Source organism: Pseudopodoces humilis, chromosome 13 (genome assembly GCF_049639895.1).
Source record: "Pseudopodoces humilis isolate 2021_Gansu_Grassland_sample_001 chromosome 13, ASM4963989v1, whole genome shotgun sequence".
NCBI classification, from domain to species: Eukaryota; Metazoa; Chordata; class Aves; order Passeriformes; family Paridae; genus Pseudopodoces; species Pseudopodoces humilis.
In genome coordinates, this window is record NC_142212.1 from 5,899,918 (window position 1) to 6,181,294 (window position 281,377).

At 43.0% G+C, this 281,377-nt stretch overlaps 14 protein-coding genes, 1 long non-coding RNA gene and 4 other non-coding genes across 37 annotated transcripts; 7 read left to right on the forward strand and 12 right to left on the reverse strand.

The window, feature by feature from the left end:
* Positions 1 to 1,851: 1,851 nt before the first annotated feature.
* MUSTN1 (musculoskeletal, embryonic nuclear protein 1) lies at positions 1,852 to 5,437 on the forward strand. The gene is made up of 3 exons (XM_014251721.2): positions 1,852 to 1,987; positions 4,754 to 4,874; positions 5,095 to 5,437. Exons 1-3 carry the CDS (start codon positions 1,979 to 1,981, stop codon positions 5,199 to 5,201), a joined length of 237 nt encoding a protein of 78 aa, XP_014107196.1. The 5' UTR covers positions 1,852 to 1,978; the 3' UTR covers positions 5,202 to 5,437.
* A 2,789-nt stretch (positions 5,438 to 8,226) lies between these two features.
* Positions 8,227 to 25,558, forward strand: LOC102111202 (inter-alpha-trypsin inhibitor heavy chain 4). The gene is made up of 22 exons (XM_014251616.2): positions 8,227 to 8,340; positions 10,302 to 10,462; positions 10,874 to 10,978; positions 11,865 to 12,027; positions 12,115 to 12,225; positions 12,310 to 12,438; positions 13,331 to 13,447; positions 14,026 to 14,194; positions 15,186 to 15,302; positions 16,760 to 16,941; positions 17,350 to 17,532; positions 18,073 to 18,212; positions 18,836 to 18,984; positions 19,453 to 19,485; positions 20,096 to 20,128; positions 20,565 to 20,618; positions 20,942 to 20,980; positions 21,453 to 21,566; positions 22,202 to 22,376; positions 23,731 to 23,885; positions 24,633 to 24,735; positions 25,221 to 25,558. The coding sequence occupies exons 1-22, from the start codon at positions 8,266 to 8,268 to the stop codon at positions 25,294 to 25,296; spliced, it is 2,583 nt and encodes an 860-aa protein (XP_014107091.2). The 5' UTR covers positions 8,227 to 8,265; the 3' UTR covers positions 25,297 to 25,558.
* On the reverse strand, positions 18,991 to 23,724 carry LOC148183208 (uncharacterized). Its single transcript, XR_015773705.1, has 3 exons — positions 23,155 to 23,724; positions 22,459 to 22,584; positions 18,991 to 19,527 (listed from the first exon to the last, which is right to left on the reverse strand). It is a non-coding gene; the product is annotated as an uncharacterized LOC148183208 (long non-coding RNA).
* A 3,245-nt stretch (positions 25,559 to 28,803) lies between the features above and the next one.
* Positions 28,804 to 48,920, reverse strand: LOC102111023 (inter-alpha-trypsin inhibitor heavy chain H3). The gene is given in 20 exon segments (XM_088061957.1): positions 28,804 to 29,248; positions 29,348 to 29,459; positions 29,938 to 30,110; positions 31,190 to 31,394; positions 31,967 to 32,103; positions 32,226 to 32,240; positions 35,947 to 36,144; positions 36,533 to 36,672; positions 36,978 to 37,163; positions 38,138 to 38,319; positions 38,563 to 38,688; positions 39,008 to 39,176; positions 39,933 to 40,049; positions 40,468 to 40,593; positions 41,059 to 41,169; positions 41,868 to 42,030; positions 42,456 to 42,560; positions 43,560 to 43,726; positions 44,865 to 44,888; positions 48,802 to 48,920. Coding segments are annotated over 20 exon segments (2,676 nt in total). The 5' UTR covers positions 48,892 to 48,920; the 3' UTR covers positions 28,804 to 29,118.
* A 1,095-nt stretch (positions 48,921 to 50,015) lies between these two features.
* NEK4 (NIMA related kinase 4) lies at positions 50,016 to 63,525 on the forward strand. 2 transcript variants are annotated; one of them, XM_014251733.2, is made up of 16 exons: positions 50,016 to 50,181; positions 52,597 to 52,863; positions 53,860 to 54,057; positions 54,909 to 55,016; positions 55,699 to 55,853; positions 56,466 to 56,607; positions 57,454 to 57,879; positions 58,287 to 58,340; positions 58,563 to 58,703; positions 59,527 to 59,652; positions 59,996 to 60,059; positions 60,460 to 60,566; positions 60,678 to 60,766; positions 61,381 to 61,586; positions 61,717 to 61,850; positions 62,537 to 63,525. In XM_014251733.2, exons 1-16 carry the CDS (start codon positions 50,089 to 50,091, stop codon positions 62,627 to 62,629), a joined length of 2,403 nt encoding a protein of 800 aa, XP_014107208.2. In that variant the 5' UTR covers positions 50,016 to 50,088; the 3' UTR covers positions 62,630 to 63,525. The 2 variants fall into 2 exon arrangements, with proteins under 2 accessions (XP_014107208.2, XP_087917859.1); XM_088061733.1 differs by lacking the exon at positions 50,016 to 50,181 and adding an exon at positions 50,582 to 50,693.
* Positions 63,526 to 64,081: 556 nt separating this feature from the next.
* SPCS1 (signal peptidase complex subunit 1) lies at positions 64,082 to 66,922 on the reverse strand. The gene is made up of 4 exons (XM_088061734.1): positions 66,660 to 66,922; positions 65,594 to 65,653; positions 65,189 to 65,275; positions 64,082 to 64,268 (listed from the first exon to the last, which is right to left on the reverse strand). The coding sequence occupies exons 1-4, from the start codon at positions 66,693 to 66,695 to the stop codon at positions 64,146 to 64,148; spliced, it is 306 nt and encodes a 101-aa protein (XP_087917860.1). The 5' UTR covers positions 66,696 to 66,922; the 3' UTR covers positions 64,082 to 64,145.
* On the forward strand, positions 66,916 to 73,826 carry GLT8D1 (glycosyltransferase 8 domain containing 1). Its single transcript, XM_005522167.3, has 10 exons — positions 66,916 to 67,037; positions 68,814 to 68,869; positions 68,959 to 69,057; positions 69,439 to 69,655; positions 70,298 to 70,415; positions 70,897 to 70,981; positions 71,196 to 71,308; positions 71,823 to 71,989; positions 72,116 to 72,228; positions 72,863 to 73,826. The coding sequence occupies exons 2-10, from the start codon at positions 68,854 to 68,856 to the stop codon at positions 73,051 to 73,053; spliced, it is 1,119 nt and encodes a 372-aa protein (XP_005522224.1). The 5' UTR covers positions 66,916 to 67,037; positions 68,814 to 68,853; the 3' UTR covers positions 73,054 to 73,826.
* Positions 73,827 to 75,279: 1,453 nt separating this feature from the next.
* GNL3 (G protein nucleolar 3) lies at positions 75,280 to 82,291 on the reverse strand. The gene is made up of 15 exons (XM_014251652.2): positions 82,233 to 82,291; positions 81,941 to 81,999; positions 81,695 to 81,832; positions 80,993 to 81,106; positions 80,753 to 80,836; positions 80,377 to 80,512; positions 79,821 to 79,924; positions 79,424 to 79,559; positions 78,874 to 78,961; positions 78,330 to 78,513; positions 77,576 to 77,718; positions 76,713 to 76,849; positions 75,996 to 76,210; positions 75,719 to 75,800; positions 75,280 to 75,629 (listed from the first exon to the last, which is right to left on the reverse strand). The coding sequence occupies exons 1-15, from the start codon at positions 82,243 to 82,245 to the stop codon at positions 75,541 to 75,543; spliced, it is 1,722 nt and encodes a 573-aa protein (XP_014107127.1). The 5' UTR covers positions 82,246 to 82,291; the 3' UTR covers positions 75,280 to 75,540.
* On the reverse strand, positions 77,994 to 78,067 carry LOC148183209 (small nucleolar RNA SNORD19). Its single transcript, XR_015773739.1, has one exon. It is a non-coding gene; the product is annotated as a small nucleolar RNA SNORD19 (small nucleolar RNA).
* On the reverse strand, positions 78,580 to 78,655 carry LOC148183210 (small nucleolar RNA SNORD69). Its single transcript, XR_015773735.1, has one exon. It is a non-coding gene; the product is annotated as a small nucleolar RNA SNORD69 (small nucleolar RNA).
* On the reverse strand, positions 79,049 to 79,122 carry LOC148183211 (small nucleolar RNA SNORD19). Its single transcript, XR_015773738.1, has one exon. It is a non-coding gene; the product is annotated as a small nucleolar RNA SNORD19 (small nucleolar RNA).
* On the reverse strand, positions 80,249 to 80,321 carry LOC148183212 (small nucleolar RNA SNORD19). Its single transcript, XR_015773737.1, has one exon. It is a non-coding gene; the product is annotated as a small nucleolar RNA SNORD19 (small nucleolar RNA).
* A 79-nt stretch (positions 82,292 to 82,370) lies between the features above and the next one.
* Positions 82,371 to 138,888, forward strand: PBRM1 (polybromo 1). Of its 17 annotated transcripts, XR_015773704.1 has the most exons (33): positions 82,371 to 82,490; positions 84,855 to 84,986; positions 86,003 to 86,158; positions 86,903 to 87,000; positions 87,573 to 87,720; positions 89,977 to 90,117; positions 90,716 to 90,832; positions 91,305 to 91,373; positions 92,143 to 92,241; positions 92,660 to 92,745; positions 95,267 to 95,365; positions 96,909 to 97,000; positions 100,348 to 100,564; positions 106,083 to 106,224; positions 106,693 to 106,790; positions 109,443 to 109,719; positions 110,532 to 110,637; positions 111,810 to 112,452; positions 113,329 to 113,540; positions 114,316 to 114,501; positions 115,334 to 115,491; positions 116,047 to 116,313; positions 117,680 to 117,825; positions 118,112 to 118,269; positions 118,928 to 119,111; positions 120,277 to 120,487; positions 122,899 to 123,100; positions 130,786 to 130,941; positions 133,237 to 133,307; positions 134,732 to 134,948; positions 135,245 to 136,244; positions 136,629 to 136,708; positions 137,551 to 138,887. XR_015773704.1 is itself a non-coding variant. In XM_088061955.1 (32 exons), the coding sequence occupies exons 2-32, from the start codon at positions 84,939 to 84,941 to the stop codon at positions 135,415 to 135,417; spliced, it is 5,127 nt and encodes a 1,708-aa protein (XP_087918081.1). In that variant the 5' UTR covers positions 82,371 to 82,490; positions 84,855 to 84,938; the 3' UTR covers positions 135,418 to 138,888. The 17 variants fall into 17 exon arrangements, 14 of the variants coding, with proteins under 14 accessions (XP_087918081.1, XP_087918074.1, XP_014107122.1 ...); XR_015773703.1 differs by having other exon boundaries at positions 135,245 to 136,708; positions 137,551 to 138,888; XR_015773702.1 differs by having other exon boundaries at positions 136,629 to 138,887.
* Positions 138,889 to 141,952: 3,064 nt separating this feature from the next.
* On the reverse strand, positions 141,953 to 143,896 carry UQCC5 (ubiquinol-cytochrome c reductase complex assembly factor 5). Its single transcript, XM_005522165.3, has 3 exons — positions 143,821 to 143,896; positions 143,419 to 143,595; positions 141,953 to 142,295 (listed from the first exon to the last, which is right to left on the reverse strand). Exons 2-3 carry the CDS (start codon positions 143,567 to 143,569, stop codon positions 142,228 to 142,230), a joined length of 219 nt encoding a protein of 72 aa, XP_005522222.1. The 5' UTR covers positions 143,570 to 143,595; positions 143,821 to 143,896; the 3' UTR covers positions 141,953 to 142,227.
* Positions 143,897 to 144,026: 130 nt separating this feature from the next.
* NT5DC2 (5'-nucleotidase domain containing 2) lies at positions 144,027 to 169,752 on the forward strand. Its single transcript, XM_005522164.2, has 14 exons — positions 144,027 to 144,353; positions 151,306 to 151,490; positions 152,199 to 152,273; positions 154,081 to 154,136; positions 155,822 to 155,915; positions 159,480 to 159,608; positions 162,657 to 162,717; positions 162,953 to 163,055; positions 163,537 to 163,638; positions 164,861 to 164,942; positions 168,015 to 168,101; positions 168,532 to 168,672; positions 168,896 to 168,960; positions 169,387 to 169,752. The coding sequence occupies exons 1-14, from the start codon at positions 144,110 to 144,112 to the stop codon at positions 169,646 to 169,648; spliced, it is 1,686 nt and encodes a 561-aa protein (XP_005522221.2). The 5' UTR covers positions 144,027 to 144,109; the 3' UTR covers positions 169,649 to 169,752.
* Positions 169,753 to 171,905: 2,153 nt separating this feature from the next.
* Positions 171,906 to 224,632, reverse strand: STAB1 (stabilin 1). 2 transcript variants are annotated; one of them, XM_088061900.1, is made up of 70 exons: positions 224,580 to 224,632; positions 223,385 to 223,520; positions 217,796 to 217,932; positions 216,238 to 216,353; positions 215,064 to 215,149; positions 213,960 to 214,029; positions 213,081 to 213,176; positions 212,535 to 212,651; positions 211,594 to 211,790; positions 211,264 to 211,397; positions 209,471 to 209,598; positions 209,162 to 209,253; positions 208,095 to 208,217; positions 206,537 to 206,683; positions 205,894 to 205,956; positions 205,141 to 205,254; positions 204,693 to 204,746; positions 203,813 to 203,893; positions 203,367 to 203,525; positions 202,436 to 202,498; positions 201,017 to 201,118; positions 200,001 to 200,087; positions 199,557 to 199,668; positions 198,868 to 199,051; positions 198,581 to 198,674; positions 197,533 to 197,691; positions 196,586 to 196,681; positions 196,122 to 196,217; positions 195,471 to 195,518; positions 194,510 to 194,640; positions 194,021 to 194,132; positions 193,716 to 193,793; positions 193,240 to 193,341; positions 192,660 to 192,767; positions 192,038 to 192,169; positions 191,714 to 191,842; positions 190,943 to 190,999; positions 190,079 to 190,174; positions 188,788 to 188,983; positions 188,246 to 188,341; positions 187,223 to 187,268; positions 186,541 to 186,620; positions 185,538 to 185,663; positions 184,985 to 185,058; positions 184,559 to 184,633; positions 183,868 to 183,987; positions 182,846 to 182,893; positions 182,648 to 182,731; positions 181,889 to 182,035; positions 181,599 to 181,736; positions 180,919 to 180,978; positions 180,642 to 180,818; positions 180,046 to 180,132; positions 179,423 to 179,569; positions 179,187 to 179,252; positions 178,446 to 178,671; positions 177,659 to 177,808; positions 176,996 to 177,100; positions 176,445 to 176,552; positions 176,090 to 176,283; positions 175,323 to 175,467; positions 174,768 to 174,901; positions 174,287 to 174,452; positions 173,958 to 174,064; positions 173,630 to 173,749; positions 173,094 to 173,246; positions 172,854 to 172,973; positions 172,536 to 172,676; positions 172,157 to 172,318; positions 171,906 to 172,085 (listed from the first exon to the last, which is right to left on the reverse strand). In XM_088061900.1, the coding sequence occupies exons 2-70, from the start codon at positions 223,463 to 223,465 to the stop codon at positions 172,035 to 172,037; spliced, it is 7,830 nt and encodes a 2,609-aa protein (XP_087918026.1). In that variant the 5' UTR covers positions 223,466 to 223,520; positions 224,580 to 224,632; the 3' UTR covers positions 171,906 to 172,034. The 2 variants fall into 2 exon arrangements, with proteins under 2 accessions (XP_087918026.1, XP_087918025.1); XM_088061899.1 differs by lacking the exon at positions 224,580 to 224,632 and having other exon boundaries at positions 223,385 to 223,699.
* A 6,997-nt stretch (positions 224,633 to 231,629) lies between these two features.
* Positions 231,630 to 260,853, reverse strand: NISCH (nischarin). Its single transcript, XM_005522163.3, has 21 exons — positions 260,711 to 260,853; positions 255,173 to 255,256; positions 254,257 to 254,439; positions 250,937 to 250,985; positions 249,160 to 249,323; positions 247,704 to 247,799; positions 246,069 to 246,164; positions 245,605 to 245,763; positions 244,299 to 244,367; positions 243,710 to 243,895; positions 243,379 to 243,507; positions 242,823 to 242,936; positions 241,898 to 242,006; positions 239,197 to 239,318; positions 238,295 to 238,350; positions 236,493 to 237,809; positions 235,914 to 236,088; positions 234,576 to 234,729; positions 234,022 to 234,150; positions 233,499 to 233,660; positions 231,630 to 233,024 (listed from the first exon to the last, which is right to left on the reverse strand). Exons 1-21 carry the CDS (start codon positions 260,795 to 260,797, stop codon positions 232,396 to 232,398), a joined length of 4,269 nt encoding a protein of 1,422 aa, XP_005522220.3. The 5' UTR covers positions 260,798 to 260,853; the 3' UTR covers positions 231,630 to 232,395.
* Positions 260,854 to 265,360: 4,507 nt separating this feature from the next.
* On the forward strand, positions 265,361 to 271,748 carry TNNC1 (troponin C1, slow skeletal and cardiac type). Its single transcript, XM_005522162.3, has 6 exons — positions 265,361 to 265,497; positions 268,942 to 268,972; positions 269,284 to 269,430; positions 270,602 to 270,716; positions 270,824 to 270,960; positions 271,572 to 271,748. The coding sequence occupies exons 1-6, from the start codon at positions 265,474 to 265,476 to the stop codon at positions 271,601 to 271,603; spliced, it is 486 nt and encodes a 161-aa protein (XP_005522219.1). The 5' UTR covers positions 265,361 to 265,473; the 3' UTR covers positions 271,604 to 271,748.
* A 5,660-nt stretch (positions 271,749 to 277,408) lies between these two features.
* On the reverse strand, positions 277,409 to 280,311 carry RPL29 (ribosomal protein L29). Its single transcript, XM_005522161.3, has 4 exons — positions 280,142 to 280,311; positions 279,808 to 279,852; positions 278,540 to 278,604; positions 277,409 to 277,628 (listed from the first exon to the last, which is right to left on the reverse strand). Exons 2-4 carry the CDS (start codon positions 279,842 to 279,844, stop codon positions 277,491 to 277,493), a joined length of 240 nt encoding a protein of 79 aa, XP_005522218.1. The 5' UTR covers positions 279,845 to 279,852; positions 280,142 to 280,311; the 3' UTR covers positions 277,409 to 277,490.
* Positions 280,312 to 281,377: the final 1,066 nt, after the last annotated feature.

Consider the following 281,377-nt stretch of genomic DNA (forward strand, 5'->3'; position numbering starts at 1 on the left):
AGGTGAACAGGATTTCTACTCTAAAATATAAGTAACTGTAGATTTTGGCTGGGTTCCTTTTGAGGAAAAATAGCCCATAATCTGTGCAAGGAAATGATTATGCCCTGCCCCTTGTTGAGTGCTGGTTTAGGAAATGTAATTGAAGAGAACAGAATTCTCCAGGCTTTGGGGGTGTTCTAGAACCTCAGGATGTGCTGCCTGCCTCTCTAAGTACTTCACCTGCCCCAAATGGCAAGCAACATTAGAGTGGTTTGATTTTGTTTGTGTAAATTAAATTGCTATGAAAGCAGAAGTCTGTTGCTTTTGAGTGAGGAATATGTAGTACAAATTAACTGAAGCAATTTTGAAAGCTGAAGGGAAAGTGATAGTTCAGTGTCTTGAATTATAAATATTTGCTTTAAACATGCAGAATGTTATTTTCCTGTCAGATAGAATAGTGATGCTTGTGGGACTGTAGAGAAACATCTTAGAGAACTGTTACTTTGTACAGTAGAAAAAAAATGACTTTTTTTTCTGAAGTCAATGTTCTTCTGTTTTGTTGGCCTACTAAGGGCACTGCTGCTCTGCAGAAATGCTTCCTCTGGTTACTAAGACTTGGGTTTAAAATAGAAAATCAACCTAAGGAATAGCTAAGGACGTAACATCCAAACTGCTTCTTAGCCTACAAATAATTGCCCCAATAAAGGAGAGGATCTCAGGCCTGGAAAGAGTTCAGCTTAAAGGCAGTTTGGGCACTGGGAGGCCTGGAGAGTAGTTCACAGCCAACAGATCCCATAGCCCTGCTCATAGAGCACTGGAGCTGTGGTTTGATGTCATGTTTTCATAGTGAAAAACAAATCTTTTGTGACCTCTTGTGCTTCTCTGTACCCTAAAAGCACTGACAGAGTCTGAGGGTCTGAGGCCAGGGCAGATTTCTACCCTTAAAACTGTTGATCTCTCCAGTGGAAGGTGTTTGGAGGTCTGCCATGCCTGCCCTTCTCACATTAACCCACCTGGCTGGAGCCTTGATTCTTTGTAGGTGTTGAGTGCAGTTGCAGAAGCTGATTTTTTTTTTTATTTCTTTATTTTTTTTCCATGATGTAAGGATTTAATGTAAAAAAACAAAAGGGAAACAATCTTTCACTCAAACCTCTCCCAGTAATGAAAAATAGAATTTATGCTTAGAGGTGGCAGGGCTTTACTTAAAAAAATTGTTTAGAGAACAAATTTTAAAAGTTCTGGGAAAGGTTTTACTGCTGCCAGCAAGTGCGGTGGGAAGCATTGTGTTTATCCATACCTGAGTAAGCTGTTCCTGTACAGATGTGGGTGAAATGGTTAAATTTGCTAATAGTGCTGGAAAGTAGAAAGTGATTTTACTCTCCCAATTGTGTAACAGCTGGCACCGGAGCATGATCAGTGATAGAGCTGTAAGGGTAAAACCATACCCTACTTCATTAACTCTCCAAAAGACACAAAATACTCTTCTGTTAAAGATCCCTGTGCAAAAGTGATTCAGGGCACAGTTACGCTTTGGACATTAGATTTATATCATCTTTAGAGAACACATATTTTGTTATGCTGGGAAAGCGATGCCCACTCTTGTTTTTTTGACCCTCCCTTCCTCCCCCAAGAGGGTTCAATTTTGTGCCCATAACAACGTTTTGCCTTTTAAAGCTATAAATAGAGCCCCAGCGGACTCCCCGGGAAGCGCTGTTGTAGGGACCAGGCTTCCCCTCTGCCGCAGCTGCCTGCCCCCGTCAGCCCAGCCCGGTGAATGCTGCACGGCCGAGTCATCGCCAGGAATAAACCTCCGACAACAACAGCCTCCCTCGACCTGAATCATCCCGCGCTGCTTTGGGAACATGACCCAGCCCGTGACTTCACTCGGATGCTCTATATAAGTCCAGGAAAACAACAGACGCTCGCAGAGCTCGCGGGCTGGATTTAATCAAAGTCGGGAACGACCTGAGAGGGATTTCAGCGAGGGAGCACCGCAGTTATGTCACAGGTACGGGGACATCTGTGCGCTGCCTGCCCTCGGAGCAGCGCCTGGAAAACCTGGTACTGGTTTGGATGCTTCGCTTGGAAAAGCTTGTTAGCGAGATCCTCTCGTTATCTACTGAATTCAGCTCTTCTGCTCTGTGACTCGTGTGATTAAAGTATTTTAGAGAGTACATTCTTAGGATGGTTATTTGTTGAAGAAGGAAAGCAGCTGCTCTCTACATGGTTAATTAATTTCACTTTTCAATATTTTGGTTTACCTTAAATATTTTTATTTGCATAGAAAGGGAAAAAATCCTTTCCCCTGCTCTGCTTTGGGATGTTTCACAGAAAGAGGAATCTCTACCTTTCCAACACACACTCTCAGATGGGGATTCTGAAATTCTGTTTTGAAAAGAGGTGGCTGGGATGAAATGTCACTATGTAGAGCTTAGTGTATTAACATGCAGGAGAAAAGAGTGTGACTGAAAATTAACTGTTAGGATAAGATATTTGAGACTGAAATTTTGTATAATATATTTTATATTACTTTTATATTCATGTTGTAACTAATGGTTTGTCTTTAATGTATTCCCCAATAATCAGTGTTTCAAAGTGCTCTTGAAATGAGCTCAGAAGTGGTGAGGTTTCAAGTAAATGTTACATTTGCAACACAAGCTGCATGTGCCTGGCGGAGAGCTCTCCTCAGCAAGGCAGTTTTACAGGATTGGTGGGTGGAGAGTAGGAGCACAGAGAGAGTAGGACGGCACAGTTCTTCAGCCACAGAGAGTAACTCAGTTCAGTTGATTGTCTTTACTCCAGAGAAAATGGGACTTAAAACCCAGTCGTATGTCCTGTAAAGTAGCACTTTCTGACTTGTGACAGGAGGAGATAAAGCACAGGCTGCACGCCTGTGACAGCTAGGAACAGCTCCTGGCAAACCCTGCTCACAAATTCTGGCAGCAATTAGCTGTGGTGGGGCTGTGACAGCAGCAGGTGCTGGCCAAAGCTCACCGTAACCTCTCTGTGCACCAGCTTTGCTCTTCAGCTGGAACCAGCTAATCCACAGCAACTGTCCTGCTGGAAAACCCTCTGCAATCAAAGCTTGAGATGATTTATTTTAAAATAACTGGGTGAAATTCAAGATCTCTGCTCAGCCTGGCTCTATCTTTGTGCATCTCAAGTGCCACCTTTCTTCACTCAGTCCCCAAGAATTCCCTTGTCCCAGTGGGAAGAAGCCTCACAGTTACTGTCTGTTGCCAATAATGGATGAAGGACCTTTGCAGATTTCACATTTCTCTTAATAAAGCAAGGGCTTTGTCCCTTCCTGGGTTGGTTGCCTGTGGACAGTGCCATGGGCATGAGGGACTGTTTCCATCACATGCCAGTTGTCATTACAGAAGGACAGGTGACTCCCTGGCTGTGAGGACATTTGGTTCACCAGCTGAACAACCATGTGCAAGCTGTTGTGAATTTCAAAGGGTTTGCTGCCACCCTTTCTCCTTGTTTGCTCTGGCTACTCATGAGTGTTTTCCCTGGAGATCTCGTAAATGTTTTGTTTCCCACAACATGTAGAAGTGAGATTGACAGTGAGCTATTCTGAGCATTCCCAGGAATTTGCAGCAGGCAGAAAACATGCTGAAGGCTCCAGTGGAGCCAGCCCACCATCCAAGAGCCAGCCATGCATGCGCTGTCTCTGCAAGCTCCCTGGGACTCACTGCTCCAGCCATTTGTAGGCCTTGAGGGATTTGTTTTCCTCCACAACTCTTTTTAGCCTCACAGGCAGTGCCTGGAAGTGCCTGAGTGGGCTCCACCGCTGCCAGAACCCAAATATCAGAAGCCCTGTGTATGTAGCAATCGTCAGAGAAGTTTCTTGTTGATCTTTCGGTATGTAAATCTATTAGAGCTGGATTGTGGGTGTCTTCTGTTCCTCTTAATCATATCCCTGTGCCCCTGAATCTTGCCATGAGGGTTGCCTGGTGGGACATTGATAATCTGTCCATGAAATAATAAACTGACAGGGGAATGCTTCTGGTGTTGGCTGCTGCAGAGTGAGATTGTGTCTGACTGTGGAGTGCTAATTTAAGGACAGGGATAGGCTCATATGAAGCAATGTTATCCCTACTTCCTTGTAGTGGGATAAACTGTAAACAGGTTAGTGCTTGGCTGTTGTAGTGCACCACCTGATGATGCATCTGTTTCTGTATTAGGTTTCCTTCTCCTTCTTTGGATTCCAAGTCCAGTGTTTCAGATGTGTTCAGTAGAGAGCCCCGTTGAGTGCTCAAATGCTTTTGTTCCTTAAATTTAAGATTATTAACTGGGTCAAGTGTATATTCCAGTTTAAGGCAAGTCCAGATTTGGAATCTCTCTGACCAGTCTCCCAAAGAAGTAGTTAGTAGACTGAGGCACAAGCCCAATTTAATAATATAATGCTTTTTCCTTTCCAAATATTGGACAGGTTCTTGAATTACCAATGAGTACTTGCAGAATGAGCAGGCAGGGCCAGACAGAGAAAATCTAAGGTTTTTGTTTTGTTTTGTTTTTTAATTATGCAGTCCATTGCTCTTTCAAAGGCTCCAAATAAAAAGACAATTTCACAACAGTGAGAATGGTAGCAGATTTTGGGGCGGGCAGTGAAATTGTGATTATGGGAAGATCTAAAGTAGCTAAGTATGTAATCTCAGAACTGAAATAGGTGAAGTATTCTGTTAGCAACTCTGTATGTTGTAGCCTTTGGCAGCTTTGTTCCCTGTGTTTGGAACACAAAATACTGATATGTGGGTCTGTTTCTTAGCCAGCCCCTGTGAAAAAGAAGCGTCCTCCAGTGAAGGAAGAAGACCTCAAAGGAGCCAGAGGAAACCTTGCCAAAAACCAGGAAATTAAATCCAAAACCTACCAAGTGATGAGGCAGTGTGGTAAGCCTCCTTGATTGGAAGCAATTAAGCAGAGTAAAATATTGACTTAATTGCCCTTTTCAAGCGAAAGGGTCACCTCTGGAACAGCAGCTTGCTGTTCATCTGATGGACAAGTGAAGTATTTATCAAATGTGTATATGTGTATTTTAGCAGAAATCGTTTTAGTCCCTGGATTTGGGTGGTATTTCACTGATTGTCTCTCCTGGTTTTCTTTTCCAAGAACAAATGGGCTCTGCAGCACCTTCTGTATTCAGCCGGGCTCGGACAGGAGGTGAAACAGTCTTTGAGAAACCGAAGAATGAGCCAGCCAAGAGCGTCTTTGGCTGACAGTGGAGCTGGACATGTCTCACCCAAATGATTGTTGTAACATTTTTTAAAATTTCTGTTCCTTACACGAAAGTCACTGTAGACTCAAGTAGCTAATTTCCACTGTAAGTCCTTAAGCAAGGAATATACTCATGTCAAAGAGTAAAACTTTCATGTTCATTTTTATTACATGCTTTCTTTCTATGTATTGGACAATGTTTGCTATAATTGTTTAATAAAAAAGGTTGTTGGACTCAGCTTGGCATACTGTGGTGACTCATTTCAGTTTGGGTTTAGATTAATTCTGTGGGCACTTGGGCACTACAGGTGATGATTATGTCTATCAAATGCAAAGAAAAAACACCCTGATGACACAGTCTAAGTGTCAGTGCAATTTCATCACAACATGCCCTCACCAGGAGGAAGCTGAGGAGGAGCTGATCAAAGGGGCAGCACAGAAAGCTGGAGATTTCACCCAGATTTATGTTGCCTACAGTGGCACCTCAGCGAGGGCCCTCAGGGTGGCGGCATGGCACAGGGTGGTGGCTTCTCCCCTCACAGTTCCCCCTCACGGCTCTCCCCTCACGGCTTCCTCCTCACGGTTTTCCCTCACCGTTTCTCCCTCATGGCTCCCCCTTTCACACTTCCCCCTTCACAGTTCCTCCTCACATCTCTCCCCTCACACCCTTCAGGGCAGCAATGCCATGTTTTCCTTCACGCAGCTCAGTTGCGAGGGCAGAGGCCCGGCTCTCAGGGTGCCCCAGCACCGAGGGAGGGATTTCAGCTCGTACCCCAATGTTTTTTTCCTCCTGTCCCACTGGATCGAGTGAGAAGTGAGGTGCCAGACACAGTTGCCATGTCCTGCCTTACCACGGAGATGAGAACCCAGCGAGTGTCTCTGTACAACACCGGCACACTCTGAGAGGGAGTTGGTTTTTTTCAGTGCTGTTTACTTCTTGATTTGCCGCATTAAACATCAAACCTGTTTTCTCCCAAACCCCAGAATGTTTCCCCTCAGCTGGATATTTGTGCTGAAACACAGAGGAACCTCTGTGGGCACTTGTCATGCTTCCCACATACTCTGAGTTTCTGCAGCACATCTGGGGATGGTAAGGCAGATGCCACCTTTGTTAAAGAAATTACATTTATTTTACACAGGCTAGACCTGATTAAGAGGTAAAAGTGATGCCAAATTTCTCTGTGCACCATGAAATATATCATATTTGGCTTTTGTGTCCCAAACACTTGACAGATAAGATGTGACAATGCCCATAACAGATCCCAGAGAGGCTGTGGAGAGGACCTCACATATGGCAGCAGCAAATCCTTTGTCTTTTAGGGGAAAGCCTCCTTAAAAATACTGCTGGTGCGTTGCCTTGCCCTGTTTCTTTCACTTTAAAAAATTATTATTTGCCCAGACCCCACCTCCTCACTTCAGTGGGCTCAATTTCTCCATGGAGCACAGGCTGAGCTTTTTCCCAAGAGAGATCCTTCCAGAGCATGAAAAAAATCATGGTGGAAAAAATTCCTGCCCTGATATTGTTGGAGCTGCCTTTGCATTAGGTTTAACAAACCCTCCTTAATTAACCTGTGTTGAGAAGTTGGAAAGAGGTTGTTTGATAGGTGTAGAAATGGTCATGAGGGACAAGTGGGGCAAAAACTTGTTGTCGCTTTCTTTATTGTGGTAAAAGTGTCTGATGTGCAGGTTTGCAGGCAGGGTACCACGACAGGGGGATTCTGTATTTCAGACCCTGCTTTGGATACGTTGGTACTGATTTAATAAAGCACAGAAACCTTTGTGTCCCACATAGATTCTACAGGGAAGCCAAGTAAGGTATCTACCAGTAATGTGGGATTTGGCGAACAGCTCTATTTCCAGGATGCTGTCAAGCTCAATTACTTGTGCTGCTTCCAAGTGTGACAATAAAGACTGGGCATTTTTTTTGGTCTTCCTGTCTTTTAATGTGGACCTCATCTAAAAAATGTGAGGGGCAGAGCTGACACTGCAGCCTAAATCTGTGCAGCAAAAGCAGCTCTTTAACATCCACATGATTTTACACATGGACATTAGAAAACTCATGACAGATCCACTTAATTAAAGCTTTGGCTCTTGCAGCTCTTAGGCTACTAAGTGTCTAATCCTGTGTATTTTAAGGGATTAAAGCATTACACGAGTTGTACAAGTTCATCAAATGTATAACAGTTTAATTTTTTGTATTTAAAATATATATATTTACATGTCCTTCTAGAAAGAATATGGTATTTGCAAGTAGTATAAACAATCTGCCTGAGAGGAATAAAGTTTATTTTTTAAAGGAGTTACTCAAAGCACAAGCCTTGTAAGACCAGGCTGTGCTTAGCACATTCTTTGTAGTGAACTTGTAGATGTCTGGTAAGTAATAAATTATTGAGCTCTGCTTTAGTGTCTGCTTGCAACTCCGAGGCCACTAGAAGCTTGCTCTCCACATGGACACTTTGTAAAACAGGCATGAAGAGAACACAGATGCTTGTATTTCCACAGGATCTTTGTGTTAATTTATGGCAATGAATGGCATTACCTACCAAGGATCATGGCCTGTTGGGCAGGGAGGCACAAAGGTTGAGAAAGCCATCAGCTGTAATATGTCACGTGAATGTTGCCTGTCCTGGCAACCTTCAAATCTCTGAAGGGCTTGTGATAATGTTAAGGATGTGCCCTTTCAAATTATTACTGTGGAATATGGTAGAGATTCTTGCAGTTTGTTGCACAGACCAGGTCATCTGCCTGAGACATTTCACGTGACACAGTGAAATCTAATTCTTAAAAAATATAGAGAGATTTCTTTAAATTATGTTTTATGAAAAAATATTAATTTCTTAAAAATTATTTTAAAAAAATTTTCAAATGTATTAAAATTCTAATGTTTAAGAGCAAAGATCTGTTGGAAAAATAAGCATTAAGTGAGTCCAAGTTTTCCCTATGTTTAATGGGTAAATATTAAATTGCTGTGTCTCTTCAAAGTCTACATGATATCCCCAAGTACAAGTTACTCATTAACTGATTAAGATAAATAGAGATTTCATTTGAAAATTTATTTTTTCCAAAATGGAGCAGAGAACATTGCTTGAATTGATGGTCTTTTCCTCACTCATAGTGTTATCAGAAACCATTGATCAGAAGGTATTTGCTCTATTTTTATTATCAATATCTCATTTGCTCATTTGTTGATGTGGTGGTATCGTGGTAACTGGCCAGGTAGTGCAGGTAACCACCTCCCAGGGAGACTTGGGTGGATTGTGTTGAGATTGTAGAGCTTTGGGTCCTTTTACAGTCTTTTTGGTTGTTTGTTTGGGCTGTTATAGTACAACTGTAGCAGGAGGCACTTGCAGATGTGCTTGATCATGCTCTTCCTTTGGGATGTAAGATACCAAATTTGAGAGATTAGCAGCTCTGCTTTGGCCACCAGATGAGGTTTGGATCTTGACACAGGATCAAGCAAGCACTATACAGTGCCAGGAGGTTTCTGATGAGTGTTAAACAATAAATAGGGAATGGAAAAGAGGGAAGTAGAAAGTTATTTTCACTGTGTGGAGGAGCAAACTCTGTTTTGTACCATCACAGTGATGACAAGTGGCATTGTAAAAACATTAATATTAGAGAGGAAGAGGAAGCTTTAAGTCAGAAGGTTTCTCTGTCCATGTGCCTATTCAGAAAAGTGTGAAATGGAACTAAAATGTGGATGGTTGTTGCAGGGCAGGGCCAGGCCTTGTGGCTGCTGCAGGGGCAGCTGGGAGCTCTGCAGGAAACCATGGATGGGGTGTATGGGCCCTCAGTGCCTTTGCTGTTGGGTACATGCCTGGGGCTGGTCCTCTGCTTCTTTCACCAGGGGCACAGCAAAGCTCCTCTTCATGCCCACTGAGCCCTGGTTTGTGCTGGCCACAGCCTGAAAAGCTGCCAGGGCTGGGCTAGTGCAGGGGATGTAGGTCCTCCTTCCTGCAGCACCCGTGGGCACGTGGCAGAGGAGTAGGTTCTGCTCTGGGTAAATTTTGTGCAGGACAAGCTCCTCCTGTGTTGGAAGGATCCTCAGTGGGCAGCAATGGCCACCACGTGCCTACACTGCCCCAGTGAGCCACAGTTTGGGGCTTGGTGTTCCTTATGGCAAAACCTCACCCTGAATGTGCCATGGGCAGGTTTGAGTATGGCAGGGCATAAGTTTTGAACTTCAGCCAGCATCCTAACTGAGAAGAGGCCACTGGATGGTATTAATTGGAGATTAATTATCAAACCGACTAAAGATCAATTAGCCATTTAAAAGACTTGGTGGCTGGAAAAGTAAAAATAGAAGTGCAATAATATGCTGTGATGCTGAGCTTTTTTATCATCTGTTGTACTGTTGTGAGGCTGGTGATGCCCAGATCAGCCTTTTTTAGTGCCTCTGCTGAAACGTGGGTTTACCTTTAGAGAGACTTCCCAAATGCAAAAGGAGGTGTCCATGTAGGCACCTGCTCCAGGCAGTTCTCAGTCCAGTCACCCTCTGGGATGTTCCAGGAAACTCCAGAATGGTGCTTTCCTCCTTTGGGCATCAGGGGTCCTGGAAGAACCAGACCAGAAGAAACATGAGCGCTCAAAGGGCATCTCTGCTTGTGCAACCTGTGAGGGGTTGGGAGGCCCAGATGAGGTTTCAAGCCTGCTAAACATCCTGTGGGACACCAGGTACCAAGTTGGAAAACAGTCAGCAAAGTCAACAGCTGGGAGAGCAAATAAACAGTGTGCAAAAACAGGGGCCTTCCCTGGGTCAGGCTTAAAGAGGCCTCTGAACTTCCTGAGGAAAATCTTGGGCAATGCACTGAGGTATTGCAGCAGCAGCTTCCCTGTACCCCGAGGAGAGAAAAAGGTCCAACAGAAGCTTCTGTGGAACAGCAGAATGCAGCTGTAGCTGCAGGTTTTGCATGGGACAGTGGCTGTGGCTGCAGAGAAGGGAATAAGCAGACTGCTCCAGAGCAATCCCCTCCCCAGTTACAGCCAGGCTTTTTAACAGTTCATTCCTTCATCAAACTTTTCCAATAGCATCATCCAGGTAAAGGAAGGCTTGGGAGCAAAACCTGGGTGTTTCTGTCTCAGTCTGTTTATTATTTTTCCAGCCTGCTATTGAAATATACAGCCTCCATGTGGACTGCAAGGTCACATCACGATTTGCTCACACTGTCATCACCAGCAAAATTGTCAACCGAGCCAATGAGTCCCAGGAGGCCACCTTTGAAGTGGAGTTACCTAAGACAGCTTTCATCACCAACTTCTCCATGTAGGACCAGTCCTTACCTGCCTGTCAAGGAGACAGATCTGGGGGGGTCCATCTTTCTGCTCAGGAACTGCTGGGCAATGAACACAAAGAGGGTCCTCTGCAAAAATGCTCTGTGGGGCTAAGTAGTAGGCAGCCAAATAGAAAAGAGGTGCCCAGGGCCAGGCTGCCTGCTGCACAGGGTGGGTGACAGACATGCTCAGTGGTGTTTCTCCTACTCCAGCCTCCTCAAGACTCTACAAGGAGAAGGGTTGTGTTGTGATGATGGCTCCTGGCATCCTCCTGGGTGGGGAGGGATTTGGGAGGAAACAGCGTCTCTTGCTCATGCCCAGAGAGCCACAAAAATCTTCTGGTGATTTCCTTTCCCCAGTGCATTCCTTCTAATATTAATTAATTTCTATGGAAACCAAACAGATCCATCGATGGTGAAGTGTACCCAGGAATAATAAAGGAGAAAGCTGCTGCTCAGAATGAGTATGACACGGCAGTCTCGCAAGGACAGAGTGCTGGCCTTGTCAAGTATGTTGCTATTCTGAGTAAGGCTGCCCCAACACCCCTTCTCAGCTTCCTGTTTGGCTGGAGGCAAATTAAACCCTGGAGACAGACACATCTCAGTGGGGAAAAATGTGAAAATCAGTCTTGGGTCCTTGGTGGGAGGGACAGTGTGTCTTTGTAAATTTATATATATATGTAAATTTTTTTTTACATATATATAAATTCACATATATATGATTTATAGGTGGTCATGCAATGGGCTCTACTAGGAAGCATCCCTGTTTAGAGCAGTGCCTTGAGACTTGCTGTCACAGAATCACTGAATCACGGATCACAGAATGTTCTTGAAAGGATTCTACAAGGACCAAGTCCAACTCTTAAGTGAATGGTCCATAGTGGGACTGAACCAACAACCACCGTGTTGCTAGCACCATGCTCAGACCAATTGAGCTAATCTCAGGATAAAGGGTCCTTAAAGGTCATCTAGTTTCAAGCCCCTGCCATGGGCAGGGACACCTTTCAGGTTGCTCAGATCTCCATCCAGCCTGGCTCCCCAGGCTGGGATGATGCTCAGTGCTGAGTCTCAAGCACAGAGGACCATGGCACTTGAACAGATGTCACAGTTTCAGGGTGTGTTTAATCTGTGCTTCACAGGTATTCAGTCTGAGGCATGCAGGGGTTTCTGCACCATTTCTCAGCTTGCACCCATGACACATTAATGTAGTATATGTGGTGTACATAATAGCTCCTGCAGTATAAAAATCCTTTCCATGATGAACAATATTTACTGCTGCTCTTTTTTTTTTATCCCATGTGGCCCTTTGTCCTTTAATTTGCACACTTCACAAACTCTTGGCCACCACAAGGAAACCTTCCCTGCAGAAGATAAATCCCTGCTCTTCCCTCCCAGAATTACAGACAGAAAGCTGGAGAAGTTCCATGTGTCTGTCAACATCGCGGCCACCAGCAAAGTCACCTTTGAGCTGACCTATGAGGAGCTACTAAAGCGGCAGCTGGGGAAGTACGAGCTGCTCATCAAGGTCCAGCCCAAGCAGCTCGTTAAGCACTTCCAGGTGAGCCGGGTAGGGAGCAGTGCCCTGGGATTTGGCACAGCCATGATCCCTCCGAGAAGCTGATGCTGATTTCTTCTCCACTGCCAGATCGACGTGCACATCTTTGAGCCCCAGGGCATTCACTTCTTGGAGACAGACAGCACATTCATGACAAACGAATTAACTGAGGCACTCACCACAGTGCAGAACGAAACCAAGGTAAAGCAACAGCTGCCAGAGGTTACTGCCAGCGGCAACTCTAAGTTATATCGCTTTATATATTTCCTTCTGATTACTTTGCAGGCTCGTGTTTCATTTAAGCCAACTCTAGATCAACAGAAGAAAAATCCTGAACTTGGCGAAACGCTCCTCAATGGTGATTTTGTTGTGCGCTATGATGTTAAGAGAGAAGCCACTGCAGGTGATATACAGGTAAAAAAAAATAAAAATGGAAATGCTTTCAGATCACTGATAAGTCCAAATGTGAAGTGCAATCAGCAAAACAGCAACATTTGCTTTGAAACACCAAGAATGACAGGAAAAGCTCTTTCCATTAATCCAGGGTCAGCCAGAACTGAGGGTGATATTTGGTAAATCCCCAGAGACACCAGGTATATTGCAAAACCAGATCACTCAGGAAAAAGATCAATCTCTCAAATTTTATTCAAATACCAAATCTGTATTGTTATTTCATAGATGTCTCTTTACACTCTTTTTTTATTATTATTTCGGCTCCTCTAAAGTGTATTTGTGGCTTCCTGCCAATGAAGTTTAGAGGAATGTGATTTGTATAACTTAAAATTTTGCTTGGTCTGTTTTTGTCTTTTGTGATAACAGAGGCATAACTAAATACAACAGGAACTTTACAAATGTTTATGAAGCAATGCATATTCTAGGGAACAAAACAGGGTATTTTCCAGATGATTTCACTAATGAAATACACATGTATACTTGTATAAGCTGTTTTATATACAGTTTACATATAAAAGGTGGCAGCCACAGTCATTCAGCAGAGATGTGCTCTGGTAATGATAGAGGTAATGTAATACACAATGATAATATGGACGTATCATACATATGGCACTGAGGTGTCTAATATATATGTATGTATGCATGCTGCTCTCAGGTAATTTTCTCTCTACAGTCTTGCTTCCAGCTAGGAAATGCATTTTACTTTCTTTAATTTAAGTTCTTTGGTTTGGGCTTATCGAGAAGAGCAGAATGCTGAACATACCCCCTACTTCTTGCTATGCCAGAATGTTAAGATTTATTCTTTATTTCTTTAGATGTACTTTTATAGGTGATTTCACATTCTGTATTTCAGATTGTCAATGGGTATTTTGTCCATTACTTTGCACCCCAAGAAATGCCAGTGTTTCCCAAAAATGTCATCTTTGTAATAGACCGAAGTGGCTCCATGACAGGCAGAAAAATCGAACAGGTAACTTCCCTCAGAGCATGACCTCTGTTAGCAGCAGTCACACACCCAGCCTTCTGAGGAAGCAACTGGGAATTTCTCATTGGAAACACACACACTGGTTTTGTACACAGCAAAACATTCAGACTTTGGGAAATGCTTGAAAATACATATGCACAGATTGAAGTTATTAAAGAGTAACACTGGTCTGACCCAGTTATTTTTATGAGTACTAAACATTGGGGCAGAAAGTGCTTTCTGTATCTTTGCAGAACTTTGTGTGTTTTATATTTTTCTTTAATGAAGCTTTGAGAGTTAATTTTTCTGCTGTCTGTTTTATATTTATTGATGACTGTGTATGCAGCTCTGCTTGAGAGCAGACAAGCTCTCTACAGCCCTCATCGATTGTATTTTGTGTCTGTAAGTTAAGTGAATTGACTATTTCTGATGGTCTCAACCTAAAACATACCTCTAGGTTTTAACAAAGGCATAGGGCTGCATCTGGAACAGAGCTATAGAGAAACCCCTTATTACACTGCAATTTCAATCCCAGTTCAGGCAAAGTGGAAATCATCAAAATTATTGTTTTCTCCTTGGAACAGACAAGGGATGCCCTACTGAAGATTTTGCAGGACCTCCGCCCAGAAGATCATTTCAGCTTTATCACCTTCAACAACAAAGTGGTGGAGTGGAAGAGCTCTTTGCTGCCAGCCACTGAGGAGAATGTGGCCAGTGCTGCAGCATTGGTGCAAACTCTCACTGCCAGGGGAGGTACACGTGCTTGTAGCCACAAATATGCACCCGCTGGAACGAATTGCTTAGAAAATAATTATTTTTATTACTGATATAGTGCCCCAGAGCTACCACCAGCTCTTTTGTAAGCTACTACTTGCTTACAAAGCAAGTCAGTTTTTAATACTTGTAAGTGTTGCGTGGGAAAGAAAGCCTGTGAGTAGACACACTGGTGACTACATTGTGAGATAAGTATCTATATAAGAAATGCTTACAGCACATCTATGAAACATAGAAGCCACAAAGTCTTGTTTCCAATTTTTATCATAGAGAGAATTGGAAGAGTCCTTAATAGCAAATTTTTTTCTACAGAAAAATAACAATTTACTCAACATTTGACAGCAATTTGCTGATTTTTTTTCTTTTTATATCAAGTGTTCCCTTATTAAAAAAACCAAGCAGCCACATCCAAAGTTATACTCGCTTGTAAGCCATGCCACAGAAATAAAACAGGCAAAACAGACATGTGGCATTTCAGTTGCTGCATCAGTCAGTGTGCTTGGTGTTATTATTTAGTTTTAAGCACATTTCAAGGGCTCTGTCCCCCTTTAATGTTACACTGTCAGTATTAACACAAGTTTCCTTACCCCAGGCACTAACACCAATAAAACCACTCATGCTCAGCTCTTTTCTCTGACTTCTTATATAAGGCAGGGAAACTTTTCTTAAATATAGGTTAACAGATGACAGTGTGTTTACTTAAGCACTTTTTAATGGCTCTAGACATGTTTGTATTTCCCATGACATATGTGTGGAAAATGGTCCCAAAGGACTACTCTGGCACTGCCATTGCAATATAACACCCGGTAATTAAGTCCAGTAGGATAAGTCCCTAAATCCTCCTCTCTCAGAAGGATTACTTCCTGCAGAAAACTTCCTACAGAAGTCTGTAGGGCCTCTGCAGATGGAGGGCAGCAATCTCTGCAGGTGATTCTCCTGTTTGGGTGAGCAATGCCTGCTCTCATTGCAGGCACAGACATCAATGGTGCTCTGCTGACCGCCGTGGGCATGCTGGAGCAAGCCGAGGGGCTGCCAGAGCGCAGCGTCTCCATGATTATTTTGCTGACAGATGGCCAGCCCACTTCTGGTGAGTGAATGCTATGCTCAGTCCTCCCTCCCCTGGGGTTTTTTTATCTTTCACACTTGCATCCCAATATTGATAGACCTAGCCTGTGTTTTAGAGGAGCTTTGGAATATGCAGGCTGAGCTACTGCTGGATCTGGAGAGGGGGATTATGAGAGTGCTCTGCTGAGGGCTGTAGGGAGTGATGGCAGAGCCTGCTTACCTGTGACTGCACATCCTTTAGCTGGGAATTGTTTTGCTGCATACCATTGCCTTCCCAGTTTATAAACTCAAGAGAATTGGAGATACTCCAGGCATAGCTGAAACAGAAAAGCAAAACACCTAGAGACAAAACATGAACATTTTGCAGATACTGTGTTCAGTCCTATTTGAGAGAGATTGCTTGTGCTTTTTCACCCTCTGTGCCTCAAACTTGAGATATTTTCAAGGTGCTTCTTGTACTGTATTCTTTGCCATGTCTTAATTAGTGATCAGCTGTGACAGCACAAACCAAAGAGCTGAGATTGAAATATCAGGTGAAATAAGCAACAACTCCCAGTGCAATGGCACAAACTCCCTTGTCTTGAACAGGGGTTTGTCTTAGTTTTGCGTGGCACCAGCATCACCTGTAAGCCCTTAGTAAGATCAGTCTGCCTTTTAGATTGTGTGTGCCATTCTGCTTTGGGGTTTGTTGATTTTGTTTGGGTTTTTAATAAAATTCAGCTCACAATGCTGCCTCCCCAGCACAGCCAGAGTGAGTCTCCAGTGCTCCCCACATCCAGCAGCTAGAAATCAGTCCAGGGTGGAGTGTCAGGCATTATTGCATACACCGCCTTCCTTAGCAAAGCAGCTCAAAGGGATAAATCTGAGCTGCTCCCATGATATTGCTACAGGCAGTGACAGTTTCTGCCTGGAAATGCTGATGGGGAAGCTGTCCATACATGGCCATCAGCAGCTCTTCAAATGGGGTAAGAGGATGGTGTGAAAATCTTTTCCCTCTGTCACACAAAGGAGCTGAGAGAGAAGCACGGTTGAGTTCATTGGCAGTTTGTTGGAATTGCACCATTAACCAATCCATTCTTCTCTGAATTGACACACATAATTTTTATAGATGGTACTTGTATTTTGAATGCTTGATGAAGTGTGTCCATCACTGGTGTTGTTAATTTGTCGTGTGTGTCCCTTCTGTACTAAAATCCTCCTCTGGCCCTGTAATCCTATAAGATATTTTGCACATAGCCATGACAACATCAGTAGAACCCGGTAAAGGTCATTAAGGGGGAGAATCATGTTCTGGCACTTCATATGCAGAGTTGTGCTTTCATTTCCAATTCAATTACCAGCATTCTATCCCCTGTCTGTTTAGTATTTTAATCTGAATTATTTTTAAAAATTTCAGGCAGAATTCTCCACTAACCTGCTGCAGTCTTTTTGCACTTGAAAAGACACAAACCCACAATGGTGTTTCTGTTTCACTTACAGGTGAGAGAAATGTGGAAGCAATTCAAGAAAACGTTCAGAAAGCAATCAATGGGAAATATGCTCTTTTCTGCCTTGGCTTCGGGTTTGATGTCAGTTATAAATTCCTGGAGAAAATGGCCCTGAGCAATGGAGGAATAGCACGGCGTATTTATGAAAATGCTGATGCAGCCCTGCAGCTCCAGGTCAGGAGTAAGGAATGTGCCAGGAAAAGCATCTATCACCTCCAGTTTATGTCTAGTCCTAGTAGCAAAATCACAGATTTGCTGAGAAGAAATGCTGGGGTTGAGTTTACCCGTTACTTTAGAGGAGGAAGGAAGGCAATGTGGTCTGTACCCTCCTTTATATAGCTACCTTTGTATCCATGACACAAAGTCCTCAAATCAGCCACATTCAGACAAACCGGGAAACTCACACACTCCTGTACTGTAAAAACAAAAATTGTCCAGGGGAAGTGGACAGTTTCTGAGTTTGCAGTAGTCTTACACTACTAAAGAAAAAGCTTTTTAAGGAGGCATTAGGCATTCAACATACTGCTTTGCACAATTTTGCTGTCATTTGTGTCTGTTCTCTGTCTCACTGTTTTTCCTTAGGGCTTTTATCAAGAAGTGGCTACCCCAATATTAATGCAAATTGAAATGCAGTATCCAGAAAATTCCATTGAAGGATTAACCAAGAACAATTTCAAGCTGTTTTTTGAAGGATCTGAAATTATAGTGTCTGGAAAAATTAGTGATGAGCTGGATCTTTTGCCAGTGGAAATTAAAGCTCAGTCAGTAAGTGCTTAGTCTACTAATTGTGAAAAACATCTCTCCCTTCTGTCTTTTGTGGCTTCAAGAAGTGTTTTGTGTGTATGTTCTTACATTTGGGCATTCAGGTCTTTTCCCATTGTTTGAACTCTCAGATAATTTGCTAGAATTACCCTCTCTTGAATTTGCTACAAAAGAAAAACCTTGAAGAATATCCACAAATAAGCAAACAGCAATTTTAATTCAATTTTGTTGATTCTTTAACAAAATCCAGATATTTTGGCCTTTCAAGCACTTTTAGGTTTCTATTGTTACAATGAAGCAGGAAATCTCAATTATTTATCTCAAAAATGTTTAAATAGAATTTAATTTCTCATCATTGTTTCAAGCCCAGAAATACCTATCTAAAATGCATGCTTTTTAAATACTTTGGAGTTGCATTTTCCAATGGGAAAGAACAAAATTGAAGGACAGCTGGTACTGAAAGATACTATTTTAAGTCTAATAATGTGACTATAAATGAAGTCTGGAGCTGTTCTTTTGATGGTCAGTTTTCTCCCACTTCAGCACACGAGTAATTTGACTCTTACAGAAGAAGCAAATGTCAAAGAGAAGGAGCAAGTATTCCAAAATCAAAAATACATCTTTGGGAATTTCATAGAGAGGCTGTGGGCTTACTTGAACATTCAGCAGCTTCTGGAAAAAGCGTAAGTGATTTTAATGCTTCACATAGCAAACTTCTAACTTTTCAAAACACAAATTCCTTATTCACAAATAATGTGATTATAAAATACAAAGAAACTGAAATATTTCTCCAGACAGTATCAAAAACATAGGATACTGGGAGAATACTACATTACTGTATGTTGAACATAAGGTGCCTCTCAGTTTCTGGTAGCACTACAATATTTAATTTCATATATATATATTAACACATAATGTAACACATAATTCTTCATGAAATTACTATGGAATAGATTTCAATTGTATGGATTGTGTTGGGCTGTTCTTGCACACCCAGAAATATTGCCTGTGGATAAGGGAATGGCAATAACCAGGGAATAGAACAATATGGATGTCCATAAGATACTTCATAGATCATGTATCTATTACTTTTATGTACTTAAACCATACATAGGCTCCAGTGTTGCAAAGATTTAAGCATTTCCATAATTTCAGGCACATGAACAGCTGAATTATCCCCATAAGACTACTGACCCTTCAGAGATAATAAATATTTGTGAAGACACAGCTAATATGTAAAGAAATCTGAAGATAATTTGTTTATAGTCTCTAAATATTTTTGCTTCACCATTAACACAGACTTTAGTATTTCAGCCCAAGAAGAGGACCAGAAGGCCCTGGAGGCCCAAGCCTTGGATCTGTCCCTGCAGTACAGCTTTGTCACACCCCTCACTTCCATGGTGGTCACCAAACCCCAGCAGCAGGAGGAGCTGGCAAACAAACCCACCGAGGCTGGTAAAAACAGCCCCCCTGAAACACTCTGCTCTTCTTGATTCATTGTTGTTGACTTCCACCATTTGATAGTGATATAAGGAGGCAAATCAGAGACAGGAGTTCAGGGATTGGCTTTCTTTCAAAATAAAACATGCAGGATTTTTTTGAAAGGTGATGAAACAGGCACTACAATTGAAATGGAAAATAGTTTGTTTAAATATTAACTAAAGGTAGTCAAATAGCTGTTACTATTACATTCCTGACAATGCAAAAGGGTTCCACACTTTTCTCTGTAGCATTTAAGTGGACAAATGAATGCAGGGAGGAAAGCATGGCCTCAGTCAGAGTTTTGCAAGTGCTCTATATACCCTTCCTTTAACACAAAAAAACTCATCACCTGAAGCCCTTGTCCCAGTTTGCTGGTTCACATGGGTAAAGGAATTCAGTGTTGACTGAATGACACTCATCTATCTCTCTTCCTCTTGACAGATAATGAGAAGCCCAGCAGTCTTCCAGCAGGAGGTAAATGTTTTCTTCTCTTCCTGTAGCATATTTTCAGAGTCTCTAATAAAAAAAAACAACAAAAAACAACCAAAACAAACAAAAAGAGTTCATGATGGGTTGTTCTGTAGAGGGACATATCTGAGATTTGAAAAAATGTGTAAAAAATTGTAAGCAATGCCTGCCACAGTCTGTGCAGGTTTTGGGTAGATAACAGGGTCAAAGGGAGAAAATCTTCCATTCAGAACATCTCAAAGGTCAAAATTATCTATGCTCTTGAGAAAAAGTAGTTCTTCAAGTCAGTGGTGTTAATGATGCTTTCTGCTTCTCCCTACCACTTGTGAAGCATGTTTCAAAAGATTCCGCTTAAGAATGCATTCAGAGGATGATTCAGGTAATTTTTTTCCTCTCTGGAAACTGCATTCATTTGTATAATAAATTTATAGGTGAAGAACCTTGGTTTCGCTCTAGTTCTTTCACAGAAATGTATTGAGGGAATCACAGTGCTGCCCTGTCTTTGGAGGTTGCTTCTTTCAAAGTGGTGCTGAGGAGTTCCACAGCAGAACCACTCCTGCTAAGGTATGTGATGTAATCATGAGTAAAACACAGATACTCTCTTTTCTTTCTCTAGGTACTCATAGACTGATGAGTGGGTTACGTGGTGGTAAGTACTCTTCTTCTGTTTCCCTTCAGAATAATTCTGTGAAGTTCATTTCATATGTAAGGTCATATCAACCTTATTCTAGTAAATGCATTTGGATTGGAGATGCCCACTTGATATGCATTTTAGTTTTTATTATATGTATTTAAGTTCACAGATATTTTATAATGAACTATAAACTTTTGAAAACAATCTTGGCCTCTTTTCAGAAATAAAAAAATATTATACATCCTGAAAATAAATGTGAAAGGTCTGGAAAAATATATATTAGTAAGCTGAAAGAAATTAGTGTAAAAACAAAATAATTCACCAGTCTTGAGGTATCCAGAAAATTCAGTAGGCAACAAGCAGGACAGATTTCCTGTTTCAAAGGGTGGGGAGGGAGGTACAAGGTATAAACCTAAAGCAATAAAACATTGGGAAAACCCTTTTCTTTCAGGTCGAAGGCACTCTGAGCTCCAAACTGGCAGCAACAGGAAGATGTTTTCAACAGGTAACTGCTCACAGTGGGGTCAGAGGAGCTGGCCTGGGTGTGCTGCATTCAACACTGCCCAGTGACCCTTGAAAATGCAGTTTTAAACCCTCCCACAACTCCAGCTGAGCATAGGCCCGTGGCACGGTCCATCCTGAAAGAAATAGGCACTGGATGGTGTGCTTTTTCCCCCATTGGGAGATCTTGCCTTAGGCAAAGCTCTCCATAGTAGTCAGTGAAGAGCTCTGCTAAAAAGGCTTCTGTCCAGCATTTGTCCTGGTTCAACAGCTGACTTAGAGAAAAATGTTTCATTAAACTCTGCTTACTAATTTTAACTATTTCAGTTTCCAGATTCAGAGAAGCTGTAATAGCACAACCTATTGGTAAGTGACACACATCCTAGTTCCATTTCAATTAATAATGTAACTGTAACATACACTTCTTCATGCAACAATGCTTTTTCTGACTGCATCAACTCTGACTTTTTTTTTACTTCTTCTTGCAAACTTTGGCTAGTTCTTTCCATTTAAGTAGAAGATATCCCTGTGTTCCATGAGAAGACCTCTCTGGCTCAAGGATATAAGAAATGCAGTACAACAGATTTTCAGTCTAAGCCTTTTTAAGGGCTCATTGTCCTTAGTAAACTCTATATTTAAAATCTGTTGGTTTCATTCATATCAAGGTACTGTGTCTGGTGTTCTTTTCAAGAGTTATTTCTTTGTTTTTAATCATTCTATCCTATAGAAGCTATAACTGCTGTTTCAGGTATAAATCTATAAATTATTTTTGCTGGGCCTATCCAGGGCACAGGCTAGATATTTTTTTGTTGCTGATATTTTTCTTCTGTCTTTTCAGCTAATGAATATCCACAACTCCTCTTACAATTACCAAGACAAAATGAAAGAATCTGCTTAAATATTGATAAAAGAGCACAAACCCCTGTCCACCTGCTGTCAGATCCAGAGCAAGGTGAGTGAGCCATGTTACCCCAATACCAAGATAAGGAGAATCACTGGTCTGTGAGTGCAGTTGGTGTTTTTGGGAATAACCCCTTCTCATGAAAAGCCATCTCACAGTTGCTGCCTTGCACTGACCAGAGAGGCTGTGGTAAATTCTGCCTTTCTGTTAGGCAATATTAATGGTGTAACAGCTGGGGGCACTTCTCACAGGTCTGTCTGAGGGTCACGTTCTCCTCCTGGTGTCACATCCTCCTCAGTACTTAGGGTTTTCTCCTACCTAGTCCTCGGGGCTTTGGAGGATGCAGAGACCTTTAACCTCATGGTCCCTCTGTGCCAACAGAAAGGTGTATGCTCTGGATGCACAGCAGATTTTCCATGGTCCTGTTCTTGAGGAGCCATGGCCTGGGCACCAGGCACCTGCTCTGATAATGGAACAGAGACACCTCTGTGCAGGAGGTGGAAGCATGGGGTTAAACAGGCTCCAGTGAACCTACCACAGTTTGGGGCATGTGGAGATGAAATCCAGAAATGCTTCACAAAAACAGATTTGAGACCCTGGAGTCATTTCAGTAACAAAACTGGAGCAGATTTTTTAAGATCACTTGTACCATAAGAGAAGAATCACTTGACAAATTTGTATTAAAGGACTCACTGTGACGGGGAAGCTTGGACATGGAATAAATCACTTTGTGCAGTTCGATATTAACTATGTGAATCCCCCCGTGCAAATCCATGTCTACACTCATGCGATCCTTGTAAGCTACAATAACAACAACAGTTGGCTGTCATGGGCAAAGTCAGCCTCCTCCACCATCCAGGGGTAAGAAACATCTCTCTGTCCTTTCCTAAACTTGAAAATATGTCAGATCTTTGTTCATTCAGGCCTCTACTTTCCCATTTACCTGAAGTAAGTGCTTCCAAATGTTCTCCTCCAGCAAGTATAACAGTGTGAGTAGCAGCAGGGTATCTTCAAAATCCCCCATTTCAAATTTGGAGAAGAAAATTAGTTTGATTTTAATTCTCCATGCCTGTGTAAAGAGAACCAGAGCAACTGCATCATCCGCCTGCTGTTCATGAATTTATGTTCCAAAGGAAAGGAGTCATGCAGAGCAGCCTGGTGCCACCAGCACCACTTTGTGCTCCTCCAGGGCAGAGCAAGCGCTGCCAAGTGATGGCTTTGACATTTACTGTCCCTTTTATACAGCACTTGGCTCCACACAGGCTGGGGTTTTCTTTCTCCTCAGTTTTAGTAATAACTCCCATCAGGGAAGCTGATATTTTTTATGGGCAGGCATAAAGAGTTGGAATAGCTGTCTGTAACTAAATGTCCACTGTAAGAGAAGGGATACTTTAAAAGCAGACTTTATTTGTTAGAGTAATTAGAGCAGGATCCTTCAGTACCATAAGGAAGAGCTGAGTGTAGCTGGCTCTCCCAGCCTTTTCATATTGCTGGAATAAGTCTCCACAAGAATCTCCTGCTGGCCTGGGGCAGACAGGACACACATCCCTGCTCCCCCACACACAGTTCTAGACAATAACAAGTCCTGCAACAACTGCTTTCAATTATTCTTGTAATCCAAACAGAGCCAAGAACTTACTGGATTTATGTCCCAGTATAATTTGGTAAGCAGAATGATCCTCCTGCTCCAATCCAGCACCCGAGACCTTGCATCAGCATTTTGGGGGGGGGCTTTGTTAATCCTGTCTGTAGGGAGCAAAATGACAGTGACATTTGTGTTCTGCGAGACCACCTGGGATCACAATAACATTAATGGGTCAGAAAAAAGGCAAGGTCTGAAAAAATTGTGAAATAGCCAAGAAAAAAATATTTGACTTGTTCATAAAAAAGATTGAATTATTTTATTAGTCTACCTTTTTTCTCATTAAAATGGTGATAATATTTTTTTCCTATCCAAGTATTTCTTGTCATTATGGATAATATGGTGTAGCATCAGCAAAAAATTGTTCCCTGGTATGTTGTGCAGCAGAGAGAGAAAAGATATTCAACTCAATATTTTCTAGCTTAAAAATAACTACAAACAGATCAGGAAAATGCAATTGCAAAGAGATAAAAGGCAAAAATGAAATTATTTTAATTAATTAATATCAGTTAGTTAAATACATATTCTTTCTTCACATTCTTCTCAGAAATAATTTCATAATTTACTTCCTAGGCTGAGAGTGTCAGTTGAAAAGGAAAGGAGCGTTACAGCATCACTGCCTGATACGGTCACAGTAAAAATTTCCTTGGTCAAGTTTCCAGATGATTTCCTTGGGCTTTATTTCTTGGACACTGAGCGTTTCTCGGACAAAGTCACTGGAGTTCTGGGTGTGTATCAGTATGGATGTGTGCAGCAAAGACTGCTCTTGTAAATGAGAGTGTTGTCAGTGGTTTGTTTCAGGGAGTTCCTGAGAAACTTTGCATTTAATTTATTCTTTGGACATTGAATATTTTCTGCCCAGCAATCCCAAAGAGTGGAGGTCTCACCCTGGAAACATAACACACATAACATGATGCTTTTCCACTCACCAGTGGCACAATCCTAAGTAGCCCATTATGGGTGTAGAAGATGTTAAAATAAGACAGAAATAATAGTTGAGCTTAGCCTCAACAATGCTGTGGAATGACATGATTGATGCAGAAAATTCATTTGATGTCAAGTAACAGACTATAAATAATGGGCATAAAATTGTAAACAATCATGGTTAGGAAATGAAAGCCAGCTGCTCCTGAATGTCTTGGCTCCAAAAATCCTGGTGGATTTTCAACCTAAGTTGTTTTGGAAACTCTGCAAATGGAGAGACTCCATATTCCAAAAACCACAAGGAAGAAAAAATTATGAAAAACCGTCAGAGAAAGCCTGAACCTACCTGTGGAGGGTGTTAGGGATAACAGGAGATCACAGATGAAACAGGAATTTTCTAAATTTACTTATGGAGCACCCAAACATGATCTTTGGTTTGTTTTCTGAGATGAAGAGCTGCTCTCCTGGTGTTACAGCTGCCTTTTGCCTTAAACAAACAGCAACACTCAGCTGGTTTGTATTTTTAAATAATTTCTGTGTCTGTTGCCTAGGTCAATTTTATTCAAAAGCACAACTGGAGAGTGACTCCAGCAAAGATCAGAGTGCTGTGGAAAGACTCCTGAGAGTGTCTGGATCTGAGCACAAAGTTTCCAGGTACCAGATATGGAGGGGGTGTGTGCTTTGGGATGTATTTTATCAACAAATACCAGAGATCGGAAGAAATGAAACTGATGGAGTGTTGTAAGAACATAGCTCTCTGGTGTAAATAACTTGCTTTTTAATTTTTTCCCCAACAGCCTGCATTTGTTTAAGTGATGCTATAGGGCTCAAGGCTCCTATTTCATCAGGGGGAAATAATTACACCCTGGGGGTACCGCTTGCATTGTTTTCCTGAACAGGGAGGGTGTTTCCTCAGTTGGATTTGCCAAGAGAAAAGTTTTCTATCCTTCAACTGCTTAGAGCACACATTTCTGATGGGGTAGAAATGCTGTGAGTCCTGTGTGCAGGTCCTGGGAGTGCTGAGGTGCATCTCTGCCCACGCAGGCCTCTGACCCTGGTGCCATCCGCACATCAGGGCAGTTCTGGCCCTGCCCTTTGATTATATTTCCACAATTTCTCTTGCTTTGGTTTCATTTCAGGTTGCACAAGAAAGATTACAGGCTCAAGTCAGACAGTGAACCTGTTTCCTGCTGGTCAATAGATCTAACTTCCTAGAACAAAAAAAATCTGTGGAGAAAATTATGCAAATGAAGCTCTTCCAAGTATTTTTGATACTTTCATCAAGAAAACCACACAGTTAAAGCCTTACTGCTGCTCTACTTGTGTCACAAATATTTTACCTTGAAATAATTATACTTTCAAGATATGATGGTGCTTGCTTGTTTGCTATTTGAAAATGGTTTCTAATCTGCAATGTGGTTTCGTTGCTGAAGATTTATGTGAATGAACTAAATAAAATTGACATTATCAACTCACAGTTTGATATAGACACATGGACTTAGGTAAATAATAAAGTAATAAAAATCAGTAATGGCATCATCCAAGCCAACAAATGTGTCATGCAAACAGTAATAGATTTCTAAAACTTTATCTTGTTATAGATGTCGGTGCTCTTGAACCACATGTTTTGTAAAAACACCATGAAGTTTGAGGCAGTATTAGTTTACCATTTACTCATTTTCTATTTTATTGCTATATCAGGGCTCTCTTGGAGGTTGTTCTGTCAGACCATTCAAAGCTCACGAAATCAGCAGTGAATGGGGCTGTGTGTGGGATGCAAACCCACACCAGCTGTGATCTGGTTCATTGTTACAAAAGTCTCTGGGGCTCCCTTTTGAAAACATCTGCAGAACAGCCATTGGCTGGTTGCAAAACACAGCATTTCAACCCCAAAAGTTAGCAGCTTTTTTTGGCACCATTTCATACATTTTGCAAACACTGTAAGATGTTTTACAAACAATGAACATCTCAAACACAACCTGCTGTGCACAGAGGTAACGCTGCAGAGCAAACACACACACCAAAGCCTCTGCCCATGAAATCCAAGCTGTGGTTTCTGTCTTCTACTTTTTGTAAGTTTTAATTCCAAAATGATTTTGTTTTAGAATTTCAGTTCCTTTGTATCTTTGAACCCATAAACATGCCAGCATTGTAGGCAGTTTAACAGAAGTTGCTTTCTATCCTGCCAATAATATATAACTGGAAAAACCTTTTTATTTTAAAGCAATGTACTAAAAGAGAAACAATTTCTTGCCAAAGTCAATAAGCTAAAACAAACTGTGTAATTAGAAGCCTGTTTTTTAAAAGAATTGTGCAAACATGATGCCAAGATATGTTTGTGTGAATTGCTTGTATTTCAAGGTGCTGATTTTGCCACACAAATTACATGATAAACAACATGGAATTTGGAAACTGGAAGCACCAGATTGCTCACTTCACTGCATCAAAAACAGGCTGCCCAATCTGATTGTTTCCATTATAGATGAATTTGGGATTTGAATCACAAGCTGTTGATCCAGGCTTATATCAGCAGACTTGCTGCAAATTAAATATTCCCTGTTTTCAGTTGTAGGGTGTCTGTGTGTCACCTCCTGCCCTGCTGCCAGCAGCAGGGATAGAATCAGCACTGATCAGGGAGCTGTGGCTCATGGCTGGGGCAGCTTTCCCTTGGGACCCTCTGCTTTAAGTGAGGCTCAAGCAGATGCAGCCCATGCTTGAGAGCTGCACTTAAACTGCAGTGCCTGAGCTTTCCCAGGCAGCTGCTGCCCTGATAATGCAGCTCCCCCTTGCTGCAATGAATTTATTAAGGTACAACAGAAACTCCTCACATTGTTCAAAGATTTTATCTGACTTTGAATAGATAAGCTGTGCTGACAGAGGTTTCTGTGCTTTCTGCAGCAGCCTGAAGTTACTGATGTGCCTGGCTGCTGCAGCTCCCAAATCCATGTAGTGCTGCTTCCCCTCTGCACATGTACTTTCCATTCTCTAAGTAGATGTCATTCCACTCTTCACTTGAATTGTGTCTTAATTTGTTATTTAGTCACTCTCCTCTTGTGCTTTCCAAGCCCCAAGTGAGTTCTGGTGGGTTTCTGATTTCCTGTGTTCACTTCCCCTGCTCAGAGGTTGAAGGCAGATACAGTAATGAATATTTGGCATTTTGTAATTTCTAATTCCAATACAAAATGGTGTCACTGTGTATGTAACAAATCCACACATCTCTCACAGGATATGCCCCCACATTTCTCTTTTAACCAGCAGTGTAGCCATCAGCAGGAGGAGGAAATGTTTATCTAACTGTGAGCATCTGTCTTCTGCTTCTCTCTGCTGTTACCTTTACCTACATTTGCTGTTACCTCCTGCCTTGCAGGAATCTCTTATTATTATACATTATTATTATAGTCTATATTCTATATTAATATATAATATTATAAGATATTACACATCATTATAGTATTACTATAGGAGTGCTTATTGAATAGGAGCCATGCAAAAGCAGACCAGAGCCCCTGAGAGCAACTTGTGGCTCCCAATTCAGTCACAGACAAGGCTCCTGACACCTCCAGAGATTTGTCTCATATCATAAATCAAACAGGAAAGTCCTGGCTGGCCCAGGATTGCCTTGTGCTCAAACTCTGCCAGCCAGGTAGGTCTGCTGTCACCTGCTCTGCTTTATTGTGTTAATGGAGCAAGTGAGAATGGGACCAGCCCCCACAGGCAGTGCCAAAGCTCCTGTCTCAGGATCCAAAATGGATCATTTCTTTATTTCATTCTATTCCATCTAATCCATTCTCTTACAATAAAAATTTAGAACCATGTAAACTTAAACTTACTAGTTTCAATGTTTTAGTTTTCTCCCACTCCTTCCTGTTGCTCTTCCTGTCTTCCTCTTTCACCATTTCTATCTGGATTTAGCAGGCAAAGATCTGCAGCCACTGTGACACCCTCTCCCCTCACCTATTTTTTTTTTTATTTTTCTGTTGCATTTTTGTTCACATCTACCATTGTTCTTTCAATTTAACCTACCACCTCTTCTATAATCTATTTCCCCCACTACACTCCTCTTTTCTCTGTGTTCTGCATTCTAGTTTTCCACACAATTACTTTCTTTGTCCTATTACTGTTGGGGAAATTTTCTGCTTTGCCATGTGAGACCACAACTGCATTTTTGTGGCTGATTTGATTAAAAGAAATTTAAGTAAATAAGAAACATGAAGGGGGAGAGAATGTGTTTTTGGTTGGTTGGTTTTTTTGCTTTAGAAGTAAGAGCTTGCAATTTCTTGCAGTAAAAAATGAATATACAAATAAATGGGCCACTTGCCCTGAATGTGTTCAAAAACCCTTTATGGGAACAGAAGGAAGGGTCTTCCTCTGTTCCTCTGAAAGATACTGTCCAAAAGAGCTATCATTACTCAAATGTGAGTGCTGCTTGCAACCCTGGTGTTCCACTAATTTATAAAGATTCAGACATTTTAAAGTTAGGTTCAAATTAAAATGCTAAAATACAGAAGTTCTGGATGCCAACAGTCACCTCCTGTGCTGGCAGCAGCTCTCAGCACTGATCAGTCAAGAGGTCAGGTGGTTCCAAGTACCATGGGATTATCCCAAAATCTGGGCTGGGCTGTCAGATGTCCTCTCGTGCTCAATTTCAAAATGCATCTGGCACCCCAGGCTTTGTGAAACTGGCATGAGAATATTGAGCTGTTGGAATAACAGAACCAGGCACTGAGTACTGATATTTTTATTTAATCACTCCTGACACTCAATTATTGATTAAAAGTTGGGTAGAGGATTTCTGTTATGTTTTACAAAGTAACATTTTAAGTCAGAATTTTAAACCTAATAAGGATACTTCAGAGGATGAAGGTCTTACGCTTCAGATTGGATCAAACACACAGTAAAACTCTCTGAGAATCCATTATACCTTATCCTTGCTGAACATGGTATGCTTATATGCTTTGGATAGTTCTTATGTATTGAAAATACTGTTGTTTCAGACAAATATTGTCTGCCTGTGCATTTGGAGGAAGTTGTAGTTGCTTAAAAGAGACTGGAAACAATATAATCTGTGTGAACACCATCTATCAGCCCAGCTCCATTGTCATGGACAAACCAGCAAGGAATATCAACCCCGTGTTTAGGATCTCTTCTGTAATCCTTCTGCCAGCCCCTGAAAGGGAAAACACAGCCATGGGAGTACTGAGGTAGGAACAGCACCTAGACAAGGAATCTTGCCTAAGTCTTCACTAAGGACTTCATTATTTTGTACCTTGTTACTGTCAGTTCATTGTTTTTAACAATCATTGTGGCATCTGGTTTCTTGGGATCAGACCCAGGATGAATTTCAAGTATGGTGAAGTCAATGGGCTGGAAAAACTGTCCTAAAAAGAGATGCCAAAACTACCATTTCAGACATTAAAACAGAAGCAAACCAAACAGAAATCCCAGAATTTCTACATTCCTGTACTGGTTTCCATGTCCCTTCAGGGTTTTGATTCGATAAATAAACACCGAGTTTCAGGTAAGGCTGAATATATGCCTGTGGTATTATTGGTATTATTTTCTGTTTATAATCCAGAATTGTATCCACATCATCTGGATGCAAGTTCCAGCTTCTGACCACACCAAACAATTACAGCTTTTTTCTAGATATCCTTCAAGATATCCTTATTTGGTGTGTTGTCTATTCTGTTGAATTTATTACACATTTTTCAAGTCTTCAGCCTTTTAAAAATCAAATAATCCATGTGTTGATCTCTGAAATTTCTGGGTGTGATTCTTCTCAGCACAATATTCTGTCTATAAATTATGTAGCCTCCTAAGGAAAGACCAGCAGAGAAACACTAAACAAAGTCATACCTAATAATCCATGGGTCTGTTCAGAAAGTTTATCACTTTTCAATGTGTACAGTCCCAGGAAATCTTGATGGAGAGGATGTTTCTTCCATACTTGGTGCAAAACAACAACAAATGAGGCACCACTGCCCATTGAGAGCATCAGATTTTTTTTTCTGTTAATTATCAAAGTTAAACTGAGGAAAAAAGAAAAACATGACTTAGAACATTGTGTTTACCAGAGTTAACAGCAACAGAAATAAATGTGAGAAGAAACAAAGGTAGCTTTATAAATTGCTCAGTATTTTTTAAGAGAGAGGGTTTGCTGCCTCGTTTGGCCCATAGAGTCTCTCTGTGTATTCACAGACAGTCACAGAATCATATTAAATGACACTGGAAAAGGCTACCTGGCCTTTAAACTTTTCAGTAAGATGTTTTTAGCAAAACCTGTCCTTTAACAGTGCAATTAATCACAGATATGTTGGTGATATGTAGATACAGCACCTCATGCTCAGTAATACAAATTCTATTGATAAAACCATCACTTCTTTGCCTGGATGCTACATGACACTTTTTCCTTCAGTTTTTCAGAGAAGTTAACTCCCAAACTGCCTATTTTCATGCCAGGATAGAGAAGGTTTGTTTCTGATTTGTCAGTGATATCATCCATGTATTTATCACAAAAAAATCCTGTGTACGAATCACAGTTTGCTCTTTCTGCTGCATTGCCAGGCCTTGAGAAGGCAGGAATTTTATTCTACACAGTGAAATGTAAAGGAGGAGGAAGAGAAAATATTGCCTCTTCCTTCTATAAACCATTACACAGGTATAAATGGTTCCATAATAGATCCCATGAGAAATCTACCTGCTGACAAGAAAAAATATACCAATTCTGTAACTGCCACAAGTTCAATTTTTAAAATGGAGATTTGTTTTTGGAACACTATTATACATTTGAAAGATTACACACTATGGCTGAAGTTATTAAGTATTTGCAAGACACAGCTACATAAAGCACAATACCAAATCTAGTTTTACCATAGTCATAGCAATAGAAAACCAGGGTAAAGTCTTCATTTACTTATTTAAAGCAGAGGAATTTGTGAATAATTCAGCAGTTACACAACAAAATAGAAAGCAGAATCCAGCCGGGCTTGAATCAATTGCTTTTGTAGATTCACACATACTTAGAAGTATATTATTGATCAACATGTGAAAAAATGTTTTAAGAGTAGAAAGTAATACAAGAGCCTGATACCCTTTCTGTAAGTCTTACCCTGCTTGTTGCAAAGTGACTGAGTCCAGCCAGGTGAAACTTGTTTTTTCATCACCATTTTGAATTGTGATTGTTGCAGGGGTTACTGTCAGCTTTACATCCAGGTGCTTATTTGCAATACCAAGTTTTCCAAAATACGAGTTTTGGATCTTTGCATCACTATTTGCTCTCTTATCACCAATAAGTTCTCCATTGACTGTGATGCCTAATACAGAAATGAAACAAGAATTGTTTTATAGACAGGACCTGATCAACTGATGTCAAGGAGTGCCTTGAAAATTTAACAACAACTTAAGAAATTAAATATGAGTTGAAAAATAGATCAGAATTACTTGTGTATGTTTGTACCAAAGCAAAATAAAGTTCTGGAGGTTGTTCTGTGACTTTCCACAAGGCCAACAATCATTTTGTTGAAAAAAGTTCCATTTTTTCCCAAAGCACAAGGAGTTTGTGATGGGTACAGAGTCTGAGTGACATCAGTCTCTCTTCATCAGATATTCCACAAACTGGCAACCTAAGGATTATTTTATTGCTTTTACTACAGCTCACTGAGACAAATTACTACTCTCAACCCTCCCTCACAGTGGTTTTTAAAGTAAGTTTAGAAGTTCATTTTGCTACAAGAAGTGAAAATAGTCATTGTAATGGTAGGCTGTCATAGCAGGACCTCCTGCTAACTTTGTTGGGAAAAAAAGCTTATGCATTATAAAGAGAGAAATAGCCTTTAAACACATTTTGTTAGAAGTATCCTGTATTAAAAAAAAGTTAAAAACTCACCTGTAACTGGGTCATTTATTAAATTTAAGATCATGCCAGGGTTTTCATTGATATTGAAACAAATGGCATCCTTTTTTTGTGGCACTGATATAATGAAGTGTGGATCTCCATCAACTGTAAAGGCAAATCACTGGTGTCTGTATAGTGATACACAGGGTCAAAGCTCCACATGAGCATTTAATATTGCTTAATATTTAAATTTAATAAATAAATATAAATTATTTAATAGAAAACAGGGAGTTAGCAACACAAAACCTACTGATGGGAAGGAGGACTTGGAGGAAGGAGAAAATGACCACATATAATTTCAATTACTTGATCTTTAGAAGACATTGAGAGATGTTTAAAAAGTAAATTAACATACTTGCCCCATAAAAATGAAAAAATTACTGCTTTTATGGAAGGGAATTGTTGAAAATATTCATAAGAATTGTGTCATTTAGCCTTAAATACCCTCTTCTGATGTGCTAGACAGACATTACTCCAACTACTCACCACTAGTATACCATGTGGGTCTTGATACATATGTGTGATATAGTGGTGAAGCTGCAGAAGGAAAGTAAGTTGTTAGAAAAATTCACACACCAAAATGAAAAATTGCATGGCCCATGTAAGATGTCAGGGAGTTAATATGCTAGGCAAATCAGTAACTGCATCCTAGTTTTTAAAGCATGCAATCTATGGAATGTCAGTTTGTGTGCTGCTTTTGAATCAAAAAATGCTTCAGGACAGAGACATATTTCACTTGTAGTCTAAATTGCTCTGAGGGTTTCCATATAGCCCAAGCAATCTATCTGTAGGACACAAATATTTCAGACTTGAGGATTAAGCTATCAGCAAGAAAATGCAACATCATCCATTGAAAACTTCTTTTTGACATTTGGGTTTTTTTGTTTATTGGGATTTTTTTTTACAGAATGAATCTAAGTCTTTTCAGTGAAGACTTGAAAACACTAGACAGAGACAGAGACTGGCAGCAATGTCCAGAGCAAAACCATAAATCTAACTTGCCCATTTTCAGGATTGCCCAGCCAGCAATTTGGTGGATCAGTTACTGTCTCTTGAATAAAAGAGATGTTTTTTCCACAAGTGACTGAACACGTTAATTTAGACAGAGATGCTGACATCACAGTCCCTTGCTTTATGTAATTCCAAAGGAAATGCAAATTGGAGTCCATCCTCCATTCTTGGGAAACAGCTTTCAGGAAAAAAAGTGGTGGTTTGATGAACAGGCACTTACTCCTTACAAACTATTTAGCTGAAACTTTGTCACCTTGTTTTCAACCTTTAAATGTGTTTTCAGCAGTGAGCAGAATTTGGTAGTATTTGTTAAAGTGCAGTTGTACTGCCAGAAAAGGCATCTCTGCCTCTGGTAATTTCAGTTGACACATCCTGCTCCATTCAGAAAAGTAAATTAAATTACTTACCCACCAAAGGACCTGTGAACATCCCTGCTGAATGAAATAAAATGTTATTTCAGAGGCTACAAAGAACAAAACCCGATCTCACCCACTTCATTCCTTCTGCCTTCCAAAATCAACTCAAGATTTTGTAATTATGTATAAATTTCCAAATATTACAAAGTAAAAATTTAGTCAAAACAGGTTATTTAACAGTGCTACAAAGCAACAGTCTTGAAAGGGCTGAAAGCATGTGCATGTGCTTTCCAGCATAAATACTACTTCTCCAAGAGCATGGGGTTTGCTCTCTCTGGGACGGGGACAACCTGCTGTTCCCTGATCCCTCTCTGCCACCTTGTTCTAAACCGTACTTCCAGGAAGGAAGAATTGCCCCCCTGTTTCCATCTTTTTCTGCTATTCTGCTCTTTTTACATTTGAAATTCTGTCAGGGTGTCTGAAGACAGGGCTCTGTGCTTTAGAATTGGCAGTCATGGCATGAATGAAGACATGAGTATGAGATTGCTACACAGAGGTACCTGGAAGTCCCCAGTGCCAGCCCTGGACAGCAGCTTACTTGTACTGGGCCTGAATTTTGGGGTGGTGGGATGCTGCAGTCATCAGAGAAAGGAACTGAACTGGAAGCACTCTTTACAAACCTACCCATCTGGAATGTTGTATATCTATTTATAACACAATCTTGATTAATTCCCCATGAACTTTATGAAAATATTGCATCCTAGATCAAATAAGCAATCTAGAAAATCCATCTCTATTAAAAAGATTAAGTAAATTTAATAAGAAATGTACATACCTTCAGCTGTTACCATGGGCAGGTAAGAAGTAAAAGGAAGAAAAAGAGAAATTTATAGTTTCAGTTATACAATTAAACAGGAAGGATTCTGACCCTAATAAAACATTGTAAAAAAATTAAAACTGTTTGAAAACTCAACCAGCTATCTTCAGTATTTTGTAATGTCATTTCTTCCCAGTGATACAACTCAGTATTTGTAGATTGAACAGAAATGTACTGAAAGTAAAAAGCTGTTATGTGGGGCAGCAGAACTGCAATTTAATATGTGTGTGACAAGAGTTCTATTTGGAATTGATTTATTGTTCTGCCATATCTATATTACAAAATGTTCTTTACTGGTTTTACTATTTTGTGGTTTTCCAGGCATTTAAATGATTCTATTAATACTGACTGGATGATTCAGTACATTGATTTGTGAATGGAGACTTCAGGGTGAGTAAAATTGTTTTCTTTTCTTATAGAGGGGCAGTGCTTTGAGTATTTTCTCCTATCACTGCTCTATACTATCTATATACAGAGAGGATTTCCTTGGAAAGAGATTCAGGAAAAAGCCTTTGTACTACAAACACCTGGAAAGGGAGAGAAAAAAACTGAAGATGACTGAGTGGATGCCACTTCCATCAGATGTTTGGGGTTTTCCATCTTATGGAGGCCAGCTGCAAACTTTAAACTCATTATGCTGTGTAGTGACTTGAATGTTCAATTAACCATGAAGCAGTTTTATGTCCGTATTCCATTACGAGAGCCATGAAAACTAATGCAAAAATTTGTCAGCAGAATGCCTGAAGAATTATTCAGAGTTGAAGGGCACTTAGCAATTCACTGGTTTCAGGACTTACTGCAGCTGAAAAAAAAACCTCACTAGTCTGCAGTATCTCTGTTATGCTCAAATGTCTGAAGTTCCTATGCCAAAATCAGGAGGCTGGAAAGTTTTCCATCTAGAAGGTAGCAGAGAGCTCTTACAGAGCCTCCAACTTTTAGGGGCTCTAACTCATCATAGCTGGGGAAAAAATGAAGGATGCTGGTAGAAGAGACTGGAAAGCCTCTGTCAGACCTGTGGGATGAGGGTGGCTCAAACAATACATGGAGATGAAGTTAGGATGGCTTGGGGGCACACTGAGCAGACAGCACTGCCCTGCTTGGCCAAAGAACAAAGAGGAACAGAATATTTGTTACACGAGGGTAAAATAGAGACGCTGAACTGTAGGGAAGAAGAATGTTTCACTGAGCAAGGACTTTATAATTAGCTAAAGTATCAGAGGAGTTGAAACAAACTGTGTGCTTTCAATATAATTGCTTCTCTTTCTGCAATATATATATATGACTATTGTGTTTTACATATGTAATCTCAATCTTTTTACAACCTGATACATCCTGCCTGAGGAAGAGCTCATGCAAATTTTCCCTTTTCATGTGGAAAGAGGTTACTACATCTATCCCTAGGCTGAAGTAAGTAGAAAAATAAAGGAGAAAGTGATGGTAAATCATCTGAATATAGCTAGACTATTAGATTAGAAATGTTTCTTGGTTTTCAGGGTCTTTTTCTGTAACAGTTTTTCTATTCAGTTTAAAATACATTTGTTTTAGATTTATAGGACTTTGCCCATATGATTTAGTAATGAAGGATGGTTTGATGGAAATGAGCTTTACAATGAGAAGTAATTTTGCATAAACCACACACATGCTAGGCTTGGAAAGTAGATTTTTCAGATACATATTTAAAACTGTGCCCACATGAAAGCCTTTCTTTAGGGGAACATCAAAGGAACTCTTGGCTTCTCAAATACAGTACAATTGTGAAGATGTCTATACCTTCAGTGGGTTTATCAGCAATCCCCTCTTCATTGTCATTTTCTTCTGGTTTTGTTACCACCATGGACGTCAGTGGTGTTACAAACTTGTACAGTAGTGAGAGAGCCAGGGCTTGAGCTGTAAGGTTTTCCTTTTCTTCTCCTGTAGCTGTAATGCTGAATACAGGAAGAGACTCCCAGCATCAGTGATGGCTGAATCACTCACCACACTTCAGATTAAATATTTTAAAGTAATTTCTCTGTAGGTAATTTATCAATAAGATATATCTGTTACAGTCTAAGAGTACTTCTGATTCTACTGTCTGTCCAAGAGAAAGGCAAAACTGTGCTTTATACTTGCAATAATATAAAATTGTTTCTTTTGCAACCTGAAACAGGAATACTGAGGCTAGGGAGAACAGGTTGATGGATTTCCCTCACTGATTTTTATGCTTTCCCACTGGCACCTCAGTGGGATGTGAATGTCAGCTTCACATCCTAGAAACTGCAAGAGTCAGCAGGTGTAAGGGGTTCAGAGCTAAGGTATTATTCCAGGTGTAATTACCGTTTTTCCAAGAGTTGTTCAATGGTAAGATAAGCCCAGAGCCTTTCAATGTACTCTCCAAATATGTATTGTTGTTCTTGGAAAGCCTGAGCTGTTTGCTCAGCACCTTGCTGTACAGTGTACGACAGGGCATCGTTAGCCTGTTGGAAGTAAGAATATTCTCTGTATCACAAATAGCCAGGGACTGACAGAACTTCCCAAAAATTAAGACCTTCACACCTGAAAATCTTATAAAATTGAAAATCAGTCTGGTTCTACACCAGAAAATTGCCAGTGTTGTATGAGGAATTTTGTCCCATTGTTTCTGGGAATTTTAGAGATGTACACTACAGAGCATTACCCAGTTTTCCACATTCACATGGCATTTTTGTTCATCACAATGGAGGTAAAAGAAGCATTCAGAGATTTTGTGTAGCTTACATAAGTCAAAGAAATCCATACTTACACCTTCGCCTTTTACGTCTACAGACAAATGGTTTTGGTTGCTGTCTACAAAGCGCCCAGCCACCACAATCTCAGACCCATCATAGAAATGCTTAAAGCTGTTAGTAGTTAGGTCTGAGATTTCATTTTCTGGGTAGTTTAACTCCACATCTATGAGCATGGGATTTGACACCTCATCATAAAACCCCTGTGGGATTGAAAAAAAAAGAAAACATTTAACTATCATTGTTTCTTTAATTCATGGGTAGACCTGTAACCATAAACATATTGCTACTTCAGCAATGAAAACTAAAAGTGTTTTTTATAAGAAATATTTAGATATTTAGTTACATCTCAGAGTGCAATGTCTAGAAATTTGCAAATAATGGAAATGAGAAAGGACATACAAACTCTTCAGTCTTGCTAAGAGAGAGGAAAAATATTTGAGAACAGCATGCTGTGGAAGATTAGTTCCATCAATATAAATCAAGAGGGACACCAAGCCTCCCATTATTTGATAATTTTCTACACCTCTTCTCTGCAGAGACTGACATGACAGCATAATCAAAGGGACTGGATATTTGATTTTAGCAGAGCTTGCAATGAAATCTAATATCTAATTCTTTGGTGAATTATTTGAATGGCTGCTATTAGAAAATGAGAAGTAAAAAAAGGCAACCCTGTACGGCCTGTACTAGTTTCCATGTCTTATACAACTCTAAAATGCCTCAGGAATGTGGTAAGATACACCTGCTTGCAGTAAGTTTCTAAAGAAAGAATATCTAGAGCTTTATGATCTGTTACCCTTCTTGTCCCTTGACATGACATTAACCACATGATCTGTGAGGTGCAGGAGACACGACTGCAGCGATTCCACCAGAGTGTCCTTCAGAACTGTGACTTGTGTCACCCTCTGCCAAGTCTTAAACTCCCTGCCATAGCCCACAGTATCGCCCTTTTACTGTCCCTGCACTTCCTGCTTATATAAGGGGAAAATTAAATGCAACTAAAGGTCCCTTTCAACTCAAACTATTCTATGATTTTAATACTCTGATCACAGCAGACTCTGGAGTATCTCAGTATCAGATTACACACTGGGATTTTGATTATTTGAAAATAATAATGTGAATCGTTATCTGACCTAAAGTATCTCTGATCTCATGCACGTGGTAATTACTGCACCTGAAGCTGCAAAGCTGCATCAGAGTCAGGATAAATCCGACGAGCCAATCCTTTATTCTCCAGTGCCATCCTCTCCAAGAAGCCATAGTCGACACCACTGCCAAAACCAAGATTGTATAAGGTGTATCTGCCATCAATGGCCTTCTTCACTGCTTTCTCAATCTCCTGAGTATTTGATATACCTGCATCAAATCAGGCAATGTTTGAGTTGTTTTCAAAATAGATAAAATGATCACAAAATCAAATGTGACTTGGCATGTTCAGATTTCTTAGGAGACATTACCAAAAGCTTGATTTAGTACTATGATGCTGGTATAGTAGCATTCAAATCATGAAAATATCCGAAAGTCAAAGATGAAGGCAAATTTTAACTAGCATTTTTTTTTAGCTAATGAACTCTATTATTCCACCCAACACAAACTCACCTACATTTGGTTTGCCATCTGTTAACATGATAATTATAGAAGCACTTCTCTTGGGCACAAGGTTTTCTTCATGAGCAGCATTCAGAATATCAATTCCTCTCATCAAACCACCATGTAAATTTGTCACTATGAGGTAGACATAGAAATTTGGGTTCAGCAAAGGCTGTCAAAATAAAGGTCCATTTTCCACCAGGGTCTGAAGAGATTTCATTACAGTAAGAAAATGAAAGATTTGGATTTACAAGCAGGGGAATGTCTAGATAGAAAAGTACCTGGACTTTGGAAACATAAAGAGAAATAGATGTCACGTTCTGAGTAAGACTGAACCTCAGGAGTGCCACATCAGCAGTCTGAAACCCCAACAAACAGTAGCATTGTGTTCACAGAATCAATCAATAAATTAACTTATACAATGACCTATTGGCAAGGCCAGTCAAGCACTTACAGCTGTCAGCAGAAATCTGCCGAACAAATTTCCTCGCTTCATCCAAGTTCTCAGGAGTGGCCTTGATTAATGTTTCTTTCCAGGTAGATATTTCACTGTCAAATAATACAAAATTGAAGAAGTCATCTTCTTTAATGTCATCCAGGATTTTTAGCAGTGCTTCTTTTGTCTATAAGACAAAGAGATTTAAATATATGATTCAACATTTGACAGAATACTTATAGGTGCTTACAGAATTTACATCAATAATCTCTCAGCATTGGGCTATTTTTCACTCCTATACAGTATATATTGAAAAATTCTGAGCTTGTTTTGTTCTTGCCAGTCCCTGTATCCATTTCAGAGTAACTCTAGAGACGTCAGCTGCAATAACATCTGGTAAATCTTTGTAGCTGAGATGAAAATCAGGCTTCTCGTCATGGCTGGTTGCTTACACTGAGATAAGCTGGCATGGCAAATGGGTAGCTACAGGTTAGTGGAGAAGCTCATAAACAAGCATGCCTGGATATTTTAATGCAGCACCAAAACCTGAAAATCTGAACATTAGCTCACTCATAAGTCTGAAAAGAGCTGCTGCTTCCTGATACAGAATGTACACAGAAAATGCACATAATCTGTATGCATGGCTTATTTTGGAACTGTCAAGTACATATGACAGCAGTCTCTGGAAATGTTGGTGTTTAGAGTTTTTAAGTAATGACATTTATAAGTAAATATAGGCTAAATGTATAGATTTTTATTCTACAGTAACTGCAAACTAGTACATCTGGCACTGGGCATTAGAGAGGTCACACCATCGAGCCACTTTGTACAGCTTGAGCAGCACATGTGCACTGTAAGGCATCATGTCCCTTCCAGCACCTCTCCCTCCCAGCACTTTGTTCCAGCTCTTTCACTGGAACTCTGTACTAATGTAATAACTCACTTGCTCCATTTCTCTTCCATGCATCGAGCCACTAGTATCCAATACAAAAATAATATTCTTGGACAACTTCGGAAGATTTGTTGGTGCAAAGAAGTGTACAAAGTAGCCATTGACAATCTGAAAAAGAAAGTGTTAAAAAAACCCACACCACCACCAAAAAGTTTGGTACATTATAAAGGTGAAACAAAAAGTTGATATTACTTTCATTTAATGTCTAGCCACTGAGTGGCCTAAAAAGGTTTAATGGTCCTGACCAGTCTCACCTCTGTCCATGGTCTGAAGTGTCATTTAAGTGCAAGACTGGGCCTTTAGTCCCTGCCTGAGCTACAGTGTCAGAACATCTGTCGCCAACTGTGTCACAGCTATACCTGTTCCTACCCATGGACTCCACTGTTTTGGATCCCACCCTGAAGATGACTCCTGCTCACAATCAGCTGCCTGTCCCTTAGGAAAGAGCTGGCCCTCACTGCTCCCTGACCTTTACTGTGCAAGTTAAACTGTTCAACAGTTCGGAATTTCAAGATGTTAGACTTACCTGCAAATTATCTGGAGTTGTTCTCTTCACATCATATCTTACAGTAAAATCCCCATCTAAGATAGACTGTGAGCAAGTTGCACAGGTTCGCTGCTGATCGAGGGTTGGCTTGAAAAAGACATGGCCCTGAAAAGAAAAGCCTTCCTTAGATCTGAACCTTAATAGCTGAAAATCTTCTACAGAACACATCTGCATTTTTTAAACCTAGTGTATTTATTTTCACAGACACAAGAATAACCAGTTTTATTTGGTTAGCTACAAGGTTGTTTGTATCCATATGTATTTAGAAATTTATTGGTGATAACTGACACATGAAGGCTGCTATCCAGGGCTTTCTCCATGTGCTTACTTTCCCATCTGCCTTGGGTCAGCTCTTCACTCTGAATGACACCTTTGATAAAGCTGTTGTGTGTTTTAGAAATTCTACCACCCCCGTACAAGGGAAAAGTACTTGTTAGTAATTCAGTTTTTCTGTAAGAGATAATCTTACTGGTACCCAGGTTTCCTCTTGCTGCCTTTGCTAGCACTGAAATTATTATTTCAGAATGATAACCATAATAAGTAAATAATGGAATGCAGTAATTGATGTACCTTTTTTCCTGAAAAAGTTTTTTTAATGGTATTTTGCAGCTCATTGGTGATGAATGTTCCTTCTGCTTCCAGCTCAGTGATACCCTGAGGCTCAAAGATATCTACTTCAATCTGAAATATTAATTGAAAAATTGTTGTCATTGATTCAACCGTGATATATCAACTCAGCCATTTACAGGAGGATAAGAAACTACAGATGTGAAAGAGGGATTTTCATAAAAATAAAGAAATTTACTTTTGCAATTCATAATGGCAGTTCAAATCTACTCTTGTGTGGACACATGTTCAGCCAAAGAGGCCTTTTCAAACACAGAAGTTAAAAACAGAGCCAGAAATAAGCAAACTTTAACAGAAATATGACTTGTTGGAAAGCTAGATAGTGGTGTCCTACCAAGGCAGATAGACACAAAGATCTGTAGTATTCCAGAATGTGACATATGCACCACTGTGATTTAAAGAGGGTGTTGCTTCATGGTGGTGTGAAAAAGCTGAAGTTTATGCTATAAAGGCATATAAAATTACTCCAAAGCTTTCTAATATCTTTTTCAGGTTTTCATTTCCAAAAGATTTCTTTTGTAATGCTCAGTAGACAAGCAAATTTGTAAGGTTTACAAGTAAAAGGCTGCATTAAAGCATGCTGGTGAGTGCTCCCCATGAGACTCTTGAGAAATGTTAACATGGCCTTTAGCTCACCTGTGAACCAATGGGAATGACCACAATACTCCACTTTCAACAGAATGTATAAAAAATATATAAATAATTCCATCATCTCTTAAGTTACAGTCAAGTTTGATCAGTTTGCCATTTACCTCAAAATCTTTGACAAGCTGCTTTGGTTTTACTTTGATGAACATTTCATATTTTCCAAACTTTCGCTTTAGCAGTTCCTCATATGTGAGTTCAAAAGTGACTTTACTGGCTGCTTTAATGTTGACTGAGACAGTGAATTTTTCTGTTTTTCTTCCTGAAGCTCTGTATTTAAGTGGGTAAGAAAAAGATCTTTATCCTCTTTAATAATATTTATTGTTGGTGGCATATGGTTTTCAAAAAGAAGTAAAACAAAAATGGGAATTTTTATCTATTGCTAAAAATCATCAATCAATTCTCAAGATTGTACTCAACCCATAGATTTTTTTCAAATTTTCCAGTGAAATTAATCCCAGGAATAGGTCACACAAAGCCAGTGAAAGTTGCAGGAATAGCCTGTCCATAGTTCTAGGCAGTGCCTGTGCAGTGAGAGGCTATATTTCCTTTTTACAATTTGTGCTACAATAACTGTAACTTAATGATTGTTCTTTGGTCCCTTAATGTCAGCAAAGTGCCAGAACACAGCATTTCCAATCTCTCAGTCTGCTGTGGAGTGATGGCGTGGAAGCCACACAAGACATGATCCTTACTTGACAAGGCCAGCAGTCTGTCCTCTTGAAACAGCCTTCTCATATTGCTTTTTTGCAGCTTCTTTTTCCTTTATAGTTCCAGGATAGGTGACACCATCAATTGTCCTGCAGATGAAAAAGTCCTAGTTCAGTTCAAGGTTACTACAGGAATTCTCCCTTTATTGATTTGTTTGCTAATAACCACTTTCAGAGACCTGCTATTGCCAAGATTTGAGCCCTTTTGCTGAAGCCAGCCACCGCAAAGAATTTAGCTGGAATGAAGAGCTTTGTGCTCAGGATCATAAAAGAATCTAAACCAATTTTTACTTTGAATTAGATGAAAACTGGGCCGCAGCAACACAACTTACACCTGCCATATTCCTACACTTGAGCAGCTTCACCACCTCATCCCATGGCAAACCAACTCTCTGGATGTGACTCACCTGTCCAGATGTCATCATCTACAGAGGACCATTTCATCCTTGAACTCCTTAGATAACTAAGCTGCCATTCTCATCACCTCATGCTATCACAGAAGTTCTAAAATGCATTAGGAGTGGTTGTGCCCTAAAGCTACTGCTCCTCTTCACTGGAGACAAAGCAGGCACAGTGTGATTAGTAGAGATGGATATGCTTAACTGAATCAAACCTCATCATGGTGGAGAACTGCATATGATTGCAACTAAAGTACAAATGTAAAGGAGTAATTCTACTCTCTGCCTTTCATTCAAATATGCTTTTTAAATGAAGAGATAAATTAAGCTATAATGCCATCAGGGAAATTAAGTAATGGAACTTTCCCGGTTTGATAATACCAAAGTAAGAGGTACTTCTGAAAAGGTGGATGAATCTGCAGGAAAGGTCCCACATTCCCTAAGGTTCCTTTCTATTCATGATGATGAAAAGAAATAATTGAAAACTAGTAATCTTTTCTACAGATGTACCAATGTTTGCCTTTCTCCACATATCTTGCATATTAAGTTAATAATACCATAAAATTATCCGGGAGGTATTTAGAAATCTATTCAAATGGCAAAGTAAAATTGAACATTTGGGTTCAGTTTCTCACAGTTGAATTAGCACAGATTTTTAGTCTTCTTTAACAATATTGTAAAGATTACACACATGCTGAAATTGGTAATGAAGGCTGTCTTAGGGAGTTCAACATCAAAGAAGACTTCTTTGGACACATTTCCACGATTGACAGCTTGACTGGTGATGACATTGTGTGCAAACCGGGAAGTTATTTTACTATCAATTTTCATGCTATAGATTTCCATCCCATCGACAACCTGTAGATTGAGAAATGAAAAAAAGATTAAAAGAGCATTAGCTGTTACATTCATGTGTGTGTTAATCAGTTATTATAATATTTTTAAAAAGAAACCACAGCAGGACATTGATCACTCCAAATTAAAAAGAAAGACCTAATATAAGAACTGGAGTACAGCTGTGTTTCCTTGGATATCTATTTCACTGACATGATGGTGCTATTCTGCAAGTTATAACTGTGGACTTTAAGAAAATACAACCACCACAGCAAAAATACTGCCATTATAAGAATAGTTTTTTTTCTCTACTGAGAGAGTGACTTTTTATGGTTATTCAAAGAGCACAACTGTTTACTGCTGCCTCATTGTGTTAGTGACTGTAGTTACTGGAGGAGTGGATGACTCCTAGAGCAGGGATGTAAGTAAACCTCTTGTTTAAAAATAGACTAAATGCCTCCAAATCCCATTTTTTATGTTAATCTCAGCTTCCTTCCAGCTGGAGCTCTGTCTTTTTTAAACAAGGAAATGGGCAAGGCAATACTTACCTTCATTGAATGCTAAGATATAAGGTTTCTGGGCACTAAGTAAAAGCATGGGTAACAACAGATGTTCCCATTAGGAACTCCACAACAAGGTCTGCTTCTTGCAGCAAAACCAGCACTGGGAAGAACCCTGGAGCTTTTATGGTGGGCCTGATCTCTGCTGATTGATTAAGAAGGTCCCCAAAGAATCAAAGCATTTAAGCATTTCTGAAGGGGAATCTAGTGGACAAGTGGAATCAGCCCCAGAGATGAGGTCTCCTGCCTTCCTTAGCAAGAACTGCAACATAAAAGTAAAAACAAAACCAACATAGAATGAAAATCCTTCAGAGATACAGAGGTGACTTCATAACAACTTAGGTATTTATTCAAATACAATGAGATTAAAAATAATTTGTTCTTTCTATTTCCTTGTCCAGGAGCTTCCATCAGAGCTTAGAAAGAAACTGTCTAGTTAGCCCTACTGCCTAAAACAAGGAGCTCTGGGTGTTTCCCTTGTCACACACTCAGAAATATCCATTTGCTCAGACTGGACTCACAGAAATATTTTGTGAACACAGTAAGAATATTCTTGTCACTATAGAATCTTGGTAGCCCAGACAAAACCAAGCCTTACTCACCAAGCCATTATCAGCATTTCGCTTCTGTAAAGAGAAAAAAAGGGGAAAAATCATGACTTAGGTAGGAAAGCTGCGTTTAGAAATAAATCTCTTAGCATCCGTGTAGTTGTCACGAATCAAAAGAAGTCCAGGAGAAGGAAGGCTTGATAAAGGTATTCACAAATAAACTGAAGTAAATTTAAGAGAAGAACAAGTAAGGGACGTGACACAGGTTGTAGTTTATTTTGCTTTTGGCATTCCCAGCTTTGGTGAATCTTTTGGTTTTTATTTTATATTAGTGGTCTTTAAATACTGTGGTTTTGAAAGGTAAGTTAAACTTCAGATGTTGCTCGCCTTATATTTTGCTCATGTGACACAAAAAGTGTCTTCTTCCAGCTGAAAATAAACACGGACCCTTGAAATATGAGGGAGAATGAGAGGAAAAGAGGCTCAAATGCTCAGTGCCAATTATAATTAAACGTCATTGAGACTGAAGGACATACTTAAATTTGCTTAATAGGTCTTCCTTGAGTATAGGTTTGCTGCATGGGGACCTCAAGTTAAACCAAAATATCTTTCCCTCATAGTGACATGTTTTTCTTGAGAATTTCTAGACCTGGGCCCTGCAATAGATATTTTCTTTTCAAACTTATTCTGTTTTGGAAGAAATAAAAGGATTGTATCAAAGCATAAAAACCCAGCTTGCACATTTATTTTCCTGTCACACAAATTCAAACTATCGTGCAGATGCACCCTTACATTTTTTTCAGACTCCTAAATTTTTCCCATTTCAGCTCACCAACCTCTCATCCTAAAATGATCAGATAGGAAGGTAATTCGGCAGGATTAGAGAGAAGAGGCTGTCACTACAAAAGGCCACGTGGAAGGGGGAAAAAATAAGCAGTTAAAATGTAGGGTTTTGTTTTTTCCCCTTATTTGCTCCCAGAGTAGGTGCAAATATCAAAAGCTGTACAACAGTACCCCGTACTCTGTTCTGAAAGAGAGGACAGACATTAAACAAACTTCCTGAGTGCTGTTAAAATAACAGCTTGTGTAACTCAATTCCCATCAGCTCAGCTGCAAACACCTTATCTTGTCTGGCTCCAAGAGCCTCGGGGGTCACATTTTGTGGAATCGTGTTTACCTGCTCTACCAAATGCAGGGGTAAGGACACAACAAATCAGATACACATCTCAAGTACACTTAAGGTTTTCTGTACCTCTCAAAGTTGGAAAATGAGACACAGAGGGTTATTTTTTATTTTGGGGTTCTTTTCAAGATGCTATATTAAATCTATGGTAATGAAAGGTTTGAGGGAGGAGGCTTCTCTCCTGCTGTAAGAATCTGGCAAAAAAGTCTGTGTGTATTTCCTTAGGTTCATCCTTCAAACTGTTACTGCCATCCAGATGATTTCTGTGTGTCCATCTCTCCTTTTCACAAGCATATATGGATTCCTTTAATGACTGTATAGGGTGTGCACCAACTCAAATCTGACCTTTCCAATATTGGAATTATCTTTTCTGTATCCATACTGTCATTACAGCTTGTCATTTTCCCTTACAAAACACAAACTGAGGTATGTATCCCTAGAAATGAAAAGATGGAACTCTAAAATGTCAGTTTGTTTGGCACAAACTTTTCCTTACAGTGGAACTACCAGGCTGTTTATACAAAATACAAAAAAACCCAAAATATAAAAATGTATATAGCTACAAATTCTGCAATTCTGACTACTGCTTCCAAATTGAAAGATACTGTACCTGCATTTTACAGAATTGCTGTTGTGCACACTCTTTATCAAAATTATGTCTTCAACAGTAGTTTTGTAGGAGTTCTGTTTTGATTCTGTAAATATTTTGAGGCTTATTCTGTAATTTCCATTGAAGCTACAGAAAAATCTTTACACTTTGCACTTGGGCTGATCTTCAATGGAGATAATCAATCCAGCTGGACATCACCCAGCCACCTGCTCTAGCTGACCTTCGTTTGCACAGGGGAGGGGATTACGTGACGCTAAGTCTGTGATTTTGTCCTGGGTTTATTAATTTTTAATGATTCACTTGGGTATAACTTGAGCCATCACTAACATCAAGGTCATTTTGAGCTATGTGGGCAAAAAAAGCAATAGTGTGCCAATCAGAATGCTTATGCAATTCTAGACTAAAAAGAGAATTAACATCCTCTATCCTGAGTAACTGTTACTTGATAAAATGTTTCTGTATTATTTTCACATATTTGCCAGGTGCCCCAGTTATTAGAATTTTATTATTTTTCAGTTGTGCAACAGCAACAAACTCTTGTTTAATACCATTTTGCTGTGGCAGCAGAAAAGAATAGAGGTGCAAAAAATCTATGGAAATTGGAGAGGAAAAGAGAAATTTGAACTCCCAGGAAAACAGAGAAGGAAAAGAGGACTCCATTACAGTACTTGCTGAAAGAAGCCCTGATTGTAGAACTGGGGAAACTAAACCACAACACTACTAAAAGACTCAGCAAAAACTGTACAGTTATCTGGAAGTGACCTCTGGGAATCCACAACACTGAATGAGGTATTTGTATATATCCCTAAATGCTACATAGGAAAACAAGGCATGAAAATTATCTCTGAATCTACAACACTGAAGATTTCACCACCCCAAGTGATGCTAATTGGGTGACATGGAGAAGAGGCCATAATGCAGCTCATAGGAACAAGGTGTGCCAGCACACACAGGGAATTCTGATGCAGATTTTTGTTCCACTTTCAGCAGAATTTGGTCTGCTATTTGTGTCTACCTGGCTGTGTCTCTAAAAGCAGCTTTGACAGCTTAAAGATCATCAGCCAGCCAGAACTGCAGCCACGCTTCAGCACTAGATACTGCTTGCTCAAAGGAGCCAAGACATGGATGGGCACAGAGACCTTCACCCTACCGAACAATCTCCTCCATTTCGATCAAATCACATTTAAATAAAGTACAGAACAAAACTGGGAGAATCAACTGACTTTTCCATAGTGCTCTGCATGTATGGATGGAGCATTGCATAGAGCTTTGGCAGTTTTCCATTTAGAAAGTCTTAAGCATTGCAAGACATACAGAGAATCACAGGCACTATGGTAATCAGGAGGAAAAATCTGCATTATATCTGGGCTACATGATGGTTAAATAATAAGAATCCCTGGCATTTCCAAATTACAGCATTAAATCTCATGTTGAGTTTTAAAAGTTAGATATGTTACTACCCTGATTTTCAAAGAAAAAGTCTTGGCAAAGATCATAACCTATTCAACAGTAATCAACCGTAAATTGCTTTGTCCTGTTCTACCCAGTAATTCAGAATGCTCCCTAAAGGGATTTTCCCTCTGGAACTTCTCGGAGTACATTGCCACTGAGAGAGAGGGAAATGACTTATGGTGGTGAGGAGTAGTGGCCAGGAACTTAAACAAAGAAAATTAGGCAAAATATCAGGCAGCACTGTCTTACTCAGAGATCCAGCCAAAACCTTTGAGAGATGTATCTCATGTTGTGCTAACATGCAAATCTTTTAAGAAAAATCCTACCATGTCATTTGCATAGTGGGCAGTTATCTTGATGTTGTCTTACATCTCTGTTTTCTACTTCTTAGAGCCATCTTTTCACTTGTATTCCTTAATAGGTGTCAAAGTCAGTTCCCTGGAAGCACCGATTGCTTTATACATTTAAATATTTTACTAAAACATGTCACCATTATGTAGTGATGACAGTGAAAACAGCAGAAAAGGATGTTTTAAAAAAAGAGAGAGAAAAGCTTCAGAGCTGACTGAAAACTGAGGCTGATTACAGATCAACCAGCCTGAGTTCCAGCTTTTATCCTGTGTCCAGGGGTACCAGAGAACACAGAGCTTCTGCTGCCAGCATTGTATGAGCTCTCTGATAAATGCTGATAAACTGCAAGAAAATAATCTGAGGAGTGGGAGCCCCACACATGGTTGATTACTTACCTTGATGTGTCTGACATGTGCTAGCAAAAAGTCCGAGGATGCAAAGGCGGGAATCAATACTAAAATACAAAGCAATAGATTGTTTTCCATTTTGGAAAAACAGTGAGGTTCCAATTGGAATGATACACATAATATCTAATGCTTTGTTTACCAAGTGTTAATAAATAACCCAATGACAGAAGTGGGATTAAGCATTAGGCATTTGGGAGAAATCAGATGCTGAATTTTAAATAGGTATAATCTACAGAATACTGTTAAAAAAAAAAAAACAAAACTGTTAAAGAATTTACAGAATATTTCAGAAACATCTCTTCTATGTAAGAGCTCCAAACATAAACTCACAGTCATTTCTGTACTGGCAACTGAGATTAATTTCCACCCCAGACCCACTTTTTTCCCAAATGAAAACTGTCATCTTTCTGATACTTCCTTAAAGGCTTTCCCTGGCTCAAATTTACTGCAGCTATAACAGAGCTTGCAGCCTGTGAAAGCCATTTAAGCTCCATTTCAAAAGTATCCCTGTAATTCTCCATATCACTCAGGTACCCGATTTAGGTATCGTTATTTGACATGTATCCTGTCCAGTCTGGAAACTTCTCATTACATGGGTTCCTATTTATCTTCATGTCTGAAACCAGGTCCGAGCTCCCAGGTCTTGCCTCTTGCATAGCCAGCGTGCACCCAGCCTGCAGGTGAAGGGCCATTTTCCTGTGTTTGTTACCTTGACAGTGTTAATTCTCTCTTAAACTTTTTAGCTGGCTCATTTCACCCGTTAATGAAAGACAGACTTCGAGGACTAGGAGTTACGTGCTCAGGGAAAACAAAACATTCTATTTTCTGGTTTTCCTGCAGTCAGTGTTATGAGCTGCTCAGCCACGGGAGAGCTCCGGGAGCTCCTTTTTACCCAGCCTGGAGATTTTTTTAACCAATTCTCTACCACATCCAAAGGGACGGGATGGTTCTGTGGAGCCGGAGCTCACGGCAGGCGTTGTGGCACAGCCGTGTCCCTGTGGCGGGCTCAGCACAGAGGTGTGGCGGAGCAGCCCGCCGGGGACACGCGGCACGCGGGGCGCTGAGGGGACAGCGCTGTCCCGGGGCCGCAGCGAGGGGCGGGCTCGCTCCCTCAGCCGCGCTGCCCGCTCTCAACATGGCCGCCGCGCCCGCTTCCAAAATGGCCGCGGCGGCGCCGCGCCCGCGCCGGGAAGCTGCGCGCCGGGCGCCCCATGGCCGCGGCCGCCCCGGGCATCTCTATGGCAGCGGGTGCTGCCCGGGCCCGGCGGTGGGAGGATGCCCCTAGCTGCCTACTGCTTCCTGCGGGCCGTGGGCAAGGGCAGCTACGGGGAGGTGAGCCTGGCGCGGCACCGCCAGGACCGAAAGCAGGTAGCGAGGGGCTGGGCCGCGGGGTTTGGGCACGGCGGCGGACGGGGCTCGGCGTGAGGGGAATGGCCGGGGCTGGGCTGTGGATGCTGCGGCGTCTGTACAGCTGTGATCCGTACCCAGCTGTGGCCCGTGACCACCCTGGCCACGACCAGGACATGGCATCGTGTGGGGGTGCAGGTGTGACTGCGGCCAGGTGTCAGGGTGGGGCTGTGACCGTCACCGTGTGTCCGGTGTGGCTGTGATCATCATTTGGTGTTGGCGTGTGGCTGCAGCCACTTGAGCTGATGTTTCCGTTCTCTTCCCTTGTCTATAAGAACTTGAGTTAAAGGTGTGGAGACGACTCTTCCCTTGAAGGTTTTGCTTGCATCAGAGTAGAAGCGCAAGTATTTTTGTTGGAAAACTGAAATAATCTGTCTAGTCTGGCCAAAGCAGAGGTGTTCGATAGGAAATGTGAGAAGGCAAAGAATGGGGATGGAGAACATCCAGAGAGCAGTGCCACAGGAACCTCCTGGGTGAGCCTGATGCCCGGGGTTTTACTGGAGGTGATGGGAGGTTTGTTCCCAGCAGGGATCAGAGGGTGTGTCCTTCTCGGATGAGGGCACTTTCCTGCTTGGAATCCCGAGGCAAATCCCTGTGACCCCTGGCTTGGGTAGCAGTGATGGCTGGACTTGTTCCCTCCAGGCCGTCACCACGGTGCACAGTCCAATGTCCTCAAAGAGTTGCTCACCTCATCCTAAAAGTAAACAGTACATTGAGGTCACTTTCACTCGGATACAGGTCCTTGGATTTCATTGTGGTGCTGTTGGTCAGTAGCACTGGCAAGAGCCTTGCTTCCTGTTTGTAGTTACTTTATAAATATTTGGTGTTGTTTACTGTGTTTTATCTTTTGCCAACTTTTACAAAGTTTCTTCTGTAGCACCATGATCAGGATTTTTTGTTGTGGCTTTGGCACAGTGCCACATGTTCTGCGAAAGAAATTCTGTCTTACTTAAGCATATTTGCTGTTAACTGATTGCTGGATTTTTGTGGAGAAGGTCAAGTAGCTTTAAGTGTTTAGAACAAAACAAAATGGAATTCATACACAATTTGGTATCAAATAAGGTGGAAGAGCATGGCAATAGACTTCAGTAGAGAATCTTGCCAGGAAAACATGCTCATTAAACTAAATATAATCAATGTCAGGTTTAAAGTAAGGCTAATACATGTATTTTTTGCATTTTGGTGTGCATTTTCTAAAACATGCTAATATAAGCTTAAATGATATCCATACCCAAAGATAGAGTTGTAGTTGAATTGTCACAAAGAACACAGTAGTAGCAGCATTTCTATTTTATTTTGAAATTAGGTGATGCTGTACACAATTAGCTTTGTGATATTCCTCCTGGAAGCTTTGCATCATCACAGGTTCTATCCAGCAGGCTTCTGAAACACAAAATCATGAGGTGCTGTAGATTTCCTGGGTAATTGGTTCCCTTGGTATATAGGGGCATCTTCTCAGCACTAATTAAATGTGCTGGGCTAATTAATAGGCACAGCCTGGAGAACAGACACTGAACCATCTCTGAGGATGCTAAAATTCAGCAAGTAAAAATATTTTAAAAGTTTTGATTTAAAACCTCTCCAATAAGAGCATGTTCAAACCATGTAACCATGACATGATTGTTCTGTGAAAAGCTGATGCCCTAAAGTGATGTCCTACAAAATTCTTATCAGGATAGGGCCAGAGTCAGACCTAAATATTGGTATTGTGGGTGATGAAAGTGTTCTATGGGTTTTATCGTCTCATCTTCAGCTTCAAGAATGTTTTTGCTGAATCCTGAAATTCCTTAGAATTACATTTTATGTAGTACATATTAAGGAAGTAGATAACAACTTTTGTATGTAGCTTTGAAAAAATCTTGATCCATCTTAATAAAGAATAAAAGAAATTTAGGAATGAGCATAAGACCTTTTGTCTCTTTCAGATGACTTTTATCTTCTGTTTGCATATGATTGCATTCTTTATATATATTAAAGTTTACTATTGATGTGGCATTTTTGAGAGTAACTGTGATGCACAAACAGGTACTTCAGGCTTAAGAGATGAGTGACAGACACATACTGAAAAATGTGTGGAGAGAAAGAGAGAAGAGAGAAAGAGAAATGTGAACACTAGTTAGAAGAAAGCAAAACACCACAAAATTCCTGAGCAGAGTTGTATTCAGGTGGATGAATGGAACACACCTTTTTTCACTTCTATGGTGTAAGGGTAGAAAAGAAGAAATTGTGCATAACTTTCAGCCAAACTGCAGCCTCCATAGAGAACAATGAATGGAGATTTCAAACACTGCATTTCCTTTAGATCTGGGGAATTCCCTAGGGCTTCTGCAGTGTTACTTTCATCTCTTACCGTGCACCTTGCCTTGTCTTTTACAGTATGTCATCAAAAAGTTAAACCTTAGAAGTGCTTCCAGCCGTGAGAGGAGAGCAGCAGAGCAAGAGGCACAGCTTCTGTCCCAGCTGAGACACCCCAACATTGTCACCTACAGAGAGTCCTGGCAGGGGGATGATGGCCACCTCTACATTGTGATGGGCTTCTGCGAGGGAGGAGACCTCTACCACAAACTCAAGGAGCAGAAGGGAAAACTCTTGCCTGAGAATCAGGTGGTGGAGTGGTTTGTCCAGATTGCCATGGCACTGCAGGTACAATGAAATGTAATTTTGTCATCTTCAGATATAATCTTAATTTGACTTTATAGGTATTTAAAAATTCCAGCTAAGCTGGAGCCTTTGGATTCCTGTTTGACTGGGTTAGCATCTAAATACGGTGGTTATTAGTATATTAAAAATGGATTATTGCAGTCAAATTAACTATTTTAAGTAAGAAATTGCTGACATACTTTATGTCCTCACCTCTGTAGCACAGTAGACAGTGGTTACCTTTGGGGCGTTTGCAACTATCATCTGAAATGCTTCTCTGTTTTGAAAGTTAACATTAAATTTACAAAATGCATTTTTTTGGGGGAAAAAAAAAGCATATTTCAGAAGCATTTTGTGTTCAGTCTTTTTATTGCTGTTTTTAATGGTAAATTTAGACTACTAATGCATTATTTCTATTGAGCCATATCGTACTCTTTTAAATTTGTAATTGGAGGTTATCAAACTTTAAAGGCAATTGTGACAGCAATAAAGACCAGATATAGATGTTAACATTAAAGAATAAGAAATTGGACAGAAAATTCTATCTAAAAGTTGGCTGTCACGGTCAAAAATACGCTAATTATGGGTACTGCCTGTTGTTTATTATGACTAATTTTCTTCCCTGTTTACACAAAGCTCACAATGTAATTTCCTCTGAAATTTTTTTGGACTAAGACTGTCAAGAAATGAAAGCAGCAGAAAGTGAGTTACAGTCTTTACATTTTGATTTCCTCTTTTCTGCTGATTTACAAGGGCCATGCTTTTGGCTAAATTTGGTTAAAGTAGTGCCAAGTTTTGGGCCCTTGCCTGTATCAGTCACTTTTAATGTTATTTCACCAATACTGCCTTAACAGGTCACTCCTGACCTTGAGAGTGATTTATGTTTCTTCCACTTCTGTGTTTTCTTTTTTTGACTTGTGTAATGCAATTTTACTTTTCAGTGTAAAAGAACCAATTAGGAGTTAATTAACCTTATTTATGTGGGTTTTTTTCCCCTAGTATTTACATGAAAGGCACATTCTACACAGAGATCTTAAAACTCAGAATATTTTCCTGACACGAACAAATATAATCAAAGTGGGAGACCTGGGAATAGCCAGAGTGTTGGAAAACCAATATGACATGGCCAACACACTCATAGGCACCCCATACTACATGAGCCCTGAACTCTTCTCTAACAAACCCTACAACTACAAGGTACAGTATGAAAATGTCATTTCTATTTTCTTAGGAAGATTATTTTATTTGTCTGAGATCATTACATTATCTGTGGTTTTGAGTTTCTTATTGCTTCCAAGTGCTTCTAATCTTCCCAAAGACCAAACAAAAATTAGGAGATTTGTAGGAATTTTTGTTTCTGGAACTGTGTTTGGGAATTCATAGCACATGCTAAATTATCACAGCCAAGGTGTTCAGCACGCTGCCTGTGCTTCTCACAGCTGGAGAGATGGAGAATGGGAACAGAAGTATCAGTCTGTGTTAGAGACATGCACTTTCTGAATTTATTATATGCCAGACAGGAAGTTTTACACTCAAAAGTTGTATTAGAAATAATGGCAGCATTAAAAAACAACCCAAAAAAAGGAGAAGGAAATTTTAATGAGAGGAATAAACAGTGTTATTGTGAATTTAAAATAGAACAAAGCAAATATGTTCAGCTCTTGCTGTAAACCACACACACCATAAATATGATTGTCTGTAATGAGCAAGAGCTGAGAGGGGAGCTTCTTCCAATGAAAAATCGAGATTTTTCATTTACAGTTAGGATGAATATTGTACTAAGAAAGGAAACAAGCAACTCTCCCCCCAAAGATAGCTAATTTCTACACTTCCTTTTGGGAAAATATGGGGATGTTTGTAAGAAAATAGTTCACTTGATCAAAATTAAAAATGGAAGAGTAAGACTGAAGCCAAAATTTGCAATGGAATTTGTCTTAATTAGCTTAGTGCCATTAAAGGCCTCTTTGAAAGCAGTTAACTAAGTCCAAAGCTAAAACTTGTGCAACCAATAAGAAGTTCTCAAACATTTTCTCTTCCCCTTTTTTCAGTCTGATGTTTGGGCCTTGGGCTGCTGCGTTTATGAGATGGCAACACTGAAACACGCCTTCAATGCCAAGGACATGAACTCCTTGGCTTACCGAATTATTGAAGGGAAGGTAAAAACTCCCGAGTTTTCTTATGTGTGCTTGGATTTTCTATCTAGAAATTGAGATTATCTTTTCTAATCAGAAATATTGCATGGAGTTAAAAATACTTGCATGTAATGTACACCGTCATATGTAAGACTGTTGTTTCATGGTGGTGGATTATGTGATATCAGACCAAGGGAGTTATTCCCTTGTAGATATGGCTAGAGTTTCTCATTATCTCATAATATAATGAATATACCGATTAATTTTCAAAGTCCTGAGATGACTTTCTTAATTTGCTTCTGGTTTTCATTATGATGGTGACTGGTTTTGCATAAACATTGCATAAATATTAAATTACTGTGTGATGCCATTTTCCTTTCATGGACAATTAGCTTATTTAAGTGTCTTCTTGCTTTGGCATATAATGAAGTTAATATGGATTTATTTTTTATAATTTTTTAAGCCTATTTACAGAACTTCTATTGTTCATATTAATAGTTAGGAGCAGTTCTTAGACACATAGTGGGAATTTCAGTATTTTGTTTATTATTAAGGGGTCAGGCAACTTTCAGCATTTGAATAATGAGTCTGTTTTTTATACATATTTTTTATGTAGCTGACCATAATGGTCACAAATAAACATTGTAGCAGTAGCCCCTGTTGATGAATTTATTAAATAATATCAGGCTTCCCTTTCCTTTCACAGCTGCCACCCATGCCAAAGGATTACAGCCCACAGCTGGTAGAAATAATACAAACTATGCTCAATAAAAAACCTGAGGAAAGACCTAGTGTGAAAAGCATCCTGCGACAGCCATATATTAAACAACAAATTTCTTTGTTTCTGGAAGCCACAAAGGCGTAAGACATTTTCATTTGAGGGATTCTCTGCAAAATATTCATGTGATAGTCATCTTTTTTTTTACAACTTTTCCTGGGTTTAGCAGCAGGATAAAGTAAATTTTGTTATGTGCAGCTACAAAGCATATGAACATGAGTTTCTTTGAATTCTTTGAAAAATATGAGGGAATTAGAATGGAAAATATTTTTTCTGCAAATTCAGGATAAAACTTTGTAGTGCTTAGAAATACAGAATTGGTAGAAAACACGCACCTTTCCATATGGTTCTTGAGGCCATTTATCATCTGCGAGTTGAAAAACCAAGTTCCTTTTGATATACACTGATAAAGTTATTTTTCTTTGTCAGGTTTAGTCAGTTATTTTACTGCTTCCAGATAGAATTGACCTTGGTGCTCTTCAGAACAAGTGTATATTGCTGGTAGAGTCTGAATTGTGTTTTTAAGCTTCTTTTCTAGAACTGAAAATGAAGGTATTGTGCATAACATCTGGTACTCTTCATATGAAAGCTCTTCAGTAGAGTGGGTTTTTTTTTTTTTAATTAGTATAATCTAAATAAATATTTTAAGACTTTGTTGATGGTGATTGAATGAGCAACTTCCATTTTCTTTACAGGAAAGCTGCTAGAAATCATAAGAAAACAGTGAATTCTAAGCCTAAAGACCCTTGTTCTGTTGTCTCAGCAAAGAATGAATCTCACAGCAGGAATGTTACACACCAAAACCACTCCTCTGAGCAAGCTAGAAAATACAAAGTTGTAAGATACTGGGATTTCTTACCTTCAAAAAAAAGCCAACAAAAACCCAAATCCCTCTTGCTTTTTCTAGATAAACATCTCAGTTTTATAAGTACCTTGAGCATGCCTGAGAATATTAGATCTGAATTCCAGCAATGTGTAATATTCATATTAGGGAAGGAATTATTTTTGGATTAGAGTGGAAGTAATTAAACAGCTGTGGATCAGGGAAGCTAATTGCAATATCTATAAGATGTTAAGTAAACAATACCTGGTTTTATGTGAGTTACTCTTGGAGTATTTGGGATTAAATATTTTTTCAAATATTTTATGATAAGTGGTAATATTTTTTTCCAATCAAAAGCATATATTTATAAACTAATTATAATCACAACCAAAATTTTTTATTGTTGAACTTTTTTCCAGTGGTTAGAACAAACCTTTTGTAATGGTTAATCTTGTATGTGTTTTTTGTTTTCTGTAATATGTCTGCTGTTCTGGGTTTGAGCTTTCAATGTTAAAATACTGAATATATGTGGTGGAGCACATCCTAAAAGCTCTTGGTGCTTGTTCCTCCCTTAGGGAAGAGCCAAGGGAGCACAACTTCTCTTTCATGGTCCTGGTGAAGAGTAGGTGTACTCCATGTGTATAAACCAATACCTGAAAGGGTTCATTTGCAAATCTGTGTTTCTTTAAAAATGTGGATTTTGACTTTTTTGAGGCTCCTAATCTGTTATTGATCATAATTTCCTTTCAGTTTATGTGCTCTGGTGTGTTCTTGATTTTCCTTAGGTGCTTAGAGAATTCTTTCATATGTGTGTAAAACCCAAAAGCTAATGACTTTTAATTTTTTTCTTTTAATCCTAGGATGAAGAAGATTGCGTCACCAAATGTAAAGCCACCAAATTTTGTCCCTCAGAGAAACCAGCTGTTGAGTTGGAAAGAAAACCAAGCAAAAATGATCTGACCAGCTTGGGAGATTCCATAGCTACCATCAGTGGAGTGAACATTGATGTCTCCATGTCAGAGAGGATGAAGTGTGGAAGGGAGAAGCGTGGCAGTGAGAGTATTCCAGAGAATAATAAAGCAAAGCATTTACATGTTCCAGGCCATTCTAAAGTAACATCTAATAACCCACCAATTAAGGAAGATGGACAACAGCAAAGAGCAAAACAGGCTTTTAAAGCTGCAAGTATTGGGTCTCAGCCATCTTCTGTTGATTCTGTAGAAGATGATGATGACACTTTGAAACTACTGCAGCCTGTATCAAAAGACCAAAAGCAAACTGAGCTGGTAATGCATTATTTATTTGGAATAGAGTTAACCATTGGCCAGCTTTTACAATTTACAGAGCTTCTGCACATGTTTTTCTGTCAAAGTAGGATGTTGCTGATGTGATTACTGAGATTCTTAAGTAGTTAGTTAGGAGCATTATGTTCAGATTTGCAAAGACAATATGGTTGAAGTAGTTTTGGGGTTGCATCTATCTAGATTGTTGGAATTCTGTTTTTACAGGGGAAAAAAATTGGTTTTCCAGCTGACAACAGAGAGGGTAAGAATAGTTTTGTAACTTTTGTTCTATGTTGTAAATAGGCCTGAATGATCTTGGTTTGGATTTGGGGACTAATGGTGGTGATTGTCCTCTCACTGCATTTTGGTCTACCATGAGATTTTTAATGAGAAATAATTATTTGTTGCAGAGCTTGGATTCTACTGAAAAGCTGCTAGCACCCTTTGTTCCTGCTGTAATTCAAGTAAGTGTCCTTCTTTGAAGGTTTAGTAGCTAAAGATGCTGATACAACAGATACTTTATCTCTCAAGTAAGAATTTATTGTGGTTGTACCTGTGCTATGTTAAGATGGTTGCAGTCCAAGTAGTAAAGCGGCCTGTTTTGGTTTTGGGTTTTTTTTAAGTGTTTTGTATAAATCTGGAAATTACAAGTCTGCATTTTTTTAAAAAATGCTTTTACTTATTAGGATGATGTCAGTCATGGAGCTTCAGGAGATGTTCAGGGAAAAATGACCTTCCACATACAGCCTCACAGCTCTGTCAATGAACCCTCTCTCTCACAGCAGCAGCAGCAGAAGAGAGAGCTTGCTGAAGGCTGCTCAGAGAAGGTGCAGATACTTGAAAAATACTTCTCCTCTTTCCTTTAAGACTCCTGTGTTTTTCCTCTTTAAACGTGGGACCTTTTTTCTAAAAAAGGGTGGGTGTTTTAATGCTGTTCTTGTTTCATGTGTGTCTGTATAACTTCAGTGGTAACAAATGCAGATCACTGAAGGTGACTGTCAGAAGCAGCCTGAGTAAATATTTGAAAATCCCAGTACCTCACAGGGATGAGGTGGGTGTACCAGATGGGCTGTGCCTTTACTGGGTTGCACTCTTTCCTAGGAAATTCCATTAGGACACTTGTTTGTGACTAGGAGTCAGTATCTTTGTGGAATAGGCTACTTGTGGTGGGTAGTGGTTTAGTGGTGCTTTAGAACAGATGAGTGATGGCTGCCCTGAGCTTCTGAGTACAAACTGTGGGAAGAAAATCTTGGCATGCACACAGGATAGAGCTCCTGTCAGTTCTTCCACACTGAGCAGGGAGGTTTCTTTGGGGAAAGGCACAAGGGTAGAGAAAGGGGTGACTGGTGACTGATCACCTGGTTTTCTTTTTGGGTTTTGCTATTTGGGGGTGGGGACAGTTGTTGCAAAGGCCTCGGCTGAAAAATAGTCTGGGAGGAGGGGGATAAGATGTCAGGATGGAAAGAAGGGAAATGGATGCAAGCAGAGATGTAGAGAGGGTAGGATCAAACTGGGAGATGTGAAGAGGTTACAATAGGATCAAAATCTCTGGCATGCAGCTGTACCATGCAAAAATGTCTTCTAGATTACAGAGTACTTAAACTTTTAATAATAAAAAAATAATAAATTATTGCCTACTTCTCTGTCAAGTTCAGAGCAGTTTCTCCTCGGCCTCTACCTGTTCCTTTTGATGTGACCGCAAAGACAGCCCAGGGGGGTGCAGAGCCCTCTGAGCCTGCAGATAGTGCCAAACCCAGCCAAGCAGCCATTCCAAAGGTTAGTGATGAAAACTGTGCCTGCTTGCTTTTGTCTCATTCCTTCTGAGCAGTTCTTTCCATGAGTGTGTGCACAGTGAGTAAAGAAATGTGTAGTAGCTTCCTGCCTCAGAGGAAGCCCTGCTCAGTGTGGGATGAGCCTTGCTGAGCCTTGGAGGCCAGAATCCCCTTTTCTAGAGTTCAGATTGGTCACATTTAAGACAGTTTTGTAATAAATAATTAAGCATTAAATAATAGCTCCCTCTCCCATATAAATTGAAAAGGATTTTTTGCTTAACAGGTGATTAGAAAACAAAAGCCATAATGGTGATTGCAAATTAATATCAAATTAACTTCCTTTGAAGGAGCGGCCCTTGTCAGCAAGAGAACGGAGGAGGCTGAAACAGTCTCGGGAGATGCTTCCCTCTGGTAATTTTTATGTTTACATGTTAACAGTTTGTGTGTAAGTAGGCTAATAACTTCTTAATGAAGAAATGACAACTACTTGCCTGTTCTTCACTGCCATCTTCAGAATGTTGCACTAAGGGGCTAGTTCTGTGTTAAATAAGAAGTTCTGTTAACATGTCAGTATTCTTCTGCTTTTTAGTAATGTTCAGTTGTGTTCTGTGTTGACAATTTATCTTTGCAATGTACATGAAATGTAGAATATTCACTTTCAGACAGAAGTTTCAGTGTTTTCTATTAGCAAAATACCTACCTCCCTGCCTGCCCTCTGCTAGGTGATAGATTTTTTTCTTGCGTGAGCATGGAACTAATTCAGAATACACACAGCTTAGTTGTAAATATTTTCAAAATGTCATCCTTCCAGTGGTTCCAGCGAGACAGGCATTAAATGGTGCAGTAGTTCAAGCGAAGTCACTTGTGGAAAATTGCGTTAAAGTTCCTCAGTCTTCATCAGATCCCAGTATTTCTCAGGTAAACCTTGTCAAAAGAATTGCTTCCATGTAGGAACAGTAATTTATGCCATTATATTGCTGAATAACTTTCAGCTATTAGAATATTTTTATTTATTCTCTCTTCCCGTAGAGAAAGAGAGAAGCCCATTGCCTGTCTGATGATGAGCTAAGCTCTTCCACAAGCTCTACAGACAAGTCTGATGGTGATTCCAAGGAGAAGTAAGGATTTTGTTTAATACTGTGCCAGACTGGACCTTGACTTGGAGTGTAAAAAAATGGCTTTCACACTTTATCTCTGCGTAGTGAGTGATTGAAGAAGTATGTGATGCATAAGAGGAAAACAGCCCCATTGAATTCTTGTCCCTCTGTAACTGTACACCTTCCATGCTGAACTTTCTGGGCCATGGGATTGTTTACTTTTGATTTTGTGAACTGTAGCTTCCCAGGAAACCAATCTTCCAGCACCAAAGGACATCTACTTTCAGGATGCATTAAAAGTACAAATTAAAAAGTGCCAATATGCTTCCTTTCCACTGTAAATGAGGCTGAATTTATCTCTGATTTCTGTCAGTGTAAGCAGCTTTCAAAAGATGCAATTTGTTGCATTACCAGTCAGCAGTAGCCAGTAGGATTGTGGAGTTTTGCAGTGACTGGGCTCTGAGCCTTTGTTAAATGAAATCGTGCTGATGTTGCTATTGATAAAACTATATCACAACAAAGACTATAACATGGAATACTTACTAGGGTCTCAATAAACTCATTGCAGGCCCTTGGAATGTAGAGTGGAAGTTGCGTTATGATGGTGACTGAATCATTTCTTCCTTCTCTCCCAGGAAAAGCAGTGTGAATGAAATGAATGACTTAGTGCAGCTGATGACATGGACACTGAAAATGGACTCCAAGGAGAACTCTGAGTGCTGTGTAACCTCAACCCCAGCCCCAGAGTTTAAACTTCATAGAAAATATCGAGACACTTTGATTTTGCATGGAAAATCACCTGATGAATCAGAGGAATTAAAAATGGAAGAGATTCCTTCAGGTCTGTTGCTCTGGGATTCTGTGGTAATACTTAAGAGTCATCCCATATTCTTTTTCAGAACATGAAAATTGTCTGTACTGAAAGTAATTACTACTGCACTGATTTTTTGATTGTATTTTATTTTTAATAGATATGTTATTGGTCCCTTACAAGATTAGGAGAATGGTTGAAATCCTGAGATCTGATGTGGTGCAAGGATTGGGAGTGAAACTTCTTGAGAAGGTGTACAGAATCATGGAAGAAGATGACGAAGCAAAAAGAGAGGTGAATGTCTTTTAAAATAGAATGGTTTAATTTCTTTATAAACCTAGATAAACGAGCAGGATCATTACCCTATTGTGATAGGGTAAACCTTGATTCCAGAAAGTCTTTATGTAGCCATGGGCAGGCAAGGACCTAATATTGCAATTTTTACTCTTGAGTTTGATTCTAGGTGTAGACTATGTTCAACTGCAACTTCTTCAGAAACCGTCAAAGATTTAGAATTGTACTATGGTCCCTGAGTTGGGGAAGGTGTGAGGGATGCAAATAATTTTACTCTGTGCTGTTTCTCCAGTAATAATTTATTTTCTCAAATTTTTGCCTTTAAATTACTTGCCTTATGCCCCTTATGTCCAAAATAAGAAATAATTTAACATCAATGCCTAATAAAGGTGAATGAGAAATACCTGCAGCTCCTTTTATTCAAAACTTGGTTACATTTACCCAGGCAGTATTTGTTTGTAACCTGTGATGATCTTGTATTTTAAATTTTTGGGTGGCATTTGAAAGTCTCATGCTTTTAGACAACAACCATGTTCATTTTTCTTCTCTCTCACCTACATTTCCAAGCTTCACATGCTTCTTTCAGCTGAGTGCTTTGGTATTTTTTTGTTAATATTTTGGTAGTTTCTGGTTTTTTTCAATGCCAGTAAATGTTGTGGGTTTTGTTCTGTGTGTGTTCTCAACAGCTGCAGTTGCGGGAGCACATGGGAGACAAGTACATAAGTTACAGTGCGAAGGCTCGGCACCTGAAATTCCTTGAAGAAAATGTGAAGCTCTGACCAGAATCTTTTTCTTGGAGAAAAGAACTGTTTTCTAGCTCCTTTGATAGACTGGATCAGATTACAAAGCACATTTATCCATTGATCTCCTTTGCTGGAATAAGGAGGTGAACTTGCAGAAAATGTTACAGTTTGTAGTAATATTTTTCATGTTAAAATGTGAACCAGGCTATCAGTTTCTCAGAAGAGAAGCTGTTTAGTTTTTAGTCCCTTAAAAAGTTGCTTTTCATAGATGCAAATAGGGCTGGATACCAAGTTTTGTATACTAAGGAGTGTCAAAAAAATTATGTTCTGGTTTGAATTTGTGATATCAAAAAAAGGTTTTTGGTGTGGGGTCTCATACTAAGTACAAAACAAAATCTTTGCCAAGGCTCTGATATGGTAAACTATAATCTATTACATCAGATTGTTCTCAAAAATTAGCGTGAAGAGACAATTACTAATTTTTGTGGAACTCAAGGTCTTTAGGTTGTGTAAATTGCCAAGTCCAAGTGCTGAAGGGGTCGGCTGTACTGCCTGTAAAGAGAAACTTTGTTCTTGTGTTTTGTTGCTGAGGCAGTCACCAAGGTGGGGGAAAGCATTTGGTAACTGGATAAAATAAGTCTGAAAATGTCTGAAAGGAATGCAGCCATGGTTACTATCGTCCCAGCTGGAGAAATCCCTTTGCCTTACAAATACTAATTCCTTTTAGGAATGAAAGTGCCCAAGACCAGAATCACTTAGGGAAAATATAAAATACCTATTTCTCTTTGTTTGCATCCAGAGTGTCTTGCTGCAGCACCCAGACATTGTTGTGTACCATCTGTTTTCCCACAGGAAAAGCACATGTTTTTTAAATAATAAAGAAGTCAAAGGGAATTGAATTTGTAAAATTATAAATTAACAACCTGTCTATTTTCCTGCCTGTAGTTAAATACTGTAACCTCCAGCAGCTCTGAGGGAGCATTCTAACATGACAGTAGTAAAATAAAATGCCTTTACCTATGGATCCTGCTGCTTCTCACACACTACATGCTCAAGTCACAATATTTCAAGAGTTATTCTTACTTGTTTTTCCAAGGGAAATTTATTTTAAACAAAAACTGGCCCTCTGCACAGTTATTTTCAGGTCTGTGGGGTATGTACCATTTCACAGTATTTGGTACAACCAGGCACTACTGACAGCTTGTTTTACACACAGGTAGAAATATTTCAGTAAAGTCCAGCTGTTTATTATCTTTTCAGCTATGGCAACAGATTAACTAGAATTCATTTGATTCACTGTGTTCCTTTTTGGTGAAATACTTGAGGTGTGACCACCAGTAGCCTTCTGAAGGTAATCCCCCCCTTCCCTGTATTCCCAAGGACTTCCCTGAAACTCCAGACCCAATTTCCAGCCTTCATGCTCCCTGCAGAGCTTGGTTGTATACAAAGTACAAACAAAAAAAACAACCCAAACACTAAACCAAAGAAGTATTTCTCAGTGGAAATTAATTTAACAAAAATTAACAAAGTAACAACCTGGAAACCATAATTTTTAGCTTTTAGAATGTCTCTTTGGCTTCCTGTCTGCTGCCTTCTTCTCTTCTGTGCCTGACTCCTGGACAGGCAGCCACTTGAGGGGATTGCGGCGGTACATGGGCCATGGAGGGAGTGTCAGCTGAGGGCAAAGGAACGGAGTCAGAACATGGACATCGAGATGCTAAAGAGCTGTTCTGTACAGCTTTTTAGGAATATCTTCATCCCTAATTATCTATTAGTCCTAATACAACTCATAAAATTTCATATACATTTACAGTTTGCATTCCAAGTCGTGCTTAAGTATACGACTAAAGCATCCCAGGCTCTTGCAAGGAGGAGGACAGCACCCCCTCTGAGGAAAGAAGGACACCCCTGGACTCCTGAGGTGACAGCAGCATTCCAGCACCTCCCACACTGCACTGAGACCCTCCCCTTGCCTGGCATCACTGGTAAGTAACTGCAACCAGGCTGACTTGGGGATGTTTAAGTAAGGAGCAGATGGATGATGATGCCAGAGAATTATAGGGGCTTTTCAACAGTGCGCTGTGTGTGTGTCTTGAGTAGTGATTGGTCAAATCATGCTGTATCTGAACACTTGAAAGGTATAAGAACCACATGTAAAAGTGGATTGGGAGTGCCCCAGTAAGAATGGGACACTTCTCATGCATGGAAAAGGAATTACTCCTGAAATTCCATACTCTGTCTCCTTGTCTCTCTCCTCAGGGCAGGGAACAGCTGCAAAATTGTCATGACACTGCACAGAAAGCCTCCTTGTCTTTTCTGTTACCAATGCTGTCAGCTGAATTTGACTTCAACTTTTATTGAAGTGAAAAATGAACTCAAAAGTGGTATTAAATTGCAAAAATTCTGCTAGCATTTTAAAAAAAGAACTTAATGGGCTGCAAAGCACTTTATACAGATCAAAGGAAGCACAAATATGTATTAATAAATCTGAATTGCATAGCAAGCATTAGTCTGTCCTGACAGCCCCTCAATTTAGCAATTATTCCAGATTAAGCAGTGAATGTCTTTTTTGGTTTAGGGAAAAAACATTCTTACCAAACATGATAAAGCAAATCCAGCCATAACTATGTAGACAGTCCATCCAAACTGTTCAGTGATGTACCCGTAGATAAAACCAATTACCTGGAAAAACAAATATTTAAAGAAATCAAACTTTAAATGAAAAACGTTTTCCCCCACCATGACATGATTAAGTTGCAGGGGGTGGATTTAGGTAGGAAAATACAGGTTTTTCAAAAGCACAGTTCATACATATTTTTAACCTTTTCAAAATTGCAGGCCAACAAGGAAAGTAAAAGATAGGAGGAAGAAAAGTTTTAATCCATGACAGCCCCTCTTTGTTTAAAGCTTTTAGTGACCCCAAACAATAAGAAAAATATTTATAATATCAGAAAATAAAATAGTCTTTTATGTTCTCACCCACTGGTCTACTATACTTACTGCAGAAACAAGAATGATTCCTTGAAAAATCTGTTCTGCTAATTTTTGGCCCTTGTAGTCCTGTGGAAAGAGACATTTTAGTCAATTACTCAAAACAAAGATCTGCCCACTTAACTCTTTCAGGTTAGATCCTACAGTCTACCTGACCATGGGTTCTCAGCGTTTTTGTTCAACTTTCAAACCAGATTGGAATTATTTTTCTTACAGTGGCTGAAAACACCTCCTCTGCAGGCTTGACCACATCACCTAGAAACAGAAGCAAGCACTGTCTGATATGGGTAAGTGCAATGCAAGTTCAAAATATCACTGTAGTCACCTTAACATCACTAAAAGCTGTATCACCACAGAAGAGAGTGTGCCCAAGAGGGTGTGTGTGGCACCTGTGTTTTTGGCTGACAGACAAATATCTCCAGGGTGGGTGCCAATAGGATGGTGCTAGGCTCTCTTCAGTGGTGCTCAGCGACAGGATGAGGAGCAATGGCCATAAACTAAAATGAACTAAGTTCGACCTCAGCAGAAGGAAGAATTTTATGTTGAGGATGGCAGAGCATTGGGACAGGCTGCCTAGAGAGGTTGTGGAGTCCCTCTCTCTGGAGATGTTCCAAATCCACCTGGATTTATTCCTGCGCTAGGTGACCCTGCTTTGGATTGGATGATCTCCACTGGTTCCTTCCAAACCCAACTAATCTATGTCTGCATGACATTAAAAGTCGTGGCTCTCTGGGAGCACACGTTGCCCTCTGTCCGTCTACAGCAGAGGCAGGAAAGCACAGAGGGGCTTCCCTTACATAGCTGCGAAATACCTTCTTTTACAGAACGAGAGTCCCAGCTCCCAGGTCAAAAACCGGAATTACATGGATTCATCCTGCATCCTTCTAGCCGTGCCTCTGTCTGTCTATCTATCTATCTATCTATCTATCTATCTATCTATCTATCTATCTATCTATCTATCTATCTATCATGCCAAGATCGCGCTGAGCCTGCGCCCACCCCTGTCGCCGTGCGGGCAAGGGACATTAAACCCGCACCCGGCCGTGTCGCCCGCAGCGTCCCGGTGGGGCCCTACCATCTGCGTGGGGATGGAGCGGAACACGCTCAGCATGGCGGCGGCGCTTCTCCGGCTTCTTCCCGTTCCTCTTCGCAGCAGTCTGCACGCTCCCGGGCGAGGCCCTGCTGTTCTCGGTGCTCGGCACGGCCTCTCCGCAGCCACCGGCGCTCGTCGCGGCGGAGCGGAAGGCGGCTGCTGAGCTGGCCGGAAACACGCCCCGTCCGCCCCGCCCAGAGCTCCGTCGGCCGGGGTTGTCGCCTCCAGCCCCGGCCATCGCCTCCGCGCTGTCGCCGCCGCTCTGGGGCCGCTCCGCTCCCCCGCACCGGCCGGGACGAGTCTCCTCGGCAACGGCGGCTTCGCCCCGCAAGACCCCGGCGGAGCCGCCTTCCCCCCCAGGTGCGAGGCGCCGCGGGGCCACCTGTCGGGAGCCCGCACTGGCTCCGCAGCCCGCGGGCCGCCGTCCCGCCCGAGCCTCGGGCTCTCCTCGCGGAGCCGCCGGGCAGAGCGGCGGGGTGGGCGCGGCGCGGGTTCGCGCCTGGCGGCGGTCAGGCACCCGGGCGGGCAACCGCGGGCCGAGCGCTGCGGCGGTGGCGGTGCGTGCGGACCGTCCGTGAGGGGCCGGGGCTCCGCGGGCGGTGCTGGAGAGCCGGACCCGGGCCCACCGGCCCCGGAGCGGGGCTGTGCCCGCAGAGCAGCCCGGGGAGCGCGGTGTGCGCTGCAGGGAGCCGGCGGAGCGGCGCCGTGCGTGTTTTATTGTCCGTGACCGTCCCTGTGCAGGGGACGTTCTGTCACTGCCCCCAGCCCGGCTGCCGCGTGTCGCTGGGGCACCGTGTCCGTGCGCGCCTCAGCCCTGGCGCTGGGAATTGCACAGCGGGACGTGGCGTTGTGCTCCCCAGGCAAAGCTCCATGTCCCGCCCCGTGCCAGCAGCGCGGTGGTGCTCGAGACAGAGCTCGGGGCAGGCACTTGTTGGGCTCCGCTGCTGTGTCTGCCCTGGGGGTGAAATGCAGCAGCGGGAAGGAAGGTGGTTCTGATACATGTAACAGTCACGGACCAGCCTGAGGTGTTTTAATTTAGGAATTTCGCAAGTCTCTCACCGGTTCTGGAATTTTGCATATTGTTAGAGAGCTTTCTGTGTGTTACTTGAGAGCTCCTTCACACGCTAGGATACACAGCTCTTGTTCTGATTTCACCTCGGCCCTTAAATGATGAACGAGCATGTTTGAATGTCTTACCGAAATTGCATTGGTATTGTGTTTCTACCCCTTTCTATAACATGATGGTGCTGCCTTCTTTTCCACTTTGGTGATTTGTTCTGTGTGGTGACACTTCAGCTGAAATTCTAATATATGTCTTTTATGTAGAGAATGTAATGTTTTTTAAAGCATATAATGCTGTTTGTTAAAATCTCATAAACACCAGAATCTTGCTGTTAATTAAGTATGGAAAGAAACATATAACATTTTATCTTGTTCAGGTGCTTCTGGTTCAGATAGTTAAAAAAATAGTTTCAACAGTAAAGAAAACACTCATAATTTTCCAGATCTTCTCAGATTACTTTTGTATGTCAGAAGGAGTTTGATGGTTTTTTTTTTTTTTCTGTCAGTGAAGTAAGTGGCAAGATCTGCATGTCTCCTTTTTATCTCTGAGATCTTCTTTAAATATGTCATTGTAGTGGGGGGTCCCTACCATGAGAAGGACATGTACCTGTTAAAATCCCTTCCAGTGCCTAAAGGGGCTCCAAGAAAGCTGGAGAGGGACTTTGGACAAGAGCATGGATGACAGGACAAGGGGGAATACCTTCAAACTGACCGAGGGCAGGTTTAAACGAGCTATTAAAAAGAAATTCCTTCCCTGTGAGGCGGTGTGCTCCTGGCACAGGTTGCCCAGAAAAGCTGGGGGTGATGTCTGTGCCCATGGTAGGGGTTGGAACCAGGTGATCTTGAAGGTTCCTTCCAACCCAACCCATCCTGTGATTCTGTGGTTGTATTTATGTACTACCTGGTGCAATACCCACTTTTAAAAATGTGATATACAGTTTTACATATGTCATAAAACTGACAGAGGGAAATGTTTACTCCCTTTGACACTGAAACTGTTGTGACACTCCTGGTGATAGTGTGCTATGCCTCATGGAAGAATGCACTGGCAGTGAGTGCTGTTTTTTCTTGCAGGTTTTCAGGAACCTTATGCTAATAAAATAAGAATAGAAAAATGACGTTAAGGAAAGGTATGTATATATGTGCTTGTCTGTCTTTTGTATCTGAGTTTCTCAGTTCTCTGGTTATATTGATAAAGATTTTTCTTCTTAATTTTCAGTGAACATTTCCATCCTTATAGTGGCTGTTATCATATTTTTGCTAGTTATTCATCATAACTTCCTAAGCCTTAGTGACTTCTTGAGACGGGAATTGTCAGGTATGTTGGGTTTTATTTTAATTAAAAAAAAAAATTATAAAAAGATTTGGTGTGAAAACACCTGCTCTGGCCAGACAGAACCCACCATGTGGTTTGGGGTGAGTGTACACCACTGTAGCTCAGCCTTTTAATACCTTCTCCAGTATGTGAATATGTGTGGTTAAATGTGTGCAGTTTTCTGTAAATGTGGTGTTATTTCATTCATTATCATCTCAGATTCTCGAAAGCTGATGCTTTGAGTGTTTGATACTGGTTTACTGTAATCCACACCTCAGCTCAGACATCCAAGTGTATAGCATAAATAATTGAAGTGTTGGGAATTTTAGTGTGGTAATAATAATATATAATAATAAAAACAGGTATGTAATTTTTACTCCACAGATCCAAGTCCTTTAGGACTTCAGCCTATAGATTTCATTCCTGCAGCTCCCCAGAGGCTGACAGATGAGAGGAATGACAAGGAGATTTCTGTGGTCATCGCAGCCTCAGATGAGAGGCTTGGGGGTGCAATTGCAGCCATGAACAGCATTTACCAGCACACCAGATCCAATGTGGTTTTCCACATTGTTACTTTGAATGATACTGTGGATCACTTGAGGTAATGATCTTTTCATTGGATTCCCAGAACAGGGCGAACTTCTGTATTTCTGAGAGGAGAGCAAGCTGCCTTTTCCTGGAACTGCACTCCCCTGACTCCCAGTCCCATCTGCTGCTGCTTATAGCAGCTTTTTGACAGGGCTGCTGTGGGAGTCCCACCATTCCTCCTGCTCAGCTTTCAGGGTTGGAAAAGAAACATCTTTTCCAGTGGGTTTATATCCAACAAGTGAGGTTGGAGTTTGTTGGTGGAAGGGTTGTAAAAGGTACTTCTACATTTCATATAGGCAATTCAAATGTTGGCAATCACATTTCTCTACATTTCTGATTGTGTTATTCTAACCTCCTTCTGTCCACACTGATGGTTTCAGGAAGGGCCTGTGATAACAGGCCTGTGTATTTCTGATAAAACAAGAAGTGACCTCGTACCTTTCACATGTCCCAGGTGTGCAGTTGCTGACCCTGGACTTGCCCCTGTGGCCACACAGGACAGCGCCAATGTCAGCATCAATTACATCCCAGATGTGTTTCTTGAGCAGGGAAGTGAGTGGCCACATCAAGATCTATGTCATTGTTAGCTGGATCTCCTGCTTTTCCCTTGATTTTGTCTCATCTAACAAGATCTGTGCCTTTCTTCTGCTTGTAGGATGTGGCTGAGGAGCCCTGCTCTGAAAAATATGAGATACCGAATTTTGGATTTTGACCCTCGTGTCTTAGAAGGCAAAGTACAAGTGGATCCCCAAAAGGCAGACACCTTCAAACCAGTGAGGATGATGCCGATTACCTTTTGCAATTAGTAGTTAATAACAATATATTTTGATGTTGGCTTTTGAAACACAGCTAGAGATCATAGCATAGAAGCAATCTTTCATAATCAAATTTCTAAATTTCAGTAAAATTAAATATCTCGATATTGAGAGATGGATTTGAATATCTATATATGCATTCATAGCATCATTTTTCGCTGCTAGCCACAGTGAAAGACAGCTGCTGGCATGTCAAGCATGCCAACACCTAGGAATGCTACAGATCTATGTGGAGAAATAAGAAATTCTTATATAGACCAGGAATTGATGGAACCTGTTTATTTTAAATAATTTGTAGGATATTGCTGCCTGTTTTACTTCCTTGATAGAAGTTGTCTTGGACATTAAAGCTGTAGATAAATGCCAGAAAAATCAGTCAATTTATTTGGACAATTTTTTCATTTAATTCTTCACTTCTCTTGCTTTTCTGTTCTCACAGTTAACCTTTGCAAGATTCTACTTGCCCAGCTTGGTACCTCATGCAGAGAAGGTCATCTATGTGGATGATGATGTAATTGTGCAAGGTATGGGACCTTTGTTAGCTGCCACTGGCCTTATGCTGAGGTCAGTATCTTATCTCTCACAGAACCCAAACATTTCTGTACCAACTTTGTAAATATGAGTGAATTGGGTTAAACTGAATAGCTTTATCTGCTGTAACAATGGACTGAGCAAAGCCTAACTTGGCACTTAGTCAGGATAGCTTTTGATTTTTCTGTGCTTTCTTCCATTTTCCAGATGATATTGTTGAACTTTACAACACTCCATTGAAACCTGGACACGCAGCTGCATTTTCAGATGACTGTGACTCAACCAGTAGTAAAGTTGCTGTCCGTGGAGCAGGCAATCAGGTTAGTTTTAATCTTGTTGTATGATAACAATACTGTAGATCTCTGACATTTGAGAATGTTCCAAATGCTGTCAGCCTAAACAAATGACTGTCCCTGCCCAAACCAGTTTTACAAATGGGACCTGCAGTTTCTGTTCAGGCACAGTAAATTACTTAGAATTTTTGCTGTGCTTTACAATGAGAGCAGTTCTCGTTGTGGAACAGCAGGAGGTCTGAGACCGTCAGAGACAATTTTTCATTTCTGAATGTATGGAAAGGAATTTATCTGAGACTGGTACCATATTAATAATGTGGTATTATTAAGACCAGGCAGCATTCCTTAAGATATGTAGTCTACATAATCATATTTTTAAAACGTTACACCTCTTAAGCTTTCTTTCTCTCATTTTAAAGGAAGGGATATTTACTCTAACAACTTCAACTTACACCTGTCTGTTGTGAGTTGTGTAGAATTTTTCTTTAGGAATTTCCCTATATATTTTAAGCTAATTTCTACTCTCTTTTTTTTCCCCCAGTATAATTACATTGGGTTTTTAGATTACAAAAAAGAAACCATCCGAAAGCTTGCCATGAAAGCCAACACCTGCTCTTTCAATCCCGGAGTTTTTGTTGCCAATTTGACTGAGTGGAAATTACAGAACATCACTAAACAGCTGGAAAAGTGGATGGCACTTAATGTGGTGTAAGTACCCCAGGCTGGGGGTGCCAGCAGCTCAGGGTTTGGGTTTTGCTGGTGGTGTTTCCCTCTTGAATGGAGGGCTGTGTGTGTGCTGAGAAAACAACTGATCAGCATCCTTTCAACTTCCAGAGAGGAACTCTACAGTAAGACTCTGGCTGGCAGCATCACAACACCTCCACTGCTAATTGTATTTTACAAGCTACATTCCAGTATTGATCCCATGTGGAACGTCCGACATCTCGGTACGTATGAAGCATTTGTGATGCTGCTCCCCCAGGGTGCTTTTCCAGGTCTGTAGCTGGACACCTTGTTGATGATGTAGCAAAGTGAGCTTTTATTTCCCTATTCTGTCCTTAGTTCTTTAGAAAAAATAGCTTTGCAATTCCATCTTGGGGCTTGTGGACCTGAGTCTTTCTCAAACTCCTAGGGGCTAGTTCTTGAACTGACTCACAAAATCCTTCTCATTTTCCACAAATATATTGTATCTGATGTGATTCAAGGTGTTTCTTCCAAAACTATTGAGAAAGGCAGACATTCATGTCTGTTCTACTGGTGAAACCCCAGTGCTGGGAGAGCTTTTTCAGGATATGTTTCCAATGAACAATACATAGGCTGCTGAATTCATCTGGGTGTTAAGTGGGTTTTAAAGAACTTGGAAGTTAAGGCAGTATATGAAAATAGACACAAAGAGATCAAAATGACATTTACTTGCACCTGTTTTTCACTTTGCTCTTACTTCTGCCTCCCCTATTACCTGCTTTCTCCATAAATAGAAAGATTTCCTTTGTTAAATCCTTTGTTTTGAAGTTAACATTTTGCACGTTGATGTTTCTGCTGCCTTTATTTCAAACACTAATTCTTCTTTTTCATTTGAAGGGTCTAGTGCTGGGAAAAGGTACTCTCCTCAGTTTGTGAAAGCTGCCAAGCTGCTCCATTGGAATGGACATTTCAAACCCTGGGGAAGAACAGCTTCCTATGCAGAAGTCTGGGAGAAGTGGTATGTCCCTGACCCTGCAGGCAAGTTCAACCTGATCCGCAGACGCTCGGAAGCCTATGAAGCAAAGTAGAGTCCATTTGAATAAATGATGACGTTTTCTCAGGAAACTTCTGGAGCCAAGCAGAACATTTCTTTTAGCCAACTGGTATTACAGAGCCGACCTTGCCTTCTGGAGCACAAGGTGATGCACTTACTCAGGTGCAGTTCTGAAATACAAAGGTCCAAAGGAGGCTCATGTCACCTGTGTGACACAAGATGCTACTCCAGCAGCACTACAGAAAACAAGGGAAGATCTCCACAAATGAGCACTTTTGTTAATGTAATCTCAGTTGTGTTCTCTTGCTCTTTGCTACAAGTCTTTTAGCAGGGGATCATTTTGTTAATTACAGAAACAAAGTTTCTAAGAACAAGATACAAATTCAGTTGGTGCTTGCACCAGCAAATCTTGCACAGCAATGTACTGTAATTAAGAGCTGCCTGGGTTTTGTTTTGTTTTTTGTTTTGTTATCCTGTGAAATAACTCCCTCAACAATGCTTTCTTGCATGAACTGTCCTCCCAACCATTTCTGTTTAAGTCTTTCTTACAGAATTCTGCAAAAGTGAATCCTTTTTGAAAGATGAATCCTTCAAGTATTATTTCACTATGCAAAATGGTTTCACTGCCAGTGAACACTAAACCATTTTTTTGTAAAGTGGTGGATGAAACTTTGTTCAAAAATAAAGCTAATTGTAACATGCTGACTCCAGTCTCAGGTAAATGGCAATCTAATCCCAGCCTTAATATAGGAGGTATTTCCTTTGTACATAGTAGCAAGTGATTAAAGCCAGAGTGAATTGATCTGATCTTTGTGAAAGCAATCTGTTTCTAATACTTATTTTGGGGACCAGGCTGTATTAATTATGGATTAATTTTGTTGTTGAGTTCCTCATAGTTCTTTCGAGTGAGCTATGCTCTGCTATAGTTTTTTCCTGCTGTGCCTTTCCCCATCTGGAAACTCATCAAATGAGATGCCTATGCCTTCTGCAGCCAGCTGCTCATCACCTGTGCTACAGGTAAGTTGGTTTGTTTTTCTATAGTTGTATTGAGTGATAGTTATTATTAGCTGATATATCCCAGCAGCCACTGTGCCAACTACTCCATTTAAGAGGTTTGCACTCAGGCTTGTGAAGAGCCCTCAGTGGAGGATGTTCAGACAAAAGGCTTTGTGTTCATGGAGTGACAGCTGAGGTCTGAAACACAGGGCAGCAGCAGTAAAGGTCTCCTTCATGACTGTGAATATGGTTTTAGTTCTGCTTTAGAAGGATTTCAAACTGCTGCTCTCACTGCCGTTACTGCCTGTAGTTCTGTTTCTGTCATGCATACCCCAATCTGGTTTGTTACCTATTGTTTATTTTCCTAGGTTTTGATGAACCACTAGAACAAGAACCATTCTTGTCCTTGAAGCAGTTAGGAGTAAGGAAGTAAATTAATTTGCCAGCTTTTAAAGATTTTACTTGGATTATCTAACACCAATGTAATTCAGCTGAGCAGGCTGTTTTATCAGGCTTAAAGGAACTGCCTGTTTGTGTATGCACTTTACACCTTTTTAAGCTGCCTAAGAGAATCTATGCCTCAGCATACATTGAGGGAAAACACACTAATTTCAAAGAACACAGAAATTATACTTCTGTTAATAGGAAGAAAACAGATGCACAGGAGATATTTAGTGTGAGGTGTTTGTTGTAAATGCTTCATTCTTTGAGCAGCTGCAGGGCCTCTTGGCAATTGTCTTTCCCACTTCTGCTACAGGCTGAGCACAGCAGCACATTCTTATTGCACAGGGCAGTGTTTTGCTTTATATTTACTAGTTATTGCCAGGTGTAACAGGTGCCATCAGGAAACAACTCTTCTTCGAGAGCACTGTAAGATAAATCAACTTGTTCCCCAGTGGAGATGGATTACAAATAAAATCTCATTTACCATTCCAAGTTAAGGTTCAGAACATAAGAGTGTTCGGGGTAAGTACCTTATATCTAGCTGAAATAAGGAACATTTTCTAGCCAACTTTTACATGTGAAAATTCTCCAGGTTTTGCAAAAATGTACTGAAAAGTCGCTGTCTAATGTCATGATCTAGGGGTAAAATCTGTGTAATCCTCTAGGAAAATTTAGACTTTGTGCAGAAATGAAAATTTCCTATGAAATTTAGTTGTTTGAGTATGAATAGAATGAAACATTTATCATTTATTTTTCAAAGTCTAACGGTTTATCCTCTTGAAAGGTCTTTTTATAAGGCAAAATGAATAGACTAAGCAAGTCTATTGGGAATTTCTTTAATACGCTTTAATATAGGAAATAAACTTTATGACAAAGCTTAGTAACAATCAGTTTTCCTAGACCTGTATAAAATCTGGAACTATCATGGGAGATGCACTATTATGTACATTATTTGACGCAGCAACAATTGAGTCTCTGAAGCAGCTCTGGTTCTGCAGCACTCCTCCAGCTTCTGCTCCAACTCCACTCTTCCTGACTCTTCTGAAAGCCAGTAGCAGCTCTCCAAATAGTGCCTGATTTGTTACACATAGTCTGTATTAAAATCATAGGCATCATCTTCATCTACTGGTTTATCTAAGCTGAAGGACAGCGATCTGGAATGTTCATTTTCTGAGAAGAGACAATCATGTGTTAGTGAAACCAGTGCAAATCCTGGAGGTACCAGAGCCCATCCTTCAGCAAGGGTTCTGAATACACACCTGCCCTCTGCTCTTTGGAATCGGTAGGATTCGTTTGTTGTTTTCCAGGCTTTGCTTTTCTGGTGACCTCAGCTTGGCTTTCCTACAAGTCAGAGGTCAGACATTATTTAGACATCATTAATGAAATCTCCCATGCAAATTAAACCTAACAGAGCCTGGGGAGAGTGTGGATGGCCCCTGGTACAGCTGAGCCTCACTGCTGAGGCCAAGTGACTTGGAACAAGGTTGTTTCCTTAATTTAGGAAAAAAGTCCAACCGTAGTGAAACCCTCATTTACCTCTTTGACATCATCATCATCACCATCACCATCATCTTCCATGTCATCTTCATCGTCATCACTTTCTGTGAATTCCTCTTCCTCCTCCTCCTTGCTTGTTTCCATGTCTTGCCACTCTGATTCTTCCTCTATCACTTTATTTTCCTCTATTATCCCATTTGTCATTCCAGCTGACTGAAAAGCAATGCTGCTTGCTGGACTGGGGTGCTTTAAAGCTGCAGAAAACGCAGGAGTGTCTGTTCAGTCCCTGTCATTCAGCACAGATGCAATGCCCAGCCCCCGAGAGGGGACATTGCAGTTCTGTCCCCTCCCTGCCACACACAGGGCTCCCACACAGGGTTCTGCCACCAAGGCAAAGACAATTCTCTGAGAAAAGCTTTCCCTGAGGCATCTACAAAAAACTGCTAGAAGCTGGAAAACGTGGATTTGAGTATAGATAAGTTTACCTAAGTGGGTTTAGATTAAATAGCAGGAAAAAAATTCTTCACTGTGAGGATGGTGAGGCCCTGGCACAGGTTTCCCAGAGAAGCTTGGCTCCCCCATCCCTGGAAATGTTCGAGGCCAGGCTGGAGGGGGCTCTGAATAATCTGGTCTGAGTGAAAGGTGGCCCTGCCCACAGCAGGGGGTTTGGAACAAGACCGTCTTTAATGCTCCTTCCAACCCAGGTCAATCTGTGACTCTATGGTTAATGGTAGTCTATTACAGGAACTGTCCTACCTTGAACGGTGTTCCTGTTTTCTTGTTCTAGGTTATTTAAATTAAAGCCTTCCTGCATTTCAGCTATTTTTTGTTCTGTAAGGTAGGGTGGTAGTTTCTGAAATCCTGGAGGTTGTGAGTAGTACTTTATTCTGGCTCTGAGAAAATAAAAATCAGCATTAAAAAACAACTGAAGATAACACAGTTAAATCCCTGTATTTAAAAATAAAACCCAGAGCATAAAGCTCTCAAACTGCTCCACCTAACTACTTGTGTATTATCATTTGTTTAACAGCAGTTCAGTAGCTATTTAAATTTGAATTTGTTAACAGTATTAAGTGGATAACCCACTCCCGAGAGGAAACACCAATGGTACACTTTGTCACCACAGGTCACCTGCAAAACCATGAGCTGTAAAAGCAGCTGAGCCACTTGAGCAAGGGAGATAGTCAGTAACTGAATCTGACTTACATTTATTCCTACCCTCAAAATATAAGAGCCACCCTAAATTTCCACAGAAATAGAATTTGCCCTTTCCTATCCTATCTAGATTTGCCCAATCCTTTCCTATCTAGAAGAGGACAGCATGGACTTGGTATTTGAGAGGAAAGCAGAATCCCACTACAGAAACCGTCTATGAAGTAATGTGCAACAGGCTTTGACTCTTCTCATGTATCCTTCACTACTTTAGAAAATTATCTGTGTATGGCATTCTCTAAATCTGTTGGACAATCCAGCTCTTTAACCAAGTAAAATGTGAGAAACGAAGGGAAAAAAGCAGCCTCTCCTTTTTAAGTACTTTTCCGGACTCGGTGTTTCTGTGGTGCTAGATTAACAGTGAGAAAAAGGTGAGCAGCATAAAGCAAAGTTCACAGCATACATACCCTGTCCAGTCACAGAGCACTAATTTAGCCGCATTTTCTATGTCAGGAACAGCTCCCCTTTTCAGCATGCCCCTCTTGTGAGCCAGTAAAGATAAAAACTCTTCAGGGTCCCTGAAATCTGGGATATTATAGTGCATCATTACCTAGGGTAAAAGAAAATGGCACATTTAGAAAGAGATGCCCACTTTTCTCACAGTTTAAGGAACGAAAGAGTGAATAAAGCTGGATGACAGTGAGGACAGAGTAAGTGTTCTTCCCTTGCATGTGGGAGTAAACATTACAAAGCAAAATGCCTACTTCATCAACAAACTCATCTGTCATTCACCCAGACTCGTGGGTGTAGAGAGACAGCACACTGGTCTGTGAAAACACTTCTCACAGAACTGAAAGGCAATTAGGCTTAGGTTAATTTGCTTGAAACTAGAGTGAAATCAGAGTTGGATCTGAGGTCTTCACTGTAACCATAGGATACAGAAAATATCATCATTTTTCACTCTGATTGTGTGGTGCTGAGGTCTTTTTAAAAGCAATGCTGTTTACTCTGGCTGTCATGATTGTTCATGGCATGCTGGTTCTGCCTTCTGTTTGTAAGGATGAAGGATCACACTCGGCATTGGCACTTTGCATGGTTAGGGACAGCAGTTCAAACACTAATCAGAATTAGCTAAAGCAAAATGAACTTTCATTATTGGGCCTAAGAAACCTACAGAGAAGTCTGGTGCAGTTAGAGATGTAGAAAAAAGCTGGAGCTCACCTGCTGCTTACTGCAGTGATTTATGATGGCATTTACTCCTTCAAGCACATCTGCTGGGACTGATCCTTCGGGGTCTATGATACTTCTCAAGGCCAGAGCCAGGGCACTGTTGGAAGGATCTGCAATTATACTTGGACTGTCCAGCATCTTTGTCTGCTTATCAAGGTGCACAGCTTGAATGGACCTGTTCAGAGAGAAATGCACTGTGAGCAGATAATCAGTGAAGGACTGGTAATGGTAAGGAATGCAAGACACAAAGCTCAGTGTTGGATTGAATGTACTTCATACAGTCAGTTTCCATGTTTTGTCATCATGTGCTTTGTGTAGGATAGAAATTTAAACAAACAAAACATCAAGTTTATGCACTGTATCCCCTGAAGAGAGCTCGCATCACACTTACCAATACCTTTCATCTTGCAAATTTTATTGTGCATTTAAAACTGCACACTGGTGTGCTTTGCCCCTAATGGACTGAAGCACAAACTCAAGGTAACTGAAACACAACAAACAAGGAAAGGAACAGCTTTTATCAGACTGAGCTTACTTGGTAACACCTCTTGTCAGGCCAACATTGCAAGCACGTTTTCCCTTGAGACTGTTGATTATGCTGCTCTTTCCCACATTAGGGAAACCTGAGGAAAAATCACATAAATCTTTTATTTATCAGCTTTTTGACACTGATCAAAACTATTTCTTCCAGGTATCTTTGCTAAGGTAAGCATCAGTGTGAGATCAGAGTTGGATCTGAAGTCTTCACTACAGAAGTAAGACAAAGAATGTATCCTCATTTCTCACACTTGAAGGATTTGTGGTGCTACATTCCAAGGAATTTTTGTCAGGCATGAGGAAGGCAGTGCCAGTGAGGCACATATCCTGCCTTCCTTGTGCTGCCACAGATCCCCATGCTGCACATGGAAGTGCACCATGGACCACTGTCAGCTGAAGTACAACACTGAGAGCTTTAGATCAAAGAACAATAAATTACTAGAAAGCTCATTAGCAAACCAGGTGTCAGCAGTTTTACCCAGTCTGTAATACATGATCCCAAAGCTTTATGGGAGAAGGGAACTCCTCCTGTTTCTCCAAACACTTACCCACTACCCCGACCTGAATGGCTTTGTCTTGGGTCTTGCCATACTCTTGAAGAAGCTTTGAAAGGCATTTGCTTCCAAAATACTGAGAGGATTCTGAGAAATCAATACGTCCATGTCTTTTTGTGACCTGTACCTGCTACAGGATTCAAAGGCAAAAAAAACCCCAGGGTCAGGAGCTATTACAGAAGATAAAATATGGATACTTAGATTTATTCATCTACTGCAATTTCAGTGGTAAGAATTCCCCCACTGTACTGCAAAGCTCAGTCCAAGTGTGAAGGCACATCCATCAGTCATAGAAGTGCAATCAAATCAGGAGAAAAGGAATTTTAAAGATGTTTCAACATGTATGATTGCAAACACTACTTTCTCATGGGACAGCCTGCAGTGCTCTTACCATAGTCTTGTCCTTCATCATTGTTGCTGACTTAAAAGCAACTGTTGGAAACTCCTTCTTCAAACAATTCAACCATTTCTCTACGTTGTCCTTTGGCACTAAATCTGGAAAGAAGAGCAGTTCCTTCACTTCTTAAATTAATCTCATAATGATAAATAACATTTGTCTGAGAACTCTAGTATAAAGTACTGGGTACATTCCCCAAAGGCACACAGTCTCTTTCTGCCTTAGCAGAACACATCACAATTACATCTATGGCCTCTGTATCAGGTTTTTAATGCTGGGGTCTTGCTAGAAGCTGTATGGTACAGAATGATGTTCTGTGAAGAACTATCCCACAATCCTTGCAAAGGCTAGTCTACTACAAAGTTTCCTTTGCTCTTGTTTTATTTTATTTATTTAGCTGCTGGTAACTTGGTAATTTCCAGCTTTTCCGTGAGCTCAGAGTTGGATCTTATGTCTTCAATGGAATCTCAGATTCCTTTAAAATCCTCATAGCTCACCTACCACAGAACCACAGTGCCAGTATCCCTTTGAGAAAACATGTGTTTCTTACCAATTTTGTTCAGAACCAACAACAGCTTTTTGTTTCCTCCAGAACAAGTGACAGCTTGCTCCAGCTGAGGACACCGGCAGCCCATTGGATCTCTGGCATCCAAAACCTCCAGAACCACATCTGAGGCCTCAAGCACCTGGGTCAGAAAAAGACAAGAATCAAGTAAGACATCACAGACCAGATGACAACTCTGGTACAGCTGTGGCTTACAAAATTTATTGTAAACACTTTCTATTGTAAAATCCCTTATTTTAGGGTTCTAGTTTATCATAGACAAACTTTGTGTTCTAAACAGTAATACAAAAAACAGGAAAATAACAAGTGGTCTTATTGCTGACTCTCGTCTAATGATATAAAAATAGTTAAAGCATTTCACCTTCATGAGCTCCCTGCAGAATGAGTTCTTAGAATTTTTATTCAGCAGCTTTTTAGTATTTCCTTTTGATTTGCCAGAGGATTCCTAAAGCAAATGAAAAGAAAAGGAAATTATTTAAATGAGAATTAGTGTCTAATACTTGTGTGGATGTTCAGCATGAAAATGTAACATGCTGCTTAAGAAGGTGCAGTTTCAGGATGACTTACAGTTCAAGGAATTAAAATCACACAGGACCCCTACCTTTCCCTCTGTTTTCTCCTTGATTGTATCTGCACTCTTTGTAGCTTCCAGTTTCCTCCTCTTTTCATGTTCTTTCTGCCTGTTGAGCTTCTGCTTTTGTTTCAGTTCTTCAAGCTGAATACAAACAAAACCCCAGGCAAGATAAAACATCTTTGAAGGTGGTAAAGAACAAATGTTCTTTCTCCCCATTTCTGACCCAAGCTCCTGGGACAGTTCAGTTAAGAGTCCTGACAGTCCAAGTGACTCCAGGAACTCTTTCTTTTGCATCCTACCTAGAGGCTTGATCCCAAAACAGCAGATCTGCTGCCACCACTACAGCTGATAAAGATGCTGTTTCCACATCACACCAATCCACACTGGAGACAGCAGATCCCCATTTTCTGTGCAATCACATAACACCATGATTTAACTCCCAGAATTCTGATAGCACCACAGGGAATTCTGACTGCATTAGAAATGACACCTCCAGCATGTTCACATGCACAGTGAGGAAATGAAGTGAGGTTAAAAATAAAAGAGCAAATCATTGTACACTTTACAATGCTGGAAATAAATACATTATTTTTCCAAAGCATGAGTCTACTGGGACAATCTGCAATCTGCCGTGACTGCCCCTCTGAGTGCACACTTATGCACACAAAGCTTCCTTAAAGAAAGGGATGGTCTCGGTTCTTGTCCTCTTTACCACAAACTGTATTTTACCCTCTGCTTTCTTTGCTCGGCTTCCCGCAAAAGCTGTTCCTTAAACGGCGCAGCACCGGGAATTCCGGGGTCTTTCTTGGGCTTTCTGTGTCCACGTTTCTTGGCCTCCTTCCTGACTTTTCGGTGGTGTTCTCTGATCTGAAGGCAGGCACAGGAAAACCTTCTCAGTTTAAGGCCAAAATATCAATGTACCGGCTCCAAAATGGCCAAACGCAGCGCTGGGGGCCGCGCTCGGCCGGGCCTCACCTTCTTCTGGATCTTGTAGCGCTTGTGGCAGCTCAGCCTCTTGCTCGCCTTCCTCAGCTCTGCAACGCACCGCGCCCGTCAGCGCCGTGTACCGACACACACATCCCCGCCGCCGCCACCGTTCCCCCAGCCCCACTCCCCGATTCCCGCGTCCTCGATCGCTGCCGCTCGTTTGGCCATGGGCGGCCGCCACCCCCCGTGCCGAGCCGCCGCCCCCATCCGCGCCCTCCTCTCCCTGCCGGCCCTCCCTGCCCGGCCCGGTGCCGCTCCCTGTGCCCGGCCCGGTGCTCACTCGGCCGCTTCATGGCGCCGCCACGTGCTCCCGCCGGCGGCCGCTGCCGTAAAGCACGCCGGCGCTGCCCCGCCGGGGTGTCGCGCGGGTTCGGCGCGTTGGGCGGCCGGGCGCGCTTTGCGGCAGCGGCGGCGGCGGCGGCACCGGCGGGGTCGGGACGGGCGGTACCGGCGGGACGGGACGGGACGGGCCGGGCCGGGTCCCGCGCACCCACCCCGGGTCGGCCGCGGCTGCGGGAGGCGGAGCGGAGCCAGCGGGGTAAGCGGCGCGGGCGGGGCGCGGGCCGGAGCTTGGAGGCCGCTGCCTCCCTTTGTGTGGCGGCGCCGCCCGAGCGCGCAGCGGCCCCGCCGCGCCGGGCCCGGGGCGCCGAGCGCCGCCTGCCCCTGTCACCTGCCCCGGGCCTGGGCCGTGTCGCTGTCCCGGTGCCCGGCCGCTGTCCCGGGTGCGCCTCGGCCCTTGCCGCCCTGTTCCCGCCGCGTTCCCCGTCCCGGCGCCGGGCCGGGCCCGCGGGGTGGCAACGGCCGCTACCGGGGCGGGCCCGGGCACTGCAGCGGGTCCTGCCCGCTGTGGCGGCACCGCGGGCCGGGCCCGGGACACGGTCCTGTCGGCCGGTGTCGGGAAAGGGGTTTTCTTTGTCTCCTGCTGGAGATAACAGCTCAGCTCCCGGGCAGGGGCTCCGGCGCTTCGGGGAAATTACATATTTGGTATCTTTGCTTCTTGTCCCGGTATTGTTAAAACGATGGATGTGTTGTCCCTCTCGCTTTTTTACCAGCTATGCCCTTTTACAGTGCCTGGTTGCTGCCAGCCCCCTCTTCCCATCCCGTAGTAGGTTTCAGTGGGATTGGTAACCGGGGGAAATTCTGGCTGCGTTTCCTTCCCTTGTTCCCTTTGCTAAATTTACCGTGTTTCGTGTTTCTGGTGAAACGTGGGAGATCCTGATAGCAATAAGTGCTACCCGTGGTATCTATTGGGTTTTAGCTCTCCTCTGCCTGCAGGCAGAAAATGAGCCGTGTGAGAGAATGCATTGTTTTATTTTGAGTGTATTATGTCCGATGTGAGTAAAACCTGTTCGTGTAGGGAGATTGGAGTGGGTGACACCTGTGGTCCTCGTTTACAGCTTTTGGTAGACAGCCTTCCACCCGTTGTGTATATATCGGTGTACATGTGAATTAGTAATGGCCAGAGCATTTCTTGCTGTGTTTTAGTGACATTTTTATGGCTGGTGAGGGCAATTACCAAGGAAATGCTCAAGCTCCTGTTGCACTGGAGGTGGCTCATTGCTAGCGGTGGAGATTCTTGGTGTGGCTGTTGAGAGATTTGTGAACCAGCAGTGCAATTGCTGAAGAAACTCTGGGAGAGAGGTTCTTCAGTAAAACTGTGTGTTTCTGTGCACAACTGAGTTCTCTGTGCTTAGGAGTGTGGCAGTCTAGGGAGAAGTTTGTGTTTTGGAGCCTCACCTTCAGTGAGAGTGTTATATCAGCAGGTCTCTCACTGAGAGTTTGTGATTTTGTCCAGACTGATACATGTCTTGCATAGTTATTAGAGGAGAAAAATGTGTTTTGGAGGCTGTGTATGAATGGTGAGGGTATCTTGATCACAGCAGTGTCAAAGCGTGGCTGAGAGCCACAGCATTGTGCCTCAGTGGACATGGAACAGCTGATGTGCAGTTTGCAGGCAGGTGCTGGTTGGGAGGTTCCCAAGTCTTTATTTTAGGATAGGACTGGACTGAGTGTACTCTTGGGTTCCTGGTTGAAGCAGAATTATTGATTCTGGTCCCTCCTGCCTTTCTGCCACAACCAAGGAACATGTTTCCCAGCACGTGTCTGGTGGAGTCTCTCCAGACTGTAGCCCTCAGACGAAAGTTGGAAGCAGTGCCAAAGCGTGAGGCTGTTGTCAGTTTCCAAAATGAATTGCCTGCTTATAAACCGGAGAGCTTCTCTGCATGTCCGTGTTATGGAAACGTCCAGAGTGCTGAACAGGAAAAGAATCTCTCTGGGGTTTGATTGAAGGAAAGCAGGAGTGGGAAGAACTACATGGAAGCAAACATTTTGCCATAAAATTGTTCTGTATATTTCACATGGAATTTCTGGGGAAAAAGTCAGACTTGGAGGCTGCTTAGAAATTGAAACAGTGTATTTTTAGTGTATGGCTGCATACCTAATGCTTACATCTGAGTATAAAAACCGACTCTGAAGAGTGATGGAGGTGCATCATCTTAGAGTTTATTGTTTGTTGACCTTAAGATCATGTTGTTATAAGCACTGTACTGCTTCACATTCTGTAACTTTTACAGCTTTCTGGTTTGTACTCTCAGGTCAGGTATCACTTCTGTTTACACTCTGTTCTGCTTGATGAATCATTCTCTAGCAAGTGGCTGTGAAATCTGTAATGCATATTCAGGAACATTAGAGAAATGTATTTTTACTGTGACAAGGACAGAAGTGTCTAGCATTCTGTGTACAAAATTACTTGCTAGAGTTTCTGCTGGGCTAAAAAAAGTTGCCTTCTGTTTCTTGCTTTTTTCTCTGTCACTGTAATTATCCACTTTATTCTTTGATTTTATTCTTTATCTACCTACTCTGAATTTCCTTCCCTCTCTCTTTCCTTTTTCTTGTCTTCCAGTTGTGGCTGTACTAACACCATTACTGGTTTGCCACTCTTAGAGTGTCCCCTTCTCGCAGTATCTGTGCTTGCCCATCAGACACTATGAGGAGATTGGCTTTTCGAGGTGCTGGTTCTACTCTGGTAAATCTGGTAAATTATCGATTGTATCTCCATCCCTTTGCCATGGCCTTTTGCTTTTCTTTTTCCTAACTGTTAATTATTCCTGCCTTATACATCTCATGTGTGTGCCTGAAGTTATCTCTGTCTCTGACAAAAATACTTTAGTGTGGTTATGTTGTTCTGCCACACCTTGTCAATCATCTGAGTGCCTCCTAAAAGAAATTCCTGGATTTGGTTAGAAAATGGGGATAGGCTGGGATAGATGCATCTCTTCTGTCCTCAGCCTTTGAGATAGCCACAAATAAAGATACTTTTCTGAGGCTGTCACTGGAAGTTGGAAAAGAGCCAGCAACTTGTTCCATAAATTACCATAGTTGTTGGAGGGTGGTTATTCATTTGTCACTGCTTGTGTCAGTAAATGCAAAACGATGGCCAAAAGAGGAGGGGGCTTTTTCTGTTTCTCCATGGTTGAGCCATTCATCCCACCCATAAAGTGGGAATGGGAGGTCCCACGGTGATCCAGACATTTTTTCACTTGAACATAACACAAGGTATTCTGTGGCCCTTTTCATTTGTAATTTGTTTTGGTTGGTTGGTTGGTTTTTTGATTCGTTGGTTTGTTTTTCATGTTTTTTTTAGTTTGACATGGAATGAAGTGTCTTTACACCAAAACTGAGCATGTGTCTCTGTACAGCTTTTTTGTTAAAAATAGTGGTTTTTTGTTTAGTTGTCTTGCATGGGATGGGGTATGAAAATGTGGAGAGTTTAAGAATATATTCTGTGAAGATCTGCTAAATTCACCTCCATCAGTGTGAGCTTGGGGGTTTCTGGCCTTGCTGTCATTGGTAACTATAAAACTGTAGGAGCATTTTGATTTCCCTTCACTCTTGGGAATTTCCACAAAGTTGGGGTTTACAGAAATAACTTAACTGGCCTGTAGCATTTGGCAAATATATCATCAGAAGCTTTGCTAGCTCTGTAGGTAGCTCTCAGCAGAGGGTTTGGATGCAATGCCAGGGCTTTAAGAATGTTTCTGTTCATTATAGAAGAAGTTGGATTCCATGGGTTCCAAGAGGCGAAGAGCTACCTCTCCTTCCAGCAGCATCAGCGGTGGAGACTTCGATGATGCCCATCACTCCACCAATATACCAGGCCCAAGCAGGAAGAGGAGGAGACTTTCCAATCTCCCAACTGTAGATCCTGTTAGTACCTTCTTACTGATTGCACCATTTTTCTTGGGGGTACTGTGTTCCTGTCTGGAATATGCTGGACTGTAAAATTAATGACCGTATTTAGCACATGTATCCTGGTCCTGAATCTGTTCCTGCCTTGGCTGAGCTTTGTTTAGGACCTCCTTCAACTTCGGCTTTGGCTTGGTCCTGGCTCACCACTTTCATCTTTTTCTTTGCTGTATTGTTTTTGCTGCTTTTCTCTTTTTGCTGATGATTTTAACAGAAGGAAGGATGTTGGAGAATGAGCTGAAAGCATAACGTGCAGAAGTTGAGAGCTGTGTCTGCATAGCAAATGCAGAGGGATGAGTGGGGAATGGCAGAGGCAGTGATTGCTGAAGTGTACAATGCCTCTGCTATGCCTCTGCATGAGCAGTCTAATGTTAATTAACTGCAGGGCAGAAGAACCCCTGTTGTTATTGTAGATGCCTGTAGCTTGGAGAGAATTGCACTGAATTAATTTACATTTTGGGTGTTTTACTTAGAATTAGCATTGAAATAAAGCTCCCTGTGTTCAAAAAATAAATGGAAATCCTGCAGTACCTGGCACACTTGTCAGGTATCCTGCTAAAGCATGAGGTTCTCCAGTTGTGTCTGACTTTTGCTTTGGGGCATGCTTTGGATTGGCAGCTTGTCTTTCCCTTTGTAAACAGGCTTTTGTTTGTTGCCTCCTTCAAATTCTCTTCCTTTTCCTTATTTATTGTTCTTGCCTTTCAGATTGCTGTCTGCCATGAGCTCTACAACACCATCAGAGACTACAAAGATGAGCAGGGCAGGCTCCTTTGTGAGCTCTTCATCAGGGCACCCAAGAGAAGGTAAGGCCATTGGTCTGGTTAAACCTTGAACCTGAGTTTTAATCAGAGAGAAGTGGAAATTGATAAATACTTCAGCAAAAATTTGTGAAAAATCTAAGCTACATTTGTCATCGTTTCACATCAATGTTTGATCCAAGTGTTTGATGTAATTATTCAATGGGACGTCCTTACATTGGTGCTCCTTTTCAGGGAAAAATAAAGGATACGTTGAATTAATTTAAAATGTTTCTTGTGACATCTGCCTAAAACATCTATGCCTTTGATTGTAAGATCTTCTGTGTTAGTGGTGGGATGTAATCCTAAGGACACAGCTTGGGAAGGTTAATAGAAGTGACCCTTGAAAATGCAGTAGCTAAGTAAGAGGCTGATATTTTTCTTAAACTCAGAAAACTGAGGACAGTAACAGGACATGCATGAAGTGAGCTGACTGATAGAGCACTGTCCTTTTAGCTGTAATAAAAATATATTGGAACTTTCTTTGGTTTATTTAGTCATAAACATGCGTCAGCTTTAGTGCTGTGGTTTGTGCTTTACTGCTTGGAATATGATGCCTGTTTTTGTCATTGCAACAGAAATCAGCCAGATTATTATGAAGTGGTTTCTCAGCCAATTGATTTAATGAAAATCCAGCAAAAGCTGAAGATGGAGGAATATGATGATGTGAATGTGCTGACTGCTGATTTCCAGCTTCTCTTTAACAATGCAAAGGCTTACTATAAGGTGAGAAAACGACATGTAAAGGCTCAAATCCATTGTAAAAGGAGTAGAGATGTTCAGATTTTGCCTTGGTTAGGCCAAAACCTCTTCAGTTTAGCGTGAAGTATTATTGGTAAGAGAACAGCACATATTGCAGTTATTTGCATATATTTCCATAATGTTGACTGTATATTTCTAAGATGTCCTGCTATAGCAATTTTTTCTGTGGAAAATTGTAAAATAATGTGGGGATGATCTTCATGTAGTTTTCCAGAAGAGATCAAAAGCAAAAATGGAGATATAAAATGAGAAAAATATTCCTCTGTCAAAGCCTTCTCATTTTACAATATCCTCTGTGTAACCCTTTGAAATGGAGAAAGATTTATTTTTTTTTTTCCTCCCAGAAGGAAACGTTTATGCTAACAGCAGCCTTATAGTGGGAGTGTTGAATCTTTCTCTTCCATTTGCCACTTAATAAAATGAAAAAAAAGGCACATTGACTGTCATGGTCAGTGATGATAGATGTGAATGTAATATCATCAAGACAACCCCCATGGCAATTCCTCCAAACTGTGTGTGTATTTTATTACAGATATTAATGGGTGTTACTGCAGTTTTCATAAGGAAGTGGTAAAAAAACTGGAAAGGCTATGTTAAATCCATAAACCAGTGAAATTGTATGTGATGAATGAGATGATACAGCAAATCTAAACCTGCTAATATTGCCTTTCACGTATCTTTGACTTTGGAGATGATCAAAATGAGTGCTTTCTGGGGTAGCCTGGTGACATCCAGAAAGGCAGTGTTTGTTTTACTTGTGTGTAGTAGCTTCTCGGAAACAATCAGATTTATGGGTTAATGCATTTGCACATTCTGCTTCCAGGAGGAAGAGTACAAAAATTTTCAGATCCATTCTGTACTCCTGGAGCTTTGCAAGGCACTCAGCATGAAAACCCCAACATTAATGGATTTTATATGAGGGAGAAAGACTTGATGGCAGGAAAGAATGATTGGGGTTTTACAGAATGTGTGCTGCTTTTGCCTGTAGAATTGTGGGCTCAAAATTTAACTGTGTCATAGAGATTTTGCATTAGACTAAAAATAGGTATCCATTATTCCAGGATGAATGCATGTTGGCATTTCCAGAGAATTGTGGAACTGTGAGCTGGAGGTGTGGCACACAAACTTAACCCTCTTCTTTTCACCTTTTACCTTTCCCCAGCCAGCTCCATGGCATGGACAAGCCAGGGACAGTGATTGATTGTCAAGGTCTTTATTCCAGCAGGTGTTTCATTGGCAGTGCTCCAGCAGAACAGCAGCCTTTGGGTTTTTTTTTGTATTTTTGGTCAAGTCTCTCACTCCTGAGCATCTTGCATTTATACAGAATGAAGTAGATTTGTGGAGCAAAATACCCTTAAAAAATCTGCTCTTAATAAGCAGCACCTGGTCTAATGTGCTGAAAATATTTAAGCCTAATAAGGCAAGATTAAGAACAGTTCTCATGATGGTTTCTCATTTGTATTACAAGCTGTCAGAGGTTGAGAGAGTGAAGTAAGAAGAGTGCAGTCAGCAGCAATAAGGTGACATTATCTGCAGGAATACCTGAAATAGAGCCGAAATGACAGAGGAAAGGGAAGGAAAAGTACATGGGTGAAAAAGCTGTCTTTGTTCTGGGTAGTCTTAATAGGCATGTGCTTGTCTGCCACGACCAGCTCTGTATTTTTAAAAGTTAATTTTCTAACTAATGTTTCTACCTCTTCTAAAAGATGTATCTAGAAGTGTCCCCAGGTGGTAGTGTGTCGTCAGGTTCTTTGGAATTTCCCAGTTAATGCTGAGTGCAAACCATTGCAATACTTTCAAATGTATTTATTGGTATTCTTCTGTAGAAGTTAATTTTCAGGTGCCACACAATGACAGCAGTATTGGCTTAAACAGAATTTCTGGCATACTGAAATTTAGTCTGTTTTAAATGCTGGTGTTGTACTTGAAAACCCAGTGATTTCTCCAGATTCATCTAGTTGGTTTGTCCAAGCCTCAACCCAGTTAATTTTATTGCTAAGTTTTCTGAAAGACTTGGATGCTTTTGAGTGATACAGGTTATATTTTCTAATGCTTATTGTGATTCTTAACTCCTCTATTGAAGAACAAGTGAAGCAGGAATTTCCCAAGTTTTCTATTACTTATTTAATGTATTTAATACCTTTCAGCTAATAAGTTAGAAATTTCCCCCAGATGAGAATGCCCTGAATTTTGACTGGAGTGTTTGATTTGTTTTTGCAGCCAGATTCTCCTGAATATAAAGCTGCCTGCAAACTGTGGGAGCTGTATTTGCGCACAAAAAATGAATTTGTTCAGAAAGGTGATCCTGAGGAGGATGATGATGATGACGAAGGACATGACAATCAAGCAAATTCTGAATTAGTAAGTGTGGGCATGACAGCTGCAGAAGGGGGAGGCTGCACCTGTGGATGTCAGCTGACTGAGAGGGTGAAAAATCATTGAGTAATATTTTCATTGTTAAATTATGCCCTAAAGGGTATTTCTTATGCAAGTTTATTGGTTAATCACTTCACAGCATTGTATGGGTGTTTCACTTTTGCCTAGCAATAAAAAGCTGTGAGGGTTTCTGGTATGGGTAAAGCATGGTTATGGTTTAGTTGGAATAATACGAAGTGTCCTTAAATTCATGCCAACATTGAGGTTTGTTGCAAGCAAGATTCATGTCTAATGACATCAGTTATCAGCAAGTGCCCCATTCAGTCAGTGCAGCTGTTCCTGGAGTGCTACAAGAGGAAATTTCCTGGAATGTGTGTCTGACAGTCTGCAGTGTAAAGCTGAAGTCAGAGTTTTCTAGTGTACCTTTATCTACATAAACAATGTTGTCTTCAGAAGTTGCATCCGTATTTTGTAGCTGTTTTTTTCTGCCTTTGAAGTGTAAATTCCTGTATTTCAGCACAACTTGAAGCACTCCACTCTGGCTGCTATTAAAACTTCTCATGATTTTTGTTTCCTACATTAGTCATCTCCAGGTTACCTGAAGGAAATTCTGGAACAGCTTCTTGAAGCTGTAGCTGTTGCCACAAACCCCTCAGGACGCCTCATAAGTGAACTGTTTCAGAAACTTCCTTCTAAAGTGGTGAGTATTTGAACTATGTAGGTTGTGTTCTAAGTTGGGAGCCTGGACATTTCTGTAACTGCTGTTACAGGCTGTGATGGCCATGCTCAGGGTGCAAAAAACTCCACCTGTTTTTACTGCTCTGTTTCAGAACAGTGGTGTTCAGGTTTTGTGGTGAAAATTTTAACCAGCAGAATAAATATTTTGAAAACCATCACCATGGATTTGATTTTCAATCAAAACTGGTCCCTTATGTCAGTTCATTGATGAATTATAATTTATTTTATCTGCCTTATGAACTGGCTTGTCCAAGTTGGAGCCTAGTGCCATACTTTTATATATGATACGTAAATAAAATAAGAGATAAAATATCTCATATTTTGAGGCTTACACTATTCTTATCTTCAGTTCATCTAAGGCTCATTCTGTGAGCTGTTAGAACAAAAGCTTTGTGACTGTTTATAGTAATACATAAATTATTTCTGTTTTCCAGCAATATCCAGATTATTATGCAATAATAAAGGAACCCATAGATCTTAAAACTATTGCCCAAAGGATACAGGTATGAACATATTAATGTGTCAGGGTACAGCCTTTTTTAACAATAAGCATTCCAGAATTGTTAGAAGTCAGGATTTATGGTGGCAGGACAGGCAGTGTGTTTTCCCTTGCTATTAAAAAACCTGCACACTGTGGTGATTCAGTGTTCTGTGCTGGGTTAGTGCTGCAGAAGTAGCTGTGTGGAAGATCAAGCATTGTGAGCTGTGGAGTGCTGGCTTTGAGCCAGAATATCTCAGGTTCCTTGATGTTTAATGGCTTAAAGCAGTTCCATGACAAGTGCTGCTCATGTAAAACATTGGAGTACTGAGGCTTGGTTGTGCATTATCATCACCTACTTCTGTTCTAGTGCTATAAATAGATGTTTTGTACTGATGCATTTTTCATCTTACTTCTCCAGTAATTTCAAATACTGTTCTGTAATTCTAGCATTTTGTGTAGTAGGGAGGGATGGGACATAGACTAATTGAACTAGAGAATAAAGTTAAAACAGCATTTTGTCAGAACTCTTCAAAATGAAGGCTGTATGATCTGTTAAGTGTTTTTTTTCAATCTTAGTATTCATGAGCTTTATAAAGACTTAGCATATATGTATGTTACTGTCTTTGTCTGATTACTTTTTCCAGAGACTTATCTGTTGTCTTTACAAAAAAGTTGTTCTTCTATGAACATTCCCTTTATTGAATATGAATTCCTTTGCTTTTCATTATTGGCTTAGCTCTCATGCTGTCTGAAGGTTGCCACTTTAACCAGTTCTGCTTCTTGTTGTATAGAATGGAACTTATAAAAGCATTCATGCCATGGCCAAGGACATAGATCTTCTGGCAAAGAATGCCAAAACCTACAATGAGCCTGGATCCCAAGTATTCAAGGTTAGTTTCAGCTGTTCATAGTGTGATTTGAGTTCAGATTTTCTTGACTACTTTCTGTACTGGTTGATCCTTAAATAAGTCTTGAGCATAAGGCTCTCAAGACTCTACATTTTTTTTAATAGCTTTTAGTGGGCTTTTCTTTTTTATATTGCTTTTAGTAGAATTGGGGTACAAAAATGAAAAAAAAAATGAGCTTGAAGTTGCTCAGGTCTTCTATTCAGTTTTTTCAGGCCACTGTAAAAATACTGTGTGGGAGTATTTCAGGCAGACTTTGTTCCATGCTTCATTTCTCATGCAAAATTGTTTTATGTCAAAATGTAAAAACACCTTAATATCTGTTTTAGATAGCTGGATATATCTGATTACAATATTATTCATTTTCAACATTAAACAAAAAAAAAAATCTTTCAATTGACAGGATGCAAATGCGATTAAAAAGATATTTAATATGAAAAAAGCTGAGATTGAACACAGTGAGTTGGCCAAGTCAAGTCTCCGAATCAGGTACTGCAAATAGAGTTCTTTCTATAATCTCACATAAAAACCTCTATTGACATTCCCTTAATTGTGCTGTGGAGAGTATAGTGGGAAATGATGGCTTGAAGACTTAGATTAGTGTTGTTTTAGAAGTTGTACATTGGTTAAAGTAGTTTTTGAAAGAAAGCTTTCTTCATTGAAATTCTTCTGTGTGAAATATTTTTGTGATGTACTTGATTGTGAAAAATAGTGTCAGTGCTTTAATAAGTTCTGGCCAACTTCCATCACATGTTTATAAGTTAATAACAGAAAATGAGTAGTGAGGAAAAAAATGCTTTATTTTATTGAAAAGTGCTCGATATTCTTGGACTTTGTTAGGAACTGAAATTGAAGGGCTCACAGTTAGATAGGGGCAGAAACACAGGAATAGAACCTTGGGCAAAAGATATGTAGAGGGAAGTCCACTCGTGATTGAAAAGCAGTTTTAGCTATGAGAAGAGGCACAGGAACCTGCAGATCTGGATTTATTAATCAGTGAAGCTGAGATTTGGTCCTGAATATGCAGGTATAAAAACACTTGATGAGAGTTGATAGCTCTATTTGTTTCATGGGATAATTTTACTTAGGAAACAGCATTTTCTTCCTGTGAAAATTCACAGTGTGCAGAGAAGTGATGCAGTCATTATAAATGTTTCTTAACTGAAATGCAATTAAGTTTGTTCTCATATATACAGTTTACTTATGAGTAACACTCAAAAGTAAGTTTAGATATTATTTGCCAATGTGAGCTAAGCAATTTGTCCCCCCAAAAAATTAAGCAATGTCCTGAAAGCCATGCAAGGAGTTGGGAAACTCTTCTCAGGTGGAATCTCTTTCTATATTAGGGCTGTTTACTGGTATTTGGTGCTGGGAATGCCACTGTTGTAATTTCCTGCAAAGGTTTGTATGCTACAACTGGAAACACTGTCACTGCCTTACTTAACTGAAAGGTAGTTTAATTTTTTCTGTGTGTATGGTGTCAGTATTAAAAGTGTGGCCTAGGATTATTGTGTGAAAGAAGTGGAAGTCGCCTGGTTGATTTTTACTACTTGGTGTTTTGAGAAGTAGTTTTTCTGGTTGGTTTGTTCAGTATCAGCATCCATCCCATGGCTGGGTGAATCATTGTTGGAGCATATAAAAATAAAAAGCAGAAATACTCTCTAAGGAGTAATTCCTGACACATAGGTGAATAATTTTCCTTCTTTAAAGTATGTGCAGAAGACTTTGATTCTACAGACACTGAATATGCATTTGTTTGCTTTGCAGTAACTAGAATTACACAGAGGCATAGAGGTTTTCTATTTAAATTGTGTTTGTATTTTATTTTTCTCGCTGTGTTGGCCATTGATGAAGCTCAGGATGTCAGGGTGTGTGTCATATTTATTTCCGAGGCTCAACCGTTTTTCTTTAAAATAAAGCTGATGTGTAAGAAGGGATGACAGATAAATCACACTGATATTTGTTAGCTGAATTCCTCTCTTGCACTGCCAACCCATTTCTACTTCTCAGCTGCCTTATTCTAGGTGTTCTTGTGTATTGTGTTCTCAACAGACCTTCAAGTCCTGAAGTAATCTATCAGAATCGTTGACAGGTCCCTTTGTTTCTCTAACTTGGGGGAAAAATAATGCCTGAAGCAGGCTACAATAATATCAGGCTTAATGTAGAAAAACCTGGGATAAGAGAAGTGTCGTGAAAACCAAAGCTTTCACCTGCTATTGTGTATTTCACTGGTTGCTTTTTCTATTGAACCATTATTCTTTTTTTTCTGTTTCTTTCTCAAGTCTCTGCTTCACAGAATCATTATTTTTATTTAAATTCCTAAATGTTAAATTGTCTTAGAGGGGAGTTCTCCTTTACCTATTGCTGATTTGGGTAAAATTCCCTCATAAGTTCACTTCAAGTGCATTTTCTATATTTTTCTTCTGAATTTACATCTGTTGTTGTTTGTCATTGGTGGCTCAAACTCAAATCACCACAATGCTACTAACCTAAGCTTTATATGTTGCCTCTGTGTCAAAAATGGTGGTTTTTATTGCAGAGCTCATTGTCTCCTTTGCCATACTAAACTGCTCTTTGTGGGTGCATTTAACTGTCCTCCCTTAAAGTGGCAAAATTGAATTGCTTGATACCATGCACTGTCAACCAACTTGACAGTGACTTCAAGCGTTGATAAAACATGACTGGACCTGTATGATTGGCTTTATCTGGATAATAAGGAACATTTTGTTGGCTGCTTTCACTGCTGTTTAGACTGAGCTGTGTGTCAATGCTCGAGCTAAACGTTACTTTCCTCTGACTTTATAAACAAAATCCACATAAATGCTGGAGCACTGGAAGGATCTCAGTGTTACTTACCTTTAGGCTTGCAAATGTCTGTCTCTGAACCTTTTGGCTGATCTATCAAGGTGATTCTGTAAAAAGCTTTTTTCTTGCTGCATCTTTTCATGGGTTTAAGGTGGGCCTGTTTTTTTTCCTCCCCCTTTCCTTGGCTTGCCTCTCCTGCCTTAAGGACTGCATCAAATTTGGCTGCTTCCAAGCTGACAGGTCCTTCCTCACAGGGTAAAGGCAGTGTTGGGGATGAGAGAAATTCTTCTAACAAATATTATCGGTAAGTAAATTGTGCCCTTGGAGGAAAAGCTGGGGTCTTCATCATATTGAAATGCTAAATTTTGTTTGATTTTCTTCCTCATACCTGCTGTGGTGCTGGGCTTTGGATTAGGATGAGATTAATGCTGATAACACACTGATACTGTAGTTATTGCTGAGTGAGAAGTGTGTGAAGTCCTTCATACCGGCTGATGGATGGTGGCTATAGCAGCTGACACTGGTGGCACAGGGATAAAGCCAGCTGGGCTGCTCAGCTGTGGCTGGATGGTGCTGCTCAGGTGGAGAACCTGGTTGTGAAAATGCATCGTGTAGGTGCTCATGGACCCAAGAGCTGGGCCACTGAACAGCAGCAGAGCAGCCAGGGCTGGGCCAGGATGCTGAGGCTGGAGTGGCTCAAGTGAATCCGTACTGGCAGTGGGAATGTGGATTACAGCTCCAAGGGCCTGTGGCACCTCAGGCCATCAGGGAAGAGGTGCTGCAAATGGATGTGCTCATGATGCAGGTGTGGACTTGCACACCCTGGTCTTGCGATAAAAATGACCCGGGTGAATGAAGGTTTTTTGGTGAAAAGTTTGGCAAAACACAGCAAGGACAGAGCAAGAAGCAGCTTCTTCAGGCAACAGCCCAGCACCACACATCAGCACTGCTGCCTTGGAGGACTGCAGGGACAGATGGAGCCCAAAACCATGGACTAAAAGAATTCAATTGATGTTTTAGAGGGATAGCCCACAGACTAAGGAAATTATATCTGTGCGTTTTATATCAAAATGCAGGAAAGGATGCATAGGAAAGTGTAGAGCCCAGGCACGCACTCGGCTCATCTGATTTTTCCCAGTGTTCACTTGGCTCCTGCAGGACAGGGCTGAGCCCATTTCTGGAGGTGCCTGAAGAGCTGATCTTAAAAAAAGGCAGAGAATGTCAGGCATAGCTCATATAGTATGGTACGAAATACTGTGTCCCAGGTTTGGGATGAAAGAGAGGGATGCTGAAGAAGTCTTGGTGAGACCATAGCCAGTGTGGATGCCAGTTTACTCCACCTAAGAAGCATAGGAGGCTGCTTCATGTGCAGGCACTGTGGGTGCTGAAAATGCCAAATGTGGGGGTGAGGGACTGGGAGGAGATAGAATATACAGCTTTTAGTGTGTTGAGTTCCTTCCTGTAGACAAATCCCAATAAAGCAGGATCAAATGACAAAGGTATTAATTGGGAGAGACTTCTTATAACTTCCTTTCTCTTGCAATTAATCAAATATTCAAGTGTACAAAATATGAGAGAGGGTATGAGCCCAGTTTTCTGACTCTGTTGGATGGACCAGCTCATAAAATAGAGGCAGACTCATGGCTTGGTAAGAATTTCTCCTGTTAAAGGCTTCAGCCTTTAGTCCCATCTGTGTTCCTGCTTTATGGAGTCATTAGCCTCACTTATTTGCTCACACACTCTGGGTGACTGTTAATGGTTAATGTCATAACCCTTTCCTTTTTTTTCGTTTTAATTTTATCTTTTTTTTTAATTTTTAAAATTTCATTACTTTTTCTCTTTCATAGTAACAAAAGATCAGCCCAAGGGGATCGTTTATCAGCAATAACCATGGCATTGCAATATGGATCAGAAAGCGATGAGGATGCAGCTTTGGCTGGTAGGAACTGAAATGCAGTTTCTCTAATTCCTTTCATTAAAATATTCACAATGAGCAAATATTTAGAGCTCCTAATAAACTCAGATACATTTATTTTAAAAAATTTTGCACTCAGTGTCTAATTCCTTTGAATCTTACAGCTAGTGAGATAGGGTAGGCCAAACTTGTTGGCGTACTTTGAATTTTCTGTGTGTTTCCAAGTGTACTTACCCAAGCTTTAGAGAGCTGATGCTTGGTTGTATTCCTTCTAAAATGGAACAGCAGAGGAGATACTGGAGAAGACAATGGGTGCTCCATGCAGCATAAGAGATTGGTAGTGCTGAAATTGTTTCTTCATTTAATTTTTTGTTTACATTATTTCTTCACTGATGTTGAGAGATGCATCTGTTCTGTATGTATTATTGGAGCATTTATTTCTTACCTGGTAATTGAACTGTGCTCCCCTCAGTTTTCTAGTGGATGGGTACATAGAATTTTTTGGATTTTAGCTCTTGCTTTGTAAGCAAAAGCATTTTGTTTTCTATTTAGTTCAGAGTTTGGTTATTGCTTCAGAGCAGCTGTTTTCTGGGAGGTGTGGGGAGTATTTATTAGTTGGGTTTTACTTATTTCTTAACTGTTATTTTTTCCAAATTGCAATGCTGTAAAAGCATGTGGCTTTTTATGTTTTAGTGTTTTAAATTCTTGCCACTGAACGAACCGCTTTCAGGTGCCGCCTTTGCTATGGACATGACTGTAATTTTCATGGGACCTCTCCCTGTGTGTGAGGCCTTTGCCTTGCTGCTGTTGAAGCTCTCCTATCTTTATTGCATTCATCAAAGAGGCAATGTTATTTTTTTTTGGCAGACCTATCACCTGCTAAGATTTTCTGTCCTTCCAGTGTACTACTTGGACAGCCTGATGCTCACTGTCTCTGGATGACAAGGATTTTCTCTCAACCAAGTGATACTTTTATTAATTGCTCTGCTCTTTTTTTTCATTCCTCTAACGCTTGTTAAAATAAATGAGAACAGGGCTGCATGACTGAACATTAATAGAACTCTCTCCTTCTTGAAACAGAGAACTGAATCTATATGAGCTTCTTTGGTTGTTGCTGTTGCCTAAGCAATGAACAATATCAGTTTCCAACTGAGAGTTTATCCTGACAGCTGCAGATGGTGTTTTGGTATGATGGAGCTTGTAGAACATTTCCAGCTCCGGTGGAAAAGGATGTGAGCAGCTTGAGCAGCTCCCTTGCTCCTCATTATAAATCTATAGAGGCAGGCATAGGTGATCATTAGGTATTACTTGCGTGTATTTAATTTTGTAAACAAGGGTGTTTTGTTTTTACTATATCATTTAGACACGGTTTAAGACTGGATATTGCTTTTGGTTTTACTGGCAGCCATCTTCAGTTGGACATTGAGCATTCATTGTTGTTTCAGTGCTTTGGGACCACAAAGGAGACAGTGGGGGTTTTTGTGGTATCTGCAAACTGTACTTTTGGTAACAGCAGCAGAAAAGGGCAAAAACTGCCTGTCCCTCTCCTCTGCCAGTGCTCTCTGGGGATATGGGACCTGGTGCTACTGCACATACAAGAATGTACAGTCTTGCATCAGATTGCTTGCTCTATAAGAGTAAAAATATTATTATTGCAAAAATAAGAATTTTTCTGTCTTCTAGTCTCAATAATACACTCTTCTCTGCCTCTTAATATAGCAGGTTTCATACTAGGAGATCAGTATAATTTTCTAGATATGTAAGAATATATGATGCTTACACATCACTTTTAAAGAATGCACATCGTAAAAAACGTTTATATCTGTATATTATGTAAATATAAAATACAGTAAAACTATAATACATAAATACTTGCATTTTGGTACATTTTTAAATTAAATTTGATATTTTTAATTTAAATTACCAATTAATATCTAACTTATTTAGATTTCTTTTTAGGGAATGCCTTGTATTCTACTTTCAGCACAAAGAAAGTACATTTCTTATTTAGGGTGTTGAACTGTTTTGTTGCTGGCTCACACGTAGCAGAGAACAGCAAATGCTTGACTAATCCTTTTATGTTTTCTCTTTCATAGAAACAAGTTATTCTGCTTTTTCTGTTTGCTTCTTACTTTTTGTTGGAGTAGTCAGAACTGAACACTTTGAGTAAACTGACCAAACTGTTAAAGTAAAGCATAAGCTATTTTTGAAACTTTACCTGATTTCAGTGATAGTACCAGTGGTTTGTTTCTACCTGAGGTATTCTGTCCAGCTCCTACTTTGCTGGCTGTGGTGTAGCAGATGCTGGGTCATTAGTGATGCTGATTGGCTTCATTAGGATAATTTTGTGTCTCCCCAAATCAATAATGAACATCTTCATTGTGTATTTGCATATCTGCTGATGCCTGGTTGTGTTTTAGCTTTGCCTCTGACCCTGGTGGGTCCCACAGACTGACATAGATCTGGTGTCAGGCTGTAGAGGAGCAATGGCAGCACTGTGTTGTTACAGTCTGAGCGTCCCCTGGCTCTGTCACTGTTTCTGTATGACTTTACTGAACGTGGATAGAGAGCTTGAAATTGTGCCAGCCTCCTGAGCAATAATGGAAATGCCAGCTGGAAACCTGGCATTAGAGAACTGTGTTTTGTGTAGCTGAGTTATTCAGTGTGTCATCTGCCAGGCTGTCCTTCAGACTCACAGAGGGGAAAAGGGGTGAATAGTTTAACTCTGTCATGTGCAAATCCATGTTGATTTTATGTTATATCTGTCTGCAAGGTACAAATTGCATTGTTTGTGGTACTTAGAAGTGTAGAAGGATTGGTCATTTATTGCTTCCCATCTAGTTTCTAGTACCAGTGTTTCTAGTACCAGTGTTTTCTCATTCCTGTTATATTTCTGTTGTTCATGTAATGTTTCTCCTAATTTTAATTGCAGTAAGTGTTAGCTCTTCATAGCTTTTCTTTCATTCATCCTAATCCAGAAACAAGATAACCAGAAAAGTTTGCTATGAAATTTTTAAATATTTACTATAAATTTTTCAGGCTTGTTACATAATCACTGTAAAACATTTCTTTCTTCTTCATTTGCTGTATATATTAGAGGGACATCATCCGGCTTTAATGTCAATTTTTTCTGCTAAGCTTCACAATTTTGTATTGAGCTGTGATTAATATTGCCTGAAGGATTGCAGTAAAGGGCTTTTTTTTTTTTTTGACAGCTTGAGGCTCATTAGATATGTGTTGTCATTTTCTGAGGTGTGAATCTGACTGCCAGAGAGGGGTTTCCTTGTCTTCTGCTTTAGACCTTTATCTACCAAAAAGCCCACTCTGAGTTGTCCTGCTGAGTTTCCTGTTTTTCTTTTCTCTCTGTGCAGCTGCTGCTCGTTATGAAGAGGGAGAGTCTGAAGCTGAGAGCATTACCTCCTTTATGGACACTTCTAATCCTCTTTACCAGCTTTATGACACTATTAGAAGTTGCCGTAATAACCAGGGCCAGCTCATCTCTGAACCCTTTTTCCACTTGCCCTCCAAGAAAAAGTATCCTGATTATTATCAGCAGATTAAAACTCCCATTTCATTGCAGCAGATCAGGTAAGAAAACAGAATGCAAGCTACATCTGGTGTGAAACTATTCAAGGGTTTATTTATTCCCAGAATCTTCTCTTATGGTCAAGTTGGTACCTAATGCAGTGTTTGCACCATCTCTCCTCTACATCTGACTGCTGCTCATTTCAGCTCAGTCTGCCTCAGTCTTTAGATCATCTGTGATACATGGCTGCTGTTTGGTTTATTTTTCATTGAATTTCATTTGTAATGTGTCTGCAAATTGCCATGTGAATAATTCTGAAGGCTAGGTGTACAGGAGAGATGAAAGTTTTTGCAGATCTCCCCATTTTTCTTTTTCCCTGACCTTGATGGCTTGATTGCGTCTTACTGCCATGTTTTTTAGGTTAATAGTCTGCAGTGTGAATTGTAGGAAGATGGTTGCAATTACAGTCCTGTCTAGGTCACCGTGTAACTATGGAGAATAATTATTTTCATGATGATGTAGCTGGTCTGGACTGAAGCCAGCAGTTCACCACTTAAAACCTGTGAGCCATGAAAGGCCCGTGAGCTGCCAGGGTGCAGTTGTCAGATTAAAGACCTGAGTGAAGTGAGCAGTGCCTTTCTTTAGTGGCTCAAGATAAACCAGTATGATGGGTGTGAGCAGGGTCCTGGGAGCATTAATAGGCTTTAATGGTGCTGTGCAGGCCTCCTGCCCGGTGGCCACTGGGGCTTCAGGCCCTGCCCAAGCCACACCCGGGGAGTACCAGTCCTTCAGCTTCAGTGAGGGAGCACTGGACCCTCCCACTGCTCATCCCTTTGTAATCCATCCGATGCACAGGTCTGTACATTTTAGTTATACCATAATACAATCTGTCAGTCTTGATGGAGTTGTTGAATGAACAGTGTCTTTGTTAAATCTGAAGCTAACAAAGGTGCTTTATAGTTTTTTTGTCTTGTCAGAGGGTGTTTTGCATGTGCTGGGGGGAAAAAGCTTCCACACTGGTTATCTTTCCATCAGTGGTCTTAAAGCAATTTATCTTATGTCTTAGTACAGGTATAATAGTGGCAAAGAATCTGTCTTGCCTTGAACAAAGCACAAAATGTACTCGATGAAAAAAAACAGTGAAATTGCGAAGAATCATTGACAGTTTGTGCCTGAATGTACCTAAAAATATTGGCTCAAATTATGTATAAACAGATTTGTTTGGGAGAGATTTTCCATTAAAAATACCCTTGATATCAGTTATAGAACAAATAACTTGCCACAGAGAGGCAGCTGCATTTCTGCTTTCCTTACAGCGTAGGCAGGTTGCATCTGGCTGTGTGAGCAGCACAGAAATTCCATACAAGTATATGAAGAACTGTAGAAAAAAGTAATTTGACTTACCACCTGGGGGCTTAGAAAATAAAAAAAGGAACAGCCAGGCTTTTCAGAAGTATTGTTTGAGGCTCACAAATTAAAGTACAATGTTTGTAGAAGTCTACCTTTGTGCAAATTCTGAAATTCAGCTGCCTTTTAAATGACCGTGTAATCTTCACTTCCTACTATACCTGAAAAGCCTTGAAGTCATGTATATGTACACTTAATTGATTGCTTTAGGGAAAATTGAAGCATCATGACTTTGCTGATATTGCTAATATATCTTTAGGTATTCAAAACTGCCACTTACTAGGGGTGGAGATTGTCTGTGGGATTTTGGGTCTTTGGTTTTCTGTGGGGATTTTTTCCTTCTTTTCTTGTGGTGGTCGTTTTTTTGGTGTTTGGGGATTTTTTTGAGATGTACATAAATAGAGCGTATCTTCTGTTCCCAGATGGGAACAGAAAGGTTTGGTGTCCCAGTGAAAAGCTGAAGGAGGTGGAGGGAAGCCTGCCATATCTGTTTCATGTCTGTTTGGCTCTGGCATCTGGCTGCCTCAGCTGTCCTGCCAGAGTGAACTGTGAAATGTGTGGCTGTTGCAAATTTTACAGCTAGTCATGTATTTCAGGGGGGCTTGTGTGTGCTAAATGCAGGAAGAGTCTTTAAAATAATACATGATTTCCAGAGGGAATGTGTGAGTGTGTTTTGGTTTAATGAGATTTTACCTGTCCCAGCCTCTCAGTCACTTAGAACATTATGAACCTCAGTCATTTGAGCTGAGTGCTGATCCTGAGCTGTTCCTGGATGTGGGAGGTAATCATGCTGACGGCTTTTAGTTGTCTCCTAATTTTCTCCTGGCTTGCTGTTCACAGAATCACAGAACAGCTGAGGCTGGAAGGAAAACCATCCTGCCCAAGCCCTGGCTATGGCAGGGTCACCCAAGCCTTGTGTCCAGGACTGTGTCCAGTCGGGTTTAGGTGATCTCCACAGATGGAGACTCCACATCCTCCCAGGGCAACCAGTGCCAGTGTTTGACCACCCTCACAGTAAAAAAAATTTGTGTTCAGCTGAAATTTCCTGTGTTTCCATTTGCTCCTCTCACTTCTTGCTCTGTCAGTGGATGCAGCTGAGATCACCCTGGCTGCCCCCTTCATTCCCTCCCACCAGATGTTCAGCACATTGATGAGAATTTCCTGCCTCAAAGGGGGAAAAGCTTAGAGCTGGAGAACAAGAAAATCCTATTTAAAAAGAAATGCATGATGCTGTCAAGGCTATGACTGACATGTGGTAAAAGTGCCTAATGCAAAGTTGATATTGCTGGGGAAGAGCGTTAATTCTGTTAATTACAAATAACCGCAGGAACAGTCAGGAAATGATACAGGAGAATGTTCAGTTACCAAGTGCATAAGTGCTAGATCCTGGCAGGCTTACAAGAACACTGTTCCTTATTAAATTTTACAGTGTTGAGAAGTATGATCCCCAAGGCAAGTGGGTCAGGCTTTTTTATACCAGAGGAGGAAGGCGTGCCAGGGAATTCCCTGGCAGCATCTCTCTCTGAAACACCTGTGGGAGTACAGCCACTGAAATTGGTATCTTCATGACACACCCTGGTGTCTTGTGCTCCTGGGGTTGCAGCTGAGGTTTAAAAATGTGCAGGGATCTGGTGTAAAACATACTTGGGGTTGTGTGATAGCTGCTTTTTGGTGAATTCAAATGAATTTTTCTTACAAGTGTGACCCTTTTTGAACAATGCTCTGTGACACAAGAATCTAAATGTTGCATTTATGATTTGTTGAGGTGCTCTTGAATTTTGTGGTGGCTCTTGATGGTTTTGGATTAGTTATTAATGGTTTGAGTGGAGCTTGTAGTAAATGTCATCACCTGGTCAAGCATATTTTGTCATATAACTTTAAGCAGTTTTAGCAATATGGCAAATCAAAGAGCGGAAGTAGTTTTGAAGTGTTAGAGACTGGTGCCTGGGGTAAAGTTTGAAGGGTTTAGGTAGAATTTCTGTGTTTTTGTTTCCTTGATTTATGAATGAGTCAATTGGGAAGAGAAAATGAGGTGTCTAATGTTTTGAATACATTGTAAATTTTCACTTTATCTGAGATTTAGGAGTTCTTTCATTCCTTTTGTAGCTTAATACAACTTATTATTTGGTGAATATTGCTTATTTTTGAAATCTTCTGTTCGTGTAAGCAGTTTTCCTACCTTAGCAAGTACTTTCATTGTGTGTTGTATGTAAGACCTTTATAAAATCACAGGTTCAAGTAAAGAAGGTTTCCAATGTACTTTATAAGAAGACTGTCATCTTCAATAGGACATTTGTCAAATGCATCTCTTACTCTCACTCATTCTTTGTTAGTGAGTTGTTTTTCCCTGAAGAGGCAGAACTAGCACTTCACAATTTATGAATAAAAGAAAATAAGTTGAAAAACTGGTCTTATCCTGGTGTTTGAATATTTTCAGTAGGACAATTTTAGACTAAATGTTTGTCTAATAAATGGATTTTTTTTGTTCTATGAAAAGCGTATGTCTCACCTTCAGTCCTTGCAGATGGTCCACGTGGAAGGACTGATGAGTTTGGAGTAGACATTTTAGGGAGTTGAGTGCCAAGTTACAGTATTCTTTTAATTAATATTCTGTTTTCAACCAAACTAAATGTGTTGTTTTAGGCTTAGTGGTCTTATGAAACTGTAGCCTTGCTTTTAAACTTTTTTTTTTCCTCATTTTCCAAAGGTAATTTTGTTTAAAAGGAAATTCTTTCTAGTTTTACTTATGCTTTCAGGTACAGTTATATCCCTGTCAATAATTTTCACAGAAATTTATCTTAGTTTCTAGTATATAATTTGTGTTATGCAAGCAGTGGCTTTCTGTAGAGCCATGGGTTTGGTTCATTTCAGCCTCATTTTGTGCAATAAACTCATGTTTATAAAATCCTTTCTTCCCAAGATTGTTGAGATGGCTTGTTAAAAGTTTATTGTGAAGCTGCACTTCATCCTCTAAATCCAGAGAAGTCATGAGGCTTGAGTTCTGCTGAGTTTGAGTGTAATTAAATCTGTTCAAAGTAATTATGTAAATAACCTACCTAATTAATCATCCTATTGTTTTCTGACAGCATGAACAGAGAATAGTGGGAGAGGAGGTTCTTTGCAGGCTGGAACAGGATCACTTCTGTGCCTGTATATTTTTCATTCCTCACATCCCTGGTTGGAAGCTGTCACTTTCTAAGCCATTCATTCTAAGTCTGGGTTTTTACTTTTGCTTCAGGCCTTTGATGAACACAGCTGTGAATGTAAATTCAGATGGCCTGCACCTTGATTGTTGGGTAGTGGATAAGCACATGGTGGTAGGAGCAAGTTTGGGCCTGAAAGGTTTTATATTAAATTTATTTTGTGGTAGTGATAATGCTCCATCAAGCAGGGACACATTCAGCCAGGTGCTGCAGAAACCAGACTGGGTTTCAAGGTAGTGTGTGACTGGTGAATGTGCCAGGAAGGAGGGTGACGAAGCCGTGTGGCAGCTGTGACAGGCTTTGGGGCTCATGTTGCTACAGATTAATATTATTGTCTGCTGTGTGTAATGAAGTATTAGAAGGTTTAAAAAAGTTGGCTAGAAGTTTCAGCATTGTGCAATAAAAAGCATTAAGTTAAGCGTTAACTCATGTTGATTCATGTGCTTAGCATACGGAAAATGACATTGTTGTTACTCCTCTTATAACTGTTTTCATGTGAAGTGCACTTTGCATGTATCACCAATCAACAACCAGGTGGTTTTTTAAGAGAAGGCACAAATTGGAGGGCTTAACATAAGAGATGCTGTGTGCTTTTGGCTCTCACTGAAGATGAGTGGAATTGATGGAGGGAAGGCAGCGTTTGGGACTGTGCAGAGCTGGCTTGGCCTGAAGTCAGAGCTCAGGGGCACTGTAGCAGTCTCAGCAGGCTGTGCTGCTGCCTTACGTGTACCATCTCACCCAAACATGAAAACAGGACTTCAGTCTCCACAACTTCCGATACTACTGAAACCATTCTTTGAGGAGAAGTGTTTCCCTGATACAGTTACAAGTGGAAGAGAATCAAAAAGTAAATCCCATTTCTGTAGTTAGAGCTCTTTGACTATTTATTTATCATGCAAATGAGGATATTAAAGAAATGTTTTGCACTGTGTAACTAGTGAAGTAGCTGACTGGTAATTCTCTTTTGCAGAACCAAGCTGAAGAACCACGAGTATGAAACTTTAGATCAGTTGGAGGCTGATCTGAATTTGATGTTTGAAAATGCCAAGCGCTACAATGTCCCCAATTCTGCCATCTATAAAAGAGTGCTGAAAATGCAGCAGGTTATGCAAGTATGTGAAGAAGAACAAGCAAAAAGATATAACTTCATATGCAAATTTATTTCCCTAATGGATATTTTTCCAAAATAATTTGTAACTAGACATGTATTTGCAGAAGTATTTTCTTGCTTAGGGGGAAGTATGGGAATGGAGAGCATCATGAAGTGATTTTTCCTCAGCACACCTGCTGTCTTCTGTGATTTCTTTTGGTCACTTTATTCCTTACTGTGACCCCTAACCTAATTAAATTGCAAGAAAATTGATGATGCAGGGTTTTTTTAGAGTTTGCATGTAATTGAATAAGGCTAAAACCTTTCAGATCTCATTAAGGGTTCCAGTTAAGTGTTGTAGTTGGAAATGCATTGTTTTCAAATTGGTTTCTCAGAAGTCCTGTCAGTTAGAAAGAACTATACTGCTCTTTAATTCTGTTCTGGAAGTGTCCAGCAGTGAGTTTGGCTTCAGGGTTTTGGTTTTTTTCAGGCAAAGAAGAAGGAGCTTGCTAGGAGAGATGACATTGAGGATGGGGACAGCATGATTTCTTCTGCTACATCTGATACTGGAAGCTCAAAAAGGAAAAGGTATCTGCTTCTGTAGTTCCTGCAGGCCATAACATTGCTGCATCTCTTTTTGTTGAAGAGATACCATGTTTTTTAGCATTTGTGTAAGGATTTGTAATTGTGATACATCATTAAGTGTTGATTCTAATTAATTCAAAAGTATTTGCTGACTATTATTTCCCTGTTTTGGTCTATTAATTGGCAGCTGTCAACATCAGTTCAGTAAATAAAATAGGCATTGTAATTGCACTGAATTAGGTGATTTTATTAGTAGATTTCAGGATTTTTAGGGAGGACTTTTTAGCCTGACAAATAGATAAACTGATTATAAGAGGTTGATTACTTAGGGCCCTGTCACATAAACCAAATTCCCAGTGATTTGCAATAGACTCTTCCATTGAGCATAATGATGGCTTATGGGAGGTATTCTTTATGGTGATAGCTCTTTTGTAATTAATACTAGTTATGCATTTCACTCCAGTAAGAGGTAGTTTCTCTAGTCTGCCTTGATAAAATGATTGTAGTGGTAGCAACAGCCAGTGTAAAATTGCAATTAATCTTTCTTTGGTGTTGCTTATGAACACTGGCTTCCTGGATAATTTCTTGTTTTGTCAAAGGAACAACAGTTGTGGGGGGAGGAAGGGAATGGAGTCACCAGCAACCGAAGGTCACTGAAGAGCAATCTAATAAGTGCAAAAATGTACACTCATTAAAAATCTTCAGAGAGAAAATATGAACATGGATTTAGGAGGTGGTGCAGTCTAGGGATGCTGGGAAGAAGAAATGTAATGGAAATGAAAGGCAGACCACAGAACCAAGTAATCAAGAAGGAACAAATTGCAAAAATTGCTAGCTTTGTGATCTTCAGAATTCAAATAGAAGTACTAACCTAATCAAGCAAGTCAAATTGTCATCAGTGTCCTTTTAACCCCATGTTGCTTTTGATCACTTTGTGCCAGACAATACTGAAATGCTTAAAAGGAAAAAATCTGTCAGGCCCTGTCATCTAAGAACAATAAAACAGGAAAGGGAACAAGGGATTTCCCATGTTCATAGGCAAGGGAGATCAGAATGACGCCTGAAGAGCACCTGAAAATGCTTTTGATGTTGTCAGTTTGATACTTGTTATCCATTCACTTGCTGAATGATAGCAAGGAAAAGAAGATCATAAATGCTGCTGATCACAGAAGTGAAGCAATGAGAGAAATTCCAATATGTTGCTGGGAAAGGAAACCAATAACCTATGCAAAATTCATCCTATTGGGAAAATACCAGTTACCAAGAAGAAAGCTGTTTGAAAGTCCCCTTTTATGTATCAGATGCATGACACAAATCTTGAGGATTGGCAGGCCTTTTGCTATTTCTGCTTTGGTTTTGCTTTGCCTACGTCTGTTGAAATGAGTGAGGAAAACCTGGAAACACATTAAAATGGGGAATTTGGCAGCGTGTCTGTGTTCTGAAACTGCTCACCTGCTAGTGGGAACAACTAACCAACATTTGCCAACAGCAGTAATGTTTAGCATATAGAGCATATATTTTGAGTTTTCTTTGTTGTTAGTTTTCATTAGTTACTTTGCTGATCTCAGCAAGCAGTGAGAGATATCTGAGGCATGAGACAATGCTGAATTAGGTATATTTTAAATGCGTGATGAAAAGATCCCCATCCCAGGGAAATCTGTGTTGCAGTTTGGTTTCTATTAAGTTGTACCAGGATATTTTGCACATTCTGCAATTGAAGGTAGTTTTTGTGGTAGTTTTTGTCTTTGCAGATAATACAGTAGTCAAAGTTATAACTGCCTGAGCAAGTCTTAAGGAAATTGCAGATTGGAAGCAAGTGCTTTGTAGTGAGTGTATTACTGAGTGCCACAGTATCTGAGCTGAGACTATACATTATTGATATAAATTTTCTTCTCTCTTATTTGATTTGCTTTTAGGCCATATACTATGTGTGCAGGGAGTCATGTACTGTTTTGTGATAAGCTGTGCCGTGGCTGTCAGATTTCTTGAGACAACCATAGCAGCTGCACACAGGATAACTGTAACATTTGTAGGGATAGCATGTACCATTTTCTACCTGGGTTTGCACTCTTGGTGAGCTTTACTGACTTCAGGCTTCATTTGAATTGACAGATATTTAAGCAATTCTTTCTGCTACATCCTTGATATCCTTGCTTGCTACTGAAGAATGTATGAAATTACTCTGAGATAAATAGCTCATATCTTTGGTATTCTGTGTTTACCAGAAGTAATCATGAATGTACTGACGGGAGGTTTTTGCGCTGCTTACTCTGGGTCTTGAGCTCTTGGATTCAGATGCCTGATCCTGACTGTTGTGTTTTCTCTGAAGCTGCAAAGTGCTCAGAGCTCCTTTTTTGCACTTTGAAAAATGCATTAGTTGGTTAATTTTGTAGAACACTTGAACTCAAGGTCAGTGAGAGAAGAATCATCTTGAAGAGTTGTTTCCTGTTTCTGTCTCGGACTTCTGGTTATGATGCTGTTGTCATTTGCAAATACTAGTGCACTGTCTTAATGCTGAACTTCTTGCGTGTGTTTAGGTGGTTCTGGTTGTTTCTTCATGGTAGAGGATAATACCATTTTGTTATTAGTGTTGGAAGTGGGGATAAGAGCCCCTGACATTTATTCTTTTCCTTTGTGTTCTTCTTAACCTGACAGTAAAAAGAACATACGAAAGCAGCGGATGAAGATCTTGTACAACGCGGTTCTGGAAGCTCGAGAGCCCGGCACAGGCAGGCGGCTCTGTGATCTGTTCATGGTTAAGCCATCCAAAAAGGACTATCCAGACTATTATAAAATTATCCTGGAGCCAATGGACTTGAAGATGATAGAGCACAATATCCGCAATGACAAGTACGCGGCGGAGGAGGCCATGATTGAGGACATGAAGCTCATGTTCCGGAACGCCAGGCATTACAACGAGGAAGGCTCCCAGGTACTCACTGGGGTCAGCAGCCACGCTTCTCTCTGCTGCTTTGCAGACATAAACTGCTGTTAAGATGGTTTCACTTCAACTACTACACGTATTATTTCTTATAATTGTTTATCTAAAGTAGAAATTCTCAGAACTTCTGAGAAAGGCTGTCTTAGAAGGAAAACAGCTTTGTTTTCATGGAAGCGGAGAGTGTGGGAGATCAGACTAGAAGACCTGATTTGTTTAGCTCAGCAAAATGAGTCTGAAAGGAATGTGGTTTTCATTTACAAGTATTTTTTTGGGTGTGTCTATATTGTGATGTTTCTCAGGCAGCAAGAACGATGTAAAACAGTATGGTGGTAAGAAACCTCCAGCTGTTTCTGATAAGGAGCTTGATCAGCTACTGCACAGGTCTTCATCACCAGGATTGGATTTGAAGACCCCAGGGCTGTTCTAGTCCTTTGTACCTTGATGGAATCACAGTGGTTCAAGGGATCTTTCATTGCTCAGCAGAAGGGTTTGATGAGGAAGTTGATAACACAAATGGCTCTTGCCATTTTGTAGTCTTTGGAATGGAAATGCAGCTTAACTGGATAATTTCTTCAACGTTTGTAGCTCCCTGATTTAGATGGTGTCATTAGTTCTGCTTACCTGTGCAAGTCAGTTAAAAAGAAAGGTTTATTTGTCAAATGTACACCTTAAATAAAATATTCCATTTTGCTTTCAGCTTTTCCAAATTAACATTTAAATGTTTCTTAGGAGATAGTTCTAAACTAGTCTAAACACAGTAAACCTTGTTTTGGTTGGATTTTGATTATTTTGCTGATTAATAGGTATACAATGATGCCCATATGCTGGAAAAGATCCTTAAAGAAAAAAGGAAAGAGCTGGGACCCTTGGCTGAAGATGATGATGTTGCATCCCCTAAACTAAAGCTAAGTAAGACAACCCTGTGCATTGCCTTGTCTCATTTCAGCACTTACAGCACAATATGGATAAACAGATCTTCATTTTAGAATAGACATGATCTGCACAGTTGTTAAGACTGACAAGGAAAGCAGAATTATATTTTCAAAATCTTGATAGCAATGACATGTCTCTGTTATACAATAGAAATAAGTTGTTGCATGTAGTGTTTTCTAAGAAAAGTAACTTAGAGTGAAGAAAAAAAGACTTTGGAATGGATGGAAGAATGTAGTCATATAGTGTTATCCAGATGTTAGATGGTGCATTATGTGCTCAGTCAAGTAAGGGGCTTCTCAAATTGAGCACATCTCTTAATTTCACTGGTTAAATGTCTGGGATTTCCACAGAATGATAAAAAAAAGTGAACTCAGTTTGGCAGAATATTGAAAGTTATGAGAAACATGGAAGTGAAGTTTGCTGCATCTGTTCCTTGAGCTGTTGCTCTTACAAACTTGCTACTGCTCAAATCTTATGTTCTCTTAATATGTGTTCAGAACTGAGCAAACTGAGACACATAAAATTGCACAAAAACCTTAAAATAACTGCACACAGTCCTCTTGCAGATTAAATATCCAGCTCCTAGGTAAATCACAGGTGTAGAGAACTCTCAGGCAGAGTCTGTGCAGTGCAGTAACAGAGATCCTGAGTTAATCAAAAAGCCAACCTGATAATCTCATGGGAGGCTTTAATTTACATTACATGTCATAAAGGAATCTGATAATATTTCGAATACTTAATTTTCATATTAGTGATAGCAAAACCTCTGTGGTGACAGGATTTTTAACGGCTGCAGAGACGAATTCATGGAGAGGTGTAATACCCAAATTAGTTTAGAGTAGTTTGTTAATGATGTTTGGTAGGAAAAGACATTTTCCATACTGAAGCCTGAGGAGGCCTTTGCCAGATGGAGCATGGAGCAACATATTCTGTGTTTGGCAAAAAGAGCATTAAAAAAAATTTTATAGAGTTATTAAAAATAAAGGGAGCTGCAGCCTGGAATGGGCTCCATGTTGTAAGGCTTCTGCTCATACCATGAAGTGGTTCTTCCATGAACAATTCTCCGATGGAAACTGGAGATGGACAAAGAAATGTGCAAGTTCTTGGCTTTGTCATTTTAACTTCTTTTTTGTTTTTTGTCGTGTTAGGTAGGAAAAGTGGCATTTCTCCCAAGAAGTCCAAGTACATGACTCCAATGCAGCAGAAGCTGAATGAGGTGTATGAGGCTGTGAAGAACTACACGGACAAGCGCGGGCGGCGGCTGAGCGCGATCTTCCTGCGGCTGCCGTCCCGCTCCGAGCTCCCTGACTACTACGTCACCATCAAAAAGCCTGTGGACATGGAAAAGATCAGGAGCCACATGATGGCAAATAAATATCAGGACATAGACTCCATGGTGGAGGACTTTGTCATGATGTTCAATAACGCTTGCACATACAATGAACCAGAGTCTTTGATTTATAAAGATGCCCTGGTCCTCCACAAAGTTTTGCTTGAAACACGGAGAGAAATAGAAGGAGATGAGGATTCTCATGTGCCCAATGTCACTTTGCTGATTCAGGAACTCATCCATAACCTCTTTGTATCTGTTATGAGCCACCAGGATGATGAGGGAAGATGCTACAGCGACTCCTTAGCTGAGATTCCTGCTGTTGATCCCAACTTCCCAAATAAACCTCCTCTGACTTTTGATATTATCCGAAAAAATGTTGAAAATAATCGCTATAGAAGATTGGACTTGTTCCAGGAGAACATGTTTGAGGTACTGGAGAGGGCACGGAGAATGAACAGGTGAGCAAACACTTATTTTTCAGGTATACTTTATAATGAATTTTGCATTTAATGTTAGACAAAGGCTAAAGTTTTTTTAAGGTGTTTGCTTTCTGTGATATGGGTGTTTGGAAAACTAAATCTCAAAAGCTCTATCAGGTCTTCAGTGGAATGTTTGCTTTCTTTTGAAAACAAGGAAGAAGTTAGTTTTCTGCAGAGAGATAATTTTGACAATCTTCCAAAGGTACACCTTATGACAAACAGGTTCCTGCTAACTTTCAAATTGAAAAAATGAAGAGAGCTGTTCACTAACTGCTCAAATAGTGAATTACTCTTTTGGAGCAATCACACTTGGGTGAGTTATGGTAACACCGTGCAAAAACTATGAACACTTGCAACTTCTTGTAGAGTTTTGCTTGAATTCAGTAGCCTTTCTGGGAATGTGCAGATGAGAGGTTGACTGTGAAGGGCAGGAGGTAAAAAAAAAATCTTAAAACATCTACTAAGAGGATTATAGATAATTAAAATAAGTCCGTTTTTAAATAGTACTGTTGTTACTCAGGTTTTCAGAAACTAAGATTGTAGAGGTCCAGTGACAGGTAGCCTTATCACAACTAGTTACCTTCAATTTCCTGGCATTTCAGGACTGGTGTATACAAAAATCCTGTTTTGGGTGGGCTGTAATGCAGATTACAGTGGACTAACAGGTGAAGCATCACTTAATACTTCATGAACTCAAGTTAATCTCTGCTGCTGCTTATGAGTAAGCACAGAAATCTATTGGCAAAGTGAAGCTTTTGATGGATCACAAAGAGTGGTGATTGATGGGTGTGTTTAGGCTCCTGTTTGACTCTGCAGAAACTGTGTTCTTACCCTGTTGTTCATGTTTTTGTACAGGACTGATTCAGAGATCTATGAGGATGCAGTAGAACTTCAGCAGTTCTTCATTAAAATTCGAGATGAACTGTGTAAAAATGGAGAGATTCTGCTGTCACCTGCTCTCAGCTACACCACCAAGCATCTTCACAACGATGTAGAAAAGGAAAAGAAGGAAAAGCTGCCCAAAGAAATAGAGGAGGATAAGCTCAAAAGGGAGGAGGAGAAGAGAGGTAGCTACTTTTGTTCCATTAATTTTGAATGTACTAAATGAAAAATGTACCCATACATATGATGTGTTGTTCAGCTTTGCCTGCTGAAAGGACCTTAATAATCTGCTTGTCCCTCAGTCTTTTATTTTCAAGTTATGAGAGATTTATTTTATTTTGATCCTTATCAGCCAGGCCAGAGGACTTTTAAGAAAGAGACGTAGGTAGATATTAACCCTATGTGAGCTCTTTAATCAGAATATCTCGGGGTACCAGTATTTATTTCAAGGATATTAAAAAAGAAAACAGTAACTTTTTACTTAAGCTTCTGCTGATAATAAACTTAATTAATATTTCCAATGACCTTTTAGTCATTTTCTTTTTGACAAATACTGACAGTGTTATCTATGATCATGCTTTTGACACTGCTAAAGAACTGAGGTTTGATAAGCCTTTTGTGTTTTGGCTACTGTGGATGTGAAGAGGAGTGGGCTTGCACTACTTTGTAGGGCATGAAGTGTATCCTGAAGGTCCTTTATTTCACAGTTCCTGGCTGTTTCTGTCCATGCTCCATTGTGCACCATGTGTAAAGTAATAAATAAGCTCTCCAGTTACACCTTTACACAGACAGGAGCAGAACTTGAATCATCTTACTTACATGGTTCATCTTCCCTCATGGATGTCAGCAGCAGTAAAGCCTGGTTACTCCAGGCTCAAAGTGAGGCACTGACATCAAGAATCTTGGCTAATATGGAAATGTGACATTACTAACATCTGTTTTTTCCTTTCTTGAAATAAGAAGCTGAAAAGAGTGAAGATTCCTCTGGATCAGCTGGGCTGTCAAATTTACATCGGACCTACAGCCAGGACTGCAGCTTCAAGAACAGCATGTACCATGTGGGGGATTATGTGTATGTGGAGCCTGCAGAGGCCAACTTGCAGCCTCACATCGTCTGCATTGAGAGGCTGTGGGAAGATTCAGCTGGTAAGGATGTCCTCACTGCAGGAAAACACTAGGGTGAAACTTGTTATTATTATTTTAAGCTTCTAATTTCTTTTTTTTTCTTGTGTAGATGTTACTTACTTTATTTGCAGAACTGCTTGGATCAGTGAAGTGCTTGTTTTTTTTGTTTCTGAGTTGCTTTTTTCTAAAGGATATTAAAAATAGAAAATTCTTGGGACAGCATGGGCTTTTTTTGGTGTTCATACCTGCCTACCCTCGAATTGTAAGCCTCTCAGAAATGGGATTCTGAGTGGGATGGACTCCTTGTAATTTAGGTGAACAAGAATGCTGTTTTTCTGTGCTGAGAAATCTGAACCAAAGATGGGCACAGGTTTCCTTTGATCCAGAAAAATAGTACATATTTGAAACTTCTTTATGAATCATTTTTATTGATTTGAGTTGTCATCATGTAATTTATCACAGCATAAAATGAAAGAAATATTTCTTAAAAAACTTAAAAATAATTACTTGAGATTCTTTAAATAATCAGGTGATTATTGTGTGGACTTCAAGGCCTGAAAGTCAAAATCTATAAATAAGAATGAATTTCTTCTTTATTTTTCTGAGACAGGTTTTACTGGAGAAATAACAATTAGCCGGCTTTTTAAAAAACCTTGTTTTCCTTTTCTGAAAAGTTGAATATTTCCCTGTTTAAGAGGAGGTTGCTCTTAGTATAAATGACTACATGGCTATTTGATTAATCAGTCAATTGCTAATTGTTCTTACTTGACTCATGTGCTAGAGAATATCATCTTACGTTTTTTTTTCCTTTCTGTCTCCCTTCTCTTTTTTTTTGTTGTTTTTTATTTTGAAGGAGAGAAATGGCTCTATGGCTGCTGGTTTTATCGACCAAATGAAACTTTTCACCTTGCAACACGAAAATTCCTGGAGAAAGAAGTTTTTAAAAGTGATTATTACAATAAAGTTCCTGTTAGTAAAATTTTAGGCAAATGTGTGGTCATGTTTGTCAAGGTGAGAGTCTATTCAGATTAATTTATAAAACAAGTAATGCTTTCTGTGATTTCCTGTAGAGCTGTAGGCACTCCAACATAGAGACATTCCACTAATACCTAAATAAAATAGGACTTGCTTCTGTGGGCTGTTTGGATCTTCCTTTGCTTCCTGTCATAAGTGGTTCACCCAGGTGATGGAGTTTCCCTGTGCTGGTTGATTTGTGCTTATGGTTCACCCCTGGCTTGGTGAATGTGTCCTTTTTCCAAGTCAAAGCACAGAAATCTTGTGATTTCAGGCTGCAGATCTTGTATTTTTTAATGCACTGGATTGGTAAATTAATAAAACCTAACTCTTCTCACATGCCAACCTGTACTGAATTAACCCCTTCTCCAAGGGTGGGATTTCTTGTTTGTTGTTATTCTTAGTAAAACTTGGACGTCAAACTGGAAGAGAACTCAGCAAAGAGGCTTCTGACAGAAGCAGTGAAAAAACTGAAGCCATGAGAGGGAGTTCACTGTGTCTGTGGGGTGTGGGTGTTGCTGAAATATTTAATATTTTTCCTTCAATCTGCAGGAATATTTTAAATTGTGCCCTGAAAACTTCAGAGATGAGGACGTTTATGTGTGCGAGTCGCGCTATTCTGCGAAGACAAAGTCTTTTAAAAAGATTAAACTGTGGACTATGCCTGTGAGCTCTGTCAGATTTGTCCCACGAGATGTGCCCCTGCCTGTGGTCAGAGTTGCTTCTGTGTTTGCCAATACAGACAAAGCAGATGAGGAGAAACACAGTGAAACACTGGAGGACAGTAAGGTGGGAGAAAGTATCCTTCATCTTGAAAAGGTATGCAAGGGGAACGTTGATTATATTTGACAGAGAATGACAAAATATCAGCCCTTGTGGCTTGGGGTTCACCACATCCAGATGCAATAATAAAATATAAATTGATATAATATTTCTGTTATAAATTATATTACAGACATTTGTAAATTAACACAAAATATAACTAGGCGTAAGAGAAAATAATAAACTGTGTAAATATTCGTTACACGCCTTTTTCTTGTGATCATGTGATGGAGTTGGTTGGATTTTTTACCACTTCAGAAAATTGGACTTTTACTGTAAAGCCTGCCCTAAGCCTAAAGAACCAGTAGAATTAAAAGTCTAATTTTAGTTCATGGCAGTGCTGAAATGCTTTGTTGTGTAGCATTTCAGTAAAGCAGTTGGTAGCTAGGCAGCAGTAAGTAATACAAAATATTTTATTGTTTGTGACCTGTTTGTGGTTTATAACTAGTTTATTGTCAAAATGCTAAAGAATATTTCTGTCCAACATAGTGGATAAAATGGTTCATTTATTGTACCTAGAGTAAGAAAACAAATAAATTTAGGTAAATGCATTAAAATCAGTTAAATTTAATTAGTTTTGTCCACAATAAATTAAGAGCCTTGAAAAATAAGAGACTCAAAAAATATCATAAATCACTAAAAAAACCTATAAAAATCCACTTTGTATTTTCTACACAGAACCTGAGAACACATCCCCAACACACCCATTGTCAGCTTTTGTCAGACACCTGGTGTGTATTAGTGTATTTATTCACATCATGACAAAAGATGGAATTAATTCTACTGGGAGAATGAAAACTCTTAGGATCTTGTCCTTCTATGCCTTGGTGAGACAGCCTGTGTTTCCTTGGCTTTCTGGTAACCCAGGCTGAAAGATGAAATGAGGCACAATTGCAGTTTTTACTAAAAAGTAAGAAATTAAATAGGGCAGATGGTATGAATTTGTAAGCAATACATGGAATTCCTATTTTTGTATAAGAGAGTTGAATCATTATATTTTTGTGTCTGTTAGCTTGGCCATATATCCAGTTCTTGCTCCCAAAGCACATTACTGGGCTTTAAACCGTCAAAGTTGACATGGCTTGGCTTGGCCAGTTTACTTTGAAGCACTAGAACAAAAAAGGACCTGTAAATTATTAATCTGGCAAAGTTAGAGCTTTGTGAAATAGGAAAGCTTGTGACAGACATGGAGGGTATCTTTGGCTTCGCAGTTTTAATTCAGGAAACTTCTGTACACACATCTCTGCTTGGTGCTTACCTGTTATTAACATAAATGTTGAGCAAGGCCTTTTGCTGGAATCTCTTTATTTCTGTGCTTGGTTTTCCTCCTTCCTCAAGTTTCTAAATGCTTCTTCTTCTGCAGGACAAAGAAGATGTTCCAGTAGAAATGTCCAATGGGGAACCTGGTTGCCATTACTTTGAACAGCTCTGCTACAATGACATGTGGCTGAAGGTTGGAGACTGTGTCTTCATAAAATCACACGGCCTGGTGCGGCCTCGAGTAGGAAGGTAGGGGCAGCTTCTCTGTTTGCAGTTTACAGCTGTAAAAATAACTTGGATAAAAGAGGGGCTGGTTGCAAAAAGGTATAAAAGAGGATGGGAAAAAATGTGAGTAATTGTTACAAGGTCTTGATAGATTGAGGTGGAATTTTAGCTGCCTAATAAAAACCTGGTCCAGTTGTACAGTTAGAATTGGCTGTTCTGTATTTGTTTTCCACTGTTTTCCTGAACATCCTACTGCCTCATTTGGGAGAAATGGACTTTCATTTATGTTGCTGGTTTGGTTTCTCTGCAGAATTGAGAAGATGTGGGTGCGAGATGGAGCCGCATATTTCTTTGGTCCAATCTTTATACATCCTGAAGAAACTGAGCATGAGCCAACTAAAATGTTCTACAAGAAGGAGGTGTTTTTGAGTAACTTGGAGGAGACCTGTCCCATGACTTGCATTTTGGGTAATTATTAACAACTTTAATCTGATGGACTACTTCTTTTCCTACACAATCTGAAGTGATTGAAGGCTATGTGTAGGTTTGATTCCAAGTATGTCTTTTTCACTGAGGGAGGGAGGAGATACTATTCAGTGAGTTTCTAATATCCATTCCTGCCTGTGGGACCTGTTGTGAGGATTCACTATAAGGAAGCTTTCTTACAATGTATGATATGAAAGTGAACATTGTTTACAGCCAGAGAACAGAAAACTCCATTTTTCTTGAAAATTAATGTAATTACTCCAATACATATTACCTGGAAAGTTGAAAGGAGGAGTAGGAGGTTGAAGTTTGATTTGTTGCAGAAGATGATGGCTGTACTTTGTTTTGAATTTAGGATGCTGTGATAAATGCAGTAACTGACAGTGATCAAGGGGGCTTGTGACTTCGTGTGTTCTCTAGTTCTTAAAAAAAAATCCGAAAGCTGCATTAAGTTGCTGTGGGTTTTTTGTGAGTGACATTATTTGGTTGGAATATCAACTGATGTATTTTCCGTAGTTGCGCCAAATTCCAGGAATCTTCCACACTTACGAGACAGGCAAAAAAAAATGGACTTTCCACACTTTTAAAAAAAAGTCTGCAAGTGTGGCTGCCTTCTTACCCAGCTCTTTCATTTCTGCAGGAAAGTGTGTCGTTCTGTCATTCAAAGACTTCCTCTCCTGCAGACCAACAGAAATCTCCGAAAACGATGTTTTTCTTTGCGAGAGCCGCTACAACGAAAGTGACAAACAAATGAAGAAATTCAAGGGGTTGAAGAGGTTTTCACTGTCTGCAAAAGTTGTAGATGATGAAATATACTATTTTAGGTAAAAATGTAAGGGGAACGAGGGGGTCACCTGAGCATTCTTCTGGATTGCAGTGGACTGGCAGCTAAGCCCCCACGCAGCCTTTTGGTCACTGCCCCACAGTGGAATAGGGGAGAGAATCTGAAGGGCAGAAGGAAGAAAAACTCCTGGCTTGAGTTAAAAACAGTTGGGAAATTAAAGCAAAGCTACATGCACAAACAGAGCAAGATCAGCGGGCAGATGTTTGGCTGTTTCCTGGAAAGCAGGGCCTTGGCACATGGAATGGTTACTGGGAAAGACAAATGCCATAACCCTGAATGTAGCCTGTCCTTTCCTTCTCCCCATATTTTATTGCTGAGCACGGTGTCAGAGTATGGAATACCCCCTTGGTTGGTTTGGCTTAGCTGTCCTGATTGTCTCCCCTCCCAAATCCCTGCCCAGCCCCAGCCTGCTGGGGCACAGAGTGGGGAAAAGGAAAGGCCTTGATGCTGAGCTGTTCAGCACTAATTACAGCAGGATGTGTTATCCACACCATTGTCTCACAGATCCAAAACATGGCACCTCTCGGCTGCTGTGCAGGGAATTAACCCCATCCCAGCCTGACCCAGGACACCCACACAAGTCAGAGGTGTAATTTCAAAGAACCACACTCTTGGAAAGAAATCCAGATGACATCAGTCTTTTTATGGTCTTCATACCAATGGATGTTTTCTTTTTCTTCCTCTGACTTCAAGTTGTTACTTTATCAGATTGGTACATTCTCTTGGATATTGTGAAAATACTTAAGTCCTCATTATGAGTAAGGAAAATCTTTTGGTGAATATTCATATTAATAAAACAAAAATATTAAGTTCTAACAAGTAAAATGTGAAATCTAAGGAAGCTGTGTTGTTAACTGCCTTCTATTGTAGAAATTATGTACTTGTATTAAAATCCCCTTCTAACTCATAAAAAATCCTTCTAACAAGTGACTGAAATGAAGCATTGGGCATAGACACAAAATTAGTTCTGCTCAGGGGTCTGAAAGGAAGCGTAGTCTTAAGTCACCATCTTAAGTCACCATCGTTTCTATATTGTTCAGTCAGAAATTAAGAAAAGTTGATTTTCTCTTCAAAAACAAGTTCATTCTCCTGTAAGGTATGAGTCTGTTCTCAGCTCCTTTTTGTCTTCCTCCTCCACCTTCCAGAAAACCCATAGTTCCTCAAAAAGAGCCATCTCCTCTACTGGAAAAGAAGATTCAGCAGCTGGAAGCAAAATTTGCTGAGTTGGAAGGAGGTGATGAGGACATGGAAGAGATGGGAGAAGAGGAAGGTGATATGACTGAAGCACCTTCTATGCCTCAGCTTCAGGCCCCCTTAGCCAGTGATTTGGATATAATGCCTTATACTCCACCACAGGTAAGGATTTTCCTTCAGGAACCCTTGAACCTTTATATTCCACATTCTTTTTGCAATCCAAATGAAGAAAGTCACATTTTATCATATACAAACAAAGGATTTATACTGAAATTTACAAGTATATGGAGTAAATGACACAAAACAATTTTGCCATGTCCAGTATGATATCCAGGTGATACTGTTTCATTCCATTAAAATATTTTTAAAGGAAATCATTCAGCTGAGGAAAACCCAGGGTACATTTTTATGTATTAGTGTTGTTTCTAATAATGAGGTTTTCTGTGACACTTGTTCAGAAGTATCAGGCCTTTATATGTAATTCAGATAGAAAACTTCTTTATACAGCCCTGGAATTTGTATAACTGAATGTGGAAGCAGAGCGAGGAACTGCCTTACCTGGAAATTCAACTAACCAAAAAAGTTTGTTTGCAACTGGATTAAACCCTTTATCTGTGTTGCCACACTCCCAAGCTAATGCCAGTCTTAAAGAGGCCATGGGAATGATCTGCTGGGAACAGGAGGGAGTTTCAGACACTTTTATGACCAGCAATGTTGATTTCTTCTGCATTACATTGAAAGGATATGACCCCAGGGTAGAAATGTCTTTGGATGTTGTGAAAGAGTTGCTGAAATTGAAAGCTTTTGCCTGGTTTGAGTGTGATCTTTTGCCATGTGGGCACAATCAAATGTATTTTCCCTTGCAAGGTTGCTCACTGCTGCTCTTGTTTAACATGCTGAATTTTATAAGCAGCTTGAAAATTCTTGAAGAGTATTCCAGTAGAAGTGGAATTTTATCTAACAACTATTAAACCCTAAAACTTTTAAACTCTTTTTTCTTCTGCCAACAAAGACACTCTTACAACACCTAAGTATAGGAGCAGAGACAAGGCAAGTGAATATGTGGTATTGTGGGGCTTGGCAGATAGGTGCGTGATGCTTTCCTGCTGCAGTTTGCTATGAGTCAAAGTACTTAAAAAAGAGGTGTGCAGCTTTATTCTTTGCTTTAGCAACATGGCTGAGAAAAGGAATAAAAGGGGATCCTGGTTGATTTCTTCTTTTAGCAAGTCTTAATGTGAATATGCTGTTATCTGGCTCCAGTGGAAAAGACTGTTCATTTAAAAATGTGTGTATGGGAGACGGAAAAGAACAGAGAATGGAAGAAACAAATTTGGAATTCTTATGATTTCTGCAAGTCCTGTTTGCCCTTCGAAATGATGGGGGGGTGGGGGGGGTTTACATTAAATTACTGTTCCCAAAACTGTTGCAAGAACTATGTAGGCTAAAACAGGTGGTAAACTTGTAGCTCTATTTGCAAATGTATCAGAGGCCAAATATATAATTAGATTTCCCTCTTTTTGGTTTGAGAACTCTTAATCTGCCAGTGTGGTCTTGCCCAAGAAGCCAGGATGGAATTGTATCTGCCTTGTGTATCATCCCAAACCCTGTGTGGGGTTTGCTTCACTTCCTCCAGACAAGTTGTCTTTAGGCTCATAATAAAAATTTCAAGGGTAGATTGCAAGTTAGTACAGTGAAGTTTAGAATCCCATTTAAATGGGCCCCAGCTCATCTTAAATTGATAAGCAAGACTCTTTAAGCATCTTGGTATTACTAAAACTTTGTTTTTAGCTGAGAGAAGAGTGTTGAACTGTAGGGACAAAGAAGCAAAGAAGCAAGTTAGATGGAGTCAGTAACATGGTCAGAATTTCAGGAGAGGAAGTTGAATATATTCTGTTTCCTTTGTTGCCTCTACCTGGTACTTGGAAACAATGGCACTTTTCAAGATGTGACAGATTCGTAACGTTTGGGGTATGAGAAAGGCCTTCAGAGGATTTTGATGTGATAATACATTTATGGGTCTTATTGGTCAAAGTATGGATGAATTACATGACAAATATAAATGGAAGTGCTTTCAAAAATGGGCTCCAGCTGCGGTCTCAGTATAGAGGTGTCAGAATAGGTTAGTTTTTTGGTGGCTGAAAACATCACAGAGCTCTCCCCAGGGATATCCATAGTAGGAAAAGCAAAGGAGCAGAATTTTTGTTACTCAACAACATAAAAACATGATGTGACTCTGTGGTGCAGGTAAACAGTGATCAGCAAAACTGGGCCTTGGTTTTTCAGGGAGAAATGGCTATTTACTTAATGAGAAGTGAACACTGGAGAGAAAGGAAGGTCTGGCAGGCAAAATAACATTTAGAAGGTAGAATGAGGGAGAGTAGGGATTGCAAAGGCCAATTTTGCAGGAGGAGGTGGAGAAGCATTTTCCTAAAATGTGCGATGGCAAATAAAATATTTTACTTAACTTGTGTTGGCAACGTCTCTGTGCAGCTCAGTGGACAAAATCTGTGACATGACACAATTCCTTTTGTTCTCTTTTGTGCGCTTGTGGTCATAACTGCTTTTTCTCACAGTCCACTCCCAAGTCTGTTAAGGGCAGCACCAAGAAGGAGGGATCAAAAAGGAAGATCAACATGAGTGGGTACATCTTGTTTAGCAGCGAGATGAGAGCTGTGATTAAAGCTCAGCACCCAGACTACTCCTTTGGAGAGCTCAGCAGACTTGTAGGAACTGAATGGAGAAACTTGGAAGCAACAAAGAAAGCAGAATATGAAGGTAAGTAAAAACTGAGATGCTGAACTCTTTTCTGCCTTTTTTCTTTCTCAGCACTTTCTGTTGTTCAGATGACAGGTTTAATAAGAGAAAATATTTATATTTGTGTTCTGGCGTACCTTAAAAAGAAGTTCATATTGAGATGACTGAAGAGGAGCAAAGAGCCTATTTCAGTTATGTAGAGCACAACTGATAATTTAAATGTCTTTGCCACAAATAACCAAATTAACAAAGACCAAGAAAATGGGCACTAATTAGAAGTAAAGGGGTATGGAGCTTCTGGGCTAGAACTTAGTTGGAAAGATATTTTGTCAATGTTTCCTTAAGGTCTGAGGGTTATTTTGGACAAGAAGCTCTTGAGAGCTGTAGCAGCAGGTAAGAAAGACTTACAGAGTGGTGGGGAAAAGTTCATTATTAAAAGTACTTAGTCTTAAGAGGCTTTGTACTGTACATATTGTAAATATGTCCTATTGTTCAGTACAGTATTTATCAACTCTTCTAACTGATTTTGTCAAGAAATTTCATATCCTGAAGTAAGCCTAGGAATATTTCATAATCATGAGATACTTTAGACTTATCTCTTGTCCCTTTATTCCCTTTTCCTCAATTCCTTCCCTCCTTTCCTTTCTTTGCCTCCCTCCTTTTCTTCCCTCCCTCCTTTCCTTTCCTTCCATTCCTTCCCTCCCTTCTGATAGTCACTGTGTTTTAACTTTCATTTGATTAAAATAAAATACAGCTGATCTTTAACAGCCAGCCTTTACCCAAGCCAAATACATGGATTTAACATCCATAGTTACTTCTCTAGTTAATAGCATGTTAACACTATTAACTACTGTATTGATGCAACATTATTTAAAGAAAATGCTCCTTTGGATAGGAACATTTCAACACCTTGGAAAGTTATGGCCCAATTAAGTTATAACTCTGAAAATGAGATTTGATAGGTTTTTCTGCACACCCATAACTTAAAGGCAGCTTTGATCTTGAGGCTGAAAGCTTGCATGCTGTCACTGTCCACTCTCAAACCACCACAGTCCTTTCTGAATTTTCAGTAGCATCTCTTTGCAGCTCTGGAGGGTAACAGCACCCTCTGCTCTGTGCAAATTTGCTTTGCAAATGCTGCGAAGGGAAACGGTAACTGACTTTCTTTCTGAGAATGCTGGGGCCTTACGTTGTTCTGTAGTTGTTTCCTTTTACACCCTTCTAGGTGCATGTATGATCTTTTTATTGGCAGATCCCTCCTTACAGCCTCATCCTTCAGCAGGAGGATGGCTGGCATGTCACTGCTTCCTCGCTTAGAGCAGCTTAAAGTCCTGTACTTCTGCAGGAAGGCTCTGTTTGTCCACCATGTTAATGATTGTCTGTGTGCTTCCATTTTAATCTTCCTTCTCAATTAAAATTTTCCAAAGCTTTTGGGGTTTGAGCTTCAGTTTCCCTGGCTTGGTGTCTGTCTCGAACTAGACTTACTTTTACTTAGTTTTGAGGGGTTGGGATGGGGTAACAAAGTGTCCAAACTGTGTTTGCTTACGGTGTGTGAAAGGAGAGAAACTTCACTCCTTCCCTTGTGAAGAGTCGAAATTCATGTGTTCCCTGGTGTGGATGTGAACCAGGGAGCGGGCATGGTTTGACACCTCAGTTAAAAAGGGCCCTTCATTTTCTGATGAAAAGTGGTTTACATTTTAGATCCATTTTGACCCACTGAAAATTTTGTTTGGTTTATGTGCATGGTTTTAGTTGGTTTTTTACCAATAGTTGAGTAAAGAAGAGGCGGTGTTGGAAGTGCCTGCATGGCTAAATAAAGTAAAAGGGATTGAGGGAAAGGCCTGTTGTAAGGAAAAACTGTTCAGAGCAGGTCTCTTTCCTGTCTCTTGAGATGTGCTGAAAATGTTCAAATGATCTCGAGTCCTGGCCTATGTGATTTGGGTTTATTAGTATTAGGGTGAATGCTTTAGGCTGAACTTTCAGATACCTCCTCTGGTTCCCTTTGGCAGTGTTAGTCCGTTTGTTACTTCTTACTGTGGCAGTCAGGGCATGGATAAGGGCTAGGTAAAACTTGAGTATTGTCCTATGTCAGGTCCTTCTTCAAACCTCAGCACTCTGAAGTCTGATAAAGCTGAACACTTAACAGTAATTTCTCATTCATCAGAGTGTCTCTTTTGCTTTTGTCTGACCATTTTTTGTTTTTTAGCTGGCCAAAAGTAGGTGAGAGTCAGAACAACTGCTTCATCTTTTCCCGAAGTGCTTGCTGTGCTCTGGAGAGGATTTTCTCATTTTTCTACTTCAGGATCTACCTTTAAATATCTTGTGTATTTTGTGCTCAACTGCATCCGGGTTGCCTATATTAAATGTAGAAGTTTCTCTGCGTCGTCATCACTCCTTGAAATTGCAGAAGTGGGAAGAAGGAAGGAAATGTCTTTGGAAATGAAACTGGTCTTTGAGTGTATGAAAGTAGTGCTAGAAGCTGCATAAACAGGTTCTAGAGGAGTCAAAAGTGTGGTAGACATTCAAAGTCATGTTCTAGAGGAAGTGAGTAACACTGGCAGGATGCATAACTTGATTTCCTTGATGAACTTCTTAGCCTTTGTTTGACAGAGGACTGATTGCTGGTTTAGTGGCAGTTTCCATCTTTCACCAACTGCAAGAGAGCTCATAGCCCTGCATTCACTGTTGTTAAAAATTGCTGGAGCTGTATCCTACATCCATTTATTCTTCCTTGTTCCTCATTGTGCCAGTCAGACACAACGTTCAGAGTAAACACAGCAGGAGCTTGCATGCCCATGAAGCACCTGGAGTGGGCATTCAGTATTTCTCCTTTTTTGTTTGCTTGGTTTTTGGTTTTTTTCTTTCTTCTTCCCATGACCCTTTGCCCTTCCCTTAATATAAAATTGTCCTCTGGTCAGATTACCCTGCAGTAGATCTTTTGTTCTTGCAGTCACAGTGAGAGACTTGATTGAGATAATGACCAGATTCATCGTACAAAGGACACACATGGCCTCCAGTGAGCAGCACAATGTGAGTTAGACATCTTCAGAAAAAAAAAAAATAACTCCTAGGGGACCAAATGGGGAAGTGACAGAAAGAAGCAGAGAAAAATTTTTGGTTTATCAAACTGCTGCTTGTTATGTTCCCAAAGCTAAGGACCAATATGCACTAGGGAAACTTTACAAATGCTCCCCGATTTTGCCACCACTTTTCAGCTGCATCAGTAGTAAAATACATGGGGAGCCCACAAATGGCCGTGCCACCAGCTGGCACTGCTGTCTGCTCTTTGCAGCACTCTTTAGGGCACACCTGACAGTGGGACTTCAATTCCCACAGCAGCTGGTAGAGGATTCACCCAAGAGCTGCTGGCCTTGGCTGCAGCTGGTTTGGCTGAGCCAGTGGTGTCAAAACAGGGAATGTTTTGCCATGTCCTACTGCGGACCAAGCCTAGTGCTGGACTGCTGCTTCATGTTGGTAACACTGGTGTTATTATCATCAAATTTGTTCTTTTAATTTTTAAAAAAAAATTTATTTTATTCTTTATTTTAATTTTATTTTTTTTTTAGAAAGAGATAAAACTTTGTGGAATATTTTTCATGAAAGGTACTCTAAAAGTCTTAGCTGCAGCCACATGAAATCAAATCATATGCTGTATAAAAAAGATTCATCTGTTCTACTTTATATTTGACTAAACTATGCCAGTGTCTGACTAGTCCTTTTTAATGAACAGATAATATTTTGAAATTCTGGGTTACAAAACAGAACTGAAAATCTAAAATACTTTTACAGAGCGGGCAGCTAAAGTTGCTGAGCAGCAGGAGAGAGAGCGAGCAGCACAGCAGCAGAATTCCTCCCCCCGGGCAGGCACTCCTGTCGGGGCTCTTATGGGGGTGGTGCCGCCACCAACACCAATGGGAATGCTCAATCAGCAGTTGACACCCGTTGCAGGTAAAACGTAGGAGCTATGACCATTTTTTCCTCATCCACTTTATCAACCCCCTTCATAACTCTGAACACTCTCTTGGGTCACATTGGAAGCAAAAGCTCAAACTCTTCAGTCCTTCTTCATGATGAACATGCCTAGTGCAGCAGTGGCCTGGTGTCCAGCCTTACTTGCTCCAGTGGAGAATAGCCTGTGGAAAATGCAGGGAAGCAGGGTCCTCCTCGTGCAGTGCTCCTGTTCTGGTAGTGTGCAGTCGTGTTTATTCACTCTGCCTTGCAGAGTTCACCTTTAGCCCTGCTGTAGCAGGAGGGCAGCAGCTAAGTAGTCTTCTAGTGCATGCAGCATCTGTGGCAGTGGTTAAGCAGGAGGGAAATTGTTGGGGGTTTAATTGTCAGGGAGGTGAGAGCCAACAGAGTCTAACCCAGATTTTAAATCCAAGCAAAAGCTTTGTAGAATTGCTTCTTAGGCACTGGTAAGCAGAGCAGACCAGGATCTAGAGCCATTGCAGAAACAAAGACAAAATGACAACATTGCTGGTTTTATCAGGTTATTTTTCAGAATAGAACTGAGCTTGGAGAACTCTTCCACGAGGTCCCTGTTGCTGGGTGTTGAGCTCGTTACCAGTTGTAATCCGGCTTGATTTCATAGGGAGTATGCTCGGAGTAAGTATTTTCAGGATCAGATCTGAAGACAATGTAGTCCACTGAAGACTCTTGTATGGAAATCAGCCATACGTGGGTGAGAAAATTAATTAGGTGTGACCTGATAGGTTGTTTTCCTTCCCCAGTTTCTAATTAAAATAAGAACTAAGTTGCTTCAGTCAAGGTCAAAATAGTGCCGAGTAGATAAAAATCAGTATTTGGAGGGCTTTTGGTTTGAGTTTCGGGGTCTTTTTAGCTTTCCCTTAAGACATTCCAATTACTCCATTTATTCTTTTGTCATTTTTCTTTTTCTTTCTCATCTCACAGGCTGTGGCCTTATTTCGAGCTGACAGCCTGAAGCGTTTTTCATCACGATCTCTAAATCCCCTTTCAGTAAATAGGCTGCATGGATGTTTAACTGAAAGCACATTCCTTAGTTGGTACATGATCTCCAGGTTACAAAGCATTTGTTTACACTGAGTTGCATTTTTTTTTTTGCTTTTTTTCACTCTGTTTGTGGTAATTTCCCTCTGAACTGTTTGCAGTTGGTGTATGTTTGTGTGTGTGTGTGTGTACACTTTTCTGTGCATATATTAAGAAAAAGGAGGGGAAAAAGAGTTTCCCAGTGCTGATCTCTTTTGTGAATAATTTACATCAATCTAGAATATGTAGAAATACCATCCTCTTGTGGTTGTGTTTTCTCAGTTTGGTTCTTAGGTTTTTTGGCACTGAGTCACTTTTCCAATTTTTAGAGGCAGGTGTTGATGGGCAGTAATACTTGGTGTTAACACTTCCTTAAAACTTCCCCAAAAATGTGCATTCTGCCAACTACACATGCTACCTTATTTCCTGTGACAGCAAACCTCTATTTCAGGCCATTGTCTTATTCAAGCAGATCAACACTCAAGGCTCTTCACTTTGGCTTTGGGAAATACTTCCTTAAAATAGATGATGGAGCAGATCCTTTTAAACCCTTTCTACTTTTGTGGCCCGTTTGAAAAACACAGTCTTTCATCTTTAGGTTTTCACAAGTCCTACTTGGAAGTATCTTGTTCTGTTTGGACCTCCTTTACATCCTTCTGCATCCTTGGATTGCTTATCTCTAGTTCAGAGAGATTCTCCTTCACAGAACATCTTTATGGCCCACAGGGCCAGGAAATCTGGAAGCCTTCTGAGATGTGTTTCTCTTAGTGTGTAGCACTTTAATGTCTTCTACATTTAGGTATTGCAAAAGTTTACTTAATCTTATGTTGTTATAATAAAGAACAGGAGAACAAGTAATTTCAAAGACATCCTAAATCACAATTGTGGGAGCTGGAAATAGTTTGGCCATGTTTGCTAGTTTAAAATAAAAGTTTGCAATTCGTACATGGGGTAAGAAAATGGCTGCTCTTACTCAGAATGAGCTACAAGAACTGATTTATCATGGAGATTGGATGGCACCTTTATTAGCCAGTTGTTGGGTATTTTAATTGGAAATGTAGAACAGCTTCCATGATTGATAAATATGGGTTTGATTCTTTGGAGAGTTTTTTGTTTGTTTGTTTGTTTTAAAGCTTCAGAAGTGCATTAACTGCACTGAAGATGTGTCAGCAGCTCGGGGTGCACAGCAAGCACCAGGCAGTAGCTACAGTGTGAAAGCTCTTTATGCCAAGGAGGCTTTTGTTGTGTTTCTTCTTTTCCTTTTTCTATTTGAAGTATGGATTTCCCTGTAATAAAGAGGTACAGATAAGGTTTCCAATATTTGAAATAGGTACCTACAGCATATTTCATGTGTCAGTCTAGGTGCCCTGTGGAAAATGAAGGCTTGAGGGAGATTAGTTCTTTACTTTCTTGGTGTTTTCTCCATGTAAAGCTTTTGAGATGAGAGGTTTCTCACTTCTGTAACATCCTGAGGAAGTGACAGGTTTAGCTTTTATTTTGGAGCTACTTCTCCTGTTTAGACCCTAAGCTGGTGACAGCTTTGTTCTCAGTCAGAACTGATGAAAGTTTTTGGCCAGTCTCATTGCAGAAGTCTCTGTTTTGAATTCCTTTTATGAATTACAGGGAGTGTGGCAAAGACTCGGTGGTTTCTTGGAGCAGACTATAGAAGCCCCAACAAATCTGCATTTCTAACTTGTCTCATCTCTCTAGACCTGCTTCTGTCCTCTGTCATCTTTTCATTGTCTTTCCAACCCCTTTCCTTGCTTACCTGGCAATGCATCCATTTAAGTTAATCATTCCAGGGCCTAACAAGCATAGTGCAGTTATACTGTGTAGGTTCACTACATGGATAGCAGAAAATCTGAGCCAAAGCCAGAGAAATTTTCTTCCTTCACATGCAGAAAACTAAATTTTTGAGCAACAGCACAATGCAGTGTTTGCAGTGTCACTGATTTTCCTCTAAAGACACCTTGCAGACATGGACAGTGAAATTCTGTGAGGAACAGGTGTTCCTTTTGAGCCCTTTCACTTCAATCTAATGCCATGAGTGTAAGCTACTGCACAAGTTACTACTACATGAGCGTAAGCCCAGCACTTTAAACCCAAGTTTAAAATCTGCGTTGCTGTCTTAGTTCATATTGGAGATGGTTTAATAAAAATCATCCATCACTGCCATTAGTTTCAAGTATGTGAATGTTGGAGGGCTTTTGTGCATCAGTTTTGCATGTGTACTGCAGGAAAATGTCTGGGGCTTTATTTTTGTGGCCTCTGAACTAGCCTACAGAGCAGGGCTGTCTGTGGGGCTGGCCAGTCAGTGTTGTGTTTGTAATCTGTGTGCAGATGGCAGAGCTTTAAGCTGTATTAAAACTGCTTGCATTAGTAACATATAACTGTGGCTGAATTTATGCCTTGTGTTAACATATCTGAGTATTCAACATTTATTGCCCCGTGAGAAACATATAAACACACTAAATACTAATTCATCAGAAGTATAGTGTTTCATATTTACAGCTTTTTTTTTAGTTTTTGTTCTCTTTTTATTTTTTTTATTTTGCAAGATACTAATTGTAGTATTGTCTTGCTCTACTAAAGGTGCTTTTTTTTGTGCGTGTGTGTGTGGATAGTGCATGTCTGTGCATACTGTGTAGACCATACTGCATGTTATTGATGCATGTTTGAAATTTGTTGTGTCCTTCAAGGCATGATAAGTGGCTATCCACCGGTGCTGCCACCTTTGCAGGGCCCAGTTGATGGCATTGTTAGCATGGGCAGCATGCAGCCACTTCACCCAGGGGTGCCCCCACCCCACCAACTCCCGCCAGGTATGCCAGGCATCCCAGGCATCCCACCACCCGGTAAGAACCTCATCCTCATTCCCTCTTTATTTCATTGTCATGTACTTGGTTTAACCCATTGTTACAGGAGTTCTCTGCAGCTTGTTCTGGTCCTGGCTTTGGATTGTGAGCAGCAGCACTGCTGATTATGAGGGGTGTGCAAAATACTGGCACAACAGCATGTCCAGTAAGCCCTCAGGGAAAGGGTACTGGAGAAACATGCTGCTCCAGCAGGAGTTTTGCTCCAGTCAAAAAACCCTTGATAATTGTGCTTGAGTTTGTCAGAGGTGTGAAAAGCTGAAATCACCCTGTTCATATCCTTATGTTATTTGAACAGTATCTCTACACTCATCCTTTTTTTTATTTGAAGTGGGCTTATAAATGAAATTCATTGTTCTTGTTCCTTATCAAAGTCTTTTTCAGTGTGTTAATGTCAGACTGCACTGAAATGAGCCTGGTCATGTAAGACTACGTGGCCACAAGAGTACTGATGTGTTACTGTAAAACAGTGTTCAGATTAAAGCTTGCTGATAGAACAGTGACTGGAAATATGTAGGGACAAGGTGAATTCAGTATTTCCTGTGGCCAAATTTTGAATTGATTTTTGAGAGCATTTCTATTGCATTTGCTGTATTTTTACCACACTTTCGATTAAAAGCGAGGCTTAAATGAAACATTTTACCAGTGTTAATGCCATTAACATGTCCCAATTAAGGGGAAAAACATTTATCTGCCCTCTTGATCTGTTCCCTGCTTGACTCATTTTTTACTTCTGATAATTCATGTGCCCATGAAAAAGATGTGCTATCCCTCTATTCAGCAGTAAACAAGCTGTGGACAAAATTTTCTCATCTGCCTCCCCCTATCCCCTTGCAAATGGTTTTATCAGAAGCTGTTTTAAGAATTTTATCTGTACATAAATTACTTGAGTTGGGGAGTTTTTGTTTGCTTGCCTGGTGTTTATGAAATCCATCAGCATTACACGCACAGCTTGGCTGGAGCACACGATTCCCTGCGATGGCACCTAGAGGGAGCAGGACAGCAGCTGTGCAGTGACATTAGCACACATCAGCCAAACGTGCGGGAGGTGAATCCAGGACAGCACATCCCTCTGAAAGGCTGCTCCTGCCACGGTGGGCTGGATGTTTGTGTTTAAAACTGATGGGATGTGGATTAGTCAAGAAACAATGTCCGGGAGTGTAGGACCCCACGTGAAGTGGTGCTGAACTGGGCACAGCAGGCTAAGGGTGAAGCCGTGCTCTGGTGCTGTGATGGGGAGGGTGCCCTCCTCCAAACCCTTTCCCTTTGGACTAAAAATAATTCCACAGCTTGTGTTACCAATGTTTTTCCCAACTTCTGACATACTATTGGTACAGATGCATTTAAAATGGGAGCTGTGATCAGATGGAAAATGCATTTGAATAATGCTTTAGTGAGTGAAACCCAGTAGCACATCCTTTGATCACTGATACAGAAATCATGTATTTAATTCATGTAAATTAAATCTTCAGGAAGAGCACAATTAGTCTGCAGCTTTTCCAAGGAGTGAACATAAGTGGCACAAACAGAAAGAAAGCAGCAGCACACATAACTTTCATTTTTTTCAGACCAGAGCATCTGTGTATAAAATGTCAGGAACTGCATGTTTCTCATTTAGATCTGTACATTTTTGTATGTAAGACTGACATGGTTGTGCTGCATTCTGTGCAGTAGGGAGAAGTCCCAATATGCTTGAGAAAAACAGCTTTTATTTTTTTGACATTGATTTTAAATATTCATTGTTCTCTAAGGCCATTGAAGCTTAACCTGCAAGTTGCATTTTGTATTAGTGGCATCTAACAGAATTTATGAAAGACCTGAATTTCATCTTGCTGTGAACATTTTACAAAACTGAACACAAGGAAATGTGAAGTGTTGCTAAAGCAGATCAGCATTTCCTTTCTTAAAGGAAAGACTTCAGGAAGATCCTGTCAAGCCAAAGGTGTATATTATAAATGAAAAGATGCAATCATGCAATCACTAAGTAACACAAAAAAAGCCTGAAAAGCCAAACCTATTCACTTTGCATTTCTCTATTTAAAATTATTCAACAGGCCACATATCAGTGTTTGGTAGTTGTCATGTTGGCTTTTTTTTTTTCATTCAAAAACTTGTGAAGTTTTTTACTGGGGGCAAGGGGAATATTTGAATGTTGTACATCTACTTAAAATAACTGTGAGCAGTGATATCAAAGTATTAATTCTTTCTATAGAAGACCAAAGATGTATTTGTCACTGCTCTGAAGTAAGACTAATTATTTTATATTTTGGAATATAGGTGTTATAGGCCAAAATGTGTCCCCTATGGTAGGCACTCCAGCACCAGGAGCAAGTCCTTTTGGACAGCAGGTGAGTCATTTTTGCATTATTTATGAGGCTTTAAGGCTCAGAATCAGCATTTGAGCAACATCCCAGCTTAGACATGTAAGGATGCACGTAGGCTTTCCCAGGGAGAACAGAAATGAAATGTTCTGATGTGTTTAGAGCCAATTGATATCTCACACTTAGAGAGTATGTCTGTATTTGATGGTGGCATTGTTGTTACACTCAGGAGGTTTGTTGAGTGAGGTAACTTCAGTACAAACAAGGCAGTGTTTTGTCTCACTTTTCTACTAAACTGTGTAATTTCAGCATACTGTGAAACTGCTGATAATTTAGGTTTTGTGTGCTTTGTGACACGGAGAGGACACTGCCCATTTTATCAGTTGAGGCATAGGTAACAGAATATTCATATTTCACAAACTGATGAAGCAGATGTTCATTGGCAGTTCAGAATTTGTGAGCATGGGTAACTGTGATGATATGATGTTTCTTCTCAGCGATTAATGAAGATGAACTGTTCAGATAATTTCCAATTTTATTGACTACATTTTTGCATCATAAAGAGAAATGTGGTTTTGGCTTGAGGGTGTAGAGAAAGGGAGGGAGAGTTGCTGTGCACAGGCAAATAGTGGTAGGATGGGGGTGGGGGGATGTTTTAAACTAAAAGAGGAGAGGTTCAGGTTAGATGCTGGGAAGAAGTTATTTATTCAGAGGCACTGACACAGGTTGCCCAGAGAAGCTGTGGCTGCCCCACCCCTGAAGTTGTTCAAGGCCAGGTTGGATGGGGCTTGGAGTGACCTGGTCTAATGGAATCTGTCTCTGCACATGGCATAGGGTTGGAATGAGATGGGCTTTAAGGCCTCTTTCAAGCCAAACCATTCTATGATTCTGTGAGTACTAGAAGTTAAGTGGTAAAGTGTTGATGTTGTGATGTTGAGTTGAGTTATTCCAGACAACAGGATGTCTGTGCTAAGAGTTCTCAGTACTGCTGGTTAATCACAGTGGTAGGAATTCTTCTGTGTGACTGGGAATTTTCCTGCCTGAGATTTTTGCCTGACAGTGATTCTGTGGAAATAACCCAGTTGTCCAAGGATCTGTGTCAGTTTGGATTAGAAGTTTTAGAGTTAAATCTTGCACTTCACAGACCACAGTATTTCAGATCAAATTGGAGAAAACAGGAAATGAAAAGGAGATAGAAGGTGTAATTAAGGCTAGGAGAGAAGAGATATGGTGATGATAACCAGAGTATATTTACATAGATCAGAAATATGAACAATATCTGTTGAGTATGAAGGGTTGGTTTGTACTTCCTTTCTTGGTGCATCTCCCAGCCAAAATGCGCATCTCCAGGGAAATTTTCTCAGGCTTTTGCACATAATCTCAGTTGAAACTCCATTGCATGAGGATGCCCCGAGGCTGGGGTGTGACCCCTGGCTGGCTTTGCATTTCAGATGGGGATCCTGGGCCCGCCGGGCCAGCAGGCGCCCCCGCCGTACCCAGGGCAGAGCCCTGCCAGCCAGCCCGTCATGCAGCAGCCCAGCACCCCCATGTTCGTCTCCCCTCCACCAAAGACACAGAGGCTCCTCCATTCTGAAGCCTACCTGAAATACATCGAGGGGCTCAGTGCTGAGTCAAACAGTATCAGCAAGTGGGACCAGACCCTTGCAGGTAAGGCTTTGGCTTCCTTGTAACCCATTATTTTTGCTTTTATAGCAAACGTGAAATAAAACTGCTGTTTGCTTATTAAAATATATCCATGCAATTAATTCCTAAAGATAAATCAACAGACTGAGAATATATATGTTATCCACAGGCAAACTCCACCAGTGTTGTATAAACCTAAGAATCGGTGGTATGGGTTTAAATACTAAGGGCAAAAGTAGAGTATCTTCTATTGTAGTGTTACATTTACCTTTTTCTAGAATAAACCAGTAGGTAACTGGAGCATTTCTTGGATTTTGCAGCACGGAGACGAGATGTGCACTTGTCCAAGGAGCAGGAGAGCCGCCTGCCCTCGCACTGGTTGAAGAGCAAAGGGGCTCACACCACCATGGCCGACGCGCTGTGGCGCCTGCGGGACCTGATGCTGCGTGACACCCTGAACATCCGCCAGGCCTACAACCTGGAGAACGTGTAGGCACAGCAGCACTCCTGCTCCAGGAGTTCATGGGACAATAGCTGGTTTAGTTACTGGGTGGGAAGAGATAACCAACAATAATTTGTATTGCATTTTACTGTACATTGCAAGACCATTTTTATATAAGGACACTTTTAATAAGCATATTTCACTTTTTGTTATATTAAGTTGACTTTATCAAATACACAGATTTTTTGCATATGTTTCCTTTGTTTGAAAGGCAATTTCATAATTGGTTGAGTGTAGTCAAGGATTCACCTTTCTTATACTTTATTGCTGAGAATCTGATGCCATTGTTTTTATATAAAAAAAAAAAGGAAAACAAAGTATTTACAGATTGATACAGTGGAATGTGAATTAGTCATAGTTTACATCCTATAAGAATGTGTGTACCTGTGCTTGTGTGTGCTGGCCACTTTGGGCAGAACTGCTCGGGTGTGAACAGGGAGGATCTCTTAAAAGAAGCTAAAGGTAAGATAAGCTTTGGCATTAAGGAAAACTGGCATTCCAAGTCAACACTGAGGTGGCTGGGTGGGCTCCAGCAGCGCTGGAAGTGCTGGTTGGACGGGACAAGGATGTCTTGACTGCTCATGTTGTCCAGTCCTGTCCAGTTATTTAACTGTGTAGCCAAGGCCATTGTGATCCTAAATCAGTACCACAGTCCCTGTACTGGCAGGCCCTTAGAGGGGAAGTGTTTCATCTGCCATGGCCTGTGCTGGGGGTTCTGCGATGTCCCCAGCAGTGGGACAGGGAAGCTCCTTCCCTGAGAGATTCTGTCTGTGCTGGAAGAGGCTCACAGAACTTGGAACCAGCCCAGGTTTTGGAAGGTAAGTTAGGGGAGAAAAGTGGAGTTGTTCTGTTAGTGAAGTAATGTGATGTTTTTTTAAATTCACACATACTCTGTTCATGATTGGGCATTGTAAGACATTTTTGTATGCTTTCTTTAAGTGTATTCATTAACCTTAGTGAAAGTTCTGCAATGCAAATTTGAGTGAAATTTGATGCTTAAATTAACTTGAAAGTAAAATACTACTGTATGGGATGGTATGTGTAAGGTCAGCATACCCAGTACATTGGAGAAATAGAATACTTGCATTGCAAAGCCCTTCAAAGGGTTTGGGTTGGTTTTTTTTCTTTTTTTTTTTTTTGTTGGTTTTTTTTGCTTTTTATCTAAGTAAAGTAGGTATTGACTCTTCTTGCCAAATTTCAAGGTTACGGCTGCCTTCTGCTAAAGATTTACCTGTCCTCATAACTAACCAACCTTTTGGACTACAAAGTTATTTGTTTAAAGGTAAATCCTTTCATTTATTTAATATTGGAAAAAAGAATTAATACTTTGGATTGCTTTTAGTAACTGGGAAAGCTCTATGAATTTGGGAAAAGTCAGCAGGAATGTGGGCACTGCAACTCAGCCCAAATTAACTGATTTACTGATACACTTCATTTATGCTAGAGATGTTCATCATGTGGAAATGAGTTCTAAAGTCTGTTAGTACAGAACATTTTCATTTCAGTATATTTGGCAGAAGGTTAAATTAAATATTTTCCTTCAAATACTGGATATCTTGGGGTTTGTTTTACTGATGTAATTAATACTCATAAGGGAAGTGACACTTGCAAGTATAAACTGTGATTTAATTTTACTGGCCAATTCCTCTCCCTCTCTTATTGAAATCCTCCAGTCAGTCATTGTACAAAATACCCCTGGTAATTACAAATAGGCACTTAAAGACAGTTTAGGTCAGATGTGAAGTGGATATGAAGGAAATGTAAAAAAACAACACAGAGGGAAATGACAGTTTTGAGCTCTACAAGTAGCACACCCGTGGTACAGAAATTCTTTACTGGCCTTTGTAAATTACCAATTTTATTTAATAAAGTAGAAATTGAATAGTCTTAGACCACCCCTATAAAATGTGTTTAAGTTACCATAGGTTTTGCAGTTTTTAGCCACAAAGATGGGATGTTGAAGTGAATCAGGCAGCAAAATCCTAGTTTTTGAGCATTTGGAACTATCATGGATTGTACTAATACACCACCAGATTCTCCTACTTCTCAGCATTAACAAAAATTACACCAAAGAACCTGGGATGAATTTTAATTAAATTATTGTTTTATTTATTTTCTTTTGAGGACTGGATGGGACTCCCTTTGGAGCCTGTATAACTCAGATGTTTAATTTATCTGAAGGTCAGTGATGAGCAGATGTGCAGCACTGGCTCTCTCCTGCTGAGCAGCCGAATCCCTCCTTTCACTGCTCTTTCTGGCCCAGGAGCAAGAGATTGGAAGTGCAAACGAAACCTGGCTCCTCCTTCATCAAGGCAGTGCAGAGCACTACCACTAAGCCACTGGGCTGGCCCTGATCAATTATTTTAAGCCTTATTTATTTCAAAATCGTTTCTCTCTAAACTGGAGGCATTTCAGTTGATTGCAGTGAAATTTAGGATATAATGGCTACAGTCTAGAATTCAAAACCAGCAAAAGAAACTTTTCTCACTCTGGTTTAAAAAAAAAAAAAAGACATGTCTATCTGTCTTTTTCTCTCTCTGTGGGTGTTTGAGCCCCTCATCTGTTTTTCACTGCCGTTCATTGTACTAGCGTAAACAAAACTTTCATATTAAAATAAAAGGATGTGTGGGCAATGGTTGGCTTCTGTGAGAGTGGAAAATAGATAAAACTAGGACAGGTATTTTCATAAACCAGTTGGAGACAACTAATAATTATTTGTTCTCTTCCTCAGTCCTTCCCTTCCATGAGAAAATTTACTGTTTGTGTAAAAATTCAAAACGTTGATGTTGGTGACTTTTTTTCAGCATATGTTTTTGTACCTGGTTTATCCATGCTTGGCTTTTCATTAGATCTTGTACTCCTGAAGGCTGAGCTGCTAACCAGGTTTATAACATGTATGTACCATCACTTTGTTTACCTGTGTCTTTTTAATTTGAATAAAAATAGTTTGCAAAGTGTTTTGGATTAACCAGGTTTGACTGTTCCATTAAGATTTCTGTTAGAATTTTATTTCAAGTAATTCTGGCTGTTGCTGATCCAGATGTTCTCAAGTCCTTGGTACATGTGTGCTTGTGTGTGGATAAAATATCCTTTTTCTATTGTCCTGTGTTTTTTTGAGATGTGCCTGTAGGTGATAAGAACAGTGGTGTTGAAAATTGAGCCATAATGAGCATGAACAGTGAACCTTGAAAAATATGTGAAGCATTGGGAACCAGCTGAGTGGAGGTTGTAAGATTCAGTCAGTCCCAGATGTCCCTGTATTAACTGGATTGAAAATAAACAGCAAGCCTTAATTTCATATGGAAGCTAATGTGGTTCAGGACTGTCTTCCATGTAGCTGTTTAATAGAGGAAATTAGATGAGTAACATGAAAAAAGCATCTTTTACGCAATTAAGTTAGAATCAAGGATAGAAATTTTCTGTATGAACTATGAGAAAAAATAAGTGATAGGAATCTCTCAAGGTGCCTGGCATAAAATTCACAGAGAGCTATTTAAACAGTCAGAACATAGCATTATTTAATTAACACACATCCATGTTTTCAGTCTGGGGTATAAATGCTGCCTTTCACACAGGCTGCCAGTTTTGTAACACTTCTGCCCTTCTGTTGCAGTTGCCCAGAGGAAACTAATTCTAATCATCCTCCACATCTTATTTGCTCAGTCTGAGATACTAAAGATCAACCATAAATGCATGTAGCTCCCTCTTGGCTGCAAGTGCACAAAATTAAAGTTTCAGAATGTCTGGGCACTGAACATTGTGGAATGGGATGTGGTTCAGTCATGCACATGAAATTTTGATTAATAAAACGAAACCTTATATTCATTTTGTCAACTGCATTTTCCAGCAAGTCTAATTTGACCCTCATCTTTGGTATAAAGCACCAACATCCAGTACTGATTTCAGGAAGTTCCTCAGGAACAGCATTCATTTCACCAGTGCTGTGAAGATATTTTTTTCCCCCTTTCCCTGAAGGAGCTGGAGATGGCCATAAGCAGAGTGCAGATACAGTTTGGATCTGTGTATTAAGTCCAAAGTGAAAGCGTGCCTCCACTGATGACAGGAAGAGTTTTGCTCCAAAGAAAAATTTCCCAATACATCAGATGGCTGTTACTTTCTGTTGCTGCTTTTGAAAATCTTGGAGAAAACTGCTGCAGCCCTGTACCAGGGAGGAGTGCAGGCTGGGTACAAACACCCTTCCTTGACCATAACTTCTTCCAGCTCTTCTGCAGGCTTTTCAGCAGACAGCTGCATCCTTGTGCACACAGCTGCAGGGGAATGATCAGCAGATCCATTTTTTCCACAGAATCATTCTGGATTGGTGGTGGTTGTCCTCTCTCTAATGCTGGAGTGGTGAGCAGCACTGCTTGTGCATTAGGTATCACTGTTTATTCCAGATGACTTTTTACTGCTGCTCTCTCACCGAAACGGATTTTTCCATGCTCAGTATCCATCTTGCCCCAACTTCCAGAGTTTGGAAAGCTTGGAGCAGGAATGCTTTGCTGAGTCTCAGAAGCTGTTGTGGCTGCTGCAGAACACATGAAAATGCTGTTGGTCGGTGCAGAGCTCCGCTCCAGGTGGACACCGGCTGAATTCCCTGCTGAAGGAAGGGATGTGGTCAGCCCTGGAGCTGGCAGGGGCCTGGCAGGGCTAGAAGTGAAAGCTGTGACCCTGGCCCACTGCAGCAGCCTGGAACAGCCACACGGTGTTCCCTGAGTGCCGAGCCAAAGGAGAGCTCTTGCTTACTCTCCGTTTCCTTTGCCACAGCAGGTGGATGGGGGAAGCGGGAGGATGGGAGTGATACAGGGATATGAGAGTCAGAGAGAACTGGGGAAGGCAAAGAGCACAGAATTAGGAGTCAGCAGGAATAAAATGGCAAAACCAAATGCAGACTTTGGTTGTTGAAGATGGGGTGTATTTTGAACTGATACTAAATCCCCCAGTGTATTCAGCTGTGGAATAGGCTGGGATTCTGGAATGGGGAGTTGCAGCTATTCTGATGTCCAGCATTAGTGACAGACTGGTGAAATCTAAAAATACCAAAGGGTCAGCACTAGCAAGCACACTCAGGATTGGAGACTGCAGCTCAGATTTCTAAATGTCAAGCTTCATACTGTGTCATAACAGATCTGTGTTGCCTGAAATGGTACAGTGCCAGAGGATTTTATTCCTGCAGCAGTCACCAAGACCAGTGACACGGAACTCCCTGACACCAGACATCTTGTGAGTGACTGCAGCCTCTCTCCCTTTCTGTTTACCTGCTTCAGACATCCCAGAGATCTTCCAGATGTGCCTGGTGCTCTCAGCTGCCAATGGGAAACAGTCACTGCTAAACAAGCTAGAGGTCTGAAGTGAGAACTGGGCTTGGCTCACAGCTGTTTGTGGAACACTGCTACAATTACAGGAGTGCTTAAGGGAAGCCACAGGAAGTTTTCACATCAGGCTCCCGAGTCCTGAGAAATAACTAGGGCACAGGGCTCTTGCTTGAAAAAAACTCCATATATTGAACAACTTACTTGTTTTATGAAAACAGAGCACAAGAGAATTTCAAAAGGCTCAAGAAATAAAATCAGATGAAGCTAAAGCTCAGCAGTTTTCAAAATCTGGCTTTTTTATTATTGCTTTATTCTTGAATGTACTGCTATGGTTAGGGTTGACGTCAGTGCAATGATCTGTGATTGCAAAAAGCAGCTTGTTCATGAGTTTTGGGCTCTACCTCAGAACTAAAGTCAAAGTTATTCTGAAATAGAGGCTTTCCTCAAGGGATTCACTTGCTGCTCAGTCAAAATATGCAGTGACACAGTCAGATCTTTAATTCTGTCCGTTTTTATCCCTTGAAAACACAAGTAGCCCTAATACTCTAGATCAAGTCCTTGGAAGGCACAACACAAAGGTTCCCCTTAGTTTGCAATTGGAGAACCTACACCCTGACCTCTACAGAGCTGCCCTTGTCTCTGCAGTTGATGAAGACTTACAAAGCCTCATAGGAGGCAGCACAGGAACACCTGTAAGGGCATGAACTCCCTCAGGGTTGGTTTTAGGCTGATTATAAGACTTGGCTTCTTTGTTGCACCATCAGCCTGCACCCCTACCCTCTGCACCAGTCACTGACCCCACCCACGCTCCCGGTGTCACTGCGGGAGCAAACACTGCTGGAACACAGCAGGCAGCTCTGTTCTCCTGCCTTGTGGCCAGGATTTCCACCCCAGGACTCAGGGATGCCAGAACTGACACTGCACATTGCTCTGGCCACTGTCAGATGTGGGCAGCACAGCCCAAGCACACTGGTCACTTTCCAAGCACTGTGGGCTGAGCAGTAAATCTTGGCTCTCTTTATCCAGTTAAAATTGTCTCACACTGCAAAGAAAACAAATCGGCTGTCAGAGCAGTTCCTGTAAGTACAAAAGAAACTAACTCAAAATTACTATTTCTATTATGCTGACATGGATGCACTGTGTAATGTTTCTTTCCCACTGGTCTTTTCACAAGGGGGTGTTTCACCAAGCTAACAAAAGCAACAGCCAGACTGTTTGCTCAGTTTAGTTTATTTAAAAGCACTAAGCAAACATTAAATTAGTGGCAGAGGCCCAAATAGAATGAATTTTTCACTTCATTTAAATACAGATATTACAGATACGGAAGAACAAAACTGCCCAAACCATCTGAGCATATTACACGAACGTGTGGATCGCAGTTCATGTTGCAGAGCCAACATCTTCCACCACTGTCAACGTGGCACTGCTGCTGCTTTGGCACGTGTACAGTTGAAGCACTCAGGAGCTCCCCCCTGAAGAGATTCAGCTAAAATTCCCCTTTCTCCATCCTTGCCTCGTACAGTCTTTCAGATCTTTTCCTACGGTAAACATCATCTGCAGAAAAAGATGTTTTAGATTAGAGTTTCCCCACTGCAAAGTGGTGTTAAATGCATGAATCCTGTCATCTCTTTTTAAACTTTTCAATCCAAATTTATCTTGCAGATGCTGACTGACAGGCAACTGGAAATTCAAGCCAACAGAAATCCTTATTACCACTTAAAATAGCTCATGTTCTCTCTCTCATACAGGTGAAAGTTCTTCCCATCAGTCCCAATGAAACGTTTTTCTAGGAAAACTAAGTTTCCAGTGAGAAACAGTTGTTTCTTGTCTACTTTCCCATGAGGGTAATTAAAATTAAAATGCCCTAACTAGCTGAAGGGAAATTAAATTACAGGCATGAAGTTAAAGCCTGAGGGCTTTCAGCCTGACTTTGGTATTCTGGTCTCTTTTATATAAACAACATACAGGAATATTCCCAACTCCATAGTTTTCCTGCCTGCCCACTCCCTGACACCATGTACAGTTGAGCTGATCCTTTCAGGGAAATACACAAAAATTTCTAGCAGGATTTATTAAAGTGAGAATGTCACATTAGAAATACTTTGATTAATAGAAACTAAATGCCATTAGCCAAGTTGTCATGAGCCATCTTCATACTTATTTTTTAAGTTGTAAAAGTCATGTTTCAGATGATGCCACACCTCTGCTTAAATGCTGGCAAACCTCATGAGTCTTTTTCAATGATCGCAGAATGCTTTATGCTGATAGGGACCTTAAAGATCACCTTGCTCCATCCCCATGGATAATGACACTTCCTGATAGACCAGTTTTCTCCAAGCCCCATCCAGCCTGGCTTTGGACACTTCCAGGGCTTCTCTGGGCAACCTTCTGCCGGGGCCTTGCAATCCTCAGAGGAAAGAATTCTTTTCCTAATATCCAATCGAAATGTACCCTCTTTCAGCTAAAATTGTATTCGGCACTCTAAACTCAGGATTTTTTTTCTGTTTCTGCCCAGTGTTTCTGCTGGGGAGGCAGAGCCTGAAGGGCCCCATCCTGCCCGAACACGAGCAGTGTCTGAGCGCAGGCCGGGGCCCTCCAGCCCGGCCCGGGCCCCGCTGGCCCCGTTGGTTCGGGGGGAGGGAGCGGCGGGTCCGGGCCACGGGGTCCCCGCACTCACAGAAGGTCTCTCCGCCGACGCGGACGTTGATCATGAACCACTCCATGGCTCCGCCGAGCACGAAGAAGAAGGGCAGGAACCTGTAAAAGCCAAAGCGCCGCTGCCCGGGCACCACCTTCAAAAGGCGCTTCACCCTCTCGCTGACCAGCATAGCCAGGCAGCGCCGCCGCCTTCGCCCTTCCCGGGTGGAGAGAACAGAGGGGGGCGTGTGAGAGGCGGAATGGGACGTGCCGCAGTCACACCATGGCCGCAGCCGGTGTCGCGCGAGGAGCGGCCCCGGCCCGGGCGGGCCCCGGCCAAGCCCCCGCGGCCATGGCGGCCCCTCGGGCCCCGCCGCCCCCTCCCCTGAGGCGGGAACGCGCAGCCAATCAGGGCCGCGACCCCGCGCCGCGCACCGCTCACCTCCCGCGCGAGGGCTCTGCGCGCGGCCGGACGGAAGGACGCGCCGAGCGCCCACGTGACCCCCCCAGCGCCTCGCCTGATTGGGCGGGGCGGGGCGGGGGCGGGGCCTGGCTTGAAGGACCAGGCCCCACCCACCGAGCGCCGCCCGGCCCCTCAGGGCGGGGCGCAGCCCGGCCCGGCCCCTCGCACCGGGGGCTGGTCGCCCGGCGGTCCCGGCGCGGACCGGGCGGCGGAGGGGAGCAGCCCCGGTTGTGCGCGGTGCCCCCAGGCTGCGGCGTCCGGTGGGGCAATGGCGGCGCTGGGCTCAGCTGCGCTGCGGAGGGGCGGCAGTGCGGCCCCCCGGCTCCTCGCCGTGGCCGTGTCCTGCCAGAGCTGCCGGCACAAAGCCACCGGGGATGGTGGGCACGGGCAGCCCCGGGAGCAGCACCCGGCGGCCCCTGGCAGAGCCGGCGGCCAGCCTGTCCCGGCCGAGGGCTCCGACACCAAGACCTACCTGTGGGCCAGGTACCACGAGATGAAGAAGCTGGTTTACGGTAAGGCGGCCGCCACGTCCTGCCGGGGCCGGCCTTTCCATTCTTTTTTTCCCTCTCCTTTCTCTTCCTTGCGTCTCGGTGCCTTTCCCCGCCCCGCAGCCCTGGGGACTTGCCCGTGCTGTGGAGCTGCTGGGGAGCCTTTCTCCCCAGCGATGCCATCCACATCTTCCATTGCCCGCGGCTCGCTGGGATGGTTTTATTTCAGTGAAATCTGGTCTTGATCTTCCTCTCTCCATCCTCGGCTTCCTTCTGTGCAGATTCCCCGGCTGGACTCAGGACACGCAGTGTATATGGGACTTTTCATAACTAGCCTCCTTTGCATCGTGGGCTTTGTTATAGCAAATGGTCTAAACTAGGGGCTTGTTGCCTTTTTCTCCGGTTTTCCTTTGTCTGGCATATGGAATCGCGGTTGGACTGGGACAAATAGATGGGGATGCTGAGTGAAGGGGTGACAAGTCCAAATCGCCACTGGCACCAGGGTGAGCCTGGAGAACACTGATGGTGCAGCTCCTGGGGTGGGTCCTGATCCTGAGCTCAGTTTGTGCTCCACACGTGTCACGCCTTTTCTTCATGTGTGCGTTTTTGCTTCTCTGACCAAGAAGTTACCTGGCTCTGTCGGGTACTTTGAAATCTTGCCAAGTGAGGAGAAAATTCAGACTGTTTGCCAAATCTGTCTGTGTGGAAAACAGGATTGTGGTCTTTTTGGCAGCAGTAGACCTCCACTGTATTAAACTCTCCTGAAAATAGCCTTAATGACATGAGGGCAAAGAACTATTTCCTGTTGGTTTCTTGATTCATGGGATGCTGAAGGTGAGCACTGTGGAGAGCTAGGAAGTGTGAGTTTGTGCCTGCTCTTACAGAACTCTTCGTTAGCTTTTGTTTACCTAAGGGCTTGGATAAGGGCAGCAGTCAGCATCTGGAAGAACTTTTTCCCTGTTCTGAGATCGGCAAGGTCTGTCATTCCTTCCTCCCCCATCTTACAGTCCACTGGATTTGGCATAAAATCTCGAGTCCTTTATGATGCACAAACGTAAAAGAATTTGCTGCTGATCTAATAGGTGTTTAGCCTGCTGCATTCCAGGATGAAAGCTCCTTTCCCAGCACTGTTGAAGGCAGTACAGAATATTGACAGAGGACTGGAGCTTTGATAATACCCTCCAAGACTGAGCTGTGGTTTTAGCCCTACTGCTTGAAAGAAATTCCAATTTGCAATGCTTGTATTGCCGTTTGGAGCTTGCTATCCTCAAAGGCATTATTTACTTTTCCATAATGGAATTGAAACTATAAATGCAGATGTGTGTTAATAGGCTGTGTCACAGCCTCTTGGCAAAACACTTGGTTTGCTACGTGAGACTGTGAAGTTTGTGTTCACATAACTCTGTTGGGATGCAAGAGATACAGTTATTAATTGAGGTGGAGCAGTAATCACCAGCAGTAAATGCAAAACGAAGTCGGGTGAAGTAGCCCAAGTGTTAGAAAGCAGACTCTTCACAAACCTTCAGGTAGCCATCAGATATGTTGAATAAGGCCCTCGTTTGTTTCAAGAGTAGCTCCCCAAACTAAAATTTCAAGACAGTGCTGTTATTCAGATCTTGTCAGGAAGAGACAGAGCTTTGATGAGTAAGCAGTTGTGCAGAATGCGGCATCAGTCTGTTCCTTTGTGCTTGGTTTCTAACTGGTGTGAAGGTGAATGTCTGTGCTTGGCTGCTCAGTATTGCCCAACACTGAGTTGGGGCAGACTCCTGAGGTGCCTCCTCCTTCCCTCTCTAAAATGCCAGCTTTGTGCAGTCCCTTGTCCTTGTGTTGGTTATTGCCACTGGTTTGGAGAGAGGTCTCTGCCAGGAGAATTCATTGTGTGTTTTCAGACCAGCCCTTGCTTAGGACCAGATCCACGGAGCACTGTTGCACTTTGCACGATAAATGCTGACTGAGTTGGACGGGGCAGGATGTGCCGGACGAGTTTCTGTGCAGTAAAGCTGAGGGGTGGTGCAGGTTTGGGCCAAAGAAGCACAAGAAGTTCTCAACTCTGTAAAAACACATCTGTTCTCTGCCAGACTGGAGTGGGGTGATACAAATGTTGCTACACAAAGAGTGCCTCTGAGGTAGAACCTCCTCTCAGTGTTGACTCAAGAGAAACCACACTCTTCGTTATCCCCCTGCCTATTGCAACAGTAACTCTTTCGGCCACATTTCAGTACCCGTAGAAATTTGAGGCACTTACTGTGCTTTTTTTACTCTGGCGAAAGGAAAAGTAAATTTACATTAGTCAGGGAGATGGAGTTGAGCAAGACTTTGCTGTTTTCTGATCTGATAAATGTAAAGGAAGGCTGATAAGCTCTCTCAGTAGGCTTTGAAGTCTTGCACTCTAGGAAAAATCCAGTCCTGAAACAAGGGGACTGCCAAGCCAGTGACTCTTTGGCTATAAACATTTGTTTTTTCTTAGGTGTTCCAAATCTGTTAACAGAGGCTACACTAACTCAACTTTCCTCGGGAACTTTTACAATATCTGCAAACTTCTTGCCTCTGCATGACAAGCTTGAGCACGGTTAAATATGAGAACAGCCAGAACTGGAAGATTGACCAGTTACGTAAACTTCACAATTCTGCTTTCTTGGATATAGCTCATTTTTTCTTGTAAGAATTCTTGTAGCATTTCTCTAGTACCTTTGTATATTTTTAAAATGGGATTTTGTAATGAAATTATATTTTTTTTAATATTGCTTTTAGCTAATGGAGATATCACTAGCAGGAAATCCCAAAATATTTAGGCATAATGGCATAAATCCAAGGTCTTTTAACATGGTTTCTCTGAAATTAAATGGTCTTTAGATAATATTTTTCCCTTCCTACCCTATTGGTAGAAGGAACTGCTTTGGCTGGTGGGAGTGCTTTGCAGGAAATGGCACAAAACAACACTTCAAGAGGATAAACGAGTGCTTGGAAGGGAGGAAAACTGGCAGTTTGTCTTTAGAAAGCAACTTAGTGTGAACAAGGGAAACTTTTTGATTAATGAAGATCATGGAGGATAATGGCCATCTGCTTGTCTGTACCCTTCTTTTCCCTGCTTGTCATACGAAGAAATTAGTACAGATGTCTGCTGTGTTCTGGGAGTATAAAGGGTGTGGGAGATGCGGGTGAGTTGCCTTGTTTATGTAGAATTCTTCACTAACATGCTGGATCTGGGGCTGTGAGAGAACAGGAACATTTCTCGCAAGATGCTGTTGGCACCCCGGGAGCTCAGAAAGGCAAGAGACGTGCTTGGCACCTCCTGCTCAGAGCGTTTTTCACATCAGAAGGGGCCAGATGGTGTCTCTAGTGGCTGCTCACAGTTAATTACCTGCTTTTGTTTCCATCTCTGCTCTCCTGTTGGGGATTGAGGGTTATTGCTTTCTAACAATGTGGTTTATTGCCTGGGTAGAGACACCTGTACTCTCATGGAGACACTCTGATTTAAGCAGTTGTCCAGGTTCTCACAGGGGGAAAATGAAGTTTTGTGTTTACTTTGCATTAGCACCCAGGTGTAAGAGATACACGAGATCAAACATGCTTTCTTGTGGTCTGCCTTTGCTGCTGAATTTCACCATGTGCCGTGGACATGCAGGCACTTCCCTAAAAGCTGTCAGAGTTGCAAACAGGAGCAAATTGTGCAAACAGGCAGATTCCTGGGGCTGCATCTAGTGCAAGAGCAGCTTTTTCCTCTATCCTCCGATGTGTTCACACTGCTTCTTTAGATCAGACTTCCTGGGTGAACTGCTGAGTAGGCAGTGAGTAACTGATATTGTCTGCCTTTCTAGTTAGGACCCAGACAGAAAGAGTAGTTGGGATTATTTTTCTTTTTTAATAGCCAAAACTGGTCTTCATTTTGTTTTGTGTGGTTGTTTTCTTTAATTTATCATACCTGTCCAGCAATCTGTTATGGTGTCTTGGCAGATGAAAAGCAAAAGCTATCGTTATTGAAAAATGGCATCTTCGTGAATTTCTGGTGGGTGTCTGTTTGTTTTGATTTGACAATTGCCAGGAAATCTGAGACTAAGATCCCTGGCAGATTACGTGCAGAGCAGCAGCACCCAAGCCTGCAGCCCAGGACTTGATTAAGCACTAAGGATTGGTAACCACCCAGGAGGTTATCTTTGAAAAACAAACACCACAAAAAAGCAAACTAAACCCCCAAACAAACACAATTAAACCAAGCTTCTTGAAACCTGGCTCAGTAACCCTGAGGCATTTTTGGGATCTTGTATTGAAACTGATTTTGCTTGTGCTCTCAGGCTGTGTCTTTTCCCTGCTGTAGTTGGACTCCCTTCATGGAGACTGTGTGAGTTTGAGGAGATGGAGACCTGCAGCTCTGAGGAGCGTGCGCATGCAAAAGGACATTTACACTGAGACAAATGTGCATCATTAATCTCAAGACTGAACTTCAGAGATTTCCTGCTTCCCAGAAGAGCAGTGGCTTTGAAATTACTGTAAATTCAAGATGTAGGATGATGGGGTGGACAGAGCAAGCTGCGAGTTGTGAGTGATGTGGAATAGAAAACACAGCAAGGGGATGTGTGGTGCTTGGGGAAGTGAACATAGGGAACACGTTGTGTGTGAGGCAGTGGGTATAAGTCATTTTGGCTGGTGTATGCATCCTTTTTCAGCCCTTAGGGAGCTAAGAGAGAGCATGCTGTGTGAGTGACAAAATGTGGGTGGGGAAAAATGACCTGGGCAAGAGGTTGTCAGAGGGCAGCAGAGAGGCTCTGTACCTTTGAGGCTGGCACTCAGTGGGTCTAAATGTACTTCATAAATCGTGCAGTGGCACAGTAACTACTTATGCTTCTGATCACAGATGGGACTTGCTTGGTGAAGCTCAGAATGCCTTCTCCTTTTTACAAAATCCTACTGCTCCCTTAGTTTTTCCTGATGGTATTGTTGCAAAAGTTGTGCCTGGCGTATGTGGTTGAATCTAGAAGATTCTCTTGTCTTCTGTGAAAAGAGAGGTGCGGTTCAGGCAATGATATTTTGTGATGCTCTCAGGCTATCAAAATGTGTTGTTCTGAATGTTAGCAAAATAGAAGAGGAAAGCCCTGCACATTTCCTCTGAGATGTGTTTGTGTCATCATTTTCCTTGTAAGGAAAAAAAAATAACACCCAGCAAATCCCAGTGCAAGCTTAGAAAAAGGTCTTTCCACAAGTTTGACTGAAGGTGAGGACAGGAAGTGGAACTCTTGTTTATGGTGCAAAGAACATTTATGATGAAAGGATGAAAGTTGTGATCATCTGAATCCTATTTACATTTCCCATCTTTTAAAATCTCAGTGGAAAGTACCTGGATTGCATCCGCTCTCCTAAGCCTCTTCCAGGAACTTTGCCACCAGCAGAGCACTGACAGAGAGCTTTTGTTCCTGGTGTGCAGCCAGTAAGTCATCCCTCCTGCCTTAATATACTGCTTTATTTTCTAGTGATTCCTCTCCACATGATCTGGTGAATTGTATTTGAAGGCCAAATGGAAGTCAGTTAGGAGAGAAGGATGGGTATGTTTTGTAACATAGTGATTTTTTCCCCCCCCTGAGAAAGAAACGTTTTGAAATATTTGAATCTATTTCTTTGGTTACCTCCCTGAATTAAGGCTCACAAAAGAACTTCAGACTTTTGCCTGAATTCTGTTATAATTCCAGACAAAGTCTTTATTGGGAAGGGCTGGTATCGCTTTCTAATAATGTATTTTTTTGTCCTAGACACAGATGGAACTTGGTTTTATAGCAAGGAAGCACTAAAGAACCAGGACAGGGGTCCTTGCTAAAAGGCAAAAGTTAAGGTAGGAAAAGAAAAAATACTACCCACTGCTGAATAGGATCTGGAAAATTCCTGCTCTTCTGTCATTCAAAGAGAAAATACCTATCTTTGAGGAGGGAGGAAATGTCTCCTTCCCCTCTGTCCCCCAGTGTGGTTGTGACCAGGCAACCTACTACAAGGAACTATTTTTATTGCTCTTTCTTGCAAGCAACAGTTCTCATGGAGCGGGAAGCCTGTGGGAAGGTCTGTTCCTGCTTCTCCCATTGCAGTGGAGTGAAAGCTCTCCTCTCTGGAGAGGGAAAGGATACTCTGGGAAGGGATCTGCATATAGGTGATTTAGCTGCTTGGGCACTTAACTCCATTTTCGAAAAGGTCTGGGGAGCAAAGTGTTATTCCCGAGCATCTTGAAAAGTAACCCTTCTTTGCAGTGACAAACGACATGCTGAGCAGGACTGAGCTGTGTCCACAGCTGTTTATCAGAGGAAAGCAGATAACTTGTTGCTATCAGCATTGCATGCTCCAGGAGCATAACCTAGTCGGGGTTATTTTTTACGTGTAGGTGTTTGTACAAAACTTTGGTATTTCCTGCCCATTAATACAAATTTTAAAAAGTCCTAAAGGTACTTGCGGGATTTTTCTGTGAAGTCTGGTTGCCTCTGTGAGAAAGAAAAAATGCTAAAAGACAAACCTCAAAATTTCTGATTTGGAGTAATCTAAGTCTTTTCCAAGAGGAGAGTTAGCCTGTTTGCTTGTTTGAGTTCTAAGTGAGGGGTGTGTGTTTCTCTGGTGATTTAACACAGCTGCCTTTCACATTGAAGCCTGCAGAAACTGCAGCTGCTCTGAGACAGAAATTTGACACTTCAGAATCTCGGGTCTGCTTTGCTTCTTGTAGGCCAGAGACCAGGGGGCATTGTTTTGCAGCTTCCTGACACAAAAGGTCAGTCTGACTGTGCAGATGGATAAAGAGCATTATCTCCAGGTGCAGCCAGAGGTTTCACAGTGTGTTTTTCACGGGGAGATTATTTGAGTGAGCTAAGGGCAGCAACCTTCGACAGCAGCTCTGTGCTTTTTGCTGCTGCTGTGTGGCATTTCCAGCTGCTGTCAGGTCCAGAACAAAAAGTCTAAACTTCAGCGATGCCCTCAGCTTCTCTAACCTCTCCCCTTTCCCTTCTCTTAGATCTCCTTCCACCAGGAGTCTGCAATCTCCTCAACCCTGCTGCCATCTATGCTAACAATGAGATCAGCCTGGGAGATGTGGAGATCTATGGCTTTGACTACGATTACACATTAGCACAGTATTCTAATTTACTACACTCCATGATTTTCAACACTGCCAGAGACATCCTAATAGAACAATTCAAGGTAATGAGGTGCTAAGCTTGCTGCTGTCTTTGCAACGCCCCAGACATGCTTGTGCAGGCATTGTGCATGCATGTCGATTGCTTGATTTATTGAGATAAATTTAATATTTCACAATCTTTGATTGCAGAATTAATTTCCTTTGAGATAATTTAACATGATATACATTCCTGAGGTTTTATAAATGTGGACTGGAAGCCCTACTGTAAAAAAGCCTTGGTCAGTTGTACTCAACTACAGAAAGAATGTCTACAGGATTGCTGGTTGGAGGTGCACATGGTGGCTAAACATAAACCACGGGCCAACACTTAAGCTGTGCAGGAGTTGGCATGTGCTGGTCGATGGGATGATGCCCTAGAGCATGTCCCAGAACAGATATCTTGTTTGCAATGGGTGACTGCTTAAGCATTTTTTCTCATTGTGTCTTTCTGTTTAGAGGGGCCCTGCAGTGCCAATCTTTGCCAAATATATGCAGAGTGGAGCTTACAAGAAGTGTCCTGACTGCCTCAGTGAATCTGATGCTTTACCACAACTGTCCCTTACATGAGAAAAACTAGTTTTGGGTATCCTGATCCTTTGTCTTACTCCATTCACCCACTTTCTTTGCTGAAGGGGCAAAATTAGGCAGGACTAAACGAGCTCAGCAGGTGAACTTAATTTGTTGATTATCCAGTGCTTATGCTGTAATGATGTCACTGTTTGTCTTCCCAGTATCCGGAAGGGCTTGGGAAGTATGACTACATTCCTGGATTTGCCATACGTGGACTTCACTATGATGTACAAAAGGTAAGCTGTACAAAGTTCACTCTCCTGGGTTTTGTCTCCCACTGTTACGTTTTTAATGGAAATACTTGATGTCATTGCTTGCAATAACATCTGTCACTAAATGACCAGTGAGTCTGTGTGGCTGTGCTTTTCACTGCTTGGGTTCTTCCCCAAGGAAAGATATCTATTGTGCCAGCCTGGCCTCCAGCAGAAGGGGACATTCTAGCAAAGGTCTCTAGTAAACAGCCTTGACAATTTAGAAGTCAGTTCATTCCTCAGGCTAATTAATAGAAAACTGAGCTTGTTTATGTGATCATTTCTGTCTTTCAGGAAATTTAAACAACAAAACTCGATCCTGCATCTACTAAGTACTTGCCAGGAGCAAAGGCATAATGTATTACTCTAAGAATAGAAGTGACTTGTCAGGAGAAAGCTTTAGGAAGCCTTCCCCATCCCCCCAACCCGAATAATAGGACTGCCTGGAATAAGATCCAAGCTACTTGAGATGCATACTTCTTTGGAACACAGGCAAGCAGAGTGCAGGCATTAGCTTTAACCCTTTTCAGTGCTTTGGCCCTATTCCCTGAAAGCCTGATGCCCAGTGATGCCCTACTGGCTGCTGCAGCCAGGCAGTCAGGTGGGAGCACAGCAGAGAAAGTTGTTTCACTGAAGTAGCTTTCTCGTATGTTGAGTTTGAGCAAATTCAGGGAAGCAGGCAGTGCAGGCTGGAATGTGTGTGCTGTTCTCCAGAAGGAGGGAAAAAAAGAGAATGAAGGAAGAAAATATAAAGATTTTCTGTCTTTTGTCCTAACTGTGGAGACAGCATGGCAGCAGACCACTCATGCCTCTGGCCTTAAAAAGCAAGAAGTAGATCTATGGGAAACTGAAGGTTCTTTCTCTGTTTAAATCTTTGGCTGCTGTATCTGAGAAACACAGATGAGTGGCCTGGCCAAGCAAAGCACCCTTTGAGTGAGTAGAATGTAGAGAACTTTCTTTTCTCAGAATCAGAGTTTGCAAAACACACAGAAATCTGGGTTGTGCCTGTATAAGAAAAACTTTCAGCATATTTGCCTGTCTCCTCACACACTCCTCACAGATTACTGGGAGGTCTGCCCACAGTGTAATGAGATGCATTGATATGGTGTCCTGATGAAAAGTTTGATGTCTTGTTCCTTGTGCAAGCTGCAGAGTGATGTGGGTTTAATGTCAGGCTTCTTTCCATGCCCAAGGACTTGTGTTACAGCTTCAGAATCGTGGATGGAGAAGGATGGCTAGTAAAGGATGGATAGTAAAAATGCAAAGAAGGCTCTGTTACCAGCCTGGTGTGTTCCTGAACATCTTTCCTTCAATGTCTGCTGAGGAGGGGAGAGCTCTTGTGTGAGGAAAATGACTGGGTGCAGCTGTGCTTTGAGCTAAAACTTGCCAACTTAGTTCTGCTTCAGATAAATGTCAGGGGAGGAGATATGTGCACACAAATCTCCTTTGGAATGTGTGTTTTCTTGAGGGAACATTAGAATAGATTGAATGAATTGTCACTGAAATGTTGTTGTCCCTGTTTTTCAACTGCACCCCTGTCCACAAACTGGGATGTAAAAGACTTTGAAGATGGTCTTTTGCCAGAGAGGCCAATAAAAAGTCACAGTATGAATAAGTGTGTCTAAAAGTAGCTGGAGAATAAGCGCTGTCTAAAGTGCATAGATGTGGGATGCTCATACTGAACTTTATTTTCTGAATGTCATCTGTGTGGAACTTTAAACTTTAATAAGGTTTTGGTGTAAATTTTAAGAATAACCCAGTTCTAACAGTAAATATCTATCCCTTGTCACAGAGTCTTCTGATGAAGATTGATGCTTTCCATTATGTCCAGCTGGGGACTGCATATAGGTCTGTCAGTTCTGAAAATCATTTTCTAAATGCTTATATATGCGAAAGTGGATTTCTACATCTGAGTGTGTTCATGTCATATGTTATTCTGCTTCTTTTCTGAGCAGAGCACAGTCTTGTCTGGCTCATCCTGTTTGCTCTTTCTTCAAAAGCTTACCTGGCATATAATTGCAGGGAGTTATATTTTCTCAAGTATTTCAAGCCAGGTGTGGGTGGGGAGCTTTTTGTAATGGTTAATAGCACATCTGGTCACGTACACTGCGTGGTGTTTTAACTGCAGCTACAGCAAGGCTGGGTTAACACCTGAGAGCAAACAGAGCCAATAGGAAAGGGCTTCTTGGTGTGATTCACACATGGGCCTGTCTTTTCCAGGCAGGAGTGTATCCCAGCAGTGCTCTGCTGTGCCTTGGAGAGTGATCTGGGTGTATAAATTACATCTTAAAGCAACACAGACATGCCAATAAATTTATAATGCATCAGAATCTAGGCTCACTTGAAGTTCTAGATTGTCCTATTTTTCCTTTAGCTCTCCAAAAAGAGCTGCGTTTGCTTTGGAATAGGTGGCTGAAACAGCTCAGAGCAAATTTTTCTCCTAGGAGACTGGAGACTGAGAAAACACCTTGCCCCAAAGAGGAGTGGAGTTGGTGTGTAAGAAGTAGTAATTTATAAATATCAATAGCAAATCTCCTGCAAATCCTATGTTGTATTTCCTGAGCATGGAAGCCAATGTGTTTTTTTTTCCTTGATCTCTGCCCTTTTGCTGTTAAGCTTCAGTTACAGTAAACACTCTAAGAATATTAAGAAGGGAGTTTCATAACCCGAGAGATTTGGCTTCTCTGAGTGCCAACGTGGGGGATGAGGGAACCAGGGGCTTTGTACTGCCACATATTTTACTTCAGCTTCATAAAGAGATTTTTAGTTAAAACATATTTTACTTTTTTTCCCCCTAGTGTTCTTTTGTAACTATCTTTTTTGGAGTGTCCTTCTACAATGTCCTTTGCTGTTGAGCACAACTGAGACAACATTTAACTTCTTAGATGTTGTATCACAACTGAGTAGAAAAGGAGAAAGGGAAAGTTGCCGACTGCTTGAGCAAACAGTCATCAAAATTGAGCAAGAGGCAAAACCTGCAGCAGTCAGATAACCTGATGTTATGAACTGCACAGATCAGCCATACTCCTGGTTTTGGTGTTTTTGGGAAAAACAGCCTTCTTTGTTGAATGGCCTTAGTCAAGATCTTGTTCTGTTTAGGAAAACTGAATAAGAAGGAAACCCCGTTTTCAGCGAGTTCTTCTACACCTTTTCATTAAAGGTGATGTATCTCATGGAAGCAATATCTCCAAACCAAGTTGCGTACCCAGTGCTGCCCAAGTCAGGTCTCAGGCTGTTTTGGTAGGGCAGTCCTGTCAGCAAATTGACGACAGAGAGAAGCCTCTGGCTGGACTCTGCTGGAATGTGGATAAATCCTCTTAATTAACTTGTAGGAGCAAACGAGGTATCTGAAGAACGTATTGGGAAAGATTTTATTTGAATCTTTAGACTGACAGGCTCTCTGCCTGGCTCTTTTGAGCAGGACGAATTTTTGAGTTTTAGGAAAGAGCCTGTTTGCCCCCTGTTTTTTCTCTACTGTTTGCAGCACTGTGCAGACTGGTGATTATTGACCAGTTGTGTTGTTTTGTGTCTAGAGGGCTCAAACCGGTGCCTGATGAGGAGGTGATCGAACTCTACGGTGGTACACAGCACATCCCCCTGTACCAGATGAGTGACTTCTATGGCAAGGTATTGTAAACCCTTGCTGGGATGCAGCAGCAGCTCTTTGAACAGCTTGGAAAACAGAGGGAATTGTATGCACATGTAAATGACTGCAGCCTCCCTTTGAAAGACTTGGTCCCCAGTGAGCTGCAGTGTGTTTTTGTTCTAGTGGGAATATGCCCCAGAGGTTATTTAGCAGTTTAGCATCTGAAAGACATCTGCAAAGCATTTGTAAATACCAGGGCTATTGGCCTAGAGCTGATGCTTTGAAGGCTGATAGGGAGATGTTCCCTGCTTGTTCCTCTGCCAAATCTAGCTCCCAAGCTACCGGGGCAGCCTGCAGTGCTTGTGTTTGCAGTGAGCTGTTTGAGAAGGGGTCGGTCCCTGTGTAGCAGCAGTAGGGTGCTTGCAATGCCTCTCTCTCTTTGGCTTTGGTTTTTTTCTCTTCACGTTAAGGATCTCCCTCCACACCCTTCACAACTGCTCAGGGGATATTATTTATAGGATTGTAGTCCATGAGTGTAGGGAGTAAAATACTGACATTCTGTCTGTAGGAGCTATATAAATACTTTGATTTTTCTGAACTAGAGGAAGTTAGGAGACATTTTTCTTCCTTGAGTGTCTTGTGTGGTGCAGTGGCCAAGTGGGACCGTTCACATCCCTTCTCCCAGAAGTTTCTTGCCTTTGTTTCTTGCCTTAGTTCCTGTGCCTTAGGGGAAACTTCAAGGAGAAGGGCACACTTCCTCTGGTAATACCCCTGTGAATCTGCTCTGTGAAGTTTACAACAAGGTCTCTTCTTGAGTTTTCTCTTTCTCTCTTGGGAACAATTAATCTATGAGTGGTTGCTTTCTGGATAAGTATATACTCTGTTTATAGCTCAATGATGTTTCCAGCTTTGAAATAGGACATTTTTGTTTAGAATTTGATTTCTGTCTGTAAACTGCCCTCAACTGGCCTCCTCCTGTGCAGCTCTCCTCAATCCTGTCAAACTTGAGATGATTTCATCTTTCTTTTTAAATAATTGTAAACATGAAACCTGTTTCAAGTTGTGGCCTTCTGTTGGACCAGGTGCTTTTGCTGAGATGCCTTTGTATGTACCAGGTGCTTGCTTCTTTTCTGTAATTGGTATTGAAAAATTTGGCACAGAAGTAGACGTATGAGCTTAGTCTTTGTGAAGTGGTGAATCTCCTCTCCTAGTAATGTAACAGACTCCATGAAACTAATAGGTGGATTCCAAAGAAAACAAAAGTATTTACAACTAATGGCATTTGTATTCAGCAATGTCTGCTCAACCTGTGCCTCTGAGTTGGGCATATTTTCTCACATCAGCGAGAAAGATGAAAGAAGGGTTAAGATGACTGCTGGTGTTAACAGGTGCAGTGAACTGGTGAGGAGTGAGCCTTTAGCAGGGGTCTCTGATTTGTTCTCCTCAGTCTGCCATGCTGATATGGCTGTATGAGCAACAGGAAGGTTGCTAACAGGCAACAAGAGAGGTGGGACTGATATGGCTTAAGTGTGTAAATACTTTCCATTAAGGGTTTTCCTGGTTCTCTGTTAGCAGGAGTGTGTGGTCAGCTGCCAACATCCCAACACCAGCAGTAGGTGGGCACAGATCTTTCCCAGGGTTTGACACTGCAGCTGGTGTGACTTTACATGTGATGGCCTGTAATGAAGGTGATCTCATGGATGTTGTAGAAAAGGCACATGTAACATTCTGGAAGCACAGTCCAATTCTTGTCATGACTCCTGTCACTATGTCTGCCTAAGGAAGTCAGAGCCACTAAAGGGAATTGGGAGAAGTTGGATTGATTCTGTAGAAAAATGACAATAGGCGCAAAAATGAAGTCAGAGTTGACAAGGTAAATCTTTGCTGTTAAAACTGAACATTTACCTGCCTCCTCTGTACTTCAGGTGTTGAGAGGTAGGACAGGTCCTTGCTCTGCTGCACTCTGCTAAATCCTATACCTAGTTATTTCAGTAGGAACTGCCTGTCTTTGTCCCTCTTGCTTCTTTCCCAGAATCTCTGAACAGGAAAAAAAGATGAAGGCTGTTTACAGAAACTTTTGGGTTTGCTATGGGAGAAATATTCCCTTAGCAGCCAGACATCAAAACGGACAGAAGTGTTGGAAGGATTCAGTGAGTATTGTAAGCAGCACCACCGTGTGTGGTGTGTGGCCCTTGTGTTGTCTTCTGCTGTAGATGAAATTGTCCTGTGCTGTGATGGAAATTGTATGACCCTCATCACACCAACATAGCTTTTGATTGCTGCTTTTTTTGGTAAAACACCCAAGCCAAATGCTGTTTGTTGTTCCTTTGCCCTTTTGACCCGAATTTGTATTGCCCCAGGTATTGCCTTTAGACAGAGCTGGTGTCATGCCACCCTTACCTAGCCAGACTAAATGGAAGATGGGCTCTTGTTACACATCCTGGCATGATAGGGCCACAGGTTTGTCATTAGGCAGCAGGGGCCCCATCAGCGCCCCCAGCTGCACCTTCTGTGGTTTTCTGGATGCTGCTTTCATGTCTGTCTTTCACACAGCTCTAATAAATGCTTTCTGAAGTGGGCCAGTACTGTCCTACAGCGTTACAGCTTCACAGCTGTCAGTCCTGGATTGCTCAAAGCTCATGAACAGACACGATGGATCTGGATTGCCAGGGCACTGCCGGTGACCAGGTTCATGGGGAGGTCTGTGTGCTTCCCAAGTTGCTTTCCATATACAGGACCTTAGTAATTGTTCCCATTGTGTTCTGGTCTTATTGATGGAAAACGAAAAAATTGATCCCAGCTTCATCTTGCAAGGGAGACTCACTGCAGCCCTCTGCATAGGTGGTACCCACAGAATAAACAAAGTTTATTTTTAGTGGAGAGCCTCTCTGGGGACAAAGTTGGCTCTTGGCCTGCTGATAGATTTGTGATTGATAGGCAATAATGATAGTAAATGTGTGTGAGAGCTGCAACTCTGCCTAATGCAAGGGGAGTTATTCCTTGGTCAGCATGTAACTGTCCATTTCCACTTGACTGCTGGTGGGCTGGAGTTCTTTTTCCTCTGGGTTTTCTGTAGTGATGGACAGGCATTGACAAATGGCTTGTTGGAGTGATTCTTACAGTGCCTTGTGAAACCTCATTGGAATGTGGTTTGGGCAGCTTTGGTGCCCTGTGTTCAGTGTCACAGCCTGGTTTAGATGAGCAACGTGGCATCTTCAGCAAGGCCCTTGTTTGCTGCTGTAGCAGAGCATTGTCTGTTGGCACCTGTATTTATGCCAAGAGTCCAGGTGGGAAGCAGAGGTTGAAATAAAAATATCTGGGACCGACTCCCTGCTTCCTCCATCTTCACCCTGTAGTATTAATGATGCTGGGTTTGTTTAATGATTTATGTGAAGGAGACACCTCTCTCTCTTCAAGGTTGGTGTTTTGATTAAGAAGAGAGGTCTGCTTGCTGAATGGCTGGGACTTCCCACACTAGTGTTTTCCTTTTTGTTAACCTGGAATATATTCCAGATGATGCTGGGTGGATGAGTTTTCTTGCTGGCTTTATTTTTTTCCCAGTATTTTTTTGGTTTAATTTCTCCCTTTCATTTTTTGTTTTCCAGGGTCCATCGCTTAAGCAGTTTATGGACATTTTTTCTCTTCCTGAAATGACATTGCTCTCTTCAGTCATTGATTACTTCATCACTCATGGCATTGAGTTTGACCAGGTGCATCTCTACAAGGACATATCTGTAAGTGAAATGTCAACTGCCCCACAGTTCACACATCAGAGCTATGAGCTCCACAGCACCCAAACACAAGGGGCTGGCAGTGACCAGCCTTGACCAGACCAACCAGCTCTGTTGTCCCTTTATATCAAAGCATTACCAGGGAATATTCAAAGCTGTGTTTTCAGAACGTGTTGGGGTTCTGTCTGTACTACAGAGCCGATGTTTCTGGTGTATCTCATATAGGAGTGTCTAGGCTGCTTAGGCTGAAGATCTTTCCATGGGAAATATGTCACAAATCTTGTGTGAATGTTTTCTGGTTCTGCAGACTTTTAAATTGTTTTCCTTAGTATCTCATTTTTCAAAGAGTCTTGGTCTAGCCGTGTAAAGAACAGTTTACTTTATATGGTGATTGTTGTAAAACACCTGTCCTTGCTTGCTCTGAGAATCCTGTACCCCTTGCAGCTGCAGTGTAGTCTGATCCAGAGGGTGACTGTAGCTTTCATGTGTCATTTACTCCAAGGTGTTGAGTGGCACTTGAAAAGGCTGTGTGGGATTATCAGCATTGTTTGGGCTGTTTGACTTCTCAGTTAATGCTGTAGACAAGATCTAAGTGCTTGAGATTGCTGCTCTGGGTGACTTATGCTGACAGACAATACATTTTCCTTATTGCACTCCTTTTTCCATGGAGAAGGGTTTTTGATTGGTACCTTGTGGGAATCTTAGGCTCACCCATTGGCTGTTCAGTTCTGGGAGGGAAATGGGGCTCCATGTCTGTGCTGCTGCTTTGTGATAAGGATCACCTGTCAGCTGTGTATCCTGACCTTCTGTTGGTGCATGATAGGAATGCACCAGCCCATTTCCCACAAGACCTTAACACGTTTCAGGGGTGTTGGATGCTGTTTTTTCTCTTGGGGTGGGGAAAATGGGAAGAGGGGATACAGCTGACTTCTGAGGCCTTTTGTGAAGAGTATCTTCTGAACCTTCTTTTGAGATCAAATGGATGTGCTCTTAATTGAAATCTTTAGAGCAGGGGAATGGTTGCCACAGCTAATACATGTCCAGTGCAGGGCAAGTAATGTGGTCCAGCTCTCAGACTCCTGAGTGCTAATCCTGGCTTTGTCCTTTTGGTGGAGACTGTGGTCATCCCTGAGGGACAACTAACATAGACAAAGAAGAGAGATATGACAGAAAATCTGTGGCCATACCTGAAATCTATATTGAACCTAGGAACCATCATGTACTCTCACCAGAAGAGTTCTTGCTTTTTTCCTGTACAATGAAGATAAATATTTTTGCAAAACTTATCCCTTTGCGGTACCCAAGTTCAAGTGCAAAGAAATGCTTTGTGAACATGAGCACAGAGATCCTTCTGTGCTGCAGAAAGGTGTCCCAGAGGACTGGCATAGCCCAGCTGTTAGGACAGCACTGACTTAACCTGACCCCCTGCTGTAACTCTTGGTGGCACTGCTGCTGCAGCCTGTGTATTTAGGAGCAGGTTCAGTGCTACAGGCACTGCACTGAGTCAAAAGGGCAGACCCTGGGGTATGGTAAAGGCTGAAGCTGACGTGTAATTAAAGTAGTCCTGTCACGCCAGTTTGGTCACTTCATATTTGAGAGTAAGAATGTACAGTTTACCCTGCTTTCCCTTGGAGGCATTTTTGGAGCCCTGTTTGACACCTACCAAGACACCAAGATTTTACCTGCACAAATATTATAGTTTTCCTTTTTATTCTTTTGTTTTTTGGAGGACAGGAGTTTAGGGAAAGAGCACACTGAAAATTTTCTTCTCTGCAAAGGTAGTTTTGACACAAGTCAAAAGTTCTGCTTGCTTTTAGTGATAGTGCTGGTTAAGAGAAAGTTGTTTTCTTGTTAGAGATCCTGCTTTCTGTTCAGATTCCTTCCAATAAGGCAAAGAAATGTGACCTCTGCCTTTTTGCCCTTCAAATCCATATGGTGGAAAGAAGCTCCTAAAACTCCATTTTGAAGTGGTGATGCCTCCACCTTCATCAGCCCATTTTAAGTTGTAAATTGTGGATCTCTCCAGTTCTGAAGGAAAATGTTTTGGGGTCATGAGGAGGTTTCCCCAGCACTGCCATGAGGCCAGTTGACTGTGTGGCAAGTGTCACAGTAGCGATGGTGGTGGCGAGTGTGGGACTCAGTCTGAAAGGGCAGCTCCTGAAAGGGGACACACTGTAACAGGAATTTAAGGGTCCTGGGGAAAGGCTGGATTTGTTTACCTGTGCAAATTGTCAGGGATGAAAATGGTGCTGTTCAAACTAGCATTTGCATGTGCAAACACTGCAAACTATATTGCTGCTCTGGAAATGGTTTTGTGGATCTGGCATATCTCGCTGGATGGAGACTTGGGCAGAATCTCAGTTGGGTGTGTCCAAAAATGTGCTGTATCTTGGCTTCTGGCCTGGAAAATAGAGGATATTTGGATGCCCTTGACAACATCTGTTTTAACTTGCTTCCCTCCCAGCTGTGTTTTGTGCCACCCTCCTAGTGGGAGCTTCTGCTCTGCCTGTGCACACTGGTCACCCAGGGCTAGGAGCTGTGGCCCTCCTGGGCTTGTGGGGAGCACCTTGGGATCACAGACTGTCCTCTGCTGCTGTTCACCCTGGCCACACTCCTGTCCTTTGGGTCACACTTGGCAGAACGTCCACAGGCACTGGGAGGAAGAAAAGCCACCTGGTGTCTGAGACAGTACAGTGTTGGGACAGTAAATGGTTTTGGAGTGGCACAGTCTTTACTGCCTTGGAACCAGTGGGGCAACATGTGCTTGTTTCCAAAAGCAGGAAGGAACTTGTGCTTTCACAGATAAGTTTTGAGGTTTTCCCCCTTGCGCTGCAGCAGCTGAGCCAGCCACCCCACTCTTCTCTTGGCATTTTGGTGAGCCTTGCTGGGCAGGCTCTGCTGCTTTGCAATGATGGACCTTTTGTTCATTCAGCAAGGAGGGGATGTATCATTATAGCCTTGGTCCTCAGTGTGGTAGTAGGTTTGCATGCTGGGAAACAGGAATGCCATGGTGTAAAACTGAAACATTTTTCCCTGTGCTTTTTTCTTTAGGATGCAATTAGAGATGTTCATGTGAAAGGAGTGATGTACAAATGGATTGAAAAAGATATGGGTGAGTTAAATAGAGCTCTGGTGCCAAATTTACTTGTCACTTCTTCAGTCTTTAGGACTGATGGGGATAAGGAATCCCCATGGTAATTCATTGCCTGCCTGCCTGAGGTGGATCTAATTCAGACCTTTTGCATCTTTAGTGGTATAGGAGCTGGGTTTGGTTTGGTTTATAGAATTGTGGTCATGACTTATGCCAAAGTGTTCTGATTGATGTTGTGTGTTTCATTCTGATACAGAACAGTATATTCTGCATGGGGATGAAATCTATGCTGTTCTAAACCGCTTGGTGAACCACAAGAAGAAGCTGTTCCTCATCACGAACAGTCCCTTTAGCTTTGTGTGAGTACCTTTATTGCTCATCAATGGGTCACCATGGCACAGCAAGAGCTGTGCAGGGCGCTCCCTCTTTGAGCACCTGGAATCTGTATGGAACAGAGTTTTGTGGCAGTAGTCATGGAGCTCTCTGGGAACTGTTTGTGGTGAATGTTGCACCCACAGCATTGATCTCACTTTTTGAAGAAGTTACAAGGCTGTGGCTGGCCACAGCATTACAGAGCTGACACTTTCTGTTGCCTCTGGCAGTGTTTGATGTATCACAGACTTCCCTGGGCTTCCAGTGGTGCAGAAGAAAATGTGTGACAGCTTGAAACAAAGCACAACATCAATACTTGATACAATGAGACAGCCTTGGGGGGGTTCACAAATCTGTTTTCTTTGTTACTGAAATAAGAGTGAATTTAGGGCATACTGTTGTAAAGATGCAGTGTTGGGTGAAAAAAGAGTACTGGATCTGTTAATTTTTCTGTTCCTTTGCCCTTAGGGACAAAGGAATGAAACACATGGTTGGCAAGAACTGGCGGGACTTATTTGACATGGTCATTGTGCAAGCTGACAAGCCCAACTTCTTCACTGACCGGCGGAAGTACGTGTCCAGGGCAGTCCTGCCTGGGGCTTGGGCCCCCTCCCTGCAGGGAACTGCTCCTCTGGCCTGCCAGAAGGCAGTGGTTTGCTAAGCATAGTCTAGCTTCAGGAGGTATTCAACCTTCCGATGTTCTCTCAGATACTCTCTGAGGAGGCAAGAATTGACCAGGCTGGGAATAAGTGGAGAGAATGTGTAGAGCCAAGCAGAAAACGTGTTTCTAAAATCGGCATGAGAGATGGCCATTTCTTGTCTTGAGACTGTGACAAAATCTTTCCTTTTCCTCTTCCCCACAGCAAGTATCTATGTTTGTTTTTTGAGGTTTTTTGGGGTCTTGTTTGTACTGGATATATGCTGTTTGGGAACTGGCAGCTCTGGAAGCCTTTGTATGTGGCAGCTGGGTTTTGTGGTAAGTTAGGAGCTGCCAATAGACAGGCTGCTGTCCTTACTTTGGTCTTTGGCTTCTCTGCTTTGGGAACTTGTGTCTACTTAGTTGGGGGATTGGTCTATTCTTTCCTTGTGTGTGTTTTCCTCCCCCACTACCCAGACCATTGGCATATGCTGGAGTAAACCTATGGAACGGCTTTATAAGCTGTGCTAGCCTGGTAAAGGTTTTTTTCATGGGCTGCAGGTGAAGTGCTTTATAAGCACAGCCTGGAGCTATAATGATCTAGCTCTCTTGGAAATAAAACCTATGGCTGCCTGGTGCCTAAGATCAACTCATGGAGTGGAGAATGTCATGGCAAGCCCTCAGGAAAAACAGGAGACAGCTTGGTTCACCTGGTGAACTCAGCATGGGGACAGCTTTCCATTCTCTCTGCAGACTTGCTTTATCCTATAATGACATTCCACAGCCTCTGTTGGGCTGGGGCATAGCTAGGTTGGATGAGCACACAAAGTGTTTAATGGCCTTCTTGGCCTTGGCATTTCAGAGGGAGTCATTATGGTTATTTTCTTCCTCTCTGTATGTGAAAGCAAGAAGAATTGTTAGGGATTTTGGCGTGAAATGGCTACAGTCAGTGGAAGCATTTAGAAAAGGTATTTTCCTTTCATACTTCCCCTGAGAAAAGATTGCAGAAGGCTGAGAAGGTCACTTAGAACTCATGTAGAGCTTTTATTTCAAGTTGCTACATAGGTAAACAAGTTTTGTGATTCAAATATTCTGGTTGGTAGGTAACAATCACCAAAAATCAAAAGAAGTTCACATCTCCCCGTTTTTTCCCAGACCTTTTCGAAAACTGGATGATAAAGGCTCACTGCAGTGGGACAAAATAAACCAGCTGGAGAAGGGAAAGATCTACAAAGAGGTAAAGTGAATGGGTGCATAAGGGGTGTCAAGCAGGAGTCTGAAATGATGGGGACTTATAACATGCCTGCACTTTTGGAAATCACTGGAAAAGCATGACAGTCTGCTTGGTCAGGGTGAGGGGAGATGATGGGTTCTGCTGTAGGACACTTGTTCATGTTTGGAACATGACAAGGACAGAAGTCCTTGGAAAGAGCACCCATGTGGGTAGAGGGTGTTGGTAAGAAGACACACTCTGCGGTCTGTGCTGGCTCTGGGCAGTGGGACATGCCCTCTGTCCCCAGGAGTTCTCACTGGCCTGGTAGGACACTGTCCTCCAGAAAGCTTTCAGCATGGGCTTGGCACTAGGGATGGAGGGATGGAGTCAAGTGCGAAAAGGCAGAGCAGGGCCATGGAACTTAAGGTGTGGGGTACTTGCTTTTCTGCCCAAGGGAACCTGTGCTGAGTTAACTCTGCCAGGCTGGGTTTTCCCTGCTGCTGCCCTGTTTGTGTGAGATGAGGTGTAGGGAAACATCTCCTGTATATGTGGGGCAGTGAATGTCTCCCACGTGCATATACAATGAAATCTTCACCCTGGGAGCTCTGCTCTGACATTGTCCAGCGTGGCCAGTTGTGAACCTTTCCCTCAGCTCTTCTGACTGTCCTAGTCCTGAAACTCTTGTCCTGGAGGGGCTCCCAGGAGTGTGGTAGTTGAAGCTAAAAAGGCACAGCTCACTGAAACCTGTTGTGAATGCAAAGATCTTCTACACCTCACTCCAAGTTGTTCTCCATAAGGCTGGAAAAGGTGGACTTGTGTAAAATAAAGAAATAAGGAATAAAGAAACAAGGGTGATCAAATAGAGTACAAAGCATCAAAGGGTACAAAGCCTGGCTCCTGACTCTCCCCTCCTGGAAGGACCAGCATGTCTGAAGATGAGCTGCAGCTCTGGTGAACTTGCTGCCCTGGGTGTTATCCTTGCAGCTGGTCTGTCCCCTGAGACAAGTTGCCTCTGGCTTTAGGACGGTTTGTTCTTGGTTATTTAAGCTGTCCAATCCCACGGGAAAAAACTGTTAGTGAGATTGAGGTCAAGTAGCTGGGACCTGACCTGTGGTAGTAGAGTAGGTCATGTCCTTGAGTAGTGCTGTTGGGAAACCTCTGGTGGGTCTGCCAAAGCGCTGGGCTGGTGTCCCATCCTCTGCCAAGAGCTTGGAGCTGGGAACATGCAAGTAGAGCTCGTTCCCGGGGGGTTAGCAGCTCCCTCAGGAGAAAGGCACACCTCACCCATGGAGTTTTTTTCTAAATTAAATCCTCCTCTTGCCCCACCTACATCTTGTAGCCACCGGCTGCTCACCCAAGTGAATGGTGCACTGAGGAGGGGAAAAGATGAAGGACAAAGGTGGGTTGGGTAGGATTTTGGGCCCCTCTCCAATTCTTCCCCACAATTATATTTTTCGACTGCATTAAACTTGTTGCCTAACTGTGGTTCATAGGATGTGATGGAGTGTGTATCCTGATTGCAGCCCACCCTGTCTCCAGGATTTTTGGTTTCTTGGAGTGCCACAATATGCTTCTTTCTGGGAAGTGTTAACAGCCATGGACCTGAGCTGGTGGTGTTGCCAGAGGCCTCTGAGCTGCTCCTGTCCCCTGAAGCAGGACTGGATGGCAGTTTTTTTGCTGTGGGTATCCCATGAATGGGACCTCAGGGACTGGTGTTTTGGCCTAGGGACTGGGAAGTAGAAGTGATGCCCTCTAGTCCCTCTGTTCCTACAGATGTTTTCTGTATGTGCCAAGTATGTACTCTTGTCCCTTTCCAGATATGTGATCTTGGGGGAAAGGAGGGTAGGACCTGGAGGTCTCAGAACAGGTCTGTGTCTCCGTGGAGCTCCAAGTACAAGTTTCCTGGCTCTCAGGTCCATTGCTGTGTGAGCACAGCAAGAGGACTCTCCTCCTTCCAAGGCTGTACTCCATTTCCTTCTCTGCCAGTGGCTTCCTCAGCAGCTCTCACACAAGCAGCAGCAACGTAGTGTCCAAGAAGCACCTGGTTCTGTTTCTGTCCTGTTGAGGGAAGTCTGCTCAGCTCCAGGGATGCTGCAGCAACAGAAGGCCCAGCACCTTGGTTCTGGACAGCCTTTAGCTGTGCATAGAGCAAGCTGCCAGTGGCTGCTGGGGGGCTGCCTTGTGATTTGGGGCTTTCTGGCCAGGCTGGTGCTGGTGGTTGGGGTGCTGGCTCCCTCCTGCCACTGGAGACTGGCCAGAGGGATTGCTGCTGAGTGGCTCATAGGTTTGCACTGACTGCTTGTGATGGTCTGCTGGCATTGATGAGGCCATTTTCTTTCCTAGTGGGTTTTGTTTTCATGACTCTTGTGAAAAGCTTGTGTGAAGATGTGGAAGGGTAGTCCCTGAAGTGCCTTCTGTGCATGTATGAATGTTTGGAAAGCCTTGAAAGCTACTTGGTGCTATGCTTTTGCTGGTGCTTTGGGGTTTGGTTTGTTTTACTCAGCTGTGAATCTGTGCAGGCTGCCTGGCTCTTTAGCTTGATTAAACAATTTCTGTGGACATGTGGGTGTTGTTCATCTTTGGGGCTGGGATGGTGGTCAGGTGTGTAGAACAGCTCCCGACTCCAAAAGCCTTGCCTGGCAGTGCTCACCTTCCCTCTGGTACACCCTGTGAGGTGAAATCATTATCAGCCGAGACCAACAACTTCGAAACCCAGAACACCTGGGGTTCTTTCTGCCCATCCTCAGGCTTTTCTAATTAAGGTGTCTCTTGGCCTCTAAACTGCCTCCTTTTGTTGCCTTTTTAGACCATGTTGTCTTCTTGATTTGCTGTGCCCTAGACCACAGAATGTCCCCTGAGTTTCCTGTCTGCAAAAACTCTTTGTAAGAGCTTTTGCCTTTTTCTCTAGCCTTAAAAAAACTGAGGGATGTACGGGGGATTGTCACATGAGAAGAAAGTGAAGTGAGGTGGGGAAGGACAGAAACCTCTGGGTGTAGATGGTGGGGCAGAGAGCAGTTGGCATCCCATGAGAGTGCTCACACCTGTATGTGGTAAGGTGGCCTGTACCCATGTTTCCTGTGCTCCTGTCACTTGCAGGGCAACCTCTTTGATTTCCTGAGGCTGACGGGCTGGCGTGGATCCAAAGTGCTCTACTTCGGTGACCATCTGTACAGTGACCTTGCGGTGAGTGAAATGTTTCTGCTCCCCAGTGAGGTGGGAGCAATCCCACATGGCTGCTGTGGCTGCAGCTGGGCTGGAGATAAGGCAGGGCCTGCTCTGAGTGCTCAGGGCTGTGCTGGGTGCCACCCCCCACAGGACACACAGCCTTCCCCACTGATGTCAGACAGAGGCAAGCACTGGAGAAAAGGCCCCTGAAGTACTTTCTGTGGGTAAAGTGTGAATTTGAGAGCAGTTTGTATTGATCCCACCTCTTTAGGTGCTTCATGCAACTGATCCTAGTGACCAGGAGATGGTTGTTACTGGCATGGGCCATGAATGGCTATCCCCTGAGAATATGAAATGGGAACAAACCCACTCTTCTGGGAACCAGGGTTGTGTTTAGCTTTCAGTCTTTGTGTTAAATTCTTGGTTGTTTTTTCACCCTGATCTCCAGGACCTCATGCTGCGTCATGGCTGGAGGACTGGAGCCATCGTTCCTGAACTGGAGACGGAGATCCGGATCATAAACACAGAGCAGTACATGCACTCCCTGACCTGGCAGCAGGCTCTGACAGGGCTGCTGGAGAGAATGCAGGTAAACAGCTCCTGACTGAGCAGGACAGGTTATATGCTGCCTTCTGAGTCTGAATTTTGGGTTTAGCATGGGGATGAGGGGATGTATTATCTTGCCTAGTTCTCAAAAATACCTCCTGGTGCAGTGGGCTCTGGGTTTGTAAGTTACAGTGGAAATTGCAGGGAGCTGAGGACTGAGCCTGCAGGACTGATGGATGTGATGCTTTCTACTGCTGTCTTTGCAGATGTATCAGGATGCGGAGTCAAAGCAAGTATTACTGGAGTGGATGAAGGAACGGCAGGAGATCAGGTGAGCATTTCCCCACCTCACTTGTGAGGTCCCTTAGGCACTCCCAGGCCCTGTTTTGTAACCTGCTTTGGGGACAATGCTGCTGCAGCTGCTGGACTCTGGTCCTGCCTGGTCTCACTTAGCACTGGGTAGGGGCCATGCAGCAGTGCAGTCCTGCAGCCTGGGAAGTTGGACTGGTTTGAAGGCAGGGTGGGAAAGGGAGTGCTGGGAGGGGTTGAGGGACTGTCTGCTACTGCAGCTCCTGACATTGCCCATAACAGGTGCAGTAAGAGTGCACTGAATATTCATCAGTCTCACTGCACAGGGCAGCTGTATCTCTGGGTGATCCCCTGATGCTCAGGGAGGGGAGAGTGGCCCAGGGCTAAGGAAGTGGGAAGAATCTGTGACCACAGTTTTAGCTACAGAACACCATCTCTTTCCTCTCAGGTCCCTGACGAAGAACCTGTTCAACCCCCAGTTTGGAAGCATCTTCCGCACCTTCCACAACCCCACATACTTCTCCCGCCGGCTGGTGCGATTCTCTGATATCTACATGGCTTCCATCAGCTGCCTGCTCAACTACGACGTGAATTTCACCTTCTACCCCCGGCGCACCCCTCTGCAGCACGAGGCGCCTCTCTGGATGGATCAGCTCTGCACGGGCTGCATGAAAACCCCCTTCCTGGAGGAGATGGTGCACATCCGGTGAAGGGCAGGTACTGCAGGCAGCAGCAGCACAGCCGGGGCTGCAGCGGGGCCGGGCCGCTTGGACCGCAGCACCTCTGTCTACCACTAAAGGGCGTTTGACACTTGCGTATGTGTGTAGATGGTGTGTTTATTTTCTCCCTTCGCTGGCTCCATCCCTTTTCCTGAAGTGCATTGCAGGCTGGACAGAGGATGGGTGCTTGTGCAGGGAGTCTTCTCTAGGAGTAGGTGAGATGGAGGGGCCAGTGCTGGTGGTGGGACACTGCCCCTCCCTGCTCTGTGCCCAGACATGTGGCTCAGGCATGGAGCTCCCACATCTCCAGTGCTTGGTGAGAACAATCCAGGGGAGGTGTGACAAGGTGTGTCAGTAGCTGCCCCCAGAGCAGCATGAGTGACTCTGCAGATGGACAGGGAGGGTCAGGGCTGCCAGCTGGGCAACCACTCAAGCCAATCAGTGAGTGCATCACATGCCAAAGCACCAGCAGCGTTACCTGTCCAGTGGCCCTCAGCCCCATCCTGCTCCCCACCAGCCTGGTCTGTCCAGCTGGGGCTGCTGGTGGATCACTGGGCAGGATGTGCAAGCCTTGGCTGTTGGGAGTAGGTCACAGGGTCTCACAATTAGTATTTGGGGACATGGCTGGTTGTTGAGAAAGCTTAAGGCTGTGCACAGTTGGTATTTTTGGGGTTGGTGCCACGTGACAGAAGTACTTTGGCAATTGATAGGGTGTGGTCTGCTGTGAGCTGCCTCAGGGAAGGTGCAGGGTTGGCAGCAGAGATGGTGACCTCCCACTTGTGTTCACTGTGGCCTAAGGCAGCTGGAGGGGCAGGTGAGGATGGTTGGGGAGTGGGTGAGTGTGAAGTGCTGTGGGGAGCGTGGCCAGGCAAAGCCCTGTGGTGCCTCCTCAGGGGGAAGAAAAGCAAAGAGATGCTAATAGTTATACCAGAGTCTATAGGATGGGGCAAGGGTGACAGTCAGGAGGCCCAGGAAGGTGAGACCTGATTTAGGGTGGGAGGTGCAGAAAGTGGCTCTGCACCTGGCTCAGGGCCTTGCTGGTCCTGTCTAGGCTTCAGACTGCCCCAGGGCCATGCAGGGTGATGGGGAGGGGTAGAGGGCAGGTGAGATGGAGAGGGGGTGTTGGGAGTTTGTGCCACTGATACTGCTTGGCCCTAAGAGACAGGAGCTCATGCCCTCAGAAGGCGGATTGGTGTGGGGGAAGTGATGGCTGTAGGATGAAGGGTGGTGATAGTGATTGCCTTGGTCTTCCTTCTCCTCCCCTCACTGCCGCACCATTTGCAGATGGCAACAACGGTGACAGTGCCAGCTTGCTCAGGGACAGTCGGTGTTGAAGTGACGGAGATGAGAGCGTGAACAGAGAAAGGAGGGCCTGGCAGAGAGCAGGCACAGAGGTGAATGAGTGACTGGAGCATGGGTAAGGGCTGTGGGTTTGAAGGGAGCTGGGGCCGAGCAGAGGAGCAGGCACCAGGGGCTCGTGAACACTGGGCTGTGGTGGTGGCTGTAGGGGCTGTCAGTGCGGGGCAGTCAAAGAAGCCAAGGAAGAGGAATCAGGGTGGTGTGGAGGACCCTGTGCCAGGACCTGTGTCTCAGAGAAAGGCACTGTGTGTGTCAGAAACCCTCAGTGAGTCAGATGCACACACAGACACACACAGACACACTCTTTTCTCCTGCATGTTCCTCCTCAGTGCTGTGCCAGGCTGGCCTGTCAGTCTGTCACTTGTGTGTCACTGCCTTGTGTTTGTGCCATGTGCCAGCCTGTTGCACACTTTCAAGATGCCTTGTTCTCGACTCAGTGGTTTAGACAATCTGTTAACGTGGCTGCTCTAATCAAACACCTGCAGTAGGTGCATGTGCCACTTGTCTTTGTGCTGTGTCTAGTGTGTAGCTCAATAAACGTCTGCAGCATGTGTAACTAACTGACTAACCCGCTCTCTCTGCCTGCCCTGGGGGCACGACCAAAGGCAGCCTGGGCCGAAGCCGGGGTGGGCATCGGGCAGAGAGAGGCCGAGGCCTTCAGCACGGGGCAGGTGCTGCCCTTGCAGGCAGGGGCCACCTGGAAAGGGTGTTTGGGGTGACTGATGTGACTCCTACCTGGCCATGGGGCAGTGTGAGGGCACAGGAGCGAAGCCCGGCCGGACCCGGGGGATGCTGCACATGAACACTGAGGGCCGTACGGCCCTGGGTGTTGGAGGCTTGGGCAGGCACAGGGGCCATGACAGGCCCTGGGCGCGGGCGAGAAGGGGCTGGAGCTCGCACCTGCTGGGGGCGGCCGGTACCGGCGGGGCGGGCGGTGGGAGGCCGGGGCGGCGAGGCAGGCGCGGGCACAGCCTGTGGCGCTGAGCTGTTTATTTCCCGCGGTGGGGGCCGCGCGGGGTCACTGCGGGAACCAGCTGGGGTCGGTGCCGGCGTCCGCCAGGGGCGGGTCCTGCGGGGAGACAGCGGCGTCAGGCGGGGCGGAACGGGGGCGGGGCAGGGGCGGGGCGGGGCGCGGCTCACGTGCAGCAGTTCGTAGTCGGGGGCGTGGCCGCCGTACAGCGGGTTGGGGATGGCCACGAGCGGCCGCTGCGGGCGGGGCCTGGCGGCGCGCGGGCCCGAGTGCTCCGGCCGGGGCCGCGCCTCCTCCTCCTCCTCCTGCTCCTCGTCCCCGCGGAGATCGGCCTGCAACGGGAGCGGCGGTGGGCGAGGCTGCGGCTCCGGGGCACTCCCCGCACACTCTGTGCCCCTTGTCGCCCCCTGGCGTGCCGGCCCCTCACGTGCAGTCACCCGGACCCCGACTCCCCCATCGGGACCCCGCACCTGCCCCGGCCGATCCGCCCGACCCCCCGGCTGCATCCACCGCCCTCGTCCCCCGTCCCGCTCCCCAGCTCGCCCGTACCTGATAGTATCCGAACTGCCCATGCTGCCGCCGCCTCCTCACGCAGTAGTAGGCGGCGCCGGCACCCGCAGCCAGCGCCAGCGCGAAGCACAGAGCTGACAAGGTTCCCGTGGTCACGGAGCCCTGCGCCGCACCGTTCACCTGTGCCGAAAACAGCGGCTCCGTCACGGCACCGCCCCTGCTGCTGCTGCTCCCCAGCGGGAGCAGCCCTCCCAAAATGAGCCATGCCAGAGAGCAGAGGACAAGGCCAATTCTTGGGATGACTCTGTCACATCATCCCCAGGCCTGATGTCACCCCCGTTCATACCCCGGACTCACCTGGCCAAGGTGAACAACAGGCGGTGGGATCCTCAATGGCTCTGCTATCACATGAATGATGCCATTGAAAGCTACGATGTCCCACTCCACAACCATCGTGTCATTGATCCCCTTGGCATCCTACAGCACAGGACACAGATGATGTCACCTGCCCAGAGAGGCTCCCCATCATTCCCTGTCTCAAAAGAGATGTGGTGAAAACTTGTGGCTTGTTTTGCCCTCTGCCAAGGCTAAACCTACTGAGTGCTCTGTACTGTTGCTCGCTGGGAGGTCTGATACATGGAGGTCGTATCCTGACTGGGATGGGATGATGGTGCCCGTTGTGAGGTTGAAGCTGAAGAGGATGACATTGCTGGTTGACACGTGGAGCTTCAGTTCTTCCCCTGTCAGTGTCTGAATAAGCACCAGTGCACAGGGGTGAGAAATGGATGAACTGCTCTGTCCCTTTCCCTGCTGCTGTGCAGCCTCCCAGCCAAGCCCACACTCTCTCCATGGCCACAGGCAGCTCCATTCAGGGATAACACGGCACAGAATGACTGTGCAGAGCAAAGGGGGTTTGCCACCCTTAGGATTGTCAAAGCTCTGCTGGAGAAGGCTCTGAGCATCCTGACCTAAATGGCTCTTCTGAGGGAATGGTTGGACTGGAGACCTCCAATCCACTGGTCCTCTCTGACCCACAATCCTCCTTGTTCCCCAGACTATTGCATGCTGTCATGCTAGCTTTGGTGACACCTGCTCTTCTCTGGGGCTCTGATAGTTTATCCCTGCTTGCTTACCTCATTGTCTGCAAAGCCAGAATTCAAAGGAGCAAAGAGTGTTTTGGGAGCAGAGACATCAGACAAATACATGAAAAAATCCAGTCCTTCTTCTGTGTCATTGGCAAAACTGAGCAACATCTAGAAGAGATGGGAGATCTTCCCCATCAGCACACTGCTGCAGCACAAAGCCATCACCTTCCCCAGCCAGGAACCCCCCAGCCGTGGAAAGCCCCTCTGTGTCTGTAACCTCTACCTTGCTCACAGACCAAACCCCAACTCCTCCCTGCTCCAGCTGATCCCTCCCTCTGCCTTGCTGCTCCTGTAGAACCAGGAGAGCATCGCTTACGGAATAGAAGGTGGAGAAGCGTTCCTGGTCTGCGAGCACATCGGGCAGTTTCCCGCTGCACCAGTACCCATCTCCCACAAACCCATCACGGCACGTGCAGGTCACATCTGCAAAGGAACACCAGGGTGTGACTGAACTCTACAGTGCTGGCTGCACCAACCACCTTTTGATTTCTGGATACCCTCATCACACTCCCTCTGCACATGGGCATGGGGAGAGGGGGTGTGCCTGCCTGCCCTCATGCTCCTGGGCAATTTCCTCCCTGTTGCCCTGACACAGCTCTTTTGCCCAACAGGACTGTCCCCAGGAAAAGTGCTGGCACCACTCACCCTTCTCCTGGTAGCAGAATGCATCCCAGGTCTCGCTCAGGTTGCTTCGGGAGCCATAGTCCACAATGCCCACACGGCTGGACCCGCAGCTGGGGTTGGGGTAGGCTGTGGGGTATCCAGCTGTGCCATTGTCCAGCCAACCCACCAAGCACAGATGGAATCCCATCTGGAAGAGGAAAATCAACAATTAGATTAAAAATAGCTGTGTCACAGGTTTTCTACCTCAATGAACTTTCCCACTGTGCCTCATCCAACATACCCCCAACACCCAAAGTGTTGGGCACGATCACAAGTCCCAACCCAGTGTGACTGGCAAGGCCCACCGGCCCTTTTGTTTCATGCATGTAGATAGAGCAAACAGGGCCTTGCTGAGGAGATGAGAGGCCACCCACCCACATATCACCCCTGGGCTGGCCCGGGCCCTGGGAGATGCATGGCCTGTCCCAGCCCCACGAGGGGACAGAGCCACCCCTGCCCTGACCTGCTGTGCTGCTGCCAGCTGCTGGAACGTGGCCAGGGAAGCGCCTTCTGCAGCACAGGCTGCCTGAGCCTGCTCATAAGTGAAGTCATACTTCTTTCGGGGTGACTGCAGGTGAAACACACCCATGGTCTTATCTGCAAAATACCAAAGCCCAGGAGCATCAGTACAGGACACACTGAGCCACCTCCCCAAGCAGCCACGTGGGTCCCTGTGTGACCGTGGGCAGCACTGCCAAGGAAGGTAGCACATGGACAAGGCACAAGGGAGGGAGAGGCTTCCTCTGAGCTTCTCGACTTCCACACAGGAGCCACTGCAACCAGAGGTCATCTCGTGTCACACGGGAGCATACAAGGAGGGCTCGCTCTCCCCGTATGACAGGTAGGGAAAAGGGAGATGTGAAAACCACACCAAGCTACAGAGATGAGTCCCTGTCCCCCTTGGCCATCCCACCGTCCAGCTCTCCTGAGGGGAGCTCCAGGCCAAAGGTGAAGGAGGAGGGAATGTGGCCTCTCCATGGAACACCATCCCTGGCCCTGCAGGGTGGAGCACACTCACCATGGAAGTGCAGGTCAGTGCAGATGGCCTCTCGATGGCACTGCCCATTTTCTTCCAGGCACCGGTCCGTGGGGGGCACGACCTCTTCCAGGCACTGGATCCCATCACCGACGTAGCCCTGCTTGCACTCACAGCGCCGCTCGTTCTGCAGCACAAGGGAAGGGTGGCAACTGTGTGAGTGCAAACACACAGATGCCAGCTGGGGATCCTTGCATCCTTGTGGAGATGGGATTGAGCCTTCAGAATGTCTCTACAGCCTGCTGGGGCTGTGACAGAGCTGTGAAAGGCCATGTGGTCTGTCCTACCCCCACACCCAAGCAATGTCACATCGAGTCCTTGGCATGTGCTGTTTGTTTTGAGCTAAGTTTTGGCTCCTGACTCTTGGACTACACCACGCTCCCAGTCCCATCTTCTGGCCTGTGGTGATCAGCTTTGGTTCTTCTGCAAAAATGGCCAGCGCTGTCCTTGAAGGACCATCCAGGAGCCCGCAAAACAGCCCAGGAATGACAAAACTGACACAGCTTTTGCTCCTTAGACAGAGGAGTGGGGAAGAGCGGCCTCAGCATAACATCCCCAGAAGTATCCCAGCAGCACAGGCCCTGCCTGGTGGGAAACACCCGCAGGATGAGCGCAGCACCGGAGGGCACCCGAGAGGAGGGGCAGGGGACTGCAGTAGGGGGGACACTGTCCCATGGCTGCCCAAGGGCACCCAGCTGGGCGGTACTCCCAGGCACGCCGATGTCCCCGGCCCTAGGGGCCGCTCTCACCGGGCCGGTGCTGATGCAGTGGGCGTGCTCGCTGCAGTCCCCGTTCCTGCCGTCGGCACAGCGGTCGATGGGCTCGCAGATGTAGCCGTCACCTCTGTAGCCGGGGGAGCAGGCGCAGGACACGTTCACACCCGTTTGTGAGCACTGTGCGTGCCTGGCACAGCCCCCGTTGTCCTGGCCGCACATGTCGATCACTGCGGGAGGGAAGTACTGGGTTAACTAAATCATCTCATGAGATGTCCTGGGGGTCAGCCTGGCTGTCCAGACAGCTGTCACCCCAACATGGCCATCGGCACGCGGTCACCTGCTGTCCCGCCCTCCTGTCCGCTTCCCACCCTCCAGCGCAGCCCGGTACCTGAGCAGGTTCTCCCGTCCCCCTCGTAGTGCAGGTCGCACTCGCAGAGGTTGCCGGCGCGGCAGGCGGCCTGGGCGTGGCACGGCGGGGAGCAGGTGGGTGTCACCACTGAAACCAGAACACACCCGGCTCATAGTGACCGCAGGGCTGTGACACGGGCACGCCTACCACCAGCAGCCTCTGCCCCAGGCCACCTGCTCCCACCTCTCTCCCTCCCCTCGTTTTCTTCTGCCGGTTTGTTCTGGAGGTTTGTTACTCCATCAAACACACCACAGATCTTCACCTCAGCCTGCTTCTTGGAGCATCTTTGAGCTCAGGGACTTGTTCATGATCCAGTAGAGCTTTTCTCCTCTGCCTCTTCCTCACCACCCCAACCCTTGTGAAATTTAACAGCATGTAGCAGATCTTGGGAGCCTCACAACTGAGAGCTCCTTTTTGGAGATATTTCTGAACAGCTGCTTGAACTACCCAGCTCCTGGGAAAGCAGCTGTGTGGCAGCAGGTCCCAGGGAATAGCAGGTGGGCCCCAAGGAATAGCTGAGCATCCCTCACCCAGTCTGATTTCACAGCGGTCCCCAGTCCAGCCCTCGGCACAGAAGCAGAAGCCGTCGCCGTGCAGGCCTCCATTGCACACACCATTCTCAGTACAGTTGCACTCTGTGAGGAATGAACAAACACAGCATTTATGCCTTGGTGGAAAGGCCCTGGGACAGCCACGTGGCGGAAATGTGGCATTGTAGGCAGGTGTGAGGGTGGGCACATCCCTTCCTGCCAGTCCTGGCCCCTGTCACACACGCCCTTCACATAGGAAGAGAAGCCTCTGCACCCACAATACCCCATCACTCCTCTCCCCTGGGCATTTCTGGAATGTGTTTCTCACTCTGAAACATTCCTTGAGACCCCATGAGGCCCAGTTTGGGATGGGAGGATGGAGGACTCTCTTTTCCCTCACTTTGCTTTTGTTTCACATGGGCACAGGTCCCTGCTGAGCATGTCCCAGGTGATGCTCTTTCTGTACAGGGTTCATCACAACTTCTGTGTCCCACAGTTCACAGTACAAACTGGGGCTCTCAGCTGTGCTCAACAAACAAGGAGGGGTCTTTGACCTTGTGGCCTTATCAGCCATGGGCTGAAGGGGGTCAGCCCAGCACCTCCCCCTGTCCTGCAGCCTCCTGTGCCACAGCTCCACAGCCCCTCTGTGCTGCTGCCCAGTACCTCGGCATTCCGGGCCGTATCTGCCGGGCGCACAAAGCTCGCAGCCTGTCCCGATGAACTCCTGGCTGCAGTTGCAGATCCCTGAGCCGCTGATTTTGTCATCGCAGGTCCCACGGTTGTTGCACGGCGCCTCCAGCCCTCCTGGGCATGCTGCAAATGGGGCACCTTAGTGAGGCTCTGGTGACAAAGGGACCCTGTGCTGGAGGGGAGCCACCCGCTGGCCCCCACAGACCCCACACACCAGGTGCCCCTGAGCTGCTGCTCACGGGGTGCTCGGACCACAGACAGCTCAGCAGCCTGAGCACTGAGTGCTGGGGACATATCATGACAGGAAAACTTAGGAATGGGGGCAGGAGGGACCAAGTTTGGCACAGCTTCCAGCCTGGGAAGAGCCCCTGTGATATGCTGGGTCTGTGCTGTCCTGCCCAGCATTAACAGCAGACTCTACCAAGGATGTGAGAGCTGTCCATGGCACAGAGGGCAGATGCCAGGGAATGGTTGAGCATTGGCAACACCTAGAGGTGACTGAAATGTCTACAGCCACCCCCAGCAGCCCTGTGCCCAGGGCTCCCCACAGAGACAAGATATTCTCCAAGGAAAGGTGATAATCCCTGTTATAATCCTACGGTATTGCTTCCTGCACACTCTACAGGCTGGGGCTCCCTGTCTGGGGTTTTTCCCACCCTTCTCCAGGGGGCACACTCATGGATGTCGGATGTGCTGAACCAGCAATGCCACCTGCCCGCAGGGGACAGGGCTGGGCAGGACAGAGGAGCGTGGCTCTTACCCCGACAGTCCCGGCCATAATGGTTGGCACAGCACTGCGGGACCCACTGGCTGGAAACGCAGCTCCTCCTGCAGCCTCGTCTCAGAGGCCCCCTGGAAGAGAAGTGTCTCCTGAAGGGGTCCCAGGGGGCGTGCGGCCACGCCGGCCGCAGCAGGGAGTTGCGGTGGAACAGGAAGGTGTTCCTCAGCAGGTGGTTTCCATAATAGTAGCAGCGTTTCGTTTCCCCCTGTGAGGAAACAGGCAGAACACAGAGTTTGCCACACTGGGCACTCACAACTCACCTTGACTTTTCTTGTGCCACGCATTCAGTTTTATGACAAGTAACAAAGGCTTCCTAATGTGCTGGGGCTGGTGACAATGCAGCCCCACAGGAACTTCAGGGACATGCCAGAAGCCAGCAGTGAGAATGGGGTAGAGCCACTGCCTCCCAAGGCTGCTCACCGTGGGATCCCTGAGCCACTCCCAGGCTGAGCTCTTTTGCTATAAAGCATCCAGAGCCACCTCCAGTGCTGTTGGAGGGACCCCTGTGCCACACAGGACTGACCAAGCAAAGACCAGTGGACCCCATATTTTGCAGCCCAGCTCCTGCGTGACTTGGGGCAAGGCATGGACCATGTGACTGTGCCACGGGCTTGCCACATGCAGGTGGGCCTTCATTTTGTTGCTAAAACATGAGAGGCACATGGATGTTGTCATCAGTGCCCTAATGGGCCTCCCTGGTGACAAAGCTGTGAACTTTACCCGTTGAACAGAGCCAGCAGGGCAGGGTGGCTCGAAGCCACAGAGTCCGCAGCTCTCTGTAGATGCCTGTGGAGGGGAGAAAGAAACCACACAACAACTCAATTCTTGCTGCTGCCTCTCTTGGCTGCTCAGATATTTGCCAAGGAAGAGCAGCAAGCCCTCCAGACATCCCTCTTCCCAGGCACAAGGTTGCACAGGTGTCCCAGATCTTCATTCACCTCATCACAGGTGCTTACCTGCAGCTCAACAAAGGTGAACTCGTCGCACCGAGATCCCAGATCCGGTGGCTCCAACAGTTTGTCAATGCCATAAGCAATGCCCCCATTGAACTCCATGTGCCTCTGGATGATGGTGGCATCGCCATCCCCCACCAGAATCTCCCCCTAGCAGAGGAAGAAAGCAACTTGTGATTCTGGCACATCCTACATCCTGGCTGTACCACCCAAAAGTTGCTCAGTTTTGGCTGCCATGGCTTCTTCACCACCCCAAGAACTCCAAAATCTCTGTGCACACATCCTTGACCACCCTTCCCATTTAACACTTTTCACAGCCACCTATCCTGGGAATGACCTCTGTCCATGCAGCACATGCTCTCTAAAGGTTGTGGCACCACTGGGTTGGCTTTGCAGCCAGGTCATTGTGACATACATGTGCAAGTACCACACATCTCTGTACTTCCCTGACAGCTGGCCACGTCTTGTGCCTCTTTACAGCCCAGCTGTAGCCAGGCAAGGGGGTGTCCCAGCCTGCAAACACCCCAGATCTATGTTCACTCCCTGCCAGAAGCACCAGCTGCCCATGGCCATGCCCAGGGACACTTGCTCCATGGGAAGCCAAACCTGGAATCACCAACACTCACCACATGGGTTTTGCTGCAGCTGAATGAGATGGTGGAGCCGTGCATGGTCCGTATGGTTTCAACCTGGGGCACGTTACCAGCAGCAATCTAAGAGGGGAAAAAGAAGAATGTGAAGGAGAGACTGGAAAAACTGGCAGTTCATGTTAACCCATGGTGAGGACAGGCGTCAGTGGCCAGCCTTGGAGGGATATGATGTGGCAGTCCCTGAAGCTGGTGTGGGAGGCACATCACTGCTGGGTTAGTCCCAGATTGCTGCACAGTGAGAGGCCAGTATGATAAAGCAAGGCCTGGCTTTGCTCAGCTGGACACTCTCCTCATTCCTACCCCTGTACACAAGAGCCTGTTTGTGAGCCTTGCAGCTCCCCAGAAGCTGATGACAGAAGGTTTCAGCTCAGCCACCAGAGGTTCCTGTAGGTGCCTCAAATGCTCAGACAGCTTTGGGTCTCCTCAAGACAACTGATACGTGTGTGTTCTATGCCAGCAAAACATTTGGCAAGGTCACTCTGACACAGCCATGGCAGACAGTGGCACCTCATGTGGCCCTGGCAGCTACAAGCCTGCATGCTGTCACATTTACCTTTGTCTGTCACATTTACCTTTGTGTCCCTGATGATGTGTGCTTTGAGGTAGGAGGCCAGCACGTCCCGGTGCTCCCTGCGGTACAGGAACTTCTGCCGGCTCTCCGGGAGGGCGCTGAAGGCGGCGTCCGTGGGCCAGAGCAGCGTGAAGGGTCTGTGCACGGGGTCAGCGAGCAGCGGCAGCAGCTCCGCGTCCTGCCCGAGAGCACGGGGACACAAAGGGAAAGCCCCGAGCCCATGCTGAGCGTGCACAGGCACACAGCACTCCCTCAGAGCAGCAGGGGCAGAGGCTCACCTGCAGCAGCTTGCTGTAAATGCTGTACCCAAAGGCCTCGGCCACGTCCGTGATGTTCCGCTGCAGGGGGAGGAAAGGAAATAACTGACGCCAAGGGGTCCGCACCCAGGACCAGCAATGCAGGGGAGAAACCAGACAGGCAACAACTACAGTAGGTAAACACAAGTTTATCCCTGTCACCATCATGCTGATGATTTGGCCTGGAAAGGGCTGGCATTCAGCAGCCACCACTTTTCTGATTCATCCTAGATAGACACTGCTCTGGCAGGAGCTGGGATGAATTCCAGCACTCTGTTGTGCTGCACAGAAAATGTGTTATATTCTGTAAAATGCAGGCTCTATAAGCCCCTAAAGCTTGCTTAAGGAGTCACAGAGAGGCATTGGCAAACTCATGCTGCAGCCTGCTCTGTGCTGGGAAAGGAATGTAATGGTTGGCGTGGGAGAAGATCCTCCTGCCTGCATCCAGAACTGCTGTTCCCTAGGGATGGAAAAGGCTCCTTATGTTCTGAATATGGCTATGCCACAAATGCTGTCACCTTCACAAGCCAAGTCTGTGGCCTCAGACAACCCCTAGGCAGTAAGGACAGGGAAGAAGAGCAGTCCAAGCAGCACTGCTAGGAGAGAGATGCTCTCCCTGAGCTCACCACTGCCCTGACACCAGGGCATGGCTCCAGCCTTACCTGTGAGAGCTTTGAGGAGATGTTACGGCCCACCAGGTCACTGGGAATGAGGATCTTGTTGATGAAGTGAATGACCCCATTCACACCCACAATGTCACTCGTGACCACTTTGGCTTCCTCATTGAGAGTGATGCTATTCTGAGAGAGAGGGGACCTGCTGAGGCCTGCACCAGCCACAGCACCATCCTGGGAGTGTCTGTGGGCCCAGACAAGTCACTTGCCACAACCACAGTGCCTTCATATGACAGAAAAAGTGACGTCCTGACAAACGGGACAGCAAAGGGAATTACCTCATTCACTGTGATCTTTATTTTGTGGCCAGATAAAGATGTAAGGGAGTCCTGGCCTTCCAGGTCACTGGAGAGCAACTTCTGGCAGCCCACCATGTGGTAGCGAAGCAGGTCCCGGAGGAGACCTCTGCTCTTCCACTCCTCAAACTACAGACAGAGAACAGGAGTGAGGTCACACTGGGGCACTTTGCCTTGCACACTGGGCCCCCTGCCCCAAAGAGGGAGACTTGGATTGCCTGAGTTCCCTCTGACTCATCCCTGCAGGGAAGATGGTCCCCCCAAAACACATTGAAGGCACAAAATCATTTGAAAGCTTTGGGAAATTTCAACCAGCTTGACTAGTCAGTGATGGGGTTAGGATATTCCATTATGCTGACACCAAAAAGCTGTCATTCTCTTATTCCTGAGAAGGAGTAAGGGGTCTGTAACAGATACATGGGAGCCTTGCTGTTACCAGCACCATGGACACCAAAGCCACGCACCACTGATCTGGCACAGTGCCTCTGAGGCCCACAAGACATCATCTCTGACAAGGGTCTCCTTACAAGAGGAGGTATGTCCACCCCTGTCCAGGTTGTCTCCTCAGTGAGATGCCTCCAAACTTCTGCTTTTACACTGATGGAGAGCAGGGGATGCCTTTAACTCTCCATGGTGCAGCCCCTTTCCCTTGATCCAGTGGGCAGAAGAGTCCCAGAGGGGACATTGCCACAACTGGAGCTGTCAAACACCCAACAGAGCTTGGCATGGGAGAGCACTTACCACTGTGGTGTTTCCTATGAAATCTGTCTGTGGGACGAAGACAGTGAAAGGCCCTGCCCCACTGAGTTCTTTGATGTTTTCTGCCTGTGTTAGAAGAGCATTTGTGGGAAGGGAAGCAGAAAACATTGTTCCAGTTAGCAAGACCCTTTGCAGAGGTGGGATTTACTACACAGAGACAAGGACAAAGCTGTCACCAACCTGTATCATCCTAAAGAACAGGGATGCATCTGGAATCCTTCCGAGCTCCTTAAACAAAGGGAATCAGCTGGTGTTAGCAGGATCCCTTCCACTTGCTCCTCACCAACCAGCACAGAGACCAGCTCCTTCCTCTCAGGGTCACTCTCCCACCCCAAAGAGACACAGCTCTCTTGACACACCACAGTGATCTTCCCTCCCTCTCTCACCAGCTCTGCAGGCACAGATGGCATGGATGTTGCAGTGAGCTCTGTCTGCACCATTCACAAGAGCTGCAGGATGGAGTGGACAGAAGATGGAAGTTGGCTGGTCCTGCAGCACCTGTTTCATGGGTAACTGCCCTGTGCTCATGGGACACAGTCCCATGCCAAGTGCTTCACAAAATCTCTGCTTTAATCTCACTGTGCTGCCACTGCCAGTTCTGGGGATGCTGTCCAGAGGGCAGACATACCCTAGAGCAAGGCAAACACCCTCTCCTCACCACACAGACTTTCAGTGAGAGCAGAGGCACACACAGCCCATCTCTTTTCTTGTGGCTCTGCTGTGGGCACAAGATTTTATTTGCCACTGCTTGAAAAGGTCACTAGCTTGCCCAAAGACAGCCATGGTACTGGCAAGAGAACTGGGCATAGACTGCAGCCCTCCAGATTGGGTCCTAAGTCCTGGCATGGCCACAGGGGACACCTGCCCTAATCCCACTGGGCAGAAGTGAGTTGCCTTGGGGAAAAAAAAAGTCCACTCCCATTTGTTTATGACATGAAGCAAACAGTCCCCTGGAGGTAGGGCCAGTGTTGCTGACAGCACTAGAGTCTTCCCTCCCTTTGGAGCAAAGTCACTTTGCCATGATTCTCTCCCACAGCTGGCACATCAAACACACCTAGGATTTATGGAGAGTTTGCTCAGTTGTCTCCTCTCTCACACCACATACATGTCAATGTGACACCAAAACCTGCTCACCCTCTGGAGAGGAGGGAGTGATTTGCTGCAGGGCAGGGGACACAGAAAGTGCAGCACACGCCTCTCACCTGATGCACTTTGCCACGGCAGGTGAAGCCATCTCCAATGCTGTACCAGGAGCAGGAGCAGTTCCGAGTGCCAGGGCCTGTGTATTTGCAGAGCCCAAAGGGGCTGCAGCCTCCATTGTTCTGGCAGGGAAAGCAAAAAGCTGCTTGGAGAAGCTTCTCCAACCACCTGAACTGCTGCTTACATGTGGGAGCTGTAAACTCCATCCAGCCCAGTGAAAGGAAACTATCCCTCCCTCCTATTTAGTGCCTTAGAATAAACCCAGATTCTCAAGGGCTTCCCAGCACCAAACCCTTCCACAAAAGAAGACTTTCACACCTCACTTTGGAATGCAGAGTCCATGACAAAGCCCTTGTTTCAGAGGGTCAGTTTGACATGGCAGCGATGCCGTGAGCACAGAACACTTTGAGGCTTTTGAGCATATCCCACATGAAATGGACACAAAGGAAAAAGCCCACGTGCTTCCAACCCTACATCACTCTTTCCACCCTGAGGGAATGCTGTGTGACTGACATAATTGCAGGTGACTGCAGGAGGTAATGGAGACCAAACAAGGAAATCCTTCAGTATGTGGAAAGGCAAGATTTCAGCTCCAGCCAACAGGCTAACGCTGTTCCTGCTGTTAACTCTTGGGAGAAGGGAACATTTCCAGGCTGTGGCCTTCACTCTGGAAGGAGCCAAATGCAGACATACCTGTTCACACAGGTTGATGGGGTTGCAGTGGCTCACACCATCCCCACTGTAACCAGGCAGGCAGTTGCAGGAGACCTGGAGGGAGAACAGAGCCTTGGGCTCAAACTTGGGCCCAATAAAGGAAACACACAAGGGCTGCCCTGGACAGAAGGCATGTGGTGTAGCACCCGTTTCTGTCTCCATGAATAAGTAAGTTCGTGTCCACAACAAATATAACCCAAGACTGCCTTCAGCCTCTGGCCAGAAAAGACATCTGCTCTCATGGAAACAGCAATGTTTTTGTGCTCTTCCAAGGAACCTTCTCTGCATGGAAGGGAGTAAGCACAAAGCAGGGCACTGCAATGGACAGGAATGTCTCTAGGAGAATTACATACCCCTGACAACTTCCATAATAACGTTGCCCTGACATTCCCCCTACACACTTACCTTCTTTGGGCCTGTTTTGATGCACTCTGCATTGGTGTGGCAGCCCCCATTGCTTTCGAGACAGAGATCAATTTCTGCAGCAAAACAATAAGGCCAAGTTATAGCTGAGGGCTGCTCAAGGCAGCTGGGAACTGGTGGTCCAAAGAGGTATTGGGAAAGCAACAGGGAGAACTTTTCCAGCTTGGGGAACACTTTCCTGGGAAAGTGTCTTGTGATAGCAAAGGAATAGGGTGCAACTGCAAGTTTACTCCTGACACATGTGGGTTTCTGAGCTGTGACAAATCTGCACACAGAAAACTCCAAGCCTGTCTGGGTGTACTTTAAAGAATATGAGAGGACTGGCTTTCCCTAGCTCCATCTTCACTCAGAGCACCACTGTGGAATATTGCTCTCTCCCCCTCTGTCTCTGGGCCTCTCCATGACGTGCATAAAAGCAAGAAAGCTTGCAGGAATCTTTTTGTTTGAGACCAAAACACTGGTGTTTTAGTCTGAAACCCCTCTTATTATTGATGCTGCTTCTCTGCTACCCCCAAAACACACCCTGAGCACTCACCCATGCAGAGTGTCCCATCCCCAGCATAGCCCTCCTTGCAAGCACAGGTTCTTTCTCCTGGGGACACCTTGGTGCACACAGCATGCATGGAGCAGCCACCATGGTCAATGGTACAGGGATCTATTTCTGTGACCGAAAACAAGAGGAGCAGAATCAGCTCAGAGCACCTGGGAATGATCAATTGTGCCAGAATGATCATCTGTCTTAACAAAATCACAATATCTTGTTAAAATCCCTTTGTTTGCCAATCAAACTGTTGGAGACATGGGCCCTCATCCAGACCTAAGAGAGGTCAGTCCAAGTAAATAAGCCAAACTTAAGTAACCTTCAAATTGGAAATCTTTCCCTCATAGCATTTTCTCACTGCTCACTAATGGTTAGATGAGAAAAAATATATTTACCTGAACAACGTACATGTTTGGGGTTTTGGTTTTTGTTTGCTTTTTTCCCCTCCTTATTCACTTTCCAACAAGGGCAATACCGAAAAGAAATTGGAATGTCTACCAGTGTTTTGACTGTTACAATTTCATCACTTGCTTTTTCCTGGTCTGCTTGCTTTTGACATAAACAAGGTTTGCAATGTAGCTCTGGTGAAGTATCCTGAAATCCCAATTCATTTTGGCTCTACTGCTGCACTATTACCTGATTTTGGTATGGCCAGCAAATAGAAGAATCACGAAGTTCTAGGGAATTGAAACACCCTCATTCCAAGGATTCAAAATTTTTATAACTTTGCCACCAATACTGTGATATTAGAATGAGTACAATCCATTCATGTGCACCAGGCAGTAAGAACTGCCCTCCTACACTTGCCTGCCTTTTTATCCCTCTCTTGCAGGCTTTAGCAACATCAGGAGCATCCTGTATAAAGCTCTGGACTGGAAAACATCTCTACCAAAGCATGGCAGAGTTCATGGTGGATGGCTGAGAGGAAAAGGATTTGAATGATCTTTCCTCTGGCAACTTCCTGCTGTTTATTTCACCTTGTCTTTGCTGGACACACCTGTGCAATGGGTCCCATTCCCTGTGTATCCAGCAGAGCAGAAGCAGGTAGGCTGGGAATCTGTAGAACTGTTGAGGCAGCTGAAACAAGACAGGGATAAACAATCACTGACAACACATCCTCTGGCATATGCATGAGACCACAATGACAGGAGGCACATTCCAGGTATTCCTTTACAGCTCCAAATACTCCAGTCATGCTGGCCAGGACCTGGTGTCCAGCTCAGGCATCCCACAATGCACCCTCACCACACCCACGAGCTTCTGCAAGGTACAAGGGGGATGGCAGAGTCCCTGCCTAGAACAGGAGTGTGGATAATGGACGGAGAAGGGAGCACAAGGGAGTCATTCCTGCCCTGTTTCATTCCTTGGCAGGGGCAGAAAGAGCTTGTAACTGGCTGGTTGATTTTCTCCATGAATAAGGCCAGCCTTGGAGTACCTTGGAGTCTCTAATTTCTCCCATTCACACATGCTGAAGGAACTTAGAGCTTGGACAGACAAAATCCTTGCGGAGATTACACATGGCTCAGGTCCAAAGAGAGTTCCAAGAAAGAAACTGATAATTATGCATCTTTGATGAGTAGGCACCTTCTGCCAGGCCTCTGCCAAGCCCTAAGCCACAGTCACCTGTGTAAAACTCAGAAAAACACACATGGATGACTCAGCCACTTGTCTGCACTTACTTGGCCATTTGATGGCAAGTGTTATTGCATAAGTCAGTCTTGATTCCTGCAAGAGAAAACACAAATACAACTTGGAATTTTTAGCTGGGGCCATTTCTGTCATCTAGCGAAAAGGAGCCTGCAAACCAGGAGTGATGCTAACTCTCTTGTCCTATGTGGCAGCAGGAAAATCTCATGGGATTTATGTTTTGGCACTTTGCAAGGGACTGAATTTGATGTTCTCTGTCTGAGCTAATGGTTCAATTTGATTTTATCTGTGTGCCCTCTGCACTGGTAGGAATGAAACAAAGACTGAAACCTTGTCAATCCAGAACAGAGAGCCATTTGGTTTTGGCCCCTTTGAAGCAAAAGATGAACTGCTTTCATGCTTGACATTTACACTAGATAGGACAGCTCTGCTTGATTTCTAATTCTAAATTCACAATAAAATCAACCTTTGTGTACAAACCTTTAAAATCCCAAGGTGTTTAGAAGGTATTTAGAAGGTTTCTCCTCACCCAAATGCTAATCAAAATCCCAAATCCGTCTTCAATGTGTTATTCTGACACACAATGACAGATTTATTGAAAACTGCAGACCACAGCCTGAGCTCACCTGAGTGACTGAATCTGTGAGCAGAAAAAGCAGCTCAGCAAATACACTGGGGCCTTTTCAAATCAAGCCCTGCCACCTTTTTAGGAAAGCAACAGGAGTCATGACCAACCCAATGTGGCTGAAAGCTCCCATTTCTCTCCCAGAGCAAAGGGCTGTTTTTGAGGTACCTCTAGTCTCAGAGGAGGAAGAGCAGAGATAGGCTTTTCTTGGTTTACTGAAATAACTCAAAGACTCGTGTACTGTTGGGGAAGTCACAGCAAATGCAGCTTGTGTGCAGGAATGAGAAAGCAGAGTCTGAAAAGGTTTTGGGAGAATGCAGAGTACGTGTGACTCTGTGGCCAGAGCAGACAGAGCTGCTCTGACAACTCAGTAGGATTCCTCAGATTTCTCTGCCACTGTTACCCCAGAGGCCCCTTCACACTCACGTACTTTCTTGGCAGGTAGGGCCCATCCACCCTGGGAAGCACTCGCAGCTCCCGTCCCCTCGCAGTCCATCGTTACAAATGCCATTGTCACAGGCACATTCTGCAGGGAAATACAAAAATACAAACACCACTGTCAAACCAACCAGGGCTCACCAGCAGAGTCTGGCTACCATTTCACTGGCTGCTCTGTTCCTAATGCAACACATCAAACTGCCATGAAGAAAATGTCACAGGAGTATCAGCTCTTGATCCCTCACTGCCAGGCCAAAAAGCCCAGCAAGAGATCACCTGCCTCTGCTTGCTGTAGCTGGGGTGGCAGCAGGAAGAGCAGCACAGCACAGGCTTGGTTTGAGGATGCAAAACAGGGCCACTCCTCTATTTGGCCACAAGTGCTGACTCCTGCCGTCTCTTTCTCAGAGACCTGGCAGCCATTTGCCCATCTCAGAGTCTTGCTCCCACCACCCCTCCAGAGAGCTGAGATGTGGCCACTTTTCTGCCCTTGCAAGCAGTTTGGTAGAGCCAAGCTGCCACAGCCATCGGTGTCACCTGATTTGCAGTCGGCTCCGTATCGTCCCACTTCACACATCTCACAGGCAGTGCCATGGAAACCCTCCAGGCACCGGCACTCCCCGCTGCCCTGGATGCCATCCTGGCATTCCCCGTTCCCAGAGCACCACTGGCCTGGCTTCCCGGGGCACATCTCACACATGTGGCCGTAGTAGCCAGGGCAGCAGATGGACCTCTGGAAAACCAATAAGAACAAGCTGGGGTGAGCCATCCTGTGCAGCACAGACAAGGTACAGCTTTATTGTGGGAGCTGCTTGATTGCCCTCTCTGTGTAACAGCCATAATTTCCAACAAGAAATGGAAGGAGCAGATAGGATGGAGTGAACACCCTGAAATGGGGTGTTCTGTTGCCCAGAGCTTCATGTAAAGGTTTGCACTGCCCATGAGAAACACAGGCCCTTTGGTAAGGAACTGAAATATCCTGTGCCACTCCAGCCTAGCTCCTGCCTGTGTCCCCAGTGTGTCTGTCTGCCAGGCAGAGAGAGGCTCTGCCAGGAGGTGATTTGGTTTCAAAGCCTGATTTAACTGCTCTCACTTTTTCCTACATCTATCCATGGAGGGAAGAAAATCATGACGGGACGAAGTTGGACAGTACAGATGATGAGAAACACCATCTAATGAAGCAATGCAAAAGTGCCAAAAGAGGTACAAGTGCTGATTGAAACTCTCTGTGTGAGTACAGTAAGTCTAATTCCCTGTCTCCCTTTTCAATTTCTCATTCCCTCTAAACTTTCCAAGTGATGCTGCAACACCTATAAGATGTCAAATTCACACAAGTCTTTCTTTTACCATTTTCTCTTTAAGTGTTTTCTTCCAGGAGCCCATTTTCACAAAACTGGTAGGGGCCATAACACACACAACATGAGGTGTGAGACCCTTCTGCTCCCCCCTTTCATTTGGCTCCAGTGAGTCATCAGTTATTCGGGAAGGCACAGGCACAAGCAGAATTCCATCATTCATGCCTCATTTCCTTAGGAAACCAGACTGCAAACATTCAACTCCTTCTCTTCCTCTGCAGGACAAAACCCAGAGCAACAGTACCGAAGCAGCAGATCCCAATCCATCACTGTGCAGACATTTCTGCAGATCTTTTGTTGTTCCAGTACCCGTCACCTCCAGGATGGAGAGCAATTCCCAGACAACCCCAGTCTCAGCTACACAAAGGTACAAACACAGCCAGGATTTCAGCACAGCCTGCACTTCCATGCCTGTGCTTCTGACACCCATCTTGCTTTTGCCAAAATGAATCAGAGGCAAATGTTTTTCTCACCAGAAAAACTTTTGCACAGTTGAAATGGCAGCCCAGTATTCTTGTACCCGCAGAGCGCAATTCACAGTGAGCGAGATTCCTGCTTCCAGGCGGGTCCTGAGGATATAATCAGCACAGACACAGACAGGAGATATTACTACAATATTTAGACAAACAATGTACATTTTGGTGCATATGGCAGTGTTCTTTGTATCTGGCAGGAATAGCCCTAAAAAACTGAACTATCCAGAGGTGAGACCAATGAGGCATCTCTGGATGTGAGAGTCTATTTTTCACCTGCCAAACCCATGGTACACGTTAGTCTGAATACTGAGAAAAAAGGAATTGGGAACTTTTGGCAATAGGGTAAAGCAGCGAGGCCTAAGAAGCCAGATGTAGCTGCTAGGCAATTCACAGCCAGCATGGAAACGAAATGCTTACTTATTTTCCTCTCTGGGAATGTTTGTCACTCACTCACAAACAAGCTGCAGGCACAACCAGCCCATCTGTGTGAACAAATCAATGGTCCAGGCAGGGAAAGTGCTACAGGCATCCCTAAATTTGCTTTCCTTGATGATAATGCCGTAAGAGTCAAAGATAAAATAAAAAAGACATCTCTTCTTCCCGGTTAAGTGGGAAAACTAAAGGGCTCCTGAAATTCAGGCGAAGCTTGGTGTCAGCTCTGGGTGGAGCTTCCTGATTCATGTCCATGTTTTTCCTGTGTAACCCTGCCTTGGTTTCTGCTTTTTCTTGCAAACCTTGGCAATGGATGAGCCACAGAGGACTCAAGGGCACATCTTTTCAGGTATCAAGATGAGCAATAAAAGGACCTCAAAGCACTATCTGCAACCAATCTGTGGGCTGTCACATGAATCCAAGACTCACCACAAGAACTGATCCAGAAGGACACTTGATCCCCTTCTCACACTTGCCGCACCTTGACTAGGGCACAGAGAACAGGACAAGTCACAAGTGTGCCCTCTCTCCACATCACACCAAGGCACTAATCTTGAATTACAAATGCTGCTCTACAGGCTGCTGGCTGGGACAAAGATGTTTTTATCTCTGTGGCTCAAAACACCAAAAGAAAAGATCATACGCTACACCTTTCCTGAGTCTCAGAGATTTTTGTAGCCCTGGGGTTCCTTCACACAAGGCTGCAAATACTTATTTTCCTGGTCTGTAGCAGGCAGACTTACCTCAGTCTGACACTGCAACCTTCAGGTTTAGTGGCTCAATTGCCATGAGCCACAAGGTACACACAAGCTGGACTTTTGGCCATGACTCCCAGGTAAACCAGGGAGCATTTTCATGCATGTTGTCATGGCATGCAAAAATTGGGCTGGATTTTCCTTCCACAGATGAGTATCTGGTAGTCCCTGCACTAGCCAGCCCCATGGCTGGCACTGTGAGGGAGGCTCAGCAAGGGAACTGAACATGATCTGCACAAGAGCTGCATTAGATGTACAGAATCTCCAAGTAGGGGGAGCCAAATCTCCACAGTGCCCCATTTCATGCAGCTCATCCGGGTTATACCACAAGCTACTGTCTCATCCATGAAGACAGCTAAGGTAGGTTCTCTGTTATCCATCAGTTTGGCTCAGCAGGTGGAGAAGCCCTGTGAAATGGTGTCAGCTCCTTGGTCCCCACCATTACCTTCAATATGGTGGTGGTATTGGCAGTGCAGCGATTCTTCTGGACCTGGAGCACCTGGGACACCCCAATCAGGATGCCATTCTTCGTCTCAAAGGACTTTCCATCCAAAGGAATATTATTGACAAACTTCTGCAAAGCAGGAGATAACAGCTGAGACAATAACTTTCAGCTCCTTTTGCATGGATTGCTTGGCAGCTCCAAGACAGTCCCAGCAGGAAACTTGTGAGGGTGTGCAAAAGAGAAACCAGAGTGCTGGGTCACCAGCCTTAGGAAGTGATAGGTCAAGCCAAGGCCTCAGATGGCAGAACAGCCTGCCACCCTTACCTGAGTGCTGTTTTGGTAAAACATCAGCCAGAAGGAGAGCCCTAACATGCTGTTCTTATGAACTCCACTTCTCAAGTTTTCAGGCAAGAGCTTCTCTCCCAGTACAATGTGGTACTGCACTGTTTCATTGTCCTAAATCCACAAAAATACAAATGTTTGGCATCATTTGACTTCCTAGACTGCAATTCAGTTGGAGGCATGGCATAAAAAATGTTCCTAAGCACCTGTAATGGCTAATTAAGCCCACAGAGCCTAGTAACTCTCTGTTGCAGATGACTGATCACATTTGATGATTCTGACACTTGATGAACCCATTAATGTTTTTTGGAACCTTTCATAAGTCTGAAAACTGCCACAGCCAGCCAGGAAGTGGAACATGTTGTGCCATCTATCCACATACTAATTTACTCTGCACTTGGAGTCCAAATAGTCTTTTCAGATCCCACTGCAACACCCCTGGAAATCTTCTCATTTCTCTGCCACATTTCTCCCAGTTTTTAGCATCAGATATTTATCTCCTCTGCATGCTGAAATCCCCTGAGCTTGTTTATTTTCTGTCAGTGTACATGGCCCTGCACCCACCACAACACATATTAGAACTGCAAGCAAGTAGTGAGCTTACCAGCTGGGTCACATTGGCAGCACGGCAGTACTCCTCAATGGAATTATTTCCAGGAACAAAAATTGTGTATTTCTCAGAGGACTCAACTTTCCCAATGAGCTGGTACTCCTAAAAAATGTCCAAACAGTAACATTAGCAATTACCCTTGTACTCACCAAAACCCAAACCACACGTAAGATCAGTTACAAAGGCAAGAGGATATGCTTGAAAATGGGATATACAACTTCTATCCAGCCCCACACATCTGATTGCTTGCTCCCTGTCCTGGCTGGCATAAGACCAGCTTCCCAGCTATGAAAAAGCCTTCCCTTTCCTCTGGTTTTCTCTGCCTTGTATAGGTATCAGAGCACCTGCAGTAGACAGGTCATCTTCCACTGTAACACATGCCAGTGATCTAGAGATCTAATTATGTAACTCTTTGGCTGCTCAAAAGCTTTCCTAGAAGATCCCACATGTAGGATACACCATCTCCCTTTCTTGCCAGGCAGTCCAAAGTTAGGTCCCAAAGTACAGGATAAGGTGGGCATTTGCTCAAAAGACTGTCCTGGCAGTGACAGCTGTGCTCACCTCGACTGCTTACCTCTAGCAACTCCTTGAATATGCTGAACGAGGCCACTGTGCTGAGCTGTTCCTGCAGACCAGGAGGGCTCGGTGGGATATCTCCTGGGGACGGCAATAAAACCTGTGGAAAATGCAGGTTCAGAGCAAGGCTGAGCAAGGGGCTGAGGAGAATTTCACTGGACTCCTGCCCTGCTTGCAAGAAAGGAAATTAAAAGGCCTCATTTTACACAATCCTGCAGTCCTGCAATAGCCTGAACTCTTATATCAGCCAAGAGAAGGGGAGCTCTCCTCCCACTGGTCCTGGAGACAAATGCTTTAAACACTGAACACTGCTGTACAGGAAACATCTGTCAGGACCTTGTGATAACCTCATATATTTTGCCTTTATATCCCTTCCTAACTGTCCAGATGTGTTCCTCCTTGGCCCTATCACAGAGGCTGCTACACAAACCTGCTGCTACAACTGCAGCATTTCCCAGTGCCACATGTACTGACCTTACTGAGGACATGGATGATGCCATTGCTGGCAGGGATGTCACTGACAACTATACTTGCATTCTGGATGGTCAATATCTGCACAAGAACCAGAGGGAGAAGCAAAAGGGTTAGGAAGTGCCAAGCAAGTTCAAAACAAATACGTTGTTTGTTCAAGGCTGCACATGGTTAATCTGGGTACGGTTTTTAAAAGAAGCCTGCATTTGAGGGCACCAGTGTCCCACCCAGGCTCTCCACTGGATACAGCAGCCCCTCAGCAGTTAAATTTCACATTGGTACATGAGCCTTATGTAAGAAACCCTTACGCCACTCGTGGTGTTTATCTGCCATCTGGTCTGTGGGTTGAGAGTGGGTAATTCTGGCCCATCGTACTTTTTGAGCCTTTCAGCAGTGAAGACACCTTCAAGGAAGTGGGCTCTGAGGGGAACAAAATCAGATAAAGAAAAGATTAGGGAACTGCTGGTAATGACAGGGAGATAAGACCGTACCACCCAACATTCACATCTCCCACAGAAAGTAGTTTAGCATGTGGAGAGAGCAATGGAGAGAATTGTTCTGATGCCATCTGACTGGGAAAATCCCTCTGCAAATATACAAGAATAATCCCACTTCCCATGGTTTGTGGTCTGTTATGCTTTAAATGCCTCCTTAATTTTTGCCTGCTAGATATTTAAATTTGCTTCTATATTTATCTCAAGATATCTCCTTTTTGGTCATGCACAAGAAAAAATCCATTTCATGGCTCTGTTACTGTTGTTTGGCCCAGTAAAGCAAAGGCAGGAGGCTCCACATACCTGACTAAAAACGGCAGCATGTGAGGAGTCAACCAGAAATCTTTGTCAGCATTGCTCAGGTTCTTGATAGCTGCCTCTGATGGCACCAGAACAGTGACAGTGGCTCCTGCTGGGATGCTGAGGAGAGATTTCTGTTGTCCAAAGCACAAAAATGAACAAATAAGACATGCCACTGTCACATCTACTGTGCAAAATACACCCAGCAGTCAGCCATCCCACTCTTGCAGTCAGGTGAAGGAGATGTGAAGGAACAAGGCAGGTGCTCAGCAGCACAGCAGGATCTCCTGGGCATGGCAATCAATGACTGCCACAGGTGGTTTAGCCAAAACAGCTGACACCTGTCTTCCAAGGGAAAACCTGCTGCTTTAAACTCTACCTTCCCAGTTCAGTTTTCCTTCAAACACATTCAATAATATCAGTAAATACTTTTTTAATCCCCAGCATCAGCCCTGGGGGAGGGACAAAGATAACTGGCAAAAGATTGTTGGCAAAAGAAATTTTGTATGCGGCAGGTCAGGTGAGCTAAAGCTCAAGTTAGAGGCTGTCCATCGTAGTGTGTTTCCACAGACTTGATGCAATCTGTGGAGGATCTCTCTTATTCCCACACTAGAGACAGGGAAGCAGCAATGAGAAAAGGAACAAACATGCAGTCTAATGTCCCAAAGGATGTTTTTCAGAAAAACAGTGTTATAATGCTATCCTTCTTTCTCTTCTGTGCAGTTTTTTGATGGCCAGGAGTTACAGATGGTACAATCATGAAAATTAAGTTCAACACAGCCCCAGCTTCCTCTTGTGAGAGGAACAAAGCCCCCAAGACACACTCATGACCCTCATTCTACCACAAACTCCACAGCTTTTCTACATGCCTGCTCTGTAACCATTTCTCCTTTGATTTGTTTTGTTTTCACAGACTTCACATCTTCAGAACTTACCAGTGTGGGTGTCCCATGGTTTCTCTTACCTTAACCCAGTCATAGAAGCCTACAAAGTGGGAATTCCTGGCCAATTCCTTTCAAATAGAAACAAGAGAAGAGTTACCTCTGCTGAGCACAGGGTACAGGGCTGGGGGACTCAGGGTGGGGGAAAGGAGCCCTTTGCAATATCAAATCTGGCAACAATGACTTTGACATTCTCACTTCACAACCATTACAGGCACCATGTATTGCGAGGCAAGATGGGCACTTCTAAAACCAAACTTCAGCCCATTAAAAAATATATTTCCAAATAAACAAACTCTTTTCAACTCGTCTGCAATGAGTTCATGTGCATCAGGGACAAAAGATTGAATCCGCAATGGCCTTTGATATTTCTAATGACAGAAAATAGGCCTGACAGCTCTGACCTGAAAAACTTCCCAAACAACAAAGGAAAGGTGAACTTATTGCACAGGACAGGTGCTCCCTGCACAGAGGTGAAGCAGCTTAGAAATTATGGCTTCACTGGCAGTAATTAGTCTTGGCATTACTTCTGTCCCTGTGGCCTTGGAATACACTTGAGCTTCAGGCTGATGCTGGTAGAAGGAGTCAACTCAGGTAACAGGGAAAAGTAAAGAGAGGGCAGAGCCAGTTCTCTCCAGTCTCAAAAAGGCCTCAGACATTTGCTCTTCACTAACTTTTAGAATGTCCCCGTAGCACGTCATGCCATCCCCAGCGTAGCCCTCAGAGCAAACACAGGATCTCTCTCCTCCTCCAAGGGGTACACATGTAGCCTGCAAATACAACGAAATGAAGAAGAAATCAGAGAGCAAATACAGCTTATGTAGTGTTACATCTGTCTCAGAATTGAATTCTAGCCTTCCAAGGCTGGGCTAGAGTAGCATACACAAACACCTTCCACCTGCTGCCCTTATGGTGGCATTTAGTGTTCCCCTCATGCAGCTAAGCCTAGGTGATTGCTTTGGTTGTTTGAACTCACGCAAATTAGAGGATCTGTCTTTGGAGCACATCAGCGCAGGCCAGTAAGATGACATAACATAAACCTTTGCAAGTCTCTCAATGCTATGGCTGCTGCAAAACCTGTCAGTGAGGTGAGTCTCCCCTGCCATGCCAGACTGAGGACAGCTCTTTAACTACTCACCAGGTCATGGCAGCCACCATTGTCCATGAGGCAAGGGTTGATGGCATCACAGCTGTGGCCATCGCCAGCATAACCCCTCTTGCAGACACACTTGCTCTGCAAGAAAGAGACATATCAGTTTTATAGACTTACCAGAGCATCTTCATTTACTATCCAAAAATTGTCTAAGGCAGCAAAACTTATCCTTAATTTATTTTTCCAAGTTTTCTTCCTGGTCCCTCAAGACCTGGAAATGTGGAGTTGTTTCCTTAGCAGAGCATCATCCTCTATCACAGCACACAAGCTGCCTGCTTATTCAAGCACACTGATCCCTTGCATTACTTGGCTGTGGGGGACACTTGAAGATGATGGTCTCCTCCTTTATTTCCAGCTTTTTAGGGAATAACACAGACTTTGTGAACGGCAGAAAGAGGAGTTAATTTAAAAGCTTCTTGCTTTCAAGATATCTGAGAGCACTTGCACATCTCACCTCACTAAAGTCTGCTACAGCTTTTGTACCCTTTTTCAGCACATTGTGCAATGCTCGCCATTCTCAGTGGGGAGAAGCAGCACCCTGAAAAGGCTCCTCTGATGTGCACCTTCCTCCTACCTCAACTTGTGTTGCTCTTGGCCCACTCCCTCTACAGACTGTCTGAACAGCTGCACATGCTCCTCAGTGCTGTGGTCTGGGGATAGGGGGATGCAGCAACTGGTGTCTTAGGTCAAGCTGTATTACAGAGTGGTCCTGTAGTAGACCTGTCCCTTTGCTGCACAAGTACCAGAGGTGAGCAGCAGTCCTGAACACACCAGTGCACCTCACATGCAAGTGCAATGTGATGCTGCAGCTGGTGTTTCTGGGAGGGGACAAGCAAGCTTGGCTGCTGGCCAGCCCAATTTTTGCCTCTGGCAATCCAAGCAGAGCAGCTGAGGGAGTGTTAATTCACCAGGCTGCTTAGCTTTGCCCATACCTGCCCAGGCCCGATGTAAATGCAGTCGGCGTTGAGGTGGCAGTTCCCTCTGCTCTCCAGCATGCAGTTGTCTATGGGCACACAGGCCTTGCCATCCCCAGTCCAGCCCACATTGCACTGGCAGGTGGCAGTGCCAGGGCCTGTACTGGTGCAGAGGGCCTTCAGGAGAAGGGAGAGAGAAGGAATTACATCCAGCAGAAGGGAGAAAGTGCAATGAAAATACAGCAACAAATCTCCTTCCTTACACTGTGAAGAATTTTTGATTGACCATCTCTGATTCCAGCACTGGGGACAGGGTGTGAAAGCATCTTCTCCAGAAAAGTCATAGAAAACTTCCTAATAAAGTGATTCTGGAGACATTTTGTGTTTTAAGAGAGGTAGACACTTGTGTCTAAGGTGGCTCAGAACTCACAGGGCATTCATTATCATTGTGTAAAACTCTTCCATTACACAATAAGTATTCTCTGAGGAGAACCACAATCTCCTAGCTGGATGTCTGGGATGGAAATCAATGATAGATGGCAGATCTCTCTCAGGAAAAGACCTACTTTGTACCCAGTGCCTATTCTCTTGTATATAGCCCAATGTCTTCTTCTGACAAGGGTCTAATTTATGATGAGGTCTGTTCATTTGGCAGTAATTTCCAACATGAAGCACCACAGCCTTTAACCACAGACAAAAATATAGTGTTGATGGTTACTGGGAATATGAGTTGGATCTCACAGTTAAGCTACAGAGAAAGTAATACATGTAAGAAGAGCTTGAGGGGAATGTCACTGCAAACCAAAAATTATCTGTACAGCAAATCTGTGGGCTGGTAAAATATCTGATGTGAACCAGCCAAACTATCCTTGGAGTGTCACATTTTGGCACCAACCCAAATGATCAACATCTTTACAACGACTATGCCAAGGCACTTGTTATTCCACCTCATCTGACAGACAGGAAAAATTAGTACAGAAAATCTGTAACAGTCCCAGGAGTCCTGGATCCTTGTTCTGATTGAGACGAGCTGCCTCTCCACGCTGCACAGTCTGACCCCACTTACATTCTGTGAACAACCTCCCCGTTCTGGCTGACTGCACAGGTCCATGGGCTGGCAGGAAAACCCATCCCCTTCATATCCATCCATGCAGATGCACCTTGAAAGTATAAACACAAAAGGGACACAGGTAGAGCAGTCCCTCAAGGAAGCAAGATTTACTACCAGCAGGTTGGCTGAGTTACTCAAACAATCCTGTGCACCAAGTCCACAGACACACACACAGCCACAGGAGTGGCAGCCATGTGCCTGTACAGTGACAATGTGCCCCTGAACATTGCCCAGAGACTGACCTTGCTGTGTCATTGAGGCTGCAGACAGCGTGCTGGTGGCAGTACTGGGACAGCCCGCTTGGGCCACAGTTCTTGGATGTCCTGTCACAGAATTTCCCAGTGTAGCCTTCCTTGCAGGACCACGACTGACACACCCCCCCACTGCCGGGCCTGTTGTCACAGACACCATGGACACAGCCACAATCTGTTAAGGACATGCAGTAAGATCAGTAAGTACAAAAAATTCCAGAGTCCACCACAAGTTGTAGATTCCCAACTTTCCTTCACAATCTCTTGTGACACCAAATAATCATTCCATTATTTTTTTTTAACAGAAAGATGTCTGCTGAGAGACATCCATCACAAATCAAGCCTGGCCAGGGAGCAGATCCTGCAACTTCCTGAGTCCATATTTTCTATAGGCTGTATATATATTAGCCTCAAATTTAGGCTATCAAGCTGAAGGTAATTGTCAACTGTCTTTTGTTTCCTAACAGGAGAGATCTAAATTAGGATGATGTTTCCAAAATATCACCTATGTCATATCAAACATGTTTTCTCCACATGTAGTTTGAAGGGATACACATAATGACATTTTTGTCACTTCTTTCATGATGCTGGTCTTGCCAGAAGGGAATCAAATATACATGAATTTGCACCATTATCCTTGCTCTAAATTTTCTTTTAGTGTCTCCATCAGAGTTACTAACCTTCATCACAGTTCTCGCCATGCTTGTTTGGGTTTGCACAGATGTGGCAGGCTGTGCCTTTGAAACCTTCAAAGCAGTGACAGTTGCCATTCCCTTGAATACCGTCGCTGCACTGGAAGGAAAACAAGAAAAAACCAAAGTGATTGAAACTCAGAGAAATGCTGAGGCACTGATATCCATCAAAGGCACTTTGATACTTGCAGTAACAAACAGGACTTTGAAGAGTGGTGGCAGTAATACAAGATCCCACACAGCCAGAGCTGTGCCCAACAGCCATGACCTAATTCACAATAAATATATGCTACTCTCCCTGGATCTTCTGCTACCACCTCTGTGGGCTCATCCCTGGAGCACAAACTCTGAATTGTACTTATCTCAAACTACACTTTCCAGCCACACTGATGCACCTGCTCCTTGCAATGCAGAAGGTTCCTCCACACTTACATTGCCCCGGCCATAGCATGGACTGGAAAACCCCCCTGGGCATGGTATGCAGTCTGGACCAAAGAACCCTTTGCAGCATCCAGGTTTCTGAAAAAAAAAAGCAAAAGTGGTAAGGTATGGCATGACTTAACAAAAATATCCTAGAGTAATCCTGTGCTCATAATTCTCACATTCTGGTCCTTGTCTCTGCCATGGAGGGAAACAGAATATTGAATTTAGCAACTGTGTTTCTTAGGAGCTCATGAACCTAAATTATTTTTCAACAATGACCCTCTTCCTGCTCACAGACAATTCTTCTCAGAACAAACCATTATTTTGTGTTTGTTCTGTGACTTCAACACATAGGATACATGTTTTTTTATGAAGTTTTAATTCTTTAATAGTGCTGGTCCACTCACTCTTACTTTATCCTTGCCCAGGACTGCATTCCTGTGGAGGGATGTAGCAGTCCTGGATTGCAGGCTTTGTCATGACTGACCAAAGGAAGAACAATCAGAATACAATCAGCAGTATTTAATGAAACACCCACAAATCATTCCATAGAGCTGGCACTGTGAGAGCTCAGGAGCTGCAGACAAACACAAGATCCATAAATTCACCAAGACAGACGTTCCTAAACCATCTGACAGCGGTTCATAAACAGGATGCAATCACTTCACAGCTTACAGCACTTTCCCTGTGCTCAGCTTCCTTTGGGAGAAATGCTAAAGCTGGGACACTCCAGTTAACACTGCACCATCATGGTGTCCTACAGCTTGACTGGTCACAACAGGGATGCCTTATTTTATTTATTTATTGCACTCAGGTTTAACTGAGCTGCCTTGTACATCTGCAGTAGGTTGGTTCTTGTGTTCTCCTGGATAGAGGAAAAGCAGGTAGCTCATTTGTGTGATGGTCCTGGGACAGCTTTCCTTTTGCTCCCATCCAGCCCTCTTGACTCAGAGCTCTTCCTGGGGAATGAGGAAGGGCAGAGCTGAGCTCCTTTCAGAGGGAACGTGTTCCTCCATCACACTCACCGCGATGGTTTGATTGCAGTACCTGGCGCACCCCTTCTTCAGGACATTCAGGCCTTGTGGATCATGGATGTAAACACATTCCTTTGGGGAAAGCGTTGGTTCCTGCACAAACAAAACAAGCCATTACACAGTAACCTTCCCCTTTGCTCTTTGTGCTGCAGAGAGCAACTGTGCCTATCTTTGAGCTGGCGAAGTTCACTGAGGAGCCAAGGTGAACAGCACACAGTTGTGGCAGGGCCTAGGATGAGCCAAGGGACACAGTGGCCTCCTCTTGCTCCCAAGAGTTTCCAAGCTTGAGCCAAGGTGCTGCTCTTTGTTTCTAATAATAGAATCTGTGATAGGGGAGAGAGCAAGCACGGGGGAGGAAGGGAGGGAGAGGAGACAAAGGGGAGATAAGGGTGGCCAGGAGGAGAAATAGAGGGTAAGAAAGAGAGAAGGAAAGAGATAGGAGAGGGGAGAGGATAGAACGGAGGGAGAGCGGGGCACAGAAAGAGTAAGGAGAGAATGACAGAATGAGAGAAGGAAGGAAAAAGACAGAGGGGAGATGAAGGGAGGAAAACATAGGAGAAAGGGCTGCAAATAACATTGTAACAATGCTCAGTGACCTGTGTTGGAGTTGGGCACAGGTAGAACTGGGCCCCAGGTGATTCTGACTCTGCCAGCCTCAATCAGAGAGGAAAGTGAGCAACTGGTAATTTTGCAGATCTCTACTTCAGACATCCATGCTGAGACAGCATTAGCAAGTTCTGAAAGTCAGACACCCAAGGGTTTAAGGGTGGTGAGCACCTCTCTGACTTTCACAAACAACATCTTGGGTCTGGCCTTCACATTGCAATTTCCTGGAACTTGCTGTTCTGCTAACCTCAGCATGGGATAACAAACAGCAGCACTCCTCCTTCCTCCAGCTTCAGCTAGCTCTGCTCATCTCTGAATCAACAGGGAACACAGGCCAGGAACAAACTTTCTCACCCTCAGCAGAGCAGAAGGGTTGTTGTGATTCTCTGGCTGTGATATAGGCAGAGGCAGTACTGGATGGTACTTGTGGAATCAGGTTTGCCTCTGAGACTCTGGAGGAGCTGGCAAACCCTGCATGTGAGCAGGAAAGCTCTGCCTGAGGCAGAGCAGAAGTGCTAAAAACTGCAAGTCTACAATTTCATTTAGACCAGAATTTCTCATTGTGCTCCACATTGATTCACAAGCAGACTCCAGAATTAGAGAGTGCACAGAGAAGTCAGTGGGCAACAGCCTGGGATCACAAAGCTTCTAATAAGCCTCTCTACTTTTGCTGCTTTTTTGCTGCCCCTTCTACTTAGGGGCTGCTTTTGCTGCTCCCTATTTATTTGAAAGTAAATTGAGTTAGCAATATCAGTGTGTCTGTCATTATACAAAGAAATTACAGAAATAACTACAAGTATTTACCATTTCCTTGCTGCCAGGTGGGCAAATGCTGTTGTTGAGGGCCTCACAATCCACACAAGAGCCCTGTTAAGAAAAGAAGAGGCAAAAATGTAATCTTCTCAAAGGAACCCCTTCCCCATGCCAAGAATGCTACAGAGCTACTATTTCCAGTACATATATCCAAAACCTCACAACATGGATCTGAAATATTTAACTGCTCTGAAATGGGACAAGTTTCATCACTTAAATAAAATTTCCCATATGTCTCAAGGAGATGCTTGTACCTGCCTGAAGCTGGGGTCTGTCTGCACTCTCTGAGTTTCTCTGCCACATCTTGCTAGGCTGGAAAGCACTTTGGGCATCTAAGCAGCAAGACTCACTGAATCAACAAATTATGTGGACACTCTTGCCCCTTGGGATCCATTGTGTCTCTCCAAACCTCTTGCTAGTCAGAGCCTCATATTCTTTCCTCAGTAACCAACCAATGATCAAACTGGGGAGCAAGCACCTCAGATAAGATGTATGAAACAGTTCATGTGAGAATACTGCACAGCATTTGTAGGCCCTGCTACTGAATTCCTGCATCCTGTCCAGGTTATAGGACACCAGTGCTGACAGAGGTGGGAACAAAGCACTGTCAGCTGAGTTAGCAACTCTAGTGGGAAGAAGATCATATAAAGGAAAAGGTAAATGTACTTTGGAATCAAAGGTAGGATGGGTGCATAGAAAGAACAACAACCTACAAGGGACATTTGCTGATTAGCAGGAAAGCAGTGCCAAGTGTAAGCAGGAAAAACACTAACAGTGCTGCCAAAGTTCACACCAGGGGAGCTCTTAGACCACATTTCCCAAATGCAGTTTATACAGCCTGCTTTTGGCCCTCCAGGTGAGTGTGGGGTGTACAGCAAGCACCAGCTGTGCTTGAGCATGAGAATGGGAGAAGCTGACTTACCATCACAATCTTATGTTGCTCTTCATCACATCTGTGAGGCAAAATGGGAACGATTGAAGGAGGGATGAAGATGCCATCCAAAGTATGAATAACACCATTTGAAGCCACAATGTCTCGCATGTTTAATGGGATCCCTGATTCATCCATCAGAATTCTTCCCTGATGCAGAAACACAATTTTAGCTCATTAGACAGGATCAACTACATAAAGCCAGTGAGGGAAACAGATGGTTCACAACATCAAGGGCAGCCACACAAATGGTCAAGCCTCTTAGTGGAATCACAGATTGGATTAAGAAGCAAACTAATTCAATGACTTCATTTAAGTCTAGTTTTTTAAGAAGAGGAGGAAGCAGAGATTGGCTGAAACCACATTGTTAAGAACCACGTGCAGACTTTCTCCTAGCACAGAAGGGTTTGCCCCAAAGGATTTTGATTCACACTTACATCTGCACTAATGTTGATGGTAAGTATCTGGTTAGCCATTGTAACAATGTGTGGCATCATTATCAGTTGATCTACAGTCACCTGAAATAAAACACAAGGCATGTGGTACCATGAAAAAGCAGGGTCATTTCAGTGCACACTACAGAACCCTTCTGTGATTCCTGCCACTTGAAAAACTTCTCAAGGGGACTTAACAGTTATATTTCATGAAATACCTTAAGAACAAGCAATGGTTCAGAGGGTAATCCAGGACTTTGTGTGAACTGTTTGCAAAACCACAAACACAGCAGTGCTGGTGGCAGCTGCCTTGGTTTTCATTCCTTGTTTAGGTAACTGTCCAGCACAGCTGAAATCAAGTCTCACTAACAGTGTCTCTTACTAATACAGCTGCAAGTAGGGTCAGATTAATAATGTTTTTTTTCTAGGACATATTCAATAAACAGTGAAAGTTCAGCCAGAAGTATAATAGAGAACATATTTTGACTGAAAAAAATAAACTTAAAGGCAGAAAAAGAATGTAAACTGCAGCTTCTGTAGTCAGAAACCTAATGATTTGGGAGTTCTGAGACCCAGGACAATTGTTATTTCTGTGTCCTACAGCAAACTGTGCTGGACAATATTTTCATTGTAAAGGCCATCTAAATAGGGAGCACTAAAACTCCAGAAAACTCAGTGCTTCTTGATGGAGAGCACAACTGTCCCTTTTAGCAGCTCCGTTCATGGCAAACATTTTGCCTCATCAGATCCTGAGTAACATCTCTGCTCCTCCAAGGGAAGTCCAAGGAGCAGCAACTGAAGTCATCAGCACTGCGACCTCTATGCCGGACAAAAGGGTTGAGTTGGTCTGAAGGAGGTCTGGGGTTAGAGCTGCCTGCCTTACCGCTGCTGAAGTGTAGATGTGATGTTTCACCAGTTCCTGAAGCTTATTTATGCCCTAAGGAAAGGAGAGAACATGAGAATTAGATACCCCTTCAAAGCTCAGGAGTAAGAGGAGGTAACTACATTTTCTTCTAATCAGTGATTGACAATGCCAATGCCTATAGCAGTGAATTCACTTAGTGAATAAGTTCCTTCATTTTCCCCTGCCCAAAGCTGGGGTGAGGAATCAAAGCCAAACACCAGATTTAAGCAATCTGGCTGACCATATTTCTCACTGCAAGTTCTATCAGCACCCACTTCTCTCCTAGAGCCTTACAGAAGAAATGGTTTAGCCACCCCGAGGGAAAATAACTTTCAGCAATGAGCAGTTCCATTGCACAAAGTCCTTCCAGCACAGCCCAGTGCAACTCAGCCAGCTCAGGATGTCTTACGGTACTATGGGCTCTCACCTCTGTGAAAAGATAAATAAGCCTTCCATCTCTCAGCTTATCCACAGCATCATTGCTGGGTACAAACACAGTGAAGGGGCCTGGTCCATCCAGTACTGCAGGCAGGCCACAGTTCTGCAAAAACAACAAAATATTTCATCATGGATCTAACATGGGTTACTGAGGGAGGGTCCAGCAGGAAGTGAGAGGAAATATTAAACAGCTCACTAAAGGCAGAGGTGTTGTAAAGCAAAATGTGCAAGAGGCAGCTGGACACCAGGGACGGGTGTGTGATACAACAGAAGTGTAAGTGCCACAAAACCACAGCTGGGACAATGAAATCACTGGTGGGAATGCAGCAAACGTGAACAAGGGAGTCCCTGGCTAATGCTCCCTGCATGCTTTAAACACACAAGCACACACACAGAGGCTCCTCTGTGGTCAAGAACTAAACATGCTTTGGAGAACAACTCTCCAGGGACATGGGGAAGGAGATGTGGGGAGGAAGATGGGAAAGAGGCATGTACCCTTGCTATTTGTGCCAGATCCCCTACAGATGTGAAAACTCAAATCTTTTCCATTGATTTGCTTAGGTAAAGTAAGAAAATAAATTTAAAAAAAACCCACAAAAATATCCCACAGAGTAAAACATCCAGGAAGAAAGCCAAATCACTGAGATGTATTTAAATGCTATTCAAAATTCTCCCCAAATCAGCAGCAGGCTTTGAACAGTAGAAATATCACAACTTCCTGGGCAGACACAAACTTGCTTACCTCCAGTATAGTTTCAAATCTACTGAAGATCTCCATTGAAGCAAGGATCTCACCAATGGTTTTCTGCAAGAAGTTACAAAGAGGAAAACATGGCTGGGGCTGAAGCCAGGTCTGAGGACATATTGGAATGCCCAGCTTGTGGTTTGCATGTAAAGATCTACAGGAGACCATCATCCTCAAAAAGATGGGCACAATCTAATGATTAACTCATTTAACACACAGATGACTTTTTGATTATAATTTCAAAATGCATTACAGACCAGTTAAAGAAGATCTTAATTTGATTTTTATGTGAAAAATGCTTTTCAATACTTGTCCTGTAAGATACATATTCTGTAAGATACAGCTGAAGAAGAGCTCATTTGCTATGATTTTATTCATGAAAGTAGAATTCTCTTTTCATCCAAGCACTGTAAAAGCATCACTGTAAATTTTTTATCTGGCTTATACAATACTATTAGCTACTTTTAAAGGTATTTTAATCACACCTAACAGGCCTTATCAGAGCTGAAAACAAAATAAATAGCCTTTTCCCTTTTAAAAATAGCCTCACTGATTTGGAAGATTAATTATGAAAATTCTTTTCTTAAAAATGTTTATTCTGCTGTCCCACAAAAGAGAAGAAATATGAATGCCTCTGTACCTGTGGGTTTCTGAGGTTGTCAGGGCTGGTTTTTTTCCTGAGGCTGTTGACAATATGTATGACGCCATTGGCTGATGGGAGGTTTGATTGCAAGATGTTGTACAGTTCCCCTGGCAGGTCTTGATACCGGAAAGATTTGATGTATGTCTGGGTATTAATAATAAGAAAAGGTTATTTCCTTGTGGTACATGTGTGTTACCATGATACAGCTATAAATCAGTCCTTATGGGTCAGCAAGGGGAAGGCACAGCCAGAGTCACTCTTGAAAAAGTAAATGTAAGGGATGGCCTGGGTGTAAGACAAGCATCTCACCCTACTTGAGTTTGGGTGACACTTTGATCCTGAATGGTACTTTTAATAAAAAAGACCTCACCTGGGACACCCTGCTCCAGATTTAAGTCTGAGCGATGCTTGATCACAGCTCTGGATCACAAAAGGATGCCCTGACCACATAGCTGATTTGGAGGCAATCCTGGAACTACAGCTTTGACTGCAGCTTTTATTGACTCATTAAGCCTACAAAGAATTTCAAAACAGAGCCAGAGCAGCCAGGCTCACTGAATTACAAGGCACTTGTCTGGCTCTTCCACTTTGTATGGCTCCATGCACTGAAACCTGGTGTGTGAGGGTGTCCCAAGGTTAATCTACAAACTAAGCATCCAAGTCTTGGTGCTGCAGCCATGGTTCAAGTTCAGAGAAGCACAGTTTCCTGTGTTTTTCTTTTTGCCATGTGCATTTTGATTTGGTCCTCCCTGCCCTAAATGTCAGTTCACATCACTGAGGACTCTGAAACAAAGGAAGGGGAGTGCAGACTTGCCAGATCAATCAAAAGGCTCCTGAGTAAACAAACAGAAAAGAATTTTAAAAGGAGCATTGACACACTCAGTTCGGATTCCCCCGCTCCCAGTAGTGCTTTGTCCTTTTGATGTATTATGACCTAGACCTCAAGGCCAAGGCTGGATCCTCAGAGAGGAAACACAGGGCTCTCCCCCTTGGCCACCTGTGAGCTTGCCTGCAGGAAAGGTGCAGGATGGAGAGAGAGAGAGCAGTGGATACCGGAAAATGTGAGTCAATTGGAAAAGGAAAAAAAAGAGCCTTCCGTATCAGAACACAACAATGAAAACTTCTTTGCTAGGAGGACTAAGGAAAATAAAATAGAAAGAGGGGAAAAGGGAAACTAGAAGAAGAAATGTTCAGCTTGTCGCTGTGTTAAAGCACACAAACTCCAAGGGAGCATTCAGTCTGAAGGGAGATTTTGTTGCTTCTTCCATGTCAACCACGTGGATATTGTAGCTGCTGAGGTGTAGGGAAAAGATCTCTTCTCCAGAGCACAGCTCCTATAGAGAGCATGGAAAGACCACTCACATGTCAGATTCTTGGTTATCTGTGAGACAGGAGATGTGGTTGCTTGGTGTGCTTTAGACTGCACAAAGAAGCTTCTTGTTTTGATCATAGAAAAAGGTTTTCTGGTAAAGAAAGGCCCATCAAGGAAACCATGCTCAAGCTCCAGCCTGTCCTATGTGAAAACAGTGCGCCAGGCCTTCAGGAGGTTCCTTACCTGGCTAGAAAATGTCAGCTGATGTCCTGACAAGGTCCACATATTCTTGGCTTTTATCATGTCTTCTATCATGTGCAGCCCAGGAACAATGTGCATTCTGCACAACTGCTCAGCAGTGCTGTCCTTTGGGGAGGAAAGCCCACATAAAAAATAAAAATAACATGTTCTTTCAAAAATGTCATTTACCACCTTTCTCCCAGCTAACACACACACAGAAATTCCTAGCATACAAGAAAGACAGAGCTTTCCTCTTAATTTTGATTCACTGGAGTAAGCACTCTGGCAAAACTCTTCTGTTTGCATACACATTCAAGAGGGAGACTGATTAGTCACTGCAAGGGACATTAGAGGAATCCCCTAGACAAAAACTGATTTGATTTGGACAAATTAAAAATTATCCTTGCATGCTCCAGATTATAAAATTTGCTGAAGTTCCCCAAATGCAATTTTGCCTATGCTGGACCATGTAGGTGGTCTAATTTGCTGAAATTACATTTAGTTTCTTTCTTTCTTCTCTGGGTTTACTATCATTGGTGCTTTTTAGAACAATCTTCTGTCAATACTGATTTAGGTAGAACTGATCCTTGGGGAAACAGATAGACTAGGCATCTTGAGGGTCTCTTGATATATTTTCTATGGATCCAGAAGTTACTAATTTTGACCATAGGTCAAAATTCCAATATTTTAGTGTAATACTTGGCCCCTTTTGAAAATCACACCCTCAGGTAGTAAAAAGTCACTTAAAAGTTTTAAGAATAGTCTTACATAAGAGGTTTGAGCTTTGCAAGAAGAATGGCCAGAAAGTCTTACACTTCCTGACATTAAAAACAAACAAAAAACCTCTGCCATTATTGAAGAAAGAAACAGAGGTTTTTAAAATAATGTGAGGGATGTAACATCCTCTATAAGACTGCAACTTAACCAGTGAAAAGTATTCCCAAGAGATGATTTCTATACATAGTGCATGCCAAAGTTCCTCTCTCGTGTCAATCAGTTTTTACAGGCTTGCAGAGCTCAAGCAGGAAAGAACCTTAAGACAAAAATTTGCTAAAACCAAGAAAACTTACGTTGAATTCCATTCTATCAAGAATGGGAAGAAGGGATGGTACAAAGACTGTGAAGGGCCCATATTTAGTCAGCAATGTTGAGCACCCAGAAACTGTAAAAAGAGGGGTAGTGTGAAGTAGTTAGGCAGCGAAGGTTTAACCACAGCAATGAATATTCCTCTTGGTAACAGCACAACTCAATCTACACATTGTCAGCCCGGTGCAAGCAACAAATATTCATTTACAAGGAAGCAGAGGGAGTTTGGCACTCTCTTGGCTACCCTCTCCCCAGCTTGCTCCATCCCCCAAGCAAAATAAAAAAGCATTTACCAAACATTTTCTTGGCGACGTTTAGCTTCCTAGCAAACCTTCCTCGCAAATTATGCTGATTTATCTCACCCAAGAGATCTTTATAGCAACTTCTCCCATCTCCAATCTCCCCTTCTTTACACACACAGCTATGAGACAGGGATGAAACATAACAAACCATTATAAGCCAGTTTGCAACACATTCAACTATTGCCAAGTAGAACAACATGTCAGTATCTACACTTGAAAGACCAATCTCATCTCCAAGATCTTAGAACCATAGAATGGTTTGGGTTGGAAGGAACCTTAAAGATCACGTAGTTCAAACCCCCCTTTCCATGGGCAGGGACATCTTCCACTAGACCAGGTTGCTCAGAGCCCTACCCAACCTGGCCTTGAACTCTTGATGTTCAAGGGATGCAGGTAAGGGCTGTGTAACTTCTGCCAAAACTGTGTGACAGGAAGTAAAAGATGCACATTTCTGCCAGGCAATCCAATTTGTATCTCACCAAAGAGAATGGAGATGCTTTCTTTGATACAAACAACACAAGGATTGTCTGCTCAAGAGTTCAGGGAACAAACTGCTGCAATATAATTATTGACAATTGACAATTATATATCTATCCTTTCTAGTTAGTAGTAATTTCAGCATCTGAAAATCTGAGGTAATGCATAAAACCCACAGGCTAAGTGACAATCTATCCAACAGGTCCTATGTGACCCCTTGGCTTCAGTGAGAAGCCAGCCCAAACACATCAGGTAGCTACTGATGTGTTCATCTAGAACTCACTGAGGGGCCCAGACAGGTTAATGACTTTTCCAGAAAAGCTTATCTACATGTGAAAATCTCTGTCCTGATTCACACGGATTTGTAGTCATCATTCAGAGACTACCAAAGATGTTTTTTCCCGTTTGGGCTTTGTCCAAGTATCAGCTCTGCTCTTTCTGTTTCAGCCATGCAAAGACATGCGACACAGGGGAGGAATTTGACCTCACTCCAGCCTCAGAGGGCTCAGTGCCAGCTGCTGGGGAAGAGATCTGTAAGGCAGGGACTGCACTGAACACTGTGTCCCGCACTGTGCTAACAGATCTTCAGAAAGGGAAGCCACTGTGTTTCAGTCTTGGCCTGGAGCACACAATGAGCAAGTGGATGCTAATAGTTTTAGCAGCATTGGAGAAGGAAGGATCAAGGAGATGGGATTGCTCTTTCCCTCTTCAGCGTCTCAGAGAAGCTCCACCTTTTCTTGAAAACACCTAAAATTCTTGGTGAATCTTTCTCTGGTGTTTGAGAGGCCATTATGCAAAAATTATCCTCTATTCAGTCATATTTCTCATCTAAGGGCTACAAACTTGCAGGTGTTTTACTCCAAAGTGAAGTCTGGTGTTTCTTCACTCAATTTCCCCCTTCTCTGTCACTCTGCAACTCTAATTTATTTATTGCTTACAGGCCTGACAAAGTCGTATTCCTCAGAAACAAATGTGCACAAATGTGAGCAAACAAGCTGCACATATCCTTTTTAATGACTGATTATTAACTTCTACCACCACTAGCTTGGCAGTAGAGCTACACCTCCAGCTCACATCACAGAAGACTGATTTAAAGTATTTTGTGACCCATGTGCAATAATTTACAATGACTGATGTAAAACTATACTTTCAATAGGTTTGTTACAAACAGGTTCTTCTCAAAGTGCGACTCTGGCCTGTACTCCTGAGATCACCCTCAGTTTCCTCAAAATTCAGCTCATTCAAACCAAGTTTCCATTCTAGCTGCAGAATAAGCTTCTTTATTTGCAGTTTTTAAACTGGCTTACCTAGGAGTCCCCTGAGAGTTCATTTCACACGTGGCAGTCATGTCGCAATGATACTGCCGGCAATCGCTGGGAAATGCCAGACACTCAGATGAAGGAGTTTTCCTACTCATCCCAGGCTTGCAAACACAAATTGCCTAAGGGAAGGCAACACAGTGATCACAGTCATCATACATTCACCATCTTTTACCCTGTGAGTTATCCTAAAAAAGAGCTGTCTGGTTTCCCTTTGTAAAATCTGAGGTGAGAAGAGCAGATTTGACCAAGATGTTCGTCAGTTCATGTGAAGAACTTCTCCCCTGGCCATGTTTCAGACCTTGCTATTTCCCTTACCTCTCCTAGACGTCTGCGAACACAAATTGTAGAGTTTTCTGGGCAGCCTCCATTGTTGTCAACACAAGGGTCAATGGGCTGGCAAATCTTTCCATCTCCTTGGAATCCTTCTTTGCAGGTACATTCATATGTACGTGATCCAAGAACTTTACATTCAGCAAAGAAGGAACATGGAGAAGGAGAACAAGGATCTTGAGCTGCAATTAAAGAGATTAGAGGTGAGCAGAACCAAGCTTCTGTTTTCAAAAGAGCATTTGATGCAGCACAGCACACTGCAAGGCATGGAAAGAATGGAGGATAAGGAATTTGTATTATTTAACTTCTAAAATTTCACAGGGAAATGAAATCATTCCAGACAGCAGATGTTTGGGGAGTTTTATTCTGAGGAATTTGGATGACACATTTCCCATATTACTTCAGCAACAGAAGTGTGAGTGACAGAGGATGCTTGGATTGAACATACATGAATGAAATTGGATTGAGGATACATGAAACTGCAATTTGGTCAGCAAAACCTGTAAAGAGTCAGTGAAAACAGCTATCCATTGCTAGCTGATCCCATGCATCTCATTAACTTTCTTTTTAGGAAACCAATTCACAAACTCAAATTTTAAATCAGTGAAGAACTCCTTGGACTCCACACCTTATTATTTAAACTGGTTCAGACTCACCAGCATCCTGCTGTCACTATTTAGCATATAATTGTAAGTGAGTGCTGGGTGGAACCTGCAACTCTAATTCACTTCTTGCTTTTCTGACCAAGTGAGAGGAGAGTCAAAAGCTTAGTCCTTTATCTTACAGGTATTCCTGAAAAAAATGGGTTTTAAATCTCTGCAGTGAAGTAGGCATTGTGTCCACAGTAATCAAACTCCTCTGCAGATAGCAGTGTGATAGGATTTTTTCCAAACAGGACTATTTAGGGTCACAGAGAACTTTCTCACCTTGGCAAGTGCTGCCCAGTTTTCTGTAGCCTGGCTTGCAGTCACACACGGCTGTCCCATCCCTCACCACACACTCGCTGTTGGCCTCACACGTCACACCTTTGCAAAGGGGGAGCTCTGCAATCACACAGCAAAGAGCATGTAGGGCACTGGTAGAAGATATAATTCACCTCACAGAATATCCGGAAATAAAGGGAAATGTGTTTTCCGAGGACCCCAAACTGGCACAAAAGCCAGAAGATAGGAGCAGTGCAGGCAGTTCTAAGTTCCTGGCAGCCTACGTAGTCAGTTCCCCCATGGCTGAGAGAAGGGATCTGGCTGGTGTCCAGAGAAAGAACGGAGGCATACAGAAGATGGTACATCTTAACCCCTGTCACAAAGTGGGGAGTAGACCCCAGCTCTTCCCTCTATCTCGATCTCCAGTGCTCAAATCACCTTTCCTCTACATTCCCAACCTATTCAGTGCCTCCCTGCCCCTTTAGGGACACCCAAGCCCCTATCATAGGTCTGCTCTCCCAGCCCCCCTGCAGCTACCAGTGTGTTTACCTTGGTCACACCTGGGGCCTGTGTAGCCTCCATAGCATGTGCAGCTCCCATTCCCAGCGACACCGCTGCTGCATTCCCCGTGCACACAGTCACACTCTGCAAGGGAAGTCCAGACAAAGCTTCAGCCCTTTGGCTGCCAGGCAAAGCACAGGGCTCCAGAAACACACTGGGACTTGGCATCCTGATTTCCCACCAATAATCCACTGGCTCCTTTTAAAATCTGGCCATGCCAGTCAGAGTTTTGAGAGGGTAAATTGTGTGTCCTGCACTGAAGACGAGGTAAGAGCAGCTCTGAATGTGAGACCTAGACCAGCTTTTCAGGAGTGCGTTTTAACCCATGAGCACAACCACCAAGATCACACCAATCTCACCTGTGTGGACACAAGGAAACACGAGCTAGACAAAAAGGGCTCCTCTAACAGCCAAGCTGTGCTGCCCATAATTCACTTCCCAAAATGCCATATGAGAGGCAGCACAGTGTGTAATCATGTTTTTATAAAGGACAGCAAGGGAGAAGCTGAGAGACAAGTGGAGTTGTTATAGGAGTCAGAAGAACAGTTGGGAAGTGAGTGTGGGTGGTCTCAGGGATGTAGGCAATGACCTGGCTAGAAAGAGAGAGGAAAGTGGGATAGACCTGGTAGGGAGAGAGAGAGTTACAATAGGAAAAATGGACTGCTTGAGTGAGAGACTGAGAATCATTTATTTAATGGGATAGCGCAGAAGGGCACAAAGACAAAATGCCTAGACACCTGCTATTGAACACTGCCAGCTCTCTACCACTTTCCCCCTCTCCAGCATCTTCCTCACTCAACCTCTTCCTCCTCCTTCCTTGTTTTCAGTTATTTTTGTGGAGGTTTCACTGGAATGACTTGTTCTTACCTGACTGACAGTCTGGGCCAAAACGATTTTCATCCCGGCAATTCTGGCAGCCAAACCCACTGTATTGCTCCTAGAAGGGCCCCAAGATATGCTAGATATTATTTTTCTGTATCACTCTATTGTTTCACACATCATTATAGTTTAAAGTCTCTCCCCATTTTTGATTTTCTGTGACACCTGAAGCAACACAGTGAAGAAAACTGATCTGTTCAGTGCTCCAATGCTAACCAGCCCCCATGGCAAAGGAGAGCCCAGTGTATGCTGACACACAGAGGGCATGCAAATGCCAGGAAACTGGTGGGCACTGAGGAAATAATGTCCTAATTGGAGACAGACAGGAATGCTCCAGCTGGCTCCTGGTATCTCTCTGAAAAAAGAATCTGGAATTCATTAATACCAGTGGGACTTTTTACATTGATTTTACAGGGCTCAGGGACCTTCAGCATACATTGTAGTTGATATAAGGTGTCTTTGAGTTGAATCCAAAATCAAGTTTTCTCAAAGACAAGTCCAAGAGGTAGGATTTAAGCTGTTAATTAAGGATGCTGTAAAAATATACAGTTCATCAGGGAAAGTTTAAAGTCTGACACTGATTCATTACCCTATCCATTTTAGAAACACTGGTCTATTCAATTTAAATGTGCAGAATTTTTTTATACTTTGCTTGTACTAATTCTGGAGTGGTAAAAAAAAAAGAAAAAAAAATCTGCCCTAAATTCTCATCTCTCCTTCTTTTCCTGCGAGGGAGCCCCTGCCTACTAATGAGCTGGGTACAGCTCATTAAAGCCAAGTGTCTCAGGGCTTCTTGCAGCCACAGACAGACACAATTATTTCAACTGATCAGGGATTGAATTAATGCAATTCTTTCCTTATTTCACCCTTTAGATTCTTCCCAACTCCACACCATCACCAACAGTGTTTTAGTGCTATTGCTGACAGCGTCAGTGCTGCAGGAAAACCACAGACACTGATGCTGGGATGAAAGGAGCTGCAAATGGCCTCCCAGGCAGAAGGGCAGCCTCCACCCAGAGCACCTGCACAGACAGCACACAGACAACTCCCTCTGACAAAGCTCATCACCCTTAGAGTAAATCATGCACTGACCTTGCAGATGCAGGTCCCATTTTGCTGCATACCATCCAAGCATGTCCCATGGCCATTGCAGGGATTCTCAGAGCCACCTGGACACTCTAGCAGGTAAGAAACAGGACAGATGAGATTAAATTGAACAACCAGCACCCTTCCATCTCCTCCTGCCCCAGGTATTCCAGCTGTACAAAACAAAGGCCTCTTTACCAGCAAATTATCCAGCATGCCTAATACTGGCAGAGGTGAAAGGCCTAAGGAAAAGTTCCAAAAAGCCGTAACTCAATTTCAACAAAAGCACTGAAACATTTTTTATGGTTGGGCCACTGCTGTCAGCAGCACTGAGAGGTGAGGGCAGTTCTGGAACCATGAACAGACAGGAACGTGCTTTGCAAAGACACTGAGCATTTTCAGCTCCCCTTGACTTCACGAAGAGCTAGAAATGTGCCCAGAAAAACAGGGTCCCCACATCTTTAGAGTGGGGCACCTCCAAATTCTGAGGACTATTTTTGATAATTCTGAAATCTGTGATTTCTCTGATGAAACTAGTTTGCTTGTTCAAAGCCAGTATGAGAACAGGCTCAAGCACTCTCAGTCTCCCATTTTCTGCAGAACTGGAGGGGGTCTTTCCATATTCCATCAGTCAAATGTGAGAAATGTTCAGCTTAGAAGTTCTTGCTTTTGGATTTTGGAGGCAAGACAAAATAAATTCTCATTACTTGGCATAAATCTGAGTGGGAATTTTGGGGGGGTTATTTTCACCTTGGGTTGGAATTGCTAAGTATTTTCTGTGTCTGAACAGCTGACTAACTGCAGACGATAGAGCAGCACATGTGGCACACGCGCCACAGACAAGAGGGATATCAGAAAGATCTTCCTCTTCCTTTGGAAACTTTTGTAAAGAGGAACAAAAACATCCCTTTCCAAAAGTTTATTTTTATAGAAGAGACAAAAGGAAGTTCCACCACAGGAGGTTATGTTATGTGTTAAAATTAAGGGGATTCAACTCATCTGGAGCAAAGAGATTATGTGCTGAACACAGAGATATGCTCCCAGACAGATAATGGAGACCGTGTGAGTGTTCAAGGAATAAAGAAAATTAATCACCTCAATCTATATTTAATGCCTCCTATTAAAACTGGTTTGACCTGTTCAACAGCTGGAGGTTGTTGTAAAAAACCCCAAAACTTACCGTAGCACTCTGTACCCCAGAATCCTGGACAGCACTTTTTCTCCTCAATTTCCTTCTTACACAGGTGATGGCACCCTGGCAGGGTAAGGGTGTTTTCTCCTAACTTGACAGAGTATCTTAAAAAGAATAATCCAAGATTATGATTATACCACAAACCCAGCACAGGCCTGCTGGAGGGTTTCTAGGCAATCACACTGCAGTGCCCTGAGCTCTGAAGGGAAGGAAGGGCCCTCATTCCCTATCCCATGCACACACACAAGAGGTTTCACTCCAGTTATGTCTTCTCTAAAGAGGCCCATTGATTTGAGCCTCAAAGATTGGTTATAAGAAACCTGTCAGCGACTGGGCATGAGACAGGATCTTGAACCAGGATGGAAACCTTGGGTGCTGAAGGGTTAAACAGCACAGAAACAAAATTAGGATTTCCAGGGTGACTCAGCATTTGACTTCACATCTAAAATAAATTTGAAGGAACAAAATCTCCTTCCAGGACTCATCCCTGTCTGTCTTTTACTAAAGGTTCCAGATCAAAATGCTGTAAATTTGGGTTTAATAGCCATAATATTCACAGGTTCTCTACCAAATCTTGGAAAAATGCCTTAAATCCCTCAAAGAAGCATCTTTTTTTCAACCCATCATCCCTCTTCTTTACACACAGGATGAGTCCTTGGTGGCAGTGCCTCTTGTTCTGCACGTACACAGTACAAAACTATTCTTGTGTCTGTCCAAAAACCACCACAAGAGTAGATAACACTCAGAAAAGCTGCATAGACTCACATTATTCTTTCACTTCATTTTATTTTTGGCAACACATCCTTCCCAAAAGGAACTTGGAAATTGTCTCAATAGCATTGCTGCTTTGGCTTCCATCTGACTCCTGTGTGTGTGCAAAAACTGCTGTAAACTGCAAAACTGCCACCGCTATTTTTGAAGTATTTTGAGGGAATCAGAGAAAGAGCAGACAATGGAGCTATATATTAACAGTTAATATTCACTACTGAATACATATACAAACAATAATTTATAGTGTTTCATTTTATAAAAGCCTCCTAGTAAATTCAGTTTTCCTTCATCCTTTTCCTACCAGCCAAGCTCAACAGAGCATGAGCAAGGAACATATGAAAAAGCAATTGTCATAAAGTGAACTAGGAAGGTTAAAAGTTCAGAGGATTATTGCTGGAAACTGGGAGGATATACAAAGGGAACTATCATTATATTATTTTCCTAATAAGCCACTAAGGAATTCTGGGTCTGAAACAGGTTTCTATGTTAGACAGATCTCTCTTAAATTGCTACAGCAGGATTAGCAAACTCAGGTTGCTTAGGGCAAGTTAAGAGGTTATTGTCACTTAATTTGTTCTATATATATAGGACCTGCCCAGCAAAAAGTCTTTGGGATTTGCAAGGAGACAAAAGCAGCAGTAATAGGGGCCATAAACCCATCTGAAAATAAAACTCTGTGGACCTTTACAGCCCAAAACACATGTGTATTCCCCTGAAGTTCCCAGCATAGAAGGGCTGCACTCAAAGCATCACACAGTTAGGAAATAGGCCTTACCTGCAGTCCCTCATCCCTGATCTTTGGCTGGCCTTTAACCAGCCTCTTGGACACAACATTTTAGGCACTGCAGCACAAGAAGTACATGTTGTAGTCAAGGTGAACATTGTCTTGACATTGCATCGCTTGGATTTTAACTTAAAAAGAAAAAACAGAACAGAAATAGCCCCAGATTAAATTGTTATCCTAGGCAATTATCTTGCCAACCTTCTAATATCTTTATCAAGTTGCACCATTTGTTAGATATCACTGGGTAGGGCAGTGGCCAGTGCAGCTGCTGGGAAGTACCACACACTCCCATGGACTAAACTCCTCTGCCATGCTGCTTCATGCTTGGATCCACCTGGATCTCAGCTAGGATCAACAGGGCAGATCATAGCTATCTTGTCTTTGACCCTATGACCCACAGCAAAAATTCTAACCATTTCTAAAACAACCACAACTCTGCACTGCTAATTTCAACTGAACTTTTACAAACATGTGGTAGTGGTGTGTGAGGACAAGCCTTAAATTAATAACCCTTGCCAGATGACACAGAATTAAAAGACAACACAGCATTTATCTTTTCCATGCCACTGATAAAATCCAGTTTATTGCTGTTCCATGGGTCTGCAGAGCTGACTGTGTTAGTTCAGTCTATTTCCCAGAGCCAGGAGCTGATCACAGAAATATTTCTCATGGCAATTGTCTATGAGGAGGTACAGGGAGGAGGGTGAAAAGGAAAGGTGTTCTGCACCTCTCTGAACATCTTGACACTTTGACCCCAGGTGAGAAGGACTCCATAAACATTGGCATGAAGATCAGGTAGGACACTTGGATATATCACATGGCTGGTGAATAAATCAACTAAGTCCTTCTACCCAACCAGAATGACTTTAGGGGCTTGGTTTTCCTCACAGGGCTTTCCTGCACCTCTGCACAACCTTTCTTCCCAAGTGAAACACAAATGACAAAGTAGAGCCTCAGGGTGAATGATCATCATCACATGCCAACCTGTCATTAAAACTTGTGTCTTTGCTCCAAAAGTGTTTCCTTGAATTTCTAAACTCCTGGAAAAAAGTAACAGCATGGAAACCTCATAGGTAATAGTGAAAAAAGACATTATTTGTCACTGCTGATGTCAGAGAAAAGCTGGGAGGCCTGAGCTGTGTATGCCCCAGAAGGTCATTGACTGGAAAAAACCCATAGAGCTCATCTCAACTGTGCCTCTACAGGCACTGTATTTTCTAAAAACAAAAACATTAGATCAAATTTTGGGAGGAGGCCTTGATCTGTAATTTTTAAGCCAATCCTGAACAATGCTGCTAATGCAGCAGCCCTCCTGCCCCCAGAACTCCTTGTTCTGGATTCCCATCAGCAATCTCAGTTTTGCTTCCTCTGAACTTAAGTCTGAATATATACATTTGCCTCAAGGCAAGGGAGGAAGCCCACAGCTTCCCATCAGTTATCAAGAGCTCAGGAAGGCCCTCCCAGATGATTGGCAGCAGACCCTGTCAGAAAAACCTCCTGAGTGATAACCCTCAAGTCCACAGGGACATGTCCCTGGAATGTTTCCCAACTCCTTCCCTTTGACTGGAGTCATTGAGGTTTTTCTTATATTTATGGATCCACCTTCTGCAGCCATACAAGCAAGAATGCCACCCAGTGAGGGAAATTATTTCTATGTCTGTGGCTGCCCTTTCCATGGATATTAACTTCTAGTTGTGCTTCTGAGGCTTTCCTACCATACAGCAACCTCCAGTTCCCCTGGTAGCAGAATCCCTAAGGAACCTCTTATGTCAAGGACTCCCTTGTATTATAAAGAGCTCAAAACAAATATGAGATCCAACAAATCCATATCTCCTGTGAGCACCAGCTTTACTGATATTATCCAGGAGAACAGAAATCAGCTTTGCTGTTCCTTATGCTTCCACCCACACAGAGCTGGCAGAGATTTCCCGTTTTTCATGGAGCAAAACTGACAAGACAAACAATATGGATGAATGAACAAGGTGCTGCCTCCAGAGTACTCTGCCTCTAAAGATCAGCAGTGCCATTGATAGGGTAGGGAAGAAGTCCATCCAGTCATCTGATTGGATCTTAAATTAGGACTCTGGATTAAAGCTGGGCTTTTGAAAGGAGCCAGTTGAAGCCAAGCACATGGGTCTCACAGAACAGCACAGCTCCTGTCTTTTTAGTTCCACCAAATCCCAGCATTAGCCTTTCCTGAAACAATGCCTTGGAAACAGGAATGGGAAGATGCCTGAGCAAGAAATACAGATGTGGACTCCTTCCTGTGAATTAGAATTATGCCACAAACCTTTACCGGGTATCTGAGCCACCCTGTCTGTATCAAAAAAACCCAATAAACAGTAGAGCACAAAACACTAAATTAAAATTCTCCAACCTTCTATTTTAGCTGTACTTTCAGGCATCAGACATAGTTGGGCCATTAAATTTGTTCTGTCATGGTGGTGGAGGAAGACACCATTATTGATACATTGTTCTATTTCCCTTTTCTTTCCTTCATCAATGTGGCTCGATTTCTCAATGGAAATGAAGAGTGGGAGAAGTGGATGTCTGTCATTCTTCCCTGTTGCCATGTTTAATTACTTGCAGACCTCTAAGACAAGACAGTTATTGTGGAATGCCCCCTACCCTACTGGGACACTTGATAAGCTTTAGGCAGCTTTCCAGTAAGACCTTCCCCTTTTTATAAGGAAATATGCTTGTGTCAGCAGCAACAGGCAGGAGGAAAGAGGAAGAAAACAGCTGAGTGGAAAAGTATTAAAAAAAAAATATTTCCCTTCTAATTTGAGTGACAGAACTGATGAAGCAGTCATTTTCTGGAGAGTTTTGCGTCTTAGGAAAGCAGAAGAGGGGATCAAGGGACATAAATGCGACAGTCTGGATACTCCAATTCTGGAGAGGATGAAAGACAGACAGAAGTTTGAGTCAGAAGTGGCTCCTGGGACACAGCCTCATGGAAAACAATGATGCACTGCTCCCTTGGGCTCATCTTTGCTGTTTCTAAGTGCAAAGCCACGGGAAAGGAAGCAGCAAGAGGGGATATCTGTCCTTGTGATGCAGCAGTGCTGCCTGGTGACAGTCACTGTTCTGATCAGGTGATGTTGTGAGCCTGGACTAGGTCACAGTTTGTGCACAAAGGAAGAGGAAAGGAAGAATGATGCTCTCAAATATCTCCAAAATGAAAAGAAGTTTTTAAAGCAGAAGACATCCAGCTGTAGCCTAAAGAAGTTAAGAGTCAGGGTGCCTCTGTCTTCCAGACTGCGCTGTACTCTCTCCCTGTACTCAAATGCTTGTGCAAGAGCAACCACTGCTCTCTGCACTCAGCTGAGACACATTGAAATTTCTGGATGCTGCAGTGCTTCCTTCCCTCCTCTCTGAACAGATGTCCCTCGTTTCTCAAGTGCTTATTTCTTGTATTCCAACTCAAAAGAATAAACCGGGAAGTATTTCGTAAGGGCTAGTTTCATTCCTCTAATTTTCACTCTTTATCTTTTCCTCCCAAACCTTAACACAAATCCTTCTGCATGGTAAAAATCTCAAGGAAGAAAGAAAAACATATTTGGACGTCAGTGTTCAGCTCCAACAATCCTGGGAGCCAGTTCTGGAAATAGCCATTATCTAATGAATCACCAAGTTTCCAGTGCATTTGTCCCTTACAAAACAGAGCTGTAGACACATGCTTGAATCATTATGGTCATGTATCTCCCCAGGTAGCTCTCAATAACACTTGAGCTGAACAGAGCAGCAGCTCCTGGACACACAAACTCTTCACACTTATTCAAGGAAGACACTTTCTAGCATGAGGATGAACAATCAAGCTCAGAGATCACATGAGAGCTACTGGGTTGCCCTGGGTGTTTCCCAGCATCTCAGCTGCAGAGCACTGAAACATGGGAACTGCTGGGACCACTCTCATTTCCCAGCTGCCTCCATTCCTCTTCCAGCACAGCCTGGGATTGGCCTTCTCCCACCAGAAAAACTTTAATGGTTCTCACATCTGCTGCATCTTCTCCAGCCCATAGCAAGAGGTATAAAAAAATAAATAAATCAGACTAACAAAGTCACTGTCATGTTTGAACCATTAAAGCTGAGTCCTTGAGGTAACATCACTGACAACCAGGTAGCACACAATCTCTCTTCTCTCTCAATGGCCCCTGTGAGCCAAGAAAAGCCTCCTGTGGAATCACAACACTTTTATTCCAATCAGATCCAAGGGGTTTTCTAAACTGTCAGAGAAGGCTTCATTAGATCTTTATTTTTTCCTTATCTCCCATTAAAACCTTTCAAATGTTTCTTCTCTTTCTCCATAAAGATGGAATTTTTGAGGAAAAAACTCTAAAAGGGGGTTATTCCTGTATTAAATGGCTCCAGAGGTGATTCAAAACATTTAACTTCACTGTAACTTCACTCAATACCTGATAATGTAACTATTTCATGCCAAGCCAGACTCCTCAGTGATTACACAGATCAACAGAGGGTCTTCCAAGTAGAGAAACCTACATTTCCACTTGCACCACCTGGAGACACGAGCCCATGTCTCTGAACACAACCTGAAACCCATCTGCCTGGAACACGTGCCCAGACAGATGAAATCCACCCCTAGAGACACTTCATGATTGTGCTCAAGTCACTGTAATGATCCTACAAGCCTTCCTAGTATTCATTTATGGCCCTTTCATCAAAGAGTCTATAAGAAGCTTCCACCTCAAGGTCTGACACTGAAGCACCTTTCTAGTCCTCTGGCTTTTTCTAAATCAAGTCCTTAAGACTCACAGGTCTATCCACTGCCCACAAGGCCCTGCTGTGTCATTCTAGACAACTCTCCATAGGGTGTTTCCCTTCCCCAGGGAATTTCCAAATGCCCCCCACAACTCTGGGCATAGCAGGCCAGTTCATTCCTCCAACAGCAGGACACAAGGAAAAAAATGGCAGAAGACAATATAATGTGAATTAGTGTGAATTCCAGCCCACAGGAACTGGGCTGCTGCACCATGGAGTCTAGAGAACAGATCTACAAAGGTATCACACATTCTCCTAGATGCTGCTGCTAAACACAAGAACAGAGATGAAGGAATCAAGAGAAAATCAACAAAATTGAAATAAAATGGCAAATAGTCAACAATCTTTACTAAGGAGCTTTTGGGAAATATACTTGAAACAAACTGTTGCAAAGGGACAAATTGATCAGACAAAAATTTTTTTTAAAGTAAAATTCTCCTGGAAAACATGGATCTGTCCTGATGGACACAAAGTTCCCATCCCACATACTGAAACTAGCAGAAGACAAAGATGCTGAGTATTTCCCTCTGATGTTGCCTCTTTCAAGTTCAACACCGAACACAGACAAAAATTTAATCTGATTTAAAACCCAAGAAGCTCCCTTCAACCTTATATTTAGTTCCTCAGTTTGGACTACCGAGAAGATACCTTACAGCCTCTACAGTTTTTACTGATCTTATTCTGCACCAAACTAAATGTAAATGAAAAAATGAGTTGTGGTGAGGACTATTTCCTAACATGCTACCATCCAAATATGAAGAACTGTTCAATGAACATTTAAGCAAAGACTCACAGACTTACCTTCTGACTCTGGCAGTCAGCTGTGGGAGTGAAGCATGCTGCTAAGAAGAAAAACAGCAATCCAGGAGGATGCATTTTCATGCTTTTACAGGCAGGACCCTTCACACAAAAGGGGTGGCGAGAGAGGCTGCAATTTCTGTAAGATAACACCGCCTACTAAGAATCAGATCCAAGACAAACCAGAGGTTAAAAGTAAACAGGGAGAGAGCATTTTTGCACTGTGCTTTTTGGCTGCAAAGCCTTCAGAAATGGATCTGCTACTTCTAGCGTTATTTCTGAATCAACGTAACCTTTTTCTTTCCATTCTTTTTTTTTAAATGCACAAGCAGAACTCCTTAGTAAAAGGTTTACTCAAAACAGGAACATCTACGGATTTCCTCTTACATATCAGTTCAAAACAGAAGGAAGGAAATCCTTAGTTTTCAACTAATTGGAATGAAAAGAGGTTAACTGTATGCTTAACAGAAAGCAAATCCAATGGGCAAACTTAAATACCATAAATTCATGAAGGGTAAGTTAACTTCCTTTTACCACTGATGTGAATATGTCCATAACACCTCCAAGTGAAGGTAGAACTGAGCACAGCCTATCCCAAAGTATGCAAGAACAAAGCAATGGGAGTGACAGGCTGTGCTTCAGGGCAGGAATGGAGCACATTGCACCAATCAATCAAGCACTTTGGGCAGGCTTTGATTTTTTTTTTAAATAGTTGACTTTCTCAGCAAGAAAAGCTGATGCTATGGCAGCAATGGCAAAATTTATAATTTTCCAAACACTCTGCTGACAGCTTGATGAATCCAAGGAGCAGTTCCACAGAACAGGAAAGTCCCATAATAGGATTAAAAAAATACACACTAACCTGAGGTACAGTCTGCAATTTATATTCTCCTTTTGAACATTACAAATAAAAGATTATTGACAGGTTTTCCATGGCCTTTGTCTCCCTGCCCTGCCAAAAGAGCCGACTATCCTGAGCATCTAAGGACTGCTTCTGTTAGCAACAAATCTCACCAAGCAATGAGGCACCTTCATATTTTTAAGCCGTTAATAGTACATGAAGGTGCCTAAGTGAAACCAGGACAGGGTTTCTTGTATTTCCATAAATAATGAGAGCATTAATACTTTTTTGCCCCTGCACCCCCACAAGGACACACATGCAGTAACATATGAGGCGTATAGGAACCGCTGTACTTACTGGTGCCGTTAGCTGTGATTTACTTCTGCCTTCATCCTACAGGGAAAGGCAGCATGATGAACAGCCAGCCCTGCTATATATCCTGCACTAACAGGAAGCAGATAAGGCACACAACCATCCACTGCAACCCATGTGAGCAGCACCAGCCCACAGCTCAACCCAACAGCTCAGCCCACTTGTCCTGCCACAGGACAACTGCAGCCCTGGGACTGTCGCTGCCCAACTGGTGCCACTCTGTCAAGGTCAGAGGGCTCACACTGCTCTGGAAACCATTTGGTACCCCAAAAGTGTTCAAAAAGAGGCAGAGGCATCATGGCTCAAGCCAGCTCTAGTGGGATGGAAAAGTCACAAATGGGCAGCGGGGACACTCATGTAGGGAATGGAAGCTGTATAGCATTTCCTTGGCCAGCAGTCATGCCCCTGAGCTGGCCATGGAAACACAAGAATGAGGCTGCTCCTCATTCTGGCTCCATGCTGCCCCAGAAGGATGGTGAAGACTGTTGATGGGTTTTCCAAGAGCTGGCTGTATGACACAGGAATTAAGTTGCCAGCATCCACATGTAGCTGGTAAATTCTTAAGGTGAAAATAGCTCACTGTGGGGCACTTGGAGATACATTGGCTTCTTTAAGGGGTCTTCAGACAGTTTTCTAAATGGCTCAGCACTGAAAATGGTACAGGACAAGAAAAGACACACAAAAACTGATTCCAGGGCTTTCCACTGCTGCTTATCATTAATGTATCTGACCTACTGTGGGGGAACCAGGAAGGGACAGAAATGCTTGGTGAAATTCCTGTCTGAATTAAATAAATCAGATTCACAGTAACATCAAAAGGTTCACAGCCAGCTTCCTTATCTGACCTCACCTCAATTAAAGGCTAGCAATACAACAGCAATACACAGGCTGAAAGTGCAAACAGTGAGTAGTGACATTGTACAGCAGAAGAGCATAAACTGAAAAATCAAAAGGTCATCTGTCATTAGACATTGCTTCCCTGATCAAGCAGCATAACCAGTGTGTGCTTCAGCCACTGCTTATGAGCTGCTCTGAGAGAATGGAAACTTTGCTGAACACTGCTGCTGGACCTAGAACACCAAAATCTGCAACAACTTTAGATCTTCATGATTCTGGAAACTATTAAGAAGGTGAAACACCAACCACCTCTAAATTAATAGGTGGCCAAGAGCCATTAATAATGTTCAGTGCTCAGAAGCCAAGGTGCTCTCAGCAGCAGCTCAGTTGGCAGTGTCATCAAAGACGGCAACACCAGCAGAGAAAAAGCACAGGAAGCAAAAATGAGCCTAACAAACCCAAATTACTGCTCCACTCACAGTTTCTGTTCTCTTCTGATAGATGGATTCCTCCTAGGCAGATAAATGTATTTTCTCATAGATGACAGCTATAAAAACTTTATGTCTTAGAGGCAAAATGCATTGAATAATTTTTTGGATTCCACTGTTTTGTCCAATACTCTTTAAAACTAACAACAAATAGAAACCCCAGTTCCCCCACTCATTTCAATATTAGACTCATTCATGTACAGAAGCATCTATCTCTACAAAGTATTTCAAACCCCCAAAATCTCATAAAGCAAGATCCTGAGATCTGCCAGAGAGCCTTCATCAAAAGAAAAAATTTAGGCAAGACTTTTAAAGATCTGATGACAGAACACACAAACAGCCCTGTGCAGGCAGGAGGGTTTTGTTCACTTCCTAGCCAATGTTTGACTGAGATTGGATTGTGCAAATCCAATTTTAAAACATACAGTAGGAGTTGTCAACTGTCTGCCAGAGAGTTTATCTGTGAAGTTTCACACATGGACATTTATTTGTTTTGGAAAGCATGGAGATTGACTTATCTGCCAAGTGTGTCTTGGCATAACAAGGTGCATAACAGAAGGTGGCTCATTTATCAGGAGAAGTCACAGACATGGTTCTCAGAAACATCTTCAAATTCTGGCCCTGACTTCTTTGAGATGACTTCTACAAAACACTTAAAATTTACCTTTTGGGCTCCGTCTCCCCAATCATCAGCAGATTGTTGGCAGCAGGAATGATCAGGATTTTTCCCCCTCAGGGAAAAATGCCCTCTCTTTTTCTTTATGCATCAATGACAAGCTGGGTCCTCTAAAACAACTTATCTAATACCTGGCTTTTTTTTTTTGTGTACACATTAGCATTTAAAGTTGAGAAGCTGCTGGCAAAAATTACTCAACCTGCACAGGAAAATACACCAACTTCCCACCTGGATAAAGGCAAAGGATGAGGCTACAAAACCTCCCAGACTCCCTGTCTGTGCCACGCACTGTGTTCTAAAATGCTGGGTCACCAGCTCTGCTCTGTGAAGTGTGTGCAGCTCTGACCAGATTGGGCAATTTCCTGCTACTGAAGTCTTTTGTTTAGAAACTACAGAGACAAGGCAAGTGATTTGCCATCCAGTCCACCTTGCGACACAGCTTCTCTGAGAACTGCCCATTTGGTTAAATCCACAAAGAGAAAAGGACTCTTGTTCTGCACTTCTGGTAAAGCTGAGAAAGGACATTAAGTCCCTTTGCTTGCTCTGAATTGTAAGGGTGTAAGAAGGCTGTGAGTCTGAAAAGGATTAAACAGCCAAGCCAATACTGCTCTGTCAGGGGGCCAACTGAACCCTCGGGGTCCTGGTGAAGATGCAAAGACACAATCCTAGTTTTTCTTTCCTCTAGGCAAGCTGGAAGGAACAGGAATTTTAAGAGTTGCTCATAAAACCAAAAAAAACCTGCAAGGACTGCACAGAGAGTAGGAGTCTGTTTATCCTCTTCTTTCTCACACAGACACAGTAGCCCAATTCCAAGAAGACAGGTAGAGCTGCTTGGGCACAATTCAGAAAGAAATTGTTGTAGTTGCTCACACCCTGTTATTCCAAAATGTCTATAGGCAGCAGCACCAACATCAGTAAATAAATGCTTTAACTCTGGCCTATCACTTTCTCTTGACTCTTAGTTCCTTTACATGTTCTGCTGCAGTGAAAACCAGCAACATTTTCCCATCTCTGGGTTTTAGTTTTGTACCTTTTCCATTCATTAAGCAGCACTCTGGGATTGTACTGGAAGGTCAGAATCTAAATTCCCCACAGCTATCCAATATTAATTAGAATTCTGGGTAAAACTCTTTATTTCAATAGTTCAATAGCTGAGCTACTGAAACTCAGTATGTTCTGACAGGGGCACAATGGCAAAGGCAGTGAGGCCTCCCATGAAGTGCTGCTGATTCTTCAGATCCTGTTGTCTATAAGGGATAGAAAGGGCCTACAATGTCCTTGACTCAAGCTGTAGCCAGCAGTTTGCCAAGGACAGCTCTGAATGTCTGCCTGAGAACAGATGGAGATGGGAGTCAGAATCCTGCTAGCTCTGCAATTTCAGCAACTTCAGAGATGCTAGGAGTTCTTGCCATCCCCTCTTGCAGACCCTGAAGACTCAAAGCACTAGGGTTTGGTGTCCACCTTTTCAACTCTGGCTACTGCTCTTCGTGCACCTATTCCAGTAGATTTTTCCAGCGTTGGCCAGTCATTTTTTAGGGTCTGATGAATTTGACATCCTCCCTTTCTCCACATCAAATTTTAGCTTTCCAAGTTACTAAATGCCCTTAATTATCAGGTGGACATCAAGAAACAGAAGCTTATATCCTGCTCTGAGCCACAGTTTTTCCTCATGGTGTTGCTTTTCTGCCTAAGATTTGGTTTGTTTGAAGATTAGTACTGCAGAAGTAAACTTTCTGATCAGAATGCAAGTGAGATTCAGCAGCACTTAGTGTTACATTAATTAAGAAAACCCACCTCATTATCAAGGCTGGTAAGAACAAGAAGAAAAGCCAGAGGGGCTGATGGAAATACATGACTGCAGTACATCCACAGCCAGGCAGATCAGAGTTTTGTAAAGCAGCACAAGAATGGACAGACAGGATGCAGATCACACTGTCATTTCTTCCTGCAGAGAAAACAGTGTAGCCCAGGTCAGCATCTCATTTAATTTCCTTTCTAATGAGGTTTATTTACAATTTTTTAATTGCAATACAAGGGTAGTTTAAAAACCTTTGGGCAGATCCTTTGCAGATGACACTGAACAAACATAATTGCCTGGGTCTTCCTATGGTAGCAAAAAAATCAGATGCAAAGCTGGAACACAGAGGTTTGAGAGTTCAGGAGACACTTTCTGGACAAAGGTCTCCCCACTTGCCTCTGGGTGTTTCTGGTCATAACCTTCAGCTACTCAGGTATGGTCTTAGTATTGAACAAGGCTTGGAAGCTGGAAAGAAATTGAGGACAAAGGGTTACTGAAGACAAACAAGCCTGCAGGGCTTTGTAGTGCTCTTGCAAAAATAGAGGAAGAAATCAAGACTATTCTATGTGAGCTCAGCTGTTGACAGTGACTTCATTCTGCAGAGCTTTCAGTAGAAACCAAACGTGGAAAGTTCTGGAAACCTTCATGAACTGAAGCAATCAGTTTAGTTTCAAGATGAATGATTGTACATTTTCAAGAAAACCTCACTTAAATTCCTGTATTCTTTGTATTTAAGAACAAAAGACTACATTAAAATTAGACAATAAAGACAGCAGGTTGGCACTGAAGAATGACAGTTTATAAAATTTTTCAGCTTAATATTGCACTTAAATGAACAGAAATGCACACCCACAAAGCACTGACTCCAGCAGGTTCTAACACTGAGCATCTCTCCTCTGGAAACTGGTTGGGAGAGTTTGAGCTGTTCAAGCTGGAAAAAAGCAGGTCCAGAGAGAGCTCACTGCAGCTATATCAGTACTTAAAGGATTTTTTAATGAGGGACTTTATACCTCAGCAGTGATACAACCACGGGGAATGTTTTTTAATTAAAATAAGAGATTTAGATTAGGTATTAGGAATTCTTTACTCAGAGGCCCTGGCACAGATGGCCCAGAGATGCTGTGGATGCCCCACCCCTGGAAGTGTCCAAGGCCAGGCTGGATGGAGCCCATGGAAAATTGATCCAAGTAGGTGGCATCCCTGCCCATGAAGGGGGGTTGGAATGAGATGATCTTGAAAGTCCATTGCAACACAAACCATTCTGTGATTCTACAAAAGCAGCAAGGGATCAGGTATCTGGCAGCAGGAGAGAGGGGGATTTCTTGTTTGGGGTTTGGTTGGGCTGTCTTTTCTAGTTTTTTTTCCAGGTAAAAATGGAAAAAGAGGTTAAGTACCAGGGAAAAAGCTTTATATAGCCAATGCTCTACTTAGGAGAGTATAAAAGATGATATATTGAAAAAATTCCCTGAAAAGAAACAATTCTGATAGCACCACAGATAAGATAGTTAATGGAAGAATCAAAACATACTGCAGTATGTACTGAACATTTCATTAATCTTAAAATGTGATCAGTGCTTACCAAGATAACAAGAAGGAGTTGCAGCTATTTCCTGGATTAATAATCTGATCCAAAGGGACAGACTCTATGTTTTAAACAGCTGTGAACTTAAAAAGAATTTCAAGTTTAACTAGAGATGTGTTTTTTCTGCAATAAAATATGAAAAAATATGAAAAACAAAATATGAAAAAGAGGCCTTACCTGTTCAAAGTATATAGCAAGGTTATCCCTGCTTCCTCTAATATAAGATTCTCTGATACCCACTACTGTATTAAAATACCTTTAAACAGTTGGGTTTTACAGAAGATGCTTAAAACAGAACTCATGTATCATGCACAGGGCACCCCCCAGAACAGCCCTTATAAATAAGATGGAAGCAGGGCTGACTTACTGAGAAGCAAGGACAAGTGTAACACTCATAGGAGAGACAGATCTGTCCATGTTGGCTCAAATCCCAGGCAGTTCCAGAGGACTCCTTACAGATTTCCTTTGTAGTCATCTATAAATGCACTTGTTCATCTGGTAAGCTCTCAAATGCTTTTGAAAATCAGACTGTTTTAAGTTTCTACAGGTTCCTCAAGTGTTAGCTTGCACAGTTATTAATAAGCAATTAACAGAGCTACTTCAGAAAGAACTAGTGAAGACCTAAGATTTCTTTTAATTACTTTATTCCTAGGATGTTTGATTTAGAAATTAGCTTTTTCTTCCCAATGATAATTAAGCTTAAGTGAACATAAGCAACCTTGCATTTTCAGAGAATAGAAGAGCTCTAAAGTACAGGAAAATTTAGCTTCCTCCAAGAGCCTACCTTAATTGTTCAGTTCAGTCTAAGCTCAAGGAGTTAGGCTTCCTCTGCCAAACTGGGAGCAGAACTGCACTCCAGTTATGCTCCTCATCTCTGCTTGCTTAAGAAACTCCACTGCATCCTGAGAATTGGCTGCCTCTGTCTTTGTCATCCTTGCACTGACTGCAACATTCCCGGCTTCTGAAATTCAAAAAGCACAGCCAAGCTCTGCAACAGCATGGAAAAATACTCTGTGAAACCACCAAATTCCTAACACCACTGTGGACTTGCCACTCTCGGAGAAAACTCGTAACTTGATTGGACCAGGCCCTGAGCAATCTGTTTGAAGACTGCCCTGTTTAAAGCTTAGCTGTTGGACCTCCAGAGGTCTCATACAGCCCAGGTTTCTCTATGTGTTTAAGGGGCAATAGTTTTAAGCAGCATCAGCTGCCACTTAAGTATCAAAACTGTTCTTCCCTTCTCAATCCCATTGGATATAGAACATTCTTTCTCAAAGTCTCAATATCTGTCTTCAAAATAGTGAGTAGGGAATTTACTGTCATGGGGGAGGCTAAAACTCGTTGGGCACAGTAACCATCAAGTTAAACATGACAGCTTAGAAAGAAAACCCCTAATATCTAATAGATAAGCAAAAGTACTTGAAATAAATCCTCAAGTTGTGTTTAGAGGCTGCAGATCCTCAGTTCCCATGACTCAGCTGTATTTCTGGACTAACAATGTTGTTATAGTAGAATGAACTATTTTCTTCTTTCATCTTGCTGCACATTTCATGCTTTACAATGCACTCTAGGAACAGAATGTGTGCTGCTGAACTGCCATATGGTATCCTGGAAACACAAGATATAAACTTGAACAAAGACAAGGCCAAAAGAAAACTGTCAAATTACACTTTATTTGTATTGACAAGATAGGCAAAAGAAAGACTTTGTGTTCAGAGATACAAATCTATTATTTGCTGACAAAATGCTGATATACCCACATTGGGTATTTCCACTTTCAAGACAATCTGAGGGGATCTTTACCAAGCTCTTCTGTCCTTGGATAAGGAAAATGAATGCCTGTGAAAACAGTTTCATATGAAAATTTGTTACTTGCATGTGGCTCAAATTTTTCTGTTAAGTTTGTGATTGGCAGCAAATAATTACACTTGGCCTCAAAGAAAAACATATGTAAAACTGTAAGATCATTAAATAATGAGTATTAGCAGCATACCCAAAATACTTCTTGTACAAAGAACATTGCACTTGAACATACACAAGCATTTACCCTTATTTACACATTAGAATTTGTATAGAACAGCAAGACTGATATATACAGAAAAATAGTGGAAACCTTAACAGCCCCAGACGACAGAATATCTAGTGTTGACTCCTTAAATTTTCCATACAGTTTCCCAGGATGTCTCATGGTTTTTTTTCCCCACTATATAGTATTGCATAAAAATAGACTGTACAAGAAGGTCAGTCCCCAGTTAATACTTCAGAATATTTCTATGTACTATTACATGTTCACTGCACCAGGGAGCAAGGGAGTCCAGGTCAGCTCCTCATGAAAACAAAGAGAACTTGACAGGTGCTATCTACTTAAATACTGTGCTTTACCTTGTGATACACACTGAAATCACTTGGCTGTGCAGTAACTACCCAGTGAGTTCCAAAGGCAATTCCCTACCACACAGGATCTCCCACTGTCTTGCAAGCAATGAAATTAATTTCTCCCTGCTTTCTGCACTTGGGATAAAAATGTACCACTGGATCTCTCTGTTCCTGCTGCCCTCTTGTTTGGAATTTCCCTTTGGAACACTCTCAGTTTCTCCAAAGTGATCCAGTGTTAAATTCTGCATCAGGTCCTGATTCTGAACATCATCAAACACAAATGTAAGGGCCTGAGGATATGTCTGATACCCCATGAGTACTCTATCTAAATCCCGGATTCGTCTTCCATCTGCAAGCTGATACTTGTCTCTCTTTGGTGGCTCCTTAGCAAATTCAGGTAGTGGGTAACTGATATAATCTTCATCAAAGAGGAACAAATCAGAGCTGGTCAATATCAGTGTCTTAGGTTGAAGTGAACTAGTGTTCTGAGCAGATCCTTCAAAGTGATTTACTTGAAATGCCAACACATACAGAAGGATGTTGAGGGATGGAAGATTGGTCAAACCATCCATCTTCTCTGCCACTAGAAAAGCAAGGTCCCCAATTTCCTCTTCATTTGGATAAATAAATTTTACTCTGCTAGAGTGAATCAGTTCATAATTCTCCATTTTTCCTGCAAGAAATACACATTATTATATCTCTATTTAGTGCTATACAATACTTAATGTACTAGGATAAACAAAACCCTTGACAGCTGGCTGCAGCTAGAAGAATTTAAGTTTTGTATCAATTGATGCATGCTTTTGCTTATAAACAATATTGGAATAATTTTTTTGGATTGCAGGTCTCTGTTGGAGTCCTTGCATTGCCAACATACTTTTCTGCAAATTTTTAACCATGTAAGTCCAGGGTGAATGCAAGAAGCCATCACTAACTTCACTTGTGCAAGACTCTCCCATACATTCAACAATTCTGCTCACATAAGGCACATCTAACAGAATTAAAGTCAGGGAGTTCAGTTAAAGTATCAAATAGGAAATGACTGATGCATAAATGTCTCTCAAAAGAGTTTTTAATCAGTACAGTTTAGGTGAAGTCTTAAGAATGATGCCCAAATAAGTCATGACATGTAGAAAAGACCACTCACCTGTGTTTTTACTCCCAAATTCAGAATAGAAGTCCTTATCTACTGGTTCAGGTGAAGGAGTGCGTGCAAGCAGTGACAGGACTGCCATAAGCTGCTGTATGAAGGTGTGAGTGTTGTAACTGTCTCTTGTCAGGCAGGTGACAATGTGATCTGCAGAATGGCCTGAGGAGAACACAGAACATAATTCACTGATCTGTATGTGGCACCACCATTTCTTGAACCAACATGCAACTGTCATCAGAAAAGATTTTTTTAAAGGATTATTTCTCCTGTAACATCATTATTCAGAAATCTTTCAAATTCTTGAAAACAACAATGGAATCCTTACAAATCCCTCAAAAATACATAATTTCTCTTAATTTACAATACAATATTGTTCTTGGGATAAATACTGCTCTCGGGATTCAAGAAAAAGAAGCTACAGAAAGCCTCTCTTCTATCTCACTAATAAAGACAGGGACCTATCTAAAAAAGACTAGAACAAAATAGAACTGGAAAAACTTAAAGCACAAGATGGACTCACCAGTAATTCGGAAGTATTGGTCAAACAGGCCAACATTTACTGACTGCAGGTCATTAAGTTTTAGCACAAAGCAGCAAGAGAGGTGGAAAGAACTGTTTTCACAGTCTGAGTTTTCTTTGTTCCAAAAATCTGTTGAAGTGTATACGATAAAAAGGTCAAAATAAAAAGCTTGTTCTGTCCATAAGCATAATTTTTACATTATAATCTAATACTTATCTCACACTTGGAGAAAGAAATTAAGAAAAATAACATACTTTAACTGAATGCCCACCATGAGGTTCATTACCTTTCAGTTTCCATTTTTGTTATGAAAGGGACTATGAAATGACATCAGAGAAAAGCATGGATCCAATGGCAGCTAAAAGGTTTGTCTGAGCAGCAGACATGACTCAAGACCCTGTTTTTTTTTGAACATAAAAGCCTCAAGCAAATACTGACCCCCCTTTCAACTAGGAGGCCTAAGAATATTGACCAAAATTGGTACTTAGACTGAGGACAAACACACAGAGGGATTAACTTGGTAACATGTTAAAGAATCAAAGTAACTGTTTTACCTGACTGGTGCTCATCTGCATGAATGAAAGAATCATCCAACAGAAAGTAAATAGCTTTTGTTGAGAGAAGTACACAAGCCATCACTTCCACATTGGGAGTCTTGTAAAACAGAACTGAAGACCACATGAGGTGTCTCAACTCTTCATTTTCCACCTAAGATGCAAATTTTATTTCATAAATTTTGATATTTCAGATAGTTTCATCACCTTAGAGGCAACTTTAGACCCCCAGAGAAACAACTTCAAAATCTTAAGCATCTGAACATGCTCTGGTCAAAGAGAGGTAGTTCACCTCAAAGCTGCTAAATGAGGCTACAATGGCAGCCACTGAAAACATCTTGTGTTTATATAAGAAAATTATTTTTCTGTTATAAGAAAATTATTCCTTGTTTTCTGACCAAAATCAGAAAAAAACAGAAAAACATCTCATTTATGAGAAAGACTTTTTACTGCAGACTCTGCAGACAAAACTTTAATCACCAGCTGAGCAGTGGCCTCCCAAACCTCAAATCTGTTGAGCCTTCAGGTGCTCCTAAGGGTTGGATTCAACGACCCTGGAGAGAGGACAGGAGCACAGCTTGCCACTACAGCTGCTGTTCCAGCTCAGCATCTGCCCCCAGCTTCTAACTTGATGGGCTTACTGTGAACCCTTAAATGAGTCACTTGCTTTTTTTGTCAGCTTCTCCTGATGTAAAAAGAGAAGCACTTAAAACATTTGGAAGAGAGGTAAGGGAATAATAAAAATTTATCTATTTCTCAAGCTTTTCAATTGACATTTGTACTCACATCACAGTGATTTATCACTCAAAAAGCCACATCATAAATGTTGGGTAATATTTTTGCTATTCAGTATGTTCCCCAGATATATTTTAATGTTTTTCAGAAATCAGGTTTATCTGTTCATGTTTCTGGAGTACCTGCAGTCATGCACATGTGTTGCAGTCATGCACTGTATTACAAAGACAAGTCAGAACACTTATTTATTGATTTAGTTAAGAACCATCCCAAAATAATTTAATTCCTGTTATTCTCTTTCCTTTTACCACTTTTTTCTTTAAAGAGGAGCACTTTTGGAGCAATCACATCTTCAAGACATACAATAGTGTGCTTTCCTGTTCAGCACCACAGATCCTGATGGCAAAATATGCCTTGCAGGATCCAAACTGCTGTAGCAGGGAACCCAAAGGGAATAACACACAGATTCTCGATCAAAATGCTTCCAGGTTTCCTAGAACCCAATTCTTGTTGCTAAATTTGATCAATAAAGTTTTTATAGATACTGTGTAGTACAGAAAGGTCACAAAGCAAGTTTTTGAACATTTGGTGTAGACACAATACCTCTGCAATGTTGCTATGGAAAAATTCAACCAGGGCTCTTCCTTTCAGCCCAGCCACATACTGCAGAGACACAGAAACATGAAGGTGAACAGGAATCTGGTTGTCTTCTGTTATCTTCTGCATAAGAAACTCAGATGGGTATAAGGACGACAGTGTCAGATGAGGCTTGCAAAAACTAGAAAAGACCCAGAACACAAATTATCAAAATGTAAAGATGTACACAGATTTTTCCTCTACAAGAATATTTGTATTTTATTCAAAAATTAAAATCAGGTAACTTCCACTTTTAACAGTTTAAATTATTTATAGCTTCAGCCTTGCTGTCAACCTGCCATGACCTCAGCCTGCAGGCACATGAAATAGGAAGTTTCCTTCCATCAGAAATTACATTTTATGCTGCAGCAAGTAAACAGAAAAAAGAGGTAGACTGCTACAGTCCAGGATAACCATTCACACTTCCTCCAGACTAGCACAGTGCATAGGTATTTCATCAATGCTACAGTCCAAACCCAATCACAATGACAGCAGCAAACACAGAGGTCAAGCACTGTGCAAGAAACCTGTCACAGGAATCATTACCTGGCTGCCTGACTGTGTCTGTTTGCCTCCACAACATGATTTCTTACAGCATCCGATTTGCTTGAAGCTTTGAAAATAATAATCGTCTTAACATCCTGCAGGAGTGTTCTTAAAAGGCTGTAGACTCTTAGGAAGTGGAATTTCTCATGAGGTAGAACAAACACTGCTGTAACAAATCTGTATCCAACAAGCAACTCCAGCACATGTCCATCCAAAAATGAACCCTTCTGCTGGGTGGCACCATGAGCTGGATGCAGCACAAGTGATGCTAATGGAATTCTATTCAGCTTAAAAACACTTCCCAACTCTTCTGTGCCTACCCATTTACCTGGCAGTAAACTGAAATCCACCTTTACTATGTACAAATGCTGGGGTGTTAGAAATATCCAACATGGATGGACCACACAGGGACTCTGGTCAGAAGATTTATATACTGAAGAATAAAGTGCAGAACACAAAACATTCTTTGACCATTCCTTGTTATTGCCAGCTGACTCTGGTTGATGCAAGACTTTCTGAACACTGGTTTTATTCCCATAAACAAGATATGTTGGGAAACAACCTTTAATTTCAACATCTTCTGCTGAAATGCAATTCAATTCCATAAGCTGACAGAGAAATTCTTGGAGATTTGCTTTTCTACAGTACCACGTGGAGCTTGGTAACACTGATGAGTAGTGTTGAGAGCAACACGTTTGTAAGCAGGAATAAAAGTCTTGAAGATTCTGGGAGTCTGAAACAATAAACAGGCAGTGGTCATTGTTTTTCAGCTTCAGAGTTAAACAGATTTCTGGCAGGAGAAAGCCAAATTCCATTAGATCAGTGTAGGGAAAACACAGTGTTAATTTCAAGGCAGAAGGGATGTGCTGGCAATTTCCTCTCAATTCCTGATGAGGAATCTCAAACACAGCTAGCATCTCATTGGTCAAAACCAAACAGGAAGCAAACTGTCTGAGTCCTTTATGAATGTGAATTGAAAAACTCCAGAGAGTTTTGACTATGTCAACACTCTCCACTGCTATGTTGTCAGATGATTGAGTATCTGAAGTAGTGCTGAACTCAAAAGTCTGATCTCCTTCATGAAGTCCCATTTCAAAATATCCATCTTCTTTGTCTGTGGTTGTGGAATTACCAGCAGGGCTTCCTTTATTCTCTGTGGGGGAGGAGGCAGATTTCTGCACAGCCTGCACTATTGAGGCAGAAAGGTGCTGGATAAAGTCTTGGTTGGTGGCAGTGTAGGACATACAATTAAAAGGCAAGATGATGGTATTACAGGGGTCAGGCACTGCACAGTGTTCTTCCTTTGAACTCTCCAAACTTCAAAAGAGAAAAGAAGACCCAGTAAGTACAAACTTGAGTTTAGAAACAGTTATGGCTACCTACAATTCATGATGCTGCTTCTCAGAACTTTGATATTTGCTCTTGTTAATAGAGTTAAATCAGTATAATTCTGTAGAACATCTTTGTACTGCACATTGATTTTAAAGGCTGGTAGTGTATAATTCTATAGAAAGTAAAAACTAAAATGTTTAATTCTTCTTTCTTTTCCCATCCTCAGTAAGCACAACCTCATGAGCTAAAGGACTAGACAATACAGCTATTCCTGATTTTGAAACCACCAACTGCATTCCAGAGTTCAAAGGTTAAAAACACTTCAAACCATATTTTGGATTAAAAAATCAGATGCAGAACACAATGAAAGAGACTGTTTTGCCTTAAAGGCTGGGTTTAAGAAAACAGTATCCATGTTATTACCCAAAAGCTAACAAGGATTTAAACCAGAATTTATTTATGTAGCTTACCACCCACGATGACCACCACCATACTCCTTGCTTGAAGCCAATAAAGAAGCAGATGCCTAAGGAGAAGAAAGTAACATCAAGAAGCTGTAAAGTACTTAAGAGTTCAGCGCACATGAGAAGCAAAGTTGGCTGGCTCATGTTTTTTAAAGTCCTGCTGTACTCACAGGCAGCTTAACAGCCACCCCTTGAGGACCCACAAATACTCTTTCAATACTGGGCATTCAACTATAGCAGAAGGATGAACTCTGCTGCTGACCTGAGAAAAGACCCAACCTGTGACCTAGGCATTTCAGCACTCTACAAACTTTTTCTGAATTAGTGTAATATGAAGCAAAATGGTAAATGAACCTGACAAAGACCAACTACACTGGCAGAAAAGGAAGAAACACCCCCAAATCTTGCTGTCTTATTCCTTGAAGCCATGCATATGAAGAGTGCTTCAAATACCACAAATGAAATTGCAAACCAGAAGTTATCAGAGAGGAAGAGATTGAAGAAGATAAATTAAGGCCATTGACAGAGTTCTTCCACTCTAACAGCAAGAGAATCACCTTTCAAAAACTGATACTATAATATGATAAGACAATTCTTACACAGCATCTAAATGGCTATTAAATGATGTTATACTAGTACTGGATAAACATCTTAAAGCCATAGTGGCAACAATTCTCTGTAACTCTGATAAACTTGGATTCTACATTTAATTTATATGCTGCCAAACCCTCTTGAATCAAATTTGAGGCTGTCTCCTTTTCCATTTAAATAGCTCTGAGAACAAAAAAAAAAACTTTACTATGGATTACTATGATAATCTAAGTTTAACTGAAACTAAGAAGTTTCAGAAGTCATTTTGCAAAAGCTTTAAAAAAAAACTATAATATAAACAGAAGTATGGCAATTACCTGAATTTTACATCTGGAGTCTGGTATTTCAAAGCATCTCTGGGGAACTGTATGGTCTGTAGGAGTCGAACCACTGGACTGCAAAAACCTGCTGGCTAGGACTGTTTCTTCACAAATTATTTCTAGAACAAATATAAACAGCTCTTTAAATCGCTAAAGTAAAGCAAAAATAAATGTCTAATAATATCTGCCAATCAAGTTGAATTAAAAATGTATAATCAAGATCTAGTCATAAATCTTTAAATCATAAATCATTAAAGCTAAAGGATATTTTCATACAATAGCCAGGAAAAAAAAAGCAAGCAGAATTTTAGTTTAATCAAAGTAGTAACTGAAAGCTGCAATACAGACTGCTTCAGCTTCTTTCTCAAACTAACAATCAATTTGAATATCAAATTCTGGTGTAAGAAATCTTCACATAACTCAGTTTCAACAGAACTAGTGAGCTGCTAGGGTGGCAGACCATTCTTCATGAACTTTGTAGCACAGTCCCAAATTTCTGCAAGCTTCAAGTGAACAATATCTGTAATATCTGTGTACAACCTTCAACCAGATTGAGAAGCTCTGGTCTCTCAAATGCCACTTAAGATATAATCTCACCTTATTTGGAACCTTTTTCAAGGGTTCAAAACTGAATCATCAGTAAAATCTTATCATGAGTGAATAAAATGCAACATTCTCAGGGATGTTTGACTTTTTGCCAGTTTGATATTCACAGCACCAAACTGACACAACAGAGCAAATCAATTTTCAGTATTGCCACTGAGCAAGCCAGCTCAAGTATTTAAATATTCAAATAATCAACAAAATTACAGTGTGGACATGTTTCTGGCTTGAGCATAAAAACTCCTGTATGTATCTTTCTGGATTGATGATGTTCAGCAGATTGCATCAAGACATCTCATGGTCAGAGGAAACACAAGAGGCATTTATTACTTGAACAAAATACTGTGTTAGCAAGAAGGAAACTCAAATTGACAGGAAAACCAGAACATGACAGCATTATTTTTGATTTTCTGTTTCCTATATAAATATTTAATCTTTTTCCATAAGCCATTTCCCAATGACATTTAGTATGAATAATATGTCACGGAAACAGATGGTGTCTAGAAAATGCAGAGAAAACAATTCATAGAAATAGCATATCAGGAAATTAATTCCATTATTCATGACTTAAGGTCTAACAGTGAAACTAATTCCTTAGCATATTTCCATTTTTTTAAAAAATAGATTTCTCAAAACTGGTACTTTGAAAACAATCTTTAACAGTTAGATATGTAGCAAATAATCAATTTTTATTTTTGAAGCTGAGAAACAGCCTGCACAGTCCTCATCTTCCCATTATTTATAAAAGCCTTCCCCAAAATTTTACTGAAGGAATCTTATGGAAAACGACTATAGTAAATAAACCTTGAATCTTATATCACTCTATAGAACTCCTAAGTCCTTTAGAAACAACCGTATTTTTCTTTTCTCCCAAGATTTGTTTGCTCCTAGACATTTACTGTAGTAGAAAAAATCTACTGATAAATAATTTCAACAGTCCCAGGGGTTGCTGACTTACATTTTTACAGCAAGTCCTGTATAAAACTGCAGGCTGTCCTGCTGTCTCAGGACTGAGACAGTTTGTCAAGTGCTTAATATTTTAAAGCAAGCATTGGCTTGACTTTGGAAAAACTGGCATTTTTTCTGCAGATGAAAAATTATCTAGGACTACAAAGGCAAAATACATAAATAGCAACTAAATCTGTATCAAGGTGTCTGCCCCTTAATCAAATCCTGTCAGAACAGTTTCGTTTTTCTAGAGTGAACGTAGCAACCTCAGAAGTCACAGCAATGGACTATTTCCAAATATCAAGCTCCTCAGGGATGTTTCTCTGCCTTATCCACCAATCCACTGATTAATGGTAAGAGCAAGCTGTGCCACCCCAAGAAATTGAGAAGATAATCCCGGCTCTTTTAAATGGGTATGAAGTCTTTTCTCACCATGCAATTCTACTGCACATTTCAATCAAACAAAAGCCAAAACCAGAAAGTACTTTTCTCTCTTTTTCTCAGTCACAATATTCACGTAAGTCAGTTCTATGGGCTAAAGAGGAAAGTTAAGTTATTCTAAGTTCCTAATGCAACAGGCACATTCATTTGAAACATACAGTAAAAAAAACACTTGAGGTGAGGTCAGCAGGTACTGTAGAGCACAACAGATGTGCTGAAATCACCAGCTCAGCCAGAACACTAATCCCACAGGTGTCTTTTACTTATCTCCTTTCTCTACCTTCCCCCTGGTGTGACAGAAATGCAGCTCTTGCAAAAAGCACTAATGGAACATATGCTTCTTGAGCTCACATTTTGCAGACCAAGAATGGGTAAAGAAGCAATTTTAAAGTATGTCTCTGTATGCCACAGTTTTCTGTTAGGGCATGACTCTAAACCTGGGAATGACATCTAGTCCTCTGCAGAGTGATACAGTAAAAAGTCCTGTACCCAACCTCTCACTCCAGGTATTTACCACTACTGGGAACTCCAGGTCAGTTTTGAGTCACATTCCATACAACTGTCACTTTCAAAGCCAATTCTACCAGGCCTTTGTGCTTGTCTTTAAAGCTCTAAATCCATGCACATAATATTCATGTATATCAATGCAGCTTAGAAAAGCAGAACCAAGAGGCTCAGCCCAGCAGCACGATACATACATGATTACCTTGGCTGGAGCTGACAGGACGAGGCAGAGAGGGAGAGGAAGGACGAACAGTAAGAGAAGAACAGTTTGATTTGGAGCTGGCAGCAGTGAGCCTGGAGTCCTCACTGATCTAATAAAGAAAGTATGCAGCAATTAAAGAAAAAAATCTAAATACACAGGACACATGAGATCCTGAACTAAAATAAGTCTACACAAGCTTTCTCAATTTTAGTAAAAGGAAAGTTAGTGCCAGCTTTTTTCTTTTTTTTTTTGGTGGGGGTGGTCACCTCCTCTAAGTCTCTATTTTCACAGTAGGTGAAATTCCACTAAGAATTCTTTTAGAGAAGTCACTCTGATCACTGACTAATCACTGTATTAACAGAATTGCCAGTTTCACAAGTCAAAAGAATGAAAATAGGATTTCTACATTGTAAAGACAGAACCTCTTCTGTTCCCAAGTTGATTTCCAAACCAAGAATAACCAACTACACAGCACACAGCCAGGTGTAAGGGAAGGTGAGGAGAATTCAGATTTCTGATTCTCTCCCACTGCTGAATACCCACAGGATGAAAATTTGGGGAAGTGATTTCAGTACTCTGCAATGCAAGCAGTAAAATCACAGCTCTGCAATACTTGTATAAGATACAAAATATGGCTGTTAAGGTTGACTGTGAATTCATGTGTACACCATTAAATCATTCTATCTTTTCCTCCCACTTCCTCTCTCCCAAGCCAGCCCAAAAAAGGAAGGTCAGAACTACCAAAACTGCAATGAAAACTAAATAGGAAAAAGAGGCAACATTAAAAGTTTATACCACACTAAAATACAAAGTATGATAACTTTAATGCAAAGGAAAATTTAGTGCATTCTGCTTACATCTAGATAGTAATTTTGTAAGCTTTTGTATGCTGCACATTCTACTTCTCTCACAGCACCAGACTCACCTTTTTATCAGAATTGCTGAGTTTGTATTTCACCTCCTTTGCTTTTTGAATAGCTTTTAGCACTTCCACTGTGTCTAGTTCCTTTTCTGTGGTAACAATGTTATCCAAACAAACCTAAAAAAAACCAAGTTAAGACATCTAAAAGTATTGAAAATGAAGCATTCTGCAATTTTTATTAATGGAATAATCAAAAATTACAACAACTCAATACAAACCATGTGCATCTTTGTAACCATTACAAAGATGTACACAGATGTTCTGTACACAGAAACAATTACCACATTAGACCGTGAGGTAACATCAATTTAATGGAAAATTTGGTAAGTTTAACACCATTCCAGCACAACAATGTTTCAATGTTAACGGACTGTTACCCAAGGAGGGCAGGGTAACATGTCATTTACATCCAAGAGCACAGCTGTGTAACATTAATAAGGTTACATTCTCCAAACACCTTCTCCAACGGACACTAAAAACTCATCAGGTTTTTAGAACCTTTGCACCACTTTCCTCACCAGGCTGAAAAGAGCATTAGAAGAGCAGCACTGGGGCTCACCTCAGAGGCCCTGTCTCCAAACTGAGTGAGTACTTTGGTCCGGTAATCAGGGATGATGCTCAGGGGGTTGCTGGATAACATCACCTTTTCTAAGCATGGGAGGTTGCCGATATTTTTCACTTCATCAATCTGAAAGCATTTGAATAAAAGCATTACTACAGACTGGCAAAATGAAAATGAGCACACAGACCGAGCATTTCTTACATAGATTACATACATACAACAGCCAGGAAAAATCACTACAGTCACTTTTATTTATTTGCAGTTTGATCCACTAAAATAAATGGCTTGTGATCTAACACACATTTTGACACCAAAAGTTAGCAGTTACCTGTTCTATTTTGTTGTTGCTCAGATCCAAGTTGACTAACGAGTACAGTTTGTTAAGACCACACAGTCTTTCCAGCTGATTTCCTGCTAAATTCAAAGTTTTGATGTTTCCCAGTTTTGTGTGAACACCTTCTAGTGATGTAAGTTTGTTGTAGGATAAGTCCAGGTGAACAAGGTTGTACAGATGCTACAACAGCACAAAACATTCATGTCATACATCAATTAAAACTGAACAAAGATGCTATCTTATGGCTGGCTCATAGCATGAAAGGCATGACATGAAAATGTTTGTTACAAAGGTTAAAGCTTTTAGAAAAGGAATTTCCTCCCCTGCATTTTCACTATGCATTCACCATGCATACAGCTGGCAGTGAATAAATTTAGTTAAGAACTAAATGTCATATATCAATATTTGCAAAGAAATTAAAATACTCAGGAGTAGTTAAAAAATGCATCATTAAAAGAGTACTTGATGTTACAAAGAAGTTATTCTCCACGAAGATGAGCAACAAAATTCTGAAGCATGAAAATCTGTGTTCTAAGGTCTCAGACAATTGGGTAAAAAAATCACCTTCAAATACATCACTCACCTGTAAATTTTCTACCAGAGACACCCCATTGTGACTCAAATCCAGGAACTCAATCTTTGGAATTAATTTCTAGAAGGGGAAAAATAATACATGTGTTAAATGCACTTTATTTTTAAGTCAGGCCAGAGCTCCTTCAGTATCTCCTGACCAACAAAAGCAACAGAGTCTCTCTTTCCAGCTTTTGGCATTAAGAAAACATTCTGTGTGACTTGGTGCCAAAAAGAGCTGACTCCTGCTCTCAAGAAAACCAGGTTACTCTGAGGGGCACCGTTAAGCTTTAATCTGAAACCTGGTTTCTTAGGGAAGATAAATTATTTATTCTACTTTATCCCCACTAACTATGGATCAAACTCACTAATGCTGCTTTGGTCTTACCAGACAGATAAACCAGGGGATTTATGCTACATACACACCTAGATAAGGACAGTAGTACCAAAATCCAAAAGAAGTCAATTACTGATTACATCAGCCAAGGACTAAAGGTCACACAAACTTGTAGAAAATGCATTTTAACTCAGAAATCCTTTTACTTTTGAAGATCTCAAACCTTGAACTTGATGCTGAATACTGACATCAGTGTTTTGCATCTGCTTTATTTTGGCTGTAAGCTCAGCATTGGTTTGCCCTATAGTTAAGACCTGCATACAGATCTGAAGCATCTTAAATCTACACCACAAAAAACCATGAACAAGATAATTATGCTCCAAGTATATGATGTCTGGTTGAGCTACACATGTAACTATTTCCTGCTTCACAGGAGTAGCTCAAGTAAAAAGCTATGTTCGTATTTTACCATGTTTTTGTGATGAATGTTAATTTTTTTCTTAATATCTGATTTACAAAACAAAATTCTAAAGTACTGGCAGAATACTCCAAATTTTGTTTTCATGCTTTTCATATTGTTTTGATGTCAAGAAAGCTGCCAGCAAGTCGTAGATTTTTAAATATGCAGGAAGCTTCAGCCTTGATAACAACTCCAAAGTTGAGCTATGAGGTGTTTTTTCTTTAAAAAAAATTCTAATTGGCCCCTATGGCCAAGGCAAACAATAAAAGCATCTTTCAAAAAGTGAGAATTCATGGAAATGTTGCCTACAGAACACAAAATGACTAAACTACTCTCCTTTAGCAAAGGAAATAAAATTCTTACCGAACAAATGTCCTAAGCACTAACTTGGGTAGTTAACCAATATAAAGTGCAACTGAGAATTCTCCAGAAAAAGCAGTAGAGCAAATTCAAAATCCTTGCTGTGTATAATGTGCCACAAATAAGTTACACTTTTTTCCACAAATTAAAAATATTTCTTACCACTGAATCATCAATTTCAGAGATGCTATTGTGACTCATATCCAAAGTTGTTAAAGTTCTCCAGGTTGGGATAATTGCTGTCACTGGACAATTTGAATTGTCCAGTGCATCCTCTGGCTCCCACTGATCAAACTCAGAGGCCTCAGGCACCAGGATTTCCTGTTTAAGAGAAGGACCACAATATTTGTCTTCCATATTCAGGGAAAGCTAACGGTTTTGGAAACTATCCCAACAATCTCATGTAAGCAAGCATCGAAAGTATCCCTGTGAAGGGACACATCCAAACACTTCCATCACTGAAACTTAAGATTCTGTAAGGTTAGAAAATCCTTAGAGTTCCATGGTTTTAAAAACAGAACCTGCAGTAGGCAGGTTCAGAACACTCCACGGGCTCCAGATGGATATTTCCCCATTGTGCATGTTGGTTTTGCCTGTGTTTTGCCGAAGTAGGAACTTGCTCTTACCTTCATTGATGTTGCTGAAAATCGAACACTCAGTGTGGCCAGAGCATGCTTTGATGAAGTCAGCCCTTTGATAAGCTTTCCCCCACAATGACTGATCTATTTTAAAAAAAATCACATTACCAAGTCAGAAATGTTAAAACAGACAAATGAGACACAAAAAAGGCAGCTAAAAGCTTCAAAAAGCAGATTCTACAGCAATCTGCAAAGTAGTTACAGCACTCCCTTAAAATGTCCTGAGATTATCAGGTCAGAAATACTGACACTTGCTAAAGCAAGAAATTAGAAACATAAGTACAGAAAAGTGAAATTCAAACATATTTAAACAAAGTTTCTCCACTGAATTTCCACCTGTCCCATGTATTCAAGGTGAAACTACCCAGGTGATTTAACAGGTCACAGCATTTTACTGTTACCAAAAAGAGAGGTATCTCAAGCTATAACTCTACCTGCAGACATTCATTTGGGGATCAGCTATCCTTTTCATCATAAGAAAAAGAAATACCTGGAAAGTAAGGATACTAATCTAACAATATAACTTTGTAGTCAGCTAATTACCACTAAGTTTAAGATGACAAAGTCTCTTTTTGTAGCTCAATTTGAAACATTACTGAAAATCTGCTACACTTTCTGTCCACTTCCTTCTCTGCAGACAGTCAAACATGTTGTGTAATCATAAGAACTGGCACATTTGCTGGTGTATCAGGGAAACCACACTGAACTGACAGAGCTCTTTCCATTCCTGAAAAAATTCTTCCTAAATGATCGCTGTTAATTTTTGGAAAGTGTTTATTTGGGATGAAAGTGTTCATCTAGTACCAGTCAATACAAAACTTTTCATGAACATAAAATTTCAAAACACTTCAAGATCTAGAATCTTTTTCCCCCACATTCAGGCTCACAGAAAACGGGAAAATTAATACAATTCTGCAATAGCCTCTCTGCTGTGTTTGAGTCTCTCACTCTACAGCCTATTGTAGTTTCTTTCCCACATGAGAATGACAATAAATCACTGGCTTCAGAAATACACTTCAGTTCTCAACTAACAACTGTCTCATATCAATGAGACAATAGCATTCATGTACTAGAAAAAGTACAGTATCCAGCAAAAGTGCACAGACTACAGACTGCATGACAAAACTGGATATTCTCTCTCTGGAAAGACTTGAAAGTGGACAAGAAAGAGCAATGAAAAAAAATCTGCAAATTATCAAGCAAGCAGCTCTACACCCAAAAGTGCACTTTCACAAACAAATTTAATGCCAGAACATTACTGCAAATACTTGATGTACTTTTTTTTCCAAATAAAAAGAACTTTGTAATAAGGGATTCTACTATAACCATTTGTTAGCTCTTTAAGGCAGTGGAAAGGCACTCGGGTATAGGTTTTGTGTGAATACTGGAAATAATTTTTTCTTGAAAATCATATAGTGCAAGCTCTTCTAATTTAAATAGTGCATCCTTATTTCCGAAACTTGTGAAAAAACATTGTTTCACAAACGAAACAGTCATCCTAAACTCTGTATTCCCCAATTCCAGCAGCAAATCAAAGCAGAGAATCACCAGTTCTGAGATATATGCAGCAGGCCTGGCATTTGCAGAGCACCTATGAATTTATGAGCAGTATCTCAGCCCTACCTCTATTTGATGAAGTGACTTGAAAATAGACAGATCAAAAGGCAAGAGATGCTCCTGAATGTTACTGGTTCCAAAAGGTCCCCCTGTTCCAGTGACCTGGCATTTAAGACATTAAAGAACTGAGTTAGTTCACACAATCCAACTTGTTCACATTCCAGTCCTATACAGGCAATGGCCCAAGGGCATTTCCAAGTGGCTTGGAAAGACAGACAAATTTCCAACCAATTTTTCAACTATGGAATGATTCATGACACTTGCAGGCTAACTCTTCAGGAAAACAAATACTAGTTACTCCAGCTAAGTCTACTGAACTTGAAGTGCCACCTTGTGCTTGCATTCTGTAGCACATGGGGCATGCAAAAAGCAATACCATATGTAAGGCTGACCAAGGCTCCATTCTCAGCTGAAAATCAGAGTTACATTCACTGAAAACAATTTTCTTGAAACCTGTGAACCCTCCAAGTCAGCACAGTTTTTAATTCCAGTACAAGGGATGAAGTTCAAGCCATTGAAAGATGGGTTTGAAGAAAACAAGCATTACACTGATACGCATCAATAAAAACTGTATCTGGTATTTCCATATGGCCATAGGAATCTGGCCTCAGAGCATGTCAGCAGCATAAAAAGCAGGTGGTTTCATTTATGTTTGCTGTGAATAGAATTTGGAGAGAAAACTTTAAAGGTTTTCTCTGGTTTTATGTTTCATACAAGCTTTGAATGTGCCCACTCACAAGCATTCAGAAGAGCCAGAAATTCTTCAGATGGTGATTTTTCTAAACAATAAGCTCTTCTCCAGCCAGAAAATCCTCCCTTTAGAGGATTCTATACAAAGGATGACAAAGGCAACTGAGAAGCCCCAGGAACAGCAGCACAGCTGTGGTTTTGCTTCCCCTGATCCACCATTTGATTTCAGCTTTGAACACACGACCGTTAAAAGTGTGTTCATTCATGATATAAAGGGGCTAAAATGAGTTTTTGAGTAATAGCAAGTAGTGTTGAAATTACTCAGGAAAAGTCTAATTCACTTATTTGGTAGGAAAAAAAAAAAAAGGTCAAATTGTCTCCTGACAAAAACTATCTGTTCTGAGGCCATTTTACATTTATTCTGAAGTGGCATTTCAGCTAGAAATTCAGGGCCATCTATGAAACTGAGGTTCTTTTTAGGGCTTTATTTTTAACTTCCAGATGCAGTCAGACAGTGAGAATGAGGGCAACATTTATATGCACAGGAGTTCATATACACTGGCCTGCCCATAGTGCCTGCAAAGACAGCAAGGTTTAAGAGCTCAATATTTTTTTTCTTTACCCATCCCTACTGGCACCCAGCAAGATTCCATGGCTGCATCTATACAGAGGACACTGCTGCAAAGAGCACATCACACAGCAAACACCTTGGCTGGAGGACAACATGAATTGAAGGCTGGCAGCATAAACACCCATTTAACAATGAGCTCACCTTCAGATACTTGAGTCTACAAGTGAAATCCAGAATATGCCCTAGATCTGTTTTGGCATCTCCATTAGCACAGGTAGGTTTGCCCTGCAGCAGCTGCTGAGTGACAGCATACAACTGCAAGGGCCTGATGGTGAAGACTTCTCCAGCCATTAAGAGCTGCTCTCCTGAAAAACATAGTAGCTTAGGATCAAACATAATGCTGCAAGGGTTCCACAGGGATAAATGGTACATGGAAAATGTAATGATACACGTTTGTCATTTATACAAGATGAAAATTGAGGTAGCAAAATAATTTTTTTTAACACCAAAATAATTCAGGTATTAGATATATATAAGTGGGCACTCATCATACAGGCCCAAAGTTCCTAATGCAACTAATGGCAAATTTCCCTCAATCTTAACTGGAATCCAAGTTCCTTTGCGTATTATAAGAGTTACAAAACTTTTTCTGAGATATCTCTAAGTTGATAGCAGTTAGGTTTTTCTATTCAGAAAACACAGTACCTGCTATCTAAAATACAGACCTAAGATCTTTTGCTATGCTACCTAAATGCAGAACTGTAGTAAATGTGTTTTTTGGAAAGTATGGGGATTTTCTGCATGCTAGTACCAAAGCAAATGACCAGAACAGAAAATGCCTTATCTAATTATAATTTCACAATCCAATTTACCAGTAGGAACAGCAGGAAGCAGAGTATAAAAGCCTTTCTGAAGGCACCGTAAGCTCAATGTAGGCTACAGCAGCTGGAACACACACATGGAATAAATATCTTTCTTCCTTTTAGGGACACCAGTTTGATTTCATGGACAAGAAAGCATCAGCTTTTGTGATAAGCAGAGTTCTCAGAAATGCTCTGAGGAGTAAAATTCCCTTCAGCTTCAGTGGGAGCAAGTCCAAGAGTCCAGCTGCACATGCATTACTGGGAGGTTACACTAATACAGAGAGCCAGTGACACATCAACTATTCTCATATATCAGTGAGACTGTAGGCACTAGAAAACCAGAAAAGATTTCCTCACAAGCTTCCTTAAGATATTCCAGAATTCGCTGAACAGACTCTCTGAGGTGGCTTCACCTAAAGATAATTTTCTGCCAGAAGAATCTGAAATGGCATTGCTGAAACATGCTTCACCTATCATGCCTCAGCTAACTGGAATTATACAGTAGCATCTTGCATGTCCTTCAAAACAAAAATAGCAGGGACTAATCCTTTCACATGCCTCCTGTTGTTCATGGAGCAGCTGGAGCTGTTGTAGTTACAGTAAGAGCATTTCATTTTCATCTGCCAGTCTCAGAAAAGCACACCCTCAAATTAACTGACCAGAAAGTCTCCTGTTTCCTGAATTCTGGAAGAATAATATTTAGATAGGTAATCTCTTGCATTTAACACACAGACTTATCAGGACTCACTGACACAGACCAAGCTTCCTGACAGGTTACACTAAAGCACATTGAGACAGAGGGCTTAGCAAAAGCTCCTGATCACCCCTGCCACATCCTATCCCTCAAGGACAGACTAGGAGGTCCTTTTCAAAACATAAATTCATCAATTTCTTGTTTCCAACAGTGGCTGCAAGGCTGTTGCAGCTCCTCACAAAATGCAGCTTGAATTAAAGTGCAAGCAGCAAGAAAAAGACAAAAAGAAAGAAGGGGAGAAAAAGTATCAGTCAGATATGGAAGACCAGACCTCCTATTGTCTGGAGGTAAAATGTGAAAGGTATGTGAATGCACAAACATAGAGGAAAACCTTCCTGGATAGATACTGCAAATTCCTTACCTTTGTGAAAGAGCTCTTCAGCCAATGCAGCAGTGATCCCATTGATCTCCTGCAAACAATAAACCATTGGCATCAAGTGTTATTTACATACTTATGGTTCCAATTTTTCAATTTGTTCCTTTAGTGAAGTACTAAAGTATCCAAAAAAAGTAACCTTTTTTGCTGTGGTAGAGGACTGATTTTTTTTAAACTGAAATCAGGGGTGACTGTTTCACAGATTTCTTTGTAATTTGAAAATACTTCATAAAAATACTTTCATATGATTTTCACTTCCAAGATGAAAGACAGTGAACTACATTAAAATAATCCCATCCTGCACACATTTAAAAGGGGCAGCAACAACATTAGCCCAACTTAGAAGACGGCTCTATTTTTAAGAAAATATTACAAGTGTAGTGTTCTTCAAATTCTAACATTAAGACTATTCTAATGCCTCAAGCACTCAACATTTCCTCAGAATATCACTAACACTGAGAAAGCTTTAGACTAACGGGTCTACAGAGAAAAAAGGGATACAAATAGTAAGTAGTCTTCTGGGCTTCAACTCTACTATGCAAACCCCTCCTTTTCTCATCATCCCTCTTCCCTCTCCTGGACCCACCCAGGTGCTCAACCTCTATTCCTGGCACTGACAACTCCAGCATGAAAGGCTGAAAACTCTCAGTGAATGGATTTGTACTTTCTAAATCTGCAGGTGCACAAAGATCAGTATTTCTCATGTGGGCACACCTCTCTCCACAAAAAGCAAATGTTCTGTGCAAATCCAGAAATAGCTCTGAGCGTTTCCAACAGCTCCCTTTCAAAGGCCCACAAAAAGAACAAAATAAAACTGTTTGTAAGGGTGAAGCTTCCCCTAGACAAACATCTCATTTTAAGGTAGCTGCAAAGTATAAACAGATATTATGGATCATCACCACATGAATATTTCATGACTTTACTTTGCTGACAAATACCTCATGATTCATAACAAGGGAATACATCCACAGGACATCTGCAGCAGACAGCTCAGCTCATTTGATGAGGCAAGGATTTTAGAACATCACATTCTCAGTGAAACTGAAACCCTGTTCACTAAGGATGAACAAAGCCTCCATGCCATAGTTTTGAAAACAACAAGTTCAAAGCTGTATTCCAAACAAAATTAAACAATTCTGATTCGCATCTGAATAAGCCAATTACACTCATCTGGCAAGCACAGACTTAATTGAAAACTCTACTCTGTATCTCTTTTGTCATCTGGGACACAGAGCCAAAATTTTTTTCTATGTTTATAATTGGAACAAGATTATGACTTAGACTGTTCAGTGACTAGCAGGCAAAAAAAGGAACTCTATTCCTCTACCAGATCTACAAGAGACTTCTGTCTTAGCTATAACTACTTAAATGCATCACACCCACAGAAGTCCATTGTTTGCAGCTGTCTCTGAACACCAGTTTGTGGGTACTCAATGCTTTTCCTGCAAAACCTTCTATATGTAAGTTAACAAACCCAATTTTCTAAGATGACAAAGACCATGCAACAAAATAAGCATCCCCACATCACTGCAGAAATCCTTTTCGAGGTCAGAGTAACCATAAGGTTCTACATTGCTGCCACACGCAACTGTTTTTCTTTGCTAGGCTGTACCCATGAATAACTAAAGGCTTTAGAATGAGTTTAATGTATCTATGGCTGGTATTTCTACTCCATTTTGTTCTATTAATCTAGGAAATAAAATTAAATAATCCTTACTGGAAATACTACTAAAAAAAGAATAGACAAAAATATTGTAGCCTTCCTACATAAATTAATGAGGCAATATCAGGGACTATAAAGGCTTCAGCATGTACATGGGTTGTCTGGTAATGAAGATATTTTAAAATATTGAAGTTCTGCAGAAAGGTCGTTTTTTCCAGTAGAATTACTGTGGTAAATATTTAGCTTTTCTCTTGAATAATTAACACTTTTTTGGTAAATATTTGAAAGTATTCTAAAGTTCAAAGCAAAAAACAATTGAGTTTACAACTAAGTCAGATCCCCCTAAAGCAAAGAAATGCAGATTAAGCAACATCTTTGCTCTTAATATCTAACAGCAGTTTAGAAACAGGGAAGCATTCATATCCAAATACTGCTAGCACTTTGGAAAAGCAAAAAAGATTACATTACAAGAGGAAAAAATAGTCCTTCTGAGAAATAAGTCAGGGGATAGGAAGAACTGCCTACATAAAAACCATGTGGAAGTTACAACACTGAAACTTTAATGAAACAGATGTCATTTACAAGGGAGAGCAGGCACAGAACAGAAAAATTATGCAATTTGCTGGTGATCACTGGAATTTTGGTCTGTTTGAACAGAATTCTCCCTACATTGCCAGACATTTTTAATAAATTTAAAACCTCAAATCCATTTCAGAGGGCTTGATAGTTACAAATCTGTGCTTCTCATTCAAGTCTGCAGGGAAATAGCAACACTGTGGAATAAACTTTCTACTGTTTTTATCTAAGAAACTCTGAAGTCTCAACAGCATAATTATGTTCATTCCCATCCCTCATTATTCATCTCGACACTAAACCAGGCATTCCTTTGTTGCTAAAACTTAATTAACACCTAATGGATCACTTGTGACCAATTACTGAAGCTTTTCTATGAAACCATGGAGGGCCTTCTCAAAACAACCCACCCCAAAGCGGTTACTGATTCTTCTTTCCATTCAGTCCTCCAGTGCTTTTTCCTCTTTATGAAATTCATTCACCCCCTTACAACATGATGCTGTAAAAAAGCCAAATTACACACAAGAGATGAACAAATTGCAATCTGAACATGAGATCAACTAATTGCTTCTTGCTTCAAGTACCCTTTACCGTAACATTCTGTCTGCTGGAGCTATTTCTCCAAAGGCCACTCCATCATTGTGCTTCCACAGACAAGCATCATTTTTCTTCATTTGGGCTACTGGAAACTGTTTCAGTGTGAACCACAGCTCCAACCATTAGCCACTAAGTAGGGGTTGTGGATCCATTATGCAATGATCATTTGAGAGCCAGCACTTTTGACTTCAGCCTAACCAATTCAGCCTCACATTTATTCACAGCTTCCAACTCTCCTTCCAGCATTTATTTTCTCTTCTTAGAGTCCCTGCCCACACTACTTCCCAGCACAGTGTCTACTGCAATAAAAAGTGGTGTCAAAAATCTTAAAAATATGCTTTGTTATAGTGTGCAAAATGTTGAAAATGAACCATTTCAGCAAATTCATGAAGATTCCACAGAATTCTCTCCAAGTCAGATAACTAGGGAAAGACACTCAGGCCTCTATTCAAACACTAAAAACATAACTTACATATAAATGAAAGTGTAAGAAGTGTGACAAAACTTTTGGTGCAGTAACAGGAAACTTGAGCAGCAGAGTTTGCAGGTAGATCTCCAGTTCCTTTTGTCTTTTCTCCACAAGGCTTTTGGAATTTTTTCCAATGATCTTCTTTGGAGGTAACAGATTTTTATCTATTTTCTTCTCTGAAACAAGCTAAAAGACAAAGACAAGAGTTAATACCTGACACGCCATCTCAACTTAAAGAAAAGATGCAATGGAACATATTAGGTACATGTTGCCTGATCCTGGGAAGATCCAAAAATAAAATTACTTCAGTAAATTTAGCTACTGCCTTCAAAGTATTAGGTATATTCAGAAAGAACATTTTGTCATGGAATGATCGGAGTTTAATAAGTGTCTGCTCAAGGAAGCACTCATAGCACCAGGGCAGAATGTAACAAATGTGATAAAGCAACAAAGTAACCAGTGCATTTCTGAGAAAGCAGAACACTCTTGAACAAAGTAGACTTTTCCTGATTTCTATTTGTTTTTTTACCAGCACTGGTTGGTAACTGTCCCATGCTACTTTTAAGGACATTTTTATCATCCACCCTGATGAGACTTTGGTCACTAAATCAGCTGATCATAAACATCCTTCTTAGCAAAAAGTTCAATGACTCCAGCTGGAACTGTCCCCTCTTGACACAGCTTCCACCCAAGGCTAAAGTTGTCCAGGTCAACCTTACCCAGTTCAAGAGGGGAGTGTAACAGGGGCAAGTAATAATGTTCTCACTAAAAGGACTTAGTCTGCAGTTCAGATGGCATCTGAAAGATCTTCTCTCTCTTTACCAAAGAGAGAAATTATGTAAACCATTTCGTAAAACAGAACTACAAGAACTGTACTGTTTTGTAAGAGATCAAGGTCACAGTTTTTAACATTCTTTACCTTTTCATGCAGGTCATGGAAATCACTGTAACGATGTTTGACTGTCCACTGATGATTGCCAACACTGACCTGAATAATGTACACCTGAAAAGACAAAATTCAAGTAAGGATATTGCAAAACATTTGCTTCAAAAAGAAGCTGACTGTGAGACCTGCTGGTAGATGGAGCACTGTAAGGTGGGTCTATATTCTGCAAGAATCAGAGCTAAGGAAATTCAAACCCCAGCTCTCAGGTGACTTTGCTTTGTGGGATTCCTGATCTCACGAGGGTGCTCCACAACAAGAACACGCAGATGCCTCAGTGTAAAGCAATGGCTTTGAAACCCAAAGGTTAACAACCAAGGGCTCTAAGCTACTTCTTTTTCTAAAAGTTTCTGCTAACTGAAGTTGGTATACAAAGCTACCCACAAGCCTGAGACAGCAGCTTCCCTTCTTCCACCTAACAAGTTCCACAATGGGCAGAGGAACTTGGCATCCTACTGTCACTTCAGTTAATCAGAAATCTGGAGCTTAACCCTTGAGAAAACTGAACAAACCCTTTGGTTGGGCGGATGCTATTTTATTCCTTTTAGGGTAAAAAGCACACAAGACATCTTCCTGAAGAGTTACTGTGCCCAAAGATCACTACAATTATCTAAAGTAGCTCAACATCTCCTAACACAAAACTAAGTATTTTTAGCCATGAATGTACCAAATATTTTCATTCTAGGTGACTTTCTGGATTGAACAGTACTGGTTTTGCAGGAAACTCAGCCTGCCTTTAGATATGCCAGAAACAAGCCATCCCAAAGACATTTTAAAGGTGCAAGATAAAACACAAGCAGAAAATAAACAAAGCTCTACAAAACCAGTTCCATAGCTACTTGAAAACAACAAATTAAATAAACTATATTATCCAATTCAACTATACTCTTTGGAGAAAACAACTTATAATCAAATCTTGAAAGCATTTAATACAGTTGAGAACTTGCTTACTACCACAGATCACCCAGAGCTGACTCATAGCTGCTATGAGGATGATACACATCTAGTTGCTAAACCCACTTGAGAAAACAAAAAAGCATCAACAGTTTCAATCTGTTACATAAAAGACCAGTTTTCACTTACTGCAAGTACACAGCAGTACAATGTCAAACATTAAATAGAACACCACCTGCATTTTAGAAGATGAACTATAGTTCGTGGCAGTTTTATTTCTGTAAACATTTGACACTGGCTCACTGAACAAAACCCAAGCCCTACAGAGAAGCAAACCAAGATGTCTGACTAGTGCACACAGTGAGTGACACATCAGTGCTGGGATGAGCACTGGAAACACAGAAGGATGCCCACACAGAATTATGGACTCAATTAAGGCCTGTACCTGCTCTCCTGTCATGTTCTGTTGGGAAAGAGCAGATCAGGATTAATCACTGTGCACTAGTGATAAACCAGAACAGGAATGACACAAGCATTCAAGAGCACCTCATAACCCTGAGGAAAGCAAGGAGAGACTCAAAGAAACTAAACTTAGAAGTAAAGAAGTACTACATTTATAAGCCATCATAAAAATACCAGTTCTTTTGAAAAGCTGACTGTGCTAAACTATGGCAGAGCAAGCAGCACATCTAAATGGAATGCACTTTGAGTACACAAGGCATGAAACCTCAGACTAGACACTGGAAACTCAGTAACCTCATGTGTCCCAACTGACAACTCACCAGGTGAGCAAGGAAACCCCTCGTCTCTGTATAAAACACAGAGTAAATTTGTAATAAAGGTTTAATATTCTTTTGCTGAAATGGTAAGCACTGACCACTTCTAGAAACACAGCACTTAGTGAAATGGACAGTCTGTTTGGGAAAGCACCTGTTAAAGTGAGTGTTTGCATGCACGATACAATTCCTTAAGTTAAGTCTTTAAAGAGCTATAGCTTTTCCCATCTAGAAGGCAGCCAGAGCAGGCAGTACATATTTACCCCCCAAACAGCATCAGTATGCAGAGACAGCAAATGATTTCACATCAATCCACAAGCTACCATTATCCTGAAGAATAAATATATAAATGCAATATGCTGATGTGCATATTAAGACTTGTCTTAATATAGAAACAAATATTTTAAAGCAAAAAATCCCCTTAGATATCTTACTGTTTTAGGAGCTTAAGTTCATCATCAACAAATTTTGAGTGCACTAATACAACAAGGCTGACAGCTTAAGCTAAGGTTCTCCAGGGGCTGCCTGTCACACCAAGTGCTAAAGGAATACAAGGACAAATGATGACATCCTCACACTGCACTTTCTTACAGACATAAATAAATACACCATGTGAAATCCCCACCCATCCTTACATCACAAACTGCATTTCTATTGAACTAAAACACAAAACCCTTCCCTTCCACAGGATTTCCTCCCCCACCTGTCTTTACCAAACCCTTCTGTATAGAAAGTTTTGTCCATCTTTCTATAAATCAGTTCTTTTGGTTACATTCTTTGTAAAGTGTTTAGTGTATTTGCTGTGCTGTATATTTTCTTTTTTTTTCCTAGCAAGCCACTACAAGCTCTTTTCAGTTAAGAGCTCATACCACAAAACAGCATCCCTTCATCTTCCTAAATACTGAGGGATGAAAGACCTACTAAACATTTTTAAACCAGCTGTAAAATGAACAACAGCGATTCCAGACTGCTTTTTGTTCACTTCCTAGACACAGTACAAAAACCTGCCCGCCTTGCTTAACATGGAGAACTTGCATTTCTAGTGTGTCTCATCCCACTGCACATGCTTCAGTACTGTAAAAAACCCAAACAACTCAACGCTTAAATGACAGAGCTCTCCACAGGAAGCCTGGGACACAGGTGTGACTACAGCCAGTAGGTCCCAAATTCCAGAGCAGTGATGCAGCCACATCTCCTCCTCCCTGCCTCATCAAGTAGGCAGACAATTTACACTCATTCAAGGAAGCAAAAGCATATTCCTTAAACACCAAAGTTAGTATTTATGTTAAAAACAGCTGCAAAAAACAGGAAAAGCAGGAAGGCAATTTTAGGCCAAACAAATGCATAGCAGGAAACAAATGAAGCACTGACAGCCTTGAGGCCTTCTATTCAAAACCAGTCTTCAGTCAGCATTAGCTGGACCAGCACACTCAGGAGAAACATCCTGTAGAAGGTGTAGAAGGCTCATACCTTACTAACCCAACAGAAAATATATCAACCAGTGCAGGATTTTTTCCTGCTGGATTTACCCATACCTTGCCTTTCAGGCTAAAAACTCCAACAAGAATCACGTTTTTGAAAGTATCTTCAACGTTACACAGAACTGTGGGCCTCCCTAATATATTCTACAGGATCTAATATCACAACTGTCAGATGGATGTCTTTACAGCCCCTTCTACTGAGACTGAGCTCTGAAATACTGAGTACACCAGGAAGCTCATATGCCACTGGAAAAAAAACTTTTAAAAACAAGGATGCAAATAGGATCACTGCCACCTGACCACATGGTAATAGATGAAGATGCAGGCTGCTACAGCTGTACTTCCTTTCTTACCTTTACCAGATTTGACTGACTTTTACACCAATTAACAATCTGGTGCAGGTCTTTGTCATGTCCTTAAGCAGCTCTCAACTAATTATGAACATTAAATACATGATATTTTTTTCAAAAATTTTTCACCCTGTGATGAATTTTGTAAAACTTCTGCTTTCATTTAAAGATCTATTTCCACATTTCTAATGGCTTGGACTTGTCTCATAAAAGCTGACAGCAGCCTTGGAGTCCTGCTAACAGCTTAAGGTTTACACATAGGCAAGCTTAGTACCAACATGCCCTCAAAAATGCAGCAAGAGAATCAGTGGCAGACCTTGCCTTTCATACATTGTATTTTTAAAGCTCCCAGGAAAAATTGCATTAAAGTAGCATGGTATTTTCATAACCACTAAAGAAAGAAATCTAGTCTTGAAAAAATAAGCTTCCCTGGGCTTAGCTGCAGCAGCTTAGAATGCTATCCTCAACTATCAGCTGATCAGATGATCACTACCTGCAGAGTTACACACCTGAACTCCAGGTCTATCTAGAACATTAATGGCATTACCAAAGGGTGGTCCTACCACGGCACTTGTCTGCAGGCTGAAGCAGCAGAGGAGCTCCTGTTTCACCTCCTGCACCATAACTTCCAGAGGGATAAGAGGGCAGATGACACTGTTATTTTCTCAACTGAATGCACTTGATTTTCTCATTCACTGGTATTGCATAATACTGATGGAAATTCTCAACATCAGCACTGCTGAGTTTTGGTTCGCACCTGACACGGAAGTTTCCAGTCCCCAAGCCACAGGTCTCACTGGGCTTCTCGGCTGACTGAGGGATGAGCCACATCCTAACGCACCCTCAGTCACACCTCAACAGCAGTGGTACCATTTCTGAGAATACACATCAAGTAATTAAGAGAATGAGCTCAGGCACTTCTCAAAAATTCATTTCAAGCTTGTAGCAAACTCCTTCACTGAATGCTCCATATGTTTTTGCCTGTTAATATGACCACCTGAAAGTCATTCCCACAATCCTGTTTCAAGGGTCATCACCTGGGAAGGAGTTAGCTCTTCAAGTGCCACAGCTGTGTAAAGCTCTGTCCTATTAACAACTCAGAAACCACTCTCCTGTTGCTCTGTTTTCCCTTTACAGAGGCAGGATCGTGAAGTGTTACTTGTATCCATCACACAACTTTCCAAATACTGTCTTTCCAAACCATTACTCCCATTTTCCTTTTCTTTCCCACAGCAGAAAGCCTAATGTAATCCATGTGCATTCTAGCGGAAGAAGGTCTTTCAAATCACACGAAAATAAGGCAGAAGGAGAAAGCATTTTTTTTTAGTTATATAACTAGAGTGGTGTGCTCGAGACATTTTCTATCTGCAGTTACACTGAGGTTTGTTTTAGGATGAGCTTTTTCCTGAAAAACAGACCAATTAACTCTTGGTAGAATGCGACTAGATAAAAAACAAGTTATCCATCAAAAGCTTCATTCCTTCCCCAAATGAAAACACCGCTGGCAATTTTTTTTTTTTTTTTTTTTGTGAGGTAAGAGAAAACTGGTCTATCCTAAGTCATCCGATTTCCTCTGGAAATAAGATCAGAGGGTTTTTTTACGATACTTCCATGCGAAGGAAAGATTTCCTGCTTTGTTTAGTCCAGCTTTGGAAGCTATGCTTACTCGATAGCAATCTTCCATAAACATACGCACATACACATAGATATGTACGGGCAAGAACATGACATTTGCTCACGGAGCCTCCGCCTCTCCCAAAGGACCAGGGCTACGCGGAGCTCGGGGCCACTTTTCCCGGCTGAGCCCGGCTCCCACGCGGCTCCTTTCCCCGAAGCCCCTCGGAAACTTGTGCCAAAGGTTTCGCTCCCTCCACAGCGTGGGCACAGCTCCGGCCGGGCGCTGCTGCCGGAGGCAGCCCTGCCTCACCCGCTCCCCCGGCACGGCTGAGGCGGAGGGCTCGCTGCCCACATCCCAGCTGCCCGCACGTCCCGCACGGCCTCCCCGCTCCGTACCGTGTACGTCTCCACCAGCTCGGAGCCCAGGACTCGGGCCTCCCGCGGGGGCTCCTCGCCGTCCTCGCCTCCCGCCGCCGCCTCCATGTCGCCGGGAGAAGCGCTGGGGCGCAGCCGCTCAGGCCGTCACGGCTCCCCCGCGGCCGCCGCCACCCGCACCCGCCGCCCGCCCGGCCCGCACCGCCGCCGCCGCCATCTTGGCTCGACCCCCTCAGGGTGCGGCGCGCCCCGCCCGCGCCGCTTTATGGGCACCCGGGGCGGGGCTCGTGCGGAGGCGGGGCCAGTGCAGGGGCGGGGCCCGTGTGGGGGCGGGACTTGCGGCTCTCGGGGGTGGGGCTGAGGCTCGCTGGACGCGCATGCGCACTCGCTGTGCCCAGGGGGCGCCGGGCAGTGCGGTGGGACGCGAACCCATGGAATCCAATGGAATAGAATCCAATCCAATTGAATCCTACGGAATAGAATCCAATCCAATGGAATCCCATGGAATAGAATCCAATCCAATGCAATCCAATGCTGTCCAATTCAATACAGTGCAATGCAATGCAGTCCAGTACAATCCAATGAATCCAACCCAGCCCAATCCAGTGCAATCCAGTGGGATGCAATCCCTGCAGTGCAGACCTGCTGAGGGCCATCCCAACGCTGTGGTTGTGACACTGCCCCAGCTGCTGGCAGCCCCTGGTACCCACCTGTGGCCACCAAGGGCTGCTGGAGGCTGGGACACTGTCACGCCGGGCTGAGTGAGGTGCCACGGCAGTGATTCTGTGACAGAGCTGCCTGGTGCCACCCCAAAAACAGGGCTGAGGAGCTGGGCTGATGGGCCAGACCTCAGCAATGAGCCCAGAGTGAGCTCGGGGTGTTGTTTGGGGTGATTTACTAACAGCACAGACTTTACTTTCACGGTCCCACTGAGCATGGGAAGTGTTTCAAGCCTGTGCACACTAAAGGATCTTGTCAAGAATTTGTAACAGAAGCGGAGAGTTTGAAAGATGGCAAGCAAACCTCCTCAGCCTTTTCCCCTGAGCTGAACCTGAGTTGCCCTGAGGGGGATTCATATTGTGGCAACCTTTCTGACAGGCTCAGTGTGCACCCCAGGAACAGAAAATTGCAGGAGAAATGACATAATGAGTTTCTTTTGGAGTACCTGAGTGTATTAAAATCGAGGGGTTATCTAGAAAGATTATGTTTTGGCAGAAGGATGCATCAAGCGTCCATCAAGGCTTTGAAATATACTCTGTGCTATATTACAGAGGAATTATGTTTTGGACCATCAAGTCAAGGAGATTTTGTTACAAAGTAACTTCCAGCAAAATGCAAGCAACATCTTCCTTATGCTACTTAAGAGAGGATGCAATTAGCTCATTATGGTGTCATTAATTACAAAAGTGCAAATGCCCTGGCTGGATGTGTGGAGCTGCAGGAGCAATGCTGGTGTCTTGCAGATGCCACCAGGACTGTGGTGGCAGATAAGGAAATATACCTCTGCAAGCAGAACTGGAAAAACCCATTCTGGGTTTTTTTCACTGAAAAATGTTTTCCTTTGGTCAGGATGCAGCTGAAGGATCATGTGTACAAAGACAAAACACAGAGTACAGGCAGCCCAACAGGGAATTTCTAATGCTGTCCCAGCATCAGGAACTGCTGCTGAGCTCAGCCTCTCCACGAGATAATAAGTGGGTTTGGAGAGCAATTTTAATTAAGCTTCCTCTGAATGTCCCATCCCCTTAATTAAATAACAATTTGCAGCCCTGGCGTGGCTGTCAGGTTTGATCAGTGCCTGTCTCCTCCTCCTAAAGCAGTTCCTGCCTGCAGGCACAACAGTGGCTCGTGGTGTGACAGCCCTGCCCTGGCTGTCAGAGAGGAGGAATCGACAAGAGCAATGTGGCTGGGGAAGGGAGAAAATGGGCCTTCCCTCAGCTAAAATGTTCTGAGTAGGGTTCAGGAAGCCATAAATTAAAGAATTTTGCCATTGCTGGGTCTGGACTCTCTCAGGGCCATGTGCCCAAGGCAGGGAAGGGGGATGCTGGAGCATTTTGCTGCAGTTTGGAGCCATGACACAGCCCAAGGAGCCCTGCAGACACCCCTGATCTCAAAATTGCAACTTAGTTGGGCTTTTGCCTTTTATTTCCTTATATTTGATCTCAAGAATGCCTCTGATAGCTTTGCAGTGGGTTACAGCTGCTTGGAAATGAGGACCTGAAATGAAGTTTTGGAGGAAAAAAGCTCAGTAAAGCTTTCCAGTTGTCTTGATAGCTTGGAGTGACTGACAAGTGGGACAGCATGTCAGGATGCAGCTGGAGCTAACAGGCTGTACCTGACCTCAGTGACAGCCGGTGTGTCACCGAGCCAGCCATGCCCAGATTAAGGGCACTTGTGCTGGCAGCCCTCCTTGGGCTATAGATAGCCACACTCCCTCTCTGCCATGGGGCTCACGTGAGGAAGCAAAAGAAGCAGCAGGAGAGGGTGGTTTTCCCTCAGAGCACCCCATCCCTGCAGTGGCCACCCCCAGGGCTTTGCGTGGCAGAGGCTCTGGGTTTCCCTACAAAACCCCAATTCCCGATTCTTTTGTAAGCAAACAAGTTAGCAGAGCCAGGGGGATGCTGGAAGCTTTGTCTCCAGGCAGCCGGCGGGGAGGCAGGGGTTGGCATGATGCCACTTGCCTGCGCCTCCTTCCCTGGGAGGAACATCACCTCCTGCTGCCAGATGGGATTTCATCCTGTCCTCTGGGCTCAGCTCTGTTTTGTAAGTCCCTGCTCACATCAGATGTTCGCAGAAGTGCAGCTTTCCCATGCCAGTGTGTAGGGTGGCAGTGGCCCAGATTTCCCCTCTTGAAGCACACAGAGACCCTTCCTTCACATTCTAACCTGAATTTCATCCCAGATCTCTCCAGCAGATCTTTCAAAGGCAATGTCAGAGCCCCCCCCTCCTGTGCTACATTTACCCTAAATATATTCTGACGCAGCTCAGGGGCTGTTTTCAGGGTGACTCAGAGCCATCACTTCCCAGGATGGAGGGACAGGGCCAGGCATGATTCCTCAGCCCCTGCCCTGGTGTCTGGTAGAGCTGACACCTGCCACCCCACTGTCTCTGCAGTGAATACCAAGTGGGGAGAAGCAGCCAGGGCTGGGGCTTGCCTTGGGGCAGCACTTCCTTGGGAAGGTCTCTCTGGGGTTTCCCAGGAGGTTTTGGGTGATGGTTTGGTTCTGGGGGACAGCAGGTCTCCCATCTCAGCCTGTGCCCTCACCTAAGATCAGGTTCCAATGCCCTTTAACAAAATAACTACTTCCCTCTGCCACTTTTCTGACTTTTGTGTGTTAAAGGCAACCAAAATATTAAATACATTCAAATTAGGAAGACTAACTGCTTCAAAAATCAATTCCTTAAATGTAATAATTTTCCTTTTTATTCCATCTGCTACCCCTATGCTGAGCAGAGGCAGGTCTGCGCTGCAGCCTGGGCAAATCAAGGACAGTAGGTGCCCAGAAAGCCACAGTTCCTACCAGGCTCTGCAGTGAGTTAATCTTTCAGGACTCAAAAACTGGGAGGATGTGATGTGGGGATGGCTTTGTGCTCACCTGCATCCCCATTTTGTGTTGACACCACCTGGCTCCCTGCTTAATGCTGCCTTGGCTTGGACATTCCATAGGGACTGCAGCAAGATTCCTCTTCAGGGGGCATTTTTGGAAAAGATGGAAACTAACAGTTGCATTAATTGCACTTTCAGTTTTGCAAACTAACTCTTAAATGAAGCAGCTGGAGGTGAGACTCTGCCACCCTGAAGTGTCAGAGCTCTCTGGACACAAGAGGGAGTCCTGAATCATTAAAAAAAGAGGTTTGTCTTCGGTTGCTGTGGATTAAAACACTTTTCACTGCACTGAGAAAAGTGCCCATCACTTGGAGGCCTTTGGCATGTTTTGCTCTCCACCATGGCGTGGTAGATCTGTAATAAATCCACAGTAAATCCAGGAGTGTGGAATTTAGCCATTTGCAGTAGGGAGAGGTCAGTTTGCTGGCTGGGTGAAGGGAATCATGATTTCCTAAAGGGCTGGCAATTATCCCTGGAATCAAACAGAGTTATACCTCCATTTTGATAGCTGATCCCCACATTTTGCAGCCCCAGCTGAAAACAGAAGACTGGGGCAAAGCTCTGTCTGTCTCCACACTTCTCTCCATGGCGCTGGGACTGCACATACCCCCCCCCCCCCCGCTCCTTACCTGCCCGCCCATGGCATCGGCCCCAGCTGCAAGTCCCCCGTGGATTTGGGAACATCCAGCAGAGGGGACGAGGGACCCTGACAACCCCTGTTCCCAGGGATATCTGCTGCTGGACAGGGATATTTTGGGACGTGTGCCTTTCCCGTAATTCCCAATTCTGTTTGGCACAGTATAATCTTTCTAACGCAGCTTCCAAGGGGGGAACACTGTGGAGGTGGAGGTGACACGATGGCACGGGTCCAGTCAGGACAGCCAAGAACCGCGATACATCAGCGATTTCGGCAGGTCCTGCTGAAAGGCGGTGGCTTGATCCCACAACAAAGTCACGAGGAATCCTCCAGCTGCCGCCGAGCGGGGCTGGCCCCGGACGTGCCCCCATCCCAAGGCACGCAGGGGAGGCATTCCTGGGGGGCCGGGCATGCGGGGCTGCCGTGGGCTGGGCCCGGCCCCCGGGGCCCGCACCCCCTCCCTATATCAGCCGTGCCCGCGGGGCAGCGCCGGCAGAGTGACCGTGACAGCCCCCGGCCCCTCGCCCACCCGCTCCAGCCATGGATGACATTTATAAAGCAGCGGTGAGTGTCTCCCCTTGGGGCTGTGGGATGGGGAGGGGAGTCTGAAGTGGCTCTAGGGATTTTTGTCGTACGTTCCCCGAAGCTGCAGTAGCAATAATTCAGTGGAGAAATGGAAATGAGAAACAATTATAGGGCAGCAACTTTTAGTCAACATCCTCATCCAGGACACAGACCCTTCCTTCTCATGGCTCTGGAAGTTTCACACTCCTCTTACAAGTGTGAAACTCTCAACCTGCTCTTTAATTATTTACAATGACCCCCTGGTTCGCCACTGTAAAGCAGGGAGATGGCTCCTAGGTGAAGCTATAAATCTCAATAAAACCTGCATGGCATAGGAGATGACTCTTGGTTTTAGCCCAGACAAAGCAGAGAAGGATTTCCCAGGAAATAAATATTAAATTCAAATAATAACATTATGGGTTAAAACTCACCCTCTTCTTTCTGATGCTTTACAACTCTGCCATTGCTATGTTTCCCCCTTCCTTAACTGAATATTTTTCAGGGAGATATTAGAAAACCCATGTTTTTTTTCTCAGTTATTTCCAAACCTCCTCCTCTGCTTTGCTGCTCCTGGTCTGTGATGTGCAGAATCGAGAATGTGAGCTATGCCCTGAGGAACTTGGAGCACCCTTAGGCTATTTTAACTTCCCCAGCTGCACACTGTGCTCACTGTGTAAACCCAAACTATTTGGTCTGTAATAAGAATACTGCATTATTCTGTAACATAGACAGACATAGAGATGTCTGAGTGGAATAAGGATGAAAATAGATTCTGGCTTGTGTGGATTGCTATTGCATCCATAACTGGATTTACAGTAAGAGCTTTTTGGTGCTTTTCCCCCCTTAAACATACAGCTGATCAAATTTGATTTTAAGTAAGAGCACAAAAAATGCATCATACAAGTCTTATAATTATTCCAAGGTTTTTAGAGGGAAGGAATATAGTCCTTGGTACGTAAATTGAAGGAAAAAACCCCAATGCTCACACATCCCCTGTCAGCCTTAAACCTCAGGGAATGGAACCCCTGTAGTGATCCTGATAATGTGAAAAGGTTCCCCAACCAACACCTTTAATCAGGAGAAAAATGGAACCTGTAAAATCAAAGAAAATACAGGCCTTTCTAATTAAGGTTTTTAGTTAGATATGTTCTCTGTGACTCAAGGCACACCCTCTTTCCTCTTTGCATAGGGACCGCATGCCCATTAATTAGGTAAATGTAGGGTTTGAGTCTTGGGCATTAACTCCCAACACCTTTACAGAGGCAAAACAAGTCCAAGCCAGGCACAGCTGAGACAAACAGCACTTTTGTGGATCTATTTCCCACAATTTTGACTGTAAGAAAACATTTACCTGTGAAAAAAAAAAACCAAACAAAAAAAACAACTTCAGTTTCCCCTGTCTGACTTCAAATGGAACCATGGGATGGAGAGAAGAGCTGATAGAAGTAAAATACAGCAGATTTGGCCTTACCATGGCTGCTGCTGTGTTGTGAGCTCGGAGCTTGCCTTCTCACAGTCAGAAAAACCTGTTCCTGGAACGATGTGGAGGGAAAAGAGGAATAAGGCAGCAAACAGCACCCATGCCTGGAGTGAACTATGAACAGCTCAAGAGACATCTCTGTAACAAAAATGTCACTCTATAGCAACAATGCATTGTATTTATATATACCACATCTATCACTTCAGCACTCGAGGAGGCTTCAAAAGTGAATAGTTGTATATTTTCTGCATGCTGATAGCATATATTAATATTACATTCATGCCAAATACCCTACGTGCAGTCAGAGAACCCAATGGATTTTCATCTTACCCACTCATGCCTAGATAAGGGTGTGCAAACGCAAAGCTATTTTGGGAATATTTTTAGGCTCTGTTAAGTGGTGCCCAGAACAGTGCCAGGGACAAGTGTCCAGATAAAGGGCTGCAAGGATAAATACCAAAGCCTGGGAACAATCGGGGAGCTCATCTTTATCTCCAGCACCTCTCTCACCCAGGCTTATAAATAGCGACTGCGCCAAGAGTGTTGTGTTACAGAGCAGGACGTGGCTGTGGCCATCGTGGTGGTGGCTGCCCTTGCTCTGCCCAAACAATGTCTACAGAGGTCCAGCAGCTGCCTGCCTGCCTTCATCACTGCCAGAAACACTCTGGGCTTGGGTTTCCTCCAGCAGCAGAGAAAAATCCTGCCACTTGTCAGAAAAATTTCTGACAAGTCCTCACCTCCTAGAGCATGGGGAGTGGGATAAAATTCTCTGCCTGCTTCCCACAGGCTCTGTCCCGCTAAGGAAAAGTACTTTTTCTGCTTCTTGTTGCAAGCAGGAAGAACCAGCTGACTTTTGCAAAACCATTGTCCTTTGGGGCAAAAGAATCAGCTTTTGATCCAAGACAGTGCCACAACCCTGGGTTGTGGGGTTCTGCCCCCAAAAAAACATGGCAGGGATGGGTGTTGGGGTCCACTTGCATGGGGGCAGCAGCAAGGAGACTTTAGTGGGGTCAGACAGGGCAGGCATGGGGTCCTACCTGGCTGGGTCTAGAGAGGCTCTCAGCCAGCATAGGAAGGTGTTGTCATGGATGCTACCAAAGGGGCAGTTGGACATGGTGGTGAGGGCAGCAAGTTCAGCTAAGCAGTACCTGGAATGAAGCCAAAGAGAGAAATGCACTTAAACAGGTATGGCACAAAGCTGATTGAATCCCCTTTGCTCTCCTTTTTGTTTATCTTCATTAATTCATGGTATCTAATCAGCTTCCACTGATGGTCTGTGGGGATTGAATTAGGGCAGAGTTTGGGAACAGTCTGCCAGCCCATGGCAGCTAATGCCTGTTGGCTCCACAGGCCATTTCTTCAGAGATTCCCAAAACAGGCTAAAGGGAATAGCAGCTCCCTTCAGAGCCAGATACCTTTGTAATAACACTGGCTCAGGTGGAAGCAGAGCAGTTCAGTTCTGTATAGTTAAGGAGTTTCCTGAATCTAGGGCTGAAAAACAACTACTAGGGATAGTCTTGTCTACCTGTCCCTCCCTAGGGAACTCTCAAGCACGTCTCATCTCTGATCTGGCATTGGCCCACATGCGAGCAGCCCTCAGCAGTGCAGCCATCCTGCAGTGAAACCTGCCAGCAACAAGAAATTATCTCCAAATGGTTGAGAGGCGTGTTCTTTTCTCAGTGGGCTTTCCCTACTTGTACAAAGGCTATTTCTGCCATGTATTAGCATCTACTACTCTAGAGAAGTAATGCTTGTTTCAAAGGAGAGATGAATAATTTTTTTTAAGGGGAAGAATCTTTTAGACTACAAAAACTTGTGGTGTCAAACCCCCCCTGGCTGTATATTCCCTGGTCTGTGAGGTTTGTCTGACCCTGGCAAAGGCTGTTGAACAAATAACGTTTCCTTTTAACAATTAGTGATGCTGACAAAATTAAAATGACTTGGTGTCTGTGTTTTCCTTACAGGTTGAGCAGCTGACAGAAGAGCAAAAAAATGGTAGGTACACCTTCAATCTGACACCACAGGCTAAAGTCAAGCTCCCCAGCCAGCAGCCCTGCCTGCCTCAGCAATAACACTCTGGAAAATGCTTTGGCCAGACTGGCCAAGGCAGGGCATGACCCAGGGATTCTGATCCACCAGCATTTCTAGCCAGGCAGTTTCTGTGGTGTGCCTGTCCCACAACACCATGCCTGGGCACTGCTGGGGCGCACAGGCAGGGGAGGCTGTGCCTGGGATGAGCCCCCTGCCTGCAGGTCAAGGTGCAGGGCAGGACCCCCTCACATCTTCTCTCCCCTCTCTTTCTCCAGAGTTCAAGGCTGCCTTTGACATCTTCGTGCTGGGGGCAGAGGATGGATGCATCAGCACCAAGGAGCTGGGGAAGGTGATGAGGATGCTGGGGCAGAACCCCACCCCTGAGGAGCTGCAGGAGATGATAGATGAGGTGGATGAAGATGGTAAGAAGTTTGGGTTTCTTCCACTCTCCCAAGCACCATCCCCACATCTGGGGGTGTGGGAGCCATCTGTGCAGTTGTCAGGATCTGTGCTGGGGGCAGTCACAGCTGTGGGGTGCAACCTGCTGTGAATTCAAAGGACACTAAACACCCACAAAACCTCAGCATGGTTCCTTTAGGGAATTTCCAGGCAAAGAGAAACTATAGAAATTTTTATTCCCACAATGATCAGACTGCTTGAACTGTTCTTGGGGGGTACTGTGAAATTGTACAGATCCTTTTAAAAAACAAAATATAGGCCGAATGTAGGAACTGCCATTTCAGAAATGCCACTTGGAGGCTTCTATCATCAAGAAAGTCTCTCACTGCTCAAGTGTGCACTCCCCCACATATCTGTCAATACTGATTAAATCAATGTACTGATGATCGCACATAACAAAATCCACTGTGGGCATTCGGGCAGAAATACCACACCACGTAACTGGAAAATAAAAAAGCAGTTAAAAATCAGGCAAAAAAGGAAAGCACCTGAGTAATTGAAAACAACACGACTATACTGTGGGTGCAAAACCACACTGCATGAATACCTGCCTTCTGGAGCTTTCAATATTAATACCTAAATTAGATGGACAGGTATCTCCATAGCAGGTATTTCCATTATTTGGTGCTTCCAGAAGAACTTTTGCCAAGGCAAAATGACTGTGAAAGGTCAAAATTCACTTACAAGGTCAGAGAAGGGCCTCAGTCACTTATTCCAGCATCTGAGAGCTGACTCTTGCTGCAGGGTTGCTTTTCTGAGTTTTGGCCCTTGGTTGCTGAAGGGAAGTGTGATCCCTCATTGGCATTGCCCATCCACCCCCCCATAGCTCCAGCTGATGGCTCCAGCTGGGCTCCCCTCTCCTGCATTCCTCAAGCGCAGTATGAGAAGAGACTGCAGCATCAGACCTTATATTCTTCCAGTTGCCAGTTGTAGAGACACTGTCTGATGGCAGTCTTAAACTTAAACAATTATGGGTTTAACACCACCACTTAAGGTTTTGTGGTTCGGAATGAATGTGGCTGTGCAGGGAAGCTGGGTGAGCTCATCTGGTGAAGCTGCTCATGGAGAAGTGTGGAGCTCAGTCAGGGTCCTGGTGCTGACCAGCTGAGCCCAGAAAGTCCATTTTTCCCACAGGCAGTGGCACTGTGGATTTTGATGAGTTCCTGGTTATGATGGTCCGGTGTATGAAAGATGACAGCAAAGGGAAAACCGAAGAGGAGCTCTCAGACCTCTTCAGGATGTTTGATAAGTGAGAGCCATGAGCACAGTGTGGTGGGGTGCTGGGAGGGGTGCAGCCAGCCCGGGCCCCCTCCCCAGCAGCTCTGTCTGGTCCTGAGCTCTTCTGTCCTGGCACAGAAATGCCGATGGTTACATCGACCTCGAGGAGCTGAAGATCATGCTGCAGGCGACGGGAGAGACCATCACTGAGGATGACATAGAAGAACTGATGAAAGATGGGGATAAAAACAACGATGGCAGGATTGACTATGATGGTAGGAGTCTTTCCTGCATGTGGTTTGGTCACAAGCCCTTGGTCATCCCTTTGGGCAGCTCCCATGGTCTTGATTGCCTTCTCAGATAAGCATGAGCTCATGCAGGCAGTGCTGGGCAATACATCTGACAGGAACATGTGTGCACAGGGATGGGGGGGCTCTTATACTTGTGAAATGGGAGCAAGGACCTGGGGCTGCCTTAACTGTTCCCTTGCTGCACTGAAGCACTGCCAGTTTTCACCAGCCCCCTTCTGCCCCCTTAATGCAAGCACCATTTCTGAGGGGCTGTATCTTTGAATGTGATGTTAACAAAATGACCCCCAGACCATTTCTGAGCTCAGTCAGAGGCTGTGTCCCCCACCCCCACTCACCTCAGTGTTTTGGTGGCAGCTGATGGTGACACTGGGCTCCAGTGACATTTCCAGCAGGGGTCACAAGGAGTCCTCGCTATAGTCAGAGGAACAGTAGCCATCCCCCCTTGGCCTCTCACATATCGTGAGGGTGGAAAAGGAGACAGGGCTGGGAAAAGCTGCCAAGAGCATACTTGGCACTTTTGAGGGCACTTGGGTCTCACCTCACACCTCTTGTCTCCAATGTCTTCCCCTTGGCAGAGTTCCTGGAGTTTATGAAGGGGGTTGAATAAATCTGAGGCCTGATGGACAGCTTGAATCTCCTAAACCCTCCAGCTCTGCATCTCATCTCCTTGACTAAGTCCCCTGGCTACCGGCATGAAGACTGAGTGCTGAGAAGGGTGGCCAGAGGGAAATAAAACCTGTTAATACCCAGTGCCTCAGCTGGTCATTCCTTGGAGCTTCAGTGACAGCTTCACCCCCGTTGTGTACTCATGATTAATGAAACCACTGCTGGGGGCTACTTCTGGCAAGGTGACATCACAGCTGGAGCTTTAAGCCTCCATGGATGTATTTTGCTGTCAGGCCAATGGCGAAGTGCATCCAACAGGGCCATGAGTGCTCAGTGGGGAGCTGCCATGTTCCATCTCCTCACCCCGCCATGGTGAGCAGGCTCAGGAGCTGGCACTGGTGCCTGCTGGTTTAACTGGAACATTGGCAGCATTTTAGCAACGAAATATGGATTAAAATCCACTTCAGCCATCGCTGAAATCCATGTGCCAGGGACAGTCCCACTCCTCCCTACTCTCATCCTGGTTATCCTAGATAACACCTCCCTCCTCCTCCCCACCAGCCTGACTGGCACCCTGTGATGCCAAAAGACCTCAATTTGCTTTGGAAACGTGGATAAAAGCCATTGCTAAGCTGGACTGGATGCTCCTTTCTGTCTCTCCCAGCCTGGTGGGAGGCAGGTACTGGCCTCTCCTAGTCCTCCCACAGCCCTGGGTGGGAGCCTCACTACAAAAAACGAGTCACCAAATTTTCCCTGACAAATCACATTGATTTTGGCCGCTGAGAAATGCACAACCCCACTCTGGGTCTCAGCTCCCAGGCAGAGGGTGACAGCAGGGCCAAGGAGCCGCGCTGTCCCCAGGGGCCCCGAGCACCGTCTCCTCTCATCCCAAGGAAGCGCAGCATTCCTGTGGCATTAGCAGCTCTCCCTGCACATAGCTGCCTCCTCCCATCAAATTACAGCCCCAGCACAACTCACACATTGCAGTCGTGTTGCTAAAGTCAATCGTTTACCCAAGCAAAATAAACATTGGCAGGGCAAGGCATGGGACTGTGTTGGTGCAAGCCACCCTCAGCCCTGGGTGGCCACACTGCTGGGCCAGCGCCCCAGGTCTGCTGGGTTGTCCTTCTGCCTTTCTTCCCCAAAGCAGATTTCCATCCCCCCCACCCTTCTGTGGAAGTAACACCCTAAAGCAGCTGTGACACAACCTCATTCATAGCAATAATGAAATATTGCAATCTCATTTATAGCAATAATGAAATACTGAAGTTCAGGGCAAACAGGCCTGAGGTGAAAACAGGGACAAGAGATGTGGTCAATTGTCTGGAAGGACATGGCTGTGTTTTTCCTCTGGACAAGCAGCACTAAATATTTTGCTCAACCAAGGCTTGTAACAACAGAAAAACTAAGAAAATGAACCTGTCAGCTAGAAACCCAGGGTATTCTGGAAACAGCTCGAACACAAACATCTGTTTGACACACTCAAAGGAGTCTCCCCAAGGGTTCTGAGCCCTTGATGCCATAGCTACTGCAGATTCAGCAGGACTACAGGTGCACAGAAGGCAATGGAAATATGGGTCTAAGAACCCAGCGACAGGAAATGCTCCCAGGTGTTAACAGATTCTGTTTCCAACTGATCTGTAACCTAGAGATGAAAAAGAAACATTTTCCACCTCCACAGTGTAGCAGCAGCAGTTGTTTCCCACTGAAAACTGTGAGGACACAGCACATCCTCATGTTTTACCCCAGAGCCTGGGAACCTCCAGAGCTGCCAATAGCTGGGTTTCAGCCAGGAGCTGGGGTGATGCCAGCTGTCCCCACACCCACGGCCACCCAGCCCACAGGTAACCCACACCTGCACTCACATCACATCAGGCATCACTGACAGCCCCCTTATCCTCCTCCTCTGTCCTGGCCATATCCCAGCATCCAAAAAGGACTTCTCCAAGATATTCTCCACTGCTTACTTATAGGCTTTGGCTTCCTGGAGGGTGAACAAGGGAAAAAAATAAGGTTAACCCCTTCCCTTCAGTCAGCTTGGTGGCTTGGACCATGCTGTCACCCAGGGAAAAGGATGGCTGGGAAGAGCCACCTGGCCCCTGTGCCTTGGCCCTATGGCACTGGCAGCATAAAGCCACTGGCTGCCCACCCTTTTGCAAAAGGAAAGCAGGGAAGGTGGTGGCTGCAGGGAGAAGACAAAGGTAGCAGCCAAAACTTGTCACTAGAAGAGAGCAGATACACTGGGACTATTTAGGCTTTTTCCATCCTTAGGACAGGAGGTTGGGAAGCCGGGAAAACTGCTGCCAGGCTGGACTGCCTTAACATACTGCCTGTCCTCCCAGTCAGACAGCAAATGCTGCAGGGTGAGGAGCTGTGGGTGGATTTCACTGTTGGCTAAAACAGAGGAACAACTGCACAAGGAATGTAACACGACATGACAGGCCAGCGAGTGGGTGAGCAGGCTGAAAAAACAGTCACCCCTGGAGGATCAGCCTGGCTGAGCCCCCACACAGAGGATGTGCTAATAATGAATGAAAACCACCCTCAGGAATCCATGTATCTGTGCAACTCCAAATCAGCTGTTTTCACCACATGTGTAGTGAACCTCTGGTGCCCAAAAGCATTTAAGTAATGTGACACAAGTACACGTTGTCTGAGGGAAAAAAAGCAATTAACTTTTTTTTTTTTTTAATCAGGCAAAAAGTCCTTTACCAGTCTCTAGAAGTCCCTAGATCTGTGTGCTCTAACCTCCCCAGCAGAGACAGGAGCTGTGCAGGCAGGTGACAGCAGCCCATGCCACCGGACACTGCCACAGTTCTCAGGCCATTTATCTGCTTGCCTTTGCTGTAAACTCCTTCCCTGGTTTGCAGCTTTATCAGTGTATTTGAGGCCTCTCCTCAGCCCTCAATAAAACTTTGCTGTGTGAACCAAGTGACTGCAGGAAGCTCAAATTTTGTACACACTGCCCTAATAAAACCTCTAAATGAATCTGCCAGCAGGGCAGTGTAACATGAGCTAAGGTACATCAGATAAACACTTCACCAAGCCAAAGCCTCTGTGGTGCAGAAACACCTGCAGCAGCCTTGAAACCTGTTCAAAGCAGAACTTGTGTTCTGTTGCTGCTTCTTTTTGACCACACTACTGAAAGGCAGTGAAGGGGGACAGAGGAATGTGTCCAGCCCTACTTTTTATCATAACTGTGGACATCAGTGTGCCCAGTGAATACCTTGCCCCATCAGCGCATTTTGCAGGGCTTTGATTTCCCCATCCCAACTCTGTGCTCTTGGCTTTCAAAGCAACGTCTCACCTTTGCCAAATGAGATGATTTGATATTTGGTTACACGCCCTTTGCTCTTTTTCTTTTTTAAATCAGAGAAAGGAGCCAAACTGGAACTTGATACTGAGTCCTCTTAATTGCAAAGGGGAGAAATAATCTGCAGCAAGTATGACGTACAGCAGCAGCAAGCATGATATGTAAGCTGATGTACAGCAGTTGTTAAGCATTGAGATGCTTCTGAGCTCTTTGTCTTCCTGCAGGATACCAAACACTTCATCATGAGAGTTCTGAAGTTTTTAAACATCAAAGATGACAGAGCTCTGCGTAATAGGAATAGCTTCAAGTGGGCCACAGCTGTCAGTTCCCCCTCCTGGGCTCTCTATACATAATGCCCCCAAAAAGGATCTCCAACCTCACTTCACCAACAGAACTTAAATGGTTACACAAAGCAGGAGGATGGAGACCCACCCACAGACACACACTCCCCTCCACAGCTTTCCCTTCTGGGCTGGGACAACTGTACAGAGGAAAGCTGTGAACAGAGGTGTCACAGGGTTAGCAAATGCAGTAGGTGGTCACTGATGTCCAGGCAGCGTCCTGCATAATCACCACGTGTGCAGGGTGTACACAACAAACCTGACACCAACCTGCTGTGGAAGCTCACAAAATTCCTGTCTCTTGCTACACAATGATGCCTGGATTAAGGTTACGTTCCTCTGTGCTGCATTTTGTCACGCAGCCGCTATTTTGGTCAGAAAGTCAGCAAGCCCTTATTTGGGAAGCTGTCCCACTGAAGGGCAGCATGAAGGGCAGTGAGATGAAGAGGCTGCTTCTGAAGGCAGGCCTGAAGGAGTTCCCTGGAGCCACAGGAAGCCCAAATCTTGCCCTCTGCTTCTCGTCAATGTTCCAACATCCTTTTCTCAGCCTGACCCTTGCCTCTCTCTTCCCTCAGACTGCATCTTGTGGGTGACCTACTCCCACAACACAAGCACTCCAGGGAAAACATCAAGGGGAAAGATTTCGTCGAGATGAAATCTCCCTTCTTATATGGAAAAGTTTTAGTGCCAGAGATTTAAAATGCAGTACTTAAACTGCACAGAAAATTTGAAGACACACAGGTAAGGGGTACAGACTGACAAACAGCGAGTGCTCTATTCAGAGGCTTTTCTTTCACTCTTGTAACACACATCTACACCAGACTGACCACACTGACCACTGCTGGACCAGCCACTCCCATCTCCTTCAATACCTGCAAAAACTCCACTCTCTGTGTGCCTTAACCATCCAGCAAACAGCAGAGGGAACCTTGCCAATGAACTCTGTCGTGCTGTCACTTAATATTAAATGTGGTTTTTACTGATACCTTTGCTGGTGATCCTGTAAGTTCCTCAATGTAACAGGCTGACAAACACCAGCCTCCACAAAACCCAAAGAGATGCACACAGCAGGAATGAGACATCTGAGGGCTACAAACACCCCTGACTTTACAACCTCCTTGACTTGCAAGTTTCAAATTAGTAAATCTCTTTACATTGCTTAGTTTAGGGCTGGGTGGGTTTTTCTAATCAGTCAAAACCAGTTAAAAAATGGGAACTGGGAAAAGATTTTTGAATTTAAGCCAGAAAGAATTCAAACTAACACACAAAATTTTGGTAATTGGCTTAACTATTCAAAAAATAAACTACATGGACTGGGTGTTCCAGTTAAAATTATATTTTTCATCCAGCAAGTGTTTTGCTGCTCTAGTGCAGTCAGAAGGGGGGTGCGAACTTCCAGCCCTCGTGTGGCTCCACGGATTTACCCCACCGGGTGGACAAACCCCGGAACTGCAACTGCAGAACAGCTGGGTGCATTCCAACAGGTGCCTCATGCCAGAAGTGGAAAACTCGGCCCGAGTCAGCTTTGAGGCGGCCCTGGAGAGCAAAGCCCTTTCCTGATGTACAAAACAACAGGAGCAAAACCCGGGCTCAGCTCCTCCTGGGATTCTGCATGTTATTCCCCTCATATCCCCAAGCCAGCATGTTTTATCAGACAGTACTTTTGCTACTGGAATGAAAGACACTCTCTAAAATCAGTTACTATTAAAAAAATGTGTATTTTGTGTATTACTAAACCCTTACATGTTCCCATGGATAGCTCCATTAATGCTTCAGTACCTACAAGTATTTCAGGATACAACACACACGCAACTCTAACACAAACTCCTGTGGTCTCCACCACCACAGTCAGCACTCCTTACCCTTGTATTTCCTGGGATTACCACAGCTGTACGAACTACACAGCAAAGCATGTAACAGCCCCTGGAAATCTCACCTTGCTGTAACAACACCATGAATTACCACTAAAGTCATGGTACCTGAGAAAGAAAATGTCACCCCAATTTTCCAAAAGCACAAGGAGGATCTAGGGGACTACAAGACAGTCAGGCTCCCCTGGATTACTACTCACAGGCTTGATGCACAGCTGGCAGCTAAAATGCAACTCAAACAAGGCTTGTGGAGGGCTCTCCTCACATTCAGGAAGTGAACACTTTGTTACATACAATTTTATTTTAAAAAAATGCTGTAACACACATGCCAGTAAGAAAACTGGGTCTTCTTATTGAAGCACATCAGTCCTTTTTCTGCTGAGCAGTCTGCTGAGCTGCCTGCTGAGCTGCCTGCTTGGCATTGTTGGCCTGCATCTTCTTCAGCCCTTTTTTGTTGTGTTTCTTTGCAAATCTCATGTTCCTCAGAAACTTGGGATCAACCTATAAAGGAAAAATAAGCCATGTTGCAGAAGAGATATATATATATAAAAACATTTATAACTCCATATTGTTCCAATTATTCCCAAATACAGGCTGTGACTAGCTCAGACTTTTTTCTAATTTTTAACAAAATTATTTTTGTCATCTGCAACCAGGCTTTAACAGCTATTTCCTTATCCACCATAAAAAAAAAAAATCAAACCCCAAGAATAAACATAAAGAAAGAAAAGGATGGGCAAAGCTGCAGGAGAGGCAGGACTGAACCCTCAATGAGCTTTGCAGAAGACATATTTTTACATCACTTCCAAAAAGCTTTGTAGATAATGACATCTACAAAGAAAATAAAACACAACCCTCCCCTAATACAAAATTTGCTGTTTTCACTTTCGAGTGTGGAAAAAGATCCTGTTGTACCATTTGGATAATCTCAGAAAAAGCAATATACTGTCACTGTCATGTGTTTTCCTCAGAAATGCCAATTGCTCTGATTTTGTAAGTGAAATTATCTGGATTAGTATAGGTAGTAAAACAATATTGAAGGAGAGAGAAGAGGAGAAGGCGAGGAGGAGAGACAGCAGGACTCAAAAGGGAAAGGAACCACTTCACTGGCAAGTGTTTGTTTTACTGGAAACAGCACTCATTGACAGCCACTGAACAGGACAGGGACAGATCTGGCCACTGACTAAAATGCAGTTTTATATACAAAAGGGGCAGATTTCATGTGGGTTAGAAACATCCCAGTCGCATGTCAGGTAAGTAAAAGAACTGAACCCCACAGCGCTTCTGACCACCTGGAACACAGGCCTCTGGCTGCAAAAAAAATGTCGGTCAAAATAATACAAATTCTGGATTTTTTTCACAGTTAAGCCCCAGTGACCCAACAGCCTGGGAATATCAGTAGAAATACTCACCCCTTTGAGAGATTCATATCTATGAGTTTTGGGCTTCTTGATGCCATTTCTGTGCCACTTACGGGCTATGTGGAAAACAAGACAATTCCTTTACTTACAGTTTCTGCTATTATTTACCAGCTGTATTAGTTTGTTTTTAAATGTACCTGACTATCAAAATGATGTGGAATACACAATTTTCAGACCCTTCCTATCCAAACTACATTTCAATTAAAACCACATCTCTATGCTCATCCCTCTACATTGGCTTCCAATCCAAAGATTTCAGGCACCTCATTAACTAATAACACACTGACAGCACCACCAGCAAGCAGCCTCACTCATTAATAAATCCAAGCACTCGTGGCCAGTGTTAGAGGGCACTGTCACCCACTGTGCAGGACCAAGCACAACCTACTCGTGACCTCTACTAAGTCACAGCACTGATGAGAAGACCTCAGGCATGAACTATTTCATCACTGTGGCCATCTCTGGATTGCACAGGATCCCAGAGATTAAGCTTTTCAGGAACATCAGAGAATGACAGGATGGTTTGGGCTGGAAATAGCTTTGAAGACCATCCTGTTCCACCCCTGTACCAAGGGCAAGGACATCTCTCACCAGACCAGGTTGCTCCAAGCCCTGTCCAACCTGGTCTTAGACACTTCCAGGGATGGAGCAGCCACAGCTTCCCTGGGCAACTTGTGCCAGGGCCTCCCCACCCTCGAAGGGAAGCACTTTTCCCTAATATCCACCCTAAGCCTAATCTCTGTCAGTGTGAATCCATTCACCTGTGTCCTGTCACTGCCTGCTCTTGTAAAAGGCCCCTCTGTCTGCTTAGTTGGTGATGATCACCACAGAATCACTCAGGTTGAAAAGACCTCCAGTATTTTCGAGAGTCTAACCTATGACCCAACACCTCTCTGGGCAGCCCATTCCAATGTCTAAGCACCCTTCCCGTGAAAAAATTCTTCCTGATGTCCAACCTAAACCTCCCCTAGCACAGCTTAAGTCTAGGACACATCTGTGTCCTGTCATCTTATTGCTGGTTACCTGGGAGAAGAGACTGACCCCCAGTTTTTTAAAGTAAAAGTTCCTATTCTTCTGTTTACGTATTAATTCTACATTGAGCCCAAGCAAGTCCCGACTCAACACACTCCTTTAAACGCCCCCATTCGATCTCTGTGCAGCACCACCTTATCTCGCTGCAACCCCCCGGCCAGACCGTGCTGCCATCACCGCGCCGCTCCCAGCCCGGTTAAACCCTCCTGGATCCCCGCCCCGCTCACACTGATTGTGCGTGGTGTGGTTCTTGGACTTGGCCATGGTCGCACCTGCGGGAGAAACACACAAGGCTCAGCCGGGCCGGGCTGGTGAGGGTCGCCCGGCTTCCGCAGAGCCCGCCCGGCGCCGAGCCCCGGCTATGGCCCCGCTCCGACAGCCCCGAGCCCCGGCTATGGCCCCGCTCCGACAGCCCCGAGCCCCGGCTATGGCCCCGCCCCGACAGCCCCGCGCCCCGCCTATGGCCCCGCTCCGACAGCCCCGAGCCCCGGCTATGGCCCCGCTCCGACAGCCCCGAGCCGGCCTCCGGATGGTGGCGGATGGTGGCGGGGCCGCCCTTACCGGAGCCGCGCTCGTCTCCGCCGCCTCTGGACCGGAAAAGAGAGGACACCGCGGGGGCAGCCGGGAATCGGGGCCGGACCGGAACCCCACGTCCTGTAGTTCCGCCCGGCAGTTTCCCCGTTGCTTTCCCGCAGCGCCGCTCTTTGCTCGCACCTCTCTGGCTCCCGCGGCCGCCGCTCCCGCTCCGTGAGGGAGCTGAGGCCGCACTGCTCCCGCCCCGGGAAGGCCCCGCCGCGGCAGGGCCCGCAACACCCAGCGACGTGGCGGACCCGGTCCCTCAGCGACGCGGTTCCCCCAGCAACGCGGTCCCCAGCAACACGGTCCCCCCACTTAACGTGCCCCCCGACCATGGCTTCTGCCGGCCGGGGCGAGGGAGCCGAGAGCCGAGGCCGCCCTGCCCGGGGCCCTGCCCGACCGCCGCGGGAGCCTGAGGCCCTCGGCCCCATCGGAGTCCGGGCGCGGTTTGTCTGCGCGTTCCGCCGCGCTCGGGCAGTACAGTCACACACAGGCAATGCTCCTCAGCGCGGGTTCGTTCAGTGCCGTGCATCTTTATTTGCGTGAAGAGGCTCGAACTGCTCTGATTGCTTTCAGACAGTGGATCTGGATGTGCCGCCTCGGTGACCCCCAGAACCCCCCATGCTCAGCAAAGATGTGGGACAGTGCAGGGGTTTGTGCCTTGTTCTGACCATGCTGGCCATGCTGAGGCTAAAGTTTCAGTCCTGCAAAAGATACGGACTGAGACTTAGGTATTTTAGTATATGAAAGATACTAAAATGATGACAACGATGGGAAAATTTCCTTGTGGAAAGGGTAGACATTGCAATGGTTTGCCCAGCATGGTGGAGGAGCCACCGACCCTGGAGGTGTTCAAGGAAAGACTGGATTTATGGTTATGGGTTGAAACATCTCCCATGGTGAAGTGTCACAGGAATAAGGGGAACCAAAGACCAAGCTTGCCCAAGCCCCTTGGATTGTGTCTGTTGACCAACTGTAGAATTTCTGGCTAAGGCTGCTGTCATTTGAAATGGGAACCTCTGAAAAACGAGCAGAAAAGGCTCAGGCTCTTCTGTATTGTGGGAACATACTGCAATCTTTTTATGGCATTGCCTGTATTTTACAATGAGAGGAACAAGTGAATTGCTTAAAGTAACAGACTGAAAAAAATAGCCTAGAGACTATTTAGTCTTGTCAGTACAGAGAGTGAACTGGACATTTTTTTTCAGCGGCTGATTGCTT

Bases quoted from the DNA above. Each gene is read 5' to 3' on its own strand.
- MUSTN1 (XM_014251721.2), top strand. The intron at 4,875-5,094 runs GTAAGCCTCCTT...TTCTTTTCCAAG, and splicing joins CCAAGTGATGAGGCAGTGTG to AACAAATGGGCTCTGCAGCA.
- LOC102111202 (XM_014251616.2), top strand. From the start codon at position 8,266: ATGGAGCAGAGAACATTGCTTGAATTGATGGTCTTTTCCTCACTCATA. The intron at 17,533-18,072 runs GTAAGTGCTTAG...CTCCCACTTCAG, and splicing joins TGGAAATTAAAGCTCAGTCA to CACACGAGTAATTTGACTCT. The intron at 19,486-20,095 runs GTAAATGTTTTC...TTCTTTCTCTAG, and splicing joins CAGCAGTCTTCCAGCAGGAG to GTACTCATAGACTGATGAGT.
- NISCH (XM_005522163.3), bottom strand. From the start codon at position 260,797: ATGGAGGCGGCGGCGGGAGGCGAGGACGGCGAGGAGCCCCCGCGGGAG. The intron at 247,800-249,159 runs GTGAGCTCATTG...CTTAAATGCCAG, and splicing joins GTAGACTCAAGTATCTGAAG to GTCACTGGAACAGGGGGACC. The intron at 239,319-241,897 runs GTAATCATGTAT...TATTTGTTCTAG, and splicing joins TCCTGTCAGCTCCAGCCAAG to AAATAATTTGTGAAGAAACA.
- SPCS1 (XM_088061734.1), bottom strand. From the start codon at position 66,695: ATGCTGAGCGTGTTCCGCTCCATCCCCACGCAGATG. The intron at 65,276-65,593 runs GTAAGTATAGTA...TTGTTTTTCCAG, and splicing joins GAATCATTCTTGTTTCTGCA to GTAATTGGTTTTATCTACGG. The intron at 64,269-65,188 runs GTAAGAATGTTT...CTTTGCCCTCAG, and splicing joins GATTTGCTTTATCATGTTTG to CTGACACTCCCTCCATGGCC.
- NEK4 (XM_014251733.2), top strand. From the start codon at position 50,089: ATGCCCCTAGCTGCCTACTGCTTCCTGCGGGCCGTGGGCAAGGGCAGC. The intron at 52,864-53,859 runs GTACAATGAAAT...TTTTTCCCCTAG, and splicing joins AGATTGCCATGGCACTGCAG to TATTTACATGAAAGGCACAT. The intron at 60,060-60,459 runs GTAATTTTTATG...TCATCCTTCCAG, and splicing joins TCGGGAGATGCTTCCCTCTG to TGGTTCCAGCGAGACAGGCA.
- GLT8D1 (XM_005522167.3), top strand. The intron at 69,656-70,297 runs GTAATGATCTTT...TTCTGCTTGTAG, and splicing joins GATACTGTGGATCACTTGAG to GATGTGGCTGAGGAGCCCTG. The intron at 71,990-72,115 runs GTAAGTACCCCA...TTCAACTTCCAG, and splicing joins TGGATGGCACTTAATGTGGT to AGAGGAACTCTACAGTAAGA.
- RPL29 (XM_005522161.3), bottom strand. From the start codon at position 279,844: ATGGCCAAGTCCAAGAACCACACCACGCACAATCAGT. The intron at 278,605-279,807 runs GTGAGCGGGGCG...TTTTCCACATAG, and splicing joins CCACACCACGCACAATCAGT to CCCGTAAGTGGCACAGAAAT. The intron at 277,629-278,539 runs GTGAGTATTTCT...TTTCCTTTATAG, and splicing joins GATATGAATCTCTCAAAGGG to GTTGATCCCAAGTTTCTGAG.
- NT5DC2 (XM_005522164.2), top strand. From the start codon at position 144,110: ATGGCGGCGCTGGGCTCAGCTGCGCTGCGGAGGGGCGGCAGTGCGGCC. The intron at 163,639-164,860 runs GTACGTGTCCAG...GTTTTTTCCCAG, and splicing joins TTCTTCACTGACCGGCGGAA to ACCTTTTCGAAAACTGGATG. The intron at 168,673-168,895 runs GTAAACAGCTCC...CTGTCTTTGCAG, and splicing joins GGCTGCTGGAGAGAATGCAG to ATGTATCAGGATGCGGAGTC.
- TNNC1 (XM_005522162.3), top strand. From the start codon at position 265,474: ATGGATGACATTTATAAAGCAGCG. The intron at 268,973-269,283 runs GTAGGTACACCT...CTCTTTCTCCAG, and splicing joins GACAGAAGAGCAAAAAAATG to AGTTCAAGGCTGCCTTTGAC. The intron at 270,961-271,571 runs GTAGGAGTCTTT...TCCCCTTGGCAG, and splicing joins TGGCAGGATTGACTATGATG to AGTTCCTGGAGTTTATGAAG.
- GNL3 (XM_014251652.2), bottom strand. The intron at 78,962-79,423 runs GTAAGTGTTTGG...ATTTTTCCTCAG, and splicing joins CATTCAGGTCGGGGTAGTGG to GTTTCCCTAATGTGGGAAAG. The intron at 78,514-78,873 runs GTAAGCTCAGTC...CTCTCTGAACAG, and splicing joins CTGACAAGAGGTGTTACCAA to GTCCATTCAAGCTGTGCACC.
- PBRM1 (XM_088061955.1), top strand. From the start codon at position 84,939: ATGAGGAGATTGGCTTTTCGAGGTGCTGGTTCTACTCTG. The intron at 92,746-95,266 runs GTACTGCAAATA...TCCTGCCTTAAG, and splicing joins AAGTCAAGTCTCCGAATCAG to GACTGCATCAAATTTGGCTG. The intron at 134,949-135,244 runs GTAAGGCTTTGG...TGGATTTTGCAG, and splicing joins GTGGGACCAGACCCTTGCAG to CACGGAGACGAGATGTGCAC.
- STAB1 (XM_088061900.1), bottom strand. From the start codon at position 223,465: ATGAAAATGCATCCTCCTGGATTGCTGTTTTTCTTCTTAGCAGCATGC. The intron at 200,088-201,016 runs GTGAGTGTGATG...TTTTTTTTTCAG, and splicing joins ACTGCAATCAAACCATCGCG to AAACCTGGATGCTGCAAAGG. The intron at 183,988-184,558 runs GTATGTCTGCAT...TTTCCCTGCCAG, and splicing joins CCATCAACCTGTGTGAACAG to AACAATGGAGGCTGCAGCCC.
- UQCC5 (XM_005522165.3), bottom strand. From the start codon at position 143,569: ATGCTGGTCAGCGAGAGGGTGAAGCGCCTTTTGAAGGTGGTGCCCGGG. The intron at 142,296-143,418 runs GTGAGTGCGGGG...CTTTTTCTGCAG, and splicing joins CGTCGGCGGAGAGACCTTCT to ATGATGTTTACCGTAGGAAA.